This window comes from Balaenoptera borealis (assembly GCF_965194805.1).
Source record: "Balaenoptera borealis genome assembly, chromosome: 3".
Taxonomy (NCBI): domain Eukaryota; kingdom Metazoa; phylum Chordata; class Mammalia; order Artiodactyla; family Balaenopteridae; genus Balaenoptera; species Balaenoptera borealis.
Genome location: NC_138866.1, coordinates 89,504,283 through 89,792,640, shown reverse-complemented (window position 1 = coordinate 89,792,640; position 288,358 = coordinate 89,504,283). Strand labels below are relative to the sequence as shown.

At 36.5% G+C, this 288,358-nt stretch overlaps 1 long non-coding RNA gene and 2 pseudogenes across 3 annotated transcripts; 1 reads left to right on the top strand and 2 right to left on the bottom strand.

Annotated features, from left to right (window-relative positions):
- Window positions 1-49,887: 49,887 nt before the first annotated feature.
- On the bottom strand, window positions 49,888-225,377 carry LOC309627175. Its single transcript, XR_014243567.1, has 2 exons — window positions 207,802-225,377; window positions 49,888-58,530 (listed from the first exon to the last, which is right to left on the bottom strand). It is a non-coding gene; the product is annotated as an uncharacterized lncRNA (long non-coding RNA).
- On the bottom strand, window positions 96,508-101,057 carry LOC309626894 (rRNA 2'-O-methyltransferase fibrillarin pseudogene; annotated as a pseudogene). Its single transcript has 2 exons — window positions 101,035-101,057; window positions 96,508-97,344 (listed from the first exon to the last, which is right to left on the bottom strand). The product of its transcript is annotated as an rRNA 2'-O-methyltransferase fibrillarin pseudogene (transcript).
- Window positions 225,378-257,700: 32,323 nt separating the features above from the next.
- LOC309627138 (non-selective voltage-gated ion channel VDAC3 pseudogene) lies at window positions 257,701-265,432 on the top strand (annotated as a pseudogene). Its single transcript has one exon. The product of its transcript is annotated as a non-selective voltage-gated ion channel VDAC3 pseudogene (transcript).
- The last annotated feature ends 22,926 nt before the right edge of the window (window positions 265,433-288,358 follow it).

The window sequence follows — 288,358 nt, the reverse complement described above, 5'->3', positions numbered from 1 at the left end:
CTTTTGCCATGCAAAATAATGTATTTATAGATTCTGAGCACTAAGACATGGACATGTGTTTGGGGGCTGTTATTCTGCCCACCATGGTTATGCTTTTCTCGTTTTAGTTTCTTTTTTTTTTCATGTTTCAGGAGCTGATCAAATTTTATACGAAAAGTTTGTATTAGTCACTGCAAAACTGGCAAGGGACAGAAAGGTCTCTAACATACAGCAGTTAGTTGAACAAAATTATTTTCTGGGATGATATTTCCTAAAAGGGCAGCATATGACTGTAGGATCTTAAAAAGAAAAAAAAAAAGAATGAAGGAATTTAGGCAACCATTGCCTCCTTGGATATTTTTAAAATGTGTAAATTGGAGCAAATTAATTGACCACTGTGAATCTCAATTTCCTTAAAGTAGCCTTTCAGGGTTGTTATGAGAATTAAAGAGGATAAACTATACACCATATGAATTAACATGGCACTGGCTCAGATTGGCCACTTACCTTGTTATTGTTTTTCGTTCTTATCACCATCATCAACATTTTTCTTTCACTTGCTTCCTAATTCCTCTAATCTACTCTCTGAATAAAAACCTAGATATTTGAAACTATTTTCTATGTAAACTAGTCCCAGATATTGCATTTGACCTAAATAAATATTTCTGCTTTTCTCTCCTTCAGAGTCTGGGGGACTCTTGAACTCATTATTGCAAATTAAACCCACCCAAAGGCCAAATCAGTATGCTGTGGCATGAACCCTGAAGCTGTTTTTAAGAGAACTGCCCTGTGGTCGCTGCCCCTCTCTTTTCTTCCCTCTCACAGCTGTTGCTGAGAGGGACAGTCACCTGGCGGAGACTGGCAGCAGCAGCTGTCTGTGCAGAGAAAGGCTGCAGCCCAGCAGCCACACTTCTGCCTACTGCTAAAGGCAGCCAGCGAGCTCAGACCAGGTGAGCAGCGACACTGAAGACCAGACTGCCCCTGGGACAGCTGGACAGACGCCTGGTGACCTTCAGGGCCACCTGCCTCTTCAGAGAACTCCTAGGTGGAAGGAAAAGCAACAGCTACCTGTTGTCGTTTCTGCTCTATTTCTGATGAGTCTCAAGTTCATCTCTTAGGTTGGTGTGACTCCCCAGACGCCTCAACAGTAGATGTCTAGTATCTGCCATATTACATGGTTTAGGATGGCATGGGTCCTGGAGCCTCTGCTCCCTCTGGAGCAGACCCACATCTAGAGCCATGCTAGCACTCGGATTGATGGAAGTCTAGCTGTCACTGTTTATACCGATTTACCTCTCTCTGACCTTTGCTGGCTGGCATGAATCACAGAGCCATTAAATTTGTGTTCAATGTGTGCCACTCCCTTGGGAGTGGTTTGCCTACAGACAAGACCAGAATCCTGTTTGATCTGGCTCCCAGTTCACTTCTTCTTCTATGGCACCTCTCTCACCCACACTTGGAGTCCATGATGCTTCTCCTTAGAACCTTGAGATAAGCTTGCTGCATGGAGGGAGCACGTGAGTAGCTGTGTTGTTTTCAGGGTTTAATATTAAACATTCCTTTCTTGCAGATGAAAAGACTGGACGCAATAAAATGCAGTAGCTGTCTGCGGGTGGTTCAGAGCCATGGCAAAGATGGTCAGGGACAACACTGCATTGAACATGCAGTGCCGTGCACTGGGCTTGGTGACATTACACACAACAGCTGTGTTGGCCTAACTAGCCTTTGGGAACTGAACAGAAGGTAGATGGGTGACAGAAGGAAAAGTTGGTGAGCGATCAGGGGAAAGGAAAGTAAACATATTCCTCAAACCTCTCTGAAAAATGAATCCACAATTACCATGTTCCCAAACACTCACCTATCACTGATTAATAAAGTGAAACCTACAGGTACCAGAACGACAGCCTCAAAGGAAATCATCTCAAATGTCAAATCTGTCTGTTCTATTAAAAGACACCTAGCTATACAAATAGAAAAATAAGGATTGAAGGACATAAGCGTGTATATGATTCACTGGCAGGGACCATGTTGAAGTCAGGTGTTTTGTTTTGTTTTGTTTTTTTCTTCTGGTCATCACTATGCCTCTCCATATCCACCCCACCCCCACCCCTTTCCCAGCACTCAGCACTGAATTACACATAACAGGCACTCAGTAAATGTTTTAACCTGACAGAATTCTTTTACACCTACCTAAAACAGGCAAAACTCTCAATTTCCCTTTTTCATGATTTTTCAAGTGGACCAGGTTCACTTGGCACTGCAGACAATACAAAAGCAATCAGCCAATAATGAAATGCCCTAAAGACTGGAAAAGCAGACATTGAAAACACTTGCTGGAGAAAGTCCTCAGCATGAGGAGCAGGCTAGCACTGCAATCAAGCCACAGAAGGCACAGACCAGGCGGAATACATCTGCTCCCAGAGATCTGATGAGCCCACTGTTCCCCAAGTTCGCTCAGATTAATGAGAATCTCCAAATTTTCTGAGGCTCCCTAACACCCGACTAATAGCCATATCAAGGATAAATTTATGCTAATCTGTTCATGTGTACGCCCCACAGTAATGACAAGCTCCTGTATCCGATTGCTAAGGGTTTCTTCAACAGAGAACTAATGGAAATGTCTTTAATAATTCTCCAAGCTAACTTTGTATTGTTTTCGGTGCTCACACATATGTGCCTGCAGTTCTTCATCAAGTATCTACAGAATCTTATTATGTTATAAGATAGCTTCTGGTAGACTGTAACTTCCAAGGGAGAAACAGCTTTTTGTAGGATGCAGGTTACTCAAGTGCATTTAAGAGACTCCATTGAGGGTGGTTTGTAATCAAGAATAACACCACAAATATTCTGATTGATGTTGGACTCGTTAATTATTTCCTTACAGTCTATATTTTGGAGTAGCTCCATATAAGCCGAATTTACTTGTTATTTTCATCTTCATTGAACTGAAAGCCCTCCTGCAGTTCTCACTGAAACAACTGTTGTTTATGGGCCATGCAGATCGGCTTTACTTTCCCTGCCAAAGGTAAATACCCCAAAGGAATCCAAAATTACACTGAATGAAAATTTGGATGAGCACCATTTGTGCTTTAATTTGGGTAAAAACAGTCTTCGAAGGTTATGTGCTATGAGGGAGATTTGGCTTATTAAGTAGGCCTGAGGTTGAAGTTATTCCAAGCTGACTGGGTTTTGTCCCAAACTGGCTATTTTGTGTGGACCTACACTGGGAAATAAAACAATTCGTTTGAAAGAAACGGTGTGTCTGGTTTAGTCTCTCAAGACTGCATGATTCATTTATGTGCTAAGTGTCAGTATGGCTAGACTAGTCCACGTGTTCATCTGGTACCCACGCAGCAAGCAACGCCCTCAACATCTTCCACCCCAACTTTCCCTCTGTACTTTCCATGCAGAGCCCTCTGTCTCTTCTCCAGACTTCCTTGCTTCCTTGACTATTCCACTGGTCCACTATGGCCTTGGGCAAGTCATAGTCTCGCTGATACTCAGTTTTAATGTTAAAACGGGAATAATTTATACCTCTCAAATTTAAGAATACCTTTACGGATAAATGAGTTAATATAGGTAAAGCAGCACAATGTCTGAAACACAGTAAATATTCAATTAATGCAAGTTAGTATTATTATGACTAATATTAGAATCATCATTATCATCATTCCTCTTCACCAACAGGCACAAAGTAAGGGGCAGGGTAATAGAAGGGTGATGGAGAACTTGGGCAGAGACCTGGGTCAGGAGAGTCTTTGCAGTGAGAAAAGGGATCTGGGGTTGAGGCCTAAAACATTATCATAAACCCAAACTCTCACCAATCCTTCAGCCTGCTGGAAGGTAGACACGAAAAGAGAGTTGATAGAACATTATGCCGACATAATGGGCCATTTCACCACTGGGCAAATAAGAACAAAATGATTTCTACAAAAGGTTTGGGGTAAATGTTCCATCCAGTGGATACAATTCAGTCATTAAGTCACACTGCTGAGAACTCTACATCCCATCTTATTCTATACCAAACAGCTGTTTCCTACAGGTAGCTCATGCTGCAAGCTGTCCTAAATGCGTTTGTTATTTTTTACTTCCCCTTTACTGATGTTTAGAATAAAGATATGTGTGTCCAGTGAGAAAACAAAACATTTTGTCTGTATTAAGCTAAGCTTTGAAATTTCCAAGCCTAACTGCTCCAGGAAGGTATGATGGCAGTCACTGGTCTTCCCAGTGCAAGCTCCGCCCCTTACCCTGTGGGTCCTGGACCAGTCTCCTGTGAACACTTCTCATCACCTATTCCCATTACTTACTGATATTGTCTTACTCATTAACTGCACCCTTTGAAAGTGTCACTTCACCTACAGGAAACCATTACACTTTAGAATAAAATCCAAAGTTCCTGCCACAGGCTATAAGAAATAGCATGTTCTGGCCCTTCTTTACATCTCTGAACTCATCTAGGACCCCTTTATCCCTTATTCCAGTACCTCCACTGGTTTACCTTCTGTTCGTCCAGTATACCAACTGTTGGGCTGCACCCCACAGGCCTACAAGGCTTGTGCTTGCCCAGCTTCAAGACTGAAGAAGCTGGAGAACCTGGAGTCAGCAACAGAGACATCAGTGGTTTAATGGATGGGGAGCTTACATGTCTGAAGCAGGGTCCTGGAGCGACATCCACCGTGTGCAGCAGAGAGCAGGCTGGACGCGGCAGCGGTTTTCGCTCCCGGGGGAAGGGGAGACTACCAGTTACAGGGGAATTGACATCAGGTGGGCTCACAGTTACCAGGGAAATCAGTAGAACTGTACGCCCCTCACCACCCCTCTGATAAGAACAATCACCAGCTGGGGCGTGGGGCAAGTACGTAGGAAGGTCAGTCACGTGCATAGGGTATAGGTGAAGCGGGCCCTGGTCAGGCAGGGGATGTACAGGGAACAAGAGAACAGCCATCTTGAGTGGCCTGACCATACAACACCACTTTCCTACCTCATCTGTGTTTGCTTTCCTCTCTGTGTGCAACTGTCTTCCCCATTGCCCCCTCCTGGCTACCTGTACTCATCTCAAATGTCACTTCCTCAGAAAGGCTTCCCTGATCACCCTGTATAAAGAGACCCTTAGCTAATACCTCTAGTAAAAACTCTCTACCTCATCAATTACCTTTAGTGCTTTTATCACAGTAGGTACTCATTTTGTATATGTGTTTGTTTACTTGCTTAGTAATAAATGTAGTTCCCTGTGAGGAGGAACCTCTAAACCACTTATCCACAGCATCTAGGCCAGTGCCTGGAACAGAGCAGACAAGATTAAGTATTTAACGAATGAATAAACAAACGCTTCCTTCAAGACTTTCCCATTTTATGCAAAACAGCATGATATTTTATAATTATGCTCACTTTCTCTTTATAAACATTTTTTGGTGATAGGAATGGGATCACACAGAACAGAGTGGGAAGAAAGAAAATAGGTTGCATAAACAAGCCAGAAAATCACTAATTAGAGCTAAATCACCTGATGACAGTTGTTTAAAAGAGAGTCTCTGGCATCTCGTGCAAGAAACAAGACTGAGAACTAATAAATATATGTAGGTGAAATTCTGCTTCATAAAGCAGTTGAAAAATCATAAAAATGTTTTGTACTTTTAGGGCCTAAATATTTCCAAGACAAACACATATATATTTTTTTCATACTAGCAAACTACAAATGATTTATAAACACATCTGTTACGTAACACAATGACCCAGATAATGTAAAATATGAGAACAACTGTCATTCCCCTTTTATACATTTGGAAATTTAAAAAAAAAATTCTCCCTAATAATTCAAGGACAAAAAAACAATCATGATGGTTTACAAAATATTTGCAACTAAATGACAATGAAAACACAAGATTTCAAGATTTGGTGAATGTATTAATTCTGTATTTAAGAGAAAAAAATTATAACTTCATATGCATGTATTAAAACATTCAAAAATTAATGCAAACAAATTGTATAAAGAACAAAGAAAACCCAAAGAAACTAGAAGCCAAATAAAAATCAACACAGGAATTAATGCACTAGAAAACAAGGAAACAATAAAAGATCAACAAAACCAAAAATTGCTTTTTTTTTTAACATCTTTACTGGAGTATAATTGCTTTACAATGTTGTGTTAGTTTCTGCTGTATAACAAAGTGAATCAGCTATATGTATACATATATCCCCATATCCCCTTCCTCTTGCATCTCCCTCCCACCCGCCCTATCTTACCACTCTAGGTGGTCACAAAGCACCGAGCTGATCGCCCCACAAACACATTTTTTTAAATGTTATTTATTCCTTCTAAAAACACCTGATTCTACATTCTACTGTGCATCACTGATGATAACCTATTCACTTAACGCTTGCAATGGTGATTCTGGCTGAGGTTTGTGTGCCCTTGAACAAGGGAAAATACCTCCTTCCTGATGATTCATTTTGAAAAGTGGAAAGACATTCTCAAAATGGGCTTGAGAACTATTTTGGGGGGAGGGGAGGGCTGTGTTATAATTACAGTAATTTTATTTTCCTTTTTACAGACAAAAATGCAAAGATGATTTTTAGAATTCCATTTGCTTCTCTTCTTTTCCACCCAGCCACATGCTTATCAGTTACCCTTACTAAACAGTGAGCTTTAAAGGCATGCAGGTGTTAAAGCATATTCATATGGAAAATGTTCCTCAAACACGGTCCTAAATTACACTTGGTGACCAATTGTGTGAATATTTATGGTGGAGTTTAAAGAAAAGAAAGAGTATTTTTCCATTATAAGTTTCATATCTTGATAAAACACTCACCATGTTATAGTCTGCCTTTCTAAAGGAATCCTCTGTTAAAACAGTATCTAGTTCTTTACTTTTACATTGTTATAAAATATGTTCAGGGACATAAATTGTCTTTCAGTTAACATTCCCTCTTGCTTTATTTTCTGTTTCATCGACACAGACTTCAATGAATGTATAAGTGTTGGCTGGTTATATGGACAGGCTTGGTTGCATACACAGGCATGGGTTTTGTGACTTTAATTTTCAGCATGCTACGCTAAAGTCATATCTATTTTTCATAATGTCCTAAAGCAAATATTTATTGAAAAGGGGGCAATATGGGAGCGACTGCTATTTCTAAAGGCAGCCATACCTTGATGAAGTTAGGCTAATTGTTGTATATAAACAAATACGTACACACACGCATACACCACTTCTCCATCTCTCCAAAAACCATCATTAGATTGTTCTGGTCTGTAGCTGTGTGACCTCCTACAATGGATAGCAAGTCTGCTACACATTATAAAAAAAAAAAACAAAAAAAAACTAGGCAAGAAAAATAGGCAGGGGTGGGAAGGTACAGGAATGGGTTGAATTTGAAATGCAAGTCCTTAATTAAAATAGAAACTTGATACATAGATTTCCACCTCTAACATATTAGCATATATACTTGATTAAATCAGCAAACTGATACCTGGGCCCTTCCGGGTCAAGAGCCGTCTAGTGATACCAGCCCAAGAGAAAAACACAACCAAATTCCAGCTCTGCGAGCCAGCAGAAGGGCAACAGGATAGTCATGGAGGCAATAAGGCAACATTGTGGATATACATATACATATATATATATATAGAGAGAGAGAGAGAGAGAGAGAATCTTCCAGGGGTGGAGCTAAAAATGAAACAGTTTTGTAACAGGTGTCTGAAAGGCTGAGAACAATCTCTTAGCAAGTATCAGGAGAAACAACATCTTATGGCATTTGGTTTGTCCCCCAACTAAAATGGCTTTTAACTGTGGGGTCAAGTACATATCAAACCAACTTTTAACTCTGTGCTTACTTCTAGCATTTGACCTTTCACATTATAATTGTATGGTCCATAACAGGAATTCTGTACATGCTTTTGAATACAATCCCTAAGTTATTACTGAAAGATTTCCACCTCTCTGCCATAGCAGCTCTCCTCATTCGTGCAACACAGGTTATTTCAATGGATAGGTCCTTCTTACTCTCCCAAAGATCTACCAATAATTCTCTCAGGAGTTTAGGTCTATAAATTTGTAGCAAAATTAGGCCTTGAAAAAGTTCAAACTGTTTGTGCCAACCCATATGCCAATTTAGAGAGAGGCAAAGCAGAGGAAGGAGCAAGTCTTCCTTCTTCAAACTGTGGAATTCTGGCTCCCCCTGAAGTTAGGAAAATAAGGTAAATAATTTATATTTATCTAGCCTGTGATTTTTAAAAAAATGATTTCTCATACATGATCTCACTTGATACTCTTACACATGCAAAAATATAACAAAGAATTTTTAAGAACCTCCTTATAAAATAAATAAGTACATTTATCTGCCTTCCTTGTACAGTTGGCACAACTTCTGCAGAGAATACAGGACTTTCAGCCAGTGCCTGAGTGACAGCTGCTCCAAGCCCAATGTCCCCTCTTTCCAGCCCTGCTGCCTTTCTGCTTCTCTCGGCTCCCTCTGCTCCATTAACAGCCTAGGGCTAGGCTAAGGCTAAAAGTGTCTTAATGATTCCTTTCAAAACAGAGGCAACAAAGAAAACGGAAATATTGCCCAAGAGAATTAAATGTTTCAAATTTTGTTCCACTCTGGGCAGAGACTGAGACACACACATTCTCAAATATTGAGCTTGCTGCTTCCCATCTCTGTCTTTGTCAATTGTTGGCAATAGCTGAGAAGAAAAGAATATAAATTTAAGCAATACACACATTCCACCTTATACCTAGGCTTTCAGTTAGAAGAAGGGAAAAAAGTCTCTGCAAAGTACAGAGGTAAAATCCCACAGGAAGAGACCCAAAGGCATTTTGCCAAAATAGTACATTGGATTGTTTTGTTTTGTGGCTTTTTTCCTGTGCAAGACAGAACCATCTCTTTATTTACAACAAGAGATCTTCTCTTCCTACCTCAAGAAGAAAATGAGGAACAACATAGCAACTCTTTTTGTAACATTTTTAATTTTACTTTTTAGTTTTGAGAAAGATTTAAATGGAATTAGCACTGTCACAAAGCAGGGGGAGGGAGAGAAATTCCCACAGTTTTTTCCCCCTCAGAACTATAAGGTTCTTAACTTCTCCAGTACTACAGGGCTCTCAATAGCACTTTAGAACACAGTTCCAACATTTCTTTTCAGGCAGTTCTTAAGAATATTGGAATGTGAACAACAACAAAAAAATGTTGCTTCAACTGCCGTCCTCACTCTACATTTGTCCCCCAAGCACTGCTGACGTTGCAGAATAAATACAACTTGAAAAAAAATTTTTTTGGACTGACAAAGTACACATTATGCAAGACTTAACTGAATACACTTCTTTACATAAGAGAGAAACATCACAATGGTCACAGGGCAAAATCCAATGAATTGAATAACACTGGGTATTTTAATTACAGAAAATTGGGCATTCTTACCATAATTGTTTATAATAACCATATCCATGTGCTGCATTGAACCAGTTCTGACTTTGGACTTAAGCAAACTAGGCTCAGACACACGGACTGATTTCCAATTCCCTATTGCCACTGTAGACTAAACAACTATTGGTCATTAATAAAACATCAAGGTAAGATATAAATATACAAAGCGCCCCCTCTCAAAGGTATCATGGCAAAGGCCCTACACATATAAAACTGCTTAGTGCATCTCTTTTGGAAAGATACAGAGTGCAACCAGCTGTGCCTGTCTTGGACCCAGAAGTCCAGCTTTTATTAATCCAGAGCTCAGGCCACTAAATCACCTCTTATCGAGGGGGAAGAGCGGTGAACTTAGGCCATTCTGACCAAAAGGGCAAAAATGCACCATTGTAAGGGCAGACAGCCCAGTAAGGAATTGCCAGGACATATAAGAAATAAGACAGAAAATTCAGCTAAGATTTATAACTAGTGAAAGAGAGTGAAAAGCTACACTGGAGCAGATTGCTTCCAGGGTAGAAAGAGGGTGCTCGGAGCCCAGTGTGAGGAAGAACAGTGCTAAAGGAGGCTGGTTGGTTGAGAAGGAGGAGGACTTGGTGGGCCAGGAGACACCTGCTCCACCTCTGTTACTGGCATGCTCATACTGCTTTGATGCTGCGGCCAGGCGAAAAAAAAAAATCAACCACCAGGCTCCCAAACTAGACATTTTTTTCCAAGAATTGAGTTATTCTCCTCTAAGATTGGATTCAGTAATCTCAGAAAGAGATGCAAGAAAATCAATTTTCTGATAAAAAAAAAAAATCTCATCAAGAGCGCTCTTGGGAGACAGACTTCGAGGCCAGGCAAATGAGTTCCAGTGCAAAGGAAACAAAGATGGCCAAGCAACATGAAATGAATAGCAAATATTTAAATTGGTATACTCATGCACTCAGGAAATGGGGTTTCAATGAAAAAGCTATCAAAACTAATGATAAATATTTTTTCCATCTAAGGCTGGAAGGCTTTGTTGCTCGCCCTGTACACAGGACCCAGACCCTGGTTTAACACACCAGTTTCACAGAGCTGCAAAATACACGCTGTGGCTCACGACTTAGAGGGTACGTGGCTGATGTGGACCCTTATTGTGTTTGTTTGTCTGTGTGCATGGAAATATCAGACCTCTAGGTCCTGCAGTGTGTGCGCCAAGCTGGCTCACAGTTCAGATCTCAGAACCCAGCTCATCAAATCCATGGTTTACAAGCTTTCTTGAAGCTCCTAAATACAATCATTGTTTTAAAAACTCATCTGCTTAAAATAAAAAAGAAGGCATTGCCAGGAACTGCTTAAAGGAAAACAAAAAGCTTATTTGATTTTTTTTTTTAACTTTGCCCATCAGCTGCCAAGTAAACTTATTAAGTCTTTGTTTTATGAGGAATCATGAAACATGTCCAAAAGCAATTTTATATAGCCAGTAGGTATCAACCAAATATGCTTCCATTCACTTTTACAGGCTTTTTTTCCTGCATCCCACTGTAAACCTTTGAAAAGGAAGGTATCAAATCTTTTGCACACTCCCTTATTTTCTGTCACAGTTCCCTGAACAAAGTAGCCTTTCAGTCAATGTCCATAGTGGGCTTTCAATCAATTTTCAATGTTCAGTCAATGTTTCAAGGAGTGAAACAATGCATCTTCCAATCACACATTTACTTGGTTTTCTGTTTCCTAAAAGTAACATGAATTATTTATCTATTTTAATGTGTTCTTCCTACATTGGGGAAAAGAAATTTCCTGAGAAATAAAAAGTAGAAATTCTGTATGATGTTTGCACACACACAAGATGTCTTTTATTATGATACCAACAGGTAGAGCATGGTAACTGGATTTCGCAGAAGACCAGAGGCCAAAATTTCGCTTACTGCAGCATACTTTGTTTTGACTTGAAGGAGAAAGAGGCAGAGCATAAAGCTAAAGACAGATCTAGCTTAGACAGACATAGTCAAACACAGCAAGAAGCCTATCACCATGTTAAGATACTATCAAAAATGATGATGGTAAAAATAACTTTCTAAAATTATGTCAAATGTGTGATTTGTAGGAGGGGTAGAGAGAAAACTATTTAAAGAGTTATAGATATTGGTGGAACAACAGAATGGCATATAGAGCAGAGTGAAGTATTTGGGAGTAAAGGTGATATCAGTTTAAAAAGAAGTGATTACTATTCCCTAAAACTCTCATAGGAAGAAAACTGGGACAAATGCTTCAAAAAAAGGCAGTTGGTTAGGAAGGGAGGTGAGGGAAAGGTGGACAACAATGTGGTCTTAATAAAGTCTACAATCAGGTTTTCGGAACTATCCTAGGTGCCTCTGTGGGTGAGAGTCCTGTGCTAGAGTTCTAAGCCTCCATGTTCAGTCTGCATTTTACAGGGATAGGCTTTGGAACTATGTGAGTGAAGGGCGTAGAGAAGATAATGAGGCTTCTGATAATAGACTTAAGACCATGGGCATTGGCCCAGGTTCCTCCTCTGGCTGCAATATATGATCACAAAGGCCATGTGTGATCTGTTAACTTACCAAAAAAAGGAGCTCCTTCTGTCCTTGTGGCACTCAGAACTCCAAACAGGATCATTCAAATGTTCATGGCCCTTCAAATAGTTTCCATCTTAGACTTGAGGCTTTTTCCCCCATTAATTTGCCTGCCATTAAATATCCAAGTTGGAAAGATTCATCCAGAAAATGTCTCACTTCATCCATTATTCATGCACACCTTTTGTTTAAAAAGGGTGGAAACTACAGCTAATCCAGACCCTCCAGAGACTATCATACTGGGTTTTTGTGTTTGTTTTTTAGCTGCTAACTGTTGTTCTTCACTATCAGCCTTTTAGCCAAAAAAAAAAAAAAACAAAAAGTGCAGAAAATCTGGTGAACATTCCTTTAGTATGTGTTTAAAAGTCTAGTCTCCACAGTGCAGACTCTGTTGGTCAGGGAAGTCTACAATAAAGAGGTGACATTGAGCAGAGACCTGAAGGAAGAGAGGGAGCAGGTCATGCAGATATAGAGGGAAAAGCATGCTGGGAAGAAGGAAGAGAATTGAGAAGTCCTTGAGGCAAGAGACTGCCTGGTATATGCCAGAGCTGCAAAGAGGCAAGCCTGGATGAAGTAGGTGGGGCAAGGGAAAGCGTGGTAGAAGCCTTCAGAGAAGGGGCAGGAGACATAGGGGGCCTGATAAGCAGTTGAAAGGACTTTGGCTTTCTTTAGATTGAAATGGGGAGCTGATGAAAGGTTCTGAACATAGGAGTAGCATGATCTAACTCATGTTTGAAAATCCTCCACTAGTCACTCTGTGGAAATTAGTTGGTGGAAGGTGGGGAAGGACGGGTAAGACCAGAAGCAGAGAGATCATTTAAGAGGCTGTTATGATAGTTTAAGACAGGGGTCCCCAACTCCCAGGCCCTGGGCCTGTTAGGAAATGGGCCACACAGCAGGAGGTGAGCAGCGGGCAAGCAAGTGAAGCTTCATCTGCCGCCCCCCCATCAGTCACATTACCACCTGAATCATCCCCCCCCCACCCCCCTGCCAGGCCACGGAAAAACTGTCTTCCATGAAACTGGTCCCTGGTGCCAAAAAGGTTGGGGACCGCTGGTTTAAGAGATGTTGTTAGCTTGAACCAGAGTGTTAGCACTGGAGGTGGTGACAGGTGACCAGATTCTGGATATCTATTAAAGATAGTGTGAAGAAGATTTTTTTTTAAAGGATTAAATGTGGCATGTGAGAGAAAAGGAAGTTGAGGGGAGGGGGTAGTCAAGGGTTGGAGTAGTCTGTGGGTCACCTTAGGCATAATTCTGTCCTTTTATTTGTGGAGCTTAAAACTGTAGATGGAGAATAAGGAAGAATTAGTAAGATATAGAGACACATTGTTGAGAGAATGAATGCCCTTCCATAATATCCTGAATGTGCCTTTACCTTAAGAATTACCACACTGCAGTATCATTATCTTCACTGGCCCTCTTTTCCATGAGGACAGACACCGTGTCTCATCTGTTCTGTATCTATAGTACTTGACTTGAACAAAGTATTCAATCATTTATTTCGATTCATTTATTTACTTACATCATTGTGATTAGAAGGCTCCAGGATCACAAGAAATATTTTAAAATGGTTGATACAATTGGAGGAATAAAGGCAATAGCTTATGAGCAAAAAATGCTTTAAGGTGGTAATATCAGGGCTGTATGTGCTCTCTAGCTATTTTAGGAAAGAGTTAAAGAGCAAATACTTTAAGGTAAACATCTTATTAGTCAGCTTTGTTTTGCTAACAAACAATCCTCACATCTTAGTGGATAACCAAAACACGGGTTTATTTCTCACTCATGCTACAAGTTGGACATAGGTTGGCTATGGCTTTACTTTACCTACCTTCTCATTCCAGAACTGAAGAAGCAGCCCAAATCTGAAACATGTAGAGGGAAAGAGTAAAAGTGGTGGCAGAAACTTACAATGCTTCTAAAAGTTTTCGCACAGAAATGTTGTGAGCTGTATGCATGCACGTTCCATTGGTTAAAGCAAGTAATTTGTACAACCTAAGTCAATAAAGGTAGGAATATATAATTCTCTTATAGGAAACGTGAGACTAAATAATTGCAGACAGTAATGTATCTACTATGAGTCACTTCCATAAGATATAAGCTCCTCTGGCCTCTTGGGTCCCAAATGAGACCATGGCCAAAGATTGGTATATCTACTACCATAGCCATCCATGTCCATAACGTTTGGATCTGAGTTTCAAAGAGACCAGTGGACGACCAATACTAGTCATTGGGAACCATACCACCCTTCTGTTTCTTTTGAGTCAACAAAGAATCATCATTTAATAAATTTAAGGATCTTTGGCTTCAGAAGATGCTGCAGGTCACCACCCACAGTGTGTATGCTGGTAAAATTTCTTTTGTTTAGCTTCTCAAGAATATATTCCTATGGTGGTTTTGTTCTGAACTGTGAAAATCGGGAAAGCATTGGGTGCAATAAGTCTCTCAGTTCCAGGAGTCAGTTCCTTACAAATTTCTCCTCCCAACCTTGAGTATAAATACTACCTGGATGAGGAAACTACTTAAGTTTGTAACTAACCAAAGACAATTGACCAGTTTTGTGCTTAAGGCCCTAAACTATATATTAAAAATCACTCATAACGTCATGACATCTAAGCATAGCATGTTTATAAGGATACAGGGAGATAATAAATCAATGCTCCAACATTCAATAATTCTATGACTTGTGTTTTGGTCCAAAGTTTTAGGGAGCACCTCTTTTTAAAGTGGTACCAAAGAAATATTTTGAGGCTGAATGATTGTGTAGTTAGACCTACTTTTTAATGTGAAGAACATTATGCTGTGGTCCTTTCTCCCAAGGCTCTGAATGAAGACCTGGAACCCAGTGGGACACCTGGGCTAGTTGGGGTGTTCACCAAAACAGAGAAATTCATTACAAGAGATGCCATCATATAATGGCTCTATATAAGAGGACTATTTCCACATCTTTACTGATGGTTCTGAATAGTACAACTCTGTTCATTTGGCTAAAAATTCCTCACAACAAATTATCTCATGCAACAAATGTTTTACTTACTCTGTGTACATGTGTGAGTGTGTGTGTTTTTGGTATTTCTGGTCCCACATATTGGCTACAGCCAATGTATGTATTGGAGAGAAGAGGACTAATGGAAAGTATTAATTCATGAAGCTGTGGTCATTGATGTCTCAGTTACTTGTTCAAATAAATGAATTGACACTAGCATGGTAGAAAGGGTATTCACTCAAAATTTAAATATATATGCTTATATAATTAAATCTATATTTTGTTATATAGTTAATTTATATTTACTAAATATAAATCACTTCCAGTGACATAGACACATATAATTTATACTTATTTAACTTTAGATTTTAAAATGTTTTAATTATTATTCCTTAAAAGACATATAGTTGTTTACATTTCAACCATGTGATTCTTCTGTTTACACAGAACTGAACAATTCTCAATCTCTCAGTTTCTCAGTAGCTTTCTCCCTTTTTCATTTCAGTTAAATTCCCATGGAACTGGTAGAAGTAATTGCCCTTTGAGAGTATGGGACTGCAAGTTAAGTGAAACATTCTCATTTTATTTTCAGAAAAGAGAATGTTGCCTTGTTTTCAAACCTGGGGTAATGCTTGACATGCCAAAGGTGACATAATGACCCCAGTGGGCTTTGGAATTTTAGTTTTAGTTAAAATTTTGCAGCGATTCCTGCAATTTCTGTTATGTATAGGCCTTAACCAGAGATGTGAATGTACTCCTGTATTTCTTAGATGAAAAATACCTCTGTCAAATAGGCAGCATGTTGCAGACATATCACAGAGGCTCTAAGGAGAAGACATTTCTTACCCAAGATCATCGAGAGATTTTTCTTCACTTTTAGGTTATTGTACTGCCCTTCCCTTTTACCCTCAGTCAATGCATCTGAGAGGAGTTTGTCTATCCCAGGCAATTATTTCTTTCCTCCCAGGGTGAAGCTATAGTGGTGCAGCCCACCTTCTAAGGATCAGCCTGCCACCATCAATACTCCCAGGATTAATATGCAGAGGGATGAGTATCTAGAATGTATGGGGCTGGGGCATAAATGCCCATATTATATTTCCTTTAGTATCTATACATAATGCCTTGATTTCCCCTCCCCCGCCCCGCCCGCACTAACCCTGAGATTTTACTTATTTATTTACATCTCCACAATATTAGTACTTCCTGTAAGATTCAGCTTCCTGCTTTGTGCTTCTGAAGTTTCTGCAGGATTGAACACTCAGCTGCTTAATCCACTTCTATAGAAACAACACAGTAGTCCCAGAGGACAGCTGCCATTTCACAACCACTCTTGCTTTCCTCGAAGCCACACTTCTTTCCTTTCACTCAAAATCCAATCCCCTTGGTTCTTTGTTGCCACACTGCTTCAGAAGACAAATTAGATTATGCTAAGAATATAAATACTGAAAAACAAATGTTCTGAACTGACGTTAGCTCTCCCTCTAAATGTTCACTTTGAAATGATCTGTTTGTGCCCTAAAATAAATCCTCTCTGACATTTGATTCTCATTTAATATTCACCTTGGTTGAAGCTTCTGGGTCTCCATCTCTCTCCAACCTCCCTCCCTTCAACTCTTGGTTGCTCGGCAACCTCAAACAGCTGGTTGCCCAAACAGGAAAAGTAAATGGGATTAACTCTGGAGGAAACTAATTGAAGGAAGCATTAGTATGCTCCCAATCAGAATTCTTTCAATACTAGCTGATTAAGTTGCACTTTGCTGTCCTAAGTAAGAATGTGGACTGTGGAGTGTACAGGTGGAAGAACTGTCACAGATCTAAAGACTGAATATGCGCAGCAGTGGTGACAGCAGCTACTACATAATTGCACTTAACAGGCCACAGTCCTCTGTTTGTAAAAGGGCATAAAATTATATTACAAGTCTTTTGCCCACTACTCCCCTCATTCATGTATTCATGCATGAATTCATACATTCATTCACTCACTCCCTTACTGATCCACTCAGTTAAGTATTTATTGAAAGACAGCAGGCTAGTATAGAAATTCTATGGACTCTGGGGTGAACCAGACATTGGTTTCAGTCTTAGCTCCAACACTTCCTAGCTCTATGATACTGAACCAATTTTCTTAAACTTTCTAGGTCTTCATATAAACATTGGTAAAATCAAGTTATCAATACCTACTTTAAAGAAACATTGTGAGGATTAAGTAAGATAGAGTATGCAAAACCACCACTACGGCGATCGTCCAGGTTAGACCTTCCATTAATTTACTTTTCCTTCCACCACGTGGCACTGGAATGTGGGAGAAAAACTGGAGGTATGTTACCTAGTTTGAGACTTGTGTCTGTATTTCAAGCATGAAGCCAAGACAAGAATGGAATTTTAGCTGTAATAATTAAGAGGAATAGACAGATATGAGACTTTTTTAATGACTAGAATGGGGTGAATGATAAATCAGTGGAAACTGTCAAAGACACCTCAATGTTTTGAGATTGGATAACCTCAGAGAACGGTGGTGTCACTGAGGAACTAGCAACTAAGGAAGGGAAGTTAGTTTGTGGAACAATTTAGGCTTAAGTACGAGGGTGGGGGCAGAGCTGACCCTGGGGTATAACAATGAAAGCCATACCTTGATTTCTACTGGCCCTGTTTCCACTGCTCTCAGACCCAGCTGGTTAGAACAGTGAAGACAGCAGAGGCAGGAAAAGAAACAGGTGTAATCAGCTGGAGTTAAAAGAACCTAGCCTGCTTATATGGGCTAGAACTCTGACATCCAAAGATTTAGCATCAGCCTTTTAAACTATTTTCAAGACTTTTTTCTTCAGAGCAAAAATTTGACAACTACTTTCTAGACCAATTCATGTTAGTCATATACAGCCCTCAGAACTTCTGTGTGCTGGGAAAGTCCCCTCAGGATGGGGCTCCAGAATGTCTGTAGACCGGAAGAGCCCACTCAGAAACTAGGTTCTCATACTCTCTGCAGGTCAGACAAGTGGAACTGAGGAGATAAGGAAGCATGAAGACTAGACTGGTCCAATCCAGAGTTCTAAAGTTCAGACAAGTCCTTTTAGGGATATGCATTTCCAAAGAAGCACAGAGCCACTATGTGGAATGGAATGATTTAGCTGTGAATAAGCCTAGCTTGGTTGTTGTCTGTTCATTATCACTCATGAAAGTGATCATAAAGACTTTACTCCTTTTTGAAAATGGTCTCCCAATGTGGTCCAAAATGTTAGTAAAAGCTAAAGAGGTAGTTCACAGTAAAAGGATCACTTTAAGTATAAAGACAGGATAGAAATGAGACTGGAAAGACAGGCAGGAACCTGTGCAATGATTTTCCCATTTGCAAATTTGGAGATGCTTGAAGGACTTCTAAAAGAGTGATAAGGCATGCAGGAGCAGCTGCCTGGCAATTTCATTCCTCAGGATGAATGATGCTTTTTGCAATTCTTCTCTTATTTACCCTTCAAGAATGCCCTTGTTCAGTTTATCCACCTTTCATCTGAATGATAATAATATAATTATTATTATAATATAAAGAATTCCATCGGGGAGGGGATGGAGATAATACACAACATAGGTTTCAGGAGACCTGCACAGTTTTGAGGTCTGCCCTTGTGTTAGTATATCCTGCTACCTTTTTCCTTTCTTTTTCTCTTTTGCAAACATCTATATCCTTTCAACTGTTTTCTTGTAGAAAGAAAAAAAATGTGAAGTCCCCTCCAATAAAGAAAGGAACAAGATTTGTTGCTCCTGTTCTTTTTTCTTCCATCAAAGACAGAGGCCATCTTTGTAATCTGTCCTTGCTAGAGATTATACATTTCCTCCACTCTGAATCAGTCACCAGAAAGGTTAAAAAAAAAGGCAGAAAATAGGGATGTTTGAACTATATAGAATAAATAAATAATTCAGTGATATTAACCTCTCAACTACCTGCAAAGCATTCTTTGTAGCTCAGATGGTGAGCCGGCCTTATGAGAGAAATGGTGTTTATCATTTATTTAATACACATGGTTGCAGCCTAAGGAAGAAAAGTTTAAAAGTAATGTCAACAGGCAAAGGATCACACTTGGAGTCATCGAGCTCACCTTGCGTTTCTCCCTGAGGCAGAGCTGATGGGAATTCATTCAGGGCCATTCTATTATTCATGCAAAGAACTGTCTATCACAAACGCAATATGAAAAGGAGGTGCGCCCCATGCGAGGCATGAAATATCATCTCTAATAACTGGCAGTTTAATTTCAAGATTTCGGGACTGCTCATTTAAAAGTACCTGAAGCAAATTTCTAAAGCACAGAATGATAAAGGAAATCATTGTTGTTACACTTTAAGAAACCGTGTCCTATTTCTGCTAGAAAATACAAGAAATTGGGTTAAAAAGACGATAGGGAAAATAATGCAAAAACTGACAATAGAATGTCATGGCAGCCAGTGCCTCAGAGTAAGAACTTTTCATAACTCTGGAACACACTCACTAGGACATAGTCTTTGTAACTATCTTGGAAAACTGGTCTTATTCCTTTCTAATGCTATGGCAACTGAGGAAAAAAAAATTCACAAAATTTACAGTAGAATCTAGAATTTATAGGAGAACCTAGAACCTAAAATAATCATTTTTTTGTCTGCTGATAGACTCATAGCATTTATGACATATACCTAGAAAAAAACCTAAAGAATCACACATTATAATAAACTTGTGTGAGTGGTTAAGAAACTGAGACGCAGTGGTAGACATAGACCAGTACTGTAGACTCCGCATAGACAACCAGGACTGTAGACTCCGTATCCTTCCTATTATACTCTATAACTTTTTAAAATTATCTTTTAAAATAATATCATGTTGGGCTTCCCTGGTGGCGCAGTGGTTGAGAATCTGCCTGCTAATGCAGGGGACACGGGTTCGAGCCCTGGTCTGGGAGGATCCCACATGCCGCGGAGCAACTGGGCCCGTGAGCCACAATTGCTGAGCCTGCGCGTCTGGAGCCTGTGCTCCGCAACGAGAGAGGCCGCGATAGTGAGAGGCCCGCGCACCGCGATGAAGAGTGGCCCCTGCTTGCCGCAACTAGAAAAAGCCCTCGCACAGAAACGAAGACCCAACGCAGCCAAGAATTAATTAATTAATTAAAAAATAATAATAATAATAATATCATGTTAATGATAAATATTTCACTGTACAAACAATAGGTTCAAGTACATCTTCCGGCACATGCTCAAAGCCCTTCCACGTCTATGATGCTATATGCCCTGTTTAATGCATGCCTCTTGTTTTTGCATTAAAGAAGAAGGACTACTGCCTAAAATCCCTGAATCAGATACATTGTGGGGATGGGTGGTAGTTTTTGTGGCAAAAGTTAGAATTGGGGGATTTCTAAGGTCAAGGGTCTATTGCAGAACCAAAATTAGAGCAATGGGTGGAGGTGATAATAGGAAAAGAAGCCAAAGCCCACTCAGCCAAGAAAGGGAGTTAAAAATAGGAGGTCAAACAGAAACTGGGGCTAGGCACCCAGGATTTCCTGTCCCAGGGAGGCAAGTGCAAGAACAGTGGCAGATGTAATCAGGACCCTGTCTAGGGCAATGGCCTGGGGCAGATGCTGTCTGTGAATAGTTTGTATGTGCCAGCTGTGTCAGGATGGGGTGGGTGGGCTGGCTATGACTAAATACTACAAGGCTGAGACAGGCTCATACATACGGGAAGTGTTAAGTTGGTTTGCTTGATATATTTCTGGTCTAGCCCGAAATTTTCTCCAGCTGGACATTTCTCCTAGCACAGTAGGAAAGCTTAAGCAGCAACAAGAGCCTCAGCCCACCCACTACTGATGAAGCTTGGCTCTCCTCTTGGGGTCAACTAGACCCAAGGGTGCCTCTGACCATTTGCAGCAGAATGTGAAAGTCATCAAAGTAAGGGATTTTTAGGCGAAGATGAGAATATGGGAAGAATAGTAGTGGAGACTGAGTAAGAGAGGACAGATGTTAGCTGTAAGTAAACTCCAAAGCCTCCAACTGAAAGTCAAAGAATGATTCAACCAATTAAGCAGTCTCTGCCTAGCGTCCACAATGCCACACAGCTGACTCCTGTGGTGTCACAGCCTCCGTGGATATTTAAATTTAGTGGTTCAGGATAGGGCATGTGCTTGAGTGAAAACACACACACACACACACACACACACACACACACACACTTCCTCCTACTGATTTTTTGTCCGTGTGTCTGTCAAAAGACCACACTCCAGGTCCTGCTACTTTGAGGTTTAGGGTGCGTAGGAATTTAGGAAAAAGGAAGATGGGGATGAGGTAGAATATGGGGCACTGCTACTCCTCAAATGAGAGAAAAGAAACTGCTGTGGACGATTTTCCTGCAGTTTGGCCTCTGAGAAACAAGGACTAAGGACACTCTGGAGTCTAGAAATTTTAGATCCTATTATGCTGAATATCCCAGAATCATAGTGAATAAACAGAAAACGTAAGACAGTAAGGGTTTGAAAGGAGCCAAGGACAGCGGGAAAGAGGGAGCAGAGCGGCCAGAGAAATAGCTTGAGGAGAGGGTTTGGGGTAGTGAACACGTAAGGCACAGTTCCTGCCCAACAGTGCTGCTAGCAGGAATCCACCTGGAAACAAGAAAAAACATGGTTTGAACCTTGGAACTGATTTAAGGAACAATGGCATAGGAAAGACAAAGACAAGGGACCAAAACATGATTTACCTTGAAAGCTGCCAGGAAAGCACCCAGCAGAGCATCTGACACATAATCGATTCTCAAAGTATGTTAGCATCTTTCCTTTATGTAAACTTTCCCCGAGTAACATTGAAATAAGATAGTCTCCACAGTTCAAAAAACATGTAAAAATACTACAAAACTGAATTTATACATATTCTACGACCATCCCACTCCTAGGAATATATCCAACAGAAATATGTCCACACATTTACCAAAACACGTTTACAAGAGTGTAGCAGCAGTACTCATAATAGCCGGAAACAAAAACTACCAAAATGTTAATCGACAGTACAATGGATAAGTAAATTGTAGTAAAACCTAATAGAATACTGTGACTATTTGCTCTCATTGCTGTAGAGTAGTCTATTGTAAAAACAGAGGTAAATTTCACAAGCATAATGTTAAGCAAGAGAAGCCAGACACAAAAGAGTTCATACTGTGTAACTCCACTTATAAGTTCAATAAACAGGTGAAAAGCATCTACACTACTAGAAGTCAATATAGCTGAAACTCCTGGTGGGGGGTAGGTACTGACAAGGTTTCTGGGGAGTTGATAATGTTCCTAACAATAACTGTTATGTCAAAATTAGCCAACGTCCTATTTTCAGGGAGAACAAATACATGCATATACACACATTCATTCTTTGTGTTTAAAGAGTAGGATACTAAGCACATTGTTATCACGTTATTTATAGTAATAAGGATAAATGTAACTCTTCCCTGTCGGGAAGTATAGTATTGTGGTGGAGAAAGGATAGCTTCTAGTGTTAAACAAGGCTGAGTTAAACCATGTTTTAACTGCTCACTAGTTCTATAATTGGGGCAAATCTCTATGTGCTTTAATTTCCTTGCTTGGAATATGAGGAGAAAAATATCTACGTCATAGGGGTGTTGTGAAATTTAAAGAAATGACAAATGATATGAACTAACAGTGACTGTAAATAATAATGTTCATTTCATTCTTCTCACTTTCTCAGGCAGCATAGCATATATTTTTTTTTTCTATCTTTGTGATATGGTTGCAAGTGTACTTTTCAAAGCTATTGCAGCTCTTGGTCACAGAAAATGCAGGCAACCTTTAAGCCAAATGTGACAACTTGTATCTGTAATGCATGCTTTGTTAGTGTTATTTCTTCTTACTGGACAGCCACTACCATAGTTTCTGAGGTTGGACATCAATGGATCCTGTTAATGTTTTCTTTGCCTATTTTGTTTAGAGTTAGTTGTATTTCACATACATAGCCTGCTTCATTCTCATCCGCAATGCAAACCACAGCCCCCTTCTCCAAAGTTCTAAACTGTAGCTTCAGTGCTGGTGGATAGAAGCCTGCTGGAAACCCTGCTCTTCTGTTAGAAGTTAGGTGCCGTTTAGGTAATCAGTGATTCCCCATCTTCAAAGACAAATCTACCTGTTGGAAAATGGAACATCTCTGAACTTCCTCACTGACGTGAATGGTCCAAAGGACAGAGGTGAGAAACCTCTGAAGTGATGGAACATCAGGTTGTGCAGAGCTGGGGAGAGAGAGGTGGAAGAGACGAGGCAGGCATTGAAGGTCACTTCTCTACTTCCCCTCCCCTCATGCTTTACATACATCTTCTAAAATCTTCACAGCAGACCCAGTCCCTCATTTCTCATCCCTTCTTCTTTTCACACATCCTACTCTCCATTCCTAATTCTCAGATTCTTTTTTTATAAATTTTTCTTAGCTTTATGTTTCTATTTCCTTTCAATCCAGATTTGGTATTATGTACTTATTGAGCTCATAAATAGAACTTATGCCCTGGAGGAACACACTGAGAAATTAAATACATTGTATTCAACTTATTTTGAAACTAACATGTCAGCAAGTGAACCAAAATTTCATTTCCTTAAATACTGGTTGATGAACCTACATTTGGGCAGGCATGAAAGCTTCTTTCAGAGCTTCCCCCTCCTCTTTTTTTAAAGGCTTTTTAAAAAGTAGCTTTACAGGCTAGTTCAGGAGGGGGGTGAGTATGGAAGTTTGATACTACAAACCTTCTCTTTTCTCTCAAATCTCAAGCTTCCCTTCTTTTGCTGAGCATCTTAAACAAGCAGGCGGATGTTTTTCCTCTTTTATTTTTTAATTGCTTATGTTGATGTGCAAGACAACATTTTCAATGAGATGCAAACGGAGTTGCCCACACAGCAATAATGGGGGCTTTGTGGGCTGCTCAGCATGTGCTATGTTTCTCTGAAGCCTTTAGGTCCATATCCCCAGCTCTACAAAGGGGTCAGTACATTTCAGCTTCCCTCCCTCCCATACCAAAGAGATGCTCTGACTGTGAGAAAAACAGCAGGTAGAATAGCCACTGACAGAAATCCCCCCTCCCCACCACTATGCATAACACTTCTTTTCCACTGACAGTCAATTATTACATTTTAAATAATCAGTTGTACTCTATGAGAATTTAATGAAATGCTGCCATGATATGGTAAACCAGAGTTGACTGGAAAAGCTGTTTCACTCAAAGATTTTTGCTTTTCAATTAGCTTTCCCTGTTAATACATCATGATAGCAACTGTGACTAGAAAAAGAAACATTCACTAATTTACACCTGAATGACATAGGAAAGGTTGCTAAGTGCTTTGGAAGTATAACAGGATTATTTTTTTATGTGGGGAATAATATACTTTCTGGGTAAGGACAGAATGCTGGTTAAAGTCTACAGAATAAACAAATACAAATTATCTATCCTGATTTAGCATTATTCTCAAGGCTAACTATTCACTTAAGTTAAGGATTTTTTTTGCCCTCTATATAACTATTAGCACTTTCAAAGGCTTTTATTCAACATGGGCAGCACAGACTACTGATACTTTCTCTACTTTCTCAGCTCCTCTTTATATAAGTTATAAGTGCCCAAACCCACGAAATCTCTATTAAAATTAAGGTTGTAAGAGAAGAGTGCAGTTGCTGTTGTCTGGGTAACAGGCTTGGGCACTGTAAGTACTGGAGACTTCTGTAGGCCTATTTTTTTTTAAGGCAGAACAAAAGAGGGTTCCCACTTCAGAAGGGTTAGCTCACTCCTGAGGCGTTAAAATTGGAAATGAAAGGTGAAACTAAGGACACATATTCCCTTAGAATTATGTTGAAGATCACAGTAAATGGTGCTTCCAACAAACTAGTGAACAAACAATGGTATAAATAGGAATAAACTTAAGGACTTCCCTGGTGGCACAGTGGTTAAGAATCTGCCTGCCAATGCAGGGGACACAGGTTTGATCCCTGGTCAGGGAAGATCCCACATGCCGCAGAGCAACTAAGCCCATGCACCACAACTACCGAGCCTGCGCTCTAGAGCCCATGAGCCACAACTACTGGGCCCGTATGCCACAACTACTGAAGCCCATGTGCCTAGAGCCTGTGCTCTGCAACAAGAGAAGCCACCACTATGAGACGGCCACGCACCGCAACGAAGAGTAGCCCCCACTCACCGCAACTAGAGAAAGCCCGTGCGCAGCAACGAAGACCCAACGCAGCCATAAATAAATAAACAAATAAATAAATAAAATTTTTACAAAAAGAATAAACTTAAAAGGTTCCCAACCTCACAGGCGGAGTAAGAAAGGTAATGTCCTGGAAGGCTCAGGAAACGTGGGGAATTTCAGGGACTGTGAGAAAAGAGGAATTCACCCCAGTTTATAGATATCGTAGGTGAAGCCAGGTGACAAGTTCTTGGCTTGGCCTGCTATCCTTAAGGTGCCTTTAAAAGTCCATTCTGAGATTCCCTATAAAAATTTTCAGCAAAGCCAATTTAAGGTCTGCATGGTAAATTACCATTCCTGCTGCACCTATGTAATCAGGCCAAATCTAATGTGACCACCTTATTTTGTGATCAAGAATAATTTTTTTGAGATTATTTTTGATCAAAAAAAAGGTGACTATAGAGAGAAGTGTTGTGTTTCAACGGAAAACTATTCATCATCTATAGCACACTCTTCTGGGTTATCAGAGTCTAGCCCTGTTCAAGGTCTTTGAGCCATTTTGTAACTCTTTATAAACTGTAGGTAACTGATAGATAGGTAAACTCTGTCTTGTCTGGTAGTGATTTAATTGGCTTCTCCTCCAACTGTGGGGAAAAAAAACCGAACAGTTTTGGTGCTTAGATATACATTGGGCTGGATTCTGTTACTTGCACAAATTAACAATCCTTATCAAATTTTCAATTCTTCTAATTTTCTTCAATAGCTGGCTACAATCCTTCAAACTAACTGTTCAGGTTTTCTTTCCCTCTTGCCTAACTTAGCAATCTCACCAACCCTAAAATATAACTGCCCAGATTTCTTACCGGGTTCTAGGCTGCCTTACAATTAGCCCTTTTACTCAAGATCTAAAGAAGTCCTACAAGCTGAAGCCAGGCAATGTGGCATAAGCCCCCAAAGACTCACCATCACAGATGATGCATGGGCCAAATTTCCTGGAAAGAAAGTCTGACTAAATACTTGGATCGCACATGCCCCTAAATAGGAATGTGGCTAACATCACCAACAGCATCCACATCTTAGCTTGAGAGCTTCAAGAAATTCAATGAGTGGGGACTTCCCTGGTGGCGCAGTGGTTAAGAATCCGCCTGCCTATGCAGGGGACATGGGTTTGAGTCCTGGTCCGGGAAGATCCCACATGCCGCGGAGCAACTAAGTTCGTGCACCACAACTACTGAGCCTGTGCTCTAGAGCCCGCGAGCCACAGTTACTGAAATCCGCACCTGGAGCCTGTGCTCTGCAATAAGAGAAGCCACTGCAATGAGAAGCTCGCGCACCATAACAAAAAGCAGCCTCCCCCCACCCCACTCACTGCAACTAGAGAAAGCCCACGCACAGCAATGAAGACCCAATGCAGCCAAAAATTAATTAATTAATTTAAAAAAAAATAGCAGATTGCTCCAAAAAAAAAAAGAAACTCAATGAGCGGTGCTGTATAACCAAAAGATTGTCCTCCACTCAACTCTTAGAATCCACTGGACTGATTACCATCAAGGTTCCACTCCTGGTTCTTTAATACAACTTTTTACATTAATGCTTTTCTTTTTCATTTCAGACATTGCTTTTAAAAAATATCTGATCTCTAGGACTCTAAAACAACTGGCCTTTGCCACCAACTTTCAAAGATGGTCTAATTGATTACAGAAATGACATCAACAAGAGTCCTTGAGGGACTACTTCTTAGTCCCTTCTATGTCCCACTCAGGGTGTTTATTATCTTCTCTGAGTCGTACAGTAACAAATAACATTCTTCTCCAGCATAAGTGAAGACCGACAATGCTGAACCTTACCTGAGCCCTGTGCTCCCCAAAAACAAAGATGGCTTAAAAATCCCCCTAACCCTTTCTTTACCAGAAAATAGTTAACTGCCCAATAACCACCCTGCCCTCTCATATTCCCAGTAAGACTCATCTCTGTCTTTAATCACGACTCTCATAAGACTTTTGGATGGGTCCCTTGTTCAACTACTTCTGTAAAACCCTAGCCTACATCCTTTCCTTTAAGATGTTCCTCATTAATGAATGTTTTCCCTATTTTGATAGCCTGAATGGAATCATCTCCTTAATCGTTTAGTACATTTTGTCTTCCAATGCAGTTGGGTAACACACGTGCATGTATTTGTCAAAAAATCATGAAATGATACAATTTGGATTTGTATATTTCATTAAATATAAATTTTACCTCAAAAGAAAAGACGAGTAATATAAATAAGCAATGAAACACAGTTAATGATATGAACACTTAGGTTGTTTAGAGGTGAGAAGAATGGATGTCTAAAATTTACCTTGAAATATATTTTAAAAAAGAGAGATAGATTGGTCCATCCATAAAGGGATGGATTGTTAGTTTGTGATTAAGTGAATAAAATGACAGGGTAATTACTGAATCTAGGTGGTGAATTTATTAGTGTTCACATCAAACTTAATGGTGAAATATTGAATTCTTCTACTATAAGACTGGGAAGAAGGCAAGGATATCCTCTCTCACCACTTCTATTCAAATCTGTACTATAGGACTTAACACAATAAGGAAAGAAAAAAAATAAAAGACATAAATTGTAATGAAGAAAATAAAACTGTTTCAATTTTCAAAGGGTAGGACTGATTATGTAGAAAATTCTAAAGAATCTACAAAGCAATTACTAGCACTAGTAAGTGAAGTCACCCAGGTCATAGGATAAAAGGTCAATATATGAATATTAATTATATTTTATATACCATCAGCACAAATAACTAGAAAATAAAAGTTTAAAATAGTATTTAAAACAGTAACAACAAAATCAAATACCTAGGGATAAATATAATAAAAGGTATTCAAGATCTCTACTTTGTAAGCTACAAAAACATTTCTGAGAGAAATAAAGATCTAAATAAATGAAGCTACACCATGTTCTTGAATTAAAAGACAGTATTTATAGATGTCAATTCTCCTCAAATTGACTCACAGTTTCAACTAAATTCCAGCGACCTCAGACTTAGGATAGCAAAAATAAAATAATAAATAATTAAAATGTATAAGGCAGTTTTTCAGATTTTGAGAATCTTTGGAGACTTTTAAAGACAATAGAGTAAACTCCCAATTTTTTAAATTAAAGCATATATAATAAAAGCATAATATAGAAAAATTTATAAAATCAAATATAAATTGGCTGGGATTTAAAGAAATTCTGACTGGAGTCTACTGTAGCCTAACGTATGCCTGCCAAGTATTTTTGCTTAAAATACAATTGCATATATAGTTTGCATGAATAGCCATGTAGCATCTAGATTAATGGCAAAATTAAGCAGGGCCTCTCTAATCAGTTCTCTAATAAAATGAAGGGGAAAAAGAGTGAAAATTTACCAGCAGTAAAAGGATGGAGTGGTAGACAATCTTGAGTCATAAATATTAAAAACTGAAACTGAAACTTCTGTTATAAAATGACTTAACGTAACTCCTAACCCAACCATCAACCCACCAAAGTAGTACTAAGAAAAGAAGGCAAGTCAACTAACCCCTAAGAATTGTTCACAAATTTCCTACAATATAGAGAGAAGCAGGTCTAGAATGTGCATAGGTGTGGTCCTAAGATGAGTAAAGGAATAATCTTTAAGGTCCTGAGATGAGTAAAAAAATAATCTTTGAGAGTGAAAGCTCCCAGCATTCCAATGGAATGGTCATAAGTGCTTGCCATTTTTCAAAGATGACATCCGTGAGAACTGGGATACATCCTAGCTCATGAAGTTACATATTTCATGGGATCTCAGAAGAAAGAGCTGAATCCAGTTCCACCATCCACATTTGAACTGTCCTCTTCCCCTTCCACCTCCAATCTCTTAATACTCACCTTCAAATCACAGAATAAATAGAAGGCAATATCCAATTTGTTGGGTGTGTACAGAGGAGGGCAGAATGCACCTGATAGGTGACAAACTAAATAAATAGAGAAAAATTTACAAAAATAAGTGACCCATACAATACCAGAAATAAATGGAAGGTCTAGGTCAGTGGTAGTCACACCTTGCTGCATTTTGGAATAACTATCATGCCTAGTCCAAATCCCATACCAATTAAATCAAAATCTCAGGCATTAGACTTCTTTAAAGCTCCCCAGGGGCTTCCCTGGTGGCGCAGTGGTTGAGAATCCGCCTGCCAATGCAGGGGACACGGGTTCGAGCCCTGGTCTGGGAAGATCCCACATGCCGCGGAGCAACTAAGCCTGTGCGTCACAACTCCTGAAGCCCACGTGCCTAGAGCCGGTGCTCCACAACAAGAGAAGCCACTGCAATGAGAAGTCCGCACACTGCAATGAAGAGTAGCCCCTGCTCGCCACAACTAGAGAAAAGCTGGAGCGCAGCAACAAAGACCCAACGCAGCCAAAAATAAATAAATAAATCTATAAAAAAAAAAAAAAGCTCCCCAGGTTACTTCAATAACTGCAGGGAAAGTTTGAGCAGTGCCTCTCAAACATTAATGTGCATAAGGATCACCTAGGGATCTTGTTAAAATGCAGTTTCTGTTTCCGTAGGTCCTGGGTGGGGTCTTTGCTTCTGCATTTTTTTTTTTTAACATCTTTATTGAAGTATAATTGCTTTATAATGGTGTGTTAGTTTCTGCTTTAAAACAAAGTGAATCAGTTATACATATACATATGTTCCCATATCTCTTCCCTCTTGCATCTCCCTCCCTCCCACCCTCCCTATCCCACCCCTCTAGGTGGTCACAAAGCACCAAGCTGATCTCCCTGTGCTATGCGGCTGCTTCCCACTAGCTATCTATTTTACATTTGGTAGTGTATATATGTCCATGACACTCTCTCACCCTGTCACATCTCACCCCACCCCCTCCCCATATCCTCAAGTCCATTCTTTAGTAGGTTTGTGTCTTTATTCCCATCTTGCCACTAGGTTCTTCATGACCTTTTTTTTTTTTTTTCCCTTAGATTCCATATATATGTGTTAGCATACTGTATTTGTCTTTCTCTTTCTGACTTACTTCACTCTGTATGACAGACTCTAACTCCATCCATGCTTCTGCATTTTTAATAAACCTCCAGGTGATACCAACATCTCTGGTTTGAAGACCACACTATGAGAAGAAAGAGTATAAATAAAACTGATGATGTAAAGTTGAGAAAAATAAAAGGAGAAAAGCATGGAGATTATGTAAATATATTTTGTTAAATAAAAAAAGACAAAAAAAACAAAGGAAGATAAAGAACATAAAAGCAAAGGCAGTCAAGTAATCCAGTTGGAAAAAAAGTAGCAGAATCTGGAAAGTTGTTGTGTGCCCCAGAGTTTAATAGAAATTTGAAATGGGTAAAACATCAGCTCAAAAAGAAGGTACAACAACAGATAAAAAAAACAGAAAGGGAGAATGCCAAGTTAAGTGGGAAAGATGGAGAACCAAAACACTTTCAGATATCTAAAAACAGAAAAAATAAAAAAAATTAGGGTTGTTAAATAATCTGAAGGAACCACAAAAAACAAAAGTCAAAAGGATTAAAACAAATATTGAGAGAATGACAGACATAAATAATATTGATAATTCAGTCTGGATAACAGGTATCTCCTAATTAAAGAATATAATAAGTGGATCAAAAAAAATGTTAAGAGACATACGGGAAATATTCTCTTAAATGATGAAAAAAATGAATCCATACCTTGAAAGGATATAACACATCAGAATGTAAAATAGTCAAAGTTAAAATATATCCTTGATAAGTTACTTAATTTCAAGAATAAAAAAAAAGTTTGCAGAAAAAAATGAAGTTACTTGTAAGTACAGAGGAAAAAAAAAGGCTCAAGACTTTTCCACAATATCCTTCAGTGTCATAAGACAATGCAAGAGGTCTCCAAAGATCTAAGGAAAACAAAAGTATACGCCAAGAATATTTTAAGTGGCTAATCTTATTCAGTTACAAATGCAACAGGGAGATATTCTTGATCATGAAAAAACTCAGAGAATACACACAAATTCCTTCTGAAAAAAACAAATGCTTTAGTCATCATCTGCAACCAACCAAGGCATAAAGCAAAATGAGAAAGCTGGGAATGGAGAAAGCCATGTTAAAATTACTGAAGCTGGCTCTGCTTGTGGTATGACACAGAGAGGAGCTTTGTGGACCTGTTTCCCAGCAGAACTGTTGAAAATTATTTTAAAACAACATTTAAAGTTTCTGGAAGTGCTCCTAAGTACATACAGAAAAGGAGGAAACATTTATTCAAGAAAATCTACTAAAACTTTGTAAGGACAGCGTGACTCTATGGTATTTGAACCATGATCTCCAATTTAGACTTGGTGTATCCAAGAACACAAGGTTCCTTCTCCCCTCAGCTCCCAGATAGAGGGTTATCTTTCTAGGGGTTGGGGGTGCAGAATATTAGTATTTCTCAACATGGACCGCTTTCTATTGCTGAGGCTAAGTTCTAAGTGGATGCAGATGAGAACTGGGGGTTTCCTTCTTCTGCCCTGCCTCAACTTGTGGGATGGAGGCTCTGTCTTGAGCATGATGCTGCTGAGAATACTGGGAACTGACTGCCCTCATCCCAGCTTGTAAGGCAGTGGTTCAGTGCTGGGAAAGTCAGGCTGAGAGAACTTAAAGTTAGTGCCAACCCCACCCCACCAAGGATTCAGCATCAAAAGCAGGGTTGTTACTTAGAAAGAAGCACACCACTGTCCCCCTACCCACAGCCCCAGAGCTGTGGCTCAGAGAATTTTCCCAGGATGAGAAGCATTCTTAAAATACATAGCTCCTAATCTCTTCCTAAAGGAACTGACTTCAATTACAACAGAGTATGGAGAACTTCAAGCCTAAGGGGGCTCTGAAAAGCAAAAGTGGTGCTGTGGCGAAAGGTAATTGGGAGAAAATTAGTAGATTCATTGGAGATATAGGCCAAACAGGATGGATTGTTTGTCAGAGAGAATGAGGGAACAAGACAGCTGAGAGGATCCCTCCTGGGGTCAGAACAAATTTCATACACTGACCTCAGGAATTATCCCAATGAAGCCCAAATTTGATTGGATCCATTTGTAGAGCAGAGTATTCCCTAGAGCATTAATAAAAGACAATATTAGAAAAAAACAGTCAGAAATTGGTGGAGCTTCACAACTGCATGTAGTCAGGGATTGAAACAGTGATGAAAAGCCCTGCCAAAACAACTGGCATCTCAGGGTGACTGGTCATACCCAAGGCTGCACGTACTGGGGAGCAATATCAGAAATAACATTGTGTGAGGGATATGGACTTTATTAAAATAATCCAGCCAGTCATTAAATAAATAAACAAGCAACAATAGCAAGCTCCAGAGTAGAGGACCAAGCTCCAGAGTAGAGCACCAGTACTCAGACTGGCTACAATATATTAATTAAAATGTACAGTTTCAAACAAAAAATTAGAAAGAAATGGGAAAGTATGATGCACAGATCAAAAAGAAAATAAAAGAAAGAAAGAAAGAGCAGGCACCACAAACTGCCTGTGAGAGTAACCAGATGTCTGATTTAACAAATCTTAAAAGTAGCCATTATAAATATGTTCAAAGAATAACAATGATTAAAGTAAAGGAAGGTAAGAGGATAACACCATACCAAATAGAGAATATCGATAAAAAGATTTTAAAAAATTAAACAATCACATAGACATTGTGGAGTTTTAAATTATAATAACTGAAATAAAAAATTCATGAGAAGAGTTTCATAGTAGATTTGAATGGCAGAAGAAAGAATTAGTGAACTTGAAGATAAATCAATAGACATTACATAATGCAAAGAACAGAGAGGGGAAAAAAAAAGAATTGAGAAAAATGAACAGAGTCTCAGAGAAATGTGGGATTCAATTAAGAACATAAACTTACATGTAATAGGGATACCAGAAAAAGAGGAGAGAGAAAAGAGCAGACAAAATATTCGAAGAAAAAATGGCTGATATTTTCCCGAATGTGTTGAAAACCATTAATCTACACACCCAGGAAGCCCAATGAATCCAAAGGATAAATGCAGAGAGATCCACAAACAGAGCCATCATAGAAAAATGTTGAAAGACAAAAAAATGGGGAAAATCTTGAAAACAGCAAGAGAAAAAGGACACATAATTTGCATGGAATCCCCAATAAAACTAATTAGCTTAATTAACTAAGCTAACTTTTCATCAGAAAATAATGGAGTCCAAAAGGCATAATATATTCTAAATATATAGAGAGAAGATATATTACATATTCTAAATGCTCAAAAAAATATTGTCAACCCAAAAGCCTATGTAGAAGAAAGCTATCTTGCAAATAGGAAGATTAAATAAACACATTCTCAGGCAAACAAAAACTGACAAAATCTGTTGCTAGCAGATGACATATAAGAAATACTAAAGGGACCGTCAAGATGCCACAGCAGTAAGGCGTGGAGATCACCTTCCTCCCCAGAAATACAACAAAAATACATCTACATGTGAAACAACTCCTACAGAACACCTACTGAACACAGGCAGAAGACCTCAGACTTCCCAAAAGGCAAGAAACTATCCATGTACCTAGGTAGGGCAAAAGAAAAACAGAGACAACAGAGTAGGGACGGGACCTGCACCTCTGGGAGGGAGCTGTGAAGGAGGAAGTTTCCACACACTGGGAAGCCCCTTCACTGTGGGGTGTGGGCGGGTGGTAAGCTTCAGAGCCACGGAGGAGAGTGCAGCAACAGGGATGCAGAGAGCAAAGTGGAGAGAAACCCGCACAGAGGATCGGTGCCAACCAGCACTCACCAGCCTGAGAGGCTTGTCTGCTCAGCCACTGGGGCGGGTGGGGGCTGCGAGCTGAGGCTCGGGCTTCAGAGATCAGATCCCAGGGAGAGGACTGGGGTTGGCTGCATAAACACAGCCTGAAGGGGGCTAGTGCACCACAGCTAGCTGGGAGAGAGTCCAGGAAAAAGTGTGGAACTGCCTAAGAGTCAATACACCCTTGTTTTGGGGTGTGCGAGGAGAGGAGATTCTGAGCACCACCTAAATGAGCTTCAGAAACGGGTGTGAGCCACGGCTATCAGCGCAGACCCCAGAGACGGGCATGAAACGCTAATGCTGCTGCTGCAGCCACCAAGAAGCCTGTGTGCGAGCACAGGTCACTATCCACACCTCCCCTCCTGGGAGCCTGTGCAGCCCTCCACTGCCAGGGTCCCGTGATCCAGGGACAACTTCCCCAGGAGAATACACAGCACGCCTCAGGCTGCTGCAAAGTCACAGTGGCCTGTGCCACCTCAGGCTCACCCCGCATTCCGTACCACTCCCTCCTCTCGGCCTGAGTGAGTCAGAGCCCCCTAATCAGCCGCTCCTTTAACCTCCCCCTGTCTGGGCAAAAAACAGATGCTAGAAGGCGACCTACATGCAGAGGTGGGGCCAAATCCAAAGCTGAACCCTAGGAGCTGTGTGAACAGAGAAGAGAAAGGGAAATCTCTCTGTGTAGCTCAGGAGCAGTGGATTAAATCTCGACAATCAACTTGATGTACCCTGCATCTGTGAAACAGCCGAAAACACAATGAGTCATCCCAAAATTGAGGCAGTACACTTTGGGAGCAAGTGTAGACTTGGGGTTTGCTGTATGCGACTGAATACTTTCTGATTTATATGTCTATCTTACTTTAATTTTTAGCACTTGTTATCATTGGTGGATTTGTTAATTGGTCTGGTTGCTCTCTGCTTGTTTTTATTTTTAAATTACTTTTTAAATTTTTTTATTTTAATAATATATTTAAAAATTTTTTTATTTTAATAACTTTATATTATTTTATTAGTTTTTTTCTTTCTGTCTTTTTTTTCTCCCTTTTCAGCTATGTGGCTGACAGGGTCTTGGTACTCTGGCTGGGTGTCAGGCCTGAGCCTCTGAGGTGGGAGAGCTGAGTTCAGGACATAAGACCACCAGAGACCTCCTGGGCCCAAGTAATATCAATCAGTGGGAGCTCTCCCAGAGAACTCCGTCTCAACGCTAAGACCCAGCTACACACAATGACAAGCAAGCTACAGTGCTGGACACCCTATGCCAAAGAACTAGCAAGACATGAACACAATGCTACCCATTAGCAGAGAGGCTGCCTAAAATCATACTAAGTTCACAGAAACCCCAAAACACACCACTGGACGCAGTCCTGCCCACCAAAAAGACAAGATCCAGCCTCATCCACCAGAACACAGGCACCAGTCTCCTCCACCAGGAGGCCTACACAACCCACTGAACCAACCTTACCCACTGGGGACAGATACCAAAAATAATGGGAACTACGAACCTGCAGCCTGCGTAAAGGAGACCCCAAACACAGGAAGTTAAGCAAAAAGAGAAGATAGAGAAATACGCAGCAGATGAAGGAGCAAGGTAAAAACTCACCAGACCAAACAAATGAAGAGGAAACAGGCAGTTTGCCTGAAAAACAATGCAGAGTAAGGATAGTAAAGATGATCCAAAATCTTGGAAACAGAATGAAGAAAATATGAGAAATGTTTAAAAAGGACCTAGAAGAACTAAAGAGAAAACAAACAATGATGAACAGCATAATAAATGAAATTAAAAATTCGCTAGAAGGAATCAATAGCAGATAACTGAGGCAGAAAAAAGTATAAGTGACCTGGAAGATAAAAGAGTGGAAATAACTACCGCAGAGGAGAATAAAGAAAAAAGAATGAAAAGAATTTACGACAGTCTCACAGACCCCTGGGACAACATTAAATGCACCAACATTCAAATTATAGGGGTCCAAGAAGAAGAGAACAAGACAGGGACTGAGAAAATATTTGAAGAGATTATAGTTGAAAACCTCCCTAATATGGGAAAGGAAAGAGTCAACCAAGTCTAGGAGGCACAGAGAGTCCAATACAGGATAAATCCAAGGAGAAAAATGCCAAGACACATATTGATCAAACTCTCCAAAGTTAAATACAAAGAAAAAAATATAAAAAGCAGCAAGGGAAAAGCAACAAAAAAACATACAAGGGAATGCCCATAAGGTTAACAGCTGATCTTCCAGCAGAAACTCTGCAAGCCAGAAGGGTGTGGCAGGACATATTTAAAGTGATGAAAGGAAAAAACTACAACCAAGATTACTCTACGCAGCAAGGATCTCATTCAGATTTGATGGAGAAATTAAAATCTTTACAGACAAGCAAAAGCTAAGAGAATTCAGCACCACCAAACCAGCTTTACAACAAATGCTAAAGGATCTTCTCTAGGCAGGAAATACAACAGAATGAAAAGAACTACTATAAATAACCCAAAACAATTAAGAAAATGGTAATAGGAACATACATATCAATAATTACCTTAAATGTAAATGGATTAAATGCTCGAACAAAAGACACAGACTGGTTGAATGGATACAAAAACAAGGCCCATATATATGCTGTCTACAAGAGACTCCCTTCACACCTAGGGACACATACAGACGAAAAATGTGGGGATGGAAAAAGATATTCCATGCAAATGGAAATCAAAAGAAAGCTGGAGTAGCAATGCTCATATCAGACAAAATAGACTTTAAAATACAGACTATTACAAGAGACAAAGAAGTACACTACATAATGATCAAGGGATCAATCCAAGAAGAAGATATAACAATTGTAATTATTAATGCACCCAACGTAGGAGCACCTCAATGCATAAGGCAAATGCTAACAGCCATAAGAGGGGAAATCGAGAGTAACAAAATAATAGCAGGGGACTTTAACACGCCACTGTCACCAATGCACAGATCAACAGAAATGAAAATAAATAAGGAAACACAAGTTTTAAATAACACGTTAAACAAGATGGACTTAATTGATATTTATAGGACATTCCATCCAAAAAAAACAGAATATCCTTTCTTCTCAAGTGCTCATGGAACATTCTCCAGCATAGATCATATCTTGGGTCACAAATCAAGCCCTGGTAAATTTAAGAAAATTGAAATCGTATCAAGTATCTTTTCTGACCACAACACTATATGACTAGACATCAATTACAGGAAAAAAACAGTAAAAATACAAATACATGGAGGCTAAACCATACGCTACTAAATAATGAAGAGATCCCTGAAGAAATCAAAGAGGAAATCAAAAAATACCTAGAAACAAATGACAATGAAAACACGACGGCCCAAAACCTATGGGGTGCAGGAAAATCAGTTTGAAGAGGGAAATTTATAGCAATATAATCCTACCGCAAGAAACAAGAAAAATCTCAGATAAACAACCTAAACTTACACCTAAAGCAATTAGAGAAAGAAGAACAAAAAACCCCCCAAAATTTAGCAGAAGGAAAGAAATCATAAAATCAGATCAGAAATAAATGAAAAGGAAATGAAGGAAACGATAGCAAAGATCAATAAAACTAAAAGCTGGCTCTTTGAGAAGATAAACAAAATTGATAAACCATTAGCCAGACTCATCAAGAAAAAAAGGGAGAAGACTCAAATCAACAGAATTAGCAATGAAAAAGGAGAGGTTACAACTGGCACTGCAGAAATACAATGGATCATGAGAGATAACTACAAGCAACTCTATGCGAATAAAATGGACAACCTGGAAGAAATGGACAAATTCTTAGAAAAGCACAACCTTCTGAGTCTGAACCAGGAAGAAATAGAAAATATAAACAGACCAATCACAAGCACTGAAATTGAAACTGTGATTAAAAATCTTCCAACAAACAAAAGCCCAGGACCAGAAGGCTTCACAGGCGATTTCTATCAAACATAAGATAAGAGCTAACACCTATCCTTCTCAAACTCTTCCAAAATATAGCAGAGGGAGGAACACTCCCAAACTCATTCTACGAGGCCACCATCACCCTGATACCAAAACCAGAAAAAGATGTCACAAAGAAAGAAAACTACAGGCCAATATCATTGTTGAACATAGGTGCAAAAATCCTCAACAAAATACTAGCAAACGGAATTCAGCAGCACATTAAAAGGATCATACACCATGATCAAGTGTGGTTTATCCCAGGAATGCAAAGATTCTTTAATATACACAAATCAGTCAAAGTGATACATCATATTAACAATTTGAAGGATAAAAAATATATGATAATCTCAATAGGTGCAGAAAAAGCTTTCAACAAAATTCAGTACCCATTTATTATAAAACCTCTCCAGAAAGCAGGCATAGAGGGAACTTACCTCAACATAATAAAGGCCATATATGACAAACCCATAGCCAACATCATTTTTAATGGTGAAAAACTAAAACCATTTCCTTTAAGATCAGGAACAAGACAAGGTTGCCCACTCTCACCACTATTATTCAACATAGTTTTGGAAGTTTAACCACAGCAATCAGAGATGAAAAAGAAATAAAAGGAATCCAAACCAGAAAAGAAGAAATAAAATTGTCACTGTTTGCAGATGGCATGAAAGTATACATAGCGAATCCTAAAGTTGCTACCAGAAAACTACTATAGCTAATCAATGAATTTGGTATAGTAGCAGGATACAGAATTAATGCACAGAAATCTCTTGCATTCCTATACACTAATGATGAAAAATCTGAAAGAGAAATGAAGGAAACACTCCCATTTACCACTGCAACAAAAAGAATAAAATACCTAGGAATAAACCTACCTAAGGAGACAAAAGACCTGTATGCAGAAAATTATAAGACACTGGTGAAAGAAATTAAAGATGATACAAACAGATGGAGAGATATACCATGTTCTTGGATTGGAAGAATCAACATTGTGAAAACGACTATACTACCCAAAGCAATCTACAGATTCAATGCAATCCCTATCAAACTACCAATGGCATTTTTCACAGAACCAGAACAAAAAATTTCTCAATTTGCATGGAAACACAAAAGACCCCAAATACCCAAAGCAATCTTGAGAAAGAAAAACGGAGCTGGAAGAATCAGGCTCCCTGACTTCAGAGTATTCTACAAAGCTACAGTAATCAAGACAGTAGGGTACTGGCACAAAAACAGAAATGTAGATCAATGGAACAGGATAGAAAGCCCAGAGATAAACCCACACACATATGGTCACCTTATCTTTGATAAGGAGGCAAGAATATAAAGGAGGCAAGAATATACAATGGAGAAAAGACAGCCTCTTCAATAAGTGGTCCTGGGAAAACTGGACAGCTACATGGAAAAGAATGAAATTGGAACACTCCCTAACACCATACACAAAAATAAACTCAAAATGGATTAAAGACCTAAATGTAAGGCCAGACACTATCAAATTCTAAGAGGAAAACATAGGCAGAACACTCTATGACATAAATCACAGCAAGATCTTTTTTGACCCACCTCCTACAGAAAGGGAAATAAAAACAAAAATACACAAATGGGACCTAATGAAACTTAAAAGCTTTTGCACAGCAAAGGAAACCATAAACAAGATGAAAAGACAGGCCTCAGAATGGGAGAAGATATTTGCAAATGAAGCAACTGACAAAGGATTAATCTCCAAAATATACAAGCAGCTCATGCACCTCAAAACCAAAAAAATATACAACCTAATCCAAAAATGGGCAGAAGACCTAAAGAGACATTTCTCCAAAGAAGATATACAGATTGCCAACAAACACATGAAAGAATGCTCAACATCACTAATCATTAGAGAAATGCAAATCAAAACTACAATGAGGTATCACCTCACACCGCTCAGAATAGCCATCATCAAAAAATCTACAAAGAATAAATGCTGGAGAGGGTGTGGAGAAAAGGAAACCCTCTTGCCCTGTTGGTGGGAATGTAAATTGATACAGCTACTATGTAGAACAGTATGGAGGTTCCTTAAATAACTAAAAATAGAACTACCATATGACCCAGCAATCCCACTACTGGGCATATACCCTGAGACAAGCATAATTCAAAATGATCATGTACCACAATGTTCATTGCAACTCTATTTACAATAGCCAGGACATGGAAGCAACCTAAGTGTCCATCAACAGATGAATGGATAAAGAAGATGTGGCACATATATACAATGGAATATTACTCAGCCATAAAAAGAAACGAAACTGAGTTATTTGTAGTGAGGTGAATGGGCCTAGAGTCTGTCATACAGAGTGCAGTAATTCAAAAAGAGTAAAAGAAATACCATATGCTTACATGTATATATGGAACCTAAAGAAAAAAATGGTTCTGAAGAACCTAGGCGCAGGACAAGAATAAAGATGCAGACGTAGAGAATGGACTTGAGGACACACGGAGGGGGAAGGGTAAGCTGGGATGAAGTGAGAGAGTGGCACTGATATATATACACTATCAAATGTAAAATAGATAGCTAGTGGGAAGCAGATGCATAGCACAGGGAGATCAGCTTGGTGCTTTGTGACCACCTAGAGGGGTGGGATAGGGAGTGTAGGAGGGAGACGCATGAGGGAGACGATGTGGGGATATATGTATATGTATAGCTAATTTACTTTCTTATACAGCAGAAACTAACACAACAATGTAAAGTGATTATACTCTAAAAAAGATGTTAAAAAAAAAAAGCAAAAAAAAAAAAAAAAAAACCAAAGAAAAAACAGAAATACTAAAGGAAATTCTTCAGGCTGAAAGCAAGTGATCCCTGACAGTAATTTCAATCCAAATAAAAAAAAAGCACTGGTAAGGGTGATTATGTAATTATAAAAGACAGTATAAATGCATTTTTTTCTCATTTCTTTTCTTAACTGATTTTAAAAGCAACCATATAAAGCAATATGGGTATAATTTATCATATAAAAATTAAATGTAATATATTTGCAAATAACAGCACAAAAAGGTGGGTGGTAACAAAACTGTACTTGGCTAAGAAAATGACTGCAGATGGTAACTTAATCCCCCAGGAATAAATGATGAGAACCAGATATGTTTAATAAGAAAGTTAATACAACAAAAGCTATAAATATATGCTTGCTCTCTATTCCTCTCTCAGCTTCTTTAAAAAACATTAAATTTTATAAAGCAATAATTACAGCAATGACATGTGTTTATAACTTTAGAGGTATTATACGATTACATATAATGCAAAAAAGGGTGGAAAGGAATACATATATATAGGAACAGCATTTCTATAGCTCAATGGAATTAAGTTAGTATAAATCTACAGCCGAATCTGAAAAGTTAAGATGTATATGGTAAGTACAAGAGCAACCACTAAGGAAATAACCCTCCAAAAATACTGAAAAAAATCACTAAAGAAATTAAAATGCTACGTTACAAAATATTCACTTAATGCTAAAGAAAGCAATAAAGGGATAGAGGTATAAAAAAGATATGAAATATATAGAACACAAAAGGAAAATGGCAGCTGTAAATCCAACTATATCAATAATAATATTAAATGTGAATGGATTAAACAATCCAATCAAAGGCAGAGAGTGTCAGAATGGAGGTAAACAAGAGTTACTACATGCTGTCTAGAGAAGGCACACTTTAGGTTCAAAGATACAAGCAGATTAAAAGTAGAAAGATACAGAAAGATATGTCATGCAAATCGCAACTATAAGAAAGAGGGAGTGGCTATAATGATATCAGGGAGAGCACACTTTAAAACAAAAAAATGCTAAGAGAGGTAAAGAAGGATACTTTATACTAGTAAAATGATTAATAAATCAGAAAGATGTAATAATTATAAATATTTATGCACCTAATAGCAGAGTACCAAATTTTATCAAGGAAAACTGACAGAAATAAAGGGAGAAATAGGGAATTCAATAATAATAGTTGGGGATTCAACACCCTACTCTCAATAATAGATAAAACAATCAGGCAAACATGAATAAAGCAACAAAAATTTTGAATACCACAATAAACCAACTAGACCTAACAGACATGTAGAACACTACATTCATGAACAGCAGTGTATTTTTCTTAAGTACACACGGAACATTCTCCAGGTAGAGTATATGCTAGGCCATAAAACAAACCTGAATACATTTAAAAGTATGGACAGAATACAAGTGTGTTCTCCAACAACAATGGAATGAAATTAGAAATCAGTAAGAGAAAGAAACTTTGGAAGCTATAAATATGTGGAAATTAACACACTCCTAAATTATCGAATGGGTCAAAGAAGAAATTAAAATGGAAATTAGAAAATACTTTAAGACAAATGAAAACAAAGACGCAACATACCAAAACTTACAGGATGCAAATTTATAACTGTAAATGCCTATGTTAAAAAGAAGAAAGACCTCAAATCAGTAACATAACCTTCCACCTTAAGACAATGGGAGAAAACAGAGAAAACTAAACCTAAAGCAAACAAAAGTAAGGGAATAATAAAGATCAGATCAGAACTTAATCAAATAAAGATTAGAAAATTAATAGAGAAAAATCAATGAAACCAAAAGCTGCTTCTTTGAAAAGATCAACAAAATTGACAACTTTTGTTGAGGGCTGAAAAATTACTCTCCGCCCCACCTTCCAACTGATATTCATTATAATCTCTGGAACTTGTGAATGATACTTTACATGGGAAAAGGTGTGGTTACATTACGGATCTAGAGAAGAAGAGCTTAAGCTGAATTATCCAAGATGTGGCCAAAAGGCTATTACAAGTGTCCTTATAAGATAGAGGCAGAGGAAGATTTGACAGATAAACAGAACAGAGAGAGAAGGAGGTAAAATGACTACAGAGGTAACAAAGATGCCAAGGATAGCTGCAGCCACCAGAATCTAGCAGAGAGGCATAAAAGGAGTTCTTCCCTAAGGACTCCAGAGGGAGCATGGCCCTACAACACCTTGATTTCAGACAATGAGAGAATGAATTTCAGCTGTTTAGGCCGCCCATTTTGTGGTAATACTATGGCAGCCAGAGGAAATTAATACATCTTTAGCTATATTGACCAAGAGAAGAAGAAAGAAGACTCCAATTACTGGATTTATAAATGTAAGAGAAGTCATTACTAATGACACTACAAATATAAAAAAAGGATTATAAAGCAATACTATGAATAATGTGTATCAACAAATTAGACAACTTAAATGAAATGGATAAATTCCTAGAAGACCACACAACTATTAAAAGGTTTCTGCACCACTTAAAGTGGTAGAATGTTGATATCCATAGGGTGGGATGAGACACATATGTACAGTGTAATACCCAGAACCAGCACTACAAAAACTATACAAAGATATACACTCAAAAACACTAATAAATAAAGAAGAAATCCTAAAACAATGTCCCAGTAATCCACAGACAAGCAGGAAAAGAGAAACAGAAGAAAGAGAATGAGAGGAAACAAGCAGAAAACAAATAAGAAAATGACTCTAAACATATAAATATATTAGGTACTAACATATCAATGATTACCTTAAATGTAAATGGTCTAAATATACACCAATCAAAAGAAAGCAACTGGCATTTTGGATTTAAATAAATTGACCCAACTATATGCTACTAACAAGAAACCAAAATTCAAAATTTACCACTCTGAATGAAGTGTAGAAAACTTATTTCAAATGGAAAGTAAAAAGATTTAAAAAGGTAAGCAAACATTAATAAAAAATGAACAAGTGGCTATATTAACATCTGATAAAGTAGACTTCAGAGCACAGAAGGTTATTAGAGACAAATAACAGTGATAAAATAACCATCCAAGAAGATATAATGGTCCTAAATGTGTATGTACTAATTGACAAAGCCTGAAAATACATGAAGCACAAACCAATAGAGCTGAAAGGAGGAATACACAAATCTACAATTGTAGTTGCGGGCTTCAGCACTCTCCCAATTCCAGCAAATCAGAAAATTAGTAGGAGATCTGAACAATACAATCAATAGATCCAAGTGACATATACAGAAAAATCCACCTCAAAACAGCAAAGTACACTTTTTTTTTTCAAGTGCTCATGTTATATTCACCAAGATTGACCATATCTTGGCCCATACAACATACTTTACAAATTTAAAGAATTGAAATCATACAGAATATGTTCTCTGACCTTAATGGAATCAAACTAGAAACCAATAATGAAAAGACAATAGAAAAATTTGTAAACAACATACATATAAATAATCCTGGTTCAAAAAAAGAAGTCTATTTAAAACACATATAATTGGGTAAAAATGAAAATACAATATATCGAAATATGTGAGATGCAGCATAAGCAGTTCTGAGAGGGAAATTTATAATACTAAATGCTTACATTAGAAATGAAGAATGGTCTTAAATCAATAATCTAAGTTCCTACAGAAAGAAACTAGAAAAAGAAGAGCAAAAAAAAAAGCAAGTAAAAAAGGGAAGTAATAAATAATAGAAATAATGATATTAAAAATAAAAAAGCAATAGAGAAAAATCAATGAAACCAAAAGCAGTGTTTTGTTGTTTGGTTTTTTGTTTGTTTGTTTTTTCACCATGCCATGCAGCATGCGGGGTAGCTCCCCAACCAGGGATCAAAACCCTGCCCCCCTGGAATGGAAGCATGGAGTCTTAACCACTGGACTGCCAGGGAAGTCCCCAAAAGCAGGGTATTTTTGTTTTTTTTTTAATTAATAAACCTCTAGCAAGCTTGACAAAAATTAAAAGAAAGAATATACATATCAATATCAGGAATGACAAAGGTGGTATTACAACATACCCTGCAGCCATTAAAAGGATAATAAAGGAAAAATACAAATAATTTTACACAAATAAATTTGACAACTTTTCTCAAAACCCACAAACCACCAAAACTCAACCAAGATGAAGCATAGATTCTGAAAAGTACTATAACCATTTAAAAAATAGAATTCATAATTTAAATCTCTAGGAAAAGAAATCTCTACATTCAGATGGTTTCACTGGAGACTTTTACAAAACATTTAATGGAAAATTAACACCAGTTCTACACAATCACTTCCAGAAAATAGAAGAAGAGGGAACACTTCCCAACTCATTTTATGAGGCCAATATTACCCTGATATTAAAACTACACCAAGAAAATACAAAGAAATAAAACTACAGATCAGTATCTCTCAAAAACTTAGACACAGAAATTTTCAACAAAATACTGGCAAACCAAATCCAATAATGTATAAAAAGAATTATATACCATTATCAAATGGAATTTATTCCAGATATGCATGGCTAGCTCAATTAGAAAACCTATTAATGTAATCCACTATATCAACAAGCTAAGGAACAAAAATTGAATGATTATATCAATTAACACTGAAAAAACACTTGACAAAATCCAACACCCATTCGTGATAAAAGTTTGGAATACAGGAAATTACTTCAACTTGATAAAGAATATGTAAAAATAACCTACAGCTAACAGTATACTTAATGATGAAAAACAGAATGCTTTCCCCTAAGATCAGGGACAGGGCAAAAATTTCTGTTCTCATAACTACTATTCAACATAATACTGGAAGTTCTAGCCAGCATAATAAGGCAAATAAATGAATATATATACAAAATACATAAAATATATAAATGAATATATATACAAAAATCATACAGATTGGAAAGAAAGAAAGAAAGCTGCTCTCATTTACAGAAGACATGACTGTGTACATAGAAAATCCAAAGAAATCTACAAAAAAATCTAAATTTATAAGTGCTTCCAGCAATGTCACAGGATACAAAATCAACATACAAATATCAATCACATTTCTATATACTAATGCTGTCCATGTGGAAACAAATTATTTAAATTATAATTACTCCAAAGAAAGTGCAACGCTTAGATATTACTTAATGCAGTCCTTAAAAATGCAATAGTTAACAAAACTGTTGTGGGCTCTCTGTGCTGAAAATTATAAAATGGTGATGAAAGACATCAAAGACAACCTAAATAAATGGAAAGACATACCATATTCATGGAATGGAACACTCATCATAATAAGGATATCCATTCTCCCCAAGTTGATCTATAGGTTTAATGCAATTCCTATCAAAATCTCAGTAAGTTTTTTAAGAAAGAAATAATGTTATTTTAAAATTTGTATGGAAAGACACAGGGCTTAATATAGCTAAAATGATCTTGACAAAGAAAAATAAAGTGAGAAGAATTACTCCACCCGATATTAAGGTTTACTATATAGCCACATTAATCAAGCTCTGCAGTATTAGTGGAGGAATTGACACATAGACTAATGCAGCAGAATACAGAATTCAGAAATAGACCTACCCAAAATGCTCAACTGTTTTTTGAAAAAAGTGAAAGAGCAATTTAATGAAGGATAGCCTTTTCAACAAATGGTTGTTGGAGCAACTGGATACCATAGGCAAAAAAAAAAAAAAAAAAAAGAATCTCAATCTAAAACCTTACATCTTATACAAAAATTAACTCAATACAGACCACAGATGTAAATGTAAAACACAAAACTATAAAACTTTTAGAAATAATCATAGGAGAAAATCTTCTAGGTTTAGGGCTAGGCAAAGAGTTCTTAGACTTGACATCTAAAGAGTGATCTATTAAAAAAAAAAAAGTTGGTAAAATTAAAAACTTAAAATTGATAAATTTTAAAACTTTTGCTCCGTGAAAGACCATGTGAAGAGGATGAAAAGATTAGCTACAGACTGGGAGAAAATATTTACAAACCACAAAAACAAAATAGGACTAATATCCAGAATATAAAGAAATCCCAAAATTCAATAGTAAATTTTTAAAATAAAAAATAGTAAATCCAAATAGAAAATATACAAAGTACATTAACAGAGATTTCTGAAGAGGATATACTGAAGAGGATATACAGATGGTAAATAAACACATGAAAAGAGATTCATTATCCTTAACCATCAAGGAAATGCAAATTTAAACCAAATGAGGTATAACTACACACTACACACACAGCTATAATAAAAAATAGAGAAGAAAAGCAGTAGACTTATTTAAAATACAATTTATAGGTAGAGTCAAGTGTATATATGCATGCAGAGACGTCTAAAGTGATCACCAAGTGTGAAAACTAGTTATTTCTGGGTGGAGGGAATCTGGCTGAGTTATGGGTATTTCTTCATATTTATTTGTAGTAATTGAACTTTTATAATGTATTGTTTCAGAGATCATAAAGTCATTAATTTGGAAATATCAATAAAGAATAAAATAAGCAATAATTCTACTCAACTAACCTAGTCAGATTTGGCATGTGACAGAAGAGAGCCACACGTGTTGACCTCCATCCCTTCTGGTCCTCAGATCTTGATCTGGGGCAGTGCATACCACTTTCTTTGGTAGACCCTTAGGGCACAGTGGAAATTGTTTACTCCTTTTGTTCCTTAAAGATAACATTCAGTCAAACTGAGGGCTAGTGACAGCAATTGCTATTTAAGGTAACTGTCACTCATTTTATACAATTTCCAAGGTATTTGGAAAATTGTGTGAAAAAAGTTTTTAAACAAATAAACATAATGGAGTCATTGCTCCACAGCAGCATTTAAGTGTTTTCTTTCATCATTTGCTTTTGTTGTTGTTATTGTTATTCTATTTACAGACATCCCAGGGAGGAGTTGGACAATCCACAGTTGCCTACAGTATGGCACAACCTATATACACTTTCATTAATATATAAATCATTCTGTATGTTCCTTCAGTTGTAAAATACAGACAGCAATTCCCACCTTGCAGGTTTTACTGTGAACATTAGATAATCTGCCAGTAAAAAGTTGGACAGAGTGATTAGTTTTATTTATAGGAATTATCCTTCTAGACCAGGAGCTCCTCTAAGGCAGGATCTGTGACCTACCCATTTCTAATGGATATGAATTTGCATCACAACTCAGAGGTATGTGAATATGACTTTTTTAATGTTTTAAATTCAAATTAAATATTGTTCCAAATCCTCACTAGAAGTCTGCCCTGCTCACCACTGTCCAGTACTTTTCAGTAGTCCCACGATGTTTAGACTATACAGGAATGTAGAGAGTGATCTCTGGTTTTAGTTCTTTGAGCTAGTTGTTGAGAAGCTTACTATAACCAAATTCAAGTGGTCCTATTAAAGACAAGAACACCTCTGCTCACAGAAACCTCTTCCCTATGCCTCATTTGGCCAAGGCCCTTTAACTACCATGTTTCTCAAGACTAGCGGCTCTTCTATGCCACATCGTTCCATGCCCTTTCCCTGGTCCTTCCACCTCTTGGGACATAGTTTCAGCCACCTCTTGGTTCCTGGTCCACAGTCCAACCCTTTATCTCCCTGAATCTGGACTTTCTAAATCACAAGTCTTTGAGATCTTTCTCAGAACATAAGAAGGCCTAGAACCCAGAATAGTACCATCTCACTTCTTGAAGTATGTGTGTGTGTGGCAGGGTGGGAGTTTATAATGAACCCACAGAAAAACAAAACCACCACTTTTTTCAGGTTATCCCACCATTCACTTTTGTATCCCCAATGCCTAACATAGGCCTAATACTCTAAGCCTGGTATAGAGTAGGCACCCATCAATATTTAATAAGTGTGCAAATGGACCACAGGCAACACAGGTGAACTCTCATTAGGCGTGCCAACTGTAAGATCCTAGAACACAGCTAGCACACTGTTCACTTAATTTTTTATTAAGCATACATGTCATAAACCTGCTCACCTCCTTGGCTATGCCACTGAAAGTCCCACGTCTTAAAGATAAGGTTAGCCAAACTTCTTCAAGCAAGTTGACAGGACACCCAGCACCTGGAGGACTCTGTTACTTTACACTCATCTCGGTAAATACACACGTCTTAGGAAGCCAGACAAATGACTGATTGTCATGTTAGAACAGTATAATAAAACTTCAGCTATTGAGAGCTATGTTTTCAAAATAATTCTTAAAGTTTCACAATATCATTAAACTTTTAACCATTTTGAATGAATATCTTTCTAGAATACATTATGTATATCCCTGCTGTCTTGAGCAAATCACAGCAAACATAATTTAACCTTTCTATGACAATTTAATGTAATCATTACAAACATTCATTATTCCAGCCCATAGAAACAGTGGTGCCTTCTGGGCACTTTGGAGTAAATTGTGTTCTTTACACGGCAGGAAATGACCCTGACTGCTGGATATTCCTAAACCCACAAGATCTGTCTTTCATAATTTTGGGGTATTTTTTTTTCTAAGCATTTTTCTCACTCCTTGCTTGATAATGGGAAATGATGCTTTTTTGGATGTCTTTCCTTCATAATTCTTAATTATTTTGTAGCTAAATTGTTAAAGCTTAGAATATGGGGAACTAGCCTCTTTTTTTTTTTTTTTTTTGATTTAGGAATACAAAGAACAACTAGTTTCTGATTTTCATGGGGCTTGTATTTTGTCAGCTATTCTTGCTAAAAAGGATGTTTAATTTAGGTTCCTTTGGGTTCATAGCTATGTGGAGGCCATGATGTTGCAGATAGCTAACTGACATGTATTTACATGGTACTTGTACTTTTCAGAATAACGTCATGGCTTTGAACCATTTGCTTCTCATACTGGTCCTGTATTATTTTATATATTTTATAGATGAGAAGTTGCAGTTTAGAAGGTCCACATCCCCTTAGTCAATGTAGGGTCTTCAAACTTTATCCCTTGCCTATTGACACCAAAGCCTGACACAGTTCACAGCAAACTACAGATGTTCTGGTCTATTAAAAACTAATTGACCTGACACGGTCTGATAATCTCACAAATGATGAAATGGCTGATTGAATTTTTAGATTCAGACTATTTCTTCTCATATATTTTGAATCAAATCTCAACAATTAATCCAGCTACACACATGCACACTAACTAGAAGTTTGCAAACTAGAAGAAATTAAGCAATGGCAAATAAGACCAAGAAGTAAGCAAATATTAGATGGATAGATCGGTAGAGACACAAATGGATAAGGAACTTTGTTTATGGTGATTACTTTACTACATTTTCTCCATCAATGGTTATGATAAATGACAGCACTGGTTCCCCACTGGTTGTTAGTTTCTGGGAGTGTCTCTAACCCTTGTTTATTCACTTAACCCTGCTCACATCTCTGCTAGTGCTCCCCCATTATTCATTTTTTATTTGCACAGTCTGGGGTTACTTGTTTCCTGCTAGGACCCAGGTTGAGGCAGCCCTGTTTCCTTAAAGCATCATGAAAGGTTGCTGAAAGTTCATGTAGACTTAGAAGAGGAACATTTAGCATAGAGATGGGGGGGAGGGTCATGAGAAACCATCAGATCCCTGAAGAAGTTTCAATTTCTTATGACTTTTCCGTTCCAGGAGGCATGTCTATGATTTTCCACCTTATTCTGTGATGTCCCTGTATCCTTGCAATCCCCATTCTCACCCCTCCACTACTGTCATGTACATGCAAATATTTTTTCCTGATGGATATTTACTCTCTGTGTTTGCAATTTCTTAGGTTTAGAATCTTCTTTCATCTTTCTGTATTTAATGTTCAGAACACAAACACATCTCTGAAAACAAGAGGATCAAGTTCTCAGAATAAGCATCCCAAAGATCATCTATTTGTCTATGCCAAACTACATTCCATATTCAGCATGTGCAAAATTGACACATTCATGAGAGAAAGACTGTGAGTAATAAGATGGGTGTATAACAGCAGAGCACCTTCCTTATCAGTACAGATATCCAAGTATTTCAGATCATTCTGAACTGTGGCCAGAAGCTAACATTTCTGAACAACCATATTCTGGCTCTGTCTAGCTGTCCTGGCCTTACCTCTCAGATAAGATCTACTTTCTCACTGTGCTCATAGATCACAGAATGCAAGAATGGATTATGCGGAGGACCTATCTACTCTAGTTCCTTCATTTAATAAATGAGGGCTTTACTTAAAGCCCTACAATGCTGTGCTGGGTAGGCAGGTGCAGTGCTTAAGGGCTGGATCATGGAGTCAGGTTTCCTGGGAGTTTGAAACATGGCTCATCACTCAACTGTGTAAACTTACACAAGTTTACTTAGCTTGTCTGTGCTTAAGTTTTCACATCTGTATAATGAGGATAATGTATCTACAACAGAGGTGTTGTGAGAATTAAATGAGATAATATCTAGAAAGGGCTTTACAACACACATTTATAATCAGTAAATGGGATTAGGATGCTGGAAGGAAAATTAAGTCATATATTTTCATGAAGAATTAATCCTTAATAACTCTACAGGAAACATCTTCTTCTTTGCAGATGATGAACCTGAGGCTCACAGAGTTTAAGTAACTTGCGCAGTCACAAAGTTCTTGCTCAATGGAAAAGATACAAACCCAGATCTCCCTGTGCCTAAAACCCATGCTGTGACCTCTTTATTCTGAGTTTTTCAGCTCCTCCCATGGCCCTTCCCAATATTCAGTCAATATCCCTGCGGTTCATTTTCCTCAGGTTATTTTTGGCTCTTCTCTCCCCTCTATTTCAGATATCCTATTTAAACTAGCACAACCACACATCAGAGAACCCTTCCTTTGCCTTATTTTTCTTCATACTACTTGTCATTACCTGACATCACATAATATATTTATTTTCCATATTCCCGCTGAGACAGTAAACTCCACATAAATAAGGATTTTGTTCAGTTTTGTCCATTGCTGTATCCAAGTTTCCATAGCCTGTAAAATTATGCAGCCTAGAAGTTTATAGGTGTTCAAAAATATTTTTGATGATATATGAATGAATTAATGGATGAATGAAATGCTGTCTCTCAACAAATACTGTAAATAAATGCATTCAACAAGAACGCTCCACATACCTATTTTCACTTTTCAGGCTCATGGGTACAACCATTTACCAGCACATAAAACCCACACACCAGAGAGATCCCCTTTACTATGCTCTTCCATTTAAAATTATTTTCCATATCAAACAATTGTACACAGAGAAGTAAAAACACTTTCTACCATTTTGATTATGTTCTATTCCTACTTAAAAATTTACTATGTTTGACATTTGCTAGCACACCTCAACTCTAACCTGCTAATCATGGCATTCCTGGCTCTTTGCTAGCTTCCCCATTTTGTTTCAAAACTAACTGTTCTCATTTCTTGGTATGTTTCAAATTCTAATTATTGTTGCCTATTTTATATTGAACATGACTATACAGACTTGAATTTGCCTAATGAAAACTTTCATTTCTTCCTATCACATAGCCATTCAACTTCAAATCAATTCTTCCTAAAGAGCTGGGTCCCATAAGATCATTACAAACCATTTGTTTTTTATTTCTGCATGGCACTATAAAAAAGAAAATTAAATTGTCCCAGTTCTTGCCTTCCAGGTTCTCACAATTTTAACACAAATAGTGATGGGGTAAGAAGACAGTTGTATTGGAACACAAAAAACACACGAATAACAAGTTCAGGAGTTGATACCATGAAAGGTAAGATAATGTTGAGAGTGTAGTCAAACTGCCCTGTCAACCAGCCTAGATATGCAACAATGAGATGTCCTAGTCTGGGTTTCACTGTTTGCTATTTCTTCTACTTTAAATCCTCTTCCACTTTTTAAATTTCTCCCCAGATGGCTTCTCAAATTCCAAGCTCCACTCAGGCTTGGAGGTTCCCATTCATCAGGTAGCTCACAAAACAAAGGAACTCAGTACAGCATTGTGAGTGTCCATAAGTGCCTGTTTGTGTACGTATTTCTAGCGTGTTTGAAGTTTACAATGAGAAGTTTCAAGAAGGTAATATACGGCTACTACATCCTCAAAAAATCTATGATCAAGAGGTTTAATTATAGACAACAGCTATTTTTTCTTTTAACATCTTTACTGAAGTATAATTGCTTTACAATGGTGTGTTAGTTTCTGCTTTATAACAAAATGAATCAGCTATACGTATACATATATCCCTGTATCTCATGTCTCTTGAGTCTCCCTCCCACCCTCCCTATGCCACCCCTCTAGGTGGTCAAAAAGCACCGAGCGAATCTCCCTCTGCTATGTGGCTGCTTCCCACTAGCTATCTGTTTTACATTTGGTAGTATACATGCCACTCTCTCACGTCGTCCCAGCTTACCCTTCCCCCTCCCCGTGTCCTCAAGTCCATTCTCTACGTCTGTGTCTTTATTCTTGTCCTGCCCCTATGTTCTTCAAAACCTTTTTTTTTTTTTAGATTCCATATGTATGTATTAGCATAAGGTATTTGTTTTTCTCTTTCTGACTTGCTTCACTCTGTATGACAGACTCTAGGTCCATCCACCTCATGACAAATAACTCAATTTCATTTCTTTTTATGGCTGAGTAACATTGCATTGTATATATGTGCCACATCTTCTTTACCCATTCACCTGTCGATGGACACTCAGGTTGCTTCCATGTCCTGGCTATTGTAAACAGAGCTGCAATGAACATTGTGGTACATGACTCTTTTTCAATTATGGTATTCTCAGGGTATATGCCCAGTAGTGGGATTGCTGGGTCATAAGGTAGTTCTATTTATAGTTTTTTAAGGAACCTCCATACTGTTCTCCATAGTGGCTGTATCAATTTACATTCCCACCAACAGTGCAAGAGTGTTCCCTTTTCTCCACACCATTGCCAGCATTTATTGTTTGTAGATTTTTTGATGATGGCCATTCTGACTGGTGTGAGGTGATACCTCACTGTAGTTTTGATTTGCATTTCTCTAATGATTAGTGATGTTGAGCATTCTTTCATGTGTTTGTTGGCAATCTGTATATCTTCTTTGGAAAAATATCTATTTAGGTCTTCTGCTCATTTTTGGATTGGGTTGTTTCTTTTTTTGATACTGAGCTGCATGAGCTGCTTGTAAATTTTGGAGATTAAACCTTTGTCAGTTGCTTCATTTGCAAATATTTTCTCCCATTCTGAGGGTTGTCTTAACGTCTTGTTTATGTTTTCCCTTGCTGTGCAAAAGCTCTTAAGTTTCATTAGGTACCATTTATTTTCGTTTTTATTTCCCTTTCTCTAGGAGGTGGGCCAAAAAGGATCTTGCTGTGATTGATGTCATAGAGTGTTCTGTCTATGTTTTCCTCTTAGAGTTTTATAGTGTCTGGGCTTCCATTTAGGTCTTTAATCCATTCTGAGTTTTATTTTTGTGTATGGTGTTAGGGAGTGTTCTAATTTCATTTTTTTACCTGTAGCTGTCCAGTTTCCCAGCACCACTTATTAAAGAGACTGTCTTTTCTCCATTGTATATTCTTGCCCCCTTTATCAAAAATAAGGTGACCATATGTGCGTAGGATTATCTCTGGGCTTTCTATCCTGTTCAATTGATCTACATTTATGTTTTTGTGCCAGTACCATACTGTCTTGATTACTGTAGCTTCTTTGTAGAATAGTCTGAAGTCAGGGAGCTTGATTCCTCCAGCTCCGTTTTTCTTTCTCAAGATTGCTTTGGCTATTCAGGGTCTCTTGTGTTTCCATACAAATTGTGAAATTTTTGGTACTTTGATAGGGATTGCATTGAATCTGTAGATTGCTTTGGGTAGTATAGTCATTTTCACAATGTTGATTCTTCCAATCCAAGAACATGGTATATCTCTCCATCTGTTTGTATCATCTTTAATTTCTTTCATCACTGTCTTATAGTTTTCTGCATACAGGTCTTTCGTCTCCTTAGGTAGCTTTATTCCTTGGGATTTTATTCTTTTTGCTGCAATGGTAAATGGGAGTGTTTCCTTCATTTCTCTTTCAGATTTTTCATCATTAGTGTATAGGAATGCAAGTGATTTCTGTGCATTAATGTTGTATCCTGCTACTTTACCAAATTCATTGATTAGCTCTAGTAGTTTTCTGGTAGCATCTTTAGGATTCTCTATGTATAGTTTCATGTCATCTGCTAACAGTGACAGCTTTACTTCTTCTTTTCCAATTTGGATTCCTTCTACTGCTTTTTCTTCTCTGATTGCTGTGGCTAAAACTTCCAAAACTATGTTGAATAATAGTGGGGACAATGGACAACCTTGTTTTGTTCCTCATCTTAGTGGAAATGGTTTCAGTTTTTCACCATTGAGAACGATGTTGGTTGTGGGTTTACCATGTATGCCCTTTATTACGTTGAGGTAAGTTCCCTCTATGCCTACTTTCTGGAGGGTTTTTATCATAAACCGGTGTTGAATTTTGTCAAAAACTTTTTCTGCATCTATTGAGATGATCATATGGTTTTTCTCCTTCAATTTGTTAATATGGTGTATCACGTTGATTGATTTGCGTATATTGAAGAATCCTTGCATTCCTGGGATAAACCCCACTTGATCATAATGTATGATCCTTTTAATGTGCTGTTGGGTTCTGTTTGCTAGTACTGTGTTGAGGATTTTTGCATCTATGTTCATCAGTGATATTGGCTGGTAGTCTTCTTTCTTTGTGACATCTTTGTCTGGTTTTGGTGTCAGAGTGATGGTAGCCTCATAGAATGAGTTTGGGAGTCTTCCTCCCTCTGCTATATTTTGGAAGAGTTTGAGAAGGATAGGTGTTAGCTCTTCTCTAAATGTTTGATAGAATTCAACTGTGAAGCCATCTGGTCCTGGGCTTTTGTTTGTTGGAAGATTTTTAATCTCAGTTTCAATTTCAGTGCTTGTGATTGGTCTGTTTATATTTTCTATTTCTTCCTGGTTCAGTCTCGGAAGGTTGTGCATTTCTAAGAATTTGTCCATTTCTTCCAGGTTGTCCATTTTATTGGCATATAGTTGCTTGTAGTAATCTCTCATGATCCTTTGTATTTCTGCAGTGTCAGTTGTTACTTCTCCTTTTTCATTTCTAATTCTATTGATTTGAGTCTTCTCCCTTTTTTTCTGGATGAGTCTGGCTAATTGTTTACCAGTTTTGTTTATTCTGAAAGAACCAGCTTTCAGTTTTATTGATCTTTCCTATGGTCTCCTTCATTTCTTTTTCATATATTTCTGATCTGATCTTTATGATTTCTTTCCTTCTGCTAACTTTGGGTTTTTTTGGTTCTTCTTTCTCTAATTGCTTTAGGTGTAAGGTTAGGTTGTTTATTTGATATGTGTCTTGTTTCTGAGGTAGAACTGTTATTGCTATAAACTTCCCTCTTAGAACTGCTTTTGTTGCATCCCATAGGTTTTGGGTCATCGTGTTTTCATTGTCATTTGTTTCTAGGTAGTTTTTCATTTCCTCTTTGATTTCTTCAGTGATCTCTTGGTTATTAAGTAGTGTATTGTTTAGCCTCCATGTGTTTGTATTTTTTACAGATGTTTTCCTATAATTGATTTCTAGTCTCATAGCATTGTGGTCAGAAAAGATACTTGAAATGATTTCAATTTTCTTAAATTTACCAGGGCTTGATTTGTGACCCAAGATATGATCTATCCTGGAGAATGTTCCATGGGCACTTGAGAAGAATGTGTATTGTGTTGTGTTTGGATGGAATGTCCTATAAATATCAAGTAAGTCCATCTTGTTTAATGTATCATTTAAAGCTTGTGGTTGCTTATTTATTTTCATTTTGTTGATCTGTCCATTGGTGAAAGTGGGGTATTAAAGTCCCCTACCATGATTGTGTTACTGTTGATTTCCCCTTTTATGGCTGTTAGCATTTGCCTTATGTATTGAGGTGCTCCTATGTTGGGGGCATAAATATTTACACTTGTTATATCTTCTTCTTGGATTGATCCCTTGATCATTATGTACTGTCCTTCTTTGTCTCTTGTAATAGTCTTTATTTTAAAGTCTATTTTGTCTGATATGAGAATTGCTACTCTAGCTTTCTTTTGTTTTCCATTTTCATGGAATATCTTTTTCCATCCCCTCACTTTCAGTCTGTATGCTTCCCTAGGTCTGAAGTGGGTCTCTTTTAGACATTATATATATGGGAATTGTTTTTGTAACCGTTCAGCCAGTCTATGTCTTCTGGTGGGAGCATTTAATCCATTTACATTTTAGGTAATTATCGATATGTATGTTCCTACTACCATTTTCTTAATTGTTGTGGGTTTGTTATTGTAGGTCTTTTCCTTCTCTTGTGTTTCCTGCCTAGAGAAGTTCCTTTAGCATTTGTTGTAAAGCTGGTTTGGTGGTGCTGAAATCTCTTAACTTTTTCTTGTCTGTAAAGCTTTTAATTTCTCCCTCAAATCTGAATGAGATGCTTGCTGGGTAGAGTAATCTTGGTTGTAGGTTTTTCCCTTTCATCATTTTAAATATGTCCTGCTACTCCCTTCTGGCTTGCAGAGTTTTTGCTGAAAGATCAGCTGTTAACCTTATGGGGATTCCCTTATATGTTATTTGTTGCTTTTCCCGTGCCACTTTTAATATTTTTTCTTTGTATTTAATTTTTGATACTTTGATTATTATGTGTCTTGCCGTATTTCTCCTTGGATTTATCCTGTATGGGACTCTCTGCACTTCCTGGACTTGATTAACTATTTCCTTTCCCATATTAGGGAAGTTTTCAACTATAATCTCTTCAAATATTTTCTCAGTCCCTTTTTCTCTTCTTCTTCTTCTGGAACCCCTATAATTCGAATGTTGTTGCATTTAATGTTGTCCCAGAGGTCTCTAAGACTGTCCTCAGTTCTTTTCATTCTTTTCTCTTTCTTCTGCTCTGCAGCAGTTATTTCCACTATTTTATCTTGCAGGTCACTTATCAGTTCTTCTGCCTCAGTTATTCTGCTATTGATTCCTTCTAGAGAATTTTTAATTTCATTTATTGTGTTGTCATCATTGTTTGTTTGCTCTTTAGTTCTTCTAGGTCCTTGTTAAATGTTTCTTGTATCTTCTCTATTCTATTTCCAAGATTTTGGATCATCTTTACTATCATTACTCTGAATTCTTCTTCCGGTAGACTGCCTATTTCCTCATTTTTTGGTTTGGTGGGTTTTTACCTTGCTCCTTTATCTGCTGTGTGTTTCTCTGTCTTCTCATTTTGCTTAACTTACTGTGTTTGGGGTCTCCTTTTCTCAGGCTGCAGGTTCGTAGTTCCCGTTGTTTTTGGTGTCTGCCCCCAGTGTCTAAGGTTGTTTCAGTGGGTTATGTAGGCTTCCTGGTGGAGGGGACTAGTGTCTGTGTTGTGGTGGATGAGGCTGTATCTTGTCTTTCTGGTGGTCAGGACTGCATCCGGTGGTGTCTATTGGGGTGTCTGTGACCTTATTATGATTTTAGGCAGCCTCTCTGCTAACAGGTGGGGTTGTGTTCCTGTCTTGCTAGCCGTTTGGCATAGGGTGTCCAGCACTGTAGCTTGCTGGTTGTTGAGTGGAGCTGGGTCTTAGCATTGAGATGGAGATCTCTGGGAAAGCTTTTGCCGTTTGATATTATGTGGAGCTGGGAGGTCTCTGGTGGACCAATGTCCTGAACTCGGCTCTCCCACCTCAGAGGCACAGGCCTGACACCGGCTGGAGCACCAAGACCCTGTCAGCCACACGGCTCCGAAGAAAAGGGAGAAAAAAAGAAAGAAAGAAAGGAAAAAATAAATTAAAGAAAATAAAGTTATTAAAATAAAAAATAATTATTATAAATGAAAAATATTAAAAAGTAATAAAAAAAGAAAGAGAGAAAGAAGAGAGCAACCAAACCAAAAAACAAATCTACCAATGATAACAAGCACTAAAAACTATACTTAAAAACAAAACAAACAAAAGAAACAGAGACAACCCTGGGACAAATGGTAAAAGCAAAGCTATACAGACAAAATCATACAAAGAAGCATACACATACACACAAAAAGAGGAAAAGGAAAAAAAATCTATATATAAAAAAAAAAGGAGGAAGAGAACAACCAAATCAATAAACAAATCTACCAATGATAATATGCTCTAAATACTAAACCAAGGTAAACATAAAACCAGAAACAAATTAGATGCAAAAAGCAAACGCCAAGTCTACAGTGGCTCCCAAAGTCCACTGCCTCAATTTGGGATGACTCGTTGTCCATTCAGGTATTCCACAGATGCAGGTACATCACGTTGATTGTGGAGATTTAATCCGGTGCTCCTGAGGCTGCTGGGAGAGATTTCCCTTTCTCTTCTTTGTTCACACAGCTCCTGGGGTTCAGCTTTGGATTTGGCCCCGCCTCTGCATGTAGGTCGCCTGAGGGCGTCCCGCCCAGACAGGACAGGGTTAAAGGAGCAGCTGATTAGGGGGCTCTGGCTCACTCAGGCCGGGGGGAGCGAGGGGTATGGAATGTGGGGTGAGCCTGAGGAGGCAGAGGCTGCCGTGATGTTGCAACAGCCTGAGGCGTGCCATGTGTTCTCCCGGGGAAGCTGTCCCTGGATCACAGGACCCTGGCAGTGGCGGGCTGCACAGGCTCCCGGGAGGGGTGGTGTGGATAGTGACCTGTGCTTGCACACAGGCTTCTTGGTGGCTGCAGCAGCAGCATTAGAGTTTCATGTCTGCCTCTGTTGTCTGCACTGATAGCCATGGCTCGCACCCATCTCTGGAGCTCATTTAGGCGGTGCTCTGACTCCCCTCTCCTCACACACCCCGAAACAATGGTCTCTTGCCTCTTAGGCAGGTCCAGACTTTTTCCTGGACTCCCTCCCAGCTAGCTGTGGCACACAAGCCCCTTCAGGCTGTGTTCACGCAGCCAACCCCAGTCCTCTCCCTGGGATCCGACCTCTGAAGCCCGAGCTTCAGCTCCCAGCCCCCACCCACCCCGGCAGGGGTACAGACAAGCCTCTCAGGCTGGTGAGTGCTGGTCGGCACCGATCCTCTGTGTGGTAATCTCTCCACTTTGCCCTCTGCACCCCTGTTGCTACGTTCTCCTCCGTGGCCCTGAAGCTTCCCTCCCCCCGCCCACCCCCTGTCTCCACCAGTGAAGGGGCTTCCTAGTGTGTGGAAACTTCTCCTCCTTCACAGCTCCCTCCCACTGGTGCAGGTCCTGTCCCTATTCTGTTGCCTCTGTTTCTTCTTTTGTTCTTTTGCCCTACCCAGGTACGTGGGGAGTTTCTTGCCTTTTGGGAAATCTAAGGTGTTCTGCCAGTGTTCAGTAGGTGTTCTGTAGGAGCTGTTCCACATGTAGATGTGTTTCTAATGTATTTGTGGGGAGGAAGGTGATCTCCACGTCTTACTCCTCCGCCATCTTGAAGGTCTCCCTAGACCACAGCTATTAAATGATAGTTTAACTTTAGTTTTCTAAAAATTGTGTATGTAGTAGGTATACACATGTACTATGCATAATATATTTGCATAGATAATGCACTAAAAGTTAATAGACCCTCTTGTTAACAATGGTTACTTCTACTTGTCTAATTTTTCTAAATTTTCTATAATAAGCAAAGATTGGTTTTACAATTAGAAATAATATTACCTAAAAACAAATATATTTCCAATACAGTGCATATTTGATCATAAGAATACAGATAATCTTTTCACTGAGGATTTTTTTTCCTTCAGACCCCTAAGCAAATTACCATTAGTTTGTAATTTAATTTAATATCTCTTTTTGCAGATTTAACAAAACTTCAAACCTGACCCCCAAATTGTGCATATACCCTGTGGCTCCTTTTTCATCACATACCAACCATAAGTCATGAGCAAGAAGCCTTAGTTGATTGAGCCTAACTAAATCTATAAGCATCATGCAGAACACGAAGGAACAAGTGGGAGGAAATTTCTGATTATACCGCTCAGCTTTGAGACCCTTGAAAACTTCATAAGGTAACTACAGAAAGGAAACCCAGATAACCAGGCAAAAATGGGTTGATACCTCAACATATCTAAATCCACGTTCTTTATAGTAATAATACCTTGTAATTATGTACTCAATCTATGCTAGCTCCTGAGTCAGGTCATTGTTATAACAACATATGGCAACAACACTGTGAAATAGGAACTATTTTTAATGTACATTTTAAGAGTGGGTTTAGGATTCCAGAGTGATTAAGTGACTTGCCCAAGGTCACACAGGTAGTAAACAGCAAAAGTGGAATTCATACCTTTTTCCCAGACTCCAGCCTCCAGTTGTTTTCTTTACAGCTAGCTGTCCACACTGGGTAATCCTGCCCCTGCCAGGAAGCTCAGAGGGTTAAAGCCAGAAATGCAAGGAAGTAGCCAGTGTGTTATAGAATTTTCTATCCAATGATGGGGTTCAGGAATATAGCACGCCAAAATATGGCGCCTTGGCATATTGAATATCTTAAGCTGAAGGAGTCTGAGAAAATGGCAGAAGCAGCAAGGTCACTTTGACCTCCTCCCCTTGCCCTTCAGAGCAGGAGCTAAAACTCCCATGTGAAAGGTACCCTCCTGTAGCGGGAAGAAGGGAGACATCCTTATCACCACAGACAGGGAATGGAGGGCTGAGAAATCTGTACAAAAAAACCTCATTAAACTAACCCTTATCTTCTTAGTTACTTCTTCATCACTTACTACCCCTAGCCCAAACTCCTTTGCCTTGTCAATTCTTCATAAATGTATTGTTTCTTTGTCTAAAGGTATAAGAGCTTCCTGCTCTGGTCACTTCTTAGGATCTTCATTCTATTGTCAAGATGCCTATGTACATGTAAAAATTCAATAAACTGTATTTGCTTCTATCCTGCCAATCTGTCTTTGAAGTTTTTTAACTTTCAGACCCAGTCAGGGACTCTAAGAGGGTCAAGGAAAACATGTTCCTCCCCCTAGGCCAACTAGCCCCTATATCCACCCTGGTAAATTCTTTTGAATAAAGAAACCTAATGAGAAAAATGCATTATTAAGCAGAACTAGAGGGTCCTCATGAACCAGATGCACATTTGGTAAGCAGTGCTCTGGGTCATAGGTTGATTTTAAGAGTTCTTTTTTCAGGATTCTTCTTTCCTCCTTTTTTCCTTCCCTCCCTTCTATCATCCTCCTTCCCTCACTCCTCCCCCTGCTGGCTCTACAATCTAAATCAAGCTCAACTGTGGGTCATGTTTGCAGTATGTCCTTTCAATATGCTTAGGTTTACAATATATTTGAAACCAGAATGCACTAAAATCAACTAGGAGAGAGAGAGAGAGCACAAGAACCCTACTGCAGTTTTGTGCAAACAAAATAAAGCTTCCAGGATTAAAACAAACAAACAAAAACAAAACAAAACAACAGCAACAAAAAAACAAATAAACATGTAGGACATGTAGGGATACTTTCTATCCTGTAGTTCGTGAACACTTATGCATAGTCTGGCCAAGTGGACAGTTGTCCCTTTCCTTCTCTTGCTTTCAGTCATTTCCTTTGAGAATCGATGGAATGGACCGTGATTTTCAAGGCTCCCTACATGTTTGACATTCTGTGGTTTTTAATAGAGCCTACTGGAGCCAAATAAGAATGGATTATTGACTAGTTAGAGCGAAAATACCCTCCAACAGAACCATTTAACACTAGGAATGTTATTTAAATATACATTTTGGGCTGCATATTGTTTTATATAAGTTAGGATAACAGTGCCATTTGCATTCTAATCCTGGCTCTGTCCCTGACGTGCTAGGAGATAGATGAATCTCTCATTCTTTTGGTGTTTTAATTTCCTCAGTGGTTAAGCAAGAACGATACGTACAATCTACTCTTCAGAATTTCTGAGTGGATTATAGCAAAAACCTTTCATAATGTTTTCGCTTAAAAGATTTCCCTCTGAACCATATTTATGTTTTCATATTCTATTTTCCCCAGTCATCAATAAGAGTCACAAAGGAAATATAGCCATATAATTGGATTAATTTTCCTAAATCCTTGGATGATCCCAAAATGTCTGTCCATGACTAATCAATGAATTTGAATTTTTGGCAAATGGCAATCATTATGTAGACGTTTCAAATATCTGCCTTTTTCTCCATAGTCAGGGCAATCTGGTTTAACTAATTGTGAGAACATACGTGTTAATATTTAACAGCATTAAAATACTGTTCTGTTGGACTAAAATTCCCCTGATGACATAAGAAATCAAAATGCAAAAATGTCCGTGTCGATGCCAAAGCAGTAAGTATAGCAAATCTATATTATTGTATTGAGACTGAATGCTGAAGTTGGAAATGATCTTAAAAAGAAAAAAAACTAGTAGGAAGGCTTGAATTAGATGAGGAAAGGAGGAAAGTATGGTGCAGAAGCATGGTGTGGTTATGATCAAACCACAGATTCTCTGTCAGAGGTCCTGATTTAGAGGTCCAGCCAAAAACCCTTGGGGATGACAAATCACTCCATATGTAGAAGAACATCAGGCTTATTCCAACTACACATCATATAACTGAGATCAGAATTTATAATAATTATGCTATAAAAATAATTTATTGAATGCTTACAATATGTCAGGGACTCCAAAAATGTTATTTCAAAGCCTTGTGCAACCTTTAAAGGTAATTGTTTTTTAATAAATTTATTTATTTTATTTTTGGCTGCATTGGGTCTTTGTTGCTGCACGTGGGCTTTTCTCTAGTTGCAGTGAGCGGGGGCTACCCTTCATTGCGGTGCGCAGGCTTCTCATTGCGGTGGCTTCTCGTGCTGCGGAACATGGGCTCTAGGCACACAGGCTTTAGTAGTTGTGGCATGTGGGCTCAGAAGCTGTGGCTCACAGGCTTAGTTGCTCCGTGGCATGTGGGATCTTCCCAGACCAGGGCTCGAACCCATGTCCCCTGCATTGGCAGGCAGATTCTTAACCACTGCGCCACCAGGGAAGCCCTAAAGGTAAATATTAAACCTCATTTTACAGATGAAGTAACTGAAGTCTGGACAGATGGATAACACCAACAACAACGACAGAAAACATTTGTTTAGGATTTACAATGGGCCAAGTACTAAGTACTGTCTTATACGTTGTTCATATCTTACATATGTAATATTTAATCTTCATAATAACTCTAGAGGCAGGCATTAGTATCACACCCATTTACCATATGGGAAACCGATACATAGAAAGGCTAAATAGCTTCCCCAACCCAGGAAATCTGGCTCCAACAGCCAGGCCGTAAGCACTGCTCCATACTCAGTATCATACAGAGAGTAAGTGGCCATGGAAGAATTTGAACATGGGATTTCAACTCCAGCTGAGCATTCTTTCTCAGTGGCTGCTCATTAAAATTATCTGGAGAGCATTTGGTAGGTAGGACTTCCACTGAAGGTATGTGATCATTTTATTGTGCGTGCAAAATGAAGGCGCTTTCTTCAGTTGTGTTGCCTACTTTTTCCTAAGTGTTAGTGAATCCTAAAAGAGTGGGTGAGCATCTTCCCTTTTGCTTGGAGTGAAAGCTCTCATAAGATCTCAACTGATTTACCAGTTGACTCGTGGATAAGTGCTAAGGCAGGGCCGGGACCCATTGCCACTGGCTCCAGCCTAAGCATGGCTGCCAGTAAACCAGGGCCAGCAAACCTGCATGGGTTCTACAGAAATGCTTTTATTCCCTAAGACAAAGTTTTGATCTATACCTCTTTCAACTTTTCACTGTGACAAACATGTATTGATTTCCAACTATGGGCAAACTGCTATGAAATACTATGGTGGGTACTTTGGGGAACTCAGATTCCTTCCCCTCAAGAAAAGCACAATCTAGTGGGGGAAATATAAATATTGACAGCTAAGTATAATTCATGTTATAGTACTAAGAAGCCCTTTTGGCTCTGTACCCAACTTCAAGTTTCTGCTATGTGAGAAAATTCAGGTACACTCTGGGGGTGAAATCAGGCACCCAGAGGTGAGATATGGGGCCTTACAATGTGCTTCACTTTCATAAATGAGTTTAGACAATGCTGTGAACTTTCAATGTACCCCGGAGAATTAGGTAGATCATTATTACTGTTGTTGCTATTTTATTCTCCAACTATGAGTTTACAGCATCTTCTCGGTGGTTTGTGTCCCTGAGAGCAAAATAAACTCAACATTTTCATCCTGCAACCTCTCATGAATATTAATGCTGTCTTTATTTATTGTTTGGCAAAATATGACAAAAATAAAAATGCACTACAGCGAAAAAGAACATGCATACGCCAAAAATATCTAGCTACTGTCAGAATACTTGTGTCATTATCATTATCAATAAATGCACATTTGACAAGCATGCTCTGTACACTACACCATCCCACAATTCCTTTAACCACTGACCTTTCTTAAAGGGTGCTGCTGGTTCTTTGATTGCTACACAGCACCCCCATTACTTTTAAAGTTGTACAGTTTTGTCATGCTTAAACTAGAAACATGGAGTTCAGCAACAACTGGCCAAAGAGATTTAAAAGAGCAGTCATCCAGAAACAGACTTTCAGAGCCTTAGAATCTTCCCTCAAGGGCATTATACCAAGAAGCTCAAATATATAAAACAAAAGTAGAACTGTTCTGGTTGAAAGAGGGGTAAAGATGGAGTCCCTCCTGTTCAGACCTATCCTCACATCTTAGAAGAGCCTGAAGCAACTCCATGGACCTCTTTGAGTTCTGCAAAACACAATTGGACAGCTATTGATCAGTCCATTCTATAGATGCAGGGCCAAAATACCAAGACAATTAAAGTAGATAAGGCCACACAATTAGTAGCAGCGGAGCTGGGACTAATATTCCTATCCCTTCTGTCCTAATCCAGTGATCTTTTTACACTATTTTTTTGCCTCCCTAAATAGGTCAATTTGAAAGAAGGACAAATGGGATAATTATTAGAAACATTATCATGCCAGTTTGTTTTCCAATTTTGGCAAGTTAGAACCCTTCTGAGGTTTGTCAGATACTCCTGGGATACCTATTGCATGTTGGACCAATAAGTAAAGCAGACAGCTTCAAGGTGTCTACTTTGTGTTCTTATACTTGGAATAGCACATATGAAACTCCTAGTAACCTTGAGCTCTGGCAACCAAAAGGGAGTTTGGCCACATTGAGAACTTTACCAGGATTCTAGACAGTATAGGTAGGCCCTTCTCTAGTTCAACTGCATTTCTAAGAGTGGTATTGAATTATATAACTTTGTTGATGCCATTGAACCACTCTGATAAAACTCTGCTCAAAGGCACAAAAAAGTCCAAAGGCTGGTAGTATTTTGTTGCATATACATTTGATTTAACAAAAGACAAACATCCAGCAGAATGTATCCAATGTCACTGTCACCTGTTGCAGCTTGGGTCTTAATAAATCCCTTCAGTAGCCATATGATAAACTGAGCTTTAGAGAGTATTAGGGGGTATACAGTAAATTAGAGACACAGTCATGATTTGAACTCTTATCTTGATTCCCAGTCCAGTGATATTCATCCAAGTTGCTTCATAACCTATGTTCTTCTCCTTCCTATAGAAGATTACAGCTAATGTGCAAGATAGGCAAAGATTTCCTAAGCATTTTCTAATTTTTTCTTTTTATAAAGGAATAGATCCTTAGCCTAACCACACCTATAGCAGAATTTTCCACACAAAACGTTCTTGAGCAATTACTCTTCCTGATAACCTTCAGTGACAGCAGAATTTATCTGAAGGCAGTCAGAATTATTTTCTCATAAATATTTTTTGTCCTTTATGCTGGAAGGTTAAAAAAACATAACTCCCTTACACGGTATGGTAGAGAGATAAAAAATAAACTGATAAAATACATGACCATAGTTAGAATACTAAAAGGTTGTATAAATTTATGATTTGTTTATTAACCGCATTATCACTGATACTGATCATATAGAATGTTGTGAATTATAATATTAAATTCTTAGAATTATATTCAACACTGTATAAATATAGAGACAGGGGACTTGAGATAACCCCAAGTGAATCCTCCCTCTCCTGGAAGGACTAAACATACCCAGTGGGTGTGATCCATTTCTCTAGCTATCCAGGAAAAGGGGGATCTCATCTTCCTTCAAGAAAATTCTCAGTTGTTACACAGAAAATGGCAGATTAAGGAACTCTAAAAGTTTGCCCCTCTAGAAAAGCAATGAAAAATACGGTAAAAACTACTGGAATCAATATTTTCAGAACTCTGGAATGTAACTAAAATTTTGCAGCTTTTACTCCTGGGGACTTTGTAAAAAAAATTTACATTTGAATGTTCTATTCTCTGCTTTAGCCTTTATCTCCTGGCTGCACAGAGCCTAGAGGTCATCCATAGGTGAGAGCTTTGAGCCTTCTAGGTCTTTTCTGAGCTTATGCATAGTTCTGGGCCTGCACAGGACCTTCAAGACCCCCAGAACAATGTTAGAGTTTTTCAAAGTCCTCATATTTCCCAAAACATGTCATTCCCCAGTTTTTCTTCCCAAAGGGGTTTGGGTTGTAAATACCATTTACATTAGGAAAAAAAAAAAAAAAAAAAAGAAAGAAAGAAATGCTTAGGTATAAAGCTAAGAAAATATGTATAAGATCTATATGAGGGGCTTCCCTGGTGGCACAGTGGTTGAGAGTTTGCCTGCCAATGCAGGGGACACGGGTTCGAGCCCTGGTCTGGGAAGATCCCACGTGCCGCGGAGCAGCTGGGCCCGTGATCCACAACTACTGAGCCTGCGCGTCTGGAGCCTGTGCTCCGCAACAAGAGGGGCAGCGATAGTGAGAGGCCCGCGCACCGCGATGAAGAGTGGCCCCCGCTTGCCACAACTAGAGAAAGCCCTCGCACAGAAACGAAGACCCAACACAGCCATAAATAAATAAATAAACAAATACTTAAAAAAAAAAAAGTAAAAGTCTAAAAAAAAAAATTAAAAAAAATAAAAAGATCTATATGAGGAAAAGTAAAAAAAAATGCTGATGAAAGGAATTAAATGAGATCTAAATAAATCAAGAGATATTTTATGTTCTTGCATAGGAAAATTCAATATTGTTAAGATGTCAGTTCTTCCCAACTTGTTCTAAAGGTTCAAGGCAACCCCAATCAAAATCCTTGCAAGTTATATGTGGATATTGACAAACTGATTCTATAGTTAATATAAAAAGGCAAAAGACTCAGAACAACACACAATATTGAAGAAGAACAAAGTCCTAAGACTGACACTATTTGACTTCAAGACTTATTATAAAGTTATAGAACAGAATAGTGAGCCCAGAAGTAGACCCACAGAAATATAGCCAATTAATATTTGACAAAGGAACTAAGGCAATGTTTGGAGAAAGGACAGTCTTTTCAACAAATGGTGCTAGAACACCTTGATATACATAAGATAAATGAATTTAGACATAGATCTTGCACCTTTCACAAAGATTAACTCAAAATGGATAATAGATCTTAATTGTAAAACACGAAAGTATAAAACTTTGAGAAGACAACATAGAAGAAAATCCAGGTGCTCTTGGGTTTGACAATGAGTTTTAGACACAACACCAAAAATACATGTTTCATGAAAGAAAAAATTGGTAAGCTAGACTTCATTAACATCAAAAACTTCTATTCTACAAAAGATACTGTTAAAAGAATGAAAACACAAGTCACAGAGTGGAAGATAATATTTGTAGAACACATATCTGATAAAAAGACTTGCATCCAAATATACAAAGAACTCTTAAAATTCAACAATAAGAAAAGAGACAACCCAATTAAAATACGGGCAAGAGAACAGAACAAATATTTTACCAAAGAAGATATACAAATCAGATAGCAAATAACCATACAAAAAGATGCTCAGCATCATATGTCAATAGGGGATTGCAAATTAAAACAACAGTGAGATTCCACTACACACCTATAAGACTGGATAGAACCCAAAACACTGATAAAACCAAATGCTGATGAGAATGTGAAGAAATGGGAACTCTCACTCATTGCTGACAGAAATGCAAAATGGTACAGCCCCTTTGGAAGACAGTCTGGTAGTATCATACAGAATAGTTTCACTGACATTATCAAAACACATTTGTCAAAACACATAGACCTGTACAACAAAGAGTGAAACATAACACAAACTATTATGAACTTTAGTTAATAATAATGGGTTAATATTGGTTTATCAATTCTAATAAAGGTGCTATACGAATTGGGAGCACTTTCCTGCTTCCTGGCACAAAATGGTTCAGGCTTATCTCATCCCAGCCCTGGAATTGGTAATTTCTCTAAGATCCAACTAAATGCTGTTGAGTAGAGTCTCATTTTAGAGTCATAACATAAATTAATTGGAAAAGATAATCCATGCAAACAGTAACCAAAAAAAGAGCTGAGGTAGTTATACAAAAGAGACTTTAAGACAAAAATTGTATGTAAGACAAAAAGGGTCAGTATCTAATGACACAAGGGTCAATTCTTCAAGAAGATACAAAAACTATAAACTTATATATGCAGCTAATCGTGGGCCCCAAAATACATAAGTTGAAAACTGACAGAAATAAGGGCTGAAAAGACAATTCAATAATAATAGTAAGAGACTTTATTACCTCACTTTAACTTATAGATAAAATGACTAGACAGATGATCAGATAGAAAAAAGATTTGGACAACACTGTAAACCAACTAGACTTACATACATCTACAGAAAACTCCACCCAACAACAGAAGAATATACAGTCTTCCCAAGCACATATGGAACATTCTCTGGGATAGACCATATTTTAGACCACAAAACAAGTCTCAGTGAACTAAAAAATAATGAAATCATATAAAGTATATTCTCTGGCCACAATGGAATAAAATTAGAAATCAAAAAGAGAAGGAAATATGAAAAATTCACAAATTTATAGAAAATAAACACCTCAACAACTAATAGTCAAAGAAGAAATCACAAGAGAAATTAGAAAATACTTTGAGATAATAAAATCAAAACAACCTTAAAAAATTATGGGATGTAGTGCTCAGAGGGAAATTTATGGCTGCAAATGCCTACTTTAAAATATAAGAAAGATCTCAAATCAACACCTTAACCTTCTGTCTTAAGAAACTAGAAGAACAAGAGCAAACTAAACCCAAAGGTAGCGGAGGGCAGGAAATAATAAAGATCAGAACACAGAAATAGAGAAGAGAAAAACAATAGAGAAAATCAATGAAACCAAAAGTTGGTTTTTTGAACAGATCAACAAAATTGGCAAACCTTAACTAGATGGACCTAGAAAAAATGAGAGAACACCCACATTATTAAAACCAGAAATTAAAATGGGGTTGTTACTAGTGGTTATACAGAAATTAAAATGTATATGTAAGAGACTACTATGAGCAACTGTATACCAACAAGCTAGATAACCCAGATGGCGTAGAAAAAGTTCTAAAAAGACACAAACTACAAAAACTGACTCAAGAAGAAATAGAAAATCTGAACAGACCTATAACAAGTAAGAGATTGACTTAGTAATTTAAACACTTCAAGGAAAATCCAAGGATTTTCTTTTCAGGTGGTTTCACTGGTGAATTCAACCAAATATTTTTAAAGAATTAACACCAATCCTTCTGAAACTTTTCCATAAAATAAAAGGGAAGGGAATACTGCCCAACTCTTTCTATGAGGCCAGTGTTACCCTGACACCAATGTCAAAGATATCACAGGAAACAAAAACCTACATATTAATATCCTTTGTGAATGTAGATGCAAAAACATTAACAAACTGAATCAAGCAGCATTAAAGGGATTACACACCATGACTAATTGGGATTTATACCAGGAATGAAATTTTGGTTCAACATATGAAGATCAATCAATATAATAAATCATATTAATAGAATTTAAAACCAAAATAATATAATCATCTCAATAGTCACAGCAAAGCACTTACCAGTATACAACACCCTTTCACAATAAAAATACTCGAAAAACTAGAAACGCAAGGGAAATATCTCAATCTGATCAAAGGCGTCTACAGGAAACATATAGCTAACATCATGCTTACTTGTGAAACACTGGATACTTCCCTCTAAGATCAAGAACAAGTCAAGGACATATACTCTAGCCACTTCTACTCAATATTTTACTAGAATTTCTAGCCACAGCAAATAAAAGGCATCCAAACTGGAATGGATGAATAAAAACACCTCTATTTGCAGATGACATGATACTTCATGTAGAAAATCCTAAGGAATACATACACACACACAACACTGTGAGAGCTCAAAAAAAAATTCAACAAAGTTGCAGGATATAATATCAAAAAATAAAAATACATTGTATTTCTTTATACTTGCAATGGACAATCTGAAAATGAAATTAAGACAATTTCCATTTACAGTAGCATTTAAAATTATAAAATAATTAGGAAGGAATTTAACCAAGAAAGTGCAAGAACTGTACAGTAGAAACTATAAAACATACAGTAGAAAGAAATTAAAGAAGACTTAAAAAAATGGAAAGACATCTCATGTCCATAGATTAGAAAATTCATTATCATTAACATGGCATTACTCTCCAAAGTGATTTACAAAGAGATCACTATCAAAATTTTAACTGTCTCTGTTGAAAAACTGGGCAAGATGATCCTAAAATTCATATAGAAATTCAAAAGACCCCAAAAGCCTTGAAAATGAAAATAACCTTGAAAATGAAAATAATCTTGAAAATGAAAAACAAAGTTGGGAGACTCACACACCCTGATTTCAAAACTCACCACAAAGGTACAGTAATCAAAGCACTGTGGTACTGGCATAAGAGTAAATAAAGAGATCAACAGAATAAAATTGAGAGTCCAGAAATAAGAGTTCACTCTATGGACAACTGATTTTTAATAAAGTGTGCCAGACCATTCTATTGGGGGAAAATAGCCTTTTCAACAAATGGTGCTGGGATAACTGAACATCCACATGCAAAAATATGAATTTGGATCACTACCTCATACCATATACAAACATTAACTTGAAATGGATTAAAGTCCTAAATCTAACAGCTAACAGTATAAAAAGTCTTAGAAAGAAATATAGGTATAAATATTTGTGAGCTCGGATCAGACAATGGTTTCTTAAATATGATACCAAAAGCACATGCAATGAAAGAAAAGAATTAATAAATTGGACTTCATCATAATTAATTATTTTGTGTGTCAAAGAACACAATGAAAAAAGTAAAAAGACAACCCACAGAATGGGAGAAAGTATTTGCATGTATATGTATGTATATATATACATCATACATATATATGTGTGTATATATATATCAGCTTTGTATATGTGATAAATAGCTAGATTACATCAAGAACACTTAAAACTCAACAATAAAAACAACCCAATTAAAAAAATTGGCAAAGGATCTGAATAGTCATTTCTCCAAACAATATATATAAATGGCAAATAAATACATGAAAAAAAAAAGTTCAACATAATTATTCATTGCAGAAATGCAAATTAAAGCCATAATGAGATACCACTTCACAACCACTATATTGGCTATAATAAAAAACAAAACAAAAAATAAAACAAGTGTTAGAGAGGATGTGGATAAATTACAACTCTCAGACATTTCTGATGGGAATGTAAAATCTGACAGCCACTGTGGAAAATGGTTTGACAGTTCCTCAGAAATTCAGCAATTCCATTCCTAGATATATACTCAAGAGAACTGTCCACACAAAATCTCCACCATAAATGTTTATAACAGCACTATTCATTACAGCTGAAAAGTAGAAACAACCTACATGTTCATCAACTGAGAGTGGATAAGCAATATGTGGCATATCCTTATAGTGAAACATTACATAGCTATAAAAAAGACTGAGGTACTGATAAATGCTAAAACATGGATAAACTTTCAAAACACTCTACTAATTAAAATATCCAGATAGAAAAGGCCACACATTGTATGTTTTATATAAATGAAATGTCCAGAAAAGGCAAATAAAAGAGACATGAAGTAGATCAGTGATTTCCAGAGGCTAGAAGGAGGAGAAAATTGGGATTTGCCTGCTAACAGTCATGAGGTTTCTTTTTGGGGTGATGGAAATGTTCTGAAATTAGATAGTGGTGATGTTTACACAATACTGTGAATATACTAAAAATCACTGAAATGTATACTTTTAAATGGTTAAAATGGTGAATTTTACATTATTTGAATTTTATGTTAAAAAAAAGAGGATCAATTGCCAAAGAAAGATTCTAATTTCTGTCTAGCCTATGTGTTAACCCTCAGATAGCTTTTTCAAAACAATGGATGCAGGATAAGAATTAGGCAATATTTCTTGTTCTAATTGACATCTCCTGAAGGGATAAACTGCTGGGGCACAGTTTCATGTAATAAGAAACAGAAGAACTGTCCTACATAAGAAACAAAAGTAATTATGAATTAGATATACAGAAGCTTAGTGAATTGCCAATTCTGGAAAGTATAAGCAACAAATTTCATTTCTTCAAATAGCTGTGTAAATTTAAAAGTACCCCTGCCTGGAAAAAGTGGGAGTAATGGTGATGAAAAGTGGATTTTAGTGATAGTAATACATAAAACAAATGGGGATTGTTTCCTAGGTGGTGACTTGCTAGAATAGCAAGTATACTAGCAGAGATCTGAAAGATGAAGACAGAGCAATATGATAAAGAGAGAAGTGATTAGAAGACAGAGAACTAGAAAGAAAGACAAGAAAGTCTGTCATACAGAGTGAAGTAAGTCAGAAAGAGAAAAACAAATACAGTATGCTAACACATATATACGGAATCTAAGGAAAAAAAAAAAAGCCATGAAGAACCTAGTGGCAAGACGGGAATAAAGACACAGACCTACTAGAGAATGGACTTGAGGATATGGGGAGGGGGTGGGGTGAGATGTGACAGGGTAAGAGAGTGTCATGGACATATATACACTACCAAATGTAAAATAGATAGCTAGTGGGAAGCAGCCACATAGCACAGGGAGATCAGCTCGGTGCTTTGTGACCACCTAGAGGGGTGGGATGGGGAGGGTGGGAGGGAGGGAGATGCAAGAGGGAAGAGATATGGGAACATACTGTATGTGTATAACTGATTCACTTTGTTATAAAGCAGAAGCTAACACACCATTGTAAGGCAATTATACTTCAATAAAGATGTTTAAAAAAAAAAAAGACCAGCCAGTTTAGGTGAGCTGAGAAGGAGATTTTAGCATTAGTAAAGAAGATGCTAGTCCGGGGTCATTTATGTGAGTGAAAGACAAGGATGGTAGAATTCTCTGCTAGAAGGATTTCAATGGCTACAGCATGAATTTCAACCAAATAAGATAGGGAGAAAAGGAGAAGGGGGAGAAGAGGGATGAGGAGGGGGAAGGGAATGAGAAAGAGAAGGTAGAGGGGGAGGAAGGGAGGAAAGGAAAGATGACCAGACCTTTACTTTTCAACGTACCTACTTAGTAAAAGTGAAGAAACAAGACTTACATTGTAAGGAAGAAGACAATAGGGGAGGAGAAAGAGAAAGTAAAACAGAGGAAAAACCTATTAAAAACTGACTAGTGACCTTGACTTATTTGTTTCAAGTACATGAAGCAGTGTGATAATTACCCACACATCAGTTATCTGTATTTTATACATAAACACATAGGAAACCATTGGTTGTCCTAGCAATTCTTTAAGAATGCATCAGTAAGTCAGAAAGAGAAAAACAAATATCGTATATTAACGCATATATGTGGAATCTAGAAAATGGTACAGATGAACTTATTTGCAAAGCAGAAACAGAGACACAGACATAGAGAACAAACGTATGGATACCAAGGGGGGAAGGGGGGGGTGGGATGGATTGGGAGATTGGTATTGACATATATACACTACTAGGTATAAAATAGACAACTAATCAGAACAGACTGTATAGCACAGGGAACTCTCTCTACTCTATGCTCTGTGGTGACCTAAATGGGAACGAAATCCAAGGAAGAGGGGATATATGTATATGTGTGGCTGATTCACTTTGCTGTACAGCAGAAACTAACACAATATTGTAAAGCAACTATACTCCAAAAAAAAAAAAAGAATGCCTCAGAATCACCTTGGAGGGCTTGTTAGAACTCAGATTGCTGGCCCCACCCTGGAGTTTCTCAGGCAGAAGGGCAGGAATGGGGTCTAAGAGTGTACATTTCTATCAAGTACCCAGGTATAGCTAAAAGTTGCTGGACCGGGGACCACATTTTGAGAACCACCGACTTAGAAAAGCAGGGCACAAAGAAAAAAGTCCTGATGAGTGCAGAAGGATGGATTAGAGTAGAGAAGGCAGACTGAGCCAGTTATTTATAGAGTACCAACCACGTGTGCTAGGTACTAGAGATCATAGACAGAATTGGGCACCACAGGCAAATCCTTACCCTAATCAAGATGACAGAACACCGATCTTTATGCATTTATATGTCAATTGTTGGCAGTGGGTTTTTTTGTTTGAATTTTACATGCTAATTGTTCTTAAACATAACCATGGAAATCCAAGATTAGTAAAACTTATTGTGAATTTCAGCCCAAGATATAGAACTTTGCGTATATCAGATTCTGTATAAGAAGAAAACATGTATTATAATAAATTTTATTAAATAAGAGTATGAGGATTAAACAGTGAAAGGTGGAGCAGATAAATCAAGAGATCTTGGTAGCCCTGTGCTCCAAGGGTTAAAAGATAAAAGTTTAGTTGGTTATTTAATCCCCAAATATTCTTTACTCCAAAGGAGAATTTCTTTAAGAGAGACCAGAGGTAAAAATACCTCCAAGCTTAGAGTTGCCAGAATTAGCAAATAAAAACATAGGGCACCCAGTAAAATTTGAATTTCAGATAAACAATGCATCTTTTTAATATAAGTACGTTTCATGCACTATTTGGAGCAAACTTATACTAAAAAGTTTCTCATTGTTTATCTGAAATTCAAATTTCTGGGTGTTCTATATCTTATCTGGCAGCTCTATTTCAGTGGACTCTGACCAAACATTCATTCAATGAACATTCAATATGTCCTCAGTCTTATAAAGGTAAAAGTGTAGAGCATATTCTGTACCACACGAGACAGTGAAGAATAAAAGGATGGTCAAACAGCAAAGGCATTAAGGATGCAGTGGTGAGGGGGACCAATATGACAGGAAGAGTCTAGGAAGGGGAGCTTCATCAGCAAGTATGACCACAGCTGGTCCTGAAGGTGAGTAGGATTTGATTAGCCAAAAGCTGGTGTCAAGGCTATGCAGAAGAAATGAACTGCATGTATATGAAGTGTAGAGTCTGGACCAAGCACAGCAGGCAAATGGGAGAGGAACAAGAACACTTATGACTGATTGAGCCAATTCCCTCACCAGCTATATAGCACAAGGCCTCTTGGAGAATAATTACTGACACTCATCAATATCTCAGTATATCCATGATCATCTCCATTTTTTTTCAGCTTCACGAGGACCACATGGAGAGAATGCAAAGCATGCCACAGGGTATCCAGACATTCTGAGCCTTTAAGACAAAGAAATGGAATCTGACGGTAGGGGTGTTTTTAAATAGAAAAGAAGTAGATCTCTGGTCCCAATGCATTTTCTGATCCTAGTTAGAAATAAAGATCTGTGCTACAGTATTGGGCCTTGGTCTCAGAGTCAGTAGATCTGGGTCCTAGTATCTTGAGGATGCTCACAAGTGAGACAGTCTCTGGGCTTCAGTTTCCCAGCTGTAACGTGACAGTTTGGGATTATAGGATTTCTCAGGCTCCTTCTAATTTAACATTCAGTAATTAATTGAATAAATCATCCATTCATTAAACTTACTGAGAGCCTGCCATATGTAAGGCAATTTGTTAGGAGCTGTGATGGATACAAAGAGAGTTAATCATTCACAGTTATTTATTCATCACTAGGCAAAACTTTGAAGCAAATATTTGCCCCCTTTCCCCATCCTTACACTGAGAGACTCACTTGGACACTCCATAGAGGGCTGGCCTCTGGCCCACTGAACTCAGGCTGTCAGGATTTGTTCTAGCCAATCTGCTGCCTCTTCTTTATCTTTATTTCACTCCTTCCCCTAAGTTTCCTCAAGGAAACTCCACCTGTCCGCACTTCATTCCCTAGGGGGTCCTGTACTCAGCCTTCCAGGGTGAGAATCAATTCATCTGACAACTCAAAAATGTCAAAGCCCTAAACAAAGAAAGGAGGGGGCTACATTTGAAGAATCTGAAGGTAAATGTGGGCTTCAATCTTTTTTTTCTTTCTATGTATTAGTGACTACAATCAGAAATTGATGTGGATAAAACAAAGCAAAAAGAAAGAAAATAAATATTTACCAAGGCTTATTGGTGCTGTCAAGTTAAGTGCTGTCATGTATCATCTTATTTGATCTGCAAAACCATCTGTGACAACAGTTTGTTATCCTCATAGATGAACCTGAGGCAAGGAGTAGGCAGTGAACTTACCCAGGTCCAAAACGCCAGGGCCAGGAGTAATCTAGATTTGGCTTAATACTAAACCAATGCTCTTTCCAGTAAACCAGCTAATCCACAGGTATGTTTCCAGGCTGCCAGTATGTTTCAACCATTTATGCGGTATACCAACTAATAGTTGAAGTAACAAAGAATTTTATAAAAAATAAAGTAGATTCAATTTATTTATAATAATGTCAACCTCAGTGACTTCATTCCAACATGCCTTTTTCAGTTTTGTTCAAAGTAGGAGACTTACAGCCCAAGTTGGGGGCTTACACACAATTCCTGCCACAGGAATATTTGCTCACACAATGCCATAGGTCATTCATATAGTAGCTGAAAAAAAAAGTTGGATAGTACTATCAATAAATGGCAATCAGGTGAATGTGGGGATTCTTTGAGGGCAGGTGAGCCTTACTCCAGTCCTGTATATATGTTCTGCTGACCCCACATCTTTAAAGGAGGGGTGTGTGTGTGTGTGTGTCAGAGAGTGGGGGAGAGGAAGTGGATGAGAGGGAAGGAGTGGGAGAAGGAGGGGGAGAGGAAGAGGGAGAAGAGGAAGTGGATGAGAGGGAAGGAGTGGGGGAAGGAGTGGGAGAAGGAGGGGGAGAGGAAGAGAACACAAAACAGAGAGGCAGAAACAGCTCTCCAATACCCACAAGGAGTTAATTGGGACCACCATGACTCTACGGCAACTGAGCTCTTAACAATTTATACAACAAAAGTAGAAGCTTTTCTAAGCTGTATTATTATATATGTAGCTGTCTTTTTAATATTTTTACGGCCCAGAGTCTGTGATAATCATATAGTATTTTGTAAAATACAGATAATCATGTGCTCAAGGATGTATACCTCTACCCTAAGGAGCTCCTGATTACTTTGCTTTTAGTGCTCAAGGGCACTTTAACAAATGAGTCCTATTTCCCTTGTCTGGAAGGAGGGTGTTTGGAAGAAAAACTTGTCTGGGTGTAGGACACATATTGAACCAATGGGCATACCAGGTTAAAAATGCAGAATGGAGAGTATAGTTGAGCCAGAAAGGACAATTAGAAAAATGAAACCAGAAAATCAGCCAGCACAATACTTGATGCAGCCCAAAGCAAAGATATGGAATGGGATGAAGGAATGGCTTCTGAAGAGTTAGAGACAGCAGCAAAGTCAATGGATGATAAGCCAGACCCTGCTCATCTCATTCATGGTGTGGTTTCTTTACAAGCAGTAATGTTCCTTCAATATATAATAATGCACTGCTTGCTATTTCTGGGTTTTCTGACTCCTCCCTTGCTATCTTATCAGTATCAATGTCTACATGGAAACTCCTGTGGCCCTCTAATCACCTGTTGCAGTTACAGACTTGAAAAACAGAAAGACAGTTGATAGAACTGTTAAGTTAAAAAGGAATGAACTGGCTCTGAGTGAGGGCCTACAGGTAACAAAGTATTTGGGTCTATCTATGACATCTATTATGGTTACCCAGATACTTTCTTCATTTATTTCTGAATTTCATCTATGCTTTAGATAGGGAGATGGTAAAACCTGTATAGATAATTGCATTCCTTCCCTGGGACTGCCATAACAAAGTCCACACACTGGGTGGCTTAAACAACAGAAATCATTGTTTCATAGTCTGGAGGCTAGAAGTCTGAGATCAGGGTGTCGGCAGGGTTGGTTCCTTCCGGGGCTGTGAGGGAAAAGCTGTTCTATGCCTCTCCCTTAGCTTCTGGTGGTTTGCTGGCAACATTTGGAGATGCATCACCTAAATCTCTGCCTTCATCTTCACATGGCATTCTCCATATGCGTGTCTTGTCCAAAATTCCACTTTTGATAAGGACACAGTCATACTGGATTAGGGCCCACGTTTTAATGACCTCATCTTAACTTGATCATCTGCAAAGATCCTCTTTCCAAATTAAGGTCATGTTCACAGGTACTGGGAGTCAGGACTTCAGCATTTTTGGGGGGAGTGCATAGCTCAACCCATAACAATAATGTTACTCTGTGTAAGTGTGTGCAGGTGTGGGTGTTCTGTAAAGGAAAAGGAACTCTATTTAGGCTCCTATGTAAATGGGGCCCCTGTGCGGTAGGCCTTTTCCTACTCAGGTGTCCAGAGATGATGGAATTCTTCCCTGTTATAAAAGGCAAACCCATCAAATCTGAGTAGACCATAAGGCTCAGGGGCTTGGTGCTCTATTCTCTCAAGAGTGGGAGATGCCAGGGACTCCCTAGCCAGAGTGCAATGGGGAGGGGAAGAAGGGCACTCAGAACCTCAGAAATCAGAATAAGGATCTTCTGTCACTACACAACCAAGCAGGGTCCCCTCTGTCACTCCCATATCTTCACAGAGCAGTAAGGAGGAAAGAGAGTGCTTAGAAGAAGTTAGGAAAGATAAAACTATTGGTTTAGAGTAACAGTAAATAGGAAATCAAAGTGGAATTAAGTATGGATAAAAGTAACTTTTTATGAGTTGTGTTTGTTAGTAGGTCCCAGACTTGTAAGTTCAATCGAATAATTCTCATTGATGTAAAGAATTTCCTTTCATAGTCATTTATTCAACAAATATTCATTAAGCATCTACCACATGACATGAATTTTGGTGACTGGGAATAAAATGGTAAGTCACAATCTTTCTTTTGAGATAACAGTCCTGAGTAGCTACTAAGGTTTTGAGGTTAAAAAGACCTGAGATCAAATTTCATTTGCACAGTCTATCTATGCTTCAGTTTCCTTAGGTGTAAAATGGAGACAATAATACTACTTAATCACAGTATTTTTGTTAAAAGAAAGTTAGCTATTATATGGGAAGTACTTAGCATAGTGCCTGGAAAACATTAAGTGTCATGAGTGCAATTATCATTGTTATGATATATTAATAATTAATATTATTACGATTACATATGTAGCACAGAAGAGGAAAGAATTAATTCCGATGGGGAAAGTGTAAGAATGGATTCACCAATGAGATGACACTCAACCTGGTCCTTAAAGAGAGGTTTAGGATGAGAGATGAAGCAAAAGAAATTAAATAACAAATAATATTCCATCTTTTCTACCACAGACACTGAAATTGCCCTGCTCTGGCATTTTAATCACAGCCTTATAGCAAACACACACAGAAAAAGAATTTTCAGCTATTGCTGAGGTCCATAAATTATTATAGATGTTACTTCAAAAGGTAAAGAGAGAAGAGAGTAGTGAAATATAACTGGAGATAAAAAAAAGAGTAGTTCAAATAAATATATGTACCGTTAATAAATACAAGAATTACATTTTGCAGGACAATATCATCTCCTTATCTGTCTAGAGTTTTCCTTACCAGACAGAATTTTGGACTTCACAGTAAGGTTAGTGACCACCAAAAAAAGCAAGACAGAACCACATGATCACTTTATTTATCAATGGTTAGAGTGCATATACAGGGTGGCAATTTTTAAGCCTCTCCCTTCAAAGCTGAAGGGTAACTTGGAACCATCTGACAGGAGATGACAACACGAAAGTTTGATGTCGGAAAACTGGTCATGTGAAGCGCAGTTCAAAATACTGACTTCAGTGTAAAAATCCTTAAAGAGTGCTGCCACAGGTGACCAAAAAAAAAAAAAGAAAAAGAAAAGAAAATCAAAGGGAGAAAACTTGGAGAGAACTCAAACTTCAGTAAGACCCTTAACAAGCCCTGGGGAAAAGGACACTATAAACATCTTTTGTAGAAAAAAGTTACAGACAAAAAACAGAAAGAACAGATAAAAAGTAGAAAACATCCCTCAAAGGGTAAGTGTAGTAGGAAAAGTAACTGTAAAAGATACAAATAATTCATAAATTAAAACATTATATATGATTCCTAGTACTTTAATAAGATAATTTCTAAAACACAATTTTTCATATTTCAAACAAGAAGTCTGGTTAAAAAGGGGGGGTGGGGAAAATGAAGGTAGATGATTAACCAAGAAGGAAAACATTGGAATATTTACATATAATATTATATATATATACACACATTATGATATACTACATATAATGCAATTAAAATAATAAATGCAGAAGTTTGTTCTCTATTTCTTAAAGAAAATAAGAAAGAATTATTTGGAAGCTTAGTCTTAGCAAAGAAAGGTTTTAGCATTGATCTATACAGGGCCAAAAAAAGAAGATCACAACCCTTGTAAAGATTTTATAAATACTGCAAAGAAACAAAACATTCAGGGAGAATGGTCAGCATTGTAGTTAACCTTTCTAAAGGGTAAACATTATTAACTGTGGCTCTGCCTCTGAGAAATATGGATGGAACCTGGGATCATGCCCCAGTCAGTAAGAATCCAACACTATGCACATGATCCTCAGTGGGTCTAATGATGAATAAAATATGAATGCTGTCCTTAAAGTTCCTTTAGTATGGTTTTTCAGTCACTAAATCTGTTGACAAAGCAAACCCTCCTTGCCCCAGCTTAAATCTGCATCTCATTTATTCATCCAATAGGCATAACTGAACTCCTGGTATTAGGACCTGAGAATACTAAAATAAATAGAAGGGAAATGTTGCTCTCAAAGAACACAGTTAATGGAGGAGATCATGCATTTGTAATATCACAGTAGTGGTCATATCTAGCTGTTCGTGGTTAATTAGTAGGGAACCAGAGATAAAGAAAAAATATGTAAGACTGCTTGACTATCCTAACAGGACTAAATTATGTTTTCAGTGACAAAGGCAGAGTCACTAATACATTTGTTCCAGGTTGAAATGAATATTGAGACTTCTTGGTGCTACTGGGTCATTGTTGTTATTTTGGGTGTGTTTGGCTATAGCCAATATTGTAATTCACAAGTGTGTTCTCACCATGGGAATGAAAATGGAGGGCTTGTGAAAACAGGGTTCAGGACACTGGAGAGGTGTCCAAGCACAGACTATAAAGGGAAAGAGGATAATTGGCAAGAACATGGAACCTAAGAGGAAAATATGTGGCACGTGGAAAGGAAACAAGTTGGGCAAAGTATAAGTGGCAGAGAAAGTCTAAGAAGCCTGTGTCCTGTATCCAGTGGGACCTGAGGGGCAACAGCCTCTTTCTGACCAGACATCTTCATGACTGATTGCTCCTATTTCTGGAAATATCATATGATGGGTCATTCCCGTAGGATATCTTTTACTAAGTGTGTTTTGTGAAAGACTAGTTCCATGAAATAGTAATCCATGAACATGAAAAATGGGTTCTCTGGTCAAAGAAATTGGGAAGCTCGTCTTCTGTTATATGAGTCATGGCCCTGCAGGAAATATAATTCACTCAGATTGTTCAGGAGTTCTTAATCTTGTGTGTGTGTGTGTGTGTGTGTGTGTGTGTGTATGTTAAAACTCTTGGGAGTTTGGTGAAGTCTATGAAACCAATTTCAGAAAATACATAAAATAAAATACACAAAGATTACAAAAGGATTCCAATTAAATTGAAATTCAGTTAAAATATTTTAAAAACAAATTTTTAGTATAGGAATAAATGTGCTTCTTTACTAACCTATTTAAATAACATGATCTAGCATCAGATCTCATAACTAACGTAGTTTCAAAGTAGTAATAACAATAAATTCTATTTCAAGATATCAACAAAACCTACAACGTGATATGAAAATATCTGTGATATCTGTTGGTGACAAAGCCAGAGGTGCTGCTAACGTCTTTTGCCTACCTTCATAGCTGAAAGAAAAGCTAAATTTCTTTTAGGGGTTAGTGAAAATAAAGGGGCAGTTTTTTACTGAGCAAGTTCAAAGCTTATTTTTTTTCCCATCCAAGTTCTCCAATCCCCTGTTTTCTATCTATAGATGTCATTGGGGTCCTTAGACTCCCAAGCTAAGAACTCCTAGGAATAGACTTTAATGAAGAGACTGATTAAGGAAGTGCAGGCAGGGTTAATGAAATAAGGGATGCAGAAGCACCCAGGGAGTAGCGACAACAGGGAAGCTTGGGGCAGAAATGGGGGAGGAGAAATAGTGTTTCTAGAGCCCATGGTAAGCTGGAGTCATGGGGAGGACCTGCCCAAAAAGCTGTAGTCATGAAGGAAGGCAGCTACTGCCAGAGAATTGGCACCAAAGCTAAAAAAGCTGTGAAGAAAAAATCATTCTCCTTCTGCCCTTTTTAACTTCTGCAGGTGTCTTCTATTGGCTAAACCCAATAAAAGGTCAGCAGACACAAAGCCTGGGTGAGTCTTTTCACAGGGGTCAGCCTCCAGGGGACTCAGAGCAGGGCACAGAAGGGTGGAAAATGGAGTGGTACGGGAAGATACACCAGGAAAACTAGCCCATTAGGTAGCTATGATTCTTTAGGGAAGATTTTTCCAGATACTCCAGTATACTTACATGTACTGTGATTAGTCAATACATGTATTAATTATTAATTTAATAAGGAGTGTTGATCAAAGCTATCTTATCTCAGGATCCATATTTCAAGGAACATCACAGAGGATCAATATTCTGTAGAACAAAAGTTTCCTGATACTGCTTTAGGATTTCCTGTAAACATGTATTTTACCTGCATTAAGTTATTTAGCTGTCTAGCCAGGTTAGCATATTAGCTAGCAAACACCTGTGAGAGACCAGAAAGACCTGATTTCAGCTTTAATTATTTGGCAGCAGTGAGAGCTGAGAATAAGTGTTGTGGAAAGAAAATGATAACCTGTCCTGCTTTTTATCAGTGATAGTTGAGAAAGTGCCCATCCTATTATAGCACTTTGGGGAGCCCATCCCCTCACACCTAGCTCAGGACTCCAAACTCCTCTGGCAGGGATTTCATAAATCCCAAATAGTCAGCTTGGGTCCTGGACAGATGAGAGTGCTTACAGCCTTTCCACTGAGAACATCAGCTTGTGGTAACCACTCTAATCACAGGCTCTTTCATTATGTATCTTTCAAACATCACAAATAAACCATTGTGTATCTGTCACTGCAGTCAGCTAGCTCACCAGGACAGTACCTGGGCATAGATTAGCCAAGAGCTAAAAATTACTTTGTTGACAGATAAGAGCAAAAAGAAGGAACTTTTGGATGACTGCTTACAGAAAGGACCCAAATTCTCTACCCCTTCCTGTATCCACATGATTTGCAATGTGGCTTTCCAGCTCCTCCCTTTAAGTGGTGCAATATATTTCCCCCACTTCCTGTATCTGGGGTGGCCTTGCAACTTGTTTTGGACAATAAAATATTGCAGAGATACCAGAGTGCCAGTTCTGAGCCCAGACCTTAAGATACCTTGCCTGCATCTGTTAGTTCTCTTGGAACTCTGCCCAGCTGCCATGTGAATGAGCCTGAGCTAGGCTGCTGGAGGATGAGAGATCATGTGGATCAGAGTCAAGTTAGACCATGTGTCCCAGCCAAGGCCTCAGACACTGTGAGAGCCCAGCCAAGATCAATAAAGCTGACCTAAGCTGACCATCAAATCATAAAGAAGTCCAGTCAAGACAAGTGAAAGTACAGAGTGGATCCCAGCTTATATTGCTGACCTGCATAATCATGAGCAAAATAAATGGATATTGTTTTCAGCCGCTACTTTTTGGGGTGATTTGTTATGCAGCAATAGCTAATTGATACAATAAGGCTCAGGATATAACTCTATCTCGCCCCAGTGCACACAATGATGAAAGGAATGTGGGTAACCCAAAAACATTTGGGTTTTTTGCACTTAAAAATGAGTGGAAGATTTTGACAGGTAACACAAAATGGAAGTAGCACAAAAATTCAACTGCACACCTCATATTTGTGCACAGGACTAATGCTGAACAAATAGTTACAGTCGCACACACACTGCAGGATGAGGGAGGTAACCATAGTCCATAAAGAGAAAAGTGTAATAAAAAACAGATTCTTAAAGCATCCTATATCATGTTTCTGAAAATCCTGAATTTAGCCATGCTAAAGCAACAGTGTTTATGACCTGGCAACCTCTAGCCTCCTCATGATATCTTACTGAATATGCTTCTGTGAATGGGCGGGAGTCTTCACGTCATGGTCCACCTCTGGCAGCTGTGGAGAGGAGTAGTGAGCATCTTGACACAGTATACTTATAGACAATCCACTACTAACTCCAGATCTTTAATGAGAGGATGGGCAACCATCCAAACAATAATGGCTCCTGCTAACCAAAAAAGTATTCTTCCATAAAACAGTGACTGAAAAATTACTCTACCAAGGTCAAAAAAATTTACTTCCTTAAAAAGCAAGTTTAAAGCTGTATAGGAGGACTATCTATGGGTTAAATGTTGTAATGCCAATGCTGACACACAAAAAATAATAATAAAGAACATTTTTGGAAATAAGACGCAAAAATCTTTGGAGTGGCAAATTTCAATCAGTTTGCAACCACTAGAAAAGGCATGGGCTTTGGCACCAGATGGATCTGTTAAGGAACTTTGATTCTGCCACTTGCACACTACTATATATAAAATAGATAACTAATAAAGACCTACTGTATAGCACAGGGAACTTTACTCAATACTCTGTAATGACCTATACGGGAAAAGAATCTAAAAAACAGGGCATATATGTGTATGTATAGCTGATTCACTTTGCTGTGCACCTGAAACTAACACAACAGTGTAAATCAACTATACGCCAATAAAAATTTTTTAAAAAGGAAAAAAAAGCTACATGGCCTTGTCCATGTTGCTTAACCTCTCTGAACCTATTTCCTGTTTTAGAAGATGGTAAGAGTTATAATTACAATAGACTCACAGGGCTATTGTGAAGATTAAACGAGATAACACAAATCAAACAACTGACACAGTGTCTGGCTCATAGCAAGTGTTCAATAAATCTACACTGCCAGTTCCCTATGTTGAATGCAAAGCATAATCTCCATAAACACTTTGCTTTGGCTCTCATAGTGTTTAAATTGAAAGAGTTTTATCAAAAGCCCAATCACACTCTTTGGAAGCAGTGAAAAGCATGACTGAGTTGTAGATAAAAAGCAAAATGGAGAAAGAATGCATCTTTGTTTGATGCTGTGAGTCACATTCCAGGCACCCTCCAATTTTCAAAGGACTGTGTTCCAAAACTTAATTTGTGAGCCACTTCCTGGAAACAATTTTATAGATGGTGGTTAGATTCTCAAGCCACCTCAGAAGAGTGTATTTGGCCCATAAAATGTTTGACTAAAGTACTTTAACTCTGGGTCTCAGAGCAGAGCCACGTGTGGTAGAACACAAGGACGTAGTGAAGAAGGGGAGAAGCGGCATTGTGAAGAAAAAAAACCAAAAAAGCGTTGGATGAGTAAAAAATACTAATAGTTATGGTTTGTCCTTTAGATTCCAGACATTGAACTATGTGCATAGTAGTTTTATTATTTAATGCTTATAGCAACTCTTTGATAAAGGCATTTCTCTCATGCTACCTAGAATAAACAACAATAAAACAACCTAGAAGTTCAGAAATATTAATTAATTTGTCCAAAGTCACACAACAAGAAAATAATGAAAGAAGGGAATTTTGAATGTGGTAAAGTCAGTGACCAATCGAGGAGTGACCAGAAAAAATTTTCAGCTAATAGACTTCAGGTTGTGCCACTTTTACAGGGGGAAGATCATTTCAAGTTATTTGGTTAAATATTACTCTTCAAAAGTGTTTCTGTATGTGTATTCATATATATACATACATGTATACATATGCACACATACACATATAATGTATTTAAATAAATATTTGACTGTAATTAAATTAAATCTAGGCAAATGATATGAAAATTTTCAAACAGCACAGGAAGGTATAAAATGAAAGCTAAACATCTCCCACCACTTATAGTTTTTTATCTGTATTCTTCTAGTAAAATACATATAACTATTACTTACACAAAGGAGAACATGTAATGCATACCTTCTATATCACTTAATAGTACATCTTAAAGCTCTTTCTACATCACCATCAATAGGTCTAACTCATTCTTTTCACCGACACAGGGTATTCTGTTCAATACAATTAATTTATTGGCAATCCCCTGTTGAAGGGGAATATTGTTTTCCTGTTGTTTGCTATTACAAGGTACATCCCATTCAGATATCTTAGAATCCTTTTGCAAGTGTATTACTAGGGTAAATCCTGAGCTGTGAAGTTGCTGGCTCAAAGGTCCTGTGAATTAGAATTTTTGATTAATAATGCCAAATTTCCTTTCAGAAATGTTGCATCAGTTTCTAATTCTTCTCATGTTGTCTGCGATGGTTTCTTTCCTCACATCCTCACCAATGCTAAATATCATTGCATTTTTAAATTTTTGCTGAACTTACAAGATAAAAATTGCACCTTATTTTAATTTTCATTTCTTTAATTATGTATGACATTTATCATTTTTTATATGTTTACTGGTCATTTGTATTTATTTTTCTTTAAATTTTTTTCACTTATTAGGTATTTCTATTTTTGCCTATTTTTTTAATTCACATTAGTTTTTTCTTAATTATTTGTACAAACTCTTTGAAAATTAAGGAACTGCCTCTTTGTTTTTCATGGGTCTTGCATATTTTTTTCTTAAGGAACACTTTTTAACAATCAGCCACTTCATCTTCTTAAGCAAATTTCTGATTATGATTTGACTTTCTCTTAAATTGGCTTTCAAGAGAATATGTCCTGGTTATGCTATTAAGAATATTCTGGCATGTGTAAAAGTTATATTTTCTTTTATGAAGTAATAAATTGGCAATCGGGTTTTAAACATACTACTCAGGATTAAGTGTGTTTGTGTATATATGTTTTTGAATTTTTGTTAATTTGAGTCCTCCTTGAGAGACAGATGCATTTTTTTTTTAACTTTTTTTTTTTTAATTTTATTTATTTATTTATTTTTTTATTTATTTTTTATTTATTTATGGCTGTGTTGGGTCTTTGTTTCTGTGCGAGGGCTTTCTCTAGTTGTGGCAAGTGGGGACCACTCTTCATTGCTGTGCGCAGGCCTCTCACTATCGCGGCCTCTCTTGTTGCGGAGCACAGGCTCCAGACGCGCAGGCTCAGTAATTGTGGCTCACGGGCCCAGTTGCTCCGCGGCATGTGGGATCTTCCCAGACCAGGGCTCGAACCCGTGTCCCCTGCACTGGCAGGCAGATTCTCAACCACTGCGGCACCAGGGAAGCCCGACAGATGCATTTTTGATGAGCTAAGAACTCATTTTCTGATCCTGCAAGACTGAGAGCAATACATGGGGTCATTGCTAATGCCCTGTTCGTGCTACTTTGCAAAGTGGCTCAGTGCGTCCCGTATGCCAGCCGTCAGTCAGCTTCTTCTGGCAATTCCCCAACCTTGCCTTCACCCCCTTCATTTCCAACTTTCATGGAGCATTCTGGGCATCAGTAGGAGAAAAATGTGAAGGTAGGTCTTGGGTCTTTGTAAACCAGGAAGAATTCCGGGGAGATGAATTGTTAGGGAGCATGAGATAGCTTTTAATATTTAAGGAGAAGATTAGATGCTGCATAGGGAAGATTCAAGGGATTTGGAACACTGAACCTCTGAACTCTGTGCCCATTGTAGGATCCTCTTAAAGGCTCACATTTATTCATTTCAGTTCATGATTGTTAATGATTAACATTTGTTTACATATTTTGAAGCTTTAAAACCACAGTCTGTCAAACAAATAATTAGTAAATAGTTATATAATTCAAAGGCCTTGAAGTCTTATTCAAGCTCATGCAAAACATGTTGTATTTTTAAATAATTTTATGCCTATTTCACATTAAAATCTTCTCAAATAATAAGGAAAACCATCCTAGTACTATTTTTAAAAGATAAAAGTGACCATTCAACAGGATCAGTTACTTCTTCAATGTTTTAAATTAGATGTCAGGACTGATTTTAGACAGAGAATCATGCCATAAGAACTTCTTGTCATTTTATAAATTGTCTAATTACTTTTGGGGGAAATGCCAATTCTACAACTCTATAATAAAAAGTAACAGTAATAAGTGGATTGTATATGTCTTTGCCCATAACTTTATAGTGACCCTTGAGCATTGATTCTCTACTCTGGTGTCATAGTGCTTTACATGCTTTTCCGGTGAAAAGCACATTCTTCAGGCATTTAGCAACATTTGATATTATAATATTACAATATCTATAATATTATCATGTGGTCTGTAAGTGAATGAGAATTTACAAAAAAGCAAAATACCCAAAACCATGAGGAGCTATAGCTAATTATTTCTGGTTTTGCAATTTTGAGATGCTGATTTATTATATATATACATGCATATCTGTATATATCCATCCAACAATAAATACTACCATTTATGAGTATGTGGTTCATATATATGAAGTATAGCTATAAATGAATTTGTGTATGAATAGAATTAATATATCTATGGAGTGAAATGTACTTATAAACGTATATGAACTAAATTCTTAAGACAGTATCTGAACAATATATGAATACCATAATGTGTGTTATTCATTCAAAACACATATTATTTGAAAAATGCCAAATATTTTTAACATCCCCTTTGTAGCAAAATGTATTTGTGCATATTTGCACAACCCGCTTTAATACACTGTGGACAAAGGGAAGCATCCTTGATTCAAGGGCAACTACGGTCTGGTTCCAATAACGAGGGTTTAGAAAATGCTCTTTTTTTCCTTTAAACTCTTCAGAGAACAAAGATTCTCTAGCCACAGATCTTTAACAGCTTCTGTCTAGATGCAGGTAGATTGTACAATATAAAGTATAAACAGCAGATGTTAATTTGAATTTAAATGCAATTGAATTGTCCATCAAAAGGAATGTCGATCCAACTTATAATTAGCCTCCAAATAAATGAAAACCTATTCCTATCTAAAATGAAGCTTAGGTCTATTTATAGAACAGTCATCAGATCATGTGCTTCCACTGCTTACAGACAGAACGCGCTCTTCCCTAATGGGCTCTTAAATCCATGTAACTGTCAGCAAAGAAAAAACAAACTAAATGGGCAGATGATACTACATTAGCCAAGCTTCCCTTTTCCTCCAGCAGTCAGAAGGTCTGATAAGGTCCTTGTGCCCATCTGCCATTTTCTAGAATGAACTCAGACTCTATCCTGAGAAAACTGGGAAATATAAATCTTCTGATGCAGTTTACCCTAACAACAAGATGAATTAGTAGTGATTACAGTTTTCCTCAGGAGGAAACTTCTTGGTAGATGATCATTTACTTGTATCTGGGCTCACTGGATTACAGAAACCAATGAGAATTTCTAACATGTCATCTTTTCTATAACAATTTTGTTCTGCCCATAAGTAACTAAAGGAACTAGACAAGAACAGATGCCAAATTCCCTCATTATGTGGATTCTAAACACAAGTGTCTTCAGAGTCTACAAACAAAAACGTGAACACATTTCAGGGAACTCAGTTAAATAATCATTCTGCACGCTGTTAGCAATATTATATTGTTTTCTGACCTTCAGACATGTCTTCCTATGACCTTTTCCTCCTTTCACATTAAATGTTTAACCTCTCTTTGCTTGTGAAGCCTTCCAGACTCTGCGCTTTTCGACTTTGTCTTAATTCCCCCTAATACTTCTTCCATTGCATCACCTTTCCCTTCTCTCTGTTGACAAGATGAATCCTTGACCCTATTTCATCTCAAAAAAATGTTCATTTAAGACAGACTTTTTACAGTTAAAACAGTCTAATTATTCAATAGCTGTCATCTAATTTTTTTAAACAAGATTCAGGCGGTGAGGGAGAAACGTTTGGTTCCCATGACCAAGCATCAGTATAATGTATTGCTTGACATCATATTGCTTATAATGTTTTCAACAGTTTTCGCCACAGTGACACGCATGGATAACATTCTGATCAATGACCCAACCTCATAAGTGAACCCAGGTATGGGAGCTACAACCAATGTGCCAGACATAACTCCACATGACACTTCTTTCCCATTCAAGAGAGCATGACAGGATGTAAATAAGTCAGACCAACATCATTATACCAGTGATCAAGACTACTTTAATTTCTTAAAATAAAAAGGGGGATAATTTGCAAATGTTGACACTTTATTAATAGCAACAAATTACTCACCACACACCTCAGAAGTGATCACAGCTAATCAGTGTGTTGTATCTCTGTAGTTAAGACCTCCTGCTACAGACTGTCATTTTCTCATATACTTTCTCTAAACCTTGTCATTCACCAAACAACGTTAGGTATACTACAAAAAGCCATTTATTGATTTTGTAGCTAGATTTAAAAATAAGTGAGATCAGTAAAATCCAATGAGATATATAAAAGTTTTTGAATTAAAAAACGGGGGGCAGCTAAGCATGGAAGAACATCAGATGTGGGCGGAGTTAAGCCTAGTCAGACTAGAGAAGAGGAAACCAAAAACACATTACAAACACTTGGAGTTGATAGGTTAATCTACCCACTTCTCAGAATCTCTGGCATCAGATAAAATCTAAAAATGCCTAAAATCTGAAAAGCTGTTGACTAGTGCTTGTGATACTATAGAACTGTGCTGTTCAATGTGGTAGCCAGTAGCCACCCGTGGCTATTTAAATTTAAATGAAAATGAATTAAAATGTATTAAAATTAAAAACTCAGTTCTGCAATCACACTAGTCACACTTACAACCTATAGTTTGAAAGCAATGCTGTCCAATGGAACTTTAAGAAAAGGGAAATGTTCTATATCTGTGCTGTACAATATGTGTAGCCACTAGCATTGCGGCTATTGAGCATTTAAAATACAGTTAGTGCGGGCTTCCCTGGTGGCGCAGTGGTTGAGAATCCGCCTGCCAATGCAGGGGACATGGGTTCGAGCCCTGGTCTGGGAAGATCCCACATGCCGCGGAGCAACTAGGCCCGTGAGCCACAATTACTGAGCCTGCGCATCTGGAGCCTGTGCTCCCAACAAGAGAGGCCGCGATAGTGAGAGGGCCGCGCACCGCGATGAAGAGTGGCCCCCGCTTGCTGCAACTAGAGAAAGCCCTCGCACAGAAACGAAGACCCAACACAGCCATAAATAAAAAAATAAATAAATATTTTTTTAAAAATAAAAAATATAAAATAAAATACAGTTAGTGCAAATAAGGAACTGAAATTTTAATTTAATTTTAATTAAGTTAAATTTAAATTTAAATAGCTATATGTGGCTAGTGGCTACCATATAGAACATTTCCACCACTCCAGAAAATTCTATTAGACAGTGCTCCTCTAGAACCATAGGATCCCTCATGCTGGAATGCCAAAAGGAGGGAAGGGAAGAACGTAAGAAGTAGGGGTGGTGCTGGAGCAGAAAAATAATATTTTCTCTCCACCTACTACCTGCCAAGCACTTTGTTATAGGCTTTCCATATGTCATTTTACTTAATCTTCACAGCCCCCAAATTGCTATTGACCTAACAGTAGAGACTCAGATAAGATGTGAATACACATCTACACGACATCTCATGCCATACTCTTTCCACTACTCCTTGACATCAATACGATCATGAATGGTGTTCATACAGTCAACATAGACTTATCAAAAAAAAAAACAGATTAAAGAATGAGGTGTCATGTCATTAAGGCATGTAAAAACAAAGGAAATGCTACTTTATATATCGGGCAACAAACATATGAAACGTGTTACTTTGAGAGATGGTATAGACTTAAAAGGAAACAGAATTAAAGAAAATGAATGACTGATAGTTTCATTATTAAGGGAAGCCAGAAATGAGTGAATTGCCAAAAGTAAAACTGTAGTAACAGTGATCATCATAACAATAGCTATCATTTATTGAATCCTTACTGTGCTCAATAATTCATGCTCATAATCACCCACCCTCTGAAGTACAGGTGAGAGTGTCACTGTCAGAGATAAAATTGCAGTCTGGAAAGCAGAAAGGTCTGACTGATTAACCTCTTTCTTATCTTCTTAAAGTGAAATTTCCCAATGCCTTTTCACAGGTACATACAACAAAGTGATGAAAGAATAGATAATGTCCAATATCAGTCAGTGAAGAAATGCACTGCCATTATTGAAAGTCCTCGTTTAAATTTTAATTTGCCAGTTTCTTAATTATCCTTGCATATGTCCTAATTTTTTCCCTAAGCTTTATATCTGGTGATCATAATCATCTGCAAGGCTGACATTAAAATTTGCTAGGTTGGTAGGTTTGGGAGAATAACTTAATTTTCATGTACCTTTTACAGCCCTGTCCGGTTATTGTTGATATTAGGAAGAATCTCAGTCCATCTTGGCCGTCTTAATATTTTCTCCTTTCTAGTTTTTATCATCAGTCATAGAGGCAGAACTGTTATGGATGAGAGTACATTTAAGGAAATAATAAAGACTCTTGGCTGTCTGCAATATCCATCTCATAGTGGCTGGAAATAACTTCAGGAAAGCTAATTATTAAATAATTAATAACAATAATCCCTTAATTAAAAATAATGTGTTAACACCTAACCCAATCCTTGGCACATAAAGCTCATTCAACAATTGTTTCCTTTTCTCCCTTTCCTACTCTTAACTCCTTGGTCTGCCAGATTATAATATAAATTGTGATCACAAGTAAATTTGGCTCAGTGTTTTCCTCTTTGATTCAAGATCACCACAGAAAACAACATTTCTATTCCAGATCCTCTCTATATATGGCTTTAGGAGAATAACTGCCAATTCTGACTTTCAAACCTCCTATAGTTACTATTTATGCTAATGGATACTTAGGCTACATATATTTCAAAACATTATCAAATTAGGATCACACATCTAAAGAATATTTGTATATCTTAATAAGGAAATATATTCTTGGAAATATACTACTTTATCTTATCATTGGGCTAAAACAAGGTGAGGAAAATATATTCTTATTTTATGTACAAGATAACTTTAGAAATTGTCCACATTGATTGCATAATTTATGACAGATCTTGTGGCAGAGTATTATGTAGCCATTATAGAGAATGAAGTAAATCCATTATTATTAGAATGGAAAGAGTTCCAAGATATAAAGTTATGTGAAAACCACCAGATGTACAAGTATGTGCATGATATGATTTTTTTTAAGCAACCTGAAAAGTTGAATGGTTTTCAAATTGATACATGAGACAGACAGTGATGGATGGACGCTGATATGTTATTGTTATTATTATCATTATCATTAGGCATCACACAAACGCAAAAATCAATAGTAGTTTTGTCTATGGAGGGTGGGCTTGTGAGACATTTATATTTTATCTTGTACTTACATACAATTTAAATTTTCTAATCATGTACATGTATTACTTTTAAAAAATATCATCAGAAATTATATGGGCATTGACATTTTGATCCACTTCTGTTAGCCTACTTCTCTCTATTTAAAAAAAAAAGTAGCATGTTATTTTTAAACAATCTTTGGTATTATTGATAAGAGGCTTAACTGAGCCATCATTTTCTCTGTCAAATTCACATTGCCAAATGGCTGGATTTTTAAAGGACTGCCTTCTAAAATAACAGAGCAATCCTGGTTTGGGCTCATAACTACTTGGTCAAAGAAATATCAACTGGTCATGATTGCCCATCCTGAAAAAAAAATCAAGGCTTGCATCTTCAAAGAAAGAGAAGTCATATAATATCCTCTATTTACTTATGACTACCTTCAGTAACTCCACCTTCTTTTGTACGTTGCCGGATTCAAATCTGGCTTGGATGAATTATTATTTGAAACCTAGTCAAGGCTCCACTAATGTCTGGATACAGTAAAAGCCAGTGAAATCTCCCATTATTTTGACAAAATGCTATAGAATTTAAGAAGCTAACTACATTGAAACAAAGGGTAGGTCATGGGGGAATAGACCTAGCACCTTTCCAGAAACAGAACACCTATTACCAGTAAAGACTTGTGATCTAATGTTCTTCACTCCATTCCCCTTTTTTAAAGAAGGGGAATGTAGTAAGTTTTCTTTCATTCAGGAAAAAAATCTAATATTCATACTGGAACAAGAACTGACAGCCATTACACTTTAAGGGTTTGATGAGACCTTGGCAATTGTTCCTTTGGTCCAATGAATCAGGCATGACTAACAATTTCAATCTTTTCTTTTTATACAAAAAGACCAAGTCAGGATTGACAGCCTTTTAGAAACTGGGTGGCAGGGAGTTAAGCCCTGTTTTTGTTTGGCACATGAGCACTGGTGAGGACCAGTACAACAGACTTAGCCAGGCAACAGGGACCAAGAAATGATTTGGGCTTCAGATTTCTTCCTCACATCCCAGATTTGTATACATTCTTAAATAAAATATTCAGGAGTTACAGACGTAGAAAACAATCTTATGGTTACCAGGGGGGAAAAGGGGAGAGGGATAAATTGGGAGATTGGGATTGATGTATACACACTACTATATATAAAATATATAACTAATAAGGACCTACTGTGTAGCACAAGGAACTCTACTCAATACTCTGTAATGACCTATATGGGAAAAGAATCTAAAAAAGAGTGTATATATGTATAACTGATTCACTTTGCTGTACAGCAGAAAGTTAACACAACATTGTAAGTCAACTATACTCCAATAAAAATTTAAAAAAATTAGAAAATAAGTAAAATATTCAGAAATTTTACAATGTTCTCAAGATCTTTGAATTGAAAGAATAGAATGTGTTATACTGCAGTGGTGGATAAACATACAAAGTTTTCAAAATTCCCATTTTCAATGAATGTGTCTTAGGGTTAGCTTCTTTTCCTCATAGAACCTCTAATAGAAAACTTGCTTATTACATGGTTGACACTTGTTTAGAAGCCCAAACTGGTAAATATTCTTCCAACATTTGCAAAAGTGTATTCCATGGAACACTGATCCCTTGGGATATTTCTTGAAGGTGAGGATTCCATGATCAAAATATTTTGGAAGCATTTTGTACTATATTCTCATATTGGTAATTCACAGTGTACATCTGCATATTCCAGATTCTGAGTAGTCAAAAAAAATAACCAGTTTAAATTTGTTTAACATCTTATTTCTGAATCTTTTTCTTTATCATGGAAATACTTCCCTGATGCATTAATTAATATTTTATTGAATTAATATTCTATGTAGAGGATACTTTGGGAAACACAAGATAATTCTACCTGTTGGTAATAATAGAATGGTCATGGGCCCAGCTACCACAGAAGACAGTGAGTGTCTCAAAGAGAAAGCAGATGAAAAGAAGAGATCCACGTGCTAGGTCTGTGGCCCAGTCAGCATCCTGAAATTAGAGTAATTAGACTCCTTATTGGTAAATATTCTTGCCTTATTGCCACTCAAATTTGGACCAGAGGCAGAGTGAAATAAACCACTAGGAGAGAAGGGGATGCTCTTTAGTTATCCCTAGAGATCAACCCAATCTCAATTATAAATGAAAATAGTAAGCCCAGAGATATTATATGACATGCCCAAGACCACTCTGGTGGTCAGAAGCAGGCCTGGATTGAGAACCCAGTCTTCTGAATCTGATGCCAGAGTACTTCTTAGCAGCCCACACCAACTTCTGCCCAGTGATGAGCAGAAAGCCTATTGATTGAAGCAAATATAATTGAATATTAATATTACTTTTGGATCCATTACAGCCATGATGAGAAATGAACAATTAAAGACATTTAAAAATTGTTTAATGTTTCTTTTTTGCTTTATAATTTCTATTGTTCCTAATACTTTGAATGTATAAGTGGAAAACAATAGAATGTATAGCAGTATAGTGTAGTGGATAGTACAGTGGCTAGACATTACCCATCTACTGAGCACAGAAAACAACAGCCTACAAGCTTCTAAAGAATCACAAATTAAAAATCACCTACTCTAACATCAGCAACAGTAGCATTAACAGTAGCAATGCAATCTATCCCAATCCAGACAGTGCTGGGCTTCAGCTCACACTGGGGTGTGGCTTGTACACACCTATGACCACAGGGTGGTCTTTTTCATATTGCTCTAAAGTCAACTGCTCCTGGGGCTCCATTGTCTCCTGTTGCATCTTTTCACTTCAGAGACAAATATGGCCTTGGGAGAGGCTGTGAAGTCAATGCAATTGGGCTTAACGGAAATCACAAAGTGTCCTCCATTACATAGGAAGGTGTGGGCATTCAGGGCTACAATCTGGGTCTGGTCTGGCTGGGCCATGTCGGCAAAGATCACATCCACCATTGCAATGGGCTTGTGGTATTTGTGTGAGTGCTGAGCATCTTCAATGACAGGGATAATGTTGGTTCTCTTCTTGGCCAAATTAATGAGGTCACAGCCGGGGCAGTGGGAAAACTTAACTGCACAGACCAGACCCCGTTGGCCTATGATGTCAGAGACATGGGAGAGCGTGGTACCCAAGGCAGCCCTGAGGTAGAGCGCCTTGGTCTCTGGCTTGATGTGGTATATATTTCCTGAGCACAGAGCCCAAGACTGCTGCAGACAGCTTGGAATGGAAGGGGGGTTTGCTTTACTTAATCCAGGGGGTTAAACAGAGGTGAACTCCTATCATCCCTCATCTGTATTTCTGTAAGACTCTAAGCATAAACTTCCTTATGATAATAATAATAGGAAGAAGAAGAACAACAACAACTAGCAGTAGTAGTAGTAGCAGTGACACTTCCTGTTTTCTTTATCTCTAATATGGTTCTAACTGCTTTAAATAGGTTAACTCATTTACTCCCTATAATAATTCCGAGGTAGGTAATACTACGTTTCTCACTTTACAAAATGTGGGAACTATAGACCAGCTAGTTTTTAAACCTTGCCCCAAAATCTCACGGCTCTATGTGGCAGAGACAGGATTTAAACTCAAGCAGTCTGACCCCAGAGGTTATAGTCTTTAAGCATTATGTATATTGCCTTGTAGGTGTCTGCTGATGGTTATTTTCCTTATCCATTTCTACACTCACTCCCTCTTGTCCATTATGGATTCATCCATTGTTGATTTCCAAGCCTGATGAAGTATCAAAATCACCTAGAGAGCATCTTTAAAACAGACACTGTAGTCCTCTCTCCAAGATACTCTGATCCATTCTAGACTAGGTAGTTTCAAAAAGCACAAGAGGTTCATCTGGAGGTTCAGATCCAAGGACCCATGTTTGGGAGCCATTGATTTAGAGCCTTTCTCTCTTGGCTGGTTGCCTTATTCATCAAGGATACTGCCTAGGTTCACAGAAGCCAGGAGAGGAGGGAGGACACAAAGGGTAGCTAGACTGGCTAAACCAGCACCTTGTCCCAGGAAGTCTTCACATCCCCTTCTCACACTATGAAATCCTTGAGGACAAGGACTAAACATTAGTCAGATTTGGACCTTCCATGATGGTTAGTGGTGGTTAGATGGTTAGTGCCTGATTCATAGTAGATGCTCAGTTAATACTTACTGTCTAGGTTTCTGGGTGAATATTATTGATAAAAAGCAATAAAATAATGGTTTTTCCAAAGAGACTAAGAAGGGTCTTCTAACTAATAATTGCCTATTGCTCTGATCATAAAAGAGTCATAAAAATCTCTACAACATAGTAAATAGGAGGTATGGCAAGAGAGCTTAATCACCATATTAACACAAAGGAAGGAATGAGAAGGGCAAGAACAAATGGGTGCAAAGGAGGAAGTCATGTTTAACTGATGTCTGGTTTGACAAACTACATATCAATTTAGAGATTAAATATAATCATCTAGGTTCATTTGACTACATTCATTAAATAAAACGAGTGTATTTTTTTAAAATTCCTTCAAGGCTGGCTTCATAGGACCCTCAGATGAACTTACCCACTCATCCTCCCTTCCACTACTGCCTAATAGCCCCACCACAGGTTAATGGGCAAACAGTCCTCAGCAACCATTTATCTTTTTTGAAGTCTTCTCCTTAGGGCTCCCTTTAAGAAGAGCAGTGGGTTTTCCCTTGAACTTATTTTCTCTCTTAGTTGTTTGTTTTCTTTCAAGCATGTTGGAGAGGCTTCTTTGCTGTTTGTTTCTGAAGCAAATCAGGGACACTAATTTGTTCTTTGGGGATTTTTGAAAGCTACCCCAGTGGGAGCCACTTGCTTTGACCAGGATTTCTGCCTGTGGATGATGGGGAGGGAGAACTCAGAAAGGCTATTAAGACAGATAGGAATGCTATAGCTAGGTGAACACATTAATGATGCAGAGCTGAGAAGCAGAACTCCTGATTTTGAGGAGATGCAACCAATGAGCACATGGAGACAAGACTACCCAAGCGCCAGCATTTACCTCTGTGCAGGTGTGTACTAAGTAGAAATTTCTGGCTGAGATAGAAAATCCTGTCCTCTTTAGACATGGGGGTGCAGCACAGATGTGACACTGCAGGTAGAGAAAAATCTTCATGGCCTCTGAAGCTAGAAGGAAGTTGACAGTTCATTTTAGGGTGATGGGAAAAGCATTCTGGCTGAGGGGTGGGTGGAAAAGTTCTCAACTCGCTCAAAACCTGTACATTTTAATCCTGGCTCTGCCATTAATTGGCATTGTATCCCTGTCCAAATCACTTCATCTCCCTGCCTCCCAGGGATCCCCCATCTGTAAAACCAACAGATCCAAACTGTTGGCCAAGTGCTCCTTTCCATTTTAATGTGCTGCTTTCAGATTAACAAAGATACACGCATATTTATATCTATAAGATAAAAGCCTTTGACTTTTTACTTTAAGTTGACTTTCAGGAAAAACAAACTATATAAGAAAATGAATGTATACTGGGAATTTATTTTTTAAAACAACCTTCAAAGTATATAGCCAGAGATCAATTTTATATACCTTTTACCCAGTCATCTACATAGTCCTAAATTTCTGTATAGAGCAAATGATAATAAATCTCAAGCCCTATAAAGACACTGAATTATCAGAAGAAAAGGCACTACAGTATCTGTTTATGACAAAAGAAAATAAAATTTTTAGAAGTGTATTGAAAGATAATGTAAGATGAATAAATGTTTTTAAAATGCAAAACCAATTATCTTATTATCCTGACAGAACTACTAGTTTTATTTATGCATATTATCGATACACACATGCTGTATTTACATTGTTATAATAATGGTATACATAGAATTTCATATTCACTATTTTTACATATATTATCTCATAAACATAGCTTATTTTGCTACGTAATTATTATTTTAATGGCTTCATAGCATTAAACTGTGTTGATGTACTATAATCTATAAAATCATTATTTTGCTGGACTTTTAGTTTGTCTCCAACTTTTTGTTACTAATATTGATTGCAATAAAATTTTTTTATGGTCAGCTTTTGTTTCTGTTCAAATGTTTCCATAAGAGAAGAATTTTGAAGGCAATGGATATGAGTAAATTTGTGGCTTTTGCTGCAAATGGTCATGTTACTTTCTAAAGGGATTATCAATTAATAATGTCACCAGCAAGGAATGCACATATCATTTTTACCAAAACTTCACCATCTTTAACGGTGATCATTTTTGTGATGTAATATTTTACGCGTTTCAGAACTGGCAGAGTGACAATGATGTGTATGACAAAGGGTCCTCAATAAAAATGTTTCGACCCTCCTCATTAAAACTGTGGACTTAACTTGGAGATTCATTTATTCATTCATTCACTCTAATGCACTTGTTCATTAATTCATGCATTCAAAAACCTTTCATTGGGCACAATTATGTAATGAAAATATGTGAGGCCCTGGCTATACAAAGTTATACTTTCCCTTAATGGCTCACTTTCTCAAAGAGAGAAATCTATGTGAGCACATATGTGGTCTCTGCCTTCATCCCAATGTGTTTCAGGATGCATAAGGACTCAGGGGAGAAGACAAAAAATAGCTCATTATTTTTCCTTCATAGCATACTTTCAACAAAACATACTAGGTATCGCCAATTATCAGGACTAGTTTCTTAATCGATGCCATGAATGAGCAAACTACTTCTAAAGGTGTGACACAGCTTATTTTCAGAGGCAGAAAGTTTTGCAAAGAAATTGGTAAGAACTGTAATCAGCTAAATACTTATTCCAAAGTTCTCCTACTTCCTCTTATACTGGCTTTCTCTTCTTATGCGTGCCCACTACGGTGTTCAAAACATATTAGGTACCTAATAAATTGCGATTTTTATGACTCTTTCTCCTTCATCGCTAAGCCTGTATACCATCTTCTTTAGATTCAAATCCCTTTACCTGAAAAATTCCGCCAGGCCCATACTCCAACATATTTAACTGTTCTCAATGTTAACCCTCCCTCAAAACAACAACAAGGGGGATTAACCAAGATGGCGGAGTAGAAGGACGTGCTCTCTCTCCCTCTTGCGAGAGCACCAGAATCACAACTGGCTGCTGGACAATCATTGACAGGAAGACCCTGGACTTCACCAAGGAGGATACCCCACGTCCAAGGACAGAGGAGAAGCCACAGTGAGATGGTAGGAGGGGCGCAATCAGAGTAAAATCTAATCCCATAACTGCTGGGTGGGTGACTCACAGACTGGCGAACATTTATACTACAGAAGTCCACCCACTGGAGTGAAGGTTCTGAGCCCCACGTCAGGCTTCCCAACCTGGGGGTCCGGCAACAGAAGGAGGAATTCCTAGAGAATCAGACTTTGAAGCCTAGTGGGAATTGATTGCAGGACTTCGACACGACTGGGGGAAACAGAGACCCCACTCTTGGAGGGCACACACAAAGTAGTGTGCGCATCGGGACCCAGGGGAAGGAGCAGTGACCCTGGGGGAGACTGAACCAGACCTACCTGCTGGTGTTGGGGGGTCTCCTGCAGAGGCGGGGGGTGGCTCTGTTTAACTGTGGGGACAAGGACTCTGGCAGCGGAGGTTCTGGGAAGTGCTCCTGGGCGTGAGCCCTCCCAGAGTCTGCCATTAACCCCACCAAAGAGCCCAGGTAGGCTCCAGCATTGGGTTGCCTCAGGCAAAACAACCAACAGGGAGGGAACCCAGCCCCACCCATCAACAGTCAAGTGGATTAAAGTTTTACTGAGCTCTGACCGCCACAGCAACAGTCAGCTCTACCCACCACCAGAGCCTCCCATTAAGCCTCTTAGATAGCCTCAACCACCAGAGGGCAGACAGCAGAAGCAAGAAAAACTACAATCCTGCAGCCTGTGGACCAAAAACCACAGTTACAGAAAGATAGAGAAGATGAAAAGGCAGAGAGCTATGTACCAGATGAAGGAACAAGAAAAAACCCCAGAAAAACAACTAAATGAAGTGGAGATAGGCAACCTTCCAGAAAAAGAATTCAGAATAATGATAGTGAAGATGATCCAGGACCTCGGAATAAGAATGGAGGCAAAGATTGAGAAGATGCAAGAAATGATTAACAAAGACCTAGAAGAATTAAAAAACAAACAAACAGAGATGACCAATACAAAAACTGAAATGAAAACTACACTAGAAGGAATCAATAGCAGAATAACTGAGGCAGAAGAACGGATAAGTGACCTGGAAGACAGAATGGTGGAATTCACTGCTGCAGAACAGACTAAAGAAAAAAAAATGAAAAGAAATGAAGACAGCCTAAGAGACCTCTGGGAAAACATTAAACGCAACAACATTCGCATTGTAGGGGTCCCAGAAGGTGAAGAGAGAGAGAAAGGACCAGAGAAAATATTTGAAGAGATTATAGTCGAAAACTTCCCTAACATGGGAAAGGCAATAGCCACCCAAGTCCAGGAAGCGCAGAGAGTCCCATACAGGATAAACCCAAGGAGAAACACGCCGAGACACATAGTAATCAAAGTGGCAAAAATTAAAGACAAAGAAAAATTATTGAAAGCAGCAAGGGAAAAATGACAAATAACATACAAGGGAACTCCCATAAGGTTAACAGCTGATTTCTCAGCAGAAACTCTGCAAGCAAGGGAGTGGCATGATATATTTAAAGTGATGAAAGGGAAGAACCTACAACCAAGATTACTCTACCCGGCAAGGATCTCATTTAGATTTGATGGAGAAATCAAAAGCTTTACAGACAAGCAAAAGCTAAGAGAATTCAGCACCACCAAACCAGCTCTACAACAAATGCTAAAGGAACTTCTCTAAGTGGGAAACACAAGAGAAGAAAAGGACCTACAAAAACAAACCCAAAACAATTAAGAAAATGGTCATAGGAACATACATATCAATAACTACCTTAAACGTGAATGGATTAAATGCCCCAACCAAAAGACATAGACTGGCTGAATGGATACAAAAACAAGACCCATATATATGCTGTCTACAAGAGACCCACTTTAGACCTAGGGACACATACAGACTGAAAGTGAGGGGATGGAACAAGATATTCCATGCAAATGGAAATCAAAAGAAAGCTGGAGTAGCTATACTCATATCAGATAAAATAGACTTTAAAATAAAGAATGTTACAAGAGACAAGGAAGGACACTACATAATGATCAAGGGATCAATCCAAGAAGAAGATATAACAATTATAAATATATATGCACCCAACATAGGAGCACCTCAATACATAAGGCAACTGCTAACAGCTATAAAAGAGGAAATTGACAGTAACACAATCATAGTGGGGGACTTTAACACCTCACTTACACCAATGGACAGATCATCCAAAATGAAAATAAATAAGGAAACAGAAGCTTTAAATGACACAATAGACCAGATAGATTTAATTGATATATATAGGACATTCCATCCAAAAACAGCATATTACACGTTCTTCTCAAGTGCGCATGGAACATTCTCCAGGATAGATCACATCTTGGGTCACAAATCAAGCCTCAGTAAATTTAAGAAAATTGAAATCATATCAAGCATCTTTTCTGACCACAACGCTATGAGATTAGAAATGAATTACAGGGAAAAAAACGTAAAAAAGACAAACACATGGAAGCTAAACAATACGTTACTAAATAACCAAGAGATCACTGAAGAAATCAAAGAGGAAATAAAAAAATACCTAGAGACAAATGACAATGAAAACACGACAACCCAAAACCTATGGGATGCAGCAAAAGCAGTTCTAAGAGGGAAGTTTATAGCTATACAAGCCTACCTAAAGAAACAAGAAAAATCTCAAGTAAACAATCTAACCTTACACCTAAAGAAACTAGAGAAAGAAGAACAAACAAAACCCAAAGTTAGCAGAAGGCAAGAAATCATAAAGATCAGAGCAGAAATAAATGAAATAGAAAAAAAGAAAACAATAGCAAAGATCAATAAAACTAAAAGTTGGTTCTTTGAGAAGATAAATAAAATTGATAAGCCATTAGCCAGAGTCATCAAGAAAAAGAGGGAGAGAACTCAAATCAATAAAATCAGAAATGAAAAAGGAGAAGTTACAACAGACACCGCAGAAATACAAAGCATCCTAAGAGACTACTACAAGCAACTTTATGCCAATAAAATGGACAACCTGGAAGAAATGGACAAATTTTTAGAAAGATATAACCTTCCAAGACTGAACCAGGAAGAAACAGAAAATATGAACAGACCAATCACAAGTAATGAAATTGAAACTGTGATTAAAAATCTTCCAACAAACAAAAGTCCAGGACCAGATGGCTTCACAGGTGAATTCTATCAAACATTTAGAGAAGAGCTAACACCTATCCTTCTCAAACTCTTCCAAAAAATTGCAGAGGAAGGAACACTCCCAAACTCATTCTATGAGGCCACCATCACCCTGATACCAAAACCAGACAAAGACACTACAAAAAAAGAAAATTACAGACCAATATCACTGATGAATATAGATGCAAAAATCCTCAACAAAATACTAGCAAACAGAATCCAACAACACATTAAAAGGATCATACACCACGATCAAGTGGGATTTATCCCAGGGATGCAAGGATTCTTCAATATACGCAAATCAATCAATGTGATACACCACATTAACAAATTGAAGAATAAAAACCATATGATCATCTCAATAGATGCAGAAAAAGCTCTTGACAAAATTCAACACCCATTTCTGATAAAAACTCTCCAGAAAGTGGGCATAGAGGGAACCTACCTTAACATAATAAAGGCCATATATGACAAACCCACAGCAAACATCATTCTCAATGGTGAAAAACTGAAAGCATTTCCTCTAAGATCAGGAACGAGACAAGGATGTCCACTCTCACCACTATTATTCAACATAGTTCTGGGAGTCCTAGCCACGGCAATCAGAGAAGAAAAAGAAATAAAAGGAATACAAATTGGAAAAGAAGAAGTAAAACTGTCACTGTTTGTGGATGACATGATACTATACATAGAGAATCCTAAAACTGCCACCAGAAAACTGCTAGAGCTAATTAATGAATATGGTAACGTTGCAGGATACAAAATTAATGCACAGAAATCTCTTGCATTCCTATACACTAATGATGAAAAATCTGAAAGAGAAATTATGGAAACACTCCCATTTACCACTGCAACAAAAAGAATAAAATACCTAGGAATAAACCTACCTAGGGAGACAAAAGACCTGTATGCAGAAAACTATAAGACACTGATGAAAGAAATTAAAGATGATACAAACAGATGGAGAGATATATCATGTTCTTGGATTGGAAGAATCAACATTGTGAAAATGAGTATACTACCCAAAGCAATCTACAGATTCAATGCAATCCCTATCAAATTACCAATGGCATTTTTTACGGAGCTAGAACAAATCATCTTAAAATTTGTATGGAGACACAAAAGACCCCGAATAGGCAAAGCAGTCTTGAGGCAAAAAAATGGAGCTGGAGGAATCAGACTCCCTGACTTCAGACTATACTACAAAGCTACAGTAATCAAGACAATATGGTACTGGCACCAAAACAGAAACATAGATCAGTGGAACAAGATAGAAAGCCCAGAGATTAACCCACGCACCTATGGTCAACTAATCTATGACAAAGGAGGCAAAGATATACAATGGAGAAAAGACAGTCTCTTCAATAAGTGGTACTGGGAAAACTGGACAGCTACATGTAAAAGAATGAAATTAGAATACTCCCTAACACCATACACAAAAATAAACTCAAAATGGATTAGAGACCTAAATATAAGACTGGACACTATAAAACTCTTAGAGGAAAACATAGGAAGAACACTCTTTGACATAAATCACAGCAAGATCTTTTTTGATCCACCTCCTAGAGTAATGGAAATAAAAACAAAAATAAACAAATGGGACCTAATGAAACTTCAAAGCTTTTGCACAGCAAAGGAAACCATAAACAAGATGAAAAGACAACCCTCAGAATGGGAGAAAATATTTGCAAATGAATCAACGGACAAAGGATTAATCTCCAAAATATATAAACAGCTCATTCAGCTCAATATTAAAGAAACAAACACCCCAATCCAAAAATGGGCAGAAGACCTAAATAGACATTTCTCCAAAGAAGACATACAGACGGCCACGAAGCACATGAAAAGATGCTCAACATCACTAATTATTAGAGAAATGCAAATCAAAACTACAATGAGGTATCACCTCACTCCTGTTAGAATGGGCATCATCAGAAAATCTACAAACAACAAATGCTGGAGAGGGTGTGGAGAAAAGGGAACCCTCTTGCACTGTTGGTGGGAATGTAAATTGATACAGCCACTATGGAGAACAATATGGAGGTTCCTTAAAAAACTAAAAATAGAATTACCATATGACCCTGCAATCCCACTACTGGGCATATACCCAGAGAAAACCGTAATTCAAAAAGACACATGCACCCGAATGTTCATTGCAGCACTGTTTACAATAGCCAGGTCATGGAAGCAACCTAAATGCCCATCAACAGACGAATGGATAAAGAAGATGTGGTACATATATACAGTGGAATATTACTCAGCCATAAAAAGGAACGAAATTGAGTCATTTGTTGAGAGGTGGATGGATCTAGAGACTGTCATACAGAGTGAAGTAAGTCAGAAAGAGAAAAACAAATATCGTATATTAATGCATGTATGTGGAACCTAGAAAAATGGTACAGATGAGCCAGTTTGCGGGGCAGAAGTTGAGACACAGATGTAGAGAATGGACATATGGACACCAAGGGGGGAAAACTGCGGTGGGGTGGGGATGGTGGTGTGCTGAATTGGGCGATTGGGATTGACATGTATACACTGATGTGTATAAAATTGATGCCTAATAAGAACCTGCAGTATAAAAAAACAAACAAACAAAACAACTAATACTAAACTTTCATTGGGTTATTTGTATGGAAATATGTTAATATAAATGTTTCAGACATTACATGAAATTTCTAAAAATCTAAAAAAAATATATATATATATCATGATCTTCAACTTCAATTCATTGCAATTTAACAAATGTTGCAGTGCTTACTACATGCAAGGCACTGTGCTAGCTGGTTAACTTCCCTCCTCCCCCACACTCAGTGTTGTCAGACATGTGTCAGACATGGTCCTTTTAAAAATCCATTGTTGCTTTTCACTTGCCTCTCAGAGAGTATTAAAGATATGAATCGTGAAAAAAAAAAAAAAAAGAAGACACTGATTTTCTGAGACAAACCTCTTGTACAAAATAAATTGAGAGATAATAAATCTCTATATAAAAATGATTGTACACACACACACTTATATGCCCACAAACACATATTTACCTTTCATTTTAAACAAATCACTAGGAAAATAAGGGTTGAAGGAAAAGTTCCTTGCTCCTTTACAAGGTAGGCAAATCAACATAGGGTAAAAATAATACCCCAAGTCACCTAATCTATTTTGGAATAGTAAAACCAAAAGAGATGAAGAATCAGTTTTATCTTGGGGAAGTTGTTTCTGATTTTAAAATGTAAGCACAATACACATGATGATAAAATGGACTTCTCAACTCAAAATAAATGAACTTTTATGAGTGTACATAACTCTAAAGTAATGATAATGAAGTAATTCAAATAAAGGGAAGGTTGGTGGGTGAGATGTCTCCAAAATTTTTCATAATATTTGGTTTTCCCTTTACTTAGGACTTCTTTTAAACAAGGCGAAAACTTAAGGTTTTCTGGCCTGTTTTGGACAAGTTGTTATGAATTTTAGCATCTCATCTTTAAATCTCTATTCTTGAACTCCAAATGTTTCCCTCGATTACAGTGTACAGTAATAAACAACTGCTACTCTCTGCTTGTTCCCACCCACTTGTACAAGTAAGTCTGTAGTATTTCAGGACCTCTGATTTGGTTTTCAAGAGGCTTTTTCTTGTCACTGGCTCTCCTCCATTTCTGCTGACCCAGGCTTCCAAGAGTGTGAGGGATAATGGGATACACTCTCCGAAGAGTTTGGTGCCTCTATTTTTATTTGTTTTGCTCATCACTGTATTAAAAACATAAAATTCTAACTGAGTAAATTTGAAGATCGAATTGGCTTTATTCAGTGATTTATGAATCGGGCAGCATCCCATTGAGCAAGTAGAAAGGAGCTCTGCAGAGCTGTAAAAAATGCAAGAACTTTACAGGCAGGAGGGGGCAGAAAAGGGAAGTTTCTAGCTAAGAGTGGATTGTTTCAGGCAGGGTCACCTTCCTTTTGGGGGAAGGTGGGGGGTCACCCCTCTAGTGCTGACCAGGTAATTCCAGATCTATTGGTGAAAGGTCCCATTCCTGAGAGAGGCTGAAACTGCAATTAGGTTAGCTATTAAGTCTTGGTTTGCTGACGTGGGACTTAGCACAAGTGACTCCATTTGGGGTTTGTTGTTTCTTTACTAACAACTGTATCTCATTCCTAGCTCTTAACCCCAGTACCTAGAAACTTGCTGGTGAATGGATGACAAGACCAGTGAATTCAGAATTTCAGAGAAGTTCTTTATAATGAGAGACAGGCAGAGAAATGGCAGTTCTACCACCCAGTAAGTTTTGAACTCTTGCAGGTCTGATGCCCAAATCAAGCGTGGGAACGTGAACAGTGAGACTGAGTGAAAACACAGCAGTTCTTTGTGTTTCTGTTAGAGAAACACTGGTGGGAGACAGAGGACAAAGGAAGGAGACACAGGACTGGAGTGACCTCAGCTGGGGGCGGGGTTTCACAGTGTTGGGTGCTGCAGAGAGGTAGTCAGCAGGAGCAGGGGCTGTGTACATCATCAGAGGCATTTTTTATTTTATTTTATTGTTTTTATTGACGTATAGTTGATTTACAATCTTGTGCCAATCTGCTGTATGGCAAAGTGACTCAGTTATACACATATAGACATTCTTTTTTTATATTCTTTTCCATTACAGTTTATCACAGGATATTGACTCTAGTTCCCTGTGCTGTAGAGTAGGACCTTGTTGTTTATCCCTCCTATATATAATAGTTTACATCTGCTAATGCCACACTCCCAGCCCTTCCCTCTCCCACCCCCCTCCTCCTTGGCAACCACAAGTCTGTTCTCTATGTCTGTGAGTCTGTTGCTGTTTCATAGATAGGTTCATTTGTGCCATACTTTAGATTCCACATGTAAGTGGTATCACATGGTATTTGTCTTTCTCTTTCTGACTTACTTCACTTAATAATCTCTAGTTGCATCCATGTTGCTGCAGTCATCAAAGGCATTTTAGAAGAGGCTCTGCTTGCCATAGCTTCTGGCAGCATTGCTTCCTACAGTGGAAAGAAGAATGTTGTTGATGGGAATTCCCAAAGTTAGGCTAAAGTGGGGGTGAAGTAACTTTTCTAGGTGAAGAGGTGATCTTTTTTTTTTTTTTGATTTGTATGTGTGTGTTTTATTATATATTAGTCTCTTAAATCAAATAGAAGACAAAAAGTGGAGCTACAAACCAAAGTTACAACAGCACTAGCTTTTCTTGTCATCCGTCTGTCTACTTTTACCAGAGGTCTTTATTTCTTCATAAGGCTTTGAGCTACTGTCCAGGGTCCTTGACTCCAACCTGAAGAACTCCCTGTGGCAGGCGGGTCTGGTGGTTAAGAACTCTCTCAACTCTTGATTAACTGGGAATGTCTTGATTTCTCCCTCATTTTCGAAGGAAAGTTTTGCTAGATATAGGATTCTTGGTTGACCGTTTCTTTCCTTCAACACTTCAAGTACATTGAGTCATGCCATCTGGCCTCCGAGGCTCCTGATGAGAAATCTGCTCAATGACCTTCCTGGCAAATCTTCTCTCAGCTTCATAGACTTTCATAATGTACCGTATCATGTCTTATGCAACAGAACATTTTGTATAGTATCGTGAAGTCAGTTAAGTTGTAACCTTATTTTGAGACCAGAATTTAAGGAAAAGGAATTGAACATTTCAAGTGTAGACATTATGAGGTCTTTAAAATTATTACACATTTTCAAACTAGAAATAAAAAGGCCACTGAAGTATCCTGCAGATTTTTATTTATAACAAAGTGAATACCAATATCTAATAACACACGTAAAGAAAAATTTCTTTGGGATCCTTTTTCCTAAGTGTAAAGGGGCCTTGAACTCAAAAAGTGAGAAAACCACTGTGGTGTATCCCCAGCGGTGATGGGTCCATTTCTTGCTCTGACCTCAGAGTGCACCATTGTGATGTACTTCACAAAGCCCTATGAAAGAGAAAGGTGGGCCCAGGTTTTTGGTCCTTAGAGCCCAGGAAGCTGCTTTTGGTGACCTGACGGCCTTGGACCTACAGTTAGCTTGTGTTTTCCTTGTTTCTGCCATTTTGTTGATTTTCGTTTCTCCTTTCTCTACTCTTTTTTATTTGTGTCATTGTTCTTTCTACAGTTAGCATAGTGAGTATTGTTGGTATAGTTAATACTTGATTAGCATAGTTAGTGTAGTTAGTACTAGTTAGCGCTGTTGGTACAGTTAGCGTAGTTAGCGTTGTTAGCAGAGACAGCATACTTAGCCCTGTTAGTACAGTTAGCATTGTTAGTTAGCGTAGTTAGCGTTGCTAGGTAGTGCTGTCAGTCAGTGTAGTTAGCAGATCACCAGGATGCAGGGCCTCACAGCCAAATCTGCTGGCAAGAAGGCTCATATTGATGACTTCGAGATCCTCCACACCATTGGTGAAGGCACCTTCGGTAAAGTGAAGTTGGCCCGGCACATTCTGACCGGGACACAGGTGGCTGTGAAGGTCATAAAGAAAAGGCGTCAGAGCTTCTCAAGTGTCCAGGCACTTTTCCGGGAAGTGTGCAGTCTGAAGGCTCTGAATCACCCCAATATTGTAAAACTGCTGGGGGTGATTGACACAGAGGAGACATTTTTCATGGTGATGGAGTACCTCAGTGGTGGGGACATGTACCGCTATTTGAAGATCCATGGCCGTATGACAGAGGCGGAGGCCCGAGGCCCGTTCCAGCAGCTGGTCTCTGCCCTGCAGCACTGCCACCGGAGGGGCATCGTGCACCGAGACCTGAAGCCACTGAGCCTCCTCTTTGATTCCAACATGAATATCAAACTTACAGACTTTGGCCTCAGCAACAAGTGTGATGACATTGTCCAACTGGACACGATCTGCGGCACACACCCTTATGCTGCCCCGGAACTCTTCCTGGGGCAGAGCTACAGCGGCCCTGCGGTAGACGTGTGGAGCTTGGGAGTAGTGCTGTACACCATGGTAACTGGGTCCCAGCCCTTTGTGGGAAAAGACTTCCAGGAGCTGCGGAAGCAAATCCTACAAGGGCAATACCCCATCCCTCCTTATCTGTCTGTGAAGATAAGGGATCTGTTACAAAAAATGATTGCCCTCAACCCCAGTGACAGAGGCACCTTACCTGACCTCATGAGGCATCCATGGGTCAACATGGGCCAGAAGGAGCCACTCCAGCCACCCTGTGAAGAGGACCTGGAGGTGACAATGGTGAGGACTCCGGGCTTGACTTGCGACCAGATCCAGGACACTGGGACAGGCAGTGTGAGCTCCAAGAAACCCAAAGTGGAGGTCTCCATCATAACTCTGAAGCCCTTCTCTTGCGGGGACCTCTGTGGCAGTGAACTTGAGCCTTCTCCAAGCCCTGTGGTGTCCTCCCTGCAAACCAGGTGGCTCTACCACAGAAAAAATGTGCAGCTGCAGGAAGACCAGCAGGCAGGGCAGAAGACCGGTGAGTCTGCCTGTCCCCCACCCAGCCTGGAGGCGAGGACTGCCACCCCCAGCCCAGCCCCCCAGTGTGGCACTGGGACATCCACTTCCAGCAGCAGCAGCAGGATTGGAGCCCCAGAGGGAAGCAGCTGCCCCCTGGGTGTGTCCAACACTGGAAGGTCCTCCCACGCTGGGCAGCCTGAGAGTGTGTCCTCATCCACTCTCTCTGGCCAGAGCCAGAAAAAGCAAGGGGTGGCTGGGAGAATCTGGAACTTTATTTTGAAACATCTTTGTTGCAAGCTGCCCAGCATGAGGCGTCATAATAAAGTGAGCCCATGTGAACCCCATGGATGACCGAGGCAGGAAGGTCAGGCCGCCGCGCTCCCTGGGGCCCGGTGCAGGGGAAGAGGAGTGTGTTCTCTGCACGGCCTTCAGAAGCATCGTATCCAAGACCCTGGCCAGCTCAGAGGATGGTCCGGAGCAGCGCGGGCGACCGAAAGCGAGGCCACCGTGGCTGCAGGTCTGCCCCTCAACCCCCACCTGGGTGAAACTTGAGAGACTGGACTGTCACTCCTGGGGCACGTCTCCCCTCCCCTACTCTTCTGTCTTCCGTGTTGGTGGGGGAGGGGGATAGTTCTTGTTCCAAGAACTCCTTGGTTCTTCCAATTCTAGTTAATAAACTTGATGCTCCAGAGAGATGCATCACACTCTGCTTTGCGTCGTCCCTGCACAGAATTGGGGCTGTGCATTTTCCAGTGAGACAAGCGTGCAGCCATGGAGCGCTTGGAGGTAGTCAGAACAACTAAAGGGAAACATGACCTAAGAGAATTAGCACAGTGACTCCCAACAGCAACAGCTGCTGCACTGCAGGGCAGAAATGCAGAAAGTGTGTATTCCCTTCCTGCACTACCATTCCCGAACATTTTCAGAAGGGCCGAGGGGAACTTTTGGTCCCTGCGGCCTGTGTTAATTACAACAGAGAGGCCCATTAATAGGATCACAAGGTCCCGTGAACCAGCCTCTGCGCGGTGTGGTAAGGTCCCTGTGCAGCTGAGTTTCATGACTGTCGTGCAGCAATAAAGCAGTCTTTATTGAATTTGTTACAATATTGCTTCGGTATTATGTTTTGGTTTTTTGGCCGCGAGGCATGTGGGATCTTGGTCCCCGACTAGGGATCGAACCTGCGCCCCCTGCATTGGAAGGCGAAGTCTTGACCACTGGACCACCAGGGAAGTCTCTTTGTTAATTTTAGTTTTTTGATGCATGGATTTCACCACAGGGAGTGGATGATTATACTAGATGATCATTCTATCAAAGCACTAGATTTGTCAGCGTTCCCTGGTTCAATAAGCCCTTGAACACACGGGTGACTGGAGCAGGTACTTCCCAGAGGCCTCTCTCTGGGGGCACATGCTCTCGGACGCATCACCTGCACAGTTCCATTGGCTCTCGTGCGCTTACAGGTCACTTGCCGACTGCGGAATCCTTCACCGCAAGAGACAGAGCACTCTGACCACGTGCCCGTGAACCACCTGGAGGGGCAGTCCCAGATGTGACAGGGCTGGAACCCAGCCAGCGGCTTCTGGAGGTGCTCACAGAAGGCCTCACTCACTTCCTGCCCGTTGGCCATTCCACACTGGGGTCTCTGAACTCGGGCTCCCAAGTGGCCACAAGTGGCAGAACAATGTGTCCAGCTACCAAGCTCCCAGAAAGTCTCCAGCAAGTGAAGGATGGATGTTGCCATCGCCTTTCCAAGAGCATTGGTGGCTATACAGGCCTAGGTTCCTTCACTTTCAAGGGAAACATTCTGCAACAACAGGGATCCATTGAAAAGCAAGGAAATATTGTCACTCAGAGATCCTCCTTTCTTCAACCAAGTTACATTAGGTTGAGGGACACCTTTTACAGGATATTGCATGGTCACGTTTGCTCTCTGGGGTGCTTCCACGATGCCTCCAATCACGACGGAGAGATGGCTGTGCTCCGGTCTGGTGATATTCCTTCCAATAGGCAAGATAACAGGTGCCTCTGTATACAGCACAGAAGAACTTTCCACATCCGAACCGAGATGATTAGCGACAGAACATCCGTATATTCCTTGTTGTTTCTTTGTAGGTTTCTGTATCTGTATTTCCCCCATTCCATCCACAATGACTCCGCAGGTACAAATGTGACACAGACACCAGGCCCTCATGCTCCCGGCTCGCGGGGTCGGCTCCACAGCTCCTCCGCACCCACAGCTTTTGCAACTCCACCGCGCCGGCCTCAGCGATCTCCGGGGAGCGGCTTGAGGTGATCTTTTAAAGTAGAACTGGTGGACCAATACCTAAATGGCATATCCAGTTTGCTAAATATATCCTGATGTATTCAAGTGTATTTCTAACCAAGGAAAACTCATGAAGAAAGCTGTAGCATGAAGGACAGAAAGAATGGCTTTAAAAAGTCCAGTTTATTTGGTTATATTTTTAACTTATGATTTTGAAGTTGTTCTTGACGTAGAGATGCATTGTAAAGACAGTACAGAGAATTCCCATTTACCCTTCTCCCAGCTTCCGCATATGCTCACATCTTAACATAAATAACCATGGTACAATGATGAAAGCTAAGAAATTAGCCTAGTTACAATACTATTAGCTAAATTGTAGGCTTGATTTGGATTTTCCAGTTTTCAACTACTGTCCTGTTCCAAGATCTAATTTAAATTGTCAGTGTTTTGTTTGGTTGGTTGTTTTTAAGTAATTTAAAAAAATGTATAGTGGTATTTCATTGTGATTTTAAGTGGCATTTCCCTAATGACTGGTGATGTTGAACATCTGCTCATATGCCAGTTGGACATAAGTATATCTTCTTCGGTCAAGTGTTTACAGATTTTTGCCTGATTTTTAAAAATTGAGTTGCTTGCTTATTGTTGAATTTTAAAAATTCTTTATATATTCTGGTTACGAGATCTTTAACACTTTGTGCTTTGCAAATGTTCAAACCTCAGTCCATGGTTTAGCTTTTCATTCTGTTAATAATGTCTTCCACAGAATGAAAGTTTTAAATTTTGATAAGTTTCAATTTACTAATTTTTATACTATGAATTATGCTTTTGGTGTTATATTGAAAAACTCTTTGCCAGTCCCAAGGCAACAAAAAGTTTTCTCCTTGGTTTTCTTTGAGAAGGTTGATAATCTACCTTTTATATTTAGGTTGATGATCCATTTTGATTTAACTTTTGTATAGAGTGTGAGGAATGTGTAGAGGGTTTTGTTCTGTCTTGTTTTTGTTTTGCTTTTTGCACACGGATAGCCAACTGTTCCAGAAGCATTTGCTGACAAAAGTATTCGTTTTTCATTGAGTTGCCTTGGCACCCTTGTCAAAAATCAGTTGTCTACTGAGATTTTAGAGTTAATATATTGCCATAGTGTGACCAAAGCTATATTGACTAATACAATGATTACTAAATCTCACATCAGTGAGAAAGAAGAAACTAGGTAAGGAAAAGAAAGTGTTGCAAAATTTAGAGTAAAATGGAGTTAGCCTTCCTTCATATAATACAAAAATAAATTCCTGATGAAATTGTTAAAATAAAAAAAAAAAAAAACAACAAGCATCAAGTGCTTAAAATATGCCATGCACTGCAGTATATTATTTTTTGTAATTCTTACGAAATCTGCTTTATACACTATTTGAGAAATTATATAATTGACCAAGGTCACAGAGCTGATAGGTGAGAGAGTTGGGATTTCCATTAAGATTATCTCTAAATTCCTTTTTTTTTTTCTTTTGGCCATGCCAAGCAGCTTGCGGGATCCCAGTTCCCCGACCAGGGATTGAACCCGTGCCCTTAGCAGTGAAAGCACGGAACCCTAATCACTAGACCGTCAGGAAATACTCTCTAAACTCTTCTTTGATTCTATCTTGTATTATTATAGTGTTCCAACTCTGGAGAAAGGCTTAGTACCTATGCCCAGTCTCCTTACAGTACTACCTATCTACTGGATGGTATTCAGGGGAACCAAAATGGGGGAAAAAACATACAAATGTGCTAGGCAAATTTTTCTATGATAAAATAAGTGGTCAAATCTATCAATTCCATCCACACCTTAACAGACTAGATGACTTAGAATGGTCATTATTAAATAGTCACCATTTCCACAGTGATTAACTTAATTGGATAGTATTGTTAAGATATGACCTCAATTTTTATTGTAAACTATAATCTCTGGCCCCATATTTTACTGTGGCTCATTAATGATCCTGGACACATACAAAATGGGCCCTCACACATATGAATCGTATTCTGAAAGAAAGTATACTCCTACACCTCACATGGAGAAGTTTCAAGTCACTATTGATACTGCATTTGGAAGCCATAGTGCCAGCGTGGGTTAAATTTTGCTCTGAATTTGGTTTTATTGCTCATGAATATCTTAAGATGATCATGTCTGAACCATAGCCAAAATTAAACAGTGCTAACAACTGAAGTGAGAGTCCCTCACAAATCACCTTTAAATGCCACCTATAAGGAAAAAAACTGAATTTTTATTACCATTTGACCTTTCCTTAGCTAAGGTCTCATCAAGTTCCAATGGTCCAGAGTGACATGCCACTCGCTTCTCTAACAAAAGAGGTTTGCTACTAATGCCTAAGGTTACTGTGGATTCTGTACTACCAAATTCTTTTGTATTATCTACTCCATAATTTTTTTGTTTCTACAATAATTACATTCTGTGCAAAAATACTGATACAAACAAGACACTAACTTATTATACAATGTTTGCAGTCTCTGACATTAAATAAACAAATAGGAAAACGTGGATTCTCATAGTATGCACAAAACAATGAGATTCATTCAATAACTCTTAAAACATACATGGTGTTTCACTTTTAGTAGTGAAAGGGGTCATCAACTGAGTCTGTTCAAATAAGCAGACCCAGAACATGATGTTGAAGATACAAGGGTACACATTTTTTGAAAATGACATTAAAAAAAAAAATACTTAGGTAGTCTAATGACATAAGCCTTTCTCATTCTTTGTTTTTACTGAAATGAGATGGTCAATCTCATTGGGGGAAATGTCTCTGAGATGTGTTTTATATACCACGGTAGACTCTACCTCTTAGAAATTCTTTGATTACAGAATTTGCTACAGTTTGGTCAAATTTCCCTCTCTTACAAATGCAATTTTATTAGTAGTTCATCCTCCAAACTACCTACTCCAGGAATTGATACTGCCAACCTTCTGCTGAACCCAAATAATTTCCATATAATTAAACGAATCCTTCTGATATGACTCAATAGACAATCCAAAAGAAAAGACCAAAATCAGGCTCACAGAAAAGATTATTAATGTGTCTTTTATATTTACTATGTTTTTATTTTTTTCTTTGGCTTGAAAGCATTATCATTCTATTTCTTAGATAAATTAGTGCCTATGAATTTCGTAAATAAGCTTGATACAAAGACCCATTCAGACATATGGTAGAGATTTCTGTAATGCACGCCATTCATCCTTAATGGTTTTTATTTTGAAATTCTCTTTGGAGAGTGCCATGTTAGTTCATTTTACTTCATGAAACACTTGTGTAAGTATTTTTCTCTACAAACAAAGCAGCCTAATGTAGAAACAAGTTATTTAGAAGTAAATTAAAAGGACTGAACATTCTAAAATGCAAATTGCACAAGCCTTCTGCTAAACAGATGAACGAAACAAGGCAAAAGATGGTTTATCTCAGTTCTATAAAGACGGAGACTACCTTGACTACAGCTTACATATTGACTCCTCATATCCTCCCCTCCCTTCTCTCTCTCCCTTTCAGCACACTCAAAGAAACCATGTAACTCTGGTGGAAGAAAAAAATCATTGCCATCATATTGTTCTGATAATTTTTTTTCAAAACAATCAGCAATTATTTTGTTGAGCAAAGAAACCAGGAAACTTGGGGGCAGCATTCTAAGTTAACTTTGGGAAATATCTTTTTATACTTATAAATGTGTAAAATGTGTTTACATGGTATTTCTAGGGCAGTTTGAAAAAAAAAAAAACTGCCATGCATTTTTACCTCAGCCTCAAAATGTCAGCTGGTGAAATTAAATGTGCAATTTTATTCTAAATCCAGGTTGAACCTTTTAATGGCTTTGCTCCAGAGATTTTGAGCTTGTTGGAATAGTATATAATTAATTTTTCTGTATTTCAGCCACTCACTAGAATAGTTAAAAATATTTAACAATGATTGAGATGCTAAGAATTATAAATTAAAAGTAGTACTTTGAATTTACTCCAGGCATATTTTATGATTTTTAGTAAACATTTTATTTCCAATAGATATCTGAATTTTATAAAATATAATATCAGACAGAAAAGGACTGCCAACTTCCCCCCAACAAGTACCATTTAAATTTGCTTGTTTAGTTGGTTGTGCTTTGTATCCTGGCACTTCATAGTCTTAAAACACCTTTCACAAATGTATTTGTCTTCCCAACAACCCAACAAAGTACATCAGATATTCACATACCTCTGATTCACTCCATTATCATTTCCCTTATCCCATGGCAACTTAAGTACATAGATAATCTTCTCTGTGCTCCTTCCTTGAGGCAACTTGCTTTCAGGTTTACCAAACACTTTGTTTTGCTGCAGGAAGCAGCAGAACATGATGATGAAGAGTGTGGTCTCTGAGGTTGGCCTTAATTCCACCCCCAACCACCTAAAGGTTGGATATGCTACTTGACCTTTCAAAGACTCAGTTTTATCTTCTGCCAAACAGTGTTAACAATATGAACTTCCATAATCAGGACTAAATGAAATGCATGCAACTAGCTAACCTAGCAGAGTGCAAGGTGCATGGTATGAATTCCATAAATTCAACTAGTTTTATTATTGGGCATCTCAGCTCACATCCACACAAAAGCACTCTAGAATAAATCTTACACTTTGTTTCTGAGAAGGCATGAAAGAAGAGAGATCTACTGTAGTTTAGTAAGTTTTCATGTAAAATAAATATGTGAGTAGTGTGTTACCAGGGTGGAGGTGATCATGGGTCAGGATGGGGAAAATACATTCTTAGCTCTTTCACAGTTACGTTTTCACACTAGGACTACATAATTTTCTTGAAAGAATTGTTAAAATATCACACACATAGAGACACTTAACATACCCACCTAGATATTTAAATGTTCATTCTAAAACATATCCCAAGTAAAACAAGAATGTTGGAATTCTCTGCCATTTGGGGTGAGGCACATGTACATGCACTCTTCCTCACGTGTACAGAGTTGTGAGTTGTGTTAAGCTTTGCCTTGTATACCACAAAACCTCCTTTGCCCACCAAGGTTGCTCAGCAAACACCTTGCTGAAAAGGTATTATTAATTCACAGGAATAGTAGAGTTCTCCAGGTGGTGGGATTCATGGTCAGTAGTGAAAGCAGCTGAAACAGTCTTTTCATAAATTTCTTTCCCCACTTAATACAAACCTCTTTATTAGTCAATAGGCCTAATGAATTATCCTAACAGATTTGCTACCTCAAATATTTTTACGGAAAGGTTAGACGAGACAGAAACAAATAAACAAACAAGTGGACTTGCAGCTGGAAACTTTCAATGGCCTTAGGGGTCAATTATCTACTGCAGACAAATGCAATAGAGAAAGATGTATAAGGGGATAGCATTCTTCTCTTCCACATCTCCCTTTTTCTTGTTTCAAGTCCTCAGAGCGAAGCTTCTAGAGAAAGTTCCTTCCCAACAAGGAACTCCACACTGTACCCAATGAAATTTCATCACTTAGGGGTTTCAGAGAGGTACAGAAACATACTGACATGTAACTGCTCTTTCTCCTGACCATATATTTTTGTTATTATTTGTTACCAACCGTTTATAAAAATATTGGTGCCAATCAAGTGGAATTACAATTGAGGAGTCTGGATTAAGAAAAAATCTAAATTTGAATACTGGTTCTCTTGCTTAATAATTTATTAACTATTCTCACCCTCCCCCAGACAAAAGGAAAAAAAAAAAAAAAAACTCATCAAATTGTGAGTGAGAAATCCAGGTCCTTGCTTTGTATACCCATAGTGTTAAAGGTTCACCTTGGAGTTATACAATGCAGTAGCCTTTCTAAGCAGAGGGAGTTTCAAAGATGAAAAACATAGGATCCAAGGTGGTATTATTCCCACTTATTTCACTATCTTAGATCACTATCTTTAGGGAACAACATGATCTTAGCCACAATGGGAACCACATTCTTTAAAGGGAGAAGAATATCATAAAGGTTCAGAGACAAATCCAAAGAAATGGGTTAATTACTAGGTTTGAAGTAGATCCACTCAGCTTGATGTAAGAAAGGGGCTGACGGCCCTAACTCTGGATTAGACCTAGGAATATCGGGTGTAAGTAAGACACCTGAAGGACGCTAACTGGAAAGTGTATGAATTCCTGTACATTTATGTACATGTGAGAAGCAAGAGGTACAAACAGAAGGAATCAGAAGTCAGCTTGGGCCACAGATCCAAAGCAACTGTTACTGTACAGGACTCAGCAAGAATGTATAGGAGGTGGGTGGAAATTTACCATCCTATTCTGAGATGTGAAAAGAAGATATAGTTCCTTTATTTCTCTCATATAATTCTTCTTTAAGTTGTCCTACTCCACATACACTTACTAATTCACAATATTTTAATTATTTTCAAGTTTAAGCAGTCTCCTTAAATTTAAATATTGGGTCTATTCAAAATTAACTCCTTAGTAGGGCTGTTTATATAGTCATTTTCTGGAGGACATACTCTTTTTTTTAAATTTTTTAGATTAATTTTAATTGGAGTATAGTTGCTTTACAATGTTGTGTTAGTTTCTGCTGTACAGCAAAGTGAATCAGTTATATGTATACATATATCTCCTCTTTTTTAGATTTCCTTCCCATTTAGGTCACCACAGAGCACTGAGTAGAGTTCCCTGTGCTACACAGTAGGTTCTCATTAGTTATCTATTTTATATATCATAGTGCATATATGTCAATCCCAGTCTCCCAGTTCATCCCACCCACCCCCCCCGCCTTTCCCCCCTTGGTGTCCATACATTTGTTCTCTACATGTGTGCCTCTATTTCTGCTTTGCAAATAAGTTCATCTGTACCATTTTTCTAGATTCCACATATAAGTGATATTATATGATATTTGTTTTTCTCTTTCTGACTTACTTCACTTTGTATGACAGTCTCTAGGTCTATCCCCATCTTTGCAAATGGCTCTATTTCGTTCCTTTTTATGGCTGTATATTGTATATATGTACCACAACTTCTTTATCCATTCCTCTGTTGATGGACGTTTAGGTTGCTTCCATGTCTTGTCTATTGTAAATAGTGCTGCAATGAACATTGGGGAGCGTGTATCTTTTTTAATTATGGTTTTCTCCGGGTATGTGCCCAGGAGTGGGATTGCTGGGTCATATGGTAGTACTATCTTTAGTTTTTGAGGAACCTCCATACGGTTCTTCATAGTGGCTGTACCAATTTACATTCCCACCAACAGTGTAGGAGGGTTCCCTTTTCTCCACACCCTCTCCAGCATTTACTGTTTGTAGATTTTTTAATGATGGCCATTCTGACAGATGTGAGGTGATACCTCATTGCAGTTTTGATTTGCATTTCTCTTCTTCCTTTATTCCCTAAGAGAATTCCTAGATTGACCATGGGTTTCAGACAGTGAATGGAAGGGAGCCCCAATCCACACCAGAATTTCAGATGCTCTCAGGTCCCTGATATAGAGTGGTAAGACCAGTTTACTCCCTATGTGGATAACCTGGAGTAAATTCAAAATATTTAACAATGGGTACAGCATGGCACCAACCAATCAAAATGGATGCCAGTCCAATAAAAACTATCAGAATAGGGCTTCCCTGGTGGTGCAGTGGTTGAGAATCTGCCTGCCAATGCAGGGGACACGGGTTCGAGCCCTGGTCTGGGAAGATCCCACATGCCGCAGAGCAACTAGGCCCGTGAGCCACAACTACTGAGCCTGCGCGTCTGGAGCCTGTGCCCTGCAATAAGACAGGCCGCGATAGTGAGAGGCCTGCGCACCGCGATGAAGAGTGGCCCCCACTTGCCGCAACTAGAGAAAGCCCTTGCACAGAAATGAAAACCCAACATAGCCAAAAATAAATAAATAAATTAATAAATTAAAAAAAAACCAACTATCAGAATAGACACTGACTGTAAACAAATGATGTAAGCATGTCATTGTGGACCTGCTAAATATAAGCCCTGTGGTTAACTACTGAAATTTGACTGTCCCATCTAGTCATTTGGAAGAACCTGCTGGTGCCCCTTGTTGGTATCCATAGGTACAAGCCATTTCTCCTAATCTTTAAGATTCCACCCATGGCAGGCACCTTCTTCCTTCAAACCTCAGATCACCACTAATCTGCTCGCTTCCCTATGCCCTCACTGGGACATGGCTTCTAGATCCCTTTTTGGAGGTTCATCAACCAAGCCAACTGTCACCACCACTGCTCTACTGTTGCCCAGGTCATACTGGGGCTCCTCCTAAAATCTTGCCGTTTCCTCCTAAAACCTAATACCTGGGAAGCATACCACTGGCATTCCTTCTGAATCTTGCTCTTTTTCTGATCTCGAAGTCAAAGAAGGAAGGTCAGGATCTTAAATAACCCATCCTGGTTCCCTAATTCCATAATTTTTCCCTGCCACAATTCCTTAGGGCCAAAAGAATGGGCTTTCCATTTCTTCTGTCTCATCTTGAGTTTGCCCTATTTCCTGGAATGCACTAAAACTCTGATCTATTCTACCAGTCTTGGTTCTTGATTTGCTGAAAGCTAAAGGATTTAGAAAATCCTTTTTCCTCAACAATACCTGATTTTCAAGAACATTATTGTGCTACAGTAAAGAAGTCAAGAAGTTAAGCTTTGAAATGCAAAGTTGATCAGTGGACACTCTATTTAAGAAAGTACCAACTGTGTCCTTTTCTAAAGCAATAATTCTCCTAACCCCACAAGGAAATGACTTCAATATATTCAAAAATTGTTCCTTTACAAATATGAATTAGATATTGATAACAAAATATTTATAATTTATTTAGAAATATTAGAAAAAATATACATAATACTTAGAGCAAGACATAATATTTACATATTCAGCAGTATATTAATTAAAAGCAGCATGGAAATGGAGATCTTTATATCAAGAGATAAAATCAAGAAATTTTTGATAAGTTGCCCAAAGCAGCCAAAGAAATAGAGACTAGTAGGCTGGGAAAAGCCCTTCTACGAGTCGTGGATCATCAAGCAGGATTTTAGGGTATGCTGGGATTTTTTTTCCTTATTTATTTTGTTGTTAAAGTTGGAGTTAAATCAGAGGCTGTGAATAAACCATTGTGGACCTATCTCAGTTAATTCTGCATCCCCACCCTTCACTTTTAATCCCTAGCCTAGGTTTTCATCACAAAAAGACACTATTGTAAGTTCAACCCTTGAGATAAGTCTAACAGAGCAAAGGCACACAGAATAGCAGTCCGTATAACACCTGCAATCTAATCTAAAAATAAGACTTTGAGGGGGTCATTCTAATCATCCTTCTGATTTTCTTCTCTATTCCAAGAAATTAAAGAGACCAAATTTATTGCCTACTAAAGCGTGAAAGTGTCAGTACGTGGAGAACCAGCTAAGTTTGGCTCTCTAAACATCTATAAGGTAACCTCCCATACAGAACACAACTTTAAATCGTCATGGTCTACCATGAAAGAACCTTCTGTGATGTAGAGTAAAATCTCACAGATTTGAGGGAAGAACAACTGTTCTCAAAAGTACCAAAGTGATATTTTTAAAAATCACTGAAGAAGCTACAAACCACTGCTTTTTACCAACCACCAGGGCTATTTAAAACCAAAGTACAGAAAGGTGGAGGTTCAGATTCCCCATTTGGTTGCATAGATGAGGAAACATTTTCTGAATCTTTGATTTTTCTCTCAACACTGCGAAGATCTACCACTATAACCTATTCAAGATACCTTTTCCCAGTGTTTAGAACCTGGCATTTTCCCCAGCTACTAAAATTTCTAATGAAAAGAAGCAATCACACAAACCCAACCCGACAAGCTTAAGATCTTTTGTTGGTTGTCTTACATAATTGATATTATATGTATATTTAGAATAAATGGACACTGTACCCTTGTCAGTTGCTCCTTCTAAAATGTTTCACATTCTTTTGAATTGTGTGCAACTTTAGAAATTTCCAATCATCTTACTTTTAAATACCTCACCCTACAATATAAAAGGGCTTAGAGCTTATTTAAATAAAGACATACATAGCTCTGCCTGCACTCTTTCAAAATACTCAGTCAATTAACATAAGCTACCTTCCAGAGGATTTGCTTTAAGTCAGGTGGAAAGGAATATTATTTCAGAACCAAAGAAGGAAAAAAGAACATGGAATGCATAGCAAACCAGACATCTGAAAAAACATTAAGACTATTCAATTTCCTCATATTTTAGGGATGGTGGTGGTGGGCTTTTTTTTTCTCCCCTTTCAAAGCGTTCTGCCAATGATTGCATTCTAGACTCAACAAAAGGTTTCTGGGACGTCTCCAAAGGGATATAATGTCCAAAATGTTGCAGCCCCTTCTATTAGAGAGAGGCTCAGGAAGTCTCTCTGCAACCTCCAAAATATTGCAGGCTCAATTACCCTCAGGGTACAGTGAACGGGCAGCACCATTAATCATTCCCAGGGCACTGAATGCCCTGAGAACAGTTCTGAGTCCCACAGCAGCAATAGGGGTGTCTAAGAACTGAGCTGGTCTCTGACAGCTGGGCCATGCTGCCACCTGCAGGTCAGCAGGAAACACAACTCTTCGGATGCCAGTCTTTTCCCTCCAGTTCTAGAGGAGCTACAAAGTATGGGATGTGCTGAATATCCCCTCCTTCTGGGGCAAATAACCCTGTTCTTCCTCCTCTCCAGATGCTGGGACTTTCCTCTTCATTGTTTAGTTGCTTGTGGAACAAGTGAGGCCAACAGAAATGAGTGAAGGCTGGCAGCACCATGGTCTTTACCGTCCATGCTTTGCTCACCCACACCCTCATCCACATTGAAGTCCCATCTTTGGGTGCACCTGTTCTCTTGTTTGCCCATCCAGTTGATCAATATTAGGAGTTCCATGTTCTGTTCTAGAGACAAGATACTGTACCTACCTTAAAATACTCTGACTCTGGGTGAAGCAAGAGACAAGAAAATAAGAGAGCCATGGCCCAGTCACGATGAGTGTTCACACTGGGTAAGCACCAGATGTTGTGAGACCCAGAGGAGGGATATCTACATTGGTCAGGGGTGAAAGGATGTTAGGCAAGTCTCCAGTGGGAGGGACTCTGCAGTGGTATTATACAAAGAATAAGGATGTGCTTTTGAAATCTGATGAGCCTATGATAAAATCACAGCTACAATTACAAATCATGCAACCTTTCCAATTTTCATTTTCTTCACCGGAAAAATTTTTAGTAATAATTTAGTAAAACTTTTAGTAAATTTTTAGTAGTAATATTATTATTTAGTAATAATATTTTATGTTATCAGACAAGATAGAAATTACATGTGTCAAATAACTGGGATAGTGTATTAGCTCAATACCAGATAGACATTTTTATTTTAATTATAACAGTTCTGGAAGAGCAAGCTGGTCTTATCTGGGCAGGGAAGAGGGGCAGGGAAAGGACAAAACATGCAAGTCAGATGGGTGAGAGAACTGTGTGTTCAGGGATCTTCAAGCAGTGTGTTATCGCTGGAAACACTTCAGTTTCACTCTTCATGTTTCTTGATGTCTATCTCTCCTCTTTATCCCACTCTTTTTTTTTTTTTTTTCCTCTTCACCGTCCCCTGCCCCACTCAACATTCAGAGAAAGTAAGAATGCTGTTTGTTTCCAGAACATTAAACAAGTGTTTTAGGTTTTCAGCTAGTTCATGACAGGAATATCTGTTTGGAGGAGAAGCAGGCACCTGAAAAGAATTCTATTTTCATCAGACTTCCTTCAAGCAACTCAGTAAAGAAGTTGGTGGGTGGGTACTGACATTCTGATAAAATGCTAGCACTAGTTTGTCCATACAGAATGCACTAGCAAGTTTGAGTGAGCTGTAGTGACACCTCCTGGTAAGAAAAAAGGAACATCACTGTATACAAAACTTTCCATGCCTTTACAGTTTTATAATCAAAAACAACACATGAAAACATCTTTTCCACATGAAGTGTTTTTCTGCCTGAAGAAAACAAAAAAGTTTCAAAGACAGACACACATATATACAATACTCAGGTCTGACCGATTTCCATTTTAAAAAGGAGCTGAATCAGAGAAAGAAAACAGTTTTGTTTTTATTTCATGACATCAAATAACTAATTTGATTTTTAATAAAATCTTTCATCCACTTATTTTGGCTTTATGTATATACAGAGCCTTATTCAACATTTTCTAAAGCTAAGAAGTAAAATGTTATGGAAGTTACTTTATGTAGTATTTTTAACCTGGTTCTTTGTGAAATGCTGGTCTGACACTTCCTCTTGAATGCCTGAACTATCGACACTCTAATACCTCACTCCAAGCCCACCCCGTACCCCCATCACTGCAGCTTCCCTTTAGCCTGAAGTATCTTTACATCTCAAGTCCCCCAATTCACCTACTGTTCCCCTCTCCACTCTCAAACTCTCTACTTCTTTCAAAATGTACTTGTGTACTGACAAGTATTGTTAAGGCCCTGTGAACCAGAGCTAAAATAACAAGTGTTAACAACTTAACCTTCTATATCTCCTTAGTGACTTACAGACCTTACAAATATGAAGTTAGTCATTCTAGAAATGCAAATTCCAAGATGACAATAGTGAGAATCTCAGCCAGCCAGCCAGCCATCCAATATTTATTCAGGACGACATGCCACACTCTCTTCTAGGTATTGGGGGAAACAAATATAACCATGACAGACATCATATTTGTTTCACAGAATTTAAATTCTAGCAGTGAAAAAGAGGGGAAAAAGGTTAACAAACAAACAAAAAGCTCAAATTGTGATAAGGTCTATTAATAAAATGTGGAGAGTGGAAAAAAGAATAGTACGAAGTGTCCCTTAGATGACCAGAAATCAGGAAAGGGCTCTTAGAGGATGTGGCAGAAGCTGAGACTGGTACGACAAGAAGCAGCTCTGGGGAGAATCAGATGAGAGTATACCAGGCAAAGGTAACAGCAAGTACAAAGGCCCAGTAACAGAACAGGACTTGGTGTTTTCAGAGAAATAGCAAGAAAACAGAAAATAGCCAAGAGTAATAAAGTTGGTGCAGGTGATCATAAGGATTTAATTCGAAGTGCAATCAGAAGTCCTTGGATGATATTAAACAAGGAAGGTTATAATCTAATTTAAGCCTTGACAAATAGCTAACACATAAAACTACTTGCTTTAAGCTAGTTGTTCATTTAATTCTCATAATAACCTCAAAAGGTAGGTATTAATATCTTTAATTTTATTGATGGGAAAATGAAAGTTAAGAGATGTCAAGTAACTTGCCCCCAGTCTCATAGCTAGTAAGTGGCAGTGCTGGGATTCACACTCAGGCAGCCCACCAATGGGGTCCATGCTTTGAACACTCTGCAATACGGCCTCTCAGATCATTATTTCTGCAACAGCAAGAGTGGGAAGAACCTGCTGAAAGCTAAAGAAGTGATCCAGGCTAGAAATTGTGGTGTCTCACAATAGAAGGACAGGGGTGGAGATGGTGAAAACTGAATAAACTTGTGATGTATTTTAGCAGTAAATTCCATGGGTCTTGGTGGAATGAATGTTGCAGGCAAGGGGAATGCCTGGTGGGGACTGTATTTCAATGACACTTGAATCACACTATAGAGATGGCTTTCACTATTGTGTTTACTCAGTGGACATTTTCTATGTCACCAGGATCTTCCTGTCAAAAACCTTTCTCTTCCAAGCTGAGTGGATTTTCCGAGAATCTGCTATACATAACGATTTTCATCTCAATGTCCAAAGACACAGCCTTTTAACATGGTTCATTTATTTTTCTGGTCTTTCTACATACATATAACAAAACTGTATCATGTATTATGTACAGTTTTAGGGGTTTTTTTTTTACATTATAGCATTAATTTAAAAAATTTTAAATGATGTTTAACATTCTGTCATAAGAATGTACTGTACTTTATTGCGGTTTTTTTCTATCCTTGGGCTGGTCTGTTTCTAATTTTTTCACTATACCATCATATTTTACAAAAATCTTTGACTCCAACCCTGATTATTTCCCAATGCTAAACAACTAAAAATGAAAGTTCAAGGTCTAAAGTAATAGTTTTACTCACTAATAAATTGCATTTACATATTTCTACATCCACTAAAATGTAACAGTTTAAATTCTACCAGTGCTATGTGAGAGAACCTGCAAGAAGGCAGATTACATGGCAGTAAATACTTGTAGTTCGATAAGTGTGGTAGTGGGTAACTATGCAGTTTTTTTCAAATGGCTCAATATCAGCGAATAGGAAGCAAGGCCTTGATCTGAGAGTGAGGATGTAGACAGAGGTACTGAGAGTTTGGAGGAGAGAAGAGGAAGCATTGTATATAGTCTTCTAGGAAAGTAAATGGAGCAGGCTAGTTCAGTAAGATTATCTGATGATTTTAAGAATCCATTTAAGATGAATGAATATGAAATGACACCATGGTTGTGTACTTAGATATGTCCAGCTGCATGGGTGCAGACATACATTATAAGAGTGTTGGATTTAATCAGGATTAAACCTCCAAATCTTGATTTCTAGTCTAGACTACTAAACTGGTCTTCAGTCTAACATACGATACTTCTGCTGGACATTCTGGATTTTCCACATATGCTTCACTGTTCTTTTCTCCAGCAGCTCTATGCCAGAGACCCCCATCTACTGCTTCTTCACCTGCTAGACTTTTGCTTGTCCTTTTTGCTTCAAATCCCCCATTAAACTTTCCTAGACCACCCTCCACCGACCCAAATTGAGAAACACACCTTTCCTCATAGCTCCCCAAATATTCCCTGATGATGTGTGTAATTTATTTTACCACATTAATTCAGTATTTTTATTCTCCATTTGATTCTAAATTCCTTCAGGGCAGGACCTTTTTATTTATTTGTTGTTTTTTTATGGTCATTTCCTATGTCAATACCTGATGCATAGTAAGTCCTCATTCAATGTTTATTAATGAGAGTTTTTGTAATTAGGGGATAAATTTTCTGATAAACCTTCATCATCAAGAAAACAAGTTGCCTTGATCATACCCACACCACACCATACAGGACTAGTGAAGATTTTCGTCAATAAAAAGCAACAGGCCTAAGGATAAATTATTCAACTACTAGTCAAAAGTGTTAAAAATAAATAAATAATTAAGTATTCACTCCCACATGTAGCTTAGATCCAATGCCTAGTTTGTCTCTTTGGCATTATAATGATAGTAATAATCATAATAAATACTATATTTGTATAAAATTATTTAAATTTTCTAAACATTTTCAGGTTTACAATATGACTGTAAAACACACACACACACATATACACACACTTTTCCAAAAAAAATGCCAAATTCAAATCCAATGGTGGGGATTCCTTCAAAGAGAAAATGTCTTTTAAGTAAATCTTTACGAAAAAGACAGGTGATTCACAAATCTGTTAGGGAAAGTAGAACATTCCAGGTTGAGTATAGCATGAAGAAAACGTCTAAAAGTTAATAAATTGTAAACTTATCTTTGTAGGCACAAATGTATAGCTTATATAACTTTGCCTTATGGGATCATGTACAAAATCCATAGTGAACAAAAATATGCAGAATAAATAAAGAACTTACTTTTTCATTTTTTATTTGGTCATTCTACCTTTAGGCAGACACAGACATGGAATAAAGAAAAGCCAAATTTTGACCTAATAACGTTGCATGGGAATTGCAGATACATTATAATTCTCTTACCACATTCCCTATACACAAAATGTAATGAAAAACAGAGACAAAAGAAACCTTAATTGTCATTAGAGAATAAAATAGTATTTCCACTTAGATCTTTAAAGGCAGCTATTCTTAAAAATTAATTCATTTGATAAATGTTCAAGTTTCTTCCTCATTTTTTTCTATGTGAACATTTATCCTATGTGCTCTGGATGGAAATGAATGTTACCAGATCTTTGAGTTCAAATTCACAGCCCCAAGAGTTATTCATAACTGAACAAACTGGTGAAGGATACTTAACTGGTCTCCAAATCTCTTAAGGATAATTTGAAGACAAATTCTCTGCCCAAATGTTATTAATTATATATTTAGCACCCTCGGTAGCTTATTTCTGAGGGGCTTTAGAGATCAAAAAGGATATGAAAAAAGTGAAGAGAATCAAAGCTAAAACATCAATTTGAACTGAACTGCACAATGAGAATTTACTCCAGCACTTTGTTGCAATGTAATCTATAAATAACCCTCTAAGGTTCACTTGCCAATTAGGAATCATCACATGGCATGCACCTTAGATGTCAGTAGTTAATTTTCATGTCAGTGAAACATTAATTTGATGAAAATTTTAAAGCTTTATGCACTATTTATATCATAAGTGGAAGCGCAGTAAATGTACTACACGGATTTTCATTGTATCCAATGTGCTTTTTAAAAGGCCAAGTTTAAATGATCATTATTTATCAAAGTCTGATAGTTTGCTTCAGTTGAGGACAACAGATCTGTGTTTCAGACTTTATTTTTGACATTAACTATAATTGAGATGTCTGAAAAAAATGGTGTGTATATGGGAGATAGAGAAGATGAGAATCAGATTATACCCAGAGGTAGCTGGTTAGATTTGAAAGTTTAATTCAGAGTTTGTGGCCTTAGCCATAAACATGTCACCCTGGGTCAATAATTTAGTTCTTTTATTTTGCATGTTTTTACTTTTTTTTCTTTCCCTGAGAACAGTTTTGTGGGTGGTCCCTTCTAAAAGCTGAAAATGGTTGTTGATTCAAGTACAAAGGGAAACCACCAGTGGGCACTTAACTACTGTATTTAAGTACATTACTTAGAACTATTGTATTTACATATCCAGAAATTTCATAAGCTGACAAGCCTGGTGGGATTTAGCTTGACATTGGAATTGTCACACTTGTCAATCAGGTCCAGCCACTGGCTGACTGGGGAGCAAGTAGAAAAGCCAATGAGAGACAGAGGAAGAGAGAAAGAGAAAGAAGATAAAGAGAAGAGAAAGGTCTGGAAGTCTCCACTCCACTACCACAGAATCACAGTGACTTTCCAACATTTATTTTCATCCTCACATCCTCAGATTATTTAGAGTTTAGTATACCCAGAGGGGAATTCTAATGAAAAGATTTGGTTACTTTGCTCTACAAGTTAGTACTATTAATAGTGTGTTTCTAGAAAGTGGAAGCTGAGCATCGTTAAAGATAAAGTCTAGGTTTTCAATTTAATGCAAGAGATGTGTGTATATACATTGATTCATTGTTAGCTAATCTGTTATGTGTTTATGGTTTCTATATTGAGCTAGATTATAAGTATCTTTAGATCAGAAATTATGCCTTAGTTTGCCTGATATTCCCTCAGCATTTGCAATATTAGACCTTAATAATAATTGCAGACTTGATTGTATTTCTAAACACTTATTCATATTAACTTTGATGGTCTGTCTCCTTCCACAGTGGAAAAAAAAAGAAAAAAACACGACATTTTGACAGAGAAAATACCTAAGTAGAATAAGATAAGGTCACTGAGAAAGATAATACACAAATGCATTCTATAGAGCCTTATCTGATCAATAAATTAGATCTCAGATTGGCTCTGAGCTTTCTAGTGGTCAAAGGAAAAGAGAAAATGTGATCAGTTAAGAAATTCACATCACCCCTGAGATTAAAAATACTCATTTATCAGGGAAAAAAAGCTATATATCAAAAGTATACACAATCATTAATTTGCATCCCCTTATATCCTCATTTCACAAATGTTTACATTTTTTGTTAATCATGTTAATCTTCGTTTTCAAGAGAATATAAATGAATATTGGTTATTAAAAATAAACCCTAATTCAATATTTTTCTTCATATTAGTTTATGGGAAGGAAAACTAAATTTAAGATTTAAATGCACTAATTTGAATCACTTAACCAATTTGTTTCTGGTTGCATTTGGTTATGAAAATTGAGTGTCAAACTTCATCTTCCTCAGTAAACATTTAATAAGCACTAAACTTACAGAAGAAACTGAACTTCTTAAATAAAACTTTTCCAAAATAAACATTGACAATTTTCATTTTTACATAAATAGAACAGTGCTCCCTCCCCTCTTAGCCCCTCCTCTATACCCACTCCTGGCCAAAGAAACAAACAAACAAAAAAATAAGAAAACTGTGGGTAGTTTTCATTATTTAGTATGAAGAAAAGTGAATGGAATTGAAGTCACCATTCAAATGTAACAAAGTGAAGGCACTATGAAACTCTTATTATTTCTATTGTTTGCCTTATGATATGTGAGGTTAGTACCTGAATTACCCAAATGTATATTATGTGCTACATAGCTTGGACTTTCAAAGGTCAAAGAAGTATTCCTCAGTGAATTTTATTCAGGTGAAACCTGCCCTCTCTTCCCTTGTTAAGCTCTGACTCTTTCCAGGTTTAATAAAAGTGGTTCTCTCATCCCTCCCCCAATTCCCACGTGTTATCAACAGCAAATTTCCTAACCAGACAATGTTGAAGATATTTTCACATAAATTTATGACATAGGAGAAAAATAACAAAAAATTCAGAGCCAACAGAGTATTAATTTAAAAGGCAATTAATTCTGAAGAAGAAAAGGGGATCAACATAAACTCAGCAAGGATCTGAATGATAGTAAGTATATAGTACAAATAATGCTCTATTTGGGGGTCCTGAGAAATTTCAGCAAATGGTTGTGGGGTAATGAATGTTTGTAATTCATTAGCTACTATTTTAAAATGCAAAGCACACCATGACATCAATGATGTTCTTTTTAATCTCAACAAATAGGCTATTACAATTAAAGCACTTGCAAAGAGACAGTATATTTAAATATAGATTTTGATGAGATTTCAATGTTTTAATAACAATGATTTAATAACATTTCAAAGTTCTATGGAAAGAAGAAAATGTGTTATGAGATTGGTTCAAAAATGCATGTGTTTGTATACACCAATCTTTTATGAATACTCAGTAACAGCCAGCATTTCTATCCTAAAAATTTCTTTTCCTCAGGATCCTTTAATAAGGTTTTAGTGTATCTTTAAGAAAATAATTACTGTTTACTTAAAAAAATATTTTTCCCAAGTAGGGAAAATAATAGCATTCTAAAGTGCTTGATTTTCTTTTCTCACTTTCCATCTTCCTTCAGCTCCTAGACAACAAAACAATGGTTCTTTCTTCATGTGGAAGAGTAAACTCAATAAACACAAATGGCTAGGGAGCCTCACAGCAGTGAAATTATGGCTTCACAAGGACTTTTTTTCTTTATGAAGAAACAAGTTTAAAATAACCTTTTTCAACATACTTTAGAGTCATGCATATTTCAATGATATAATTAAACTGGCAACACTAAACACTGCTGACTGATAAATAAGACCAAAATAATTAAGTTCTGTTCTTTGTACAGTCAAGATTTGGGGCAGCAGTCAATCTGGGTAAGAATATGGGAGTCTGGAGACTTCAGAAGATGAACAAGCAAGTAGCTAAAATTGGTCATGTGGGAAGGTGGTTAAATGAGTATACAGTTTATACAAAGCTGTGGATACCTTCCATAACTTAATCTGCATTAGAACCTGGTTGATTCATTGCTCACATGGTCCCATACTAAGTTGGACATGGCGTGCAAGGAGACAAACAAAAGAAGAGTATAAAAGATAAGTCCCTGTATTCAATGAGCACTACTGATATTGAAAATCTAAAATAATAACAGACTGAAAATATAAAAGTTTTTTTTTCAAAGCCAGCCCCCTCCCTCCAAACAAGAGGCACAAAAACTGTGATGAAAAGCATTAAGGATATAAACAAATACTAAGAGTGATAAAGGAGAAAGAGAGAACACAATATACTTTCCACATACATATTTGTGGAAATATGAGTATGGTTTGGATGCCTACTCAGGTCTTCCATTTCTATTTTCTTCTACCTAACTCTTGCTTCCCTCCTTAGAATAAATCACACAGCTTTCAATAACCTAAATAACACTCCTGGTGCATGTTTTTTTCCCTGTGGAATCAGACTGTGGTCAGAGAGAGGTGTTCATATTATTTCTCCTGGGGGCTGGAACTTCAGGTTTCAGCAGACCGATGCCCTTAGCAAGTCCATCACGCAAGTCAAAGCAAATATAACCAGGGCAGGTAGGTGTGTTAGTAACTACTGGGATTTACAGAAATATATATTTATATATATTACACCCACACCCACATGTATATATATATACATATATATAATTTTTAAAAATCCCTCTTGTTGGATCAACTTACTCTGATTACTACCCATGCACTTCAGAAAAAGAAGAAACATCCTTCTCAGGAAAATGCACCTTCCTTCGTAGTGCTAAGGAACAGACACCATGAACAGGTGATATCACTGTAATTCAGGGAAATGGGAAAACGAGTGTCCTAACCTCCAACACAATGAGCATGCGCTAGTTGTGTTTTGGCATCTCCAGCTGGGGATAACTGGCTCCCTTTGACTCCGGGTGCACCGTCTGCCTTCATGAATGCTAGCATGCGGCTAGGGTGGAGGAGCAATAAATGTCTACACCAGCGCTTGGCCCTCTGTAGGGAAATTGCACTTTGTTTTTAAAAACGGATTCTTCTCCCGAAACCATACACTTCGACTAGCTGAAGGCACAAATAGAATGATAAATACACATTCCCCCAAAGAGGCGAGGGTGGGGGGAAGGGGTGAGAAAGAGAAACAGGTGCTAGCAAGAGAAAGCAGCCAGTTGCCAATAACACTTAAACTCCATCTTCCTTACTCTGAAAACAATTTCAATGGGGAAATATCGCGCCCTGTTTCTGAGGGTTTCATTCACTAAGCTGTCTCCGTGAATGAGCGTCAGACCTAAGTTTCACACTCAGCAGCGGTTTTCGCTGACGACTACTGTTGCCCTCCGAGCTCGAAGAAGTCCGTTTCCAAACTGGAAAGCCCTCTCCTCCCGGTAGCCTTGACCTCACTCCGGCAAGTCGTCACTTTTATTCACGGCCCCGTTTTAAGTGTCTGTCGCTCAGCCCGGCCCCAAGAACCGTCACCGCGAACAATGAGCCAGACAAGGGATCCACCCAGCGAACGCCTCCTCGCCGGCCGCGCGCAAGCCCGCTAGCTCGGGACGCTCGGGCTTCGGGGCTCTCTTCAACCCTGTCCTTTCCCCTCCAGAACCCGAGAAAAGCAAGAAGGTAGGTCGTTTCCACACCCAGACTCCCGTGAGCACCCAGTCAGCCTCCCTCTCAGCACCCGCTGTTAAAGGCGCTGTATCTAAAAAGAAAACCAGCAGAGAGGGCGGCGTGGTGGTCCGGCCGCTGCCCACCCGAATCCAGCTAGCCCAGCAGGGGCGCTTAGGCACTCATTTGCGCCCGAGTCCGCCGCATATTGAAATCCCGAAGGATTTGGGGTGCGGGGGAAGAAGTGGGGCCAGGAACCATAAAGTGACTTCCGCTCCTTCCCCCCGGCCTGGCCCGACTCTGGGATCCGGCCAGACACAAAAGACGAGTCGTATCTGTGCCGACAACTCTGCCGCCGCCGCCATCTGCGCTGCGCAGGGCAACCGGGCGGCGGGGCCTCGCGGCCGGGTCCCCGCGCCGGCCGGCGCGCGCTCGGAGCTCGGAGCATCCGTGGACGCCGCCGGAGCTCTCCGGTGCGCTTTTCGCGCAGCCCTCCCCTCCCCTCCCCCCAACAGGAGCTCCGAGCACCGCGCTCCGCAGATAAAGAGGCTGAGGCGGCGGAGGAGAATTGAGAGAAAAAGAGAGACTTACTTGGGTGCGGAACGCTCCGCCGGACTCCCGCTTCGGACCCGGCAGGTGTCAGGCACCGCGGACCCAGGCTGAAGGCGCTGGCGCAGCTCTGAGCTGGGTTCCACTTAGCGAGCACGGGAAACTCCCCTCGCCACTCGGCCCCGCGCCGCGCTCCTCGCTGTCACCGCACCGAGCGACGCAGGCACGCTCCCCACTGCCTCCTCAGTCCCGGTGGGTCTCTCTGCCCTCCTCTCCCGGTCCGCCTGCTCCCCCACAGGCCACACCCTGTCACCTCAGCGGCCCTCCACTCCTTCCTCTTTGACACTTCCACGGGTTACTCCTCCGTCTGCGTCCTCCCACCCCCGCCCCCCACCTCAGCCCACGTGCTTCTGCCGCTCCCGCTGCTCCGAACTTCCCCTGACCGAGCCCCCACCTCGGCTGGAAAACACCAAGGTCTCCGAGCCGAGGCCGAGTCCCGCTCAGGGTAGCACAGCGGCTGACTGACCTTTAGGTCCTCGCCCACATTCCGCACCCCCGCTGAGTACGCAGGTTCCATCATTTTGATTTTGTTAATGCGATGGGTTAGGCCTTGAGTACTATATATAAGGACGTAATTTTTAATGTGCCATATATCACTTTTAATATTGTAGAAATTTATTCCTGCCTGTCACTTAGTAATCATACAGCAGCTATTCACTGGCCTTTGGGGCTGGACTGTCAGCCCAGCCTTCTCCATATGCAAAAAGCCCAGAAAATTCCTGAACAACCTCTTTTTGCCCAATCCAAACCAAAAAGCCACTTTCTACTGTTGTTATAGAAAGATCTTGATAGTCACTTTTCCCTGTTCTGCAGACAAAGTTAGAGGTTTCTTTCCAAGGGCTCTCCTCAGCACTCTTACCGTTCCATGATAGTTCTTACCACGCATTTGGTATTCCCTCTTCATTTGACTGCCTCTACTCCTGGCCCATAACTTTCTCCAGGCAGAACTTTGTCACGCTCATAACTTGCTCAGCAGCTTCTAGTATAGTTCCCAGTACATGCTCAAAAAATTGTTCAAGGAACCATGCCCTTTAGATATGATGCAAGCATTGGTGGTTTCGTATTTAAAGGAATGAAGCCTTCAGTTGCCTGCTTGCCCACATCCCAACTAATAGGGCAGGTAGAAAACAGAACTTTTGGCATTCAGCTGGGTGATTTCTCATGCATTCCTTAATGTAGTACTTAAAACAACTCTTCTTTGTAGGTATTACTTTTTCTAACTTGGTGAAGGTTACTAAGCATGAACTCCTAAGTGTCTGAGCTGAGGCTCCATGTTTCTTCAGACTAGCGCAAGCCGCATGGGGCTGGTGTTCTTATCACATTACCGTCTTGCCCTGACTGTCCAATGCTACATGCTAAGGCTACCTACCAGCTCTCCTCCAAAGAGAGCATTTTACCCTTTCCTTGTCCTCTTCTATAACTCTTAACCCCCTAAGTTAGGGTTCAAAAACAAAGCAAAACAAACACAAAAACAAAAAGCCTCTAAGCTCAGACTTCTCTTAGTACTTACTGTCTTAACTCTGACACGTAAAAAAAAATTTTTTGGCATATATCTTGCCTCAGCTATCCTTGTTTCTTACACAGGGATTCTTATTTCTTTGGTTTCTCCATTGAAATAAATAGCAACTAACATTTATTAAATTAGAGATATCTAACAGCCAGGCATTGTTCTGAGCACTTTACACATATGTTAGCTCATTCAATCCTCAAGAACCATATGAAGTAGAGACTATTTTATAGATGAGAAACAGAAGCACAGAGGTGGGGTCACAAAGCCAGTAATTAGTGGAGCAGGGATTGGATTCCTGACAATCTGCTTTAGAGGCTGCTCTCTAACCACCCTGCTATGTGACTTTCCACAATCCCTTGCTCCTAAGAGGTGTTAACAAATATTTTTAAATAATCAATATTTATTCATCTACACCTAGCTTCAGAGCAGGAAAAAGAGACAGTAATGAAATGGGCAGAAATTTAGGTTATCGAGGACATATGATTGGCCCCAGCACCACCAGAACTACTTTCTTTGGGGGATGATGGACTCCACCTGTAACCTATATTTGAAACACGTGAGGGACACAAGCCAGGCTCATGACTTCAGGTGTGTAAGATAGCAAAGGCTTCAGGGTTGGATTTCAGGTCTTTCTAGACAATCTAAAAAGACATCCCCACCTAAATTGACTCCTGGCTAAGGGCACCAACAAGCCAATTTATGTTCTTCAGGGACCCTGTTCTGTGCAAGGCATCCCCTCAGTCCCTGTGATAGGCTGAAAAATGACCCCCAAAAGACATCCATGTCCTAATCCCTGGAACCTGTGAGCATTACCTTATGTGGCAAAAAATGGAATTTGCAGATGTGACTAATTCAGGATCTTGAGGGCAGATTATCCTGGATTATCAAGGTGGGTCCTAAATGCAGTCACATGTCCTTATTAGAGGGAGACAGAGAGACATTCAACACAGAAGAGGAGAAGGCAGTATGACCACAGAGGCAAAGATTGGAGTGATATAGCCACAAGCCCAGGAGGGCCACCAGAAGCTAGGGGAGGCAAGAGAGGGGTTCTCCCCAGGAGCTTCTTGAGGGAGCATGGCCCTGCATACATGGTGATTTCAGTCTGGGGAAAGTGATTTTGGACTTAGCCTCCAGAACTGTGTGAAGATAAATGTGTGTTAAGCCACCAAGTTTGTGGTAATTTGTTATAGCAGCCAAAGGAAACGGACACAGTCCCCAGCTCTGGAAGATGACTTTCTATACCTGGGGATGAAATAGAAGATAGATCATCCAAACAATTGGTCAGTCCCCTCTTCTGTGGCTGGTGGAGCCAATCATTTGGGAGAGGGAGAGGGGCATTTGACCCCCAGCATAATATTATAGAAAAGCCTTCCATTTTAGACTTTGTCATTACACCCATACAATAAATACATATAATAACTGAGATACACTTACACAGTTTCAAGTAAACTTGAAATTTTAAATTTGTTTCCCACTATCCAGCCATACTGCTTAAAATGTGTGATGGCTTAATTTTCAAATATACATTCTATAATTATCTAGTGAATAGCAAAAATATATTTTCATTGAGTTAGAAGTGTTAATTTGTAAAATGAAAATATGTATATATAAACTCTCCATAAACTTTGTAACCTTTTTCTTACATTTTGCTATATTTGGAACCTCAGAACAAACAAACAATAAATGTGGCCGAGGCTCTCTTAAACTCTGAGAGGCTGAAATTAAAAACTAGATTTTTCTTTCTGTCTTCTTTTTTTTTTTTTGACTAGGGCTACCAGATAAAATACAGGACACCCAACTAAACTTGAATTTCAGATTAAAAAAATAATAATTTTTAGGTATGAGTCACTGTGCCATGCAATATTTGAGACAATAAATTGTCTCTATTTTGCAACCTGTTTTTAACTGTGAAATATGTGGGATTTGGGGACATACTTATTCTAAAAAGTTATTCATTTGTTTATCTAAAATTCAAATTTAACTGGGTACCCTGTATTTTTATTTTCTCAATCTGACAAACCTATTTTTGACTTTTCTGTTGCATGTGCATTTCCCCATTCTTCTCCCTTTCCCTGACCTACCACCTCTCCCCCTCAGTTTTTATTGGAACTAACTAATTTGTGTTCACTTAAAGCAAGGCTAAAATCAGATTTGATCCCTCACTGCTGGCCTAGGGCTGATGCATTGCTCCAGATAGAAGAAAAGAGAATGATGTGACTCTCCTAAGCTTTGGTCACAGAGCATAAATCCACTCCACCAGTGGGGGATTTGCCATTGTCACACAGAGTGTTTAGCATCCTACTATTTATCATACAAATAGTAGATTGGATTAAACTGAAGATTAGTTTCCTTTTGAACTAGTATTCACCCATCATTCACAGTCCTTTGGCCAGCAGTGGGTGAATATTCTTTGTGCCTTTCATATCCTTTCCGATTTCTGGCAGCTAGATGTATGGGGATGATACAAAAGGGCAGGGGTAGAAAGGATGATAATTTGTATGGCTTGTATTGGAAATGTGAGGGACAAATAAAGCAAGTCAGGTAAATCACTAAATTATCTGAGATTTAGTTTCTTCTTCTGTAGAAATAGAACATAAACCCTGATTCTACATACTTTACATCTCTAAGCTCTTACTTGTACCATTTTTTACATCTTTTTCAGGCGTGTAACATTTTCCATTTTGAATTACAATTATTCAGAGACTTGAGAGAGTCAGACACTTCTTGATTTGGATCTCAGTGCCTCTGCTTATTAGTTGAGTAAACTTGGTAAGTTTTTAATTTCTTTAAACTAATTCACATCCCAAAACAGAGGTATAAGAATAATCACCCCATAAAGTTGTTATGAAATTAGATAAGAAAATATCTGTAAAATGTTTCACATAGTGCCTCATAGAGAATAATCAATCAATAAGTGGTAACTATTTTTTTGCCTTACTTGATACAATGATTCCACGCAATGCTTCATCCCCCACTCATGTCTACTACAATGATTTGCACATATTAAGAGCTCAAAAATACTAAATAAATGGACGAAAAGATATAAGGTAATTTATATGAAAGGGCTGTGAAATTGACAAAGTATTGTGCAGTTTTATGAGGTTAGTATTAATAGTAATAATTAATAAGTAATAATAGGTAACACCCTGAGTCTTTGATTCTGGCTCAGCTTTGGAGAACTTCTCTGCAAGAAATGTTTGATACTTAACCTTTTTCATCTAAAACTTCAGTTGGGAGAGACACTGTCTAAACAACAGCAACATCTACTGATCAATGGAAAATGGTTTATTCATTTTGCTTTGCTCAATAAAAATTCTCATTCTTCCTTCAATGACTTTCACTATGTTTCTTTCACTATGCCTGTAGAGTCTTGGCTAAATTGGACAGAGACCACCCCTCCCCCTCAAAAATGGTATTCATTTGTCTCTCCTGTATCAGAATGCAGAATTCAGCAGGCCACAGCCAATGTGTTGTCCCCACAGTCAATCAGGGATGCAAGCTCCAACATCCCTGCACTGCCTCTTAGTTGATGATGTCTGTTGGGACTCCAGTAATCCCTTCTTTATGTACTGGAGGTAGAGGGAAAATAATAAAGGGCAAAAAGGTAAAAAGTGAGCCCCTCCAGGTGAATAAGTCTTCTTTAAAGAACCTTTCCAAAGCTCTACCAGATGCATTTCACCTACTCTGTGTGACAGGAGAAGCTGGGAAACGCCACTTCTAGCAGGACACATTGCTGCCTGAATACGATTAAGTTCTGTTACTCAAAAGAAAGATGGATATTAGGCAAATAACAAGCAGTGTTTGCCATTGACTTCTTCACTTTTCCCTTTCATCTTCATCTTCTAAGTCTTGGTTTGCTATCCAATTGGCACCTTGAAAGTTCTGTAACCTGAATAATTTTCTCCTCTCTTTCTGTATGTCTTTTTCATTAACTCACAAGTCCACTGCCTTCTTTTTTATCCATGCAGTCTTTTTCCTATTCTTATATTAGTTACTTAATCATCCTAAAGTTCTTCATATATTTCATTTTTATTCAATTCTAAACTACTCATACTATCCCCTGTTCTCTCTCAATGCTGCCCAACTCTGCTCTTTGACTCTACAATCATTGACTTTTACGTTTTTCCACATTTAATCCAGATGCTTTCAGGGTCTTTGGTTCTTTGTGATCTAGAAAACATTAGCCTCTGATATGATATTGGTATTTGTTTCAAAATAATCCAGTGTTGGGAGGGAGGAAAAGTCAGTGGTGTACCAATGAAACAAGATTAGCCATGTGTTGAAATTATTGAAATCCAGTGATGGATTTGTAGGGGGTTCATTATATCATTACTTCTAATCTTGTGACTGTTTTAAAAATTATATAATAAAAAGCAAAGAAAGAAATGATTGTTTGAATCTCTATTTGCAAACTATTGAGGTATGATGTCCTCCCCAAAATTTATTCAGAAAACTCTGGGGGGCTTACATAGTGTTGGTCACCTACACTTCTGGGATCTTCTCTCATATTTGTGTCACTCTGCCATCCACATCTTCCCATATATGGCTCTCAGTCTTTTCACCAAATACACACACATAGACATACATACAAAGTAATCTGAATAAGGTAGTCTTTAAGAAGAGCTATTGACAGGTATGCGGTCTTCACATAACATATTGCATAGCAATATAAAACACTACATTTCTCTTCATTCCTTGGGGCTATGTGTGGCCTTTGTCTTTTTCTTCCTCTGTCCCCGCCCCCAAACTGAAATACAGACCTGAATTTCAGGGGCTGACCAGCCATCATGGACCATGAGTCAATGCCTTTAGATGGCAGAGCATCAGGATACAGGAGTCTGAGTCCCAGAAAACCAGAGGCTACCATATCAGCTCTGGACTGTTTTCCTTTGGTTTTGTTTATGAACACAAGAGAAATAAACATCTATCTTATTTAAGCCACCGTTATTACGTTGTATGTGTTTTTCTATTACATGCTGCCAAACCTAATCCTACCTGATATACTTACCTAAGGATTTTCTTTTTTCTAAACAAGTGCAATTCTGAGGCTAAGAGAAATTCTATTGCCAGAAATTAATAACTTAATGTTTTCTCTACCTCATTACACCGAATTCCTGTATCCATTCCCAGGTCCAGTTATACACCCTCTCTTGTCTCCTTGACTTGCTGTTGTCTGAACCAGTATAATAAATCTATTGCAAAGATCAAATCTAAACAACTTAAATATCACATTAAAAGAATACATTAATTATTTCAATTATCTATTGTTGCTAACAAATCACTCCAAAATTTAGTAGCTGAAAATAGCAATGTTTTATTATTTCTCACAGTTCTGTGGATTTACTGGGATCAATTGGATGGTTCTTCTGTTCCACATGGTGTAGCTGAGGTCGTTCAGATGGGTATACTCAGCTGGAAGATATGCTGTGGCTGGAACATCTACCGAGGCCTCTCACCCTCTAGGGCCTCCCTTCTTCTGGCCTTTCATTGTTTTGTTGTCTAGCCTGGGCGTCTTTGCAGCAAGATGGCTGGCTTCTAAGAAAGGCTGTTCCAAGAGGACAAGCCCTAATGTGCAGAAACTTATTAAGCCTCTCCTTGTGCTAGGCTTGCTAGTTTCCAGTTAGCCCAAACTTACAGATGAGGAGACTGTCCACAAGGAGTTTTAGTAAATTATCCAGAGTCATAGATTTAGAAAGTAGTAGAACCAAGATTTAAAACTACTTAGGCCGACTCCACATCATAAGAATGTGATAATAGCTGGACCTACAGAGTTTGGAACTTGATTATTATCTATTTAACATACGTAAGCTTTGGCTCTCCAATTATTTCCAATTAAAAAAAACAAAAGGCAGCATACTGTATAGCTTTTCTGGGTAAAACAATGAGTATGTTGTGCAATTTGTAAGACATAATACAAATGCCAAAAATGTGAGAGCTGCCTTATCTTCGTGTATCTTCCACAGTGCTGGGCAGAAAGTCACTGTGCCACACAATAGCTGCACACGATATGACTGGATGCTGTGTGCCCTGGAGCTAGGCTGAAGCATGGCTGTTACTGGAAGGATGGGGGATTGGGAGGAAGGCTGTGTCCTCATGTTGAATTTCCAGGCATAACTGCCTCCCTGAGAGTTGAAACTCACTCTTCTTGCAACGAATGCAGGAGATGGATAGAGACACTCAGGTTGCTGGTTGAGTTTGCATGAAATCATTACCTCATTTCAGCACCAGCAGAGACGCCTGAAGGGTATGCATGAGGCATTTTAGCATTTTTAATCCATTTCAGTTCACATCATTATGCCAAGGATGCAGTGGACTCAAATCAATTGTTTTAGGTAGTAAATGGAGCCCAGAATGCACTGTAATATAATTTATTTTGCAGAAATATCAAAAAATACTTCACCGGTAATTATGTTTGATGTCAAAAAACACAAACCCTGAATGTGAAAATTTGTTTTGTAGGTTGCGTTTAGAAAAGTGTTGCATAGGGTTAAGGCAGTTTGCAAAGACTAGGGAAATAAAAATTTCACAAATAGGACGCTTGTTTAATTAAAGGAGTGATGAGGAAAAATTTTTAAGGGCTTAAGAGTGAGAGAGGATTCCTGTAGGAAATTGGTTCCTACTGTCCTTTGGTCTAAAACCTACTAAATACATTTAATTAAATTACATATACTAACTACACTAACATATGTAATATCTATCTTTTTTGTGTGTATACCATTTTGGTTGTCTGTACAAAGTGACATGCCCTAAATTATCTGCCCCTCCCCTCCTCTGCTGTCTCCTCTGTCTCCTACTGTTGCCCTCTTTCCTGTTCCCTCTGCTCAGCCACACTGGCATCCTTGCTGTTCCTCAAACACAACTATTCCTTATGCCTGGAACATCTTTCTCTCAGCTGTATGTACGGCTACCTCTCTTACATCTTTCAAATATTTGATTAAATTTCCCCTTTTTCATAAGGCCCTATCTAAAATTGTACCCCACCACCATCCTCAGCATTCCCAGTCTCCTTCCTCTGCTATTTTTAGAGCAAAAACCGCTTTATAATATACCACATAATTTACTGTCCTCTTTATTATTTGTCTCTGCCTCAGCTGTGTCCAACTGGAAAGCTCAACAGCGGCCTGAATCCTTTTCACTTTTTGTTTAATGACGTATCTCAAGAGCCTAGCACATTGCCTAGCACATGGAAGATAATTAATATTTGCTGAATAAATAATAAAGCTCTCAATTGTGCAATGTCTGTTCTTGAAGAAGCCTTCCATGGCTACACTGATATTTAGCTTTTGCATTGCCATGTGGGTATAATAGAGCATAATACTTGATAGTATGAGAAGTGAAGGCTGAACTGTATGGAAAAAAAATGGAGAAAGGATCTGCACTCCCCCAAAGAAGGAGTGTGTTGTTCTGAGATAATGTAAGTAGAGTAAAATGTTCTAATGCCACAGTTCTAGTTCAAGATCTCCAAATAACGGTTGTAAAAATTGTCTGAGCTGGAAGAGGCATAGGGCTAAGAACGAGCATCATGACAATACATTTTAACCTGCCTCACTTTCAAATTAATCCCTATTTAAAAATTCCAACATACAAAATTGTTATTCAAGGGGATTCTTACAAATATGGATCTACTAAGTTTTAAATTTTAGTTGGCAATAAGTTTACTCACTTTGAAACAAGAATTTTTCAAGTAGGTCTCATATGAAAAAGCTTCAGGTGGCTAGTACAAACTAGAATGCTATGATGAAAGCGACTCCTGGCCTATATCCAGTCTTAAATAAGTGGGCGTTAAGATTGATTGCCAGTGTCTGCCATGGGCATGGGAGGTACGAGTGTGACATTGGTACCTGTATTTACCATCCTGGGCCTAAAAGATCTCTAAGGTCCCTGTCAGTTTTATCATTCTCTGTGAAAGACAAAGTATTAAGTGTCAGCAGAAATTATGAGAGGGGAAATATCGAGTGAATATAAAGGATCATAACTGGGTGAAAGGCAAGCAATGGAAATAAAGCATCACTGAAGATAAAATTTAAGTTAGAACTTCCATGGTAACATATGGGCTTACTCATATATATTACTTAATACAATATGTGAGGTCTCTTCCCACCTCATTAAAATACACCTGAAAAACAATCAAAAGACAGGTGGGGTGTTTGTGTTTGTGTGTGTGTTCCTTTTTCACTTGCTTATTATTTGTTTCCCCAACTAGGCTGTATGTTTTATAATGGCAGGACCCATATCTGATTTGTTCATGAGTCCCTAAACATAATAGGAAATCATTAAATATATTTTAAATGCATGAGTTGAAAGAAGACTGGTGCTTTTGCAACATGTGCTAAAGGAGGATGTCATAACATTTTGTTGAGAAAATAGTAGCAAGAAAATCATCACTTTGATTCAGTTTTTTTTCCTTCTAAGAATTCTATCATAGTTGCAATTATAACAAATATTTCTATTAACACGCCATAGACCTATTTTCATAGTAAATAGTTACATTTTTCAATTTTTTACTAATATGTACTAGCCATTCATTATGCTGTGCCCTACTCCAATTGTGTACAGCATCACTTGGGTCTCAGTTTAAATACATTTATTTTAAATGCATATTTCTAAGCAATTAGCTTCAAAAAATAAAAAAGTTATTAGAACATTTGAAAAACTTAAGGACAACTTCCAGGAAACTAAAAATAAGAATTCTACCTAGCTAAAAAAAAAAAAAAAAGGAAATTAAACGAAGTCTACAAAATGAAATGCAGAAATAAAAGGTAGCTAGTAAGCAAAAAAATAGAGAAGGTATAAAATTAGAAAATAAAACGAAGATTAAATATATTGATTATGACATTTATATGTGAGTTAAATTCCTCTATTAGCAGCAAATGCAAAAAAGAAACAAAGAGATGGAAGTAGAAGTCACAATAATAACATCAAACTGGAACTCAAGGGGAAAAATATATGGAATAGAACAATGGGAAATTCTATTGATAAAATCTATTATGAAAGGATAACAGTAATAAATCTCCATGAACACAAAATATATCAAAAAATATTAGGAATAATTTGACATAAAAAACAATTATAGTGAAATGCCTTAACTTAGTACTATCACACTGTGACTAATCAAGACACAAAGTGATTAAGCACAGATATTTATGAACAATATAAATATATACTCACAAATAGAAAAAATGTATTTTGTCAAATGCCTGAGGAATGTTTATAAAATTTAATCAGATCTAAAGCCATGCAAAAAACTTATGCTTTTTAAAAAATGGAAACTGGATGGGCAAGATTACATCTTTTGTCCAAGAATAAACAAAACTAAAAATTAATTAAGATTCCATTAATATCAATTTAGTTAAAGAGGGAATAAAAATGCCATTAAAAAGTGTTTAGAACATAATTGAACTGAGAATAGTATGTATCAAAATTTCTGGGATAGTTTAAAATACATACTCAAAGGTAAACATATATCCTTACGGGCTGTCATTTAAGAAAGAGAAAATAAATGAAATAAGCATTTTATGTAAGAGGTTAGAAAGTTTTAAAGAAAGCAGCCCCAAGGAAAGCAGGAAAAAGGAAAATTATGAATTAGTAAATAGAAAAAAATGTGACTAGATAGAAATATGCAGAGATTTTTCTTAAATGGAAATCTCTGGGAAATATAGTTATTAAAAAGAAAATTATTTAAAAAATAAAGTAAGTATAAAAACACAGGGGAGAGATTTTAACTTTACACAACAATTCAATGCATAGTTGCTTACATATATACTGGGAAGTCCTAATTTTGTGTACAAAAAAATAAATCAGAGTAGAAAAAATTGAAATGCTTATTATATATACAGCTATAAAGAGTCCTTGGTTAAGAAAGTTTTACAAGCAAGTTCTTTTGAGTTTGCAAAGAACAGGTAACTAAGGTGTTACGTGAAAAGTTCCAGAGCCTTAAAAGTACATAGAAAACAAATCAAATAATTTTAAGTTATCTTCAGATTGAAAGAAAAAAAAAGTATACCCTTTTGTATACCCCGTTTTTTCTTATGAGTGTATATTACTTTTATAATCAGAAAAAAATAAGGCCAAATTTAAAACATCAATGGGCATAAAGTTGATTCAATTATAATAATTTGGTTTATAAATTTGAGGGTAGTATTTTGCATAATATAAGATGTGCTTATTTATAGCATTTTTTTCTGTTAAGAAAACTAACAAGAACTTACTTCTTAGGATTGAGTAATCATGAATGGCCCTTGAGGCTTGATTTAATAGACATCACTCACTTGTATAACAAAACATTAATTAAATAATTATATTCTGATTAGATTTACTGTGTACGCTAATACACTAATACAATAACATTCCTATGTACGTTCTTATTTCTTTATCAAATAAAGAGATTGTATTTTTGTCAATCTATTCAGTTAAGTCAACATAAAATTCCCATCACAGTTCTGTTGGGTTTGATATGCAGTCAGACTGCTTTTTAGTGGATAGCCCTAGGAAAATTCCAGGATACATGAAAGAGTATGAAGCCTGCAGTTAGCATTTATATGATTGTGATGACATAAAGCTAAATGATAAATCTATAATGGGTTGGGTATGTTCAAGAGTAGTAAAGCCCATTAAAACCTTATTACCTTTATTCATGGGGCTTCGCTGCCTCCACTCCAGTGGATTCTGCTTGGGTATTATCACTGGGTTGTTATCACCAAAAATAATTATTATAAAAAACCTAGGGCTCAGATTATGATGAAAATAGTTAAAAGAAATGAAGTTTTTTGTTGGGAATGTTTTCTTGTGTAGGTATCCAAGTGAGTACCCATTTTTTATTGGGTTGGTTGACTTTTTATTAGTGCATTATAGTGATTCTTTATATGATTTGGATATAAGTCTTTTGTCAGATAAATGTATCAAATACTTTTTTTCAATGGATTGCCTTTTCATTTTCTTGATAATGTCATTTGAAGATAAGAAGATATTAATGTTGGTAAAGGCTGTTATCTGTCTTTTTTATTTTATGGTCAGTGCTTTTTCTATCTTATTTCATAAATCTTTGCTTACACCGGGGATATGAAGTTTTACTTTGTGCTCTCTTTTGGAAAGTTTAGAGTTTTAGCTTTTATATCTAGGCCTATTGTTCATTTCAAATGAAATTTTGTATGTATTGTGATATTGGGTTGAAGTTCATTAATTTCCATAGGATATCCAGGTGTTTTAGCACATATGTTGGAAAGACTTTTTCCTTCATGTAATTGAATTGATGTCTCTGTCAAAAATTATTTGGCCACATATGTATGGTCTATTTATGGAATCTCTATTCTGTTTCCATTGGTCTGTAGGCTTACCTTTATATCAGTACAATGCTATCATGATTACTGTGGCTATATTCTAAGTCTTGAAATCAGGTAGTGTACATCCTCCAACTTTGTTCTTTTTCAAGATTGTTTTGACTATTCTAAATCCTTTGCTTCTCCATATGAAATTTAGAATCAGCTCATCAACAACAACAACAATAAAAATCTGCTGTAAATTTAATTGAGATTTCATTGAATACATTTATCAGTTTGTGTAAAATGAATGTTTTAACAGTTTTGAGTCTTCCAGTTCTTGAAAATGGTTTATTTCTGTTTATTTAAATATTCTTTCAATGTCTCTCAATCTCTTCAGTTTTAAGTATAGAGTTCTTTTTCGTTAAATTTCTTCCTTATTTATATTTTTGATTCTGTTATAAATAACCTTTGTTTTAATTTAATTTCCAATTTGTTGTTAACATATAGAAATACAAAAATACGATTAATTTTACCATACTGATCTTGTATCCTGCAACTTTGCTAAATTCACTTATTTCTCTAGCAGAGTTCTTTTTAATACTCTAGTATTTTCTTCGTAGATAATAAAGGGGATCAGAATTTGCCTCCCCAAAATATGCATTTTAGGCATAAGAATTATTTTAGCCTGATTATTTTTAAAAAGTTGCAGACATAGGAGAATCTCTGAAAATAGAGTAGAAGTTGCCCTTTTTTTAAGAGATGTTTACATTTATAAGGGAAATCTCCACTTATAAGGATATCTCCCTTTCTCCACCAGGAAGAGATGGATGACTAAATCTATAAGAACTCAAATCAGTGGAGAGGGCAACAACTTAGATCTGCATAACAGCCATGCCATTGTTACTTGTTCCAGTGTTTTTCCTTGTAACCTCCCACAAACATGCTTTCCCCCACCCCCTCAACATCTTTATTTTGTGGTTGACTGAAGATGGTATTTAAGGTTATGGCTTGGACCATTTTGGGAAGTTACTCAGTTTTCCTGGGTATCTCCCATGTATACAGAAGATATACATGTTATTAAACTTCTATTTGTCTTTCTGATGTTAATCTGTATTTTATTATAGGGAGTCTTAGCCAAGAACCGAGAAAGATAAAGGGGAAATTATTTTTCCTCTCCCACAACAATCATATAATTTATGGATAAGGAAAATTCTATCCTTCTACCTTTTGTCTTTTAAAAATATCATTTGCAGTTTTTCTTGCCTCGTACTGGCTAAGAGCTGTGGTGCAGTGTTGATTAGGAGTTTTGAGAAAGACATCTTTGCCTATTTTCCTGGTATTTAGGGAAAAAAACTTCATCTTTTACCATTAAGTACGTTAGCTTTAGATTTTTTTTTTTTAAACATCTTTATTGAAGTATAATTGCTTTACAATGGTGTGTTAGTTTCTGCTTTATAACAAAGTGAATCAGTTATACATATACATATGTTCCCATATCTCTTCCCTCTTGCATCTCCCTCCCTCCCACCCTCCCCATCCCACCCCTCTAGGTGATCACAAAGCACCGAGCTGATCTCCCTGTGCTATGCGGCTGCTTCCCACTAGCTATCTATTTTACATTTGGTAGTGTATGTATGTCCATGACACTCTCTCACCCTGTCACATCTCACCCCTCCCCCTCCCCATATCCTCAAGTCCATTCTCTAGTAGGTCTGTGTCTTTATTCCCATCTTGTCACTAGGTTCTTCATGGCCTTTTTTTTTTTTTTCCCTTAGATTCCATATATATGTGTTAGCATACTGTATTTGTTTTTCTCTTTCTGACTTACTTCACTCTGTATGACAGACTCTAACTCCATCCACCTCATTACAAATACCTCCATTTCACTTCGTTTTATGGCTGAGTAATATTCCATTGTATATATGTGCCACATCTTCTTTATCCATTCATCCCATGATGGACACTTAGGTTGCTTCCATGTCCTGGCTATTGTAAATAGAGCTGCAATGATCATTTTGGTACATGACTCTTTTTGAACTGTGGTTTTCTCACGGTATATGCCCAGTAGTGGGATTGCTGGGTCGTATGGTAGTTCTATTTGTAGTTTTTTAAGGAACCTCCATACTGTTCTCCATAGTGGCTGTATCAATTTCATTCCCACCAACAGTGCAAGAGTGTTCCCTTTCCTCCACACCCTCTCCAGCATTTATTGTTTCTAGATTTTTTGATGATGGCCATTCTGACCAGTGTGAGATGATATCTCATTGTAGTTTTGATTTGCATTTCTCTAATGATTAATGATGTTGAGCATTCTTTCATGTGTCTGTTGGCAATCTGTATATCTTCTTTGGAGAAATGTCTATTTAGGTCTTCTGCCCATTTTTGGATTGGGTTGTTCATTTTTTTGTTATTGAGCTGCATGAGCTGCTTGTAAATCTTGGAGATTAATCCTTTGTCAGTTGCTTCATTTGCAAATATTTTCTCCCATTCTGAGGGTTGTCTTTTGGTCTTGTTTATGGTTTCCTTTGCTGTGCAAAAGTTTTTAAGTTTCATTAGGTCCCATTTGTTTATTTGTGTTCTTATTTCCGTTTCTCTAGGAGCTGGGTCAAAAAGAATCTTGCTGTGATGTATGTCATAGAGTGTTCTGCCTACGTTTTCCTCTAAGAGTTTGATAGTGTCTGGCCTTACACTTAGGTCTTTAATCCATTTTGAGTTTATTTTTGTGCATGGTGTCAGGGAGTGTTCTAATTTCATACTTTTACATGTATCTGTCCAATTTTCCCAGCACCACTTATTGAAGAGGCTGTCTTTTCTCCACTGTATATGCTTGCCTCCTTTATCAAAGATAAGGTGACCATATGTGCGTGGGTTTATCTCTGGGCTTTCTATCCTGTTCCATTGATCTATATTTCTGTTTTTGTGCCAGTACCAAACTGTCTTGATTACTTTAGCTTTGTAGAATAGTCTGAAGTCAGGGAGCCTGATTCCCCCAGCTCCATTTTTCGTTCTCAAGATTGCTTTGGCTATTCGGGGTCTTTTGTGTTTCCATACAAATTGTGAGATTTTTTTGTTCTAGTTCTGTGAAAAATACCAGTGGTAGTTTGATAGGGATTGCATTGAATCTGTAGATTGCTTTGGGTAGTAGAGTCATTTTCACAATGTTGATCCTTCCAATCCAAGAACATGGTATATCTCTCCATCTATTTGTATCATCTTTAATTTCTTTCATCAGTGTCTTATAATTTTCTGCATACAGGTCTTTTGTCTCCTTAGGTAGGTTTATTCCTAGATATTTTATTCTTTTTGTTGCAATGGTAAACGGGAGTGTTTTCTTAATTTCACTTTCACATTTTTCGTCATTAGTGTATAGAAATGCAAGAGATTTCTGTGCATTAATTTTGTATCCTGCTACTTTACCAAATTCATTGATTAGCTCTAGGAGTTTTCTGGTAGCATCTTTAGGATTCTCTATGTATAGTATCATGTCATCTGCAAACAGTGACAGCTTTACTTCTTCTTTTCCGATTTGGATTCCTTTTATTTCTTTGTCTTCTCTGATTGCTGTGGCTAACACTTCCAAAACTATGTTGAATAATAGTGGTGAGAGTGGGCAACCTTGTCTTGTTCCTGATCTTAGTGGAAATGGTTTCAGTTTTTCACCATTGAGGACAATGTTGGCTGTGGGTTTGTCATATATGGCCTTTATTATGTTGAGGAAAGTTCCCTCTATGCCTACTTTCTGCAGGGCTTTTATCATAAATGGGTGTTGAATTTTGTCGAAAGCTTTCTCTGCATCTATTGAGATGATCATATGGTTTTTCTCCTTCAATTTGTTAATATGGTGTATCACATTGATTGATTTGCATATATTGAAGAATCCTTGCATTCCTGGGATAAACCTCACTTGATCATGGTGTATGATCCTTTTAATGTGCTGTTGAATTCTGTTTGCTAGTATTTTGTTGAGGATTTTTGCATCTATGTTCATCAGTGATATTGGCCTGTAGTTTTCTTTCTTTGTGACATCTTTGTCTGGTTTTGGTATCAGGGTGATGGTGGCCTCGTAGAATGAGTTGGGGAGTGTTCCTCCCTCTGCAATATTTTGGAAGAGTTTGAGAAGGATAGGTGTTAGCTCTTCTCTAAATGTTTGATAGAATTCACCTGTGAAGCCATTTGGTCCTGGGCTTTTGTTTGTTGGAAGGTTTTTAATCACAGTTTCAATTTCAGTGCTTGTAATTGGTCTGTTCATATTTTCTATTTCTTCCTGGTTCAGTCTCGGCAGGTTGTGCATTTCTAAGAATCTGTCCATTTCTTCCAGGTTGTCCATTTTATTGGCATAGAGTTGCTTGTAGTAATCTCTCATGATCTTTTGTATTTCTGCAGTGTCAGTGGTTACTTCTCCTTTTTCATTTCTAATTCTATTGATTTGAGTCTTCTCCCTTTTTCTCTTGATGAGTCTGGCTAATGGCTTATCAATTTTGTTTATCTTCTCAAAGAACCAGCTTTTAGTTTCATTGATTTTTGCTATTGTTTCCTTCATTTCTTTTTCATTTATTTCTGATCTGATCTTTATGATTTCTTTCCTTCTGCTAGCTTTAGGGTTTTTTTGTTCTTCTTTCTCTAATTGCTTCAGGTGCAAGGTTAGGTTGTTTATTCGAGATGTTTACTGTTTCTTGAGGTAGGCTTGTGTTGCTATAAACTTCCCTCTTAGCACTGCTTTTGCTGCGTCCCATAGGTTTTGGGTCGTCGTGTCTCCATTGTCATTTGTTTCTAGGTATTTTTTGATTTCCCCTTTGATTTCTTCAGTGATCACTTCGTTATTAAGTAGTGTATTGTGTAGCCTCCATGTGTTTGTATTTTTTACAGATCTTTTCCTGTAATTGATATCTAGTCTCATAGTGTTGTGGTCGGAAAAGATACTTGATACGATTTCAATTTTCTTAAATTTACCAACGCTTGATTTGTGACCCAAGATATGATCTATCCTGGAGAATGTTCCATGAGCACTTGAGAAAAATGTGTATTCTGTTGTTTTTGGGTGGAATGTCCTGTAAATATCAATTATAGCTTTAGATTTTGAAGATACACACACATACATGCACATATGCACACACGTATTTTAACATATGAAAAAACAGATAATTTGGTCAGTGAGGTAAATGGCTTACATATTTGAACCCTTATTAATATGTTTAAATATTACTTTTAAAGTATTAGTATCTATCAACTCAAACTTTAAATTTTGAGCCTTTAACAAATTAAGACATTTAATACTAGTATTTTGAAGAGGTGTGGCAGTAAGGGTACCTGGAGGAAGTCATTCCCAAAACGTTTGTGTTATTTTTAAATTAAAAAAAAAGAACTACTATAGTTCTCTAAAAGTTCAAACAGGAAAGAATAACAACTGACAAGGACACTGACTAACAAGACTATGTTTCCATGAAACATCACTATATTAAGGAACTTGGTAAGCTTATCTTCTAGATACACATGCCCATTATGAGATTTTGACTATCTCATTTGTTCCAACCAGGAAAATCAAGACAATCATATTATCCTCATGTTTCCTGTACCCCAGATCCCCATCATTACTGGTAGCCAGTGGCCCCATTAGTGTCCCCTATAAACTTGTGAGCCCTCATCTCTACCATGAGCTTTGTTTCGCAGGTCTCCAGCCCTATCTCTTGGATGCTCTGATCTGATCTCATGAGGGCTACTTGAATGATTCCTTTCCCTTTTTGCCCTTCAGTTTGTTTATGGGTAAGGGAGGGGAAAGTTAGAAGCTAAACTCACACTATTTACTAAAGGCATATTGGAAATACAAATTTGTCTTATATAGAATTGGTCTTAAGTTCTATAGATGCAGAACTTTAACTTTAGAAACAAAGCAGGAAAAAATTAGTACTGAAGAGTCAGAAGCATGTCAGGAATATCTCCATTATGGGGGACTCCTGACATCAAGGGAATTGACAGGCTCAGGCACTACTTTTGTATTTGAGAACAAAGAACGTAAATCCTTTTATAAAGTTAGGAATTCCTTTATTCACAAAATAATCACATCCTATTTTATCTGTTTGTAGGTTTGGATTTTTGTATTCTGAGTCTAGTTAAAGCCAAGCACACGCATGGTAAAAACAAAAGTATACTGCTTTGTTCCAGAGTACTTTTAAGCCTGCTGTTTCCTATGATCAAACTACAGGGCAGCATACAAATGCATTCAGTGTATGTAGAAACTCTTAACGTGTGTTGGGAAGATAGATTCCTTTCCAGACTCATCTCCTGCAAAGCTACTCCCTCGCCCCAACTGGACCCTACCACACACACCCTAGTTTTCCTTCTGTTGTAATTATAAACAACAAACATTTTACCTCTCTGAATTGCTGTCCTCTTTCATATCTCCATGCTGTTGCATTAGCTATTTCTGCCATTTGGATTGTCCTTTCTCTCCTCTCCACTGTTTAAGATCTCATGTAAAAGTTTCTCATCTCTGAAGTCTTCCCTGAATTGCTAGTCATTATTGGAATCCCCGTAGCAGTCTGTACCCGTTTATATTAGGGCATTTACAAAACAAGAGCTTGGCTCTTCCTGTTGATCATGTATGTTAACTAGACTAAGCAGGGCCATGTCTAATTAGATTTTATATTCCGAATGCTAAGGACAAAACTGATGCTTGGGAACTGCTGGCTAAGTGACTGAGTGAATGAATGAATGAATGACTGAATCAATTTTTAACTTTCCTTTGTTCTGCTTTCTTGAACTCTCTTTTTTGCTCTAAATATCTTTCCATGGCACTTAACACATTCTAAAAATATTACATACTTTTCTTATTTATTATATTTGTTGTCAGTGTCCTCCCATTAAGGAAGAGTATCTCTCTTTAGTATGTGTTAAAATTTATTTAGGGAATGGATAAAATAAATTCTACCATATGTTTTCCCTTCTAATTTCATGGCCTTGATTTTTGTGATATGAGAAGTAGACTAAATTTAAGTATTATCCTTATGCCTAGTTGCCCTTTAGGCCTGGTACCTTTGTCTAAAATTCCTCATAATCTGAAAAGGGTACTTTGTAAAAAGGCTTTGAGTCTCTGTTAAATATTTAACTATTAGCTGAACATTATCACCTTTTATCAGCCTGAACAAGTTAACCCAAATAAGTTTATCAGACTGGCCCTAGTAGAAAACAAAGCAAGGGAAAGCATTCATTCATTCACCTGATATTTCTCTGGCACTGCTTATGTGCTTTTGTTCAGTAAGTTGGGCATGGTATACTCTAATAGGGCTTGCATCTGCTGAGATCCTCAAATATTTGGTGTTTGCAACATAATTCCAAAATGCTAGAATTTTTTGTAGATTAAAAAACTTTAAAATGTTCATAATACAATCACTACCGTAGTGCAAGACTGCATCTTTATAGAAGTGTCCATAATTATCACAAACTTCATTTGTCACCCCTTTAGCACCATGCCTCTGTTTTCTGAAAACTGCTTACTATCTAGACTAAGCTTTATTCTATTCTTTTTTTTTTTTTAATTTATTTTTATTTTTGGCTGTGTGGGGTCTTTGTTGCTGTGCGCAGGCTTTCTCTAGTTGCAGTGAGCGGGGGCTACTCTTCGTTGCGGTGCGCGGGCTTCTCATTGTCGTGGCTTCTCTTGTTGCAGAGCATGGACTCTAGGCACGCGGGCTTCAGTAGTTGTGGCACGCAGGCTCAGTAGTTGTGGCTTGTAGGCTCTAGAGCTCAGGCTCAGTAGTTGTGGCGCATGGGCTTAGTTGCTCCGCGGCATGTGGGATCTTCCTGGGCCAGGGCTCGAACCCGTGCCCCTTGCATTGACAGGCAGATTCTTAACCACTGTGCCACCAGGGAAGCCCAGCTTTATTCTATTCTAAGGAGACAAAGTTCTCACATGACACAGTAAACATTGTGCCTTTTTGTGATGTCAGCTTGGCTTCATAATGCAGTGCGTATCTCTTGCTCCCTTGCTTGCTACACCTTTCACAAACCATTCAACAAACTGTTCTATCTTTCATAAGTCAATGTGAGAGAAGTTTAGCTATAACGATACATTTTATACTTTGATCAAAATTTGGGGTTACACTGGCTGAGAATTTCTGGTTTTGGGCAGTGTGCAAGTTGGCCATGGGAATGAGAAAATGAAAATGTCTGCTTGGTGGAAGGATGTGCAGCTGATGGCAGGGATGTAAGGGTTCTGTGAATTAGGTGGGCAGCATGAAGGCCCTAAGAATGGGCACCCACCAAAGGAAGAAGAATGGTGGTGTAGGGGAACAAAATTTGTCTCCCCAAAATGTGTGTCTTTGGCTTAAGGATTATTTGGGGCTGATTTTTTTTTTTTTTAAGAAACAAAAGGCTCAGAAAGAGCTTTTACCTTAACTGCCTGAAAGAATTTAGATAAAGGGCCTGCTCTAGGAAGAAGAACTATCATAATAGATAACTAAAGTATAATATGAACTAGGTGTGGTAGGGTTAGGGAAACTTAGCAAGGCCTACTTGATCAAAATCTTCTTTGTGTCCCATTGTCTCTGCATAGCCCAGCAAACATTTGTTTACCAAACATATGTTCTTTTTCATCTTCCTGTAAATTGCTTTTCTTCTCTTTGAAGTCCCAAAACCCTACCCCCTTTTCCTTCTCTTAGATGGTATATAAGCTTCAGTTGCCTAACTTGTCCTTGGGCCCCATGTTCTTAAATTTGATTTTTTCCTTTTAATTTGTCTCACATAAATTTAATTCTTAGACTGACCAGAAGAATCTAGAAGGGTAGAAAGTTCCCCCCTACCCCCAACAGTGGTGTTGTCAGAGAAAGACACTTATATTTTACAAATGAGTCCAGACTAGTCCAAGTTCAGGACCTTCTGGAATCTTCGCAGGTACTATTGACTCATGGTTATGGTAATTTTCACTCAACCTTAGGATCTAATACATTGTTATCCTGGTGTCCAACTATATGTACATTGTTTCATTCTGTGCCCCTGTATATGTCTGTTTTCCAGAACTAGAATATTCTTCACTATCAAGCCTTCAAGACCATTTTATGTCACCTCTTTTTCTTCTTCCTCTAGATTAGACTCTAATTCCTCCCAGTAACCATTGCTTTTTAAGTCACATGCTATAATTTTCTTATGAACTACCTCTGTCCTTCCTTGCGGCCCTTATACAGAGAATAAATATCATTTTAATCAAGTTCTGTTTTCTCCTCCTAAATGTAGCATCATTTTATTCCTTCTCATAAGACTAGCTTTCCAATTCTAGCTGACAGCAGTTTTTATCTTTATCTTTCTACAAGTTAACTAAACTTGTCAGTTAATGGACTATATATATGTGTATATACATATATACACACACACAAATATATTAATATATACATATTTGGGGATACATAGACTGAGAATCATTATATATGTATAATTAACAAGAGGCCTCTAAAATATAAGGAATCACAAATATCTGAAAGTAAGAGGATAGAAAAAGATATAAAAGGGATTTCTAAGCAAAAGACAGCTGATTAACTATTTTCATGTACCATAGGCAAAAGAAGACATGCTCAAGCAGGAATGTTCATAATAAACTGGTCTGCAGGTGAATGGATAAACAAATTAGTTTATGTTCATAATGAATACCCTACGTCAGAGTCAAAGAATGAGCACAGCTATATACATCAACATGGATGAATCTCAGGAATATGTTTTTTGGCAAAAGATAAAAACCACTAAGAATAAATAAGTAGCATTTAATTTATATGTAAAATGATCACTAGTGAGTAAGAATAAGAGAATATTGATTATACTGGGAAAAAAGTTAAGGAGATAATTAACTCCAAATAATCAAATTTGTAGTTACTTATGAGTTGGGTGTGTGGAGGGAACATTGTGCAATAAGTGAGGGGGACACAGGGTCTTCAAAGTTTTGGCCATATTCTATTTCTAGGGCTGGGTAGGGGACTATATGGATCTTCACTTGTTATTACTCTTTATACTTCAATATATTATAAATATAATTTCATATATATTTAATAATTAATAAAACCATTAAAAATAAAAACAGAATAACACCACAATGAAAAGAAATGGGAAAATATTAAGTTGCACTCCTACTTACCATAGTGGGTAGACTAAATTTCATATATAAACAGGTTCTTCTCAAGAAATTAATAGACCTTGGCAATTTTCTTGGAGGGTGTAAAATCTGTAACTAATCACAGATTTTCTGAAAATTGCCATGCGGCTTTCTTGCCTCATATTCTCTGAATAATACATTAATTAAATATAAATAACAGATTCATAAATGGTTAAACACAGTTAATGGTGAAATTTGCTTAGGAACTTTTACTACAATGTATACTCCAACATTTTAAGAGGCATATTATCTTTGGTGTGTTGTGTATGTATTTGCATGTGTATGTGTGTCCAGTTTCTCTATAAGACTCAAAAAGAGATATAGAAATTCAGGAATCAACCACGACTTCCCTGTCTCCAAATTATTTTCACTCTGCTTCCTAGATAACATTTAAATTCATCCTCTCCTCTGCATTCTCACTGTCTTTACCTTGGCTCACTAGTCGTCTCTTGTTTTCACTATTTTCATTACCTTATAACTGTTTTTCCTGCCCCATCTCTTTCTCTGCCAATTCAACTTTCACAGGACTTGTAGCCAGATTGATCTTTCTAAAGCATAAATCCTGCCTTAACTTCCTAATTTCCTACAGAATAAAACCTAAACTCCTCAGAATGACATACAAGTCTTTTAAAAATCCAATTACAGCCTATTTTTCTAGTCTTATATATACCTTATGCTTCAGCTTTACCACACTATTTCTACTTTCCCTGACGTGCCCTGCAGTTTCATGCAAGATCTTCCTTCTTTGCAGTTAATTGTCATTTGTGCACTCTTAATGAACACATATCTAACTTTCTAAAACTTGGCTTCATTATTACCGCCTCTTCTGACCTTATCCCATTCCCTGGCACATTTAGGCATTTTTTCCTCTACTTTCCTTAATACGTAGGACATATTTCTGTGATAGAGTTTTTAATAAAATAGGGGAATCATTACTCCTTTGTTTGTCTCTTCCTCTAGGTTTTGTGCACCTTAAGAGAAGAGACTGGAGCTTATTTTTATTTGTATTTCTGGGTCTAAAACATTATCTGGAAAATAGTTTTGCTAAATAAATAAGTGAATCAAGATGATGAAACCAATGAAGAGGGCAAACATGGATGCAGGATTTGGGCTGAACATGGGAAGAAAGAGACAGATCATAAATTTCAAGCTAGGAAGTAAGGAAATTAAACAGAACATAGTAAAAGGTTTTGTTCCCTCAGGGTGAAGTATTCCTCATCGTGTATTATTGGCTTTAATTGAATAAAACACTAAGAAAAAATAATTAAACAATGACAGTGAGTCTGGACAATTGATGGTTAAAAAAAGGAAACAGAAAAGAAAGAAAAAGATTTTATTTTTGGTGCTCTCAACCTGTGTCTAGAAAATACCAAGCAAATATTTTGGGAAGGAAAAAACCAGTGCACATAGGTGCAGAAGCTTCTTTTTGGGCAAACACAATCTATGTGATGAAATGTTTGATCAAAATGTTTATTTGAAATGGTGGTATTCTACTAGACTGAGGAAAGGTTTCTGTCCCAAACATTTGCTTTTTGTCATTGTAAACGAGAGTTCGGTGAATCCAATTAACCGAGCAGAAAAGACTACTTAAGGCCAGATGCACTCCTTTATTCCTTCCCAGAGGGTTGCTATGTTGTTTAAGCTTATTTGGGGACTCCAGCATTTGTCTGGGCTTCTGAGAAGTCAGCTAGACTGTATGTACTTTTCTGGGAGGAAAAAAAATAAAGGGAGCAGCTATGGCCTGCGGTGGTCTGTGTAAACTACACAGAAGCCTAACTCTGTGGCTGCTCTCAGCACTAGTAGCTACCGTTTAACTTGAGCCCACCCATGCCAGGCACTGCACAAAGCACTTTACATATATTTATGGTCTCATTTAACTGTCACAACAGTACTGTAAGGAACAATGTTTACCCCCATTTTGCAGAAGAGAAAACAGAGTTTCAAGTTAAATAAGTTGCTTAAGGTCACATTACACAACCAGTTAAGCAGTTGAGGCAAGAATTGAGCATAGGGCTTTCTGTGTTAGTTGCAAGATTTAGCAAATAAAAATACAGGACACTCAAACATTTCATGGGGCATGCTTAACTACAAAATTTGTCATTTTTTACTTTAAATTCAAGTTCAATTGGGTGTCCTGTATTTTGCCTAGCAATTTTGTTTTGAGTGAGTCTAACACCTCTTTCATGTGGTCACTCCGCTGACTCCTTTGGCAGATGATTCCAGGAGTGGCTCTGGGTGAGGAAACTGACAAAAGCACAGGCAAAAAGCATATGGATCTAGAACTGACAAAGAGTTGCATGTCTTCCATGTGCCAGATGCAGTCACTTACACAGATCTCTACATGAGACAACTCATTAATTATCATCATATGTATGCCTATATTGTTCATTGCAATCCTCTGTTTAAACTCAGGTCTCTAGTGGTTTATCATCCAATGATATCTATGAATAAAAGAAAATATTCATAAGTTTCACAAGTATGTCTGAATTCAGTGACTTTAATTTTATTAAATTAACCTAAATTCAAAGTATTTTTCCCTCGTAAAGTTGCGTTCAGAGAATGAGGCCTTACCCAATCTATAAACAGCTCATTCACATTAGAGGTACAACTAGAACCATAATAAATGTGATAATTGTTGTTGCTTTTCAATTAAGAATACTAGTACTCATTCAGAAATCTGTTAATACACTAAAAAATATATAACGAGTTACTCAGTTTAAAATGACCCCAAAGCCTATTAGTTAACACCTGTGTCTGGTGAATGGATTTTTAATCTGATATATCCAGCCACCTTTTTTTTTTTTTTCAATTGATCACAACCTAGATCCTGAAATTTGAGAAATCTTTGATTAGGTTCCCACAATGGGCTCAAGACACTACCTTGGTCTTCTTAGTCTCCAAAATTCACATAATTTTAAAGCAATAAATTATGAAGGTAATGCCAAAAACTTTTTCTTCACATTTTGATGCACATATAAATTAGACAAGGTTTCCAGAATATTTTTCTTTCAAAATTGCTGGAAAGTAGAAGCAAGGCAATGGGGTCTCTTTACCATTGCTGTTTCCAGCTATGGTTACTTTTGTTGTCATGAGTCCTGTCAGAAGTTCTGGTAGCTGCTCCAGTCAGAGACCAATAGAAACCTATGCATGTTTGCTACCGTGCATAGTATGCTATCAGGTTACAGAACAACATCAACTCTATAAATAATTATGTTTTAGTAATCTCCTGCTTGTCTGAAAAGCACTTGAAAATATACAATATTTATACCAGTTTCCTAACAGATAGTAATTGTGATAAAAACAAATTTTAGCATCCCCAGCTACATAGCTAGATTGTGGATATTTTAATTATTTACATTTTAATTCCTCCATCCTCTAACTTATACCTTAAATCTTCAAAAAAGAGACTTATGGCTTAAATAAATGACATATATATAATAAGATTATTAAAAAAGATATAAATATAAAATCATAAGGAAAAGGGGGGAAGCATATTTTATAGTTAAGAAATATCGAGAGTGATTTAACTTTAAATTTGGGTCTAAGTATCCTAGCAGTCAAGACAAAAGTAGAAGCACAAAATGTTCTTTAGTCTTTTTTCTGTAATAGAATAAAATATATTAATTATTCAAGATTGACAAACATTTCCTAGTACAAATTCATGGTAAGAATTTATTGCAAGAGACTTTAATGAAAGGAATATAATTGAATTATTTTCAATAAGCATTTTGTAGGAAATGCCAAGGTTATCTCTAAATACTTTTATTTCCTCAATTGGCCCTCAGGTGCAGTCTTGAGTTAATCATATTCCTAGTAATGGTATATGATTTTTTCACTTTTTAGCCTTCAAAATCAGGAATATATTATATCTCAATGAGGATGGTTCTAGGGAAGCATGTAGCTTTCAGATTAATAGAGGTCAAATTAATAGAGGTCTAGAGAGCAACATAGAAAAAAATCTTTCACAGATAAAATTAGTTTTACATTTGTTACTCCAGTGGTCTTCGTGCTGGAATATGCTTTCCCCTGGGAGGTCCATTGAGACTTTCCACCAGGCACTCAGGCAGGAATAGTTTTAAGGAAATCCATTTCCAAATATTCAACTGCCATATGTGTAGTTTCCTAGAATTGATGTGCCTGACAGTTTGCTGGTGGCCAGTGCATTGTGCTGGAAGTTTCCTGTCTATTATTCTTTTTTAGTTTCTCTTTTCTGTTTTTCTCCCACTTTACCATAGAAAGTCATAGATTTCACACAAAGGGAATCTTCATATGGTACATTACCTCTGTGTGACGGCCCAATCAAAGGGATAATTTAAGTAATACTAATGACTGGGAAATGATTTCTTTTGCCAGTCAGGTGGCTTCTAATTCTTTGCTTTCAATAAAGTTGAATGAAGAATCTAATCTAGTAATTAGATCATTACAGATATATTTTTAATGAGAGATCAATATGTGATTTTTGTCTTATAACTTGAAAGGAGTTCAGTGAATTGAGTTTCATTGCCATAATGAAAGTCTTTGAATTCCCATCTCTTTAGAGAACAAGTTATCTCAATGAATATGTCTATTTAAAAAACAGAAACAACTGATCCTGAACCCCGTTTCATTTTAAAAGAGGGTGTATAAACTAATTGAAACAAAGCAAGGGCATCCATCATGTATTTCATTAAGAAATGCATTCTAAATTACATTTTACTTACTGTCCTTTATGATTATTTATTAAAATTGGTAGTAAATTTATTTTGCCTCTGTCAACATAGATGACTATAAAAATTATAAACAAATATATTTGTTTGTATGTACTTGCTGTAGTTAAGTATTATAGGATTTCTAGAAAAGATTTTCATACATTACATTTATTTTATAAGGAATAGATTGTATGTGGAAGTGGATATAAGAACCAGATCCAAAAGGAATGATGGTAGATTTTTGAAGAATACCTTATTCATTTTTTTTTTTTCTTTTATGGATGATGGTGGGCATCAAATCACAATGCTAATTAGATTTCCTTGAAAACATTTGAAATAGTGATCTAACATTTTTGTTTTAAAATGTTAATATTTAAAAAAACACCAGCTCTTATACATTTTAAGTACTATTTAAAACTTAAAATGACAGAAAAATTTGGATGTCAACTTAAAATGTAAAATATGATTCATAGTTTTTCAAAATTATTTTAGGGGATATAAATAAAATGTTAGAAAGTCACTATTTTTATCTATGGTGTGTAGATATCATCTCTTTCACCCAGACTTTTGATGAAGGATAGAAGTGTAAGGCCCTTTTATCTCAAGAGAACCAGCAGTGTGGATTTCTGTGCTCCTGACTGACCTATTCTATAATGCTTAAAAAGCCCAATCAGGATACAAAGTCACCATACCTTGGCATGAGATAAGCCAGTGTTTCTCCCAACAAGGCAAAGAAGCATCAAATCCTCCTAAAAACAACAGAGTTTGCTCAAAAACTCATATGATTTTTGTTTTGTGTCTATGACCTGGAGTCTTTCTTGTTTTCCAATACAATGTTCTTTTTCTATTGCACACCCACCTTACTCCCAAATTTCATAGTTTGTTTAATGTACAAATTATTTTCCTTTAAATACGTTGCCCTTGGCAAACACTATTGAAATTTCTGAACTTCAGCAATAAAGGAAGTTTTGCTGGTGCTTCCAGACTAAAACAGCAAGTAACCTCTCCAGTGTTTGCATTTCAAATGAGGGCAAATATCTGTTGTTCACTGGTTCTGTGCCCATTGGTCCTGGTCCTGTGTGTTGCTGCATTTTTGTGGATAGCTTTGCAGGGTGCTGAGCCTTCCCTAGAACTTCGTGGTTCCCTGAAGCCAGTGTGGTAAAGCAGAAGGGAACCAAGTCTAGAGGAAGGAGATGTGAGATATTTAACAGATTTAACACTGCTGAGGTAAGTGAGCATGAATAATTTTCTGTACCACACAGGACCTTGGTTTCCTCATCTATAACATAAAGAAATTGGACTAGATGCCATAAAATTTTCTTCAAGTCTTAAACGTTTGTGTCTATGTGGGAACATTTTATGATGATGAAATGTTCTATTTCATGATGATTGTCATGGTTACGCTTGTGCATATGTTGTAAAAACTCACCGGTGAATTTTGTTGCAAAGCTGACAAAAATTTGTGACTTTCAGAGATAACAGTAATAGTAACACTTATTGTTTGTTGTGTGTCAGCTACTAATTTCTTTACATCTGTTGTTTCATCAACGTTAACATATGTACTCTAAGAATTTGGTACAATTTTTATCCCCATTCTAGTGAGGGATAACACTGAGATCTAAAGATGTTAGTGACTTTCCAAAGTCACACACTTAGTGAGTGGCAAAGCCAGAACTCAGATATATTTCTGCCAAATCCAAAGTCTGTGTTTAAATAATTTCTTTACTCTTAGAAGAAAAGCTGGAGAATGAGGCATATTTACTGAGTTACTCCCTCCCAGATCTACACATCAGGAAAAAGACAAAGTTTTTGTTTTGTTTTGTTTTGTTTTTTTTAATCCTTACCTAGGATTAGTGAGCATTTCTAGGATCATCCCAATTTTCACAACAGGCCAGGGGATTCCATATCTTTACTTGTGTACTCAAAAGCACCACTACTTACGTGGAAAATGCAGAAAAAGAGGCATGCAAACTGAAAAAAAATCATAACAGGAATTTATGCTTTTGTTGTTGATGCATATACATGTTTTAATTTAAGATGCATTCAGTTGATTGTAAATCATCATGTACACATAGAATCTTAAGGTAATGCTAAACTTTGCCACCTACCTAACCTGAATATTGTCATATTTCCCTATAAATCAACACGGCAATGTGTGCTTTTGTCAGAATATGTGCTATATCAGGCGATTTTTAGAAGAAGAGAACTTCTATAATCAGCAAGGTTATTTGTAACCTTATTTTAAGTAGCAGCAAACAAACATGTCTAAAATAACCTATAGATGAAGACTTGGTTAACAAAACCAAGTTTAAAATTAGAAAAAGTGGCCATTGATTTTTTCTTTTTCATTAGAATTCCTTAAAGCAGGCCATATTGTTTTGGGTGTAGTTAAATGCGTTTTTGAAGAAAGATGTAATTATAATATGTGTATTTTAATGATATATGGCATGAAGTAATGACTGAAATGCTCTCTTTACAAATCATCATGAAACCTGCCTACACTGGGAGAACTGATTGGTAGTATCCAGGGGGAACCGAAATGTGTCTACACATTAAAGATTGATACCGGGAGCCTTTAGTCTTTCCCAAGAGAACATTAACTGCATTTGAGGTCTACAAGTCATACCCTCAGTAATTTTTCCTGAGAAATTATCATTGGATTTCTTTGGGTCATTGATTTTCCTAATGTACAAGTAGTAGATGCTGTCTGCCTCAATCTTGGAGATCTAGTTATACTCATTCTTATGAATTAAAAGTGAGTATGAATTAAAAGTAAATATTATGTCCAGAAATTCCTTAAGTATGGTTTCATATTGGGGTTTTCTGGAAGATTTAAATTGTAACATTAAAATACATTTAGAATTATTACAGTTTATCTTTTCTTGGGGTGGGGGAGAGGAAGCTATCAAGATTAAATTAAGATTAATTTACAAAATGTGCTGTAAGAAAAAAAAAACTGCCTCTCACTAAATTTCTCAAAATTTGGTGTCATCTGTATTAAAACCACCCAGCAAGATTTGCAAAGTACATGTCCTACCCTAGGCTTGCTTTTGAATTGAGCCTTATTTTTGTGTGCAGAAGCAGAATGAATTATAAATGATTATAACATTTAAATTCTAGGTTTATTTTCAAGTGTAGTTGATTTGACTTAAATGGGAATTCTGTAGCTATTTAGTAATGAGGAATGATAGTTCTCTGCAATTCATAATTGGACCCAAAACAGGTGTTTTCTTTCTTTTTTTAAAATTAGAAGTATTTTCAGCTTTGGCAGAATACATTTGCAAATGGCTATGAGGTAATGAAAATTTGACCGAATGAAAAGACTGGAAGTTTGTACTTTTGTTATATTTTTAGAAAGTATTTTTATAGAACAAATCAAAGGAATCTGCATTCCTAATTAATGCGTGCATCATTTGAGGTTTTGATACCATTAATCAGTTAGAGGTGATGGTTTAAATGGGCATTAAAGAATACTGATAAGAGAATTAAAAGGAAATAAACTGATACAACTATGTGTAGCTTGTTATTCCAGAACATGCAAACACATACACTCATGAGTGCAAAATCGGACTATTCATGTTATGAACTAAACATTAATCTAGAAAAGTTACATCTTATTTCGCCATCAGAGTCAAAATAATGATGGTTGATAATTCTTTTAGGACCATTAATGACCAAATGAGTCTAACAATTATGTAATCCTAATAAGATAATAAGTTATTAATAAATGGCCCACAGCAATTTCCCAAGGTAAATTGTCAATTTAAAAACATTTTGGATGGAGTATTTCCAATTACATTCCCCAAGTAGGGTATACTTAAATGGTTTACAGACCACAAAATAGAATTGAGAGGAAGGTTATCAAAAACTAGACCTATGAAGAGGATTCTGCGTCTCATTAGGGTGCACTACCTTTTAATAATACCAGCTGGCTCATGAGGCTGTTCCCAAGAATGACCACAGAAGCAAAACAGATAGTCTGCAACAAACAATGTTACCAACTGAGATAAAGATTTCCTTCTTCTTTAAAAGGAATGTAAAGTAAAATGTTTCTGATTTACATGAAATAATGAATTAGTAATCAATGACCTAAACTGAAGACATTTACTGGAAGATTGCAGCAAATGGTCAGATGGTAGGTCATTTCTCTTCCTATTTTGCTTCGTTATGTATCCAAATTGTCTTATGTCTAACGTCCATTTAAAATTTCCCTTTAATTAGCTACTTTGCCAGGTTTAGAATTCACCCTATTTTAAAGTTTGCTTTAGCTTTTCCTCTTTGAAAAATGAGTGCAGACTCATTTGAAATATTCTAAATATGGAGTAAAGCAGAAAAAAGAAAAGAAAACCCACATAGGGTCTTTTTTCTCAGTGATGAATATTTTGATGAACTGTGTGATTTAAATGACTAAGAAATCCCCTGATGTTATTACTACACTGTATAAATACAGACTTCAGTGTTATCAACTGTATGTCCACATATACAACATAAATGACCACAGGATTAGAGAAAGGTACAGGGGCTGTAGGCACTAGGTGTACAGTAAACTGAGGGGGTATCACTCTGTAAGTCATCCCATCTACTGCCAGCATCCTTAACTGAGGGGGAGATGTGGGGGCAAGAGGGAATAGCTTTGAACCATTCTTAGGCTTTCTTAAATCCAACAGTATTGCTCTTCTAGGCAAGAATGCTTTCTTAGCACACTCCTTTGTGGTTTTATTTTAATTCCTTCTTCACATGTTTTGCATTCAGATTCTAGCTAAGTGAGGACCCTTGGGCTCTACATAGAATTGTGCCTTCAACCTGGTTAGTAATGCTAATCATAGAAGAGGTCTGAATGAATTTTCAAGTAGGCGATAGGATGATCCAAGAATTAACCACATTGTAACACAGCCCTGCCATGCATTTATTAAAATTCTATTATGATAACCCATTGGGAAAAACTTTCTTCTTCTCCTTTCATTTGCCCTCTTATAAAATATCTGTTCTTTTTTGAGCATAGGAAATGTATTGATAGTAGCCTCAGAGAAACCCGTAATAATTCTGCTAATATTGAACATAATGTCTAAGACAAGGTTCATTCCAGATCTCCAAAAAGCCCGTCCTTCCAGACAGACACCAGGTGTATATAGTTTTGTATCAAAGAGAAGTCTTCCTGTTAGCATACTTATTATTAAAAATTGAAATGCACTGTTCACTAATCTGTTTATATTGGGTCTTTATCAGAGTACACACCTTAGTCAATGTCAGAATATGGAAAGAAAAACCTAATATTGTGTTTGAGGCCTACCCCTCAAACCACTTGAGACTAACAGTTTATACAACTTCCTAGTGATATTTTCCATGTAAAGGTTTAAGAAAGAAGAGAACAAAGGTCACTTTGACAACTTACTTGATTGAATTACTTGGCTGAGCCTAGAGTATATGAACACATCGATGAATATTTTTCCATGATAGATAAAAAAGATAATCCTCAGGTTTATTTTGAAAAACAGGTCTCCATTTTATTTCAGCTCCTAGCCAAAGAATCAGCCTATTTCTCAAGGAAATATTTTCCTTGACATTTCTGCCTTCAATGCATCAAGCTTCCACTGATATATATTTGAGTCTGTCCTTTTAACAGCTATGTCACCTATCAAGTATCTGATTTGATTTTCTTCAAATATCTGATCTCAGATATCCTCACAGCAGGCAATTTTTATGTAAAATACTGGTATCAAAACTAATGGATCTGATGACAGTTTTAAAACCTTTCTACATTAATGACCTTTCCATTGTATTTGTGTCATGTCTCCTATATGCTGTGATGAATGTAACACTGCCGTTATAATGTCCTAAGTAACCACTCTGAATGGCACACTATCTGTTCTTCAAAATTGTAATTGCCTAATGCAATATATCGTTACAATTTATGACTTTCAGGGGGAAAAAATATCCCTTTAGCTTAGATGAGTGTCTAGTTATAAATGTGTGATTATGTGGTTACTTTGCTATCGGAATATATTTAGAAAATATAGACCTTAGAGTAGGAACTGGCCCTGCTTGAATTATTAGAGTTCCATGTATTGATACTGACATGAAGTCTCCAAGTTCCTCTTTTGGGACAAAATGTGGGACAGGTGATATAGTGGTTATTAGTATATTGTCAAATATCCAGAACCAAATTTAGCTATAGAAAATAAAACAAGCAAATAAAGTTCGTTGAGTCATAACTGCCATACAATAAACTGTAAGCATTTAAATTATATAATTTGATCAGTATTGATCTATGTGTACATCCATGAAACCATTACCACAAAAGAGAGGAACATAGCCATCATCCCCCAAACTTTACCCGTGTCCCTTTGTAAATCCTCTGTTCTACTCCCCTCTGTCTACCCCCACCCCATACCCTGGCAACTACTGATCTTTCTGTCAGTATTGATGAGCTTAAAATTTATAGAGTTTTAAATAAATAAATCATACAGAATGTACTATTTTTTGACTGGCTTCTTTCACACAGCGTAATTATTTTTAAAATCCACATATGTTGTTGTATGTATCAATAATTTGTTCTTTTAATTGCTGAGTAGTATTACATGGTATAGATACCAAAATTTGTTTTCCTAGTCAACTGTTGATGGACATTTGTTTGGGTCAAAAATTAACAGTTTTCATCAAAAACCATAATATGTCTTTCCCCCTTATTATGTATATAATTTGCTCATGCATCTATTTCATTTCCTTAGTGAGGACATACTTTGAAATTATTGTTGGAGTTCTCAGTGGTTTATTCCCTCTCTCATGTCATTAGAAAGGCTTCCTAGCAGTGTACCAAAAGGCATTTTAACTGAGATATAGAAGTATCTTACCCAGTTTTTGAATATGAGTTATCTTAGAAGAAAATGGTGGTGAGGTATTTCTAATTAAGTAGGCCTGACCCATTGGACTTTTTCGTTTCTTTCAAAAGAAAATTGTTGCTTTCCTTCATAATACATTACATTAGAATTCTGCAAACAAAAAATGGTTTTAAAGAATCTCTTTGAAGAGCAATTTGGAATACCTCCTGAAGTTTAAGATGAGCATGCTCTATGATATATTAAATTCTCTTGGTTTCTATTCTAGAAAAAATTTGCACATGTATACATGTACTAGGATTTCTTTTTACAGCAATATTTTAATAGGAAAAAATGCAAACAACTTGACTTTTCAATAAGATGAGGTATAATTAATCAACTAAATATTACATTGAAATCAAAGTGATATAACTAGCTCTACTCGGTTTTTCTCTGGGTGAGGCCTGACTGCAGAGCGGGTCTTGGGGCGGGGCTGGTGGAGGGCGTGTTCTGGGCGGAGCTCAGGGACACACCACGCCCGCCCAGGACCTCGCCCCTCCCCTCCCTCGGCCATGTTTTTTCTGAAGGGGATGGTAGCTCGTGTAGGTACGACCTGAATCTGTGGAGCTCCTTGGACGCTACCGCGGCCGCTTCTCCATGGATGCTGAGTGCGTGCCGAGCCACCCACGACGACGTGGTCTTCGCACCCGACGTCTCCTTACGTGTGGGCCTTGGCCTGGAGCCCTCACCGTGCGGCTTTTTAGAGTCTGAGCCCTGCGTCAGGTGAGTGGGGCGCGCAGGGACGGGAACAGGAGGGGAGTAGGTTCTCAACCTCGCGCCTTTGCCCTGGCAGTGCCTCTCCTGGAACCTCCCCGCCATTCCTAGTCTCGACACGCAGGTCTGAGCTCTCACATGTCTTCTCCTCAGGTTGGCTCCCCAGGTTGTCTCCTCAGGCTGGCTTCTCAGGCTCTCTGCTCAGGTTTGCTCCGGTGACCTGGTCAGACTCAGACAACACTTTTTTTTTTTTTTTTTTTTTTTAATCTATACAGATAAAACTCAAAAACATAATACTGAGTGAAAAAAGTTTAAAAAAAGAGAAATGCCATTTATGTGAATAATTCCCCCTATGTATTGTTTCAAGATACCTACGTATTTAATAGAACTACAGAAACATGAATTAAAATCATATTTCCTATCTTCAGGATAGTAGTTCCCTTTGAGAAGGAAAGAAGGGAAATGGATCCGGGGTAGGGTTTAGCTGTATCTGTACATTTTTATTCCTATAAATGAAGAGTATAATCTGAAACAAATATAGTAAACTATAAGCATAGCTTAAATATGAATAGTACATTCAGGGATTTTTGTTACATAATTTGTTATATGATGAAGTATTCTATGTTTTAAAATGAAAAGTAAATTAAGTAAATAACCTGTAACTTACATATCAATTTATTTGCATGTCCAACTGGAAGTTTCCAGATACCTTGGTATTCCAGTTATTTTGAGAGCACAACCCTCAGAGGTCTTACAGTCCATTAATTCAATTTTTTATTGTGGTAAAATACATAAAAATGTATTATCTTAACCATTTTTAAGTGTACAATTCAGTGGTATTAGGTACATTCACATTGTTGTGCAACCTTTACCACCATCCCTTTCCAGAACTCTTTTCATCTTACAAAGCTGAAACTCTGTACCATTAAACAATAACTCCCCATTCCCTCCTACCCACCTCCCCGAGCAACTGCGATTCCATTTTTTGTCTGTATGATCTTGACCTCATATAAATGGACTCACATAGTATTTGTCTTCTTGTGACTGGCATATTTTACTTAGCATAATGCCCTCAGAGTTTGTTCATGTTGTAGCATATTGCAGTATTTCCTTCCTTCTTATACCATATTTGCTCATCTGTTCATCCACCAATGGACACTTTAGTTGCTTCCACTTTTTAGCTATTGTGAACAATGTTGCTATGACCATGGATGTACAAATATCTCTTTGAGACCCTACTTTGAGTTCTCTTCAGTATACATCCAGAAGTGAAATTGGTTGGATCATTTGTATGGCAATTTTTAACTTTTTGAGGAAGCACCTTACTGTTTTCCACAATGCTTATATCATTTTACATTCCCATTAGCAGTGCACAAGGGTTACAATTTCTCCACATCCTCACCAATGTTTGTTATTTTCTGGATTTGTTTTTGTTTTGATGGTACCCATCCTACTGGGTGTGAGGTGGTATTGCATTGTAGTTTTGTTTTGCATTTTCCTAATGCTTAGTGATGTTGAGCATCTTTTCATGTGCTTTTTGGCAATTTGTATATCTTCTTTGGAGAAATGACTGTTCAAGTTATTTACCCATGTTTGAATTGGGTTGTTTTGTGTTTGTTTTTGAGTTTTAGGAGTTGTCTATATATTTTATTAATTCCTTATCAGATATGTGATTTGCAAATATTTTCTCCCATTCTCTAGGTTGCCTTTTTACTCTGCGGATAGTGTCTTCTGATACACAATTTAAAAAAAAAATCCATGAATTTGTCTATTTTTCCTCTTGTTATCTGTGCCTTTGGTGTCATATACAAGAACTTGTTGCTAATCTGACATTGTGAAGCTTAGATCATGGATCTGTTCTGAGATAGTTTTTGTATATGGTGTTAGGTAAAAATCCAACTTTCTTTTGCATGTGGATATACAGTTTTCCTGCCACCATTTGTTGAAAAGATCATCTTTTTCTTAATGGTTTTGGCATCCTTGTTGAAAATCATTTGACTATATATATGAGAGTTTATTTCTGGACTCTGTATTATAATCCATTTGTCTATGTCTGTCTTTATAGAAGTACCATACTGTTTTGATATGTAGTTAGTTTTGAAATCAGAAAATGTAAGTCCTCTAGCTTCGTTGTTCTGTGTTAGGATTTTAATGGCTGTTTAGGGTCCTTTGAGATTCCATATGAATTTTAGGATGCATTTTCTATTTCTGCAAGAAACTCATTGGGATTTTGATAGGGATTTCGTTAAATCTGTAAATCATTTCAGGTAGTATTGACATTTTAATAATATTAAGTAATATTGAGTCTTCCATTCCATAAACATGAGCTGTATTTCCATTTTAAAAAATATTTTAAATTCCTTTCACCAATATTTTGTACTTTTCATTGTACAAGTTTTTCAATTCCTTGGTTAAATTATTTCCTAAGTATTTTAAACTTTTTGATACTATTGTAAATGGAATTGTTTCCCTAATTTCTTTTTAGGTTTGTTCATTGTTACTGTATAAAAATGCAACTGGTTTTTGGGTGTTGACTTTGTATCCAGTTACTTTGCTGAATTTATTAGTTCTAACAGGGTTTTTGTGTGTTTGTTTTTCTTTTTCTTCTTCTTTTTTTTAATCTTTAAAGTTTTCTATATATAAGATCATATCATCTGTGAACAGGGATCATTGTACTTCTTCCTTCCTATTTGGATGCTTTTAATTTATTTTTCTTGCCTAATTGCTCTGGCCAGGTGTTTCAATACTATGTTGAATAGAAGTGGCAAAAGCAGGTTTACTTGCTTTGTTCATGATTTTATAGGAAAAGCTTTCAGTCTTTTATAATTGAGTATGATATTTTCTGTGAGTTTTTCATATGCTGGTTTTGTTATGTTGAAGTAGTTTTTTTCTATTCCTAGGTTTTGAGAGTTTTTATCATGAAAGTGTGTTGAGTTTTGTCAGATGCTTTTTTTTTTTGATTGAGTTGATCATGTGGTTTTAGCCCTTTATTCTGTTAATATGGTCTATTTCATTGACTGATTTTTATATGTTAAATCATCCTTGCATTCCAGAAATAAATCATACTTGGCCATAGGGTATAATCTTTTAATACGTGGCCAAATTCCATTTGCTAGTATTTTGTGAGGAGTTTTGCATCAGTGTTCCTAAGGGATATTGATCTGTAGTTTTCTTCTAGTGTCTTTGTCTGGCTTTGGTGTCAGGGTAATGCTGGCCTCACAGAACTAGTTAGGAAGTGTTCTCTTCAATTTCTGGATAAGTTTGAGAAAGGATTTTAGTTCTACTTTAAATGTTTGGTAGATATCTCCTTACTAATTTTAGGTCTGTTCAGATATTCTGTATATTTCTGGTGTAGTCTTCATAGTTTTATGTTTCTAGGAATTTGTGTATTTCATCTAGATATATAATTTATTCTTACTTAATCACTCATAATACTCTCTTATAATCCTTTTAATTTCTGTAGAACTGTCAGTAATTCTTCTGGGTTCCTGGACCCAGTCCCAGTGTTTGTGTGGGGGGCGTCCCACACAACACCAAGCAATTCTCAGACATCAGCAGGGTATCTGAGAATTCAACTCAGTTCAGCTCAATTCTGACACTGTCTACCTGGAGATAGCATCAGATTCCACAGGTTGAGGGCTCAGCTCCACAAGACTCTCCCCCCTACTGCCCCTCTTCAGACAACAGTCACAAGCCCAGGTTATCACCTGTGTTTCTGATCCATTGGCTATAGATTGGAGGTTCCAACAACACCCTTCTTGGACTTCAGATACCAGTTACAAGTCCAGGTTGTTACCTTTATTTCTGACTATAATTTGGAAGTTCCCATGATTTCCTCCTTGGGTTTGACTAATTTGCTAGAGTGGCTCACAGAACTCAGAGAAACATTTTACTTACTAGATCACTGATTTATTATAAAAGGATATAACTCAGGAGCAGCCAGATAGAAGAGATGCATGGGGCAAGGTATGGGGGAAGGGGGTGGTGCTTCCATGCCCTCTCTAGCTGCATTACTCTCCCCAGGATTGTCATGTGTTCACCAACCTGGAATCTCTCCAAGCACCATTATTTTGGGTGTTATGGAGGCTTCATTACATAGGCATGATTGATTAAGTCATTGGCCATTGGTGGTTGATTCAACCTCCAGCCCCTCTCTTCTCCCTAGAGGCTGGGATTGGGACTGAAAGTTTCAATCCTCTTATCACAAGATTGGCTCCATCGACAACCAGGCCCCATCCTGTTCCAAAAGTAACCTCATTAAAATAATAAAAGACACCTTTATCACAAGAAATTCCAGGGGTTTTAGGAGCTTTGTGCCAGAAACAGGGCCAAAGATAAACTATGTATTTCTTATATATCTCAATGCCACAGTAATGTCCCCACTTTCATTTCTGATTTTAATATTTTGAGTCTTTTTTCCTCTTAGTTCATCTAGCTAAAGGTTTGTCAATTTTGTTGATCTTTTCTGAGAACCAACTAACTTTTGCTTTCACTGTTTTTTCTCTATTATTTTTCTATTTTCCATATTGTTTATCTCTGTCCTAATCTTTAATATTTATTATATCCTTTCTTCTGGTAGCTTTGGGTTTAGTTTGTTACTCTTTTTCTAGTTCCCTAAGTCGTAAAGTTAGGTTATTGATTTGAGATCTTGCATGTTTCTTTATGTAGCATTTATAGCTATAAATTTCCCCCTTAGCACTCCTTTCACTGTGTCCCATCAATTTTGGTATATTTTATTTTTGTTTCCATTGGTCTCTAAGTATTTTCTAATTTCCCTTTTGAGTTCTTTGCTTAATTGATTGTTCTGTTTAATTTCTACTAATTTGTGGATTCTGCAGTTTTCTTTCTGTTATTGGTTTCTAACTTCACCTCATTGTGGTTGGAGACTTAATTTGTGGCCTAACATTTTCTATTGTGGAAAATGCCCCATGTGCACTTGAGAAGAATATGTATTTTGTTGTTATTTGGTAAAGAGTTCTGTATATATCTGTTATATGTAGTTGGTTTCTTGTGCTGTTCAAGTCCTCTATTGTCTTACTTATCTTCTGTCTGGTTGTTTTATCTATTATTGCAAGAGAGGTATTGAAGTCTTTGACTATCCTTGTAGAACTATTTATTTCTCTGTTCAGTTCTGATAAAACTTCCTGCCTTCCAGATTTCACAATTGTGAAGAAATACTCAAAATTTGGGTAAAAAGTTGCCAATTTAAAAAAAAATTATTTATTTATTTATTTATTTATGGCTGTGTTAGGTCTTCCTTTCTTTGCGAGGGCTTTCTCTAGTTGCGGCAAGCGGGGGCCACTCTTCATTGCGGTGCGCGGGCCTCTCACTATCGCGGCCTCTCTTGTTGTGGAGCACAGGCTCCAGACGCGCAGGCTCAGTAATTGTGGCTCACGGGCCTAGTTGCTCCGCGGTATGTGGGATCTTCCTAGACCAGGGCTCAAACCCATGTCCCCAGCATTGGCAGGCAGATTCTCAACCACTCTGCCACCAGGGAAGCCCCCTTTAATGCTTTTTTAAAGCCATGTTTTCATAGTTTGGTTAAATTTGATGCCTTCTGTATTAAAATAATTATTTAGTGTTAAATTATATATAAAGCTTCCTTGTTTTTTGTTATATAGTATGTAGTAATAATTATTTTGGTAATTATCTAAAACTTTTAATCAATTACACTAGAATTGCTTTAATTTTGTTTAAATATATATAACAATCATTTTTATTCTTAACAAATCAATAAAATAAGATTTTGAAAAATAAAACTAAAGAAATAGAAAACTACCTCATTTTAAAGCTCATATTTTCAACATTTAGTTTACAATTTGTTAGCTTGCAGACAATGGACATTTTTGTTGAGAAAAGAAAGTAATAACAATTTCATATATATATATTATCAATATTCCAAAATTTTGCTATCTTTCCATGACCCCTGACAACTTTGCCAATTACTCTGTAGAAGCTTAAAAACAGGAAATGCAGCATCTCTGGTGTCAGTCATCAAAATTAGGATTCAACTCCACGACCAGCCCATGTGAGAACCTATAGAACAGGAGACACAGTAGAGAGATGGAGACAGAAATGATTATACTACTTTAATTATCCTCAGGAGACTAAAGGCAGCAACAGAACAATCCACTTGACTAATGCAGAGATGGGAGGGGGAGAACCTAGTGTATCTTCCTAAAGCTGAGAAGAAATCTCCAATATGGTCTGGTAGGCCCTAGGGTAGCTCTGTCTAAAAGTACAGACTGTTCATTCTACCAGCAAATATTAAAGTGGGATCTAAGGAGTACCTCACTGAAGATCAAATTGTGGATTTGGGGGCTTCATCCCCCTATATCTCCTGAATTAGTATCTGTGATGTTGAGTTTCAAAAATTTATATTTCTAACTAGATAGCCAATAGATTATTTTTTAAATAATACTTCATGGAGATATAACTATATATAGTAAATTATGTGTGATGACCACCCAGACCAAGATATAGAACATTTTTATTATCCCAGAAAGTTCGTCTTGCTCTTTTTCAGTCAATTCTCCTCAATACTCCGTGTTAAGCACAATTCTGACTTTTCTCAGTATACATTGGTTATTTCTGTCCTTGAGCCTCATCAAAATGGAACCCACAATAGATAATCTTTGCTTCTATTTTCCTTCTCTCAGCATACTATTTTTGAAGCCAGGTAACTTTTAGGTACACTAGAATTTGAAAACCAAAGTTCTCTGAAGCAGAAATTGTCATAAGGAAGCCTGATGTTGGAACTCCTCTGTGATGGGATGGAATCTTTTCAAACTATCCCATTTTAAGGCTGTCTTGCATCTGAGACAGATCTATTACATTAAATAGTCTGTTGTGCTCTTCTGCATTCATTATTTCACTCATGGAGGCCGAACTAGCTTAAGAAATCAACCACTGATTTTTGCCATCCTACTTTTCGCATTTCTAAAGTTATACTTATCTTCATTTTGAAATTCTTCAAGGAGAATTTTAATAATAGTACAACAGCCCATCAAAATTTACTAATATCTGGCTTTAAATAAAATAATCACAAGTGGCTGAATAACTCAACATTCATCATGTCTCCTCAGAGTCCTTTCAGCTTGATTTCCAGAGGATTTCAGTCAAGTATTCTAAGTGGTTTCTCAGAATGGGGAGAATAACATAGCAGGAAAGCAAAGTTATAATTATCAGAGAAGCATGAAAATTATGATGGAAAACAGTTATTAGACCACCTAGGCTTCAGCCCTGCCAGGGAGATGCTGGTCACTGTGGTAGGTTGCCGAGTTCAGTGCTTTAAACAATTTGGTTTCTGCTACTCTTTTGGCTGAGTCTTCTGCAATTGAATAATTGTCGCAGGATCAAAGTTTTACTGGAGATGTAACTTAACTTTTCCTTCTAAGTTGGAAAAATACACTACTGTGTTTCTCCTCTCTTCTCACACTACTACTACACTTCACTTCTGACATCAGAAGTGTGGGTTTTCCACACATCAAGCAATTCTCCAATACCAGATGGGTGTCTTATAATTCAATTCAGTTGTGACACTATCTACCTGGATATAGCATCATATCCTATAAGTTAAAGGCTCGATCCCACAAGACTTCCCCAACTTCAGATACCAAGCATAAGTTCAAGTTGTACGGTACTTCTGACTGACAGGCTATATACACTAAGGTTCCTATAATCCCTTCCTTGAGTTTGATTATTTGCTAGAATGGCTCACAGAACTCAGGGGAACACTTACTTATGTTTACTGGTTTATTATAAAAGATATAATAAATGATACACATAAACAGTGAGATGAAAAGATACATAGAGCAAGGTATGGAAGAGTCCTGAGCACAGCAGCTTCTGTCCCCCTGGAGTTGGAGTGTGTCACCCTTCCAGCATGTGGATGTATTCATCATCAACCCAGAAACTCTCCCAACTCTGTATTTTTTGGGTTTTTATGGAGGCTTCATCACATAGGCATGATTGATCATTAACTCAGTCTCCAGCCCCTCTCCCCTTCCCAGAGGATGAAAGGTGAGGCCACGAGTTCCAAGCTTCTAATCATGACTTGGTCTCTAGTGATGAGCCCCCATCCTGAAGCTATTCATGATCCCACCAAGAGTTGTCTCGTTAGAACAAAAGACATTATTATCACCCAGTAAATTCCAAGGAATTTAGGAGCTCTGTGTCAGAAACCAAAGTCAAGGAGACCAAATATTAGAACAAAAGATGCTCCTATTCTCTTAGGACATTACAAGGGATTTAGGAGCAATGTGCCAGATATAAGCAGCAGAGACCATATTATTTATTTTCTATTATTTCACACCTTCTCTTACGTTTCCTCCTACATACCCAAATGATGTCAGCTTGCTTTTCATTAAATAATCACCTCTTAGCCTCTGATGTCAGAAGATTTGATGATGAAAGTTGTAAGTGAACTGTTTCACTTCCCTACTGCTATTGTACCAAAAGACCTCTTTGATGAATGGGTGGGGGAAAGTATATGAGATTAAATTAGATGAGAGATAATCTAGACAATGGGGGACATCTGCATAGCTGATGGGCAGCATGGGAACACTCATTACAAGGACTAGTGACAGAGGGCCACTAAAGACAGTATTAACTAAAATTGATCCCATCAGGGGAATATGCTGGGGTAATTTGGAACCTTAAATACTGCCTTTTTTCACTTGCATCATTAACACTAAGAACTTTCTTTTTATAAGTTTACCATCAATTTCGATTTTATCTTGTTTAGTTCCTTTCTTAAATTAGCTATCAGTGTGCAGAAAAATGTATAAACTATAGTTCAATTCATAGGTTTGTAAATTGTTCTTTCCTAAAGCAAATATTTATCCACACTGGATCTTTAACCCTATCATGTTCAAAACATAATAAATTTCACCAAGAGATCTATCAACTTGTGACTGTGGGACTATTAAAATGGTCAGTAAGAGGCTCTCAGATTATGGTCACAGTTCTACAGGATGCTGCCATTTCCACTCTCATTTATTGTGGGTGTAAAGGAATGAAAGCCACTATAACTCTGGGTCACTCAAACGTCCTAGTAGCCCCATTACCTTCTGCTTCAAAGAAGAATAGCTCATTGAAAATGTTACTAATTCTGAGCTGAGGTCTTTTCCATCTCTTTGACCTTTGATGCTTTCCCATTGATTCAGCATGAATTCTGTTTCATAGAGATGGAGATAAAATGCACATTTTCATTGTATGTTCCATTTTGTGCATCTCAGAGAAATGGACATTTTATAACTTTGAAGTTTCATGCTAAAAGATTAGGTATCAAAAAAAAAGAAAAAAGGAGAAATATTTGATTCCCAGGAATCTTAAAATGGGTAAACTCTACAAAGTGATCTATAAAAACAGAACATTTGAATTGGGAACAAAAAAGATATGGGTCAGAATTGTGGCTTTGCTATCTGAACCTCATTTTCTTCGACTGTGAACTGGGGATAGTAATACTTGTTCTACCTGTTGCAGAGGTTTTGGCTTTTTTTGTGTGTTGGGGTGTGTGTGTGTGTGTGTGGGTGCGTATGAGAAGATCAAATGAGGTCATCTATGTGAATGCACCTTGTGTACTAAAAAGTACTACGGAAGTGTTACCTGTTGCTTTGACTGCTCCTGGTGCTGGTGCTGATGATGATGGCAAGCATTCTGGCATACTGAACATCAGACAGACCGGAGTTCAAATCCAAGTTGCTTTTGTCCTTATTGTGTGTCATATATATATATATTTTTTTATTAATTAATTAATTTATTTTTGGCTGTGTTGGGTCTTCGTTTCTGTGCAAGGGCTTTCTCTAGTTGCGGCGAGCGGGGGCCGCTCTTCATCACGGTGCGCGGGCCTCTCACTGTCGCGGCCTCTCTTGTTGCGGAGCACAGGCTCCAGACGCGCAGGCTCAGTAGTTGTGGCTCACGGGCCCAGTTGCTCCGTGGCATGTGGGATCTTCCCAGACCAGGGCTCGAACCCGTGTCCCCTGCATTGGCAGGCAGATTCTCAACCACGGCGCCACCAGGGAAGCCCCTGTGTGTCATATTTTTATGTCGTAGTTTCCTCATCTATAAAATAGCGTTAAAATTACTGTCTCTAACAAACTCACAAAAATGTAATTATTTAAATAATAGATAAAGTATATAGTTGTTAATAAATGCTAAACAGATAAGAGGTGACCAATAAATATTACTTTTCTTTCTAATTCCTCTCCCCACCCCATGCACATATATACACACACACTCTACAAAACAAATTTGGGACTAGAGCAAGAGTTGGTAATTTATAGCCTAGGGCTAGATCTGGCCCACCATCTATTTTAGTAAATAAAGTGTTATTTGAATACAACCACGCTCATTTGCTTACATAGTATCTATAGATGCTTCAGCAGTATAATGGCAGATTTGACATTGCAACAGAAACTCTATGGCCCACAAAGTCTAAAATATTTACAGGCCCATACGGCCTTTTACAGAAGAAATTTGCTTATCTCTGGTCTAGAGAAAGGTCTAGATCTAGTATTAAAAACATAAGAAGTGAATAGTCCTGTCACCTAGTGGTTACTTAAACTTGGGGATGTAGATGGGATCACAAACTTTTTGGTGTCAGGACCACTTTACAATTAGAAAAACCTTTTGTTTGTGTTGGCTATATGTCTATCATTCAAAATTAAAAACAATTTTAAAATTATTTGTATATTAATTTATTTTAAAATAGATAATACATTTATTACATATTAAAATAAATAACTTTTTTGAACAATAACTATTTTCCAAAGGAAAAAAACTGTGAAAAGATTAACATTGCTTTATGTTTTTGCAAATCTCTTCAATGCCTAGCTTAATTGAAGACTGTGGGAATCTTATATTGTGTCTGCATTCAATCTGTTCTAATATCACATGTATACAGCCCCTGCAAAATCCCATTGCACACTTATGGGAGAAAGAGAGTGCAAAAGGAAAAGAATGTCCTAGCATTATTATGAAAATAGTTTTGAGTTTGGGGACCCCCAATTGTTCCAGATTACACTTTGGGAACCATTTTTATATGGTGGTGTGTACATGAAGTTATAGTGGTGCAAAATCCAAACCAGGATAATAACCTATAATGCCTCAAAAAATAAAAATTAACTTATGCTTTTGATACCTGATCAACTTTACTCTGCTTCATAGCAAATAATTTGTTCTGAATACAGATATATATTGTTAAGCAAAAGACTGCATAAAATGTAATCCTTAATCTGAAATCCCACATATAAAACCATATATTTTCTATTGATTTGCAATTTAAAAAAGAAAGATAGATTCACATATGCTAGGCTTTAAATACTTTTACAGCTATAATCCTGTGTCTTCTTTACTGAGGAGGTATACCATACTAGCCCAGAATCAGGGTTTTGGGAGGATCAATTTTTAAATATGGTTGCCTCTACTATTTCAAAGTCCCTGCTGTAAAAAGAAAGAAATATATAAAGTTTGATGTAAATAAAATGATCTTTAAAAATTAAGCTATAATATGTGCTCATTGTAGATGACTTAGAAATATGCATGAGCAAAACCAGAAACAAAAATACATCCTAAACCACCAGAAACAGCTACCTTTTGAATTTTTCTAGTGTTATTATTATTATTTTAATTAGATACCTGTGATTCTATGTATCCAAAACTTAAAAACTGGTATTGCATTATTTTATTTTATTTTTTCCTAAGATATTCACTTGATTGAAAAACCCACCATACTCTTTACAAAATCTCATTGCAATAAATGTTCATTTGAAAATATTAATAATATACTATCTTTTAAAATATTTTGCTTAAAATTATTTTGCTTAGAATCTAGAAAGATTACTTAGGAAAACATTTTTGCATATAAGGACAAAGTACTCCTTTTTTATTAGAGGTTAGAAAAATAAATGAAATTCTTCTTAAGATTTAAATAAGGTCAAATAAACTGGTATAAAATACATAATTGCAATACGTTGAATTTAACATTATTTCAAGCAGGAAAGACAGATGATGAAATGAACAATGTTGAGATGCTGATCAGCTGAACAGTGAAAATTTAGTTTTTCAAAAGTAGAGTGACTAATGGTAAAAAAAAGAAATAGAAAAGAGGATTCGACTTATAGCTGTTAAAATCCCTCAGTCATCATACTTAGGATAATTAAGCTTAAAAATGACAGTGAACTCAGGAATTTTTGTAAGATGCTATGACACATGATATGTATTACTGTATTATATATTATATGTACAATTTCATTATATGAAATTTTATGTACAGTTTTGAAAGTCTACAGTTTCATAGTATCTCTAATTTTATCAGTATAGTCAACACATAGCAAAGTAGTTATAATTATAGCATATATTAATGAAAGCATATATTTACTGAATAAGTATGTTTCAGGAAAAACACAGTCTTATTTCAAGAAAGCATATAGTTTATCTTATAAAATATTTTCTTTTCTGCCAGCCATGTATATCTTTTATAAAACACATACAATAGCAGTAATGAATTAATAGTCCATCCTCATTAGTATCAACAAAAGTTAATTATCAAAGGAATATGAATTAATATAAATTTCTCAGTGAAATTCCAAAGGCTCTTTTAGCCTAAAAGACCATCCATTTTGTAACTGGACTAGATTTTGTGCTTCTACTGGGTATTGGAGCTATAAACATGAAAAAGAGATTCACATTTCAGAAGGAGGAACTCAAAAGAGTCAAATGTAAAGTGCAGGGAGCACTGTTTCAACATAGATGGAATAGGATAGCCTAAACAAGTTGTGGTATGTGGAAGAGAATCTTTCCACACATGGATCTACTGATACAAGTAAGCTTCCCTCAAAAAGTGGCTTCCTTCTAGGAATTTCACATGATGTAAATGTTATCATTTTTCCTTTCTTGTCCTACAAATCAGCTTTTCTTCCAGAGTTTTCTCTTTTCTGGAGAAGGAAAGTCCAGGAGAAGAAATGTTTAATTGTTACAATCATAAAAGTTATGTTCATTTGCTAAGGCTGCACCAGGGTAAGAGACAAAGCCCTACCTTTTAGCAGTACGTTCACCAACTTCTCTTTCTCTCTGAAGAAATCATACAGGAATGAAAGTGAGTGGTGTTATTCTGGGGGAAAACTTGAATCCTCTTTAATTCATGAAAGACTCAGTTATTCATAATTATGAGACTTTATTATCAGTAGTACATTACTTGTGACACTTTTATCAGTGTGCCTCAACTCTGAAGGTTGAGACTTTCTGTTAAAAATGATACCATATTATTCCCATTCACTATGATTCATAATCCTCATAGACATTTATGGTTTCTCATTGTCCCATGCCTTGCACAACTAATTGTCAAGTCTAGCCAGTTCTTATTCCTTTGCAACATATTTAGTATCTATCCTTTCATTATCATTTCCATTGCCACATCTTAATACAGATTTTTGCTATTTGTCATCTGGAAAAATCACAAAGTTTTCACGCTGTGACACATTGGGAGCTGAGAATATCTGTATGGATATTTTCCATTTTATATTATTGCAGTTGAATATCAATGTATCTCACAATGAGATCACTCTTATTCGGTTACATAAAGATTATGTTTCAATCTGGACACTATATTAAAGGAAAGTAATATAAAAATTGGAATAAATATTATAAAGTTATTGAACAAAACTCAAGATTGATTTCTGATTAAAAACAAAACAGGGGCTTCCCTGGTGGCGCAGTGGTTGGGGATCCGCCTGCCGATGCAGGGGACACGGGTTCGGGCCCTGGTCCAGGAGGATCCCGCATGCCTCAGAGCGGCTGAGCCCGTGTGCCGCGACTGCTGGGCCTGTGCTGTGGAGCCCGCGAGCCACAACTGCTGAGGCCCGCATGCCTGGAGCCCTTGCTCCGCGGCGGAGGAGGCTGCTGCAACGAGAGGCCCTCGCACCGCAATGGGGAGTGGCCCCCTCTCGCCGCAACTGGAGGGGGCCTGTGTGCAGCAATGAAGACCCAACACAGCCAAAAATAATAAATAAATTAAATAATTTAAAAAAACAAAACAAAACAAAACAAAAAAATTGCTTGAAAAGTAGAAATACCAGTATCCTTAATTAATATATCAAGCATTCCAATGAAATTTCTAAACAATGTCATATTTACTAAATTCATTACTATGAAATGAGCAGTAATCTAAGAATTAGTAATTAGCATTTGACACATTTCTGAGAATTCTGATCAATGCAATCAAATTTAAAACAGAAATAAGTAATTACAAAGAAGTGATAGCTTTTATTACTTATAAATATTACAGATATAAGGAACCTTAAAATGATCATGACCTCTGATCATAAGGTCTACCTTAAGAAAATACTACTAAGGAAAAAGGTATCAACGAGAATGTTTTTTGAGATTATTTATCTTAAAAATTTCAAAAAACCTAAATGTTCAGATATAGGGAAATGGTTTGTGAATATGACACATTTATTTTGACTGTGCATTAAACTTAATTCTTGAGGCATTTGTATCATTCAAAGGCTGTGCCTTAAGATACTGCTGAAACACAAAGAAGTTTATAATACTTAAGTTTATACTTAAATATATACTTAAGTAATACTTAAGTTTATAATACATAAAATATATAATATTATGGGAGCTATGTAGAGAAAATCAGAGAACAAAATGGAAGGAAAAGGACAGAATCTGAATAGTGATTATCTTTGGACAGTAGATTCTTAGTTTCTTTTATTCTTTTTACAAATTTGAAATTTGAAAATTTATTACCATGAGAATACATTATTTTTATAATTAGAAAACATAAAACGAGTGTTAAATAAATAAATCAGTTTAGAATTCACTTCCCCCAAGAAACCTTCCTTGATTAATCCCACTGGCATTGATCATTGCTTTATACTGTGCCCCAACACTTAATGTATACAGTTGGTACCATATTAATTTGCATGTTTTAAAAAATCAATTTATGAACATAATCATGTTATTTCCACATGTATATAGTGTAGTCTCCACACAGAATTATAAACTTGAGAATACGAGGAGCCACAAGTGTATTTCCTACTATATTCTACAATAATTCACGTGATACTTTTCACAGAGTGAATGTTAACTTACTGAAAACCTGATGAACTATTGGAAATGTAGTAATGTCTGACAAGAGGAATAAACATGAAATCCAATCCAACATTCTCTATAGTCTTCATTGCCACTAAACCCTAGTTGTTGAATTTTAAAAAATACATACACAAGATTTGAATATTATACTTTGTTAGCTGTATATTATCATTTCAAATCAAAATTATAAAAAGTTTATCCAACAATACTGTCCTTGTAAAAATTTTTAAGCTCTCATTTTCTGCCATTGCTACATTTCCTTTGTATTCATATATTTCTTAATTCTTTCTGAGTTTTTATCAGAATTCATCTAAAGCATTTTAATGTAAAATTAGATATTAAAGAGAAAATGGGTAACTGCTTCTAGTTTAGGTAGAAGTCATTACCAATGCATTGCCTATTAACATATATGCACCGTTTCTTTGTGTCCCAGATGTTCAGGCATATGGGAATGAGAAAAATCAATGAATTGGAGCCTCTTGATTCAGTTATGCTGGTGACAAACAATCTGTATTGCTCATTGATGACTGTTTTACCCTTGACAAAGTGGCTGCAATTGTTACTTGCAGGTGTAGCTACACTTAATTTCTTTTTCCACTTCTCATCCCATTGTATTTTTTATTCTGGATTAGAGAAGAAGCTAAGAAACAAGCCACTAACTGCATGCACTCCCTACACTGTTTAGCTAAGGAATACTATTAGTATTTCCTGTTGAATCCAGGTGAAAAAACATGACACATTAAATGCAATAATTTAGTGAAGATCTGTACTCATTTCAGGGAACAGGGCTTTGATCAATAATTGTGAAGAGCTCTTGAAAAAGGATAAGAAAACAGGCTCCTATGAAAGTAATATTTTCCCAGAAGCAAAGGAAAAAATGTAGATGTATAAGTTCAAATAGTATTTTAAGATTAGGCAATAGTAGATATGGAATTATTGTGAGTGATTGAAATCAGATTGATGTGAAAGTGAACAATGACCCAGAAATTCAGAAAATAATAAGGAAAATAAGGTAGGTGAATAATGGTTGCAATGCTAATTAAATTATGTTATTATCAGCTAGCTCTATCCAAATTTGGAAGAAGTAGTTAGAGTGTTGATGACACTACATTTATTGTACAGGTGACAATATAAAGGCAAATGTTGGGTTATAGTTTAAAAAAAGAAACTAGTGAAAGCAGAGAATGAAAAAGAGAATTGAGCTTGCCTGGCTTGTTGTTATGAAAATTTTTCTATATCCAGCACATATGCTCAAAAACAAAATATTAGAAATAGAGAGCAAATCTTGGTCATTCTAAATGTCAGTCAGCTATTAACTCTTTGGCTTTAGGCTATATTTCTACAAGCAGATTTTTGCTAAAATATGTGATTCACTACAAATACTATTTGTTTTTCAAAAATGTTTCTAGACCAAAGGTTGAAAGTTTGAGGTACCTATCTCAAACACATCTGAAAAGAGCAGAAAGCTTAGAATGATAAATGGATTACATTAGCAGAGGCAAATTCTAACAACAAAGTGGAAAAGAATGCAAACAGAGAATCACAAAGAGGAACTTTTAATTTTAACATTGAGGAAAAACTTTGAACATGAGCTCTATTCAATTACACAGTAGTTCAATAAACATAGCAAGACACATTTTTTTCAACTGAGATAAAATCTCTCTCATTTGGATGTAATACCAGGAGAAGGATTAATATTTTGGAGGCATTGCAATAAATTAAAGCATTTATTGGGTTCTGTTTGCAGTTGCTATGCATTGTTTTTGATATGTGTATGATATGTGTATTTTGGCAAGATTTAGATGTCTAATGTGAGGCTTGTGTATGATTTTTCAGCAATTGTTGCCAATACATAACTGGGAGAAAAAATGGTCTGCTGTCCTAGGTGAGCATGGTCATGTGGTATTTATGCAAATTAAGGAATTTGGACCATTTATATGTTCAGTTCAATTTAATGAGCATTTATTAACAATGTGCTAATCTTGGGGAGGAGTGAAGATAAGGGTGGAGGATAGAGATAGATTTAAGTTTGGAAAGCCATACTGCTAACTATAAGGGCTGACAGCACATACAAGTCAGAAAGACAAAGAATTTATTGGAATGCAAGGAAAATTTCTTGGAAAATTTGCGTCAATTTTGATTGGTACTTAGGGAGAGAGGTTATTCTAGGAAGAAGAGGTAGCAAGGCACAGAGTAATTTCCTTCTTGCACAATATCAGGGAATCCTACAGTTTTATCAGCAGAAGCTACTTTTAATTTCTTTGCATCCTTGAGATCATCTGGGAGGATGGTGGTGGTAAGTAAGGCTGCTGCTGAGTGAAGACTTTGGCAGAGAAAGGAATTATCCATTCCAATAGCTTATAATTATGCTACGTTCCCATTTGAAATGGGAATGATATTAACTCCAGGTCAGGTTTTCCATGGGTTGAATCCTGCTTCTCCTGGCCTCTTACAGCTCCAGGTAGACACCTGTATACTCAACTACCTTCAGTATTAAGCTAGTCCCTGCCAAAGGCTGGATGTGTTTGAGAAAACTGAACCAGACTTCAGGCAGATCTGGAAATAGGATTGCTGCTTTAAGTCCAGTATCAAAGTTCACAATGAATCATAGATTTCTCATGAACCAATTCTAGTGGATTTTCCCATTAGTTATAATTAATTTTGCCTTGATTACATATCAATACAATTCCCTTGCTGGATTTACATTACTGTCCCAAATGTTTTTGACTGATATGCTGATTAAGTTGCCTAGTGCCTTTTGGTTACATATTCCAGTAGCTGGAGTCTGCCCTAAAATAAAATCACTTACATGTCCATGCTTGTCTGATACTATCTCTACATATCAAATAAATGTTTCAGTATCAGTACCAGCTCAGTTCAAGCTTGAATTTGTTTTGCTTTGGGTGACAGATCTGTAACTAAGTTGAATTCACCTTTCCTCAGTCTGGTTCAATGCTATCTTCTTTCTCTTACAGTTATCAAGATGCCAGTTTTCCTTGAGGCTAAGTCTGTTAGTATCACAATTGAAAACCTCATAAACTATATCTTAGTTGCCCCTTTCATAATATACTTCGTTATGAAAAAATACATTCTAAACATTATTCCCATTCTAAGAACCTCAGCTGTGTCTTTGCAACAAAAATGAAGTGGAAACTTGCCAAGTGCTGTGGTAGAAAAAGAAGGCAACATCATTGCTCTGAATTATTCATAAAATCACAAAATTTAGGGACAAACACTAAACTAGAAAGCATTACTCAGTGCCCTGAAACTGAGATTTTCTCTAGTTTCTCATGTAATTTGAAATGTACTGCAATTCACATTCTTACTATTATAAATGTATGGATGGTTCTCTTTTAGTGAAAAGCACCCAATAGAATTATTAGACAAATAAGATGAGTTTTTCTCCTCTTCCCATCTCTGAAAGCAATTTTCACACTGACATGTCTACAAATGTGTGTTTTAATAGACCTAATCTCTCCATGATGCCATTTTCCCCCTGAATACCAGAATATATATTTATTCCTCTAGAATGATTTAGCTCTTACGTGCTGAGTACTATTTCCCTGGAGTTGCATTGCCCAAAGTAATGTGGACATTTTTCTCATTTTAACTCTCACCTCATATGGTCCCTTGGTTTGCAACATTTTGCAGCTGTTTTTATTTCTTTTCCTCTCCTTGGAAATTCTTTGCAAAGTCAGGAGAAAAGGTGTTGATGTTTTTTCCTTATTCAGAAATTATGGTGGATGAAAAAATCTGATTAGGTGACTCCATTGCAGCCTGTCCCAACTTTTTACTAAGATAAACATGAAGGAACTGAAAAGGTGAGAGAACTCAGGCCATTGAAAATTTAGAATGTAAGACTACAACATGCCACAATTTGAGGAAAAGCATCAATAATTTAATGAGAGGCGTGGTGAATTTGTGAAAAGCAGAAATTAGAAGCAAAAATGCCTTGACTTCTTTTTCGTGACAAAGAAAATACATCCTGAAAATAAGTAGGAAAACTCTTTTATTTCACTCATAATTGTTTCTATGCCAGTAGGAAAGCTGTATACATATATTTCTCTATTCTTTAGGTGCTGGTGTTGACATAGGAGAGGAACTTTCCCTCTTCACTAGTCCTCTAACCTCCATTTTACTGTACTCCACATTACTATATCAAGTAAAATCAAAACATTTTAACTGGAATAGACTGCTGACTCTCTAACCAGGATCTTGATCTAAGATGTAACAGAAGGAAAAGGATTATGCTTGCACCTGAGAAATGAATGTAAGAACTGTGAAGAAACCCTGGAGAGTCTGAAAGTCTTTGAGCCTAATGTCTAGAAGAAATGGCAGCTGGAGGCTGATGACCTCTCATCACCTTTACTATTTCTCACCTAACAATATTGCAATAAGCACCTAACTGGTCTCTCTGCTTCTAGCTTTGCACTACAGTCTCTACTCCTTAAAATAGGTAGAATAATCCTTTTAAAATATAAGGCAGATCATTTCACTCTTCTGCTTAAAAAAACTCTTCTGCTTTCAATGGCTTCCCATTTTATCCAGAATAAAATTCAAGGTTCTTGCCAAGCCTACAAATGCCTATAGGGTCCTGTCCCTCAGCTATCTCTCTGACAAAATCACCAGCCTCCCCACTGATCAGCCTGTCAGTCACACCAGTGTCCTCGGTGTTATTTTGAAACAAGCCAAGCATGATTTCACTTCAGAGTCTTTATCCTTACTGTTTTCTCTGTATGTCTTACTGGATGCCTTGGGCATTCCACGTGATTTACCTCCTTACTCCCCAGTTCTTTGCTGATATGCCATTTTAATACAAAAATATTTACTAACTAAAATTGTACTCATTCTTAATTCCTCTTCTTTTTGATATCCTTGCAGCATTTACCACTACTATTTACTAGTTTATTTGTCCTTTCCCACTAAAATGTAAGTTCAATACAATTTTTTTGTAGTGGTAAGAAACACATAGCATGAAATCTGTCCTCTTAACAATTTTTAAGTGTACAGAACAGTATTGTCAACTATATGTCAACTATATGCACATTATTTTACAGCAGACCTCTAAAACTTTTTCATCTTCTTAAGTAAAACTCATTGAAAAGCAACTCCCCATTTCTCACTCCTGCCTTCCCCTGGCAAATTTCATTTACTTTCTGCTTCTATGAGTTTGACTAACTTCGATACCTCATATAAGTTGAATCGTGTAGAGTATGAAAGGATTTCCTTTGTCTGAATATTACTCCATTGTACAAATATAGCATATTTTCTTTATCCACTTCTGTCAGTGGACATTTACGTTGTTTCTACCTCTTGGCTATTGTGAATAATGCTGCAATGAACATGGCAGTGTGAATATCTCTTTGAGATCCTATTTTCAATACCTGTGGTTACAGTTTTCCATATTCTCATTAACATTTGTTATTTTCTGTTTTTCTGATAATGGTCATCCTCATAGGTGTGATATAAAATCTCATTGTGGTTTTGATTTGCATTTCTCTGATGATTAGCAATGTTGAGCATCTTTTCATATATCTATGGCCATTTGCAAGTCTTTTCTGGGAAGATGTCTATTCAAGTTCTTTGTCTATGTTTAATTGTGTTATTTTTTTAAATTGAGTTGTAGGAGTTCTTTATATATTTTGGGTATTAACCCCTTATCATATATGTGGTTTGCAAATATTTTCTCACATTCTGCCTTTTCACTTTGTTGATTGTTTATTTTTTGTTATACAGTAGCTTTTTATTTTGATATGTTATAGGAACATTTGTCTTTTTTTGTTTTGTTGCCTGTACTTTTGATGTCATATCCAGAAATCTTTGTCAAGATCAATATTATGGAGCTTTTCATCTGTTTTCATCTAGGTGTTTTATAGTTTCAGTTCCTATGTTTAGGTCTTCAATCCATTTTGAATTGATTTTTGTGTATGATGTAAGATGTGTCCCATTTTTTTTTTTGCATGTGAATATACAGTTTTCACAAACACTATTTGTTGAGAAAACTATCCTTTCTCCATTGTGTAGTCTTGGCACCCTCATTGAAGATCAGTTGACCATATATGAATGGGTTTATGTCTGAGCTCTCTATTCAGTTCCTTTGGTCTATATGTCTGTTTTTATGCAGCTAACATACTTCTTTGATTACTGTAGTTTTGTAATATGTTCTCAAGTCAGTAAGTATGAGGCCCCCAGATTTGTTCTTTCTCAGGAATATTTTGACTATTTAGGGTCCTTTGTGGTTCCATATGAATTTTATGATGAGTTTTTCTATTTCTGCAATAAATGCCATTGGAGTTTTGATAGGGTTTGCATTGAATCTATAGATTGATTTAAATAGTATAGACATTTTAATGATAGTAAGTCTTCCAATCCATGAAATAGGATGTCATTTCATTTATTTGTTTCTTCTTTAATTTCTTTCAGCAGTGTTTTATGGTTTTCATTGTACAAATCTTTCACCTCCTTGGTTAAGTTTATTATTGTGTTCTTATTGATGCTACTGTAAATGAAATCATTTTCTTAATTATCTTTTCAGATCATTCATTGTTAGTGTATAGAATTACAACTGGTTTTTGTATGTTGATTTTCTATTGTATGACTTTGCTGAACTTGTTTGTTAGTTTTAACTTTTTTTGTGGAATCTCAGAGTTTTCTACATATAAGATTATGTCATCTGCAAACAAAGATATTTTTACCTCTCCCTTTCTGATTTGGATGCCTTTTATTCCTTTTTCTTGCCCAATTGCTCGGGCTAGGACTTTCAGTACTATGAGGAAGAGAAGTGGTGAGAGTGGGCATCCTTGTTTAGTTCCTGATTGTAGAGAAAACATTTTTAGTTTTTCCTGTTAGTATGATGTTACCTATTTGCTTTTTGTATATAGCAAATTAAATTTATTATTTTGAGGTAATTTCCTTCTATTCCTACATTTTTTTTAAGTTTTTTTTTTTTGATCATGAAAGGGTCTTGAATTTTATGAAATGCTTTTCCTGTGTCTTTTGAGATGGTCATCTGATTTTTATCCTTTATTCTATTATTGTGGTGTATCACACTGATTTATTTTCACATGTTAGACCATTCTACAGCTTAAGGAAAAATCCTCCTTAGTTATGGCATATGATCCTTTTAATGTGCTGTCAAATTCAGTTTGCTAGTATTTTGTTGAGGATTTTACGTCTATATCCATCAGGTATATTGGCCTTTAGTTTTATTTTCTTGTAGGATCTTTTACTTTGGTTTCAGGGTAATGCTTGCCTCATAAAATTAGCTTGGAAGTGTTTGCTCCTCTTCAGTTTTTTTGGAAAGAGATTGAGGAGAAATATCATTGATTCTTCTTTAAATATTTCACAGATTTCTGCAGTGAAACCATCTGGTTCTAGGGTTTTCTTTGTTGGGAGGTTTTGGATTACTGATTCAATCTCCTTATTAGTTATAGGTCTGTTAAGATGTTTTGTTTCTTTTTGGTTCAGTTTTGGTAGGTGATATGCTTCTAGGAATTCATCCATTTCTTCTATTCAATTTTTTGGTGTGTAATTGTTCATAGCAGCCTCATAACTTTTTATTTGTATTTTTATTCTTGTGGCATTAGTTGTAATGCCTTATCTTTCATTTGCAATTTCATTTCTAGTTGAGTCTTCTCTCTTTTGTTCTTAGTCTACCTGAAAGTTTGTTAATTTTGTTGATCTTTTAGGAAAACATACTCTTTGTTTTCTTTGTTCTATTCTCTATTTCCTTTATTTCTTCTCTAATCTTTATTATATCCTTCTTTTTGCTAACATAGGCTTAGTTTGTTTTTGTTTCCTACTTACTTGAAGTGTAAACTTAGATTGTTTATTTGAGAGCTCTTTCTTTTATAATTTAGGTATTTATCACTATCAACTTACCTCTTAATACTGCTTTTGCTGCATCCCATAGACTTTGGAATACTGTTTTCATTTTCATTTTTCTCAGTATACTTTCTAATTTCCCTTTTGATTTCTTCTTTGATCCATTTAGTGTTCAGGACTTTGTTGTTTATTTTCCATATATTAGTGAGTTTTCTAGTTTTCCTACTGCTGCTGAGTTTTAGTATCATTCCATTGTGGTTGGGGAAGTTCTTATTGTACTTTGAATATTCTTAAATTTGTTAAGACTTGTTTTGTGACCTAAAATGTGATCTATCCTGGAGGATGTTCCCTGGACACTTGAAAGAATGTGTATTCTGCAGCTGTTAGGTGGAATGTTCTGTGTATGTCTATTAGGTTCTATATGTCTATTATAGTATTGTTCATGTCCTTTGCTTCCTTATTTTTCTAAATGTTCTATACATTTTGAAAGTGGGTTTTTGAAATCTTGTATTATTACTGTGCTGCTGTCTGTCTCCCTTCTGTTCTGCCAAGGTTTCTGTAATATATTTGAGTGTACTAATTTTGGGTACATATATATTTATAATCTTTATATCTTCCTGGTTAATTGACCCTTTTGTATTACATAATGTTCTTCTTTGTGTCTTGTGACAGTTCTTAGCTTAAAGTCTATTTTGTCTGATAAATATGGTTACCCCTGCTGTCTTTTGGTTACCATTTGCATAGAATATCTTTTCCATCTTTCTCCTTTCAGCCTATGTGTGTCCTTAAACCTATAATGAGTCCCTTGTCGACAGCACATAGTTGGATTTTTTTTTTCATTCATTATTCTTTGTCTTCTAATTGGGGAGTTCATTCCATTTACTTTTAATGTGTTTACTGATAGAAAAGGACTTGTTATTTTGTTAATTGTTTTTGGGGAGTTCATTCCATTTACTTTTAATGTGTTTACTGATAGAAAAGGACTTGTTATTTTGTTAATTGTTTTCTATCTTGTAACCTTTTGTCCTCTTTTCCTTTCTTGCTGTCTTCCATTGTGGCTCATTTATTTTTTTGTAGTGACATGCTTTGATTTATTTCTTATTTTCTTTTCTGTATTTTCTATAGGTATTTTCTTTATGCTTAATGTGCAGTTTACATAAAACATCTTAGAGTTATAAAAGTCTATTTTAAGCTGATAACTTCAATTGCATACAAAAGGTCTGCTCTTTTACCTCTCCCCTCCCCACCCACTTTATGTTACTGATGTCACAAACTACATCTTTTTATTATGTGTATTTATTAATATATCTTTATAGCTATTTTTACACTTTTGTCTCTTAATTTTCACAACAGAATGAAAAGTTATTTATATACCACTGTTACTGTATTAAAATATTTTGTATTTATTTATATTTACCTTTAACAGTGAGCTTCATACTTTCATAAGCTTTCTCATGTTGATGTTAAGTGTTCTTTTGTTTCAACATAAAGGTCTCCCTTTAACATTTTTTGTAAGATTGGTCAAGTGGTGATTAACTCCTTCAACTTTTTTTTTATGAAAGTCTTTATTTTTCTTTTCAAAGAGCAGATTTTGCCTGATATAGTATTCTTGACAGTTTTTTCCGCTCATAACTTTGAATATATTATACAACTCCTTTCTGGCCAGCAAACTTTTTGCTGAGAAATCCACTGTCTTATGGAGGATTCCTGGTATGTGGCAAGACACTTTTCTCCTGCTGCTTTAAAAATTCTTTTGTTCTTGACTTTGACAATTTGATCATAATGTATCTCTGTTTGGACTTCTTTGTTTTTTTCTTAATTGGATGTGTAGGACTTCTTGAGTCTGGATATTCATTTCCTTCTCCAGATTTGAGAATTTTTCAGCTGTTATATCTTTAAATAAGCTTTTTGCACCTTTCTTTTTCTCTTATTTTATGTGACTACCTTAATACATTTATTAGTCTGCTTGTAGTGTCCTGTACATCCGTTAGTCTTTCTTCACTCTTTTTCATTCTGTTTTCTTTTTGCTCCTCTGACTGGATAATTTCAAATGATCTATCTTTGAGTTTGCTGATTCTTTCTTCTGCTTGATTAAATCTGATGTCAAACACTTCTAATGAATTTTTTTCAATTCAGTTGCTATATTCTTCAGCTTCAAAATACATGTTTGGTTCTTTTTTATATTTTCTATCTCTATTGATATTCTCATTTTGTTTGTGCATCATTTTCCCGAGTTCATTGAGCACCTTTGTGACAGTTACTTTGAAATCTTTGTCAGACAATTCTTATACTCCATTTCTTTGGGGTTAGTTTCTGGAGATTTGTTTTGTTCCTTTGGTTGGGTCCTATTTCCCTATTTCTTCAAGTGCCTTGTAAATTTGTGTTGGGGTCAGACCATTTGAAACATCTGCCACTTCTTCAAGTCTTCATAGATTATCTTCGTGTAAGCCCTTCAACAGTCATCCTGGGTATAGATTTGGGGGAACACGCAAACCTTTTCTGTGGATACAATCTCTCTGTATTTGTGCATTTTAATTACAGATTAGAGAGATTTTCTGATTCATTTTGTCAGGGTCTCACAATCTCTTGCTTTCTCTGGTGTCTTTCCTGTATTACTGCAAGTTCTCTGGAGCTGCCCTAAACTTCCTGGATTTCTTTTGTTCTCAGTGGCCTTTAGGCTTGTACAGTAGGCTGCATTGCATCAGTGCTCCTAGTTGGGTGTGACAGAAAGCAGTCCCTGGAGCAGCTCCCTAAAAAGCCTGAACATTGATTGAATTCATGCTCCATTATTCTCTTTCTCCCTTGAGGAATAAGCTGCTGACCTGTATCATCCTCTGTTTGCTGTACTATGGCCCTCTGGAGCAGTATAAAGCCATCCAACTCTTTTTTGTTTCCAGTGGCTGACAGGCATCTAGAGTATGTCAGGTCTCATCAGTGCTCTTAGACAGGCAAGACAGAAACCGGTCCCTTGGGTAGCTACTGGGAAAGCTGGAACAGTGGGCACACAACCAACTTCCACTCAGAGAGAACTGAGGGTTTGGGAGTTTGCTTCCACTCATTCCACACTGAGTTGGTGGGGAGGGACCATGGAGAGTGAATTTTCCAAACTATCACCTTTATTCTCAGCAGTCCTCAACCTGATGCCCTTTCCTGTCAGTGTTCAGATTCAGACAAGACAGAAGCTGATCCCTTGGGTAGTCCCTCCAAAAATTCAGAATGCTGATTTAAGATCCAGATTTCTCTTTTTCTACCCAAGAAGCTGAGAGTTGGGAGTTTCCTCCCAGTTGTATTGCATCTTGCTGGGGGAAGGGACTATGGAAAATGGGTACAATAATTTTTCCTACCAACTTTGATACAGCTGGTTTTGCACTTGCATGGGGTGCAGGATTGTCATAACTGGTTTCTGGATTTTTCATTAGGGGAATTGGTTAGTGTTTTGTTGTTGAATCAGTGTCTCTGTGGAAGAAAGAAGGTCTGGGGTTTCCTATTCCTATTCCTATTTCCATTTTGCTGATGACTGGGCCAGAATTTTTAACCTAGCCCTCGTCCAACTGTGGTTGGAGAACAGACTCTGACAGATATTAGGCACCCATGAAATATTTGTTGGGGAATTCTCATTTATCATTGATTTTCTATCATTTAAAGTTTTCATTATGGGAATTTTTTGATCACTATTGAATGCTCTTGAAACACCTATTCATTACTTTGTAAAGGAAGGAAATCAAGCATGTATTTTTGTTTTCCTGTTCAAACTGTATTTTGGGGTAACCAACAAATATTGGGAAGAAAATGTTCTTTTATGAATTATTTCCACTAATAAATGAAGAATAAATGAGAGAATTTACTATCCTTTTGTTATATCTTATAAAATAATAGCTTAGGCAAGTTTCACAAAAAAAAGCTAAAGCAATTAGGTAGAAGGTTGATGGAGAACTTTATTATGATGGAATATTGCTGACATTAATTTCTTATCTGAATGAGATTTTTGAAACTTTAGGACACTTGAATTTAAAAGGGATTTTAGTGTAATTTTTTCTCTTTTACCAACATGTAAATAAAGATTCATGTAAAAATCAACTATTTACTGATTGGTTGTATGTTCTTTTGGTGAAAGACTATAAATTCTGCTTTTTGTATAAGATCTTCTCTATACTGTCAGAAGAAATCTTATTTCAGATAAGTTCTGGTTCCATCTTTCAATTTTGACTTTGAACATCTTTCTTCATCATTTGTTTTATCAGGACCTTGTATATATATATATTTTTAATAATAAATGCTTTTTTTAAAAAAATTAATTAATTAATGTATTTATTTATTTTTGGCTGTGTTGGGTCTTCGTTTCCGTGCGAGGGCTTTCTCTAGTTGCGGCAAGTGGGGGCCACTCTTCATCACAGTGCGCGGGCCTCTCACTATCGTGGCCTCTCTTGTTGTGGAGCACAGGCTCCAGACGCGCAGGCTCAGTAGTTGTGGCTCACGGGCCTAGTTGCTCCGCGGCATGTGGGATCTTCCCAGACCAGGGCTCGAACCCGTGTCCCCTGCATTAGCAGGCAGATTCTCAACCACTGCACCACCAGCTAAGCCCAACCTTGTATATTTTTAATTTAAAATACATTGAATATCTACAGTCACTGAGTTAACTCAGGGAGCTGGCTTATCCAGAAATACAACAGTTTCTTGGGTGAATGTAAGTTATACTTTCCTTTTTATCTCTAATATATAAATTCTAAAAATAAAGTTTGGGCAATTTGCTTGATTCCTGAATTTATGCAATGAATAATTTTATCAAAGTTAGCAAACATTCTTGGAACGTTTTAATATAATCAATAACTGGAGAAAGCTTTTAATATAATGTTAGCAATTCTATTTAAACAAAGAGAATCTACCAAAATTATTACATTCTTTTTATGACTATATTTTGCATTAAAGTCACTTAGTACTCTTCATTTGCAGCATTTTAGAAAATCTCTGTTAGTTTCTGATTTTCTATGTATATGATGTATAGGACACTGTAGTATTATATGGACATGATAATTCAATATCTATTATCATACTTTATAACAATGAGGTTTTAAAAAATCTTTTTAATTTTTATCAAATTACACATTGGAAAAGTTAAAACATCTCTATTTACATTTTCATGATGATATACAAGTCTTTTCTTTCTTCCCCAGAATAACATGGGCAAAATCTGTACCTCATACATTGTGATTTTAATTGCTTAGGGCTCTTTCCATTCTGTGATGAATTTTAATTCTCTTTTTCTGAACCTCATTTCAGTAACTTTTAAACATTCAGTTTCCACCCAATTTTGTGCACTGTAGGACATACATTAACCTCCTGTCATAATAGTTTCTACTTTCTTTGAGGGACTAGCTCTCTTATGAAAAGAAAATAGTCACATATTCTTTAAACTGAAGAAGAATTTTACAATCATTTTCAGTGTAGAGACTGAAAATGTAAGTTAATTCTAAGGGCAAGATTCCAGTTAGAAGGGAACCATTTGAAGATGAATATTTCAGGATACAACTATTATGGTGAAGTTGAATCTGGCTATGGTCCACATTAATTATGCCCCTTGAGTTTAAACAGACAGAGTAACAGATCATACCTTTCAGAAAGGAAATCAAATCTGAAACATGATTGTGAAGTGTAGTCCTTAACCAAGATATTTTTGGGGAAGACACAGATTAATCTATAACAAATATTACTTGAAGTAATAAAATCCCCTATTTTACTCTTTCAGAAAACATGCAATTAAGAAGTCTTCTGAATTTATACATAGATACTTTTGTGTAAATCATATACAGAAAGTATATGATTAACTTAGATATGTAAATTCTTTAAGTTCTAAAGTAGAATTATATTCACATAAGAGAGAAGCTTGTGGTTAGTTTCTCTGACTTTTATTCCTTTCAATCCATCATTAATTCTGTGGGTAGAATAATTTATAATGTGACTCCAATCATTGCATCCTTTGATCAGAAACCTACAAATTTTCTCAATTTTCTTCTTTTTATATTTAAATTCTTCTTCATTGCTTTAATCTTTCTCCTTTCCTTGGTCCCACAGTACTTAACTAAGTTTGGGTTTTTTGTTTTTGTTTTTTTTCTCACTTTTTCATCTCAGCTCCTAAATGCATTGAATATTCTTTTCTTTCCTTCTTATTTGTTCTCCTTATGTCAAACCCATGACTTCCCTCTTGTGTTCTCCTGGCCAAGAATGTTCTTTCTTCTCCATCCTGCCATATAACTATTAGCCATCCTTCATTGACTGGATTAATTTTTTTTCCCCATTCTCATCTATTCCCTCCCTGATCACTATCCTTTCTAAATTTCTTCCGTACTTATAAACTGTCCCCTAAAAGGCAGCGTTTAATGGTATACTCTTGTGATGTTATTTTAATATTCGTTTTTGTTTAAATTTTAGAATAAAAGTGAATAGGTAGGAATAAGCGGGCCATCAACAGCATTCTTTATTTGCCAGAAATTATTCTGAGTCACACTTAGCTTGTATTATTGCTATAACTACATGATCTCAAAAGGCACTGAGCATATCACTGAACCACAGTTTTCCTTAGCATACTTAATGTACCTTTTTTCTTACCTAACATAATATTTTCACCACCAAGAAAATGTCCTTTGACAAAAGTCTGTTTCACTAGTATATATAGAAACTTGGCTTCCTCAGGAAGTGGGGAAGCCAGAACACATAGATGGGTAATCCTTCTTTTGTTTATTCTTATATCCTCACTGCACAAAGTGTGGAATCTGCCTCTTTCCCTAATAGGTACCCTTTACCACAACATGAAGGCAGGAAATAGTCATATAAATACAATAATGGCTGCAGTTTTTACCTGGTATTCCCCCCTTTTTTTTCTTTTTAAATTGAAATAACATTTTATAAGTGATCATTATAAAAACTCAAACAGTCCAGAAGTGGATTAAGTGTAAAATAAAATATCCTTTTCTCCATAATTCCACTTGCCACATTTGTTTCTCTATCTCTTAGAAATCACTGGTAAAAATTTAGATTATATCATATATACGTGTGTGTGTGTGTATGTGTGTATATATATATAAAACACTATTTATGATTTGTAGTTCCTGATATTTCATTCAAAAATGCATTGAACATCTTACCATTATTTAAAAATGTCTGTAAAGTGTTATTTTTTACCTGTATTTAAATAAGTCATAATTGGTTAAAATTTAGGGCATTTCCATTTTTTCCATTTTATAAACATATTGGTTTGCATACTTGTTCAATTATTTAATAGGATCCAAAATGAGAAGGGGAGTTGAGAATTTTCAAATGTTTCTCAGAACCACTCCTTTAGCATGCTTTTGGAAATGTAGGTCATCTTAGGTTTAATCAATGACAGGGACATGACTAACGTTTACCAAGTAGAGGTTAGAGATGCTCTGCATCCTGCATTGGGCCAGACAGTCCTAGACAAGGAAGAATTGTTTAGTCTGAAGATGCAGGTGTAACCCTTGGAGAAACATGGCAGCAGGAAGTATTTCACTCTCTGCTTTAAGAAATTTTTCAATAAATATATATTACTCAAAATCTGCAAAACAATATATTCCCATTTAAAATATGTAATTATCTCCCACACCAACCAATAGAATTTTAATGTAAATCAAAGGAGGGTTTTTCTTTTGAAAAGCAAATACATTAGACACCCCCCCAAAAAAGAGAAAGAATATAAATATATAGATCAAGAAGAAAGAGAAACTGGATGATTTAAACTGTTCCAAACAGTACAGTATATAAATATTGGCCAACATATTGAAAGTGTATATGAAGAGGTTAAATTTTAGAAAAAATGTAAAAAAAGCTGAATCAAGAGGAATGAAAACATTTTGAATATACCAACAACACAGGAGAAATGGAAAAGATGTAAAATCATACCACCCAAAAAGCTTAAGGCCCACATGATTTCTCAAGCAGGCCCTATTAAACTTAATGGAAAAGGTAATTCCTGTGTTGTTTAAAATGTTCTTCCTATTAAGTGAGAGCACAGGAAATATAGCTCTGCCTTTCATTGTGTGTGTGTGTGTGTGTGTGTGTGTGTATTTTAAAATTGATTTCTTTTTTACTTTGGTTTTCATAGAAATATGCATAGCTAATTGGAGAAAATGTTTCCCTTTAATTCGATTACAAGATCTCACAAATTCCCTTTATTTTCTTTTTTATTTTTAATTAAAAAATTTTAAAAAAACTTTAACACATTTCTGTCACCTTTCACCCCTTGCCTCTGATAACCAGCTATCTGTTACTATTATTTGTATCTATAGGTTTGTCATTTTTGTTTGTGTTTTTTGGTTTTTTTTTTTAAGATTTCACATATAGGAGAGATCATAGCATATTTGTCTTTCTCTGTCTGACTTATTTCATTTAGCATAATGCCCTCAAAGTCCATCCATGTTGTCTATATTACAAGATTTCATTCTTTTCTATGGGTCAATAATACTCATATATATAATACTCTTGAACAATATTATATCCTGAATAATATTTCTGAATAGGCTGAAATGTATATATTTCAATTAGGTTATTTCCCTATCTGGGCTATTGTAAATAATGCTGCAGTGAACAAGGGGATGTGTATGTCTTTTTTTTTTCCAACATCTTTGCTGGAGTATAATTGCTCTACAATGGTGCATTACCTTCTGCTGTATAACAAAGTGAATCAGATATAGATATACATATATCCCCATATCACCTCCCTCTTGTGTCTCCCTCCCACCCTCCCCATCCCACCCCTCTAGGTGGTCACAAAGCGCCGAGCTGATCTCCCTGTGCTATATGGCTGCTACCCACCAGCCATCCATTCTACATTTGGTAGTGTACATATGTCCATGCCACTCTCTCCCCTCGTCCCAGCCCACACCTCCCCCTCCCCGTGTCCTCAAGTCCACTATCCACGTCTATGTATTTTTCCTGTCCTGCCCCTAGGTTCTTTAGAACCTTTTTTTTGTTTGTTTTTTAGATTCCATATATATGTGTTAGCATATGGTATTTGTTTCTCTCTTTCTGACTTACTTCACTCTGTATGACAGCCTCTAGGTCCATCCATCTCAGTACAAATAACTCAATTTCATTTCTTTTTATGGCTGAGTAATATTCCATTGTATATATGTGCCACATCTTTATCCAGTCATCTGTCGATGGACAGATGGACAGGTTGCTTCCATGTCCTGGCTATTGTAAATAGAGCTGCAGTGAATATTGTGGTACATGACTCTTTTTGAATTACGGTTTTCCCCGAGTATATACCCAGTAGTGGGATTGCAGGGTCATACAGTAGTTCTATTTTTAGTTTTTTAAGGAACCTCCATACTGTTCTCCATAGTGGCCGTATCAATTTACATTCCCACCAACAGTGCGAGAGGGTTCCCTTTCTCTACACCCACTCCAGCATTTACTGTTTGTAGACTTTTTGAGGAAGGCCATTCTGATCAGTGTGAGGTGATACCTCACTGTCGTTTTGATTTGCATTTCTCTAATGATTAGTGATGTTGAGAATACATTCATGTGTTTGTTGGCAATCTGTATATCTTCTTTGGAGAAATGTCTATTTAGGTCTTCTGCCCATTTTTGGATTGGGATGTTTGTTTTTTGATATTGAGCTGCATGAGCTGCTTGTAAATTTTGGAGACTAATCCTTTGTCAGTTGCTTCATTTGCAAATATTTTCTGTAGCTTTGTAGTATAGTCTGAAGTCAGGGAGCCTGATTCCTCCAGCTCTGTTTTTCTTTCTCAAGATTGCTTTGGCTATTCGGGGTCTTTTGTGTTTCCATGCAAATGGTGAAATTTTTTGTTCTAGTTCTGTGAAAAATGTCATTGGTAGTTTGATGGGGATTGCATTAAATCTGTAGATTGCTTTGGGTAGTATAGTCATTTTCACAATGTTGATTCTTCCAATCCAAGAACATGGTATATCTCTCCATCTGTTTGTATCATCTTTAATTTCTTCCATCAGTGTCTTATAGTTTTCTGCATACAGGTCTTTTGTCTCCTTAGGTAGGTTTATTCTTAGGTATTTTATTCTTTTTGTTGCAATGGTAAATGGGAATGTTTCCTTCATTTCTCTTTCAGATTTTTCATCATTACTGTATGGGAATGCAAGAGATTTCCATTCCTTAATTTTGTATCCTGCCACTTTGCCAAATTCATTGATTAGGTCTAGTAGTTTTCTGGTAGCATCTTTAGAATTCTCTGTGTATAGTGTCATCTCATCTGCAAACAGTGACAACTTTACTTCTTCTTTTCTGATTTGGATTCCTTCTATTTCTTTTTCATCTATGATTGCTGTGGCTAAAACTTCCAAAACTATGCTGAATAATAGTAGTGAGACTGGGCAACCTTGTCTTTTTCCTGATCTTAGTGGAAATGGTTTCAGTTTTTCACATTAAGAATGATGTTGGCTGTGGGTTTGTATATATGGCCTTTATTTATTGAGGTAAGTTCCCTCTGTGCCTACTTTCTGAGGGTTTTTATCATAAATGGGTGTTGAATTTTGTTGAAAGCTTTTTCTGCATCTATTGAGATGATCATATGGTTTTTATCCTTCAGTTTGTTAATATGGTTTATCACATTGATTGATTTGCGTATATTGAAGAATCCTTGCATTCTGGGGATAAAACTCACTTGATCATGGTTTTTCATCCTTTTAATGCGCTGTTGGATTCTGTTTGCTCGTATTTTGTCGAGGATTTTCACATCTATGTTCATCAGTGATATTGGCCTGTATTTTTCTTTTATTGTGACATCTTTGTCTGGTTTTGGTATCAGGGTGATGGTGGCCTCATAGAATGAGTTTGGAGTGTTCCTCCCTCTGCTATATTTTAGAAGAGTTTGAGAAGGATAGGTGTTAGCTCTTCTCTAAATGTTTCATAGTATTCACCTGTGAAGCCCTCTGGTCCTGGGCTTTTGTTTGTTGGAAGATTTTTAATCACAGTTTCAATTTCAGTGCTTGTGATTGATCTCTTTATGTTTTCTACTTCTTCCTGGTTCAGGCTCTGAAGGTTGTGCTTTTCTAAGAATTTGTCCATTTCTTTCACGTTGTCCATTTTATTGGCATATAGTTGCTGGCAGTAATCTCTCATGATCCTTTGTATTTCTGCAGTGGCAGTTGTTACTTCTCCTTTTTCATTTCTAATTCTATTGATTTGAGTCTTTACCTTTTTTTCTTGATGAGTCTGGCTACTGGTTTATCAATTTTGTTTATCTTCTCAAAGAACCAGCTTTTTGTTTTGATCTTTGCTATTGCTTCTTTCCTTTCTTTTTCCTTTATTTCTGATCTGATTTTTTATGATGTCTTTCCTTCTGCTAACTTTGGGGCTTTTTTGTTCTTCGTTCTCTAATAGCTTTAGGTGTAAGGTTAGATTGTTTATTTGAGGTGTTTCTTGTTTCTTGAGGTAGGATTGTATTGGTATAAACTTCCCTCTTAGAATTGCTTTTGCTGCATCCCATAGGTTTTGGGTCCTGTTGTTTTCATTGTCATTTGTTTCTAGGTATTTTTTGATTTCCTCTTTGATTTCTTCAGTGATCCATTGGTTATTTAGTATCATGTTGTTTAACCTCCATGTGTTTGTATTTTTTACAGCTGTTTTTTTTCCCTCTAATTGGTATCTAGTCTTATAGCATTGTGGTCGGAAAAGATACTTTATATGATTTCAATTTTCTTAAATTTACCAAGGCTTGATTTGTGACCCAAGATACGATCTATCCTGGAGAATGTTCCATGAGCACTTACGAAGAAAGTGTATTCTGTTCTTTTTGGATGGGATGTCCTATAAATATCAGTTAAGTCCATCGTGCTTAATGTGTCATTTAGAGTTTGTGTTTCCTTATTTATTTTCATTTTGGATGATGTGTCCATTGGTGAAAATAAGTCCCCTACTATTATTGTGTTACTGTCTTTTTCCCCTTTTACGGCTGTTAGCATTTGCCTTATGTATTGAGGTGCTCCTATGTTGGGTGCATAAATATTTACAATTGTTATATCTTCTTCTTGGATTGATCCCTTGATCATTATGTAGTGTCCTTCTTTGTCTCCTGTAATAGACTTTATTTTAAAGTCTATTTTGTCTGATATGAGAATTGCTACTCTAGCTTCCTTTGATTTCCATTTGCATGGAATATCTTTTTCCATCCCCTCACTTTCAGTCTGTATGTCTCCCTAAGTCTGAAGTGGGTCTCTTGTAGACAGCATATATAAGGGTCTTGTTTTTGTATCCATTCAGCCAGTCTTTGTCTTTTGGTTGGAACATTTAATCCATTTACATTTAAGGGAATTATTGATATGTATGTCCCTATTACCATTTTCTTAATTGTTTTGGGTTTGTTATTGTAGGTCTTTTCCTTCTCTTGTGTTTCCTGCCTAGAGAAGTTCCTTTAGCATTTGTTGTAAAGCTGGTTTGGTGGTGCTGAATTCTCTTAGCTTTTGCTTGTCTGTAAAGGGTTTAATTTCTCTGTCGAATCTGAATGAGATCCTTGCTTGGTAGAGTAATATTGGTTGTAGGTTTTTCCCTTTCATCACTTTAAATATGTCCTGCCACACCCTTCTGGCTTACAGTGTTTCTGCTGAAAGATCAGCTGTTAACCTTATGGGGAGTCCCTTGTATTTTATTTGTTGTTTTTCCCTTGCTTCTTTTAATATTTTTTCTTTGTATTTGATTTTTGATAGTTTGATTAATATGTGTCATGGAGTGTTTCTCTTTGGATTTATCCTGTATGGGACTCTGTGCTTCCTGGACTTGGTCGACTATTTCCTTTCCCATATTAGGGAAGTTTTCAACTATAATCTCTTCAACTATTTCTTAGTCCCTCTCTTTTTCTCTTCTTCTTCTGGGACCCCTATAATTTGAATGTTGGTGCGTTTAATGTTATCCCAGAGGTGTCTGAGACTGTCCTCAATTCTTTTCATTCTTTTTTGTTTATTCTGCTCTGTGATGGTTATTTCCACTACTTTATCTTCCAGGTCACTTATCTGTTCTTCTGCCTCAGTTATTCTGCTTTGATTCCTTCTAGAGAGTTTTTAATTTCATTTATTCTGTTGTTCATCATTGTTTGCTCTTTAGTTCTTCTAGGTCCTTGTTAAACGTTTCTTGTATTTTCTCCATTCTATTTCCACGATTTTGCATAATCTTTACTATCATTACTCTGAATTCTTTTTCAGGTAGAGTACTTGTTTCCTCTTCATTGTCGTGTTCTGGTGGGTTTTTACCTTGCTCCTTCATGTGCTGTGTATCTCTGTCTTCTCATTTTGCTTAACTTCCTGTGTTTGGGGTCTCCTTTTCACAGGCTGCAGGTTTGTAGTTGCCATTGTTTTTGGTGTCTTCTCCCAGTGGGTAAGGTTGGTTCAGTGGGTTATGTAGGCGTCCAGTGGAGGGGACTGCTGCCTGTGTTCTGGTGGATGAGGCTGGATCTTGCCTTTCTGGTGGGCAGGACCATGTCCGGTGGTGTTTTGGGGTGTCTGTGAACTTACTATGATTTTAAGCAGCCTCTCTGCTAATGGGTGGGGCTGTGTTCCTATCTTGCTAGTCGTTTGGCATGGCGTTTCCAGCGATGTGGCTTGCTGGTCGTTGAGTGGAGCTGGGTCTTAGCGTTGAGACAGAGATCTCTGGGAGAGGTCTCGCTGATTGATATTACGTGGGGCCAGGAGGTCTCTGGTGGATCAACGTCCTGAACTTGGTTCTCCCACCTCAGAGGCTCAGGCCTGATACCTGCCTGGAGCACGAAGACCCTGTCAACCACACGGCTGAGAAGAAAAGAGAGAAAAAAAAGAAAGGAAAAATAAAAATAAAATAAAATAAAATAAATAGTTATTAAAATAAAAAATTAAAAAATTATTAAAATAAAAAAATGTAATAAAAAAGTTAAAAGGTACTAAAAAACAAAAGAAGAGAGCAACCAAACCAATAAACAAATCCACCAATGATAACAAGCACTATAAACTATACTAAAAAAAAAAAAACGGAGAGACAGAAGCCTAGGACAAATGGTAAAAGCAAACCTATACAGACAAAATCACACAAAGAAGCATACACATACACACTCACAAAAAGGGAAAAAGGAAAAAAATACATATACGTAAAGGAAGAGAGCAACCAAATCAGTGAACAAATTTACCAATGATAATAAGCTCTAAATACTAAACTAAGATAAACATAAAACCAGAAACAGATTAGGCACAGACAGCAAACCCCAAGTCTACAGTTGCTCCCAAAGTCTACTGCCTCAATTTTTGGATGATTTGTTGTCTATTCAGGTATTCCATAGATGCAGTGTACATCAAGTTGCTTGTGGGGATTTAATCTACTGCTTCTGAGGCTGCAAGGAAAAATTTCCCTTTCTCTTCTTTGTTCGCACAGCTCTTGGGGTTCAAGGTGGATTTGCCCCCACCTCTGCATGTAGGTCACCGTCTGGTGTCTGTTCTTCGCCCAGAGAGGAGGGGGTTAAAGAAGCGGCTGATTATGGGGCTCTGGCTTACTCAGGCTGTGGGGAGGGAGGGGTATGGAATGCGGGGTGAGCCTGAGGCAGCAGAGGCTGGCGCAACATTGCAACAGTCTGAGGCTTTCTGTGTGTTCTCCCAGGGAAGTTGTCCCTTGATCACAGTACCCTGGCAGTGGCGGGCTGCACAGTCTCCTGGGAGGGGAGGTATGGATAGTGACCTGTGCTTGCACACAGGCTTCTTGGTGGCTGCAGAAGCAGCCTTAGCATTTCATGCCCATCTCTGGTGTCTGTGCTTATAGCTGCAGCTCACGCCTGTCTCTGGAGCTCATTTAGGCGGTGCTCTGCCTTCTGTGGGCAGACAGAGAAGGATTCCTCTGTCCTCGCACACCCTGAAACAATGGTCTCTTGACTCTTAGGCAGTTCCAGACTTTTTCTGGGACTCCCTCCCTGTTAGCTGTGGCGCATGAGCCGCATTTAGGCTATTTTCATGCAGCCAACCCCAGTCCTCTCCCTGGGATCTGACCTCTGAAGCCTGAGCCTCAGCTCCCAGCTCCCACATGCCCCGGTGGCTGAGCAGACAAAACTCTCAAGCTGGTTAGTGTTGGTCGGCACCGATCCTCTGTGCAGGAATCTCTCTGCTTTGCCGTGTGCACCCCTGTTGCTGCGCTCTCCTCCATGGCTCCAAAGCTTCCCCCCAGCCCACCCCCTGTCTCCACGAGTGAAGGGGCTTCCTAGTGTGTGGAAACTTTTCCTCCTTCACAGCTGCCTCCCAGAGGTGCAGGTCCCATCCTTATTCTTTTGTCTCTGTTTTTCCTTTTTTTTCTTTTGCCCTACCCAGGTACGTAGGGAGTTTCTTGCCTTTCAGAAGTCTGAGGTCTTCCCTCAGTGTTCAGTAGGTGTTCTGTAGGAGCTGTTCCACATGTAGATGTATTTTTTGATGTATTTGTGGGGAGGAAGGTGATCTCCACATCTTACTCCTCCGCCATCTTGAAGGTCCTCCGCGTATGTCTTTTTGAGTTAGTGTTTTTGTTTCTTTGGATAAATACTCAGAAGTGGCATCACTGGAACATATGGTAGTTCTATTTTTAACTTTTTGAGGACCCTCCATACTGTTTTCCATAGTGACTGCACCAATTTACATTCCCACCAGCAGTGCACAATGGTTACCTTTTCTCCACATTCTTGCCAACGCTTGATTTCTTGTCTTTGTGGTAGTAGCCATTCTAACAGGTATGAGGTGCTATCACATTGTGGTTTTGATTTGCATTTCCCTGATGATTAATAATGTTGAGCATCTTTTCATGTACCTGTTGGCCATCTGCATGTCTTTTTTAGAAAAATGTGTATTCAGATCCTCTGCTCATTTTTTAAATTGGATTGTTTGTTTTTTGTTATTGTGTTTTATGGGTTCTTTATATAATTATTATCCCCTTATCAACTATATGATTTAGAAATATTTTCTCCCATTCAGTATGTTGGCTTTTTATTTTGCTGAATTTTTTTTTTTTTTTTTTTTTGCTATGCAGAAGCTTTTTAGTTTGATATAGTCCCACTTGTTTATTTTTGCTTTTGTTGCTTTTGCTTTGGCGTCAGATTCAAAAAATCATCACCAAGACCTATGTCAAGGAGCTTACCACCTATTTTTTCTTCTGGGAGTTTTGTCATTTCAGAAGGTCTTACATTCATGTCTTTAATCCATTTGGAATTAATTTTTGTGTATGGTATAAGATAGTGGTCTTGTTTCATTCTTTTGCTGTGGCTATTCCATTTTCCCAACACTATTTATTGGAAAGACTGTCCTTTTCCCATTGTATAGTCTTGGCTCCTTTGTTATAAATTAATTGACAATATATGCATGGGTCTATTTCCTGTCTGTGTATCTGTTCCTCTGATCTATGTTTTTATGCCAATAGATACTTTTAATTAATAGACCTTTGTAATATAGTTTGAAATCAGGGAGCATGAGGCCTCCAGTTTTGTTCTTTTGTTCAAGATTAATTTAGCTATTCTGAGTCACTTGTGGCCCATACCAATTTTAGGATTATTTGTTCTATTTATATGAAAAATGACATTGGAATTTTTATAGGAATTGCTTTGAATCTGTAGATTGCTTTGGGTAGTATGTTTATTTTAACAACGTTGATTCTTCCAATGCATGAGTGTGGAATATCTTTTCATTTATTTGTGTTGTATTCAATTCCTTTTATTAATGCCTTATAGTTGTCAATATACATATTTCATGTCCTTGGTTAAATTCATTTATAGAAATTTTACTCTTTTTGATGCAATTGTAAATGGGATTGTTTTCTAAATTTCTCTTTATGGTAATTCATTATTAGTGTACAGACATGTGACACATTTTTGGGTGTTGATTTTGTATGCTACAACTTTACTGAATTTATTTGTTCTAACAATTTTTTGATAGAGTCTTTAGGTTTTTCCATATATAATATTATATCATCTGTAAAAAGTGACAGTTTTAGTTCCTACTTTCCAATGTGAATGTCTGTTTATAAGTTTTTCTTGCCGAATTGCTCTGGCTAGGGCTTCCAACACTATTTTGTATAAAAGTGGTGAGAGTAGGCATCCTTGTCTTGTTCCTGATCTTAGAGGAAAAGCTTTTAGCCTTTCACCATTGAGTGTGATATTAGCTGTGGACTTGTCATATATGGTGTTTATTATGTTGTGGTATGTTCCCTCTATACCCACTTTGTTTAAAGTTTTTATTATACATGGGTGTTGAATTTTGTCAAATGTTTTGTCTGCATCTATTGAAAAGATCATATGATTTTTATCCTTCATTTTGTTCATGTGGTATATCATATTGACTGATTTGCAGATACTGAATCATCCTTGCATTCCTGGAATAAATCCCAGTTGGTCATGATGTATGATCCTTTTAATGTATTGTTGAATTTAGTTTGATAATATTGTGTTGAGGGTGTTTTTCATTTATTTTCATTAGGGACACTGGCCTGTAATTTTCTTTTCTTGTAGCAAACTTGTCTTGTTTTGGTATCAGGGTTATGGTGGCCTTATGAGTTTGGAAGAGTTCCCTCCTCTTTTCTTTTTTGGAACAGTTTGAGAATAGGTATTAATTATTCTTTGAATGTTTGGTAGAATTCACCAGTGAAGCCATCCAGTCCTGTATTTTTGTTTTTTGGGAAATTTTTGATTACTGATTCAGTCTCCTTACTAGTAATCCATCTGTTCAGATTTTGTATTTCATCATGATTCAATCTTGGAAGCTTCCTATTTTTTCTAGGAATCTATCCATTTATCCTAAATTGTCCAATTTGTTGGTGTATAATTATTCATGATAGTCTCTTATGATCCTCTGTATTTCTGTGGTATCTGTTGGAAGATCTGCTATTTCATTTCTGATTTATTTATTTGAATCCTCTCTTTTATTTCAATTCTGATTTATTTATATAGAGTCCTTTGTTTTTCTTCTTGATGAGTCTTTTTAAAGGCTTGCCAATTTTGTTTATCTTTTCAAAGAAACAGCTTTTAGTTTCATTGATCTCTATTGTCTTTTTAGTTTCTATTTCATTTATTTTTGCTCTAATCTTTGTTATTTACTTCCTTCTGCTAATTTTGGGCTTCCTTATTTTTTTTCCTATTTCTTTGAGGTATAAAGGTAGGTTATTTGAGACTTTTCTTGTTTTTTGAGTTAGGAATTTGTCACTGTGAATTTCTTCTTAGAACTGCTTTTGCTTCATCCCACCAATTTTGGTATATTTACATTTTCATTTGTCTGAAGGAATTTTTTGATTTTTTCTTTGACCCATTGGTTGTTCAGTAGCATGTAGTTTAATCTCCACATATTTGTGAATATTTCAGTTTTCCTCATGTAACTAGTTTTTAGTTTCATACTGTTGTGGTTGGAAAAGATGCTTGATATGATTTCAGTCTTCTTAAGTGTATTGAAACTTGTTTTTTCTTAACCTAATATGTGATTTATCCTGGAAAATGTTCAATGTGCACTTGAGAAGAATGTGTATTCTGTTGCTTTTGGATGGAATGTCCTATATATATACATTTGTTAAGTCTTCTGGTCTAACATGTTGTTTAAGGCCAGTGTTTCCTCATTGATTTTCTATCTGGATGACCTATCCATTGATTAAATGGAGTATTAAAGTCCCATACTATTATTGTATTGCTGTCTGTTTCTTCCCTTTACATCTGGTAATATTTACTTTATATATTTAAGTTCTCCTACTTTGGGTGAATAAATATTTACAGATGTTATATCCTCTTATTGGATCGACCCTTTATCGTTATGTAACACCCATCTTTGTCTTTTATTATTTTTTTAAACTTTATTTTGTCTGATATGAGTATATGTTACTGAAAGTGGGGTCTGGCTGCTTGCCACTCAAAAGCCAATAAAGAGGCAAGTTTGGTGGAAAGGAAAGTTTGCTTTATTTCAGATGCAGGCAACTGCTGGGGAGGGCGGACTCCTGGTCAAAGGCTGATCCCCCCAAGCCCCCAACAGTCAGTGGGCAAAAGCTTTTATAGACCAAGGAAGGGAGCTACGTGCAGAAATAGCACAGTCAACTCTGACAGTCATCTTGAAATTAGTCATGCAGGGGTCTGATAAGTGTGATCTTGATTGTTTTAAGAACAGTTAGTCCTTAGTTCCAGGGTCAGTTTGTTTCCATTTCTTTGAGGCCAGTTCTTGGAATTGTGGCAACTTATGTCATGGCTACAGTCTGGCCATCGTGTAGTTAACTTCTTTTACCTGGTGGGGGTTTCAGTATCATAAGACAGCTCAAGGATATGGCTCAGAATGTTATCTATAACCCTTGAGGAGGGACTAAAGGTCCTTGACTATGCTTAATGACTAAACTATTATTATTTAGTCTTGTTGGACTGATTTCCTTTGTTTCTGCATTTTCTCACTTCTCTGATTAAACTTATTCTTTGGCTAAAGTTTTTCCGCAGACAAAAGACAGACTGATGACAGGGAGGGCAAGGACTATAGGGTGCTGCTCCATTTCATATTGATACCTCAGCTTTTTTTTTGCATGGAATATCTTTTTCCATCCCTTCACTTTCAGTTTATGTGTCCTTACATCTAAAGTGAATCTCTTGTAGGCAGCATATAGATGGGTCTTATTTTTTCATACATTCAGCCACTTCATCTTTTGATTGGAGAATTTAGTCCATTTACATTTAAAGTAATTATTGATAGGTGTGTACTTATTGCCATTTTGTTAATTGTTTTCTGACTCTTTTAGTAGTTCCTCTCTTTTGCTCCCTTCCTCTGTAGTTTAATGACTTTCTTTAGTGGTATGTTTATATTCCTTTCTCTTTATCTTATGTGTATTTACTATAGGCTTTTGCTTTGTGGTTATTATGAATCTTACGTATAACAACTTCCCAGAGAAAGAGTAGAAAGAGAAAGGGGCAGAAATCTTATTTGAGGAAATAATGGGTGAAAACTTCCCATATCTTGTGAAGGAAACAGACATCTGAATTCAGTAAACCCAGAAAGTTGCAAATCAAATGAACTTAGAGAAACTCACACCAAGACATACTAAAATTAAAATGGTAAAAGTTAAAGACAAGGAAAGAATATTAAAAGCAGTAAGACAAAAACAACTTGTTATGTACAAGGGAACCCCCATAAGACTAACAGCAGATTTTTCAGCAGAAACTTTGTAAACCAGTAGGCACTGGCACAATATGTTTAAAGTGCTGAAAGGAAAAAAACCTTTTAACCAAGAATACCTGGCAAAACTATCATTCAGAATTGACAGAGAGAGAAAGATTTTTCCAGACAAGCAAAAGCTAGAGTTCATAACCACTAAACCAGCCTTACAAGAAATGTGAAAGGGACGTCTTTAAAGCTGAAAAGAAAAGGTGCTAGTTAGTAACAAGAAAATATATGAAGGAATAAATCTCACTGGTAAAGTAAATATATAGTAAAAGTAGTGTATTAATCACTTACAAAACTAGTATGTAAAAGACAAAAGTAGTAAAAATGACTATGATTACAATAATTAGTTAAGAGATAGACAAGATAAAAAGATGTAAAGTGTGACATATAGATATAACAGTTTTTCTTTATGAAAAAGAAAATAAAAATCCGTTTTATTAAAAATAAACACTGAAAAACGCTTAAACAAACTCTAAGGAGTAGTTGCCCAATACCATGACAATTTATTCTGTTCTTCAAAATAAGGCAAGAGTAGGTACAGACTCTGAACAAATATGTCATATCAAATACATATAGATTATTCTCTCCTGAAACTCTATAAACTGATGGTAAATAGTTTAGTGAAATGATAAAAGCTTAAAGAATCAAAGAGAAAACAGCAATATTTTCGAAGATAGGACGCCTAAGGATCAAAGAGACCAAAGAGAACCAAATTCTACACTGACAGTGGGGAGATCTGATCTCTCTAAAGGCTATTAAATATACTTTAGGAAACAATATACAAAGCTGAGCTTTCCCACCATTTCCAGGTAACAGCAGGAAGCTCCAATTACACAAATTTAGCGTTTTGTGATGGCTAAGAACAGCAGTCAGCACCAGACTTGAACAGTGATCTACAATACAAACATCCTTCAAAATGAAATGTCATAATAGCAAGATAGGTAAACTAGGGTTTAACAAATGACAGCCACTTGGGAAGTGACTTAATCATTCTTGTTGAATTTCATATTTCATTAAATATTCTTATACACAATTTCCTGTTAATTGCTTTAAACAAAATCTCCCTTAAGGAATTATTTCAATTAAGTATAATTGTTCAACAAGAATAGTTCTGACAAAGAATCCCCAGGTAGTTCAAATTCTAATATGCATTGACCGAAGGTAAAGAAAAATAACAACTTTTGTTTAACATGTTTATTACAACAGATACAGTTCACATCTGACTAGCTGACTAGAATTGATGGCATAAGATACCGTTGAAAGTATAGAGAAAAGTAAAGATGAAACTCAGGAAAATTGGTTAGAAGTATGTTTTTAATGCTTAGTTTACCAAGTCCAGTGAATGCCTCTTGGCCCCTCTGGCAGAAAAGTAGAGATTTATCCTCTGAACAGGTAAACAGGGAATCTTGGGATGGGAGATATCAATTTTGTTGGTCATACATAAAATAGGGGCTAAAACAAACATTAACTACTGAAAGCTGAGATATCTCCAATCTTCGCTCCTCTCTTGTCTCACAATATCAAGACCTATTCGTCTTACACCCTCAGAGAAGGAAACTGAAAGAATCTACTTTGAAGAAAATTGTCAGTCCAGTGAAATAGACTAAAGGATATATTATGAGGGGCTTTCACAAGGAAATAGTCCACCTAGATTAACCTGTAGAGAAGCCACAGTTGAAAAGTACTACTCATGAACTTAGAGATTACTATCAACATTCATGTACAGCTCTTGAACATAAACAGCTAACCAACAACTATGAGAATCTGGGGATAACCAGTAAGATAAAACATGAGACAAAACTAAATAAAATAGCTAGAAGTACACAGAGTTTATACAGGGAGGAAAGAGGCTTACCATTAATATCTTCAGAGATAATACACCCACACAATAAGAACAAGATGTGACATAAAATGAATTACTAAAAACATAATAGAATTATTGAAAATTAAAAAAAATTGTTGCAATAATGTAACTTAATAGTAGGTTTGGAAGATGAAATTGACTGAATTTCCTGAAAAAGTGAATAAAAATGAAAGAGATGAACATTTGGAGAGAACGGTTTAGTGAAGTGAAGGATCAGTCCAATAGGGCCAACAACTAAAGTACAGAGTGAAATAATTCTATAATGAAAGAGCAAACAATACAATGGAGTGTATTATACATAAATTAAATAATTTTTTAAAATGGGTAAGAATTAAAGTTCAATTTGAAGTTTCCAAATTGAATTTATACAGTGGATGAAAATAGACCTACCAACACCAAGAAAAATAATGAAAAAAATCAGCTCACTGAGAAAAAACAGAAGATAATCCCAGTGTTTTGAAAGGAAAAACAAAAATAGGTCACTAGAAATCAATGAAGTAAAATCTGATAAATTGTAAGAGAAAATTATTTCCAATATAGAATAATATGCTTGGCCAAACTATTAATCAGATATGAGAAAATCATAAAAAGCATTTTCAACATTCAAATTTCCAAAATGATGCTTCCAATGCTTAGTATCTCAGAAAGTTACTGAAGAATGCTTTACTAAATTGAACAGTAAATGAGGAAAGAGAAGGGCACAGTGTGTAAGGAATCTCCAGGTTGTTAAAGAAGTAGAGCATATTTAAATGATAATCTGTGTGTATCAGAACTAAAGAAAAAAAAATTCTTCAAAAAGATAAAACTGACAAAATGCCTACTGTTTATGAATGTATTGATAGGCTCATTAGATAATTGGAATTGAGATTGGAGCTTTTTTTGATACATATATAGAAAACTAAACAAAACAAAAATAAGAAAATTATCAACTCAAGGAAAGAAAATATTGGAAAGAAATGCAGTCATTTTTACTTAAATGGATCAGTTGTGAGTAGCATTAACCTAGTCATAATAATATGAACACTAACTATTGACCAAACAAGGTTAAGATATAATTATATTTGGAGGATGGGAAGAAGAGTTAAATCTTTAGCTGTCATAGTGGTACATCAATAGAAAATACTTAATGATGAACAATAATGAAGTTTCAGTATTAGACTATTATTTAGAGATATAGAAGCAAAATCCAAAAGCAATGCTAAAGTAGTTGAAAGTAGTATCTTCTGAGGAGGGGGAAATGGGATGCAAGGGATGGGGTATTGCCATAAGAAGCTTTGAAGAACTATTTGACTCTTTAACCTGTGTGATGTATGACATTTTAAAATTAAAAATAAAATAACAACAAGAAGAAAGAATTGATGCATGATCTTCAGATCATGGAGATCTAAATCCATACAGGACCTATAGCTAACAGAGTTTTATGGTAGCTGTCAGTGAGCATGTTGGGGTGTTTTTCATTGTGAGTTTTGAATATATAAAGGAATATTGATAGTAAGTACAATATTTTAAGTTAACATGCAGCATATTAAAAAATTTTAAACACTTAAAACTTTTATATTTTAAACTGGAAGTCTTTATTCTATTTATAAATCTAATACATTTAAAAATAATTTTAAAGGGGGACTTTGATTAATGTTTGGTTCCATTTACAACTTAATTAAGACTCCCTTAAAAATTTTAAAGTGCATTTATAAATTTGATATGTTCATTTATCTTTGTGAACACTTTAATTATCTGACTAACAAACAAACCCTTCCAGAGTAAACAGTCCTTATAAAGCTAGTAAATCAAACTAATAAAATGGTGACTCTTAAGCTGTCTTAAATGTTAAAGCACTATTGCCAACTTAGTAAAACTTCTTATAGTTTTCAACTCAAAAAGCAATACAATGGAGTATTACTCCGCCATAAAAGGAACAAAATCGAGTGATTTGTAGTGATATGGATGGACCTAGAGTCTGTCATACAGAGTGAAATAAGTCAGAAAGAGAAAAACAAATACCGTATATTAACACATATATATGGAATCTAGAAAAATGGTACTGATGAACCTAGTGTCAGGGCAGGAATAGAGATGCAGACGTAGAGAACGGACTTGTGGACACAGTGGGGGAAGGGGAGGCTGGGACGAATTGAGAGAGTAGCATTGACATGTATACACTACCATGTGTAAAATAGATAGCTCCTGGGAAGCTGTTGTATAGCACAGGGAGGTCAGCTTGGTGCTTTGTGATGACCTAGAGGGGTGGGATGGAGAGGGTGGGAAGGAGGCTCAAGAGGGAGGGGATATGCAGACATATGTATACATATAGCTGGTTCACTTTGTTGTACAGCAGAACTAACACAACATTGTAAAGCAATTATAATCCAATAAAGATGTAAAAAAGAAAAAATAATAAAGCTTAAAATAATCGCTCAGTTACACATTTAAAGTTTGAATTTAAAGTGCTAACCTGCAAATATTTAAATACCAACATCAATTATTTATATGTATAACATCTTTAAAATATGAATATTATAGTTTTGATCTATTTCATTTCTCTACTTTTAAAAAAAAGTTTTCCCAGGGTAAAAAAAAAAAAAAAAGATACCATGAAAACCATTATACTCTCTTAAGCAAATGGGGTTTTCAGCTCAAGTGAATTGTAGCTACAATCTCAGGCTGTTTCGTTAACGGACATTTCAGTTGGATATTGATTTCTGGAACTATGGTGAACAAATCTGAACTTTTTATAGAGTTATGCTAATAAGTAGAGATTCCAAGTCCATGAACTTTGAATAAGGATGAAGTAGGTGTGCGACTCATGTTCATTAGATTCCCCTTACCAATGTCTTCACATTACCTTATATCCATTCTGATTTTAATTAATCTCCCTACCCAGATTGTTTAAGGACTAGGTTGGATTAAAAATCTATTTATTGTATGATTCTTGTCAGAGTACTTTTCATATTCTTCGTATCTGCTGAAGTCATAACTTTTCTAGATATTCAGAGAACAAACGTATGGACACCAAGGAGGGAAAGCAGGGTGGGTGGTGGTGGTGGTGGGATGAATTAGGAGATTGGGATTGACATGTATACACTAACATGTAAAAAATAGATAACTAATAAAAAAAATAAAGCTGGGAGGCCTTAAGGAGGAAAAAAATGACATACAAATGGATTTTTCATCTCATGTCTTTATCCGGCTCAGTGGTCATAGTTTCCAAGGCTAGATTAATGATATAGCTAGACCAATTTACTGCTGGCATGAAAATAATTATTCCCACAGATTACTGAGTTGCTGAGAAAATGTTCAGGGAAAATAAACCTAAATTGATGCTGCTTGTTGACATAATTTACTCTACTGATCTCCTTCTTCACCATAGATGTATCAATAAATATGATCCTCTAAAATTTAACAAAGCAATTATATAGAAAGCAAAATCGAAACTATACGTTATTCATCCTTTATAACAAAATACTCCCAAACTGGAAATTAGAATACAAAATTTACATTAAAAAAACCCTAAAATCCTCTATCAAGATTAAGAACTAAAATAATAATGCAGAATATCAACAAATTCAGAGATAAAAATTTTTAAGTTATTGGTAATCTAGAGAATCAGAAAAGTGAGAACACTAAATAAGACTGTTGGAAAAATGAGACTTTCAAAGGGGAAGCTAAAAGAAAGAGCATAACTAATTTAATTTAGGAAATTTCCAACACTGTGTATCAGGAATTGGGTGATGAGACCATAGCTCTACACACAGTTTTGTTTATAGCATTAAACACCTGCCATGAGTGAAGAAGAAAATCAAAACTGAACGAAATTATTCATACCAAGAAGTCCAAAGTAGAATGTGAAACAATCTCTATGACTTTATGAAAAGTAAAATAAAGATGATATTATTTAAAAACACTTTGATATAATATAAAACTGAAAAAACTAAAAATGAATAATTGATAAAACTAATCATAGAATTTTTTATAACAATGACACAAAACCTGATATTTCCCTTCAAACACCTGAACAACTCCCAATAAAATTAAAGAATAAATCTCCCAAAAATGTAAACTTAAAGCATAAGGAATTAGAAAGAATGATAAATGGAGTTTCACAATATAGTTGGAGGGAATTGAAGAAATACATCCTAATGAAATTATTAGAGATATATTTAAAAATGTACGTTAAAGTTCTCATCATAGCACTATTCATATATCTAAAAAGTTATAAGTAATAATTGGATATAGTTATGCTTTTTATGGTGTTTGCATATCCTGGCACATAATGTGGTAATTTTTAAAAGTTTGTGAAACATTTTTTAGTAAATTGGAAAAATATTTTTGATGTGTCAAATTGAAAATTCTGAAGAGTAACTTACATATAATGTATAATTTCAACTCTTTTCTAAAAATTTTATAGAACAAGACTAAAAGTAAATGCAACAAACTACTAGTAGTTTTATAGTAATGGAATAGTGAAATAAGTCCTTTGACTTACTGCTTATGTTCTTATACATTTTCTCCATACCAGTAAGTTCTATATTTATGTTTTAAACTATTGACTTTCCACTAGGCATTGTGGCTCTGTCACTTTTCCATTCAGTTGATTATAGGTAGAGTGGCTGTATGTCCCAGTTTATGACTATTGTCCTGACATAATTATTAATATTGCCCCTTTCACTTTCACAGTGCCCTAGTTTGGACAGTAAATTATATGGTTATCTGAGATATAAGAAACCTAATTCTCATCCTGATTTGTACATTGATAGCCTCCGAAATTCTGGATAAGTAACGTATATATGCAAGATTTTGATCCCTATTGTAAAATAGAATAATCTCTGTGCTGGTTAACTTCACAGGAATTTTGTGAGGATTAATGAAGATATATTTAGAAAATACTCCGAGCTCCTCAGAGAAAAGTACTATGTTATTTTCACTATTACCTTTCTCTACTAGCTGGCTGAGTGGGAAGTCAAGGGAAATCAAGATTTTGTGAGTATCAGCAATGAAACCAAATCAGTCACACATGTTCTGGCAGCACATTTTATACAAGTGCTTCAGAGTACAGAATCTAGTGAACCTAAAACTTCCCCAAACATATAAATTAATAGAGACATATAGACTGAATTTTAACTCTAAATTGGCTGTTCAGTTAGGAGTTATGAGTAAATGTATTGAACTTCCCTTTCTGGGTGAAAATATTGTGCTCTATCAAGTATTAACCGTAAGGTGTGTTTGGAAGCTGAACAAAGACTGTTTCATTAAGCTTGAAAGGGACAGATCTAAGCCAGCCAGCACTCTGTAACCTGGCATCAGGCCTCTAAATCAAACTTACTATTTTAGGGGCCAATTAAATGCTTTAGTAACTCAGTAGAAAGGCAGCATCTTCAAAATATTTCTAACACCTTATTAATTGGGTACCTTGGTCTGGCACTAAAAGATCTTTCTTGAAATTCTTACACATCAAAATCAAAATCAATAAATCAATCCAGTTCTGAGGCAGCAAAAAAGCAGATGAAAGGCAACAACAAAGCAGATTAAAGTTCTAGCAGTGATTCCCCAAGTATAATGAATCTTTAGTTTGATTAAGACTCAGAGGAAGCATCAGGAAGCAGCGCAGCGAAGTCTGGCTCTTTGTCCCTTTGTTCTCCCTAAAACTAACATCCTTGGGTTAGCTATAGTAGCATATTCGATATTTTGAAGTTGAAACATAATACTTTATTTTTTCTGACATTGCAAATGCATTACATATCACCAAGTTGTTTCTCTTTTCACAAGAGAAACTGTTCCCCTATCTAAAATTCATACCTTGACCTTACATGTCTGTCTTTGAGAACAAATCATCTTTCTTCTCACTGTCTGTCAATTTGATCTCGTACTCTTTGCTGTATACTGGAGGCAAGGATGACATATCTGTATCATTTGCCTATTTGTCAGAATGAAACAGTTGTTCTTGGAGAGTGTTGAGCAGTTATTTATGCAAAGGTGAACTAGTTATTTAGTATTTTACTAGGTGCAGAGGAGAAATAAGTGCTGAAAACTGACATTTCTTAAAATATTCATTTTCTTCCATTTTATTTTATTTTAGTTGGAACACACATAAAAGGTACATTTTAATTCAGTAAGGAATATAAGGATTTAGTTATGAATCTATAAGAATATTTATATCTTAGAATTATTTTTACATTTCTGGTTCTAAGGAATTTAATTGAGGAAAATATTTTTAGAGCTTAGTATTTCTAAATAAGAATTACATGAATATATATAGAAATTTAAAAAAATACAGCAAATAAGTGTTACCACACCTGGACTTGGGTCTGCTTGCCCACTGGCAGTAAAACCAACCTATTGACACCAGGTTGTGGTGAAGGAAAGTACAGCATTTATTGCAGGGTGTGAAGCAAAGAGAATGGGCAGCTCATGTACAAAAGACCCAACACCCTAATGGATTTCAGGGAAGGGTTTTTAAAGTCAGTGTGAGGGGCGCTGCAGGGTGTGTGATCAGCTCATGCTCAATTTAGCCAATAATGTGTGATTTGTTGGCATCAAAGTGAAGTTTCAAGCATCATCAACCTTCTGGTTTCAACTGGTCTTTGCTCTATGTGCTTGCAGTCAGCAGTTTTCATCTGGTGGGGGTCTGCTTCATGTAAAAACAACTTAGGAATGTGTATCAGTCCTTTATCTCTATCTTTCAGGGAACTGGGAGTTCAGTGACTCTGCTCTGTGGCTGGTTTATAGTCTAAATTTTAAACTCTTGAGCCAGCTTTTCGAGACTCAGGGGAGGCCTGGGAGACTAAAGCAAAAGGCTTTTACTTCAAAGGACAGGGTCACAGGGTCTTTTATTGTTTCAATCCCTCCTTTTCTTTGATACTCCTCAATCTTGAGGGGAACAGGTTCTGGACAAGGAAGAGAAAAATTTTTGGATAGAGGGGTTAATCATAAGCTCAGCAGAGGAACTCAATTTTAGGGGGACTTGATTTTATGAGAAGATGATCTGAACTTGAGATGTGAAAAGCAATCATTTGGTGCTATCATTTAATGATTTTTGTATTGCATTTTAGAAATTCTCGCCTTTACTGTGTGTTTTTTTATTTTTTTCTTTTTCATTTTTTTAAGGAAAGGGCTGCGTGCTCTTTTCACTGACTGCTACTTACATTGGGACAATTAGGGATATTAAATTTGAGTTCACTGGGTTTATGTTCTTTCTCACACAGGTTAAACATTGTGGCTGTAGCTGCTTCGAATGCATATTGGGTTAATCAGTACTCTTAGGAGTTTTGTGAATATACAAACTTAAGCACTTTCTCTGATAAGAGAATTTTGACTCCTGATTGTTTTCTTTTGTGTACATTTATATAGCACTAATCTCATGAAGTCAAGCATTAGACCAGCATGTTATTGATTTGCACAATAAGCATATGATTACCTCTGAATTGCTTTCCTTTATGATATTCTCAAGTGCAAAATCTTGAAAGAGAGAATGTGGTCAGATTCATATTTGATTTGCTTGATAATCTTTTTGCCTCTCCTCGGTTTCAGTTGACATCACTTATGGAAAACTATAGCAGTGAGAGCTCTTATAGTGGCGATGTTGTGACCTCTGGATATGGCAGCTATAGACTGCATTGACTTTGTCTTTTTGTATGGGGAGCAGGGAAGAGATTACTTGCCTACTACCCAAGCTCTAGTTTTGGTTGCAATGCTTCTGCATAACTGAAAATGGCACAGCTTCAGTGGGGTCCAAGTTGATGGTTATGGGTTTAAGATAGAATCTAATCACTAATTCATTCATAATATGCATCTTGGGAGTGACTGTGTAGTGTGAGATACTGTGTGTGCTACACTCTGGTGTTAAAGTATATATAAACTATGACCTCAATTCTCAAAGTACTAATTGTGTTTGTGTGTATCATGTGTGTTTTGATGGAGGATGAAGAAGGCGAAGAAGATTTAGGGAGATCACACACATGTACATAATTCATGATGAGTTCATTGGACAACTGTATATACACACACACACACACATACACACACCCACACCCCACATGGGGCCAAAACATAAAAGTGCAAAATCTACACTGTTAAAGGAATTATCACAAAACAAATACTTCAGTAACTACTAGAAACATTTTCTGCAAAATAGATCACTACCTCTTCCTTCATTTTCAAAGATACCCACTATTTGGAGTATTTTTTTCTTGGTGTTGTGAAATTTATATATCTACTCTGTGGTAGGCTGACAGTGGCCCCCAAAGATATGTCCACATATTAATCCCTTTAAATTTTACCTTATTTGAAAAAAGGGTCTTTGCAGATGTAATTAGTTAAGGATTTTGAGATGAGGAGATTGTCCTGGGTTGTCTGGGTGGGTTCAAAATGTCATCACAAGCTTCTTTATAAAAGAGAACACAGAAGGCAATGTGACAGTGGAAGCAAAGAGATTTGAAGATGTGACGCCGCTGGTTTTGAAAATGGAATATAGTGCCATGAGTCCAGGAATGTAACTTAATAGGCTGGAAGAGTCAATGAGCAAATTATCTTCTAGAGCCTCCAAAGAGACTGGAGCTCTGTGAAATTGGGCTAGGGAAACTGACATTGGACTTGAGCCTCTTGAACTATAAGAGAATAAATTTCTGTATTTTAAGTCACTAAGTTTGTGGTAATGTTTTAGAACAACCACAGTAAACTAGCACACAGTCCTTTTTTTGGGGGGGGGGTCAGTGTTGTTACATGCTGTTCTAATTTGTTGATTTTCATTTTTGTATAGTATTCAATATAAAGTTTTAAAATTTATTCTACCTTTTTTTTTTTAAAGCAAATAATGCTGCTGTGAATACCTGAATATCCTTGCACATGTCTTATAGTATAAATGTGCAAGTGGGTAACTCACACATTTATTTTTTTCCCCAACAATGTTTGAGAATTATCATTGTTCTGTATCTTCATTAATAGTTACTGTTGTTAGTATTGTTAATACTAGAGACTATGGTATGTGTACCGTGGTATCTCTTTATAGTTTAAATTGAATTTCCCTAATGAATAGTGAATAGCTTCTTATGTTTATTGGGTATATCAGGGCCAATACCAGGGTGAGTCAAGACAGTTGGTACACAGTTTAAGGATGGGCTTATTTCTTCTCCTTTCTTATCCCATTTTGGTGCATTATTTCTACTTTGCAAGCAAAAAACACACAACTTATCATACATAACATGTTGTTCTTTCTCCTTTGTTCCTAAATTTGTTGTACCTTTGATCTACAGTTAAATCCATATCCATATCTATATCTGTGATAAGAGTATTGAATGTTGGAGGAATAGGCCTTTTAACATTACTCAGCCTTCTAATCCTTGAGTATGGCCTATTCTTTTTGTGGAGCTGATTAATTTTTTCATTACTCTTTCATAGTTTTCAGTGTAGAGGTCTTACACATCTTTTGTTGATGTCATATATAAGCATATAATTTTGTTGCTTTTTTAAATGACATTTTAAAAATTTCATTTTCCAGTTGCTAGTGTATAGGTAAACGGTTTTTACTTTTTGTGCATTTGTCATAATTTCAGCTACCTTATTAAATTTACTTTTTAATTCTAATTGTTTGTAGGTAATTTTGAATCTTCTTTGTACTTTCTAAGAGTACATGGTCCTCTTAGAAATAATATTTATATTTTCTTTGCAATCTTTATAAATGTCACTTCTTTTTATTGCGTTATTGCACTGAGACCAGTAGAATATCTTTTGTAAATTTTTTGCTTTCTATAGAACCTGTATAATGTTCTCTCTTTAATTTATTGGTAAATTGTGTTCTTTCTCTTTGTGTCCCTGTCTATCTTTCTATCTCTCTCTCTCTTTCTGAAATAATTTAAATACATTATTATTCATGAATTATAAAGGATATTTACCTAATTTTCAAGGAGAAACTTATTCTCTATTGATTTTTTTTCTCTTGTATGTCTTTTTTCCTCCTGGTGATTTCTTTTCTGTCATATCTCCACATGTGCCTATTTATTTGTATTTGTTTTGAGTACTAGGTGTTATATATTTGAAAATAATTTGAGGTCTAGAAAAATGTTAACTTTCCTTAGAGAGGAATTAAATTTACTCTGCAGGAAGCTAAGGGAAGTAGCATTTCAGTGTTATTTTAATGCAACTACAAATGTACACATGATCTAGACACTAATCTTGTGTACCTGTGTAGGCTGGTCTTTCTGGAATGTAGTTCTTGGCCCCAACTCAAAACTTAGAGGGCCCTTTACTCAAATTTTTTACCCCATGCTACAAACACACAAAAATATACATATTTGGCTGTGAGAAATACTCATCAGTTTCACAATCTATTTTATGACTTCCTAGAATTAGCAGAAATCTTAAGCAGAAAGGGAGTTCTCAATGCCAAACTCACATTCTCTTGGATCTTGCTTTTATAATCCTTCACTGTTATATTAACACTTAATGTCTTGAGGAAAATTTTCTTTTGCTCTCCTGAGAGAGTTGATATCAATTGAGTCTTATTACTGGTGGTAGAAGTCCTGGTAGTTTCTCTTTTACCTTCAGATTTTACTTTTAGATAGTATCAATCTACATATCATTATAAGGGATTGTTTAGTTAGCATTCTTTGAGCTTTTTTTCTTTTTTTACTTTCTTTATGCAACCTATGGAGTTTTGTGGATTGCATTATTTTTATTTTGCCAGATTTTATAACTTATGTTCTGAATAAATGTTTTTAGTCGTTTAATCTTGGTTCTGTATTTTGTAGAATTTACTGTTTACCTCATCATTTTATAAAGTGTCTCTACTTCCTAGTTCTTTATTTTGGTTCATTCTTTGGTTGGCTAGGTTTTTTTGGGCTGTGTTCTCTCAGGTCTTTTATGTATGTTTGTAGCTTGAATGACCATTTAGGCATCATATAATTTTGGGGGTCATTCATAGGAAACTCCTAAGAATATTCTGATAACATAGCTTATCAGAAAATTAAGCAGGTTTTGTTTGTCTAGTCTAGTCAAGCCACCAAGAGTTACAACCACATTTACCTGCATAAGCAGTGACAACTATAGAAGGACTGCTGTCTTACCATCAGCAAATGTGATATAGGATCCTCTGGGAGACATTCTAATTTCAAATCTGTTAAAACGTAGAAAGGTACAGTTAGAGTCGTTAAACATGGTAATTATCTGAATTTATAATGCACATAATCTTTGACTTAACATTTTTACCTATTATCTATAGCAGATATTCTCAGTTGTCTGACAGGATTGGTAACAATACCTTGCCAAGCCATGTGGGAGCCTGAAGCAAAAGGAAAAATCAGTAATATTGATTCTGTCTTTATTTTCAAATGTTGCTACATTGCTCATCATGGATTTTTTAAAATTAACTTTGATTTAATAAAATATTGCATTGGAATATTATTTACCTTGATTACTGAGTTTTTTTGGTACTTGAGGCAGGGGCCTCACTGCCCTACCCTAGATAGGTCCTGCACAAGACCTAGAAGTTTTACACTTATATCCACTTAGGAGCATTTAATAAACAGATGAGACCTTGCCCTTCTATATTTCTCTGTAGCTTACTACAAAGAAATGGTAAGAGATATTGGCAGAGGACTACATTTTCATGGTGATAGTTCCAGAAAGATGCCTATATGACCCTGACTGCATTCCAGAATTTAGAGATTCCTTGCTTCACTACTTTATTTGCTCTTTGTCCTCTCCTGTTTGTTCCCCTTCCAGAGAGCCAGATAATGGGCATTGGTATTAGAAAAATAAGGAGAGAAATTCCACTTAATGTGACCTTAGATGAGTTACTTTACTTGTCTAAGTCTCAATTTTCTTGTCTGTAAAATGAGGATGATTTTCAATTTATAAGGTTCTTGTGTGAATAAATATCATGTACAGAAAATCTATCGCATGCTTAGTCCATAGCATGCACTTAATAAATATCATTTTTCTATTCTGCTCTTTTGCTTCCTATTCCTCAACTTGATACAATATGGTACCTACAGTGTATTATTCAGTTCTATCATATAGAACTGAAAAAAATCTTTTTGAAATGCTTCTGCATGTGTCTTTTATTGTTGTGATCATAAAGTGTAACACAGACCTCAATGATAGAGTTTCTCCATTTGGAGTTGGCTCAGTTATATTTAAAAACAGTTTAATACTTCAAACATGGCAAAAGGAAGGAGTTAGTTTGTTACTAATAATAGGAGGAGGGAAATAATCAATAGGATTATTAAACCCACTCTAACTCCTGATCTAAACCCCAATATTCAGGTAAATTATTATGATGATGCACAATTTTAGGAATTCATATTGCTGTTTCTAAAATCTCAATGTAGTTTTTAGTTGTTGGAAAGAGAAACAAGGGAAAAAAAGAAAAATTTATTTTACTTCCTAAACTTATTCTCACTCATTAGGCTATAAAAAGTTATTTACATAAAATAACAAAAACATCAGGAACTTCATCTTAAATGAACTTGAGCAAACCATGTCCTAATATTTGTGGAACAAAATGTAAGCCTCAGTTCTTAAATTATTTTGAAATCACATAAGCATTTGTTTGAAATTTTAATGAACAAGACATATATCAAATAACTGTAATTAATATCAAAAAATATGAAAATTTGTCACTGATTCTCAGATACCCAATGTAGAAACCCAGCCTCATAAATAGTAAGAAAAATTTACTGTCCATCATTATTTAAATTTGTTTAAAAAATAAAACCACAGTATCTGAAAAAGAATTACTAACAGAAAGTAATGAATAATATTTGAATTAAGAACTAAAGATTTGCAGGACAAATGTGTTAAAATGTTTGCTTTAAAATAAAAAACATAACATTATCAGAAGTTTTATATTGTTCTCTATGTTATTCAGGCTTACTTGCAATAGAATATGAATATTCTTATGTAGACAGGTAAGTCAGTACTAACTATGCCATAAATCTTTTCTATGGATTGTATTTAAATTACATCAGTTTTGAACAAACACATTTAATTAAAGCCAATAAATTGAGGTGTCCTTCTACAATTGTTATTCTTTTTAAAAATACAATAAATAGCAAACTTGTTCTTTGGGGCTTGTTGTAATCATGGAGTGAATAAACCATCATTTAATGTTTCAACAAGAAAATGTTTCTCCATTAAAGAACTTTAAGATTTCTTATTTCAGTTAGTGTTTCTTGCATAATGGCTCAAGAAAAAGTTTCTTCTTCAGTTAGATTCATATTTCTCATTTATTGAGAGGTTTTGAGATCAGATTGCAATTTTTAAAAACCCAAAACATTATGGTCTCAAGTAATGGTGGAAAGTTACCACCTTGCTGACTATAGGGAGCAAGATTGCATGTGGTTTGGTTTCTATCTTTCATTTCTGTCCAGCATGAAAAAATATCCTTCAGAGGTAAGAAAAAACATTGTACATCAGGAGAAAATTTTGATGAAGAGCAGCAACAATCGTTTGTAAAAGCTCTCCTAAAAGACGGGAAAGCTTTATTTTAACTAGACACAATGATTTTTTTAGGAGGAGCGAGGAAGAGTATAAGTGAGGGAACAAGGAAGGGATCTGACAGTATCAGTCACTGATGCCAGTTCTTGAAACAGATTCTTCTACATTGGTTGGAGGTTCACAAGTCCTGAGGCCCTCTCCAAAGATTTTGATTTGATTTCCAAATAAAATATTTATATTTTCCATTATTTTTCTTATAACTAGAAAATTAAAATAAGAATTTGGGCTTAAAAAAATTCCTACATATAAATGAAGTTAAAATGCCAAGTGTGCACACATATGCAAAGTTTTATTGAGAATAAAATTTATCCCTAGAGAGGATTTTAATACAAGCAAAGAGAAGCTCTAGGAAAACAGAAAGGAGAGGGATGAGCTAACAGAACTGATGTCGCAGAATTTGATACAAATTAAATATAGATGTAAAAGATGTTATCAGTTTTATTTTCTCTAGATCTTCCATGTTTTCACAAGATTTGTGAGATTTTTTTTTAACCTTTCTGAAAATCAAGATTCCTTCATGTTCCAGTCTCATTCTGAAATACTGTCTTAGTTTTTTATTGCCACCATAATAAATTATATCAAACTTAATTGCTTAAGCAACATAAATGATTACCTCACAGTTCTGTAGGTCAGAGGCTCACAAGGTCCAAATCAAGGTGTCAGCCAGTGGAGCTCCTACTGGGAAGCTTTAAAAAAAAATCTGCTTCAAGTTCATTCAGGTTATTGGCAGAGTTTGTGGTTGTTGGTCACCATTTCCACTCTTCTGTGCAGTTGTAGATCGCTGTTTCCTTGTTAGTGTCAGCTTTAGCTCCTGGAGGCCCGATTCCTGTCTTTCCCTGTGAACCCCTACATCTCAAAACTAGCAAGGCACATAGAATCCTTCTCACTTGGAATCTTTTCAGTTTCTCCTTCTGCCATATCTCTCTTATTCCAGTTGGAGTAAGTTCTCTGCTTTTAAGAGTCTGTGTGATTAGATTGGGCCCACCTGGATGACGGGAAGATAATCTCCCTATCATAAGGTTAATAAACTTAATTATAGCAATAAACTTCCTTTTACCATATTCACAGACTCCAGAAATTAGGGTGTAGATATCTTTGGGAGCTATTATGCATACTACAAATGCTAATCTGGTGATAATTTGTTCATTGCCTCCTATTTGGCCAGTACCTCACTGAAATTTATACTCTTCGCATTTTGTTAAAAATTCACTCTCTGGGCTGAAGCACAATAATAAGAGAATATCTAGATCATTAAAAATGAAAATCATGTTAACAGACTAAGAAGAATATCAGAAATCATTGGTTTTTGACTAATGTGTAGAATTTTACTTTCCTAGGTTTTTAGATACTGTTTTTTTTTTTTTTATCTTCTCCTTTTTAACTGTAGTATACTTTGGATACAGTGAAACACATACATCTTAAGTCATTGTTCAAAGACTCTTGACAAAAGCCTACACCTGAGTAACCCACACTCTGGTCAAGACAATATTTTCATCACCTCAGAAATGTCTCATGCCACATTCTAACCAATTCCCATCATCTCAACTGTTGTTCTGATTTCTATCACTGTAGATTGATTTTTCCCATTCTAAAACTTTACATGAATATTATCTTACAGTAGGCACTTTTTGTGTTTGATTTTTTTTACTCAGAGTATTTTGGGGATTCTTCCATGTCATTGTATGTATGTATGTCATTGTATGTATGCAGCTTATTACTTTTCATTACTGTAATATTTATGACTACTTTTCAATTCTTCGATTATATCACATTTTAAAAATTAATTTTCTTATTTTTGGGTATTTGCATTCTTTTCAAATTTTGGTTATGAGAACAAAGATACTGTTACCTTCATTACTGCTGAGCTTAATAATATTTCATAATCATTTTTCTTAGAATTATGTACAATTTATTTATTTAAAAAGTCATATTGAATTTAGAGGTCAATTTTTAGATTACCTTCCCAAAGACATATACTACTAATTGAGGCCCTCCTTTTATTTTGGTGGATATAAGCACATATACACTTGCAGTTATCCAGAACGATGGAAAACATAATAGGAAATGTGATTAGTTTGAGTCAAGAAACTACTGTCATTATCATAAAATAATTGCTAGATTCTCCAGTTTATAAACTTGCTGACATTGCTGTAGAAGATATAGGAAAACAATCTTCATTATATAATATTTACAGAGAAGAGTTTTTAAAGTTGGTAAAACACTTTTCCAGGATTTTCTTACATATTTTTTAGGTATTCAATCAGTGGGTCCTATGTAGTTGATACATTATATATAATATCAAAGGAGTGAGGTTTTATGCTATTTATTTATCTGGAAAAGTAAATTCCTTTAACACATAAGTTTTCATCTCTGTTAGGTAAGTGACCAGTCTGATAAGCTGGCGCCAACTCCAAATATTTGAAACAATTCTCTTTGAAGTCTTACAGTAGAACTTACATTCTCAAATGCTTTTATTATTGTAATGAATAAACTGTAAAATAAGATTGCCAGAATGATATAAAAATCTAAATCAAAGCTAATATTATGGGCAGAAATTACCCTGATTTTTGTTGGTAATTTGCATGTTTTTTTTCCCTAGAACACTAGGAAACAAGATAAAACCTAAACTTTTAATTAATGAATGGACTTCCAAAAATAAATTTCTGAAAATAAAATTTTTTTGAGAACTTGTAGAGAATCGGATGCCTCACATATTAAGCTAACTAATCAAATTCAAAAAGCTAAAGACCTTTGTTAAACTGACACCAGTAATTCAAAGAACCAGAGCTAAGCAGTGTTTGATTTATACCCAAGTAATGAGAAACTTAAGAGGAAGACATTCCTAGAATAGATTTTAAGTTTCTCTTTGTTTTTGGCAACAAAACTGAAATCAACCTAAAGATCTTTTTGAAGAGTTCATATTCACACTCAGGAATAACTAAGCACATAACTTTCAAACCTACTTAGTATAATGGGAACTTTCATGATCTGCTTTTTTCTAGATGAAATACAATTGTTTGGATAAAGACATCCCTATACTTACCTGGTTTCAAAACTTGTACAAGCAATTTATCATAATAAACCCATACTTTAACCTTTTTTCTTCTCCTTTGTCCTACCACGGGTGTTCTCAAGTTCTTTTATTACACCTCTAAAGAGCAAGAAGTAAGAACATGGAGAACAAAATAAACTAGATAAGTCTTAGGGCTCCAAAAACCTTTTCTCTAGCTGGTATGGAAGCTCATGTTTCAGTAAGAAGGTGTAATGACTCTGTTTTGAAAAAAAAAAAAGCCTTGGATATATTAAGTTCCCTGACAAACATCATCAGATATGACAATTACTAAGTACAACAATAGCTTAAAGTTGTCAGATAAGGATAATAAAAAATTATATCTTTTCCTGTTGAACCTTTTTATTCTTTGTTGTTGCCACTATTGCTTAAGGTAAACATGCCCCACTTCCCCACCCGGTGACTTCTAGCACCAACTAGTAATAGGCTATTAAAAACCAGCCCAAACTTCATTCTTTTTTTAAGTTCTATTCATTCGGCAGTTAACATGTAACTGATTATTTCATATGTTTTAACAAAAACCCATAATTTGTTTTATGTGCCAGAACTTGAGGAATTAATGATAATTCAAATTACCTGTGAAAAAAAATCTTCTTAATTTCCTATCCTCTCATTGCCAGAAGTTTTATAAAATCTTGGAGAAAGACTGGAATTTCCTATTATTCTGAGACTACATACACATTTTTACAACATTAATTGAAAAAAAAAATCCAAGACAACTTGCAATAGACCTGTACAAAGTCATTGACCAAATTACCAATGTCAGTTGTTTTAGGAGGCAAATGCTCTTTCATGGGAATGGGGTGGGGGTGGGGAGAGGAAAGAATTACTGAATTAATTACTGAAAAGGAAGGACAATAATCCTTAATAATATTCTCCAATTTTGTGTCATTTCCATGCCTTAAAACCTGATAGGTATTTTAAATTTTTTTGTGGTGCTTGTGGTCTTGAAGCAATGCTTGAAACTTCCCAGTAGAGCAAGGATTGCTCTTTTACAGTCCCTGCCAGTACTGCCACTGTCACCACATGTAGAGATACAAACTTGGGAGTACTGACACACTTAAGGAGGCAAGGTACATGTTCACACACACCAGTCTATGAGCCCATGTGATTGTTTCCAATTATTCCTTACTGTTCCCTTTGATACATCTAACATACATTTTACTTCTACATATGTTCTGTACCACACATTATTTTTCATTAAACAATCATGTTTTTTAAATAAATTATGAAACAAAAATATCTTTTTTTGTGTTATCCACATATCTCCCATTTCTGACACTCTATGTGTTTGGTAGTTTTGAGTTTACATTTTGTATCACTGCTCTTCTTATACAAAGGCCTCCTTTAACATTTCTCCTAGTACTGTTCCATTGGTAACAAATTCTCTTACCTTTTATTTTAATCCAAAAAAGTTGTTCATTTTGCCCTTGCTTTTGAAGGTTGTTTTTTGCTGGGTTTATAGTTCTGGAATGATACTTCTTTTCAGTTCTTAGAATATTTTTTCAGTTGTTATCTGGCTTAAATTTGTTCTGATGAGAAGTTAGCAGTATTCATTATCATCTTTCCCTTTTGTATTATGTGTCTTCCCAGCTGACTACATTTAAGATTTTACAATTTTCATTTCTCTCCTGGTATTCCTTATATCTTCTCTCTCTTCCATCTTTTCCTTTAAATCTTTGCTATATTTTAATACTTGATATGTGCTTGTCTGCTATTGACAACATCCCGGTTATCTACAGGTCTGCTTCTATAGCTTGTTTGTTCTGATTGTGTCACAGTTTCCTGTTTTTTTGGGTTTTTTTCCATGTTTAATGGTTTTTTAAAATGTGATGCTTCATATTTTCCAGGCTATATTATTGAGAGTCTTGGTTTTTATTTTCTATGAACTTGTGTTGAATTTTGTTATGAGCAAGCAATTAATTTACTGTCAGATGAGCCTGATTCAGTTATACTTGATTTTAAGCTTTCTAAAACTTAGAGCATTTCTTTTGATAGGGCTAGACTATCCCTAATTATGCATTACTCTTCTGGGTTCTTAAACACCTGGGGATGCTTGGTGAAATCTTTTCACTTTGGCTAGTTGAAACTCTCATGCCTCCCAACATTGTATGAACACTCAGCTAATTGGTACTCAGTAACTGTTCTCTCTCTGGCCTTGTGGAATCTTACCCTGTGTACACACAATTTAGTATTCAGTCAAAAACTGAAGAAGATCCATATGTATGGTTTTGGATCTCCTCCTTGTTGCAGCTCTTTCCTCTCTGGGACCTTGCTCATATTCATAAATTCCAGTCGCCTCAGCTTCATCCTATAATCTTTCTCTATCCAGAAAAATTCCTTCTATCTATTTGGGTTTCTCCTTCCTTACTGAAGTTTTAAAAGTAGCTGTATATAGAAACCCAGCTTTAAATATGGAGTTCACTGTAAGAATCACAACTCTATACTGTTTGCTGTACAATGCTTGGAAACTATTGCATCATATATTTTATCTAGTTTTATAGTCATTTATTGCAGAAGAATAAGTCTGAAATCCATTATTTTGTTATTACTAGAACCAGAAATCAAACACTCTGGTTTTAAAAGAGCATGTATTATGTACCTGCTATCTGCTGTGTACCATACTAAATGTTTTCAAATACATAATCAAGTCAGCCTTTACTATTTGCTATTCACCAGGTAGGGCTTACATTTTATTATTTTGGGAGGGAAGGAGACCTAGGGCAGACTTTTATTCACCACTATGCATTTTCTCATGCTGAATATGTTTGGTATGTTATCTGTTTATCTTATGGGATTTATGCCATCTTTTTTCTGCATTTTTTTCCTAATTCATCTCCCAAACCAACCCTACTTTCCCAACCTTATATTTTCATAAAATGCTTTTTGATTCACCTCTATTATAGCATTTGCCATGTTGAAGTATAGCTATCTCTTTATGTACTGTAAACCCTAGCAAAATTTTAGGCTGCAGTTGCCTCTCTCTTATCTTTGAGTTTAAGTGTCTAACACTGTCTTGCACACATTAGGTCACCTTTAAGGGCTGCTATATTGAATATGTTCTATCTAATTTAACTCACATAATAACATTGTGAGATAGATTGTATAATTATCATTATTTTTAGTAAAAGAACTAAGACCCAGATTTGTTATATTTTTTTATTCTAAGTTGCTAGAGTCAGTGATATAATTTCATACAATTACAGAACATCAGAATTGGAAGAGTCAATAAAGCTTAGTTAGTCTAACTCCCCATTCAATGCCCAAATTTCCTCTACAGCATCTATAACAACAAAACTCTATTATGACCGTTCTATTTGCATTTCTAACCCTTAATGCAATCAATATCTGATTGTTACCATTAATTTCTTATAGTAGTTCAAATTTGCTATTCTAAAACTTCTATATACGATTTCTTTCTCTACCAATTATTACAGTATAAAATATCTCTCCAAGGTCATCTACTGTCAAGCCTTCAAATATTTGAAGAAAGCTCTGATATCACCATAAAATCTTCATTTCAAGCTAAACATCTCTAGTTGTTTATCTGCTCTTGGTATAACTTGGTTTCTACACCTTACATCACATACTCCACAGTTGTAGCTCAATCTTTTAAGGAATCCCAAACTACAAAACACACTATCTTATATGATCACATAGATTACTATGAGACTGTTATCTTAGGTGTTATTACAAAGTTCTTATTTAATTTCCAAGTTAAACAACATAACAACATAAATAAAGGGCATTTTCCCTCTGGTAACTGGAAGAGTTAGAGTAGTATGATTTACAGATGGAAGCCTAGGAGCAGTCTTCCTATAGGACATTAGGCTACCTTTTCAAGAGGTGGATCATATATAAATTTTTCCAGTTATGTGCCCTCTTGCTCCAATCCTGTTTCTCCCTTATGTTCCTTTGACTAGTGAACAAAAGGAAATAAGAGAGGCAGTGATTGAGTTATATGTGAAATATACTCGATCTTTTTTCTGACCACTGGTCTAGGTGAATAAGCAATAAAACATAGAGGTGAATATGGATTTTATGAGTCTGTAGAATTAGGGAATACATATTTCAAAAATTAATTCTACTATCTTAAAAAATAGATTTCACTATAAATCAGCAACTGGTGGGTGGGAATTGCACATAATGGAGAAAATATGGACTAAAAGAGATTATTAACAGGTATTATAGAGAATTGACATTTTAACTGAGTGAAATAAGTAAACTCTTGGCTAGATTGAAAGTTTAGATTCTGGTTGACTGTAGTTTTCTCTTCAATTCCAGAAATATGACAACTCCCAATTTAGAACAAAGACCCAAATTCACAAAAATGAGGAAAGCACTCTCTCTTTTACCCAGTAGAGGAAATTAACATAGCTATCAAATCATCCATAATGCCATTATTTTGAGATTTGCTTTCCACTGTAATAGGCAGTGAACTTTCAACAATACCTCTTTTAATTCTTTGGTGTGTATTAGAAACCCATAATCTTTCTCTGCAAATTTGAAAGTTCCTTTCTCATACAAGCACGCACATGCACTCACATGTGTGCGTGTGCATGTGTGCACACACACACATTAAGAATGCACCAACATTTGGCTTTACACTCTGTATTGGCTCAAATCTCCATTCGCCTTCAGATTTATCCTCAGACTTTGGGAGACCAAATTAGACAAACCTACTCTACCTTCATTTCTAGCATCCTTGAACTTGGGTGGGATCAACACAATCCTTCAGATTTACTGTAGATATTTGAATATTTACTTTGAAAGGTTGATTTGTCTAAGTGGAATCTTAAAATCTTCAGTTAAAGAATACTGTGTGATATGCATACAACCTTGGAACTCCTTTGTCGTGAATCTATGCAATATGAATCAGCAACAATTATATGTTACAATGTCTGCTGGAGCAAACCTTAATAGCAATACTTTGCATAGCAGGACTTACTGGCATCCAGTGCCTGTTTGCAGAGAAATTAATTGTTTGCTGGAATTTGCTGAGGAAGTAGCCGCTATAATATACCATTAGAATGTACATGTTTCTTATAGGATACCTGCTGTGAAGACCTTCTTGTCATCCTAACCTGGGTAAATTGCTGAAATTAGTGTGCATGATGAAAGTTTAGATGCAACTGAAAATTCAGAGACCAGTGTTTTATCTTGAAAGCCAATTTAATTCTTCGATTGCCACATTTTAAAAACTAAGACATTGACAAATATTCTCAAGTGATTTCATGGAGCAATTAGTGCAGGCAAATACAGAATAAAAAGATGTAAGTCAGGGTAACAATCCTAATTCTGCTTCTGAAAATATTGTCAGTATGCAAAGCTTTGGTTGGTGGGATTGTTACCAAGAAGGGGGACCCCTTCCAGGACCCAAGAGTGGGCTCTTGTCTAACACTTGGAAATGAATTGTCTGAGGAGACACACGTGCTGACAAAGCAAAAGACTTTATTGTGAAGCAGCGCCTGGTTGGAGAACAGTAGGGTAATGGAACCCAGGAGAACTGCTCTGCCACATGGCTCACAGTCTCAGGTTTCATGGTAACTGGATTAGCTTTCTGGGTCATCTCTGGCCAATCATCTTGCTCGTGCCCATATTTGGTCTGACTCAGGGTCCTTCCTGGTGGTGCATGCATCTCTCAGCCAAGATGGATTCTAGCATGAGAATTTCTCGGAGGTTGCTAGGACATATTATGGCCTGGCATCTCCTCCTTCCTTGTGGCCCCACCCAAATTCTCCTGGTTAGTTTTACGAGGCAGCACTGTGTTCCTTATCCGGACCTCCTGTTGTGAGACAGTTCATGCAAGTGGTTATTATCGTGCCTGGCCAAGGTGGGCAGTTTCGGTCAACAGTTCCCTAACAGGATTGCACCAATGAAACTGTGTCATCACCATCAACCCTATCTGCAGGATCCAGAATTTTCAAAACTGTACCTTAGTCCTTTAATATCATAGAGGGGGAAATCTAATAATTTGGTGGCAACGTCATCATAAGTACAATAATGGAAAAGGTAGTCAAGTTAGCATCTACCTGTGCTATTGCTCACAGAAGCAATCTAGCAGCTGACAGTGCTAAGAAATTATTGTCTTGAACAATAACATCAAGCTTTACATTTTTGTTTCTAGAATTTCGTTAACAAAATTGCAGTTACAGCTGAGTTTGATAAAATTTTGGATTCATTCTGTGATAGTAATGTTTAGCTTCTGGTGAACAATGACTTTGATACTCAGCCTTTCAGCATGTGACCAAAAATTTATTTGGTTCATCCCTACTTTATAGATATTTGCAAATTTAAAAGTCAGTTTTAATTTTTTTATTAGCAACCTTCGTAAGAGATACGTACATACACATAGATTCATAGTCTAATAGTCTGATGGGAAACAAACACAAATGTATACATACAGGGATATATTATAGGAAAATGTAAAAAAATAGAACCATTCAAAGGAGAAATGATTACATAAGATGACAAAGTTCAAACTAAGCATATCTTTACTAATATATGTAAATGAAATAAAATTAAAAATTAAAGGAAAAAAACCTCATATTGGACAAGAAAAAAATGTGTTGGTTATCCTGTTTCTTCCAGCAGATCCCTTCTCCAACTTTTGCTGGTCTGCTGTGTACTCTGGGAGGCAGACTGCAAACTCTGTCACTTGGTCCCCCTGCCAGCTGGCTTCTAGTCAAACCGGGTTGATTCAAGGTACTAGCAAGAGATCAGAGAGCACGAGGAGAGAGAAAAATCATGACACTTCTTCCCTATGTCCCTGATGATTATACAGGAGTACAGTTTCTACCAAATAACCTTCCTCAGCAGGACCAGCTCTTCCTGGACTTAAATAATGCTATCTACACCCCTTGTCTCTTCAGGTCTAAATATTGTATGTTAAGAGCTTTTCACTGTTTCTAGTCTCTGAGTATTGCAGCATCCTTTGTTGAGTCCCTGAATCCTGCTCACATTGAGGTAAATAGTCCCTTCACTAAAGTCTGTAAGGTGGACCATTGAAGCAGAAATCAGTTTCTTGCAAGGATGCTGACTGATATAGTGGCTATTACAAAGTGAGGTATATAAGAATATCCCCTTTACAGATAATGTCAAGCAACTGCATTTTGTACTGCCCACCATGCAGAAAGAACCCTATCAGCAGGTCCAGTTGGTCCTATAAGCTCCCCTGCCATGTAAGCATAATGACTTATTAGATCTAATGGTACTGGAAGTCTCTGTGACTGAGAGAGATGCTGTTTGAAGTTTCTAGCTAGCTGCTAGAAGAGAATTGCAGTTCATTTGCCTAATATTTTGAAGCAAAGCCACACCTGCTTCTGCCAAATATTCTCTATTTGAAAAGCAGTTTTTGACTTGCTAATGGACCCAGGAAGAAGTATCAGTAAAATACTTGAGAATGGGACACCAGGTAACTGTATGCTTTGAAGTGCTCATGCCAAGTGGGTGCTATTGCTCTCTGAGTTATCAAATCTTAAAGTGTATGTACATTAGCATTATAAGTTATAAAATGGAAATTATTTATATGAAACGATCTGAACAGGTAAGGGAGTCACAAGTACATTGTATGATCAGGTAACTCAGACTCCTACAGTCTATTCCTTATTTGCTGAATCTCCCTCATCCCATATTTGTATTCATCAGAAAATCCTCTGAAGAGAAGGTGCTCAGTAATCAAATGGGTCAGGTGTATGACTTCTCCAATAGATGGTTGTCTGTAAACCTCTTTTACCAGTGACTCTAGTGCTTGCTTATTGGGACCATGTAGTAATCATGGTAGCATGGCTGGTGAATATGCATTAACTCAACAAAATGGACTACTCTTTAGCAAGCTTGATTTGGTAACTATCACTAGTGTCCAACCAACCAGTACCAGAGGCAATGCTGAGCTTCTGATATGCCACCATTCCACAGGGACACCAGCCTGGTGGCAGGGTGATTACATTGAACTCTTTACATTATGGAGTAAACAGTGATTTGTCCACATAGAAACAGATACACATTCTGGAAATGGGTTCCTCTTTTCCTGCCCTCCATGCTTCTACCAGTATCACCATACATGGCCTTATAGAATGCCTTACTCATTGCCATAATGTCCAACACTACATTGCCTTTGATCAGGAAACTCATTTTACAGCAAAAGAATTGTCACAGTAGATTCATAGCCATAAAACTCATGTTTCCCCACATGTCTCATCGCCAGTAAGCAGCTGGCCTGATAGAATGATGGAATGGCTTCCTGGAGGCTCAGTTACAGTGCCAGTTGGGAGACAGTATTGTTTGAAATTGTGGTACTGGCCTAATAGATTATACCATCAGCCAATACATGGTTCCATATGCTCAAAAGCCAGAATATGAAGGTCCAGGAACTAAGAGATAGAATTGAGAGGAATCTTTCTCATTATTTTACCTAATATCCTATTTACAAAATTTTGTTTATCTTCCCTGAAACCTTGTACATACTGGGTGACTTTGAAGGTTTTGCTTTCCAAGGAAGGAAGACCTCTGCCAAGAAATATAGCTGTGTCTCTATTAAATTGAGATTTGAAACTGCACCCTTGTCATTTTTCACTTCTAATGCCGTTGACCTAACTGGCAACAATGAAGTTTGCTCTAATGGCTAGAGTGATTAATTCTGATTAGCAAGAGAGAATTGGGCTAGAAAGACTGGTCTGGAATCCAGGAGATTCACTATAGAGCCCTTTATCACTTACATGTCCCATAAAAATAATCATTGAAACAGTGTGGCCACCAAATAAAGACAGGCTCACCATAGATTGTTAGTTTTGTGTCCTATGAGATGAAGATTTGGGTCATCTCATGAGACAAAAAATCCTGTCCTGCAGAAATTAAGCAAAGTGTAGTTTGAACATGGAATGGATGATAGAAAGAAAATTAAATTTGGCCTCATGATCAAAGGCAAGAACAATAGCAGCTAATTAACATATTTTATGTTAATTGAGCATTTCTTTCCTCTTACCACACTCCTTGCTGTCTTATATGAAGCCTACTGATAGTGGGTAACATTAAAATTTAGGTTTCAGTTCGGATTATGGCTGAATTGCTGATACCCTGTCACAATTTAAGTCATAATAGAACTGTGGTTTTCTTAATAATTTTCTTGATCTTAGCAAAAGATTCAAAAGCATCCAAGAATGGATGCTGAGTGGGCATAGTGTTCTGGAACTTTTCTGTTTGCTTCCTATATCTATTTTATTTCCTTCTCTAACTTTCTTTTTGGTCATGGATACAGAACTGGTTATCCAGGTTCCTTTGTGATCTGAATTCTAGCAGAATACACTCAATGGGAGGCTCCAGTAGGGTTCAAGTTAGGAGGAGGAAGAAGGGGTTGTTTCTACCCTGTTTCCTCCCTACTTTGGTCGTGTGCCTCTGGCAGCATTTCTCCATGTATGGCTCCTGCTGGGGACCTTTCCTCATAGCTCCAGCACTCACTTGGCTCTGGTGACACTCTCCATCCTTTTGTCTCTTTATGGCTTCCTGTGGTTGCTATGTCTCTGTTCCTGAGCATCTCTTGCTTTCTCATATATTTTTTAACCCTAGCTATATCTCTATAAATGGGCTCTTTATTTAGTTCTCTACAGTTGAACCTCAGAGAGGAATCATGATTCCTTTCAGAATTATCTCTAGTAACAATGCCACTGATTTACTGTATATAAGAAACATATCTAATAAAAATTAACTCAAAAACCTTGAAAGGGGAGCTTTGGGTAAAGGCATGACAGGCAAATGAAAACTAAGAAAAAAAGCAAGGATCACAATATTAATATCAAATTAGTTTCATTCGTGGTTGGTAAAAAATATTAAAGGAACAAATACAGACATATTAATAAAAAGATAATATACATAAATAACTTATAAATATTAATTTACTAAATACCATGTCTACAAAATTCATAAAGTAAAAACTTCAGGAAGTAGAAACATTTTTAAAAGAAATTTATAATACTCTTTTCTCAGCTGATGAAAGATCAAGTGGGCAAAACATAAGTGAGATTAAGGAGGACAAAAATAACTATTGGGGGAGAGCTAGTAGGTGGATATTCATTCAAATGCTCATGGAAGAAGCTAAAGTCCACAAAGTACTGGGCTTCAAGGAAGACCTCAGGATAGTCAAAAAATGGAAAAGCAATGCAGAGCTTAATCCATGATGACCATGTAATAAGAATAGATATTAATAATAACAACTGTAAGCAGAATATCTATACCACCTGGTGTAAAAGTCTCTCAATCATTTCATTGGGTCAAAGAGCAAAGCAAAATTAAATTGAAATCTAAGAAATAATAATAGAGCATCATGCTTTAAAACATTGAACATAGCTATAGCAGCATTCAGAGGCTAGTTACTATAAATACTTAATTTAACATAAAAAAGAAAAAATTTAAATTAATAAATTAAGCATTCAAGTAAAGAATTAAAAAATGGAACAGTGAAATGGATCAAAATAAAGGATAAATGAGGAATAAAAATAGAAATGGAAATGAATGAATTAGAAAATAGAAAACGGTATAACTATTGAATAAATCCAAGAGCCATTATTTAATCCAAAATTAATTTAATCCAAAATTTAAAAATTAAAATAAAAAATATAGACAAATATTTAAGCTCATTAAAACAACATAAAGGAGAGAGTCCTAAAGTAAACACACAAAATTATAACATAGAAAGGGATAGTTACCATAGGTTATAGTTAAAGTTATAGCTCCATTTCTTTCTGTCTGTCTATCCATCCACCTAAATAGATATTGAACTGATTCTGGCTTGAACAATTAAGATATCTGTCTGTCTGTCTATCTATCTATCTATCTATCTATCTATCTATCTATCTATCTATCTATCTCTGTATCTATCTTACGTGTTCAAATCAGTATTAGTTCAGTATCTATTTAGATAGAGAGACAGATAGATAGATAGATAGATAGATAGACATAGATTATTTAAAAGACAAACCCATAACTGAACTAGAAGTTATTTCTGGGTTGTGATGCTGCTTACAATTTTTAATTTCTACACTCTTTATAATTATTCTATATTTTATTGAATAAACATTGTATATTTTTAATCAAAAATCCAAATATATTAAAAAAACTTAACAACGTATAATTTTAAAATACTGTACAAATATCAAACTTAGAACATAAGTAAACAGTGATACCATATAACTTTTCCAAGTTCAGCAAACATATCTACTGTGCTAATAGCTCCTAATAAGGTCAGGACTTCATAATTATATCTTCAAAGTAAGGTAATAGGTACATCTATATTGACTGGATGATGTACAGTCAGTAGTTGCCATAGAGCCCAATATTTTACCTATTTTAATGTGTACAAATATAATTTGCTGTTGAGAAATTTTCACCCATTTAAAAATTACTTTTTATTATTACAAAAACAACATACATATATGCATTGTAGCAAAATTAGAAAATATAGAGGAGCAAAATGGGCCAAAATATTCCCACCACTTACAGATCACCATTGTTAATACATTTTCCTCTAGCCTTACATGTTATATTTTATCAAATGTAAATTTCCTATATTATTGCTTTGTAACCTGCTTTTCAGTCAACAGTCATCACATTTATATTTTTGTACATTTTCATTGCATAAAATACCCAAACTGTAGATTCTCCCGGTTAATTTAAAATGTTATTTAGAGCAAATTTCTTCAAACCAGTATCAATGCAGTATCACACATTATATCTGATTGCCATGCCCCTTAAATTTCTTTTAATCTAGAACTTTTCCCCTTATATGACACTGACTTGTTGAAGGAATGGGGCCAATTCGTCTACAAAATATCCTACCTTCTGGACTTGTCTGATTGCTTTCTTGTGGAATCACTTAGTTTGTGTTGCTTTATCTACAGCTATATCTTAAGCCTTAATGGTTTTGAGTTAAACATGCTTGGCTAGAATAAATCTTAAGGATATTTTGTACCTCACTGTGCATCACATCACAAAATACACAATATTAGTTTGACTCACTGTTAGTGATGGTAAGATTGATCACTGGTTTATGTGATATCTGACCCTTCTATTGTTCAATTAGATTGTTCCCCCTTGCAAGTATGGGACTCTATGAATGCTCCCCCATAAAATATTCATTTAATGGATTTTAAAAATTGCTTGAATCGATGATTTCATTGAGGGTTTGTGAAATTATTTTTTCCTAACTCAAATTATTCCTTCTCCATATTAGCTGGTGATGGGAATACCTTTAAAGCAGAGCTTTCCCTCATCAACTGGGGCTATTTTGTTGTCTTAAAATATAGTTCTTTACTGGAAGGGCAATGTGAGTACTTAAATCTTTATCTTTAGTTATCAGTTTTCAAAGTAAGGAGTTGTTTTAATAGCTGCCTCAAAGGATGAATGGTGACAAATGAGTTTTTTCCAGCTTTTCTTTTTTTAAAATCATTATGGACTCTTGGATTTTTATTGATCCATTGTGTTCCAACCCACTGAAATCATTTTTCTTTTTGATGCTCAAGTTGTCACAAAATTGACTAGTGGGAAATCTAGCTGTGTGTTTGGTCCTTTGACATAATCCTGTTTCTCCACTAAATAAAATGATACCATTTTATTTCAGTGTTTCTCTTTTTAAAATGTTTCATTGGACTATAGTATACATACATTAAATTGTACAAATCATAAGTATACAGCTCAATAAATTAGGACTGAGTGAACACACGCTTGAAACTACCATACTAGGTTAAGAAATAGAAGATTAACAGGACCTCAAAGGCTCCTCATGCCCCATCTTAATCACTATGCTACCCCTTCTCCCAAAATGTAGCCGCTATCCTGACTTCTAATGGAGTAGAATAATTTAAACCTAAAAAGTTTATGTGAATGTATTAATACAGAATGTCCTTGTTTGTATTAACTCCTCTTGCTCAAAATTATGATTGAAATTCACATACATGATTGTTCTTTATCATACTTATTTCGCTAGATGTATAGTAATCCAGTTTATGTGTATAACACTTTTTTCTTTCCTGTCTTGCTATACATTTTTTTCAGTCTGAGGCTATTATAAATAATTTTTTGTGAACATTTATAAAAATTTCTAGTAGTGCATATGTACACATATTTCTGTTGAATAGATACCTTGAACAGATACCTAGAAATGAAATTCCTGAGTCATACAGTAAGTGTATGTTCAAATGTAGTAGATAATGTGAAACCCTTTTCCAAAGTGGTTGTTCAAGTTGCATCCCCAAAAGTATTGTAAGAGATTTCCAGTTGCTCCAGGACCTCATCAACACTTTAAATTTTTTTTAAAGATATTCTGATGGATGTGTAGTGGTTTCTCATGGTGGATTTAGTTATCATTTAGTTGCAGATTAGTGAACTTGAGTACTTTTTCAAATGTTTACTGGATATTTGTATAGCCTCTTTTGTAAACTGCTTCTTCAAAACTCTTACCATTTTTCTTATGGGTTACCTCTTATTGTTGGAGATTTTGTGTATTCTGCATGCAAGCCATTTGTCAACTATATGAGTGGCAATAATATTCTCCTAGTCTTTTGGCTTGCTTTTGAACTCTTACTGGTGCCTTTTTCAGGACTGCAATACTTAATTTTAATGTAGTTCAAATTATTAATGTTTTTTTAATTACCTATTAAAAAATCTTTGCCTGACAAGGCCCTGAAGATATTCATCTATGTTGTCTTCTAAAATTATTACTGCTTTACCTTTCCCATTTATATCTGCAATAAATGAAAATGATTCTGGGGATTGATGTGCGGTAAGAGTCTAGATTTGTTTTTTCTTATGGATACTCAATTGGTAAGCACTGTTTATTGAAAAGATCATCCCTCCTACACTGCATTGCCCCCTTTGTCATAAAACCAGGTTGTTCTTTTTCAGGACTCCATTCTGTCATATTGGTCTATCCACCCTTGCAATACTCCTTTATTTTCTTCGTTACTATATTTATAAAATAGACCTTGATATCTGGTACTACAAGTAATTTATTATTCTTTTTAAAGATGTTAGCTACTCTTAGACTTTTGTATTTTCATCTAAATTTTTGAGTTAATGTGTCAATATTTGAAAATAAATAAGCCTGCTGGAAGTATGATTGCTGTTGTAGTCAATGGATTAATTTAGGAAAATGAACAGATGTATAAATTTGGGTTTTACATATAGGAACATATTTTATCTCTCCATTTATTTAGGTTTGATTCATTTTTACTCAATAATGCTATATAGGTCTTTTGGGGTTTTTCATACATTCGATTAGATTTATTTCAAGGTATTTGATGTTTTGATGCTATTCTAAGTAGTATCATTTTTGCATTTTAGTATTCTATTTGTTGTATAAAGAAATTTAAATATTGGCCTTATATCAGAAACCGCACTAACTGTGTTATTTCTAATAATTTAGTAGAAAATTCTCTTGGATATCACATGAACACAAACATATAGACTGAAATCAAAAGTGGCATTTTTCCCTTTCTAATCATTACTCTTTTACTCCATGTCTTTGCACTGATTTTGAGTAAAAGAGGATGAAATGGAATGGAAGTGATGAGTGTAACTAAGCTAGCCTCACTTTTTATCTTGGAGGGAAAATAACATTTCACACTAAGAAGGATTTTCACTTGTAGATTTTTTTCTCATATTTTTGAAGATGACATTTATTAAATTAAAAAGCTGCTATAGTTTGCTGAGCTTTTACATAAATTGGTTTTGATTTCTAATTGGTTTTGATTTCTAATCTATGCCATTCATCATAGATTTTAGAAAACTATTTGATTTGTCTTTTCATTCACTAGTGAATTATACCGATTGATTTTTAAACGTATTTTTGGCAAATTTGGGAGAAGGGGATAATATTTCAAACTAATAGGAAAGTTGCAAGAAAAGTTAAGAAACTACCATACATTCAGATTTTCCAAATGTTTACATTTTGCCCATTTGTTTATGATTTTCCTTCTTTCTCTTTCTTTCTGAATCTTTTAAGACTAATTTGCCATATTGTCCCCTTTATCCATAAACTAATTAGCTTGATTTTCTAAGAACAAAGACATCGCCCCATAACCACAGTACAATTATCAAACTCAAAGTTTATTTATTGATACTGAATATTAAAACATCCTTGTATTTCTAGGATAAAACAGAAATCTTTTAGGCTGTTTTTAATATTTATATGTTGCTGGAGCTGTTTTGCAAAATATTTGTGCAGGATTTTTGCATTGCATCAATTTTTATGATAAAACTGGATTGTGCTTTTCTTACATGTAGTACCTTGTCAGATTTTCTATCAAGATAATGTTAGCTTCATAAAAAGTGCTGGAAGGGGTTTCCACAGCTTCTATTTTCTGTAAGTGTTAGACTACAATTATTATTATTTTCTTAAATCTTTAAAAAAAATTTATAAGTGAATTCTGGCATGTAGTATTCCAAAATTGAATATAGTAAATATTTAATTTCATGAATGTATATCAGAAAACACAGATTTTCTGTTTTTCCTGTGTCTATTTTAGTAAGTAGTATTCTTCTTCAAATTTATCTATTTATTCTAGATTTTCAAATTATTGCCATAAAATTAGTCATAAGACCATCTTAATAAATTTTTAAAAAGCATATTTATTAATGCATAATCTACACTCATTAAAACTCACCCTTTGTAGGTATATGGTTCTGTGATTATTGACAAATGTATACAATCATGTAACCACCATCAAAATCAAGATATAGACTATTTCCATCATCCCAATAAGTTCCTTTATGTACTAAATCCCCAACTGCTACCTATAAGTCCTGGCAACCACTGATCTGATTTCTGTTTCTATACTTTTGCCATTTCCAGACTATCATGTAAGTGGAATGAAATAGTTTGTCACTCTTTGTGTCTTTTGTAAGAGTAATCCATGTTCTTGCATGGATTTGAAGTCTGTCCTTTTATAATTGTTAACAATCTATTGTATCTATGTATCACAATTTGTTTATCGCTAGCTGATTGGTGTACATTTGTGTTGTTTCCTGTTTTAGGGAATTGTAATGATGCTATAAATATTTGCATAGGGATATTTACATGGATTTCTCCAACCCCCACTTTTTGGGGAAAATTCTTAGGAGAGGAATTTCTAGGTCGCATGTAAATGTATGTTTAAAGTTATAAGAAACTGCCAGACAGTTTTCTAAGGGACTGTATCATTTTGCATCCCCACCAGCAAAGTAGGAGAATTCTGTTACTCATTATCACTTTCAGTTTTGTTTACTTTTAAAATTTTAGTCAATTTGGTATATGTATAGTGGCATCTCATTGTGGTTTTAATTTGCATTTCTCTAATGAATAATAATACTAGAATTACCATATGACCCAGCAATCCCACTACTGGGTATATGCCCAGAGAAAATCATAATTAAAAAAGACACATGCACCCCAATGTTCATTGCAGCACTGTTTACAATAGCCAGGTCATGGAAGCAACCTAAACGTCCATCAACAGACGAATGGATAAAGAAGAAGTGGTATATACATACAATGGAATATTACTCAGCCATAAAAAGTAATGAAATTGGGTCATTTGTAGAGATGTGGATGGATGTAGAGACTGTCGTACAGAGTGAAGTAAGTCAGAAAGAGAAAAACAAATATCATATATTAACACATATATGTGGAACCTAGAAAAATGGTACAGATGAACCGGTTTGCAGGGAAGAAATTGAGACACAGATGTAGAGAACAAACGTATGGACACCATGGGGGGAAAGTGGCAGGGGGGGTGGTGGTGGTGTGATGAATTGGGAGATTGGGAATGACATATACACACTAATATGTATAAAATAGATAACTAATAAGAACCTGCTGCATAAAAAAATAGATAAAATAAAATTCAAAAAAAATAATACTAATCATCTTTTCATGTGTTTATTGGCCATTTGTATATCTTCTTTGGTGAAGTGTTTGTTCAAATCTTTTTCTCCTTTTTAATTTTTAAATTAAAATTATTTCATATTCTGCTAATGTTTTATATCTTTATAGGCAATTACTTTGTGATTCTTGAATGCATTTTCAAGTCAGGATCTTAAGCTCTTTTTTTCCTGGATTTCTTGAACTGATGGTATCTGTGAGAATTATGCTGTGAAAAGCAAAACAGAAAGCTAACTAAAAGTCAAAAATTTGATGAGCAGTGAACACTATCATGACAAATGTTAGAACTCCATACTGTCAGTATGATTCTGTAGTGTGCTTGCAGATCTTATGAAATCTAACGTATGACTCTCAGAAAACAAAGTTAGAGATTGACTGCTTAAATATGTCTTAGACTTAAGATTTGGTCAGGTTCCAGTTGGGAGGCTGTATCCAATTGCTTTTTAGCTCTTTCTCCAATAAGGTTTTATCTTTATCAGGAGGAAAGATTTTTTAAAAATAAATGGTAGTTAAAAACAGGTAAGAAATGAGCAGGCCTCTTGTACTGCACCAGTTACTTATAACTCCATTGTAGAGTCACAGCAGTGCTAATCATCTGGAAGGGACCAAGGGAGGACCTTATCATTGTACAACAGTGCACTCTATAGTATGTAATATGCATTTCTGTCTTTGGACATAATCTGAATTAAAATGCTACTATTTCATTGATAAATATGATATTTAAATTAGCAAATTAAAAATCACCATTATGTGTTAAAATTCCCTCTGATGACACTTCACTATGCAGAACAAAGTAATTACTTTGAGAAGTCAGCTATTCCAAGGTAAATGGGCAGTTACAATATTTTATCAGGTAAATTACCCGTCACCATCAACATTCATCAGGGACTCATTTGGATTTTATTACAGGTTGACATTTACTTATTTGCCCAATTTTAAAAATTACAACTGTTGCACGATTACCCCAGGGCACAGCTGTAGAAAATTAGCACACTAATCACATTAATTATCATAAATAAAAGGTTATAAAAGAGCAGCAAGTAACAGCATAGAATTTTTTAAAAGCAACTTAAGACATCCCTAATAATACCTTAAATTTATATAGCACATTGAAATTGTCAACTCTCTTTTATCCCTATAGTTTTTAAGTTTAGAAACTCTGTCATAGGGATGCTATTATTGATACCATTTCAGAATTGAAGAAGCAGAAGCCTAAAACAGCTGTTTGGCTGAGCTAGGATGAAACAACTAGATAGGTTCAAATTCAAGTCAAGAACTAAGTCTACTGAACTCCCAACACTCCATTTCCCCCCCTATATTTCTCTCTTTCAGTGATGAAGAGTAGAATATCATTTACCTTCTATACTCCAGTCTATCAACACCTTCAGTGAACTGAAGATCCAAAATATATCTTGATCTGCTTGCCTCTTTCCACCTCCAGTGCCACCAGTCTAGTCTAAGCAAACATCATGTCTCGTCTGGACTACTTACCGTGATAACTCCCTTCCTTCTTGCCCCCATAAAACCCGTATTCTACAGAGTAACCGAAGTGATATTTTAAAAATGTAAATGAGATATAACATTTTTATACTTACAGTGATCTATGGATCCATGTAATCTGACCCCCTCTCCAATGTCATCTCCTATCTCTCCCTACCTCCTCACTCTGCTCCCTCTTCTCTGACTGTTGAGCATGCCAAGATTGATCCTGCCTCTGAGTCTTTGTTGTTCTTATATTTTGCTCTGTTTGGAATGTTCTGTTTCCAGATTTTTGCAGAACATATTTCAAATTCCTCCTTCTCAGAGAAAGTTTCTTTGATAACTATACCTAATCTGGCTTCTCCTTGTTCCCTTTTCTTTCCCTCATTCTATCCTCCAGTCATTCTTTGTCATGTGATTCTTTTTTTATTTGTATAGCATATTTCTTTTGTTCTCAGGAATTACCTTATCCATGTATTTTTTTACTTGTTTATTGTACATCAACTCTCATGCATTATAAGAACCATAAGAGCAGACGTCTTGTATATCTTGGTCACTTCCTGTAACAGATGCTGTTCATCCTCCACTCATGTCTCTTAAGGCCATCCTGGAAATCACCTGCCCCTTCAGTTGACAGTTCCTATATATTCCAAAAAGCTTTCTACTTCAACACCTTCTGCCTGAGGGCATTCTCTGGACATTCTTCCTGGCAAGCAAGAAATGCCAGAAAGTTGATGCTTCCAGGTACAACCCTCAATCAGTAAATAAAATCAGGAAATCATAAGTAAAGTACACAGTTTTCTCATTCCTCAGGTAGACAGTTATAAGGTCAAAATTATAGGCATGTTTTACATCTTTCAGAGTCTCCAGCATAACTGAGCCCTAGCTGCACACAATAGTAAAAGACTTATTCATGTACATTTCATTGGCTTTCATGTCTTTCTCTTTCCTTAATAAAAACAAAAAAGATATTTATAAAATCATACCCATTTCCATACTGCAGTGCTTGATTGCATTCGTTAATCATTGTGTTGTCCCCTCTCCCTACTCTTTGTTTCTGTCTTCCTTTCTTTTTTCTATCCTAGCTTGTCTTGTCCACGCTAATGATTTTCCTTTATAATTTCCTTCTCTGGTTCATAGTATTTTATCTTGCACCCATATGATGTTTAACCTTAATTTGCGTGTTTGTGTGTAAGGTGAGCACTGAATAATCTGGCACTTTGTCAACAATTCTTGTGGGGTATATTTAGGTAAACATGGGAATGAATCCCTTGTGACATTCCTTTCTAATACCAAGGAACCAATTTTCATGACAAATACCTGCTGAGTCACTCCAGATGACTTTGGCTCCTTGTCCTCAGTATCCATGTGTTCCTCTTTTGTAGTTCAGTTTGTGGCCACCCCCCAAAAAGACTATATTTTCTTGCCTCCCTTGCAAAAAGGTGTGGCCCTGTGATTAAGTTTTGGCCAGAAGGATGAGAGAGCAAAGGAGATATGGGAATTTCACATTTATGCCTTTGTAAGGAACAAGTGTGTCTTTTTCTTTCCATGTTCTCTTTCTTTCTGGCTATAATAAAGATGTGGTGGTGCAACATTCTTGGGCAACATGGAAAAAAAGTTGGATCCTTGCAGCCTGGCTAGAACTCCTTCACAGTATCTGGTTTCTTATTACTCTGTGAAGCAGGCTGCCATACCAGTGTGGGCTTAACGTGAAGGAGATATAAACTACCTTGTTTCAACTAATCTTGTTTTACATCTTTGTTCCATGGAGCTGACCCATGGATGGTCCTAATGACTAGAGTTGTCCAGGAGATTTACATTCTCTCATCTCTCTCTTCATTCATTCTCTGTCTCTCTTTTTCCCTATATATATGTTTTATGTATGTATAAAACATACATATATATTTTCATAATAAACTTGCACAGACCCATAAAAATCAAACACATATAATCAGAACATGTGATATATAAAAAGAACATGCTATATTTCTTAAAAAATGGTAGAGTATTTGGAGTGTTTTCTCCTCAAAATAATATATGTATTTATTCTCTTTGGGGTTATCTGTGAGGTCTATGCACAGGTATAATAGTACATGGGAAAAATAGCAATGACACATTCTATACTAGTGTTCTCCTCCCTTGTAGTCTAGGGGTCCCCAGCTTTATCCTTTTGACAGATGTTAATGTAGGATTTGAATTATGAGTAGTCTAACAATGGTTGAAAGATAGTAGTGTTTGGCATAGCTGTATTAAAGTATCGCTGGAGAAATTATAACACATGAAAGTTAAAATTTATTTTGCTTCTTTGGTGGTTACCTCTAAGCTAGTTGTATAATTCAGCCCACTTCACTCTCAGGTATTCTAATTCTGTTTTAAAAATTATAATAGAGAAACTCTACATGTTTGTGTGAATTATATATAAGAAAGACAACACTGTGATACTAAGTAGACTACCTCACAATTTTACAGCCCACTTTCACTTTCAGATCATGTCTTGAATGGATTAGAATGAAGCAAATGGAGTGTGTGAACGTGCTCTATTTTTCCTCGTGTACTCCTGTGGCTTAGGAATCTCTTGATATGGAGCACCTTGATGTGGTCACTTGTCTTCTGGCTTCCAGCTGGGTTATCAGTTATCGTTATCAGTGGTGAGCAAGGAAGGAGATAAAAGATCTCTCTCCCTTCTGGGTGGTCACAGGATGAGTCTTCCTCAAAAGAAAATCACTGTTCTTCAAGGTGGCTCTGTTCACACAGACATTTTGTCTCCAGGTTTTGATAAGTTTGTTACTCTCTGCCCCTTTAGGCCTAGAGACAGTACCAGCTACAGGGCACATATAGCATTATCCCTTTTGGTGTATTTACCCACAAGTTTTAAATAGCTCATTCATTATACTCTATTCAAATATCCCCATTTAAGTGTATCCTGTATTTTTTCCCCAGTACCCTGACTGGTACAGTTTGCAAATTCAGATTTTAGTGAGTATTTCAAGGGAGATTTCTTTTTCTTTCTTTCTTCCTTTCTTTCTTCCTTCCTTCCTTCCTCCCTCCCTCCTTTCTTCCTTTCTTCCTCCTTCCCTCCCTCCTTTCTTTTTCTTTTCTTTCTTTCTTTCCTTCTTTCTTTCTTTTTCTTTCCTTCCTTCTTTCTTTCTTTCTTTCTTTCTCTCTTTCTTTCTTTCTTTCTTCTTATGATGTTTTCACTTATTCTTGCACTTGTTTAAATATTACAGTAGATCCAGTAGTTAGAGCAGAAGAGATTTAGGATTGAAAATCATTATGCCAGATTGGAAAACCACATCATGCTAAGTTCTGTAAATTCATAAAAATACTTTGCTATACACTGAATTCATAAGAACCACAATCATTTTTATCTATTTCTGCTTTTTTGATTCCCAGAGAAACCATTTTTTTCCCTGATATCTGTTCTTTCCTCACAAGCCTTATTTTTGTTCTAGCTTAAATCAAACCTCTCCCAGACTTCTTTTTTGGAGGCAAACCTCCTCTTTAGATTAGCATGGAAAATTTTTTCTCTTATTTACCTCTCTTCAGTTTTATTTTATTTTTTGAGGTATTACATTCATAGAGTGAAATACATCTAAAATGTATATGCCTATTTAGCTAGCACCTTAATCAGGACGTGAAATATTTCCACTATCTCATTAAATTCCCTCATGCCCCTTTCCAGTCACTATTCCCCCAACCTAAGGCAAGCAGTGATTGGATTTCTATAACCAAGGTTATAGAAGGTATAAGGTTAGTTCTGCCAGTTCTTGAACTTCATGTAATTGGAACCACAGCATATGTAGTCTTGTGTCTGACTTCTTTCACTCTATATGTTTTTGAAATTCATCTATATTTCTGTGTTATAGGTACTTTGTTCTTTTTTATTGATGCACAGTATTCCATTGTATGAATATACTACTATTTGCTTATTCTTCTCTTGATGTACATTTGATTGTTTTCAGTTAGGCTTTTCTTCTTGTACCTCACCTTTATTGTAATGTTGAATGTCTATGACAGTTAGCTGGTAAATTGGATTCTCCCTCCTATTAGTCTTCTCTCATCATCTGTCTCTAGTTGTGAACTCTGGGTTAATGTCTAAATATGACTCAGAATTTGACTTTTAAAAAAGGTAATCATTTTGATTCCCAAACAACACAAGATTGAGTATTGATAAACCACTTAACGGAACAATTATAAATTGACATAATTTATAAATGGACTTCATTACAAGTAAGAGCCCAAAAGAGTAATCTTTGGCTTTGGGGAAATAAGAAGTTAAAGTGATCCCCAGTAACATAAACGATACCACAATTACACCTCTGCTTTCCTGATTCAAAGCCACTTTTGCAAGTTGTGTCCGCTCTAGGGATTCCCAACAGATAAGAGAAAGTGGAACATGAGCGCACTAATGCTCTGTTCTCAAGCCCTTAGCCCTGGAGTAGGACTTCGTTCCCCAGTTTGCAGCAAGTAAAAGACCCTGTTTTCCAATTCTGTTAAGAATACTCAGTTTGGGGTAAGCCATGAGCCTGTGGATTGCAGCTACCTGGAGGCTGTGCCATTTCAAAGGTTCTACCCTTTGAAAAGCAAATGATTGTAATGAATATCATATTTTCATGAAGACTCTTAAAAGCATATTACTTTTTTTTTTAATTCCTGAAACCTTCGTGGAAGACAGTAATTTCAAAGCTCTGGGCAGTTTTCTGTCTTAAAGAGGTTGTAACATGAATTTACGTTTGAGGATTTCCTTTTTAATGAAAAAATTGCAAAACTATGGTCATTTAATTATGCAAATGTAAAGCAAGTATCCACCAATTATCCCTGAGAAAAGCATGAGTTAACTTAAAAAAAAAGACTCCTTTTATTTTTAACAAACTGTTTTGGTGTTAGTGAATGTCAAAAGTTTTAATGTAGATTATTAAGAAATGCTGACAGATTATCCCTGGATTTCAAAAGAAATGGAAACTTTCCTCCTAAAAATCAGTGATAAAAGTGAGAAACCGGTGAATAGAAATTTTCAGACCAGCTAGACAAGTATTCTGGTTAGTACATATGAATGGGAGTCTGGCTATGCATATATTCTGCTTTGTGGTCAGCTAATGGTTTCCTTTTTATGTAAGGATATAGATTTCACCATCTCTGAAAATTTTCACTTAATCTTGGTGGGAATGTTTGTATTTTATCTTGTACAGCAAGTCTTTTATTAGATTGGCAACAGGTGCCACAGAGATTGCAAAAAAAAAGATACGCAAGCCTGATTTTCACCCCATAGCAGTGGAAAAATAGTAAAAAGGAGATTGGGCTGGGTAACAGAAACTCAACCTGGACCAGTCAGCTGGTGTCCTAGAATTGGCTGAGTACCCAGCTTTAGCATACAATATCCTGCAATTGTATGTGCTGGAATTATTCCATGGATACTCATCAAGTAGGTTCACCTCAGGACGTGGAGATGGGTGTCCTCTGAGAGCTTTGGAAATACTGAGCATAAATCTTTCTTGCAAGAGGAGACAAGAAATGAGGTCTGGAAAGATGATCTGGGGCTCTGGTCATGAGGTGTTTTCCTCTCTGAATTTTGTGGTTATTGCCCTTGGAATAGGGGCAGTTAGAAAAGAATATGACATTTTGCAAAAAGTAATTCACTTTGTGCTTCAGGGCCGCACTCAGGAAACCAGGCAGGTGACAGCCTATTGGAAACTGTTAAGAATGGGCCTGGGTCTAAATTTGTGTACTTGTGTCCTGGTCACATCTAGCACCACTTCACTATCTGCACTGCACTAATATTTCTTCTTTTATTCTTTAACTTTTGTAAATCTTGTTTAAGTATTGCAGCATTGTCTCAGCTATCACTGTTGAGAATTCAGGAAAGTGTTTGTCTCTCATACAGAACAAAGTCATCCCAGATGTTCTAGCACATATGTATGTGCTTCAGGAACCAGGGAGGTGGTCAGCAGTGGAGCCAGCCAAATGGATGGTTGAGCTGTAAGGGGCATCATAACAGATATGTGGAATATATAAGCCTACTCTGAGGTATCTAGAAAGTATTTGGGGAAGTAAGACTAAAGAACAAATCGCTGCAGAGTAGTGGGATGGGATTCTGAGTTGTTGTAATTTCAGGACTACCAAATAATATGACCTTGCTTTGTAATTATAAACTGGTAAAACCTTGTCATGTATAACTATTTTCATTTAATTCTGTAATTTTTTAGAAGATAACCAATGAGGTTTGGTTTCTCCGTTCTTGACCAGGCTTGATTAGAATAAATGCGAGGGCTTCTGCATCAGCTTCCTATCTTTTCGTAATACCAACCAGGGTCGGGGCTGGGGTATGGGTGGAAATACAAGATTGTATAAATTCAAATTATATTATTTTCTACTTCCATTCATTTATACATAAGTGAAATCCAGTTAAAACAAACATAAAGGGCCGCCTCCTGAGAGAAAAGAATCTTAAGGGCTCTCAAAAATGGGCAATTTGTAAGCAAGGGGTAATCATCACCATCATCAATTTATAAGAATAACTACCATTTATAGAGTACTTACTTTTTTGCTAATATGCTTTGCATATTTTATCTGTAATCCTTTTTACGACAATGTGGATGAAGTGTTGTTATTCTTATTTACTGATGACGAAGACGAGGCTCAGAGATGTTAAGCGGCTTGCTAAACATAGCACAGCTAATAAGTGACTGTATAGAGATTCAAGCTAAATTTGGGCTGGATCTAATGCCAATGAGTTCGGCCAGCCAGGGTGCTGCCAGAGAGTTTTGTCTAGATTATATATCTGTGAGTTCTTTGGCCTTTTTTTTCTTTTTCTTTTCATTTTTATTTCATAAGTTAACCAAGCTATCTTCTTTCCATAATACTGTCTATGACTCACTCATCCAAATGATAAGTCTGATTTGTCATTACCTATGGATATATCTCTTGAATACCGCTTAAGTTAGCTCATGATTTCCAGTGAGTAGCCAATCTCTTTCTTTTCATTGAGGAGAGGCTAGAGGTTCTTTGACTGACATAGTATCACTTGCCACATCAGTTCCTAAACTATTTGAATTGTTTGCCTTATGCATCTCCACTCACAGCTAATCGGAAGTTGACTAGAGTTAGGATCAATGAGATACGAATTAAATCAAATTATCCCTTTATTTAAATCATTAGTCAGAAAGATTCGATTTATGTCTTTCTTTCCCCTACTCCGCCAGAACTGTTTACTTGACACAATCTAAGCCATAATACATAATTTTCACAACTCAGACAAGAATGCCAATTTAATTTTTAGAAGCTACACTGTGTACATTTGCAGTGATTTATAATGTTATTTTATCAGATTAATTCTACAGCTGCATTAGAAAACTGCACGTCTAGATTTGCACACCTAGACAGTTTTACATTCATCATCTTCAAAGCAGTTTCGTCGAGAAAGGGGCATTTTTCACAAGGGTTGGTTTGAGCTATTTCTTAGAGGAGCTGCTTGAATTTTACATAAATGAAGTCTCAAATACGGTGCAAAACTTTACTAAAATACTCTGAAACAGAAAGGTCACTTGTGAGTAATACTGCCAGGGTAGGTTTTCTTTGTTTCATGCCATCTTGTCATTAAGTCTCAAATGAATGGAAGCTAGTACATAAAAATACAAATAGTTATTTGCTAGGTACTGTGCTGATCGCTTCGCCTCCATGATTTTATTTAATTCTTATACCCACATTCAGAAGCAGGTTTTATTATCCCTATTTTATTTATCAAAACAAAACAAAACAAAACCAGACACAAGGAGGTAAGAGGTAATGTGTCAAAAGCCACAATGTAAGGCTTCCCTGGTGTCGCCGTGGTTAAGAATCTGCCTGTCAATGCAAGGGACACGGGTTCAAGCCCTGGTCCGGGAAGATCCCACATGCTGCGGAGCAAATAAGCCCATGCACCACAACCACTGAGCCTGCGCTCTAGAGCCGTGAGCCACAACTAGTGAAGCCCACACACCTAGAGCCCATGCTCCGCAACAAGAGAAGCTACCTCAATGAGAAGCCCGCGCACCACAACGAAGAGAAGCCCCTGCTCGCCGCAACTAGAGAAAGCCCACGTGCAGCAACGAAGACCCAACACAGCCAAAGATAAATAAGTAAATAAATAAATAAATAAATAAATTTATATTAAAAATAAGCCACAATGCAAATTTGATTCAGATCTATGTTAATATGACTCTAAAACCCATTCTTTAGCCACCATATTGTGTGCTTTTCTGGGCCAAACTTGACATCTAACTCATTATTTCTGACTGTTTTACTTAAATGGTTGCACTACCCCTTCTTTGCATCTTCTCTCCTTGATTTGATCCACAGCATTCCTGAAAGTTATTTTACTCTTTTGAAATTTAGCAGTTTTTAAAACTGCTCCAATTTGACAAGAAAGAAAAGAGGGGAAAATAGGTCAATCTAGCCTACTTATTTACCAAAGTAAAACAAAAAGGATATACCCATTTTATGTCTGAGACAAGTTAATGTTCAAAAATATTAAGTTACTTATTCAGGTATCAACAAGGACAACTAGGGCCGGCAAAGGAGGCTGATGTCTCTCTTTTCATTTTAAAACTTTGGAAAATATATGTTGTCTTTGTCCTTGTGAGACTGAACAGTAAATCGCATTGATTTCAAAGATACATTCTTTAACAACAGTAGATATCACTTAAAACTTACTGTATAGGGAGTGGACAGGCCCTCCTGACAGAGTGGACAGGACCTCCGGTCAGAGATATGTATAACACACTGACTTACTGTGACCTAGGAAAGGCTGCCAAGGACGTCTTCAACAAAGGATATGGGTTTGGCATGGTCAAAATAGATCTGAGAACCAAGTCATGTAGTGGAGTGGAATTTTCTACATCTGGTCATGCTTACACTGATACAGGGAAAGGATCAGGCAACCTAGAGACCAAATACAAGATCTGTAACTATGGACTGACCTTCACCCAAAGGTAGAACACAGACAGTACTCTTGGGACAGAAATCTCTTTGGAGAATAAGTTGGCTGAAGGGTTGAAACTGACTCTTTTGATACCATATTTGTACTGAACACAGGAAAGAAGAGTGGGAAATTGAAGGCCTCCTATAAATGGGATTGTTTCAGTCTTGGCAGTAACTTTGATATAGATTTTCCTGGACCAACCATCTATGGCTGGGCTGTGTTGGCCTTTGAAGGTTGACTTGCTGGCCATCAGATGAGTTTTGACACAGCCAAATCCAAACTGTCTCAGAATAATTTCGCCCTGGGTTACAAGGCCGCAGACTTCCAGCTGCACACTCATGTGAATGATGGCACTGAATCTGGAGGGTCAATCTACCAGAAAGTGAACGAGAAGATTGAAACATCAATAAACCTTGCGTGGATGGCCGGCAGTACTAACAGCCATTTTGGCATTGCTGCTAAGTACAAGCTGGATTGTAGAACTTCTCTGTCTGCTAAAGTAAATAATGCCAGTCTGATTGGACTGGGTCATACTCAGACCCTTCGACCAGGAGTGAAACTGACCCTGTCAGCAATAATCAATGGAAAGAACTTTAATGCAGGAGGGCACAAGGTTGGGCTGGGATTTGAACTAGAAGCTTAATGTGGTTTTGAGTAAAGCATCAGCTTTGTCCCTGGAGGTGAAGAGAAATGAACCCACTATGTTTTGGCTTAAAATTCTGTGAAATTTCAAAAGTGTGAACTTTTATTCTTCCAAAGAAATATAATCCTTCCCACACTGAGGGCTAGATATTGAGTCCATCCTAAGGGAGGTGCTTGAAGGCATGCCCAGAAGTTGTCATGTTTGTGCCACGTTTCAGTTCAGTTCTGCAGTGTTGTTTTAAATGTTTTCCTCAGAGACGGTGTAGTGTCTCGTAACAAAGGAGGTGACCCAACCCTCCAGTTGTCCATCGTGTCCTGCATGTCCCACACCACTTTTTCATGACCTTGTAATATATTGGCCTCTCTGTGGTAGTGGAATCTTTGGTTTTGCATCAGAGTAAAATAAAGTAAACCCATGACATTTAGAACATAAAAAACAAACAAAAAACAAAAGTACTGTATAAAAAGATAAAGTTTAGAGGTCACCATCTCTAAAAAGGAAGGATGGACTTTGATTTCCTAAGATTAGGATCCAAAATACAATGTGTATCATAGTATGTGAAGCTAGGGTAATAATGAAAAGGAAAGAAAATGGAAGCAATTATTCCTTTTATTCATAGTCAGAAGTTACACATAAAAGACGTTATAATGCGTTAATGGAATAAATATTAAATACAATGGATGGGTATAGGGAGATTTTCCAAGAAAAAATTAACATAATGTGTTAAATTCGAAGAATTCAACAAAGTGTTAAATCTATTTAAAAGTAGCTATGTAATAGTACCATCATAAAATTTTTAATTACCCCTAAGAGTTCATGGTAATTGAATCACTGAATGAAAATGCGGACTGTTTTCTGAAGATTTCTTACAGTTAGGTAATACATGAAAACAAATGTGCAGTTAGCATAAGTCAGAAAATTTAAAAAAATTTGTCAAGAAACCCTGCAGTCATCTGAATAGGAAAGAAAAAATCCATCCAAATAAGAAGAATGAAAAAAATTTTAAGTACTGTTACTAAATAGACAAGTTTCTGGAAAATCTCAAATGACTAATGATGACATAGCACTCATTAAAGGGAATTGATACTATTCTAACACCTTGAAAAATGAGGAACAAATTTAATTAGATGATAATAAATCTTAGTTTTAAAATGTGAAATAACATGATTGTATTTTCTAGTATCTTGGTTTCTTCTGACATCATAAATAAACCACACAAGATATACGACAACACTCAAAAATGACACATTATCATTCTCTTTACTTATTATATTATTGGTATTAGAAGTCTATTAGACACAGCTAATCTGTCCCTAACACTTTTACCTTCCTCAATTTGTATTCAGCTTCAGAATGCGAAACCCATTTATCCCCATCTGTGGCTAGCCTTGACTGCTTTCTCTGTCTGCTTCATTCTGGCAGTTTGGGCACCCCAACTAAGTAAAAATGTTCTGTATTGATACTTCAAATTCATAGAAAGATGATGAAAATGAATTTCTCAATTCTGTACAAAGATACAGACAACTAAAAATACCCTATTTTGGTATTGCTATACAGTTTTACAAAGGTGGATAACCAGTTTCAAGTTTTATATGCTACTGTGAGTATCTCACTTTGTTTCATTCATTCTTCATGGTTTTTGTATTTTTAATTCCATATATATGGAAGTAGAAAATGCATAATATATATAATATAATGTATTATTATGTAATATATTTTGTATTTATATAAATTTATATTTATAAATCATATATACATTTTTTAAAAATTCACATACCCTCAACTGTCTTTTGATTAACCTCAATCCAAAGGTAAACTACAGAATTTTAAAATGTGTAGAAGTTTAAGGCTATTTGATTAAAGAATGGTTTTCACAAAGATAAATATTATTTTGGTTATGTGTCTATAAGGTGTCTTTTGCAAGTATTTTAATTTAATGACCTTTTATAGTTCTATCTGAGCCAATGAATCTGCATTGCTGAACTGGGTAAGAAACTTTGGAACATTTTAGAAATAGAGGTTGAAGAACTAAATGTGTCTGCAGATAAATATTCTTCAAAACAGTGATTGGTCCTGGTGGCAAAGCTTTGCTTTTGTGATAAAAATCTTACTAACAGTGTTTTAATTGAAACTTTTAATCTGAATGTTGTTTGAATCCTGTTAAATGTTGCTTTCCTGCCTCAATTCAAATTTTCTTAATCTTCATTTTCACGTTGAATATTGTTATACTGTCTGCCTCATTATTCTAAAGAAAGATGAAGTAAGCTATTAACATTCTGAACGGCCTATGAGATGTTATGATATAAAATGTCATTCATTTTTATGAATTGGCTGTCAGTGTGGGCTGCAATAAAGTTATAATTCCTCCCTGGCATTATGTGATGCCTGATATTACCGCAAAATCCTTATTAAAATTTCAATAATTGTAAATTAAAACAAAAGTAGATGGGGCTTTTATGAAATGGTTGTTTCTGAAAGTCAGGTGGTACAGAACAGGGCTCTACAAGATTGACATTATTTGCTTTATAGCTTCAAATCATCATAATCCCACTGTTATTTTCTTTACCGAAGAAAAAAAATTGGACTCGGAATTATTCGAAACTTTCAGCTGCAGAACCTGGTTTGCTTATACTGAGAGAAAAGTGAGATGACAAAGCTGTATCGTTGCTTCACCAAGTCTACCCTTAAATTGCTGCATGATGTCATTTGCCAGAGAACCTGAAAGTTGTAATTTGAATAGATTTTTCTATTTAAATATTTGGAAGGGAAGGGGCAGTCAGTGTTTTACATGTCATCTCATGGCCTCATTAAATGTATGTTAATGTAGCATTCAGCTTGCAAGTTTCCTCACACAAAATAGAAAACAACTACAAGAAAGATTCTCCTAGGACAGATAAAGCTGTATTATTTAAGCATATGTTACCAAAAGAAGCAAACCATCATTCAAAACAAAGGAATTTATACTCAGAGTTCTCTCGTGTATTATTTATGAAAAGTATGTAGTTGCAAAGATAAGAACTATTTTATTTATTTTTAATTTTTTCATTGAAGTATAGGAAATATTTTAAATTAAGTATATGATAAATGTCATTGTAATGAATGTGATTTGAAAAGAGTATATAAAGGAAGAGTAGTAATTTGTGTCATATGTTTCATAGCCTTTATTTTCAACTCTATCATCTTAAATTACTGTAGCTTGAGGATAGAAATTTGATGCTTTTAAAGATTTGTCTAACTTTAGTGCTAGTAAGATGCTATACTCAGAGTGAACTTGACAAATTTGAAATATGATTTGTGTGACAGTATAAAGGCAGGCTACCTAAAAATAGCTTCATCCACTGAGCTGTCATGGCACCTTAAATTCTACCACTTAATAAAGAATCTTTATTATGAATCTTTATCTTTATTATGAAAGATATAAGGGCCTCATACCCATGAGTCTTTCTTATTCACTAATATTGTAGTAGTGTATTGTTTTTTGTTGTTCTGTTTTGTTTTATTCTCCATTGGACGTGTGGGTTGGTGAGATCTTCCACTGCACTTCAGAATATTTGTATCTTCTGGCCACCAGTTGCCATTTCCATGGCTTCTATCAAGTGAACCTAGTTGCACCTGGCGATGGTATGGATAATTGAGAAAGTATAAAAAATATCATGGAATCAGCAAAAAATATGCCAATTCTATGAAGATTCAATAGAATAACAGCCTAGTTCCATCTCTAGGTGTAATCCATGGATCATGTGCGTTGGAATCATCTGGAATGCCTATTAAAATGTTGATTTCAGGATCCTACCTCCGAGCTACTGAGGTAGAATTTGTATGCAGTTTGCTTGATGATTAGCATGTTACAAACTCCAAGATGATTTCAGTGGACATGGAAGCTTATTTTAGTGGTATAAATATTTCTCAGTGATGGCCCCTATGTTGCTTTGAATCCAACGGTATCCTTTGTTCAAAAAATACATCAGGGCACACTATAGAAACAATTTTCAAACCATTCAAGAATAGACCAGTAATTTTGTCATGAAAATCAACTTGTCAAATACTTCTTTTTTCCCATTTATTTTATTTAAAAAATGTGTTGCTTCTAGATTGAGCCCCTTAGCCTTGACCCTGTGGTCATCATCTTGCAGGACCATTTCATTTACTATTTCTGAGCATTTGAGGAGGCAATGTAGAGCAGTAGATCATAGTTAGAACATGTACTGGTCAGTGTCCCAGCAGAAAACAGATGGTACACTAGATAGTTGGGCATGAGGGATGGGGCTAGGGACGGAGGGCATAAACTTTAAGAAGGCACTCACTCTGAAGTTTGTGAAAGCACCCTAGGTGCAATTGTCCGTTAAAGGACTAGTGTAATACCTAGGATTTCCAGAGTAATGACGTCAGAGGAATAGTTACTAGAACTCAGAGAGTATATGGCACCTAACAGAAGTTGTAACCTTTGATAGAGGAAGGCCTGATGCCAGCAGCCACCTTACAAGGCGGAAACCAGAGTAATAAATATGCAGATATCCCTCTTCTGCCTTCTTTTATTTGCTGAACTTAACCAGAAGCTGGAGGGAAAGAGAAATCTTCACTGGAGTCCATACTCCAAGTCAGCTTTCCAGGGTCCCAGCAGGGTGGGGAAGACTGGGAAGTGGATCTGTGGTGAGGGAGACAAAAGGCACTGGGACAAGATAAAGAGTCAGAGTGCCTGGGCTTCCCAGTTCTCCACGTCTTAGGGCCTTGCTTATCTCATCTACATGCAGGAATAATAGCATCTGCCTCATAGAGTTATTTTTAGGATTAAATTAAATAATACCTGTAAGGACTTTATTTATTTACTTAACTTTTTATTGGAGTATAGTTGATTTACAATGTTGTGTTAGTTTCAGATGTACAGCGAAGTGAATCAGTGATACGTATACATATATGCACTCTTTTTTAGATTCTTTTCCCATATAGGCCATAACAGAGTATTGAGTAGAGTTCCCTGTGCTATACAGTAGGTCCTTTCTTAGTTATCTAATTTTTTTTTTAAATGTATTTTTTTTAAACGCATTGTTTACTTTGTTTATTTATTTATTTATTTTTGGCTGTGTTGGGTCTTCGTCTCTGTGCGAGGGCTTTCTCTAGTTGTGGCAAGCGGGGGCCACTCTTCATCGCGGTGCGCGGGCCTCTCAGTATTGCGGCCTCTCTTGTTGCGGAGCACAGGCTCCAGACGCGCAGGCTCAGTAATTGTGGCTCACGGGCCTAGCTGCTCCGTGGCATGTGGGATCTTCCCAGACCAGGGCTCGAACCCGTGTGCCCTGCATTGGCAGGCAGACTCTCAACCACTGCGCCACCAGGGAAGCCCCTATTTTATATATAGTAGTGTGTATATGTCAATACCAATCTCCCAATTTATACCTCCCCCTCTTACCCCCGGTAACCATAAGTTTGTTTTCTATATCTGTAACTCTATTTCTGTTTTGTAGATAAGTTCATTTTTACCCTTTCTTTAGATTCCGCATGCATCATAACTGATATCATACGATATTTGTCTTCGTCTGACTTATTTCACTCAGTATGACAATCTCTAGGTCCATCCATGTTGCTGCAAATGGCATTATTTCATTCTTTCTAATGGCTGAGTGATATTCCATTGTATATATGTACCACATCTTCTTTATCCATTCATCTGTCGATGGATATTTATGTTGCTTCCATGTCTTGGCTATTCTAAACAGTGCTGCAGTGAACATTGGGGGACATGTATTATTTCAGACCATGTTTTTCCCCAAATATATGCCCAGGAGTGGGATTGCAAGATCATGTGGTAGCTCTATTTTTTAGTTTTCTACGGAACCTCCATACTATTCTCTGTAGTGGCTGTACCAATTTACATTCCCACCAACAGTGTAGGAGGGTTCCCTTCTCTCCATACCCTCTCCAGCATTTACTCTTTGTGGACTTTTTGATGATAGCCATTCTGACTGGTGTCTGGTGATACCTCATTGTAGTTTTGATTTGCATTTCTCTAATAATTAACGATGTTGAACAGCTTTTCACATGCCTCTTGGCCATGTGTATGTCTTCTTTGGAGAAATGTTTATTTAGGTCTTCTGCCCATTTTTTGATTGGGTAGATTTTTTTCTTTTGATATTAAGCTGCATGAGCTATTTGTAAATTTTGGAGACTAATCCCTTTTAGGTTGCATCATTTGCAAATATTTTCTCCCATTCTCTGGGTTTGTTCATTTTGTTTATGGTTTCCTTTGCTGTGCAAAAGCTTTTGAGTTTAATTAGTTCCAATTTGTTTATTTTTGTTTTTAGTTCCGTTATTCTGGGAGATGGATTAAAAACGATATTGCTGTAATTTATGTCAGAGAATGTTCTGACTATATTTTCCTCTAAGAGTTTTATTGTGTCTGGTCTTACATTTAGGTCTTTCATCCATTTTGAGTTTATTTTTGTGTATGGTGTCAAAGAGTGTTCTAATTTCATTTTTTTACATGTAGCTGTCCAGTTTTCCCAGCACCATTTATTGAAGAGACTGTCTTTCCTCCAGTATATAGTCTTGCCTCCTTTTTCGTAGATTAATTGACCATAGATGTGTGGGTTAATTTCTGGGCTTTCTATCCTGTTCCATAGACCTGTATTTCTATTTTTGTGCCAGTACCAAACTGTTTTGATGACTATAGCTTTGTAGTATAGTCTGAAGTCAGGGAGCCTGATTCCCCCAGGTCCATTTTTTTTTTTTTTTAATAAATTTATAAATTTATTTATTTATTTATGGCTGTGTTGGGTCTTCGTTTCTGTGCGAGGGCTTTCTCTAGTTGCGGCGAGGGGGGGCCACTCTTCATCGCGGTGCGCGGGCCTCTCACCGTCGCGGCCTCTCTTGTTGTGGACCACAGGCTCCAGACGCACGGGCTCAGTAGTTGTGGCTCACGGGCTTAGTCGCTCCGCGGCATGTGGGATCTTCCCAGACCAGGGCTCGAACCCGTGTCCCCTGCATTGGCAGGCAGATTCTTAACCACTGCACCACCAGGGAAGCCCCCAGGTCCATTTTTATTTCTCAATATTGCTTTGGCTATTCAGGGTCTTTTGTGTCTCCATACAAATTTTAGGATTTTTTGTTCTAGTTCTGTGAAAAATGCCATTGGTAATTTGATAGGGATTGCACTGAATCTGTAGGTTGCTTTGGGTAGTGTAGTCATTTTGGCAATATTGATTCTTTCAGTCCAAGAACATGGTATATCTTTTGATCTTTTGTGTCGTCTTCAATTTCTTTCATCAGCATTTTATACTTTTCAGAATACAGGTCTTTTGTCTCCTTAGGTAGGTTTATTCCTAGGTATTTTATTCTTTTTTACATGATCGTAAATGGGATGATTTCTTTAATTTCTCTTTCTAACCTTTTGTTGTTAGTGTATAGAAATGCAAGAGATTTATGTGTATTAATTTCGTAACCTGCAACTTTACCTAATTCATTGATGAGCTCTAGTAGTTTTCTGGTAGCATCTTTAGGATTTTCTACATATAGTATCATGTTGGCTGCCAACAGTGACAGTTTTACTTCTTCTTTTCCAATCTGGATTCCTTTTCTTCTCTGATTGTCGTAGCTAGGACTTCCAAAACGATGTTGAATAAAAGTGGCTAGAGTGGACATTCTTCTCTTGCTCCTTGCTCCTGATCTTAGAGGAAATGCTTTCAGCTTTTCACTTTTGAGTATGATGTTAGCTGTAGGTTTGTCATATATAGCCTTTACATGTTGAGGTATATTTCCTCTATGCCCACTTTCTGGAGAGTTTTTTTCATAAATCAGTGTTGAATTATGTCAAAAGCTTTCTCTGCATCTATTGAGATGATCATATGGTTTTTATTCTTCTAATTTGTTAATGTGGTGTATCACACTAATTGATTTGCAGATATTGAAAAATCCTTGCATTCCTGGGATAAATACCACTTGATCATGGTGTATGATCCTTTTAATGTATTGTTGGATTCTGATTGCTAGTATTTTGTTGAGGATTTTTGTGTCTATGTTCATCAGTGATATTGGCCTGTAATTTTCTTTTTTTGTGGTATCTTTGTCTGCTTTTGGTATTAAGGTGATAGTGGCCTCATAGAATGAGTTTGGGAGTTTTCCTTCCTCTGCAATTTTTTGGAACAGTTTCAGAAGGATGGGTGTTAAGTCTTCTCTAAATGTTTGATAGAATTCGCCTGTGAAGCCATCTGGTCCTGGACTTTTGTTCGTTGGGAGTTTTTAAATCACAATTTCAATTTTAGTACTTGTGATTGGTCTGTTCATATTTTTTATTTCTCCCTGGTTCAGTCTTGGCAGGTTGTATCTTTCTAGGAATTTGTCCATTTCTTCTAGGTTGTCCATTTTATTGGTGTAGAGTTGCTGGTAGTAGTCTTTTATGATCCTTTGTATTTCTGTGGTGTCCACTGTAACTTCTTTTTCATTTCTAATTTCTTTGATTTGAGTCCTCTCCCTTTTTTTCCTGATGAGTCTGGCTAAAGGTTTATCAATTTTGTTTAACTTCTCAAAGAACCAGCTTTTAGGGTCATTGATTTATGCTATTGTTTTCTTTGTCTCTATTTCATTTATTCCTGCTCTGAGCTTTATGATTTCTTTCCTTCTACTAACTTTGGGTTTTGTTTGTTCTTCTTTCTCTAGTTGCTTTAGGTGTAAGGTTAGGTTGTTTATTTGAGAGTTTTCTTGTTTCTTGAGGTAAAATTGTACTGCTATAAACTACCCTCTTAGAACTGCTTCTGCTGCATCCCATTCGTTTTGGGTCATCGTGTTTTTGTTGTCATTTGTCTCTAGGTATTTTTTTGATTTCCTCTTTGATTTCTTCAGTGATTCATTGGTTATTTAGTAACATACTGTTTAGCCTCCATGTGTTTGTGTTATGTTTTTTTTTCCCTGTCATTGGTTTCTAATCTCATAGTGTTGTGGTTGGAAAAGATGCTTGATATGGCTTCAATTTTCTGAGATTTACCAAGGCTTGCTTTGTGGCCCAGCATGTGATCAATTCTGGACAATATTCCATGTGCATATAAGAAGAATGTGTATTCTGCTGCTTTTGTCAAACGTTCTATAAATATCAGTTAAGTCCATCTGCTCTAATGTGTCATATAAGGCCTGTGTTTCCTTATTGATTTTCCGTCTGGATGGTCTCTCCATTGATGAAAGGGAGGTGTTAAAGTCCCCCACTATTATTGTGTTAGTGTCAATTTCCCCTTTTACAACTGTTAGCATTTGCCTTATATATTGAGTTGCTCCCATGTTGGGTGCATATATTTACAATTGTTATATCTTCCTCTTGGATAGATAATTATGTAGTGTCCTCCCTTGTCTCTTGTAAGAGTCTTTAGTTTAAAGTCTATTTTGTCTAATATGAGTATTGCTAGTCCAGCTTTCTTTTGATTTCCATTTGCATGGAATATCTTTTTTCATCCCTGCACTTTCAGTCTGTATGTTTCCCTAGGTCTGAAGTGGGTCTCTTGTAGGCAGCATATGTATGAGTCTTGTTTTTGTATCCATTCAACCAGTCTCTATATTTTGGTTGGAGCATTTACTACATTTACATTTAAGGTAATTATCAATATGTGTGTTCCTATTGCCATTTAAAAAATTGCTTTGGGTTTGTTTTTGTAGGTTTTTTTCTTCCCTTCCTCTTTTGTTCTGTTGTGGTTTGATGACCCTCTTTAGTGTTGTGTTTGTGTTACTTTTTCTTTTTTGTGTGTGTATCTATTGTAGTTTTTCAGTTTGCATTTCCCATGAAGTGATGATATAGCAGTCTTTATATTTATAAGGCTGTTTTAAGTTGCTGGTCTCTTTCCCGCATAGAGAAGTTCCTTTACTTTTGCTGTAAGCTTGTCTGGTGGTGCTGAATTCTCTTAGCTTTTGCTTTTCTGTAAAGCTTTTGATTTTTCTGTCAAATCTGAATGAGAGCTTTGATGAGTAGAGTATTCTTGGTTATAGATTTTTCCTTTTCATCACTTTAAATGTATCATGCCACTCCCTTCAGGCCTGCAGAGTTTCTGTTGAAATATCAGCTGATAACCATATGGGGATACCCTTGTATGTTATTTGTTGCTTTTCCCTTGTTGCTTTTAATATTTTTTCTTTCTATTTAATTTTTGTTAGTTTGATTAATATGTATCTTGGTGTGTTCTTCCTTGGGGTTATCCTGTATGGGACTCTCTGTGCTTCCTGGACTTTGGTGACTATTTCTTTTCCCATGTTAGGGAAGTTTTCAATTATAATCTCTTCAAATATTTTCTTAGGCCCTTTCTCTTTTTCTTCTTCTGGGACCCCTATAATTCGAATGTTGGTGTGTTTAATGTTGTCCCAGAGGTCTCTGAGGCTGTCCTCATTTCTTTTCATTCTTTTTTCTTTATTCTGTTCCATGGCAGTGATTTCCACCATTCTGTCTTCCAGCTCACTTATTCATTCTTCTGCTTCAGTTATTCTGCTATTGATTCCTTCTAGTGTATTTTTCATTTCAGTTATTGTTCATCTCTGTTTGTTTGTTCTTCAGTTCTTCTAGGCCTTTGTTAAACATTTCTTGTATCTTCTCAATCCATGCCTCCTTTTCTCTTTCCGAGATCTTGGATCATCTTTACTATCATTACCTTGAATTGTTTTTCAGGTAAATTGCATATCTCCTCTTCATTTAGTTGTTACTGTAGGTTTTTATCTTGCTTCTTTATCTGCAACATATTTCTTTGTCACCTCATTTTGTCTAACTTACTGTGTTTGTGGTTTCCTTTCCACAGGCTACAGGACTGTAGTTCCTCTTGCTTCTGGTTTGTGTCCCCTGGTGCGTGAGGTTGGTCCAGAGGCTTGTGCCACTATCCTCTTGATAGGGGGTTTGACTGGTGTTGTGGTGACCAGAGCATGCCCTGGATATTGAGTGGGGCCGCCCCTTTGCTCTGTGGCTGTCACTGCCCTGTCAGGGACAGGGTCTGCTCACTAGTTGTTTGAGTAGAGGCCCCCTGATCTGTTTCCTAGCAGTGTTTCTTATCTACAGTGTGAGGTAGGCAGGATTGGAGCACTCCCACTGGGAGAGAAGCCATTGAGTATTACTCCTCTGGATCTGTTCACCTGTGAATGTACTCTGTTATGTCCCCTTTTGCCCATTGTGTAGGCTTACAAAATACACTGGTGTTGGCACTGCTCTCAGTCCCACCTTAACTGTGGATATGCCAGCAATTGGCCCTGGTGACTCCCAGGCATTGTTTTCACCGGGCCACCAGCACAGATCTGCTGAGGTCATGTCCCAGGACTGCAGTAATCATGCACCTGGAACCACTGTGGGAGCTAAGGAGGCAGATTAGACTCTTGCCTGGCCCAACCCCCATGTGTACCTGCCCACAAAGCCTACAGCTGCTAAAGTCAGACCCATCACAGCTGCAGGAGCACTTGTTGTCCTTTCCGATTTTTTGCAGGCACTGAATTTAGGAAGCCATCAGGTATGGTGTAACTCTGGTCTGTGCAGCCGTGAGGAGAGATTTCACCTCTTCTTCTTTAGTCACATGGCCATTGGGGCTCAGCTGTGGTTTCACCTTCACCTCTGCCTGTGTTCCTCCCACCAGAGTTGGATCCAGAGGTTGCTGGAGAACACGAGCCCATCAGGCAGGAAGAAGCCAAGGTGGTGATGGGGGTGAGTGGGCCACCCAGGCAGGAGGGTGCTGGCGTAGCGATCGGAAAACGCAAACACATCAGGCAGTGATCGGGGTAAGTGGGTCACCGAGGCTTGGGGGAGGATGATGGAGGAGGAGACGGCAGGGCCATGTGAGCCAACTCTGGCAGGAGCCCTCCTTAGTGCCTGTAGAGGCAGGGGCCAGTGTGTGAGGAGAGAGGCTGCAGTGGGCACCGCTCTTTGCATGTCACTCAGTAGTGGAGCTTTGCTTCTGTAGCAGTCCAGGCTTCCTCCACAAGAAGTCCTGGTTGTGGAACCCCTCACTCCCGTCCCCTCGGGCCATCTCCTCACAGCCAACAGCAGTCCCTCCCCAGGTCTGCTCTCCAAACCCCACATTCCAGCACCCAGCCCCTGTGCACACTGATGGACACCTGTCTCAGTCTGGGGCATGCAGTGCTGTGGCACAGACCATCTGTGTAGGTCTCACTCTGTCCTGCCTTCCACAGACCAGTTGCTGGGCTCTCCTCCAAGTCCCCAAAGCTCCGCTTCTGTCCCAGCTGATCTCCCTGCTAGAGAGGGGGCTTCCTCAGGTGTGGGAATCTTTTCTCACCTTAGCTCCCTGCCAGGTACGCAGGTCCCATCCTGCTTCCTCTCCTCTTCCTTTTCCCTTTTTCTTTCTTCCATCCCACCTGGTTACATGGGGATCTTTCTTGGCCTTTTTGGTGTCACAGGTCCTCTGCTAGTGTTCAGCAGGTGCTCTGTGAGAATTGTTCCATTTGTCGATGTATTCTTGATGTGTTTGTGGGGAGAGATTAACTCTACATCATCCTACTCCTCCGCCATCTTGGAAAGTCAGCCCTATAAAGACTTTAAACAGGACCTGGCACATATAAATCATGAAATAAATGTTACCCAGTATTATTTTTAATAGTGTTACAATGGATTCAGGAATTTCAGGTGCGATTCAAAGCATTTAGTCTAATTACGGTATATCAGAGAGCATGTAGTAATCACTTCCTACAGGCAAGAATTGCCAACCTAAAGGACTAAAGGGGAATGAAATGTTGTCTCCCAATGGAATGTGGTGTGTCTTCCCTTTCACAAAAATTCTTTGTGTCTCTCTGTTGTCACTTCAGTCACTTTTTAAAAAAATGCATTTTAAAATTTTTTATTAAGGTAAAAATTGTACATAATAAAATTTGCCCTTTTTAAATGTATTGCTGGATGACTTTTGACAAATGTTTATATGTATATAACCACCACCAAAATCAAAGCATAGAATATATCCTTTACTCAGATTGTTCCTTCCTGCCAGTTTTCAGTCAGTCTTCTCTCCTCAACTCTTGCCTCCAAGGAAAGAACTGATATGAGTTGTGGTCTTGATAGTCTTGTCTTTCCTAGTTTGTCATATAAATGGGATCATAGTGTAGATAGTCTTATTTTTTGTCTTCTTTCATTAGCGTAATGTTTTTTGAGATTTAATTCATGTTGTTATAAGTATCAGAGCTATATAACTTTGTATAGACAAGTAATAATTTATTGTATGGATATACTAAAATTTACTTATTGTGTTAGTCAAGGTTCTCCAGAGAAACAGAATCAGTAGGATGGAGACATGTGTGTGTACATATCTCCAATAGTGTGAGCTGATGGTGTAAATCCTGGTCTGAGTTGAAAGGCCCAAGAACCAGGAATGCTGATGTCCTGTCTGAGGGCAGGAGAAGATGGATATCACAGCTAAGACAAAGAAAGTAAATTCACCCTTCCACTGCATTTTTGTTCTTTTCAGGCTTTCAACAGATTGGATGATGCCCATCCACACTGGTGAGGGTGATCTTCTTTACTTAGTCTACCAATTCAAATGCAAATCTATTCCAGAAACATTCTCACAGACATACTCAGAATTACTCAGAATTAATGTTTTATCAGGTATTTGGACATCCCTCAGCCTAGTCAAGTTGACACATAAAATTAACTATCACATGTATCAATCAGTTGGACTGTTTCTAGTTCTTAGAAATTATGAATAAAGGTATTATTAATTTTCACATATAGATCTTTGTGTAGACCTAAGTTTTTTTCCTTCTTGTGTAATATCCAATAGTGAGATTTCTGAGTCATATGGTAAAATTATGTTTTTCTTTAGAAAAAACAGACAAAATGCTTTCTAAAGTACTATGACATTTTGTCTTTCAAACACATTTTTGTTTTATTTTTTATTATCTCTTTTCCCCCCTTTTTTAGTGATTGCTCTAGGGCTTACAATATACAGTTTTAACTTATCTCAGTGTACCATCAAATAATATTATACCATTTTAGATGTAATGTAAGAATCTTACAACATTATATTTCTGTTTCTCTCTCTTTGGACTGTGTTGTTGTCCTATATATGTTATAAAAGCCACAATATATTAGTATTTTTTTTCTATTTGCTGGAAATTATCTTCTAAAGAGATTAAATGTAAAGATAATATTTTTTATTTACTAACTCATTGCTAACTCTTTAATTAGTCCTCGTACTCTTCATTCTTAGTGTACATCTAAATTTCCATCTGGTATTATTTTCCTTTTGTCAAAGAACTTTTTAACATTTGTTATAGTGCAGTCCTGTTGGCAATACATTTTCTCAGCTATTGTTTAGCTAAGAAAAAACCCCTTTATTACAATCTTTTTTTAAAAGATACTTTTGCTGTGTATGGAATTTTAATTTGACAGTATTTTCTTTTAGTACTTTAAATATTTTTTATTGTTCCACGATTTGGAAAGTGTATGATGAGAGGTGTGCTATAATTTTAATTTTGTTCCTCTGATTGAAATGTTTCACCCTATGGAAGTCTTCTATATTTTCTATTTATCTTTGGATCTTAGCCTTTTAACTATTAAATGCCTAGGAGTTTTATTCTTTGAATTTATACTCTCTAGGGTCCACTGTGTTTCTTGTATTTGTGTATTATTGTCATAGGTAAATATTGGAAAATTCTTGGCCATGATTTCTTTATCTCTTTAAATATTTCTCCTGCCCTGTTGTGTCTGTCTGTCTGTCTCTCTCTGGGATTCCAATTACAGATATATTATTATGTTTTATTTTGCCTCACAGATTTTGAATGTATTTTTTTCTCTTTGTTGTTATTGTTAGCTAACTTGTTTGTTTTTTAGTCTTTTCTTTTTTCCCTCTGTGTTTCTGTTGGGATCATTTCTATCAAACTATCTTAAAGTACAATTCTTCTTTTCTTTGCTGTGTCCAATCTGCTAATAGAACTATTAAAGGAATTCTTTAGGTCAGATATTATATTTTAAAAAATTTCTAACATATCCATTTGATCTCTTTTTATAGTTTCTAATTCTAACTATTTCTAACATATCCATTTTAAAAAATTTCTAACATATCCATTTGATCTCTTTTTATCGTTTCTAATTCTGTTCAAATTTGCTGATTATGTACATTATCCAGTTTTTCCACTAGATTATTTAACATATTAATCATGCTTGTTTCAGTATAGTTTCTATATCTGGGCATATCTAGATCTGGTTCTGTTAAGTGTCTTATCTCTTGACAATAGGTCCATTTTTCTTGATTTTTTTTCTTTTTCTGTGTATATCTTATAACTCTTATGTCTAAAATGATGCACATTGTGATAAAAGAACAATAGAGACTGAAGTATATATAATTTATGCCCAGAAATGAGCACACTGTTGTTAAGCCATTTGTGTGTAGCTAAAGTCAGTCTAGTCAGTAATTGTACTGAGTTTACGTTTTTTGTTTCTATAGTTACCTTCAGTGAGCCATAGGTTTCAAATTTCTGTTGTAGTGGACTGCCTTACCCTGCCCTTGTCTGTGGCCTGGAGTTCCAGAAGATTTTCTCAGTTATCCCTTCTCTACCCTAAGATTTCAGCAGGCCCTGTGTGCTGCCCTGTATGCTTGCATAACATAGTCATTCTCTCTGTGCTCTAGCTTCTTCTTTTGTTACAGACTGTTATTGCTTATGATTTGGTAAAGGATCATGGTGGGTGCAGGGAGATATCTCTATTCTTCTGCTCCAACATCAGTCTGAGGCAGGCATTGTGTGTGTGAGTCTCAGGGGTAGATCTTTTTCAATTTTTCTCATCCTTCTCTAATGGCAGGCAACTTCTGACTTTTACATAGTGCAAGATGAGTTATCTCTCTCTTTGCCTCCCTTTCCATGGCAGTCTAACTTTGCCTTTTATTGGTGGTAGTGAGGGAAAAGTTGAGTACACGTGGCAGTAGCACTCTATATATCATATAGCAGCATCTGGTGCACAAAAGGATTTTCCCTCCTCCCCAAATGGCAGTCAACTTTTTTGTGGTGTTAGGGTAGTAACCAGACATGAAAGTATTTCCTTTCTCTCTCTCATTGGCAGATGACTTTTGCCTTATGTTAGAGCTGGTCTGCAGTATGGATAAATCCCCTGCTCCTCGCTTAATGTCAGACAATATTTGCTTTATAGCATAGAAAGGTCTGGTATGTGGGGGTAATATGTAGCCTTTTCTCTAGGGACTGCTGATCCTCACCTTGTTCTCATGCAGGATCCAGAGCTCAGGAAGGCTTCTACAGATTCTCCTGTTCCATCCTAAATCCAGGGCAGACTGGATGTCTGTCATTTTCAGGGGAATTCTTTAGGTGTCCTTCCCTGACACCAATCTTTATGAGCACCTAGTACAGAGACCCTTGGAAAAAAATCTGGTGAATTGATGTAGCCTATATGATTGACACATCTAGAGATTTTAAACTGTCATACAAAGGCATAAACAGATTTAAGAGTTTGTTAAATTATTTAGTTATTTTCTTATCAGCTACTTCTTCTTATGCTCTGTCAAATATAAGAGTTCAGCATTCCATCTCCTAATGGAAGAAATTCTCATTCTTTGAAATCTACATCATCTGGTTGGCTTGTAATCTCAAATTTCTGAAGGACTCTATTTAAAAAAATTTTTTTTATGTCTACTGATTTTAGTTATTAAAAGAATCGATTACTTCTTGATATTATATTTCAAGACAAATAAAATGTTTGGGTCTTGCTTTCATTATTTATTTGTTTATTGCATTTGTAAATTTTTTTTTTAATTGGTATAGTTGTTTTACAATGTTGTGTTAGTTTTTACTGTACAGCGAAGTGGAGTTCCCTGTGCTATACAGCAGGTTCTCATTAGTTATCTATTTTATACATAGTAGTGTATATGTGTCAATCCCAATCTCCCAATTCATCCCATTTCCCCTTTCCCCCCTTGGTGTCCATACATTTGTTCTCTACATCCATGTCTCTACTTCTGCCTTGCAAACTGGTTCATCTGTACCATTTTTCTAGATTCCACACATCTGTGTTAATGTACGATATTTGTTTTTCTCTTTCTGACTTACTTCACTCTGTATGACAGTCTCAAGGTCCATCCATGTCTCTACAAATGACCCAATTTCATTCCTTTTTATGGCTGAGTAATATTCCATTGTATATATATATCACATCTTCTTTATCCATTCGTCTGTTGATGGACATTTATGTTGCTTCCATGACATGGCTATTGTAAATAGTGCTGCAATGAACATTGGGGTGCATGTGTCTTTTTGAATATGGTTTTCTCTGGGTATATGCCCAGTAGTGGGGTTGCTGGGTCATATGGTAATTCTATTTTTAGTTTTTTAAGGAACCTCCATACTGTTCTCCATAGTGGCTGTATCAATTTACATTCCCACCAGCAGTACAGAGGGTTCCCTTTTCTCCACACCCTCTCCAACATTTATTGTTTGTAGATTTTCTTCTGATGATGCCTGTTCTAACCAGTGTGAGGTGATACCTCATTGTAGTTTTGATTTATATTTCTCTAATAGTGATGTTGAGCAGCTTTTCATGTGCCTTTTGGCCATCTGTATGTCTTCTTTCGAGAAATGTCTATTTAGGTCTTCTGTCCATTATTTGATTGAGTTGTTTGTTTTTATGATATTGACCTGCTTGAGCTCTCTGTATATTTCGGAGATTAATCCTTTGTCAGTTGCTTCATTTGCAAATATTTTCTGCCATTCTGAGGGTTGTCTTTTTGTCTTGTTTATAGTTTCCTTTGCTGTGCAAAAGCTTTTAAGTCTCATTAGGTCTCATTTGTTTATTTTTATTTCCATTTCTCTAGGAGGTGGGTCAAAAAGGATCTTGCTGTGATTGATGTCATAGAGTGTTCTGCCTATGTTTTCCTCTAAGAGTTTTAAAGTGTCTGGCCTTACATTTAGGTCTTTCATCCATTTTGAGTTTATTTTTGTGTATGGTGTTAGGCAGTGTTCTGATTTCATTCTTTTACATGTAGCTGTCCAGTTTTCCCAGCACCACTTATCGAAGAAACTGTCTTTTCTTTATTGTATATCCTTGCCTCCTTTGTCATAGATTAGTTGAGTATAGGTGTATCGGTTTATCTCTCTGGGCTTTCTATTCTGTTCCATTGATCTATATTTCTGTTTTTGTGCCAGTACCATACTGTCTTGAGTACTGTAGCTTTGTAGTATAGTCTGAAGTCAGGAAGTCTGATTCCTCCGGCTCTGTTTTTTTTTTTTTCCCAAGATTGTTTTGGCTATTCGGGGTCTTTTGTGTCTCCATATAAATTTTAAGATTATTTGTTCTAGTTCTGTGAAAAATGGCATTGTTTATTTGATAGGGATTGCATTGAATCTGTAGACTGCTTTGGGTAGTATAGTCTTTTTCACAGTATTGATTCTTCCAATCCAAGAACATGGTATGTCTCTCCATCTGCTTGTGTCTTCTTTGATTTCTTTCATCAGTGTCTTATAGTTTTCTGAGTACAGGTCTTTTGTCTCCTTAGGTAGGCTTATTCCTAGGTATTTTATTCTTTTTGTTGCAATGGTGAATGGGATTGTTTCATTAATTTCTCTTTCTGATCTTTTGTTGTTGGTGTATAGGAATGCAAGAGATTTCTGTGTATTAATTTTGTACCCTGCAACTTTACCAAATTCATTGATTATCTCTAGTTGTTTTCTGGTGGCATCTTTAGCATTTTCTATGTATAGTATCATGTGATCTGCAGACAGTGACAGTTTTCTTCTTCTTTTCCAATTTGGATTCCTTTTATTTATTTTTCTTCTCTGGGTGCCATGGCTAGGACTTCCAAAACTATGTTGAATAATAGTGGCAAGAGTGGACATCCTTATCTTGTTCCTGATCTTAGAGGAAATGCTTTCAGGTTTTCACTATTGAGAATGATGTTTGCTGTGGGCTTGTCATATATGGCCTTTGTCATGTTGACGTAGGTTCCCTTTCTGCCCACCTTCTGGAGAGTTTTTATCATAAATGGGTGTTGAATTTTGTCAAAAGCTTTTTCTGCATCTATTGAGAGGCTCATATGGTTTTTATTCTTCAGTTTGTTAATATGGTGTATTACATTGATTTATTTGCATATATTGAAGAATCCTTGCATCCCTGGGATAAATCCCACTTGGTCATGGCGTATGATCCTTTTAATATGTTGTTGGATTCTGCTTGCTAGTATTTTGTTGAGGATTTTTGCATCTATATTCATCAGTGATATTGGTCTGTAATATTCTTTTTTTGTAATATCTTTGTCTGGTTTTGGTGTCAGGGTGATGGTTGCCTTGTAGAATTAGTTTGAGAGTGTTCCTTCCTCTGCACTTTTTTGGAGGAGTTTGAGAAGGATGGGTGTTAGCTCTTCTCTAAATGTTTGATAGAATTCACCTGTGAGGCATCTGGTGAAGGGCTCAAATTATGATTTTATACATTACCTGGAGGTTTCTCATTGTTAGGAAGAGTGTGATGCTTTCTTTAAGAGTTTTGCATCCTATGTGGTAGCAGAACTTCCCTTAAGTTACTTTATTTTTCCTTCCATTTACTTTTAACTAGGGTTTTTACATGTAGCGAGGCAGAACAAAGAAATAAAACACATACAAAATAACAGCATGTGAAAGGAACTTTCAGTTCATGTCACTAATTCTTGAACACTTTTAAAGTTCTTTTGAATATTTTAAAATATATTCATTTGTTAATTCATTCAACAAATATTTAGCCAACATATGCATATGACACATTTTTCAGCAATATTTTCTAAGTGCTTACTACTGTACCAGTTGTTAGACATACAAATATTAACATCATTTGCACATTATGTGATTATCTTTCTGGGAAAATGAAGAGAAAAAACTATATAAATATTAGAACTTGAGAGAATTCAGTTAGATGACCAGTTGCCTTATAAATAAGTAAAAATTATTGTTTTTATATATTTGTAATAAATACTTAGATAACATACAGAAAAAAACTCTCATTCAGAATAGCAGAACAAATTATGGGCTGCTTAAGAGTATATGTAATTGCAAATGTGAGCAAACTACATGAAGAGAAAAACAAAACTTTTTTTGACATACATTAAGTGAGCCTAAGTTAATGAAAAGTGATATCCATGTTCCCAGGTGGAAAGATTCAAGATTATAATGATTTCACTTCTTCCAAAAACACATTTATAAATTCATGGTGTTTCCAATTAAAATCACTTAGTTATTTTAAGGGAACTTAATTAAATAACCTCTCAGGGAAGCAAAGAACTAATCAAACACTAAAGTATAATCCATCCATTAATCAAAATAGTTATTGTGTATCCTTTGTAGTACAGGTATTATGTGAGGTACTAGGTACAGTGAAACAAGACAGACAAGGGTCCTGCACTCAAGGAAATGAAAATTTATAGAAAAAGTCTTACACTGAATAATCACATGAAGAATTAATTTTATCAAATTGTCTGGAAATTCTTCCCTGAGGAAATGGTATTTAAGTTGAGTATTTGATTGATAAGTAACTTTCTGGTTTCAGAGGTTAGCTTTATGTCCTTAACTTGTGGGTAATTTCAGAGAAAATGAAGACATTCAAAGTTTGGGTAAAACACATATGTATTTTACTATTGCTTTTTACCCTACGGAAAGAGGGGGAGGATTCCTAGTTATAAATGGAAGTTAGTAGTTAGGGTGTTCTACCACTTTAGATACACATGATAGAAGAGACAGAGGGAAAGAAAAGAGATAGACTTATTTTAACAGTCTTTTGGCACCCAAGTAAAATGGGTTCTTTCTGGTCCACTTAGGGTAAGAGAAACACCTCTTTACCTCTGGTCTCAAAGGTCTTCAAGGACTAGGCTGTCCAGGCATTACCCATTATAAAACTGCAATCATTGAAATAGACCTATAAATTTAAATGATGCAAAAATTAAGAATATAACTAAAAGAACATTTTTAAGTAGTGGCAAAAGGGTGGATTATTTAAAATGTGACAACTGGGTAACTATTTGTTAAATATAGCATTGTCTCTTTATCTCACATGATGAAATCAATTCAGATGAATTAAAAGTGTAAAATATAAAAAAACATAGAGAAAAGAACATACAGATGAATATTTATATAATCTGGGTATGGGGAAAGATTTTCAAGGAAGCACATCAAATGTAGAAGCCATGCAGAAAAAGACTGGTTATTTGAATACATGAGTGAAAATAATTCAAAGTTACAAAAAAATAAGTTTGATAAATAAAGTAGTAATAGATTAATTAGGAAAACAGGAATCAACCTAGTAGAAGACATACAAAGGACATGGACAAGCAATTCATCAAGGGAGAAATACAATTGGCCAGGAAACATTTTAAAATCTTACTATTTCTGATAATGGAAATGCAAACTAAAAAGTATATTTATTTCTTTTATGAATTGCTAACAATTATTTCAAGACAATTCTTTGTAAAGATTTGGGAAAAATACACTCTCGTGTGCTGCTAAAAATTGATGTAATATGATAAAATATATAAAATTGATATAAATGGAAGAAAACTTGATGCGAAGAATTAAAAACATTATAAACTTGCCTATGTCTTTATATATTTCCTCATAATAAATTTCTGGAACAGAAGTGAAATTGTATGACTATAAGGATGCTCATAAAAATATTATTTACAGTAAAGGAATAGTGGAGAAATGGTAAGTCAAAACTAGATTATTACGTAGATATTTAAAGTGATGCTTTAAAAGTGCATTTGTTGATATGATATATTGCCTTAAATATTGGTGACATATGTTTCAAAAACCTGCTTTTGAGTATAATTACATTTTCATTAAAAATGTATGTGTGTGTTAAAATGTCAGCACTATACATTAAGATGTTTAACATGATTACATTGTGTACTTAGGAGTGGTTATTTAAATTTTTCTTATTATTTAGGTTCTACTTTTCTGTAGCGTGTAATTTCTACTTGTGTATTTTTGAGATTATTTTTAAAATAATAAAATTGTGTTTGAATCCTTGTTAAGCTATTTATTAGCTATGCACTTTGGATCTATCTTACTTTTCAGCCTTACTTTTCACAAATTTGAAATAAAATAAAAAATACTCATTGAATATTGTTTTGAGGATCACATAATATGAGTATAAACAAGTATTACTTTTCTTCTTCCCTTCCTAACACATTTTCCTTGGATAACATTTACATTTACATTTTTTCAGAATGTTATTTCAAAGCTACATTTTTTGCCAACTTTGTATGGTTGCAGATCTGATTAAAGACATAAACTTCAAAATTTGGCTAACACTCACAAGAGTCAGTGTAGCAGCATCAACTTCAAAAATTGTCCCTAATAATCTCTTTTCCATTTTATTCACAAGTAAACACATTACCTCTCAAGTGAAAATATAGTTTTGGGATGTCACGGCTTAAATTATTGTGCTTTTACCTTACTTTTCAAATTCTGTATTTTTTAAGTGGCTAAAATCTCCCATAGATACATAAGTTGGTACATATGTATGTCTGCGTGTACTGTAATTTATTTACAATCAGGCATCTTCATAATAATTCCCCATCTTTCATTTTGAGTTATAAAACACTGAAAATATCAAACATAATTAAAATTTAATTTTATTTATTTATTCCCTGCATATATTATGTTTTTCCTTTTTTATTGAAGTTTAGTTGATATACAATATTAGTTTCAGGTGTACAACATAGTGATTTAACTTTTATATACATTATAAATTGATCACCATAATAAGTGTAAGAAACATCTGTAACCAAAGAAAATTATTACAATATTATTGACTATATTCCCTATGCTGTACATTACATTCTTCTGACTTATTTATAACTGAAAGTTTGTACTTCTTAATTCCTTCAACTCTTTCTCCCAACCTCGTATATTCCCCTCTGGTGATCGCCAGTTTGTTCTCTGTATCTATGAGTCTACTTCTGTTTTTCTGTTTTGTTTGGTTTGTTCATTTGTTTGCTTTCTAGGTTCCACATATGAGTGCAATCATATGGTATTTGTCTTTCTCTGACTTATCTTACTTAGCATAATGCTCTCTTGGTCCATCCATGTTGGCACAAATAACAAGATTTCATTCTTTTTTTATGACTAATATTCCATTATATATATATGTCACATCATCTTTATCCATTCATCTATCAAGCTTCTGTATCTTGACTATTGTAAATAATGCCACAGTGAATATAGGGGTGTATCTATCTTTTCGAATTAATGTGTTAATTTTCTTTGGATAAATATTCAGAAGTGGAATTGCTAGATTATTTAGCAGTTCTATTTTAATATTTTTGTGTGACCTCATACATTTTTACCATAGTGGCTATACCAATTTACATTCCCACCCACAGTTCATGAGAGTTCCCTTTTCTCTACATCCTTACCAGCACTTCTTATTTGTTGTCTTTCTGATGCTAGGCAAACTGAACAGGTGTGAGGTGATATCTCACTGTGGTTTTGATTTGCATTTCCCTAATGATTAGTGATTTTGAGCATGTTGGCCATCTGTATGTCTTCCTTAGAAAAATGTCTATTCAGATCCTCTGCTCATGTTTTTAATAAAAAAATTTTCTAGATATTGAATTGTGTGAGTTCTTTATATATTTTGAATATTAACTCCTTATCAGATGTATTATTTGCCAATATCTTCTCTCATTCAGTAGGTTGCCTTTTTGTATTGTTGACAGTTTCCTTCACTGTGCAAAAGCTTCGTAGTTTGATGTAGTCCATTTATTTATTTTTGCTTTTGTTGCCCTAGCCTTAGGAGACAGACCCAGAAAAATATGGCTAAGAGCAATGGCAAAATGTGTACTGTTTATGTTTTCTTCTAGGAGTTTTAGTGTTTCAGGTCTTACATTTAAGTCTTTAGTCCATTTTGAGTATATTTTTATATATGATGTAAGAGAGTGGTATAATCTCATCCTTTTTCATTTATCTGTTCAGTTTTCCCAACACCAGTTTTCCCCCACTGAATATTCTTGGCTCCTTTGCTGTAAATTATTGACCTTACAAGAATTGGTTTATTTTGGGCCCTTTATTTGGTTCCATTGACCTGTGTGTCTGTTTTTGTGCCAGTATCACATAATTTTGATTACTACCTCTTTGTAGTATAGTTTGAAATCAGGGAGCATGATACCTCCAGCTTTCTTTTTCTTTTTTAAGATTTCTTTGGCTATTGGGGTCTTTTGTTATTTCATACAAATTTTAGGATTATTTGTTCCATTTCTGTAAAAAATGCCATTGGTGTTTTGAGAGGGATTGTATTGAATCTGTAGTTTGCTTTGGGTAGTATGAACGTTTTAACAATATTAATTCTTCCAATCCATGAGCATGGTATATATTTTTTTATTTATTTGTGTCATCTTCCATTTCTTTCATCAATGTCTTATAGTTTTCAGGGTATATAGGCTTTAAATTCCTTGGTTAAATTTATTCCTAATTATTTTATTCATTTTGATGCATTCGTAAATGGGATTGTATTAATTTCTCTTTCCAATAGTTATTATTAGTGTATAGAAATGCAACAGATATTCATATATTGATTTTATATCATGCAACTTTAGTGAATTAATTTTATTAGTTGTAATTTTTTTTTGATGGAGTCTTGAGACTTTTCTATATATAATATCATGTTTTCTGCAAATAGTGAAAAATTTAATTCTTCCTTTCCAATTTGAATGTGTTTTATCTCTTTTTCTTGCCTGACTGCTGTGGCTAGGACTTCCAATACTATGTTGAATAAAAGTGGTAATAGTGGGCATCCTTGTCTTGTTCCTGACCATACCTGCTTTTTTTTGGTTTTGTTTTTGTATATAGCCTGTATTGGTACATAACCTGTATAGCCACTTTGTTGAGAGTATGTATCATAAATGAATGTCAAATTTTGTCAAATGCTTTTTCTGCGTCTATTGAGATGATATGACTTTTATTCTTCAATTTGGCAGTGTGGTGTATCATGTTGATTGATTTTCAGATACTGAACCATCATTCATCCCTGGAATAAATTCCACTTGATCATGATGTATGATTCTTTTAATGTATTATTGGATTCAGATTGCTAATAGTTTGTTGGGGATTTTTGCATCTATGTTCGTCAGGGATATTGGCCTGTAATTTTCTTTTCCTGTAGCATTTTTATCTGATTTTAATATCAGGGTAATGCTGGTCTTGTAAAATGAGTTTGGAAGTGTTTCCCCCTCTTCATTTTTTGGAATAATTTGAGAAGGATAGGTATTAACTTTTCTTTAAAATTATGGTATAATTCACCTGTGAAGCTGTCTGGTTCTGGAATTTTGTTCTTTTGGGGAGTGTTTTGTTTACTGATTCAGTTTTGTTACTAATGATCAGTGTGTTCACATTTTCTATTTCTTCCTGATTCAGTACTGGAAGATTCTATGTTTCTAGGATTCATCCATTTCTTCCAAGTTGTTCAATTTGTTGGTATACAATTGTTCATAGTAATCTCTTGTGATCCTTTGTATTTGAGTGGTGTCAGTTGTATCTTCTCTTTTGTTTCTGATATTATTTATTGGGTCCACTTTCTTTTTTTTCTTGGTTAGGCTGGTTTAATGGTTATCAATTTTATTTATCTTTTCAATAACCAGCTCTTAGTTTAATTGATCTTTTATATTGTTTCCTTTTAGGTCTATTACATTTATTTCCACTCTGATCTTTATTATTTACCTCCTTCTAACTTCAGACATCATTTGTTCTTTTTCAAGTTCTTTTATGTATAAGGTTAAATTCTTTATTTGAGATTTTGGGTTTTTTTGTTTGCTTGTTTCCTGAGGTAGGTTTATATAGCCATGAACTACTTAAGTTTTGTCCCACAGATTTTGTAGCATTGTGTTTCCATTTTCATTTGTGCCAAGGTAATTTTTAATTTCCTTTTTGCTTTCTGTGTTGACTCATTCATTGTTTAGTAGCAAGTTGTTTAGCCTCTATGTGTTTGAGTGTGTGTTTTTTCCATTTTTCTACTTGTAATTAATTTCTGTTTTCAAATTGTTGTGGTAAAATAAATGCTTGATATGATTTCAGTCTTCTTAAATTTATTGATACTTGTCTTGTGGCCTAACATGTAAACTATCTTAGAGAATATTCCATGTGCACTTCAAAAGAATGTATATTCAGCTGTTTTTGGATGAAATGTTTTTCATATATCGATTAAGTCATCTGATCAAAAGTGTTGTTTAATTTTGACCCACCTCCTATAGAAATGGAAATAAAAACAAAAATAAACAAATGGGACCTAATGAAACTTAAAAGCTTTTGCACAGCAAAGGAAAACATAAACAAGATGAAAAGACAACCCTCAGAATGGGAGAAAATATTTGCAAATGAAGCAACTGACAAAGGATTAATCTCCAGAATTTACAAGCAGCTCATGCAGCTCAATATCAAAAAAACAAACAGCCCAATCCAAAAATGGGCAGAAGACCTAAATAGATATTTCTCAAAAGAAGATATACACATTGCCAACAAACACATGAAAGAATGCTCAACATCATTAATCATTAGAGAAATGCAAATCAAAACTACAATGAGATATCATCTCACACCGGTCAGAATGGCCATCATCAAAAAATCTACAAACAATAAATGCTTTAGAGGGTGTGGAGAAAAGGGAACCCTCTTGCCCTGTTGGTGGGAATGTAAATTGATATAGCCACTATGCAGAACAGTATGGAGGTTCTGTAAAAAACTAAAAATAGAACTACCATATGACCCAGCAATCCCACTACTGGGCATATACCCTGAGAAAACCATAATTCAAAATGGTCATGTACCACAATGTTCATTGCAGCTCTATTTACAATAGCCAGGACATGGAAGCAACCTAAGTGTCCATCGACAGATGAATGGATAAAGAAGATGTGGCACATATATACAATGCAATATTTCTTCTCTGATTGCTGTGGCTAAAACATCCAAAACTATGTTGAATAACAGTGGTGAGAGTGGGCAACCTTGTCTTCTTCCTGATCTTAGTGGAAATGGTTTCAGTTTTTCACCATTGAGGACGATGTTGGCTCTGGGTTTGTCATATATGGCCTTTATTATGTTGAGGAAAGTTCCCTCTATGCCCACTTCATGTAGGGTTTTTATCATAAACGGGTGTTGAATTTTGTCAAAAGCTTTCTCTGCCTCTATTGAGATGATTATATGGTTTTTATTCTTCAGTTTGTTAATATGGTGTATCACATTGATTGATTTGCATATATCGAAGAATTCTTGCATTCCTGGGATAAACCCCACCTGATCATGGTGTATGATCCTTTTGATGTGCTGTTGGACTCTGTTTGCTAGTATTTTATTGAGGATTTTTGCATCTATGTTCATCAGTAATATTGGCCTGTAGTTTTCTTTCTTTGTGACATCTTTGTCTGGTTTTGGTATCAGGGTAATGGTGGCCTCGTAGAAAGAGTTTGGGAGTGTTCCTCCCTCTGCTATATTTTGGAAGAGTTTGAGAAGGTTAGGTGTTAGCTCTTCTATAATGTTTGATAGAATTCTCCTGTGAAACCATCTGGTCCTGGGCTTTTGTTTGTTGGAAGATTTTTAATCACAGTCTCAATTTCAGGCTTGTAATTGGTCTGTTTATATTTTCTATTTCTTCCTGGTTCAGTCTCAGAATGGTGTGCTTTTCTAAGAATTTGTCCATTTCTTCCCGGATGTCCATTTTATTGGCATATAGTTGCTGGTAGTAATCTTTCATGATCCTTTGTATTTCTGCAGTGTCAGTTGTTACTTCTCCTTTTTCATTTCTAATTCTATTGATTCGACTCTTCTCCCTTTTTTTTTTTTTGATGAGTCTGGCTAGTGGTTTATCAATTTTGTTTATCTTCTCAAAGAACCAGCTTTTAGTTTTATTGATCTTTGCTATTGTCTCCTTCATTTCTTTTTCATTTATTTCTCATCTGATCTTTATTATTTCTTTCCTTCTGCTAACTTTGGGGTTTTTTTCTTCTTCTTTCTCTAATTGC